Below are 286,369 nucleotides of genomic sequence, written 5' to 3'. Positions count from 1 at the left end.
AGCTGGTGCACTTCCTCCAGTTATAGGATTGCCACTCATCCACATTTTATGGGGCTATATCTTAATTTCAACAGGACAGTTTTGCTCCCTGAAACTTCTTCTTGCTGAAGCACTGACATGTCCAGAAAATTATTTCAGGGTGTAATGGCCCTATCATGGTATGTTGGCATTACATCATGAAGTTGCCAAGTTGTATTGCAATGTGATGATGGTTCTAGATAAAGTGCTGATGACGAATCATACTGTGATACAATGCAAACATCCACACATTGAGCCCTGACTAGCTGTCCCATAGGGGAGTCAAAGGCAGCAACGCTAGGCCAATTCAGCTGACAAGTGCCCACATCCCAAAGAAACACCACCACCATTGGCTCCCTGATTAGCAGCCTCAGCAACAAGGCTAAAGAATGGATGGGCCATGGAGAATGACTACATGGTGTCCGACTAGTTCAGTACTGATGTTTATCATCAGGGCAGCATGAAGAAAGCTTGCATGGCCACTGATCCTGCTGTACCTGTTCTGTGGATGGAGATCCTGGGACAGACTCCGTAAGTGGCTCCAAGTTACCCCATTTCACAAGCCAGGGCATACGGGGGTGTGCCGGGTGGGCCCATAGTGCGCGATGCTACAGGAGATTCTGTGCTACATAGTAACATGGCCGCTGTAAATTAGGCCATGTCTACACTACGAAAGTACTCCGATTTTACAGAAGTCGATTTTTGGGAACAGATTGTATAAAGTCGAGTGCATGCATCCACACTAAGCACATTAATTCGGCGGTGTGCGTCCACAGTACCGTGGCAAGCGTCGACATTCCGAGTGGTGCACTGTGGGTAGCTATCCCACAGTTCCCGCAATCCCCGCTGCCCACTGGAATTCTCGGCTGAGCTCCCAATGCCTGAGGGCGCCAAAAATTTGTTGCAGGTGGTTATGGGTAAATGTCGTCAGTCAACCCTCCCTCCCTCCGTGAAAGCAAGAGCAGAAAATCATTCTGTGCCCTTTTCCCTGCATTGCCCAAGCAGACACCATAGCACAGCAAGCATGGAGCCCGTTCAGCTCACTGCAGCAGCTATGAAAATTGTAAACACCTGCATTATCGTGCAGTTTATGCAGAACCAGCACCTGAAAAACCAGGCGAGGAGGTGACAGCAGCGCGGTGATGAGGTCATGAACACAGATTTCTCTAAAACCGCGGTCCCTCAGCATGGAAGCGGCATGTCTGGGGCTCTGTCCCAGAGCATTCATTTGATCCTTTGGTTTTCTGGTACGCTTGTCTGAGCTCCTTAAGTTTCATGCGGCACTGTGTTGCGTCCCTGCTGTAGCCTCTGTCCCTCATGGCCTCGGAGATTTTTTGAAATGTTTTGGCATTTCGTCTTTTGGAACGGAGTTCTGATAGCATGGATTCCTCTCCCCATACAGTGATCAGATCCAGTACCTCCCGTTCGGTCCATTTTGGAGCTCTTTTTTGAATCTGGGACTCTATCATGGTCACCTGTGCTGATGAGCTCTGCATGGTCACCTGTGCTGATAAGCCTGCCTGGCCAAACAGGAAATGAGATTCAAAAGTTCCCGGGGCTTTTCCTGTACACGTGGCCAGTGCGTCCGAGTTCAGAGCGCTGTCCAGCGCGGTCACAGTGGTGCACTGTGGGATAGCTCCTGGAGGCCAATACCTTCGAATTGCGTCCACACTAACCCTAATTCGAGACGGCAATGTCGATTTCAGCGCTAATCCCCTCGTCGTGGAGGAGTACAAAAATCGGTTTTAAGAGCCCTTTATGTTGAAAAAAATGGCTTCGTTGTGTGGATGGGTGCAGGGTTAATTTGATTTAATGCTGCTAAATCCGACATAAACTCGTAGTGTAGACAAGGCCTAAGGGTGCTTGAACTTACCCCGGAGGCCATTTTTGGCACAGCCCAGAAAGGGAGGTTGTAAAGGTGGCACCTCCACCTCCCCTGGTCTTTGCCTTCTGGAGGTGCAACACAGAAATCAGACCCTTCCACATTTAGGAGGCTTTCAACCGTCACCTTTTACCCGTACTAAAATTCACTGAGAACATTTAAAATGAAAAATCAGAGAAAGGCAGAATGCTGCTGCTCTGTTTGGGAGGCATCAGTGCACTTGTTACATCTCCAAGAGCACATTAAAATCCTACCTGCTTGCTTCTTTCAGCTGAAAATGTCCCTGATGTGGGGTTTCCCCAACATTGACTAGTTCTTGGTTCTGCCACCGAACAAAGGTCTCAGTTGAAGACACTATCCCTTTGTGAATGTTAAAGTCCCAATCGGATCTGTATTATGCTATAGCCTGAGTAATGATCATCAAACAAACAGCCTATTTTTAGTAGAAAAGGCAGCCCACATAGCAGATCTTTCACCACAACTTGAGGTGTATGTCAGGACTGAGACTGCTGTAGTAGAGGACAAGATTCTGCACTGTCAGATGAACGCAGCTGCAGGTTCTGTTAACGTTGCAAAGAGAAAGCACTTAGGCAAGCCTGAAGACACCTCATTGGCCTTATACTTTGGAACACCTGGGTATCAGCGTGTGTGTGTGGAGGGGTGTCCATTTCTGTAGGTCATTCATTGTAAGTCTTCTATTTGGCTTGGTGTGGGATTCTTGAGTGCCGGTTGCACTGTTAAACTGACACTTTCTCATTGCACTTGTGTATCTGCCCAATCTCTGGTTGCCTTCAGTGGGATCAGGATACTGGAGCTCACATATTGTCAGGCTGCCCACCACCCTCATCCTCTCTTGTTCACACGCACAAAGCAGTATTTTCAGCAAACTTCAACTCAATCTCTGATTTCAAATACCCAGGTTAGCACTCCCAATGGCTTGCTCCTGCAGAAGTGGGTGTGCATCCATTTTTTGCACATGCAAATCAGGCAGCTGGCTTCCTATCTGTCCCATTTGTTCAAATACAGTGCTGCCTGCATGTGTGAAAATGGGGGGGGGGGGCTTGCCACTTTTGTGGGCACAATCCATTGTGGATGCAAAATGGGTGCGTGATATTGGGGGCCAGAGCTGAACACTTGACCCAAGGGAGCTGCTGTTTTTCCATTGACCACTATTGTCCCTTAGCCACACAGAGTCCAGAGATGCAGAACATCCCAATCTATGTAAGTCAAACAGAATCTTGAAACTCATTCTAGATAAGGATTTTTGGTGATGGCATTGAACATTCTTCCACTGATGAAATATTTATTATGACATGTTGCCTAGCAATGACCAGATCTCCCTGAATATTCAAGAGATGAAATGTACAGTGGGGCGAGGAGAGGAGGGAGCAGTTTTTGCTATGAAATAAAATCAAATAAGAAAAACAACAGCAAGTGGACATGGATTCTGCCCTGTTTCCAACCTTTTACTGGTAATTGAGGAAGAAAAGGTTTTACTTGGTAAAGTGGCTGCACTGGCCAGAATCATTTACCAGCTGGTGGAGGACTTGAAAGAGATAAAAGCAGACAGACTGTCAGAAAGCACTTATCTGTCATGCACCAAAAAACGTTTATTTTTTGTCACTGCCTGCTGATGTGCATCCTGACAGGGTGTCCTGGGGTGTTTTCTTCTCTCTCGCTGTCAAGCTGCCAAAGCTGATTAAAGTGAACTGGGCTCATCCATGAAGTGGGTTTTACTGAAACAGACAAATCAGAAAACCACTCATAGTCAGGTGGCTCCACATTTTGGGGGAGGTGGGTCAGCTCAGGGAGGGAGGGGGATCCTGGCTTGCAGCATTTCACGGCAGACTGTGGATATTTTGTCATTTTTATGCTGGCCATTCACTTTGGTGAATATTCAGAGGGCTCTGGTTTTTCCACGTCCAGGGTGTTGCATCTATCGCTGAATAGTCTGAGTGGTCACCATGTGAAAGTCCAAAGGACCTCTGCAAAACAGCCCCTTTACGAAAAAATATGCAGCACATTTACCCCCTGATGGAGTGCTGTACACATCAGGAGAAAGGGGATAAAAGCTCCCTTTGTGGAAGGAGATTGTCTCATCACTTCAGGCCAAGCAGCTGTTTACTGGAGTCTTTGCAGAGGGCAGCTGTTAATGAATGGGCTGCAAAAGCCTCCTCATCGTTCAATTTACAGCCAGTCTTGTACATAATAATTCTGCTGCTTCCAAGGAGGCACTCTCAATCCATCTATCTATGGTACTTATGTGGCCCTCATTACTGTAGTATCTGAGGGCCTCACAATCTTTAATGTATCCTCACAACACCCCTGCAAGGTAGGGAAATGCTATTCTTGTCATTTGCCAGATTCACAGAGTTTAAGGCCCGAAGGTCTAGTCTGATCACCTGTCTGTCACATCCGATGAAGTGAGCTGTAGCTCACGAAAGCTTATGCTCAAATAAATTTGTTAGTCTCTAAGGTGCCACAAGTCCGCCTTTTCTTTTTGCGGATACAGACTAACACGGCTGCTACTCTGAAACCTGACATTTGACTCAGTTACCCCTATGTCAAGCCCAATAACTTGTGTCAGATAAAAGCACATCTTGAAGAGAGACATCTAGTGTTGATCTGAAGACACCATGAGATGGAGAATCTCTCGTTCGTTTGCTCCAATGGTTAATCATTGCCACTGTTATGGGCTTAGTTTCTAAACTGCATTTTTCTGGCTCAGCCTCAGTGGCGTACTGAGGGACAAGGGCTAAGTGGCTTGATCAGTGTTGCATAGGGAGTCCTTGGTAGAGCAAGGTATTGAACCCACTGAGTCCCTGGTTAGCACCCAACCACTGCCCATTCTTCCTCGCTGAAGCAGGAGGTCTTTGAGAGTGCTCCACTTAGGAACGGTGCAATTGGTGTTAGCATGCTGGAAAGACGAGGCCTTTTTCATATGTCTCCAAGTGATGTCTTAAGAGTGCGGAATAGCAGCTCCAACCCTCAGGTGGGCAAGAGCTCTGCTGAGCACACCTGAGGAGAGGAGGGGCAAAGGTGGCTTGAAACTACCCTTCCACTCCCCTGATCCTGTGGGCATCTGGCTCAGCTCCTGGCACAGTGTAGAGCAGCCCCAGTGTTGTCACCCCAGTAGGGATCAGCAGAGAACAGCTTGCATAAGCCACACCCTGGGGTGATATAGAGTCAGCTATGCTGGATGGGAGAGTCCCCCACTACCCTGTTAGGCTAGAGAGCAGTGCAAAGTCTAGAATCTAGCCCACTGTATTTAGTCCAATACTGTGTTATTGGAAAGATATTGACAAACTGGAGGGAGTTCATTGAAGAGGAATGAAAATGATCAGGGCTCTGGAGAGAATGACTTATTATGATGGATTTAACAGAGCTAGAAACATCCAGTTTGGTTAAGGGATGATTAAGTGGGGACCTAACAAGGGTAAAACTATTTGAAGGGTGTAAACACCAAGGATGAAGATGAATTATTGAGGGTAGTGCATGGGAATAGAATAGAGAAAATCCAGGCTGCAGATGAGGAGAAGCAGCCTCAGATAGGCTGAGGAAATGTCTTCCCAGGACGCAGTGGAAGCTTTAGGCCATCATCTAGGACTTTTACAATTAAGCTGGAAAAAGACTCGTATATGTGCAATAGGAAACATTCCTGCCATGGCAGGAAGATGGACAGAATGATCTAATAGGTTAATTCCACCTTTAACTTTGATCCTCGCTGTCTCTGTTCGTGTCTGTTTCATGCACTGCATTTCGCCCAGTGTATGTAGACAGCTCAAATTTCTGCCCCGGTCTCACTTTGTAAAAGCTTTCTCAGTTTCATCATTTTGACAGGCTTACTCTATTAAATCATCCATTCCCACTGGGTTTGGGAGGCAGGGGAGGCACATGCTATTAAAAAGTTCCTGACAACATCCCTCCATACAGCAAATCGAGGCAGGGCAGCAGAGTTGGTTTTAATGATGCTTGCCAACATCGTATCTTCTTTTTCCCCCTTTTATTCTGAGCAGATGTGTAACAGGGCACCCGGGGAGTAAAGGGCAACCAGACGGGAGGCACCAGGCACTTGCTCCACTGCTCATTTGTCTGATGGAAGAAAACTGTTCTCTCCAGAGTGGTGGTTTGTTTTGGAGCTCTCCAAGGTCTGTGAAGTGCTCACATTACCCTCTCTCATCAGTGGCTGGATACAGGAACAAGGTTATATCCTCTTCCCCTTCTGACTCTCACTAAGAATCAATGCAGAGGAACTAATTGTCTGCCTTGTTTAATAGATGAACCTGGGGCTGCTTAACATTTGTTGACTATGTTAAACTCTGAAATAAATGGAATCATCATCAGATTTTTAAGTAAAGCTTATGCGCTCAGAAGCAGCTTTATTTGAACTAACTGAGAAGGCAAATGTGTTTAGTTGCTAACCTGCGGGCAAAGGGGACCATACTTTGCATTCCTTTCAATGTTACTTACAAATAATCAAGCAAATCAAGTCCCCCAGAACACTAGTTTTGGGGCCCAGGGCACAGGTCAGACACATTTGCATAAAAAGCCAGGCTCTCGTAAATTACAGTGATGTCTCAAGAAACACTCACCCCAGTGCTGAATCAGAAAATGTGAACTGAAGTCACAGCCCTTGAGGGGATTTCAAAGGCACTCAGTACCTGCCTGATGCTACCACTTCTCCTTGAAAGAGGTATCAGAGAAGGGGACAAGGTGTCAGATTTCCTGGGTTCTGTTCTTGGACCTGCCAATGACTTGTGGCGTGACCTTGGGCAAGCTCCATCATCTCTCTTTGCCTCGGCTTCCTCATCAGGACAACCTGTCAGGAGTAAATAATTAATAACTTGACCAATATTTTCAGACCTAGGGTGGAAAGGCACTTTAATAAGTTATTACATTTTTACTTTGGAAATCAGGTACTGAAAGTGTTCATAGACTCATTGATTTTTTAAGGCCAAAATGGACCACTATGCTAATCTAATCTGACCTCCTGAATAACACCAGCCCTTAGAACCTCACCCAGTAATGTTTGCAGCAAGCCCATAAGTTCTGTTTGAGCGATAGCATATCTTTTAGAAAGATATCCTGTCTTGATTTAAAAGCTCTAAGTAATGGAGAATCCACCACATCTCTAGGTAAATTGTTCCAATGGTTAATTACTCTCACTCTTTTAAAAATATACTTTATTCCTAGTCTGAATGTATCTAGTTTCAGCTTCCAACCAAAAGCTGTTCTAACTTTTTTCCATTAGATAAAAAAACATCTTCTACCAGAAATCCCTTCCCCATTCAGGTACTTGTAGGCCATGACTGAGTCACTTCTTAGTCTTCTCTTGGATAAGCTAAATAGATTTTGCTTCATAAACATCTCACTGTAAGATATGTTTTTCGAACCTCAAATCATTTGTGTAGCTCTTTTTTGAATCCTTTCCAATTTGCCAACACCCTTTTTGAAGTATGGAACATCAGAACTGACATAGAATTCCAGTAATGGTCTCACTAAAGCTGTATTCAGAGGTAACACCATTTCCCTACTCCTATGTGATATTCCTCTGCTCATATGTCCAAGCATCACATTAACCTTCTTAGCCCACAGAACTGCATTGGGAGCTCATATCTAACTGGTTACCTATGACCCCTAATCCTTTTCAGTGTTCCTGCATTCCAGAAAGTATTCAGTGCTGACTCTCAGGTACCCTGTTTGTGACTTGATCAATGTTTAAAATTAGGGATAGGTTGAGGAGCTGGAGTTCTGATCTAAGTTGGCTTAAATTAGGCAAGGGTTCAGGGTTTGGGTTGGAGGTTGAGCCCCATTTGGGGTTGGGGTTTCAACTGCCATATCTTGAGAGCTCTTCTTGTAAGATTTCAGCCCCAAATGACAGAATCCTTGGAAATCAGCTGTTCACAGGAGACTCCTGCCATCTTCTGCTAAATCCAAACCACATTTGGAAAAGTGGCTCCCTTTGTGCTTTGCTCTGACCTGGAATAAAAGCTGGGGGAGCAAGTTCTGATCTAGGGATTCAAATCCAAGCCACCCATCCCTGAAATTTGGGGTTCTATTTCAGTTTCGAGTTGGGGATCCATCTCTGTAATACACAGAAGATGGCATTAGGCTTATAAAAATGGACTGATATTACTCCTCTTATGATAGCGACATTCAACAAGTACACAGCAGAGAAATGGTGCCAGAAAAGAGGTGGGAAAAATTATTTTAAAATTCATGTCAAGAAGACGGGGGAGGGAGGAGGAAGATTATGCCCCCCCCAACCCTTGGAGTGGAGCAAAAGGAAAAATATACCATCAGGGTAGCAGAAGGGGGTAAAATTATACATGTGAGAAGGGGAGAGACAAGAAATTTAGACAGGGGGAGATGAGATTTTACTGGCATGCATGTGAGTGTGTGTGAGAGAGAGAGACTTCTGTCCTCTGCTGGACGGAATGTTAGACCAGTTCAAATCTGTGCAATTCTGCTGCCCTCTACTACCCATAAAGGTTTCTTAATATTACGCACAGACTCATAGAGGGTCTGCCCTAATGCCACTAGAGATTACAGATCAAATGGAAAGGGCCTGCAGGAGAAGACCCTTAGTTTTGTCCCTATGACTCTAGGGCTGTGGAATTACACGATCCTTCTCCTACACCATTGCACAAGATCCTTGAGTTACTGTGGGACTAGCACAGAGGAGTCTTAGATACACCCAATAAGGACCAGTCATAAATGGCTGGTTGTAAGAACATAAGAACGGCCACATTGGGTCAGACCAAAGGTCCATCCAGCTCAGTATCCTCTCTACTGACAGTGGCCAATGCCAGGTGCCCCAGAGGCACAGTCGCATCAAAGTATGAAACAGCTCAGAACCTCTTTGAGTGACTAGGCTGATGATGTAATTTTCAAAAAGGGATATTTATTAAAAATTAATTCAAATAGAAAAGCTCACACTACTTAGAAGTGACTGAGAGATGCGCTGTCTTCCAAGGAAAGGGGAGGCTACAGTTTTACAGGAGGCCTAGGATTTGAATTGCCTCTAAACTAGCTTCTGCCATCTGCACCGTCCTTCGTTGATTTATTATTACCCAGGTTCTACTCTTTGGTTCTGTTGTTTTACATTTGCCCAATCTTAGTTGTTAATGAATAGACAGAAAGGAAAAATGCATCAGAGCAAAGCCCTGTCCCACCCTGGGATACAGCCTTGTAAAGTCCTGGTGCTCTAGTATCTCTTCAGGTTTGTTTCCTGTAACTCATCAAGACAGTAGCTGTACTTCACAGAGAAATTATCTGGGTCCAAACTAGGCAGGAGGCAACTAACTCTTGGTGAGAGGAGTCTGCACAGAGCAGCTGACTCCACTCCTGTGCTTCAACCACAGCCATGCTGAAACCTGATGTTTAAAAAGAAACGGATTTTCACAGCAAATTAGTTCCATGACTATTACTGCAAATGCTCCTCGGAAGGAAGGCCCTACATTCCAATCCTCTACCTTCTCACTGTAATATAACAGGTTGATCACTACACCTGGGTCCTAGAGAGGCCTCCTATGGCAGTTTCCAGCCTGCATGTTCAAATAGCTACATATAATCTTCAGAGAGATTTCTGTATTGCAGTGTACAGAATTTGACCAGCGGAACAGGCAGTTGCATTATTTACCATTTCATACGTTAAAAACAGCAGATGATGGCACTGTGGGTATTAGTGTGTCCAGCGGAATCTGTTGTGCTCCTGGTGAAGAAGCAAGCATTTCCCCCAGGATTTCAATCAATAGAATGCTTGTCTTAATTCCTATTATTTGCCTGTTATTCTCTTCTTTTTGAGTTTCTTATGATGAGAAAACCAACACTCTGTGATGTGCTCCGAGCTCTTTCATTGCTCTGTTCTGTGCCAGTCACTGGAGCAGCAGCTACAGCAAAGATCTCATGCAAAATCCATCTGGTTTAGGGAAACCCAAGATTCCTCAAGGAAAGGGAACACTGAAAAACACCCAGCTGTCTTGGGCCATAGTTGGTTCTTTCCAACAAGATACTTGAAGGCATTATGTGTGGCTTAGCCTCATGATGGTGACAAAAGCTACTTATCCAGCTATAGTAGCATTAAAGCTTCCCAGGCATAAAGGGCTGGAATGCGAGTGCTTATACTTCTGATACAGACAGCTTTTTCTCCAAGACATCTGGCTTCTGTGGTGCTTTGTTTACAAGACAAACAGGTTTATGCTACTCTCAAGCTCAATAGGATCATGCCAGTGTAACAAAACCTCCTCTTCATGCCTGAGAAGGAGGCAGAGCAGTAACCTGTAGCAGTAACCTCTCGCTACTTGCCAGGGGTGGAATTATGGAAGGGTGTCCGTTGACTAGAGAACTTCCAAGGGTGAGGGAGTTGGGGTGGAACCAAAGGCTGACTGTCAGACTGCTGAGCGGAGAACATGCTTCATCTAATCAGCTCTGGAGCAGAGCCTTGCCTGCCGAGGCTGAATAAATTACCATGATATCTGCAACAGCTATGTGTTATCTTCTGTGCGCCCCCCGCCCCCGGCCAAGCCTGCCCCCTGCTGGGCATGTGACAGTTGCTGATATTAGCCTCGTAGAATAAAGTTGTCTCTGCCATCACAACCTACCAACATCAGGAATAGCAATGGAGGGAGGGAACAAAGCTAATGAACCTTTGTTCCCATTCCGCGGGTGTCTCCCCAGCTCTTAGTGCTTGCTCTGACTCACTGCTTCTTTCTGGGGGTGCCTTTATCCTCCCCATTCCTCCAAACCCCTCTCTTGTAGCTGAACTTAACGTGGTCTAGCGATTGGAGCAGAGCTGTGAGAGTCAGGTTTTCAGGGCCTATTCCCAGCCCTGGCACTGACTCACTGAGTCTGGGCAAGTTGACTAAACTCTCTGTGTCTCAGTTTCCCCATTTGTAAGATGGATAATACTTACACCACCCAGGAAGGCTCAGTCAGTGTTGGCAAAGGGCTTGAAGCTCTTTGGATGAGTGCAGCTGTAAAAGTGCAATGCATTATTACCTGTGGCAGAGCAAAGCACCATCCTCCGACTAGCAGTGGTTACTCCGGAGAGAACTGTAGTCGGCTGCTCACACCCGATAGATTCCATGTGTTGCTGCTGAGATGGTGCCGCTCTCTGCTGGTCTGAGCAAAGGCAGTCACCGCTAAAAATAAAAACACATGACTGCTTCTCAGCACTTGTAGGCCAATTTTTTAAAGCGTGGATTTCACGGACATTCTCTATTAAAAAAATATAAGAGCAAAAAACCCGCTCCTATAAAGAAAGGTAAAACCAGAGGCCTCAATCCTGCATTGAGACACACCTGCCAGCCTCAGGGCAGCAGAGAGGCAGTGAGGTCTACTGAGGTGAGCACAGGCTGGGGAGCCTGGAGTTCCTAGACCTATTATCTGTATCACAGCAATGCCTAACGGCACCGCCTGAGATTGGGGCCCCGCTGCGCAAGCTGCTGTGCATACATGGAAAGAGTCAGTCTCAGCTACAAAGAGGTCATAGTCCAAATAGACAAGACAAGAGAGTGGGTGGGGAAACAGATGCACACAAAGTAAAGTGACTGGCCCAAACTCATGCAGCAGGTTCGTAGCAAAGCTGGGAATAGCATCCAAGTCTTCTGAGTCCTAGTCCAGTGTCCAATCTACTAGACAATATTGCCTCTATTCCCAGCTCTGCCACTGATCCTCTCTGTGGCCTTGACTAAGTCACAACAGCTCTGTGCCTCAGTTTCCCCAAATGTAAAAAAGGTTACTAATACCTACCTCGTGGGGGAGGAAGGGATGTGAGGATGAATTTGCTCCATTTTGGAAAGTGGTTTGAATGTGCAAAGTGCTACATATTGTTACTGGGTTTTGGCACAATGGTTTTACATGGCACATCAATTCTTTAACCCCAGTTCAGTGCCAGCAAAGCTAAAAATTCCTCTGAATTTTGCTATCTGTGGATTACATCCAGTTAGATTTTAGGCTCAGTGGTGCTGTAGCATTGCAAGAAAAATAGCCGTACTTCAAAGGAAATCGCTGCTGAAATGTCATGTCTTCTGGACTGAGATTGTCAGCTAGGATGCAAATTAGTGCTAATTGGGATAGTGGCTTTGATGAGTCAAACACTAGTCCAGTGGGAATTGGATTAAGATCCCTAATTCATTCAATTTAGGCTTCTGAACAGATATCAGATGTTAATTACACGGTGGGTCACTACTGCCCTGGGTCATACTGGAACCCAGTGACTTAGAGGTGAAAGTTCTGTCTCCCATTAACACGTCCCTTGTATCATCCAATGACTCCAAATAAATGACATTGGAATATTAATTTCAGAGTGACTCACCTGTGCTTGGTGTTGCCTACATTCCAAGTGCAGAGTGCACTTTGCATGTGCTAAGTTCTATGTGAATACACAACCAAAACCCTGGAGAAAGTAAATAATTTCTACACTGGTAGGTCCCGCTACTTGACAGACTCATTATATAAAAGGATGCAGGTTTATGATGGGAATAAGCCCATTCTTGTTTCCACTTTTGAAGAGGGGCAGAAATGCTTTGGAAATAAATAGGGACAAGCAAGCCAGACTGGAGACTACATGAACCCACATGGTCCGTCATCCAAGACACAAACTGATCTCAGAGAAGATCTATTTTGGAGGAAGAATGACCTATGTCCTTCCTACTCTTTTTCATTTAGCTGCTGCTCTGCCCTGCCAGAAGTAGAAGCAGAATAATACTACAAGAAAGGCTGTTTTGGTGAAAGTGCTCAGTGCTGCTCAAATACAAAGTTAGACAGTCTATAGGGCTGGTCAAAGATTTTCCATCAAAATATTTTTTGATGGAAAATCTGGGTTCTCAGTGAAATAAAACATTTCATGGCAAATGTCTGCTTTCCTTCAGAAATTTCAATTTTTCATTAGAAAACCTCAAATTGCCAGCTAAAAAACAATCTCTCCCCCCTGCCCCTGCCCCGCTAGAATTTTGGCAATTTTTTGCTGAAATTTTTCAGTTTTGGGGGTTTTGTCAAAGTATAAAAAGTTTCCATCAAAAAAAAATCCATGTTTCTGTCCAGCTCTATTGGTCTATGGTCCCAAGGATCTTTTTGTATAAGTCAAATGCAGACAATAACGTCCAAAAATGATAGGTTGGAAGTCTGAATTTCAAGCATTAAGAGGTTTTGCATTTGTGGGTAAATTTGTTTGTTTGCATACATGTATCTATACATGTGGATTATTGTTGCAAGGCTTCCTGGGGGAAGTGTACTTTACCAAGGGATACAATACAGTGTCAGAAGCTGTTTTTCTGTTCTCGTGCAATTGCCAGCTCTGTTTTGGAGACCAAAGAAAGTCAGAAAGTTCAGGCAAGGTGCTTACATGAGCCTCGAAAGGTTTGCTCCTTTGCTTCCATCAGTGGAGTATGCTTCTCACTGGGCACGCGACACCTTCATCTTGCTCAACTCAGTTCTCTCCCCACTGAAATGATTTAATTAAAATGACCCTCCCAGGAGCAGGATGAGTAACCCCCCCTGAGTAATGAGGGTGATGGAGCTCCGTTGAGACATGCAATCAGTCCTCCGTGACTGAATGAATTGGTTGGTCCTATGCAGCAATCTTTGAATGTGACAGAAAAATAGGAGGAAGGGGGGAATTCACAAAGAATTCTCACACCTTATAAAACAAAAGAACCAGCCTGGAAGTGCCCAGGATGCTAAAACAGACTGTTTGGTTGGGGCAAATCTGTCTGTGTTATGAATTCACCCCTGTGAAAGGTGAAGAAACATTCCCTAAGGAGAATACCCCTCATCTTATGATAAAAGGCTCCACTTCTCAGTGTAGCTGGTACCTGAGCAAGGAAAGAGGACGACATGACAAAAATGGAGGAGGTCACGCTTTTCGAGTCTTCTTTGGAGAAAAACATGCTAGGAGGGTGAAACCTCCTAATTATTGTTTGAGCTGACTGGCATGAGCTTTGGGGAAGACTGTGGTGGTTAGAAGAGCATATCAGCAAATGCACACAAATGAGGAGGCACCAGGACAAAGAAACGACAGGAAAAACAATGCGTAAAACACAGACACAGCTTATGCAAATGTGAGTCTATGACTTTCCAGACACTGACTGGGAAATAAATTTGATTTACTTATGAGCCCCTTCAGCAGCAACGGGCTGTCTTTTAAGGCCCCCGATAGACCTGGTGTTGGTCCTGCTTTGAGCAGGGGATAGGACTAGATGACCTCCTGAGGTCTCTTCCAACCCTAATATTCTTTGATTCTATGGCCTAATCCAAACTCACTCCTCCCTTCCTCAGCTCCTGTTTTCTCCACCTTAGGTCATGGCCAGGATATTCAGAAGACTAGCAAGTTAGTGAAGTCTTCCATTCAACACATGTCCTGTAAATGAGGCTCAGGACATGGTTGATGAACTGATAAGGGTTGTTTTGAACTTGTCCTGAGTGAAAACTACTTTTTGAATATCTTATGAGCTGCACCTTTCTTGGTCTTTTGGATGCTATGATATATGGAGATTTGTCTCCTATGTACCCATGTGAAGGAAGGTCTGGGAGGAGAGGAAAAGGAAACATACTGAAATAACTCTTAGATTAGGCTTACTTATTGCTGTCCTTACAAGAGAATGCAACTTTCCCATCTACACTCGTAGAGGTAGGGTGAGATAAGAGATACCAGATAAAGGACATTTTGAGATGGTAGAAATACTCCACAAGAATCAACAGATGGGATCCTTGATAATAAAGAACCATGTGGTCCGATGCTGAGTATCACTCTCTACCAGGAGGATCTTCTGACACAACAGAGGCCACTTTCTACATCTTAAAGGAGTACTTGTGGCACCTTAGAGACTAACAAATTTATTTGAGCACAAGCTTTCGTGTAGCTCAAATTTGTTAGTCTCTAAGGTGCCACAAGTACTCCTTTTCTTTTGCGAATACAGACTAACATGGCTGCTACTACTTTCTACATCTTGCAAGCTACCATCCTAAACCCATTTCTTCTTGACACCAGGACCAGCTGAGACTGGCCAATGGCCTTTTTCATTGGCATCCGGCCACTTGTAGTTGGCCAGGAGCACAGGCATGCCAGGAGGCATTATGGACCTCTTCACTTAGTACTATGGGCTGGATTCCTGCCCAATGTGACAAAGCTCTGTCCTTGTCTCCGTGGGTCCTGCGTTTCCTGGTGGATTTCGCTGGTGACCCTTCACGTAGCCCTTCTCTCTCTAGAGGCAAAGGTCACAGCCTACTGAGCCATTTTCATCATAAGCCAGTGAGGGAGGTGAGGAGAAGCTATCCTCCCTTGCATAGACTCTGCTGTCTCCTAGTCTCAGTGATTAATCAGGTGGCAAAAGTGGGGAGCCCGGGCCCACCCTCTACTCCAGGCTCCAGCCCAGGGACCCTAATAGTATCAGCTATGGTAGCTGACTTTTTAGAAACAGGATGCATACAATTCCCTGGGCTACTTCCCCACAGCAGCCCCCACTTCCTCAAGATCCACTTCACTCTTACCAGAGGGCCTCCTTCCTTGTGCCTGATATGGTGTGTACTGCTCAGTCTCTCCAACAGCGCAACTTCCTCCTACAGCTGCTGACATGCACACCCACCTGACTAACTGGGAGGCTTTTATCTAGTTTCAGCCAGCCCCTGATTGGCTTCAGGTGTCCCAATCAACCTACCTGTCCTCCCTGCCTTCTGGAAAGATCTTAATTGGCTGCAGGTGTCTTAATGGACCTGGAGCAGCTGCCATTTGCTTATACTGGTAACAGGGATTTGTTTAGCCTATGGCTAATATATCTGTCTCCTATTACTTTACTATAGCCATCTGGCCTTGCCCCGTCACACCAAGCATATGGAAATTTCCTTTCATGCCTGGCATTATGGTGATACGCCTTTGCCAGTCAAAAGAAGAACTGCAGCCATTTAGAACATACTCTGAAGCTTGCACTGGAGAAAATGCAAATGTCCAGAGCCTCTCTCTGGCTTGGATAAATAGCCACATCATCGTTTTAGAAGGGTGAATGTTGTGAGCACCAGTAGACTGTTAGGCAGCCTATGTGACATGAGCCTATTGGGTCCATCCCTTTCTCAGTGGACAGGTTTCCAGATAACAAAACCCACTGCCATAGCTGGCTCCCTTCTGAGAATCACAGCACAGACAGCGTGGGCCACAGAGTCTGAACTCCCTGGTGACCCATCGAGAAAGTACCTCCTGGTGAGGCATGCAGAGTAGGGAATCTTGTGTACTTCACTGTTTAGTGTGTGTTCCACATGTCATCTCCAGTACCAAGTCCATATAAAAGGATAATAAGCTTGTTACAGGTGCCAGCTAAGGGGCTTAGTCATTTGTGGCTTATGCTTTTACCATTGTACATTTTGGGGTCAACCCCACTAAGGCTGCCTACAGCTGAACAGCCACTTCCGTGCTATACCTGCACTATGGATATACAATGCACTCCACACTCCAGGCTCTCAAACAGATGCTTTTCTAAGCACTACTGTGTAACCCCATCCTTTGGGTGGAACAGGCCTTCATGTTTCTACAACACTCAAAGCAACAAACAATTTTTTTTCTAAAGTGAAAGCTCTCGGTACCTATTTTTCAAATTCCCTTTTGAAAACTGTTCTTAAATCTTGTAGCTTAATTTGCATGTTTTTTTTTTTAATTTCTCATCCTCTCTGGATTAAGAATTGAATCTGTTCCATGCAGTATTTACCTGCTGGAGAAAGACTTGAGTCTTTTTCTGAAGTCCCCAGATCATTGCATTTCAGCTTCTTTCTCCCCAGCTGCCTCAGCCTCTTATTATTTCCTGGAAGGAAATGTATTTCATTTGGTAGCAGTTACTAATCTGTCAGTCAGCTTCTCAGGGATATTGAATCTATTACAGAGAAAAACCTGCTTTTAAATTACATTTCACATTAAACTACCTCATTACCTCCGAAGTGAGATGAAACACAAATTTATATGTATTTTATTGTACTGCTTAATATCAGTCTCCATTCAGCGGAGCTGTGTTTAGCCTAGAAGATTACAGACCAGGCAGTAACCAAAAAACGGACAAAAAGATTTACTCAAGTCATGTCAAAGAGACCTCATAAAGCATACGCAGATCACAGTGCTGCCCCAGTACTAGCCTGTGAATTTATCCTGCTGGATGAATGGGGGCATTTTATAGATTGGGCAGAAATGATATGTAAGAGGATTCTATCTAGAATAGGTGTGTAAATTACTGGTGCTTATCTGTGAGTATTTCCCTTGCATATGCTGTCTACCCACTTACAACCTATGGCAGAGACTTAGATTACCTTAGATTCAGAATTGCTTTGGGCTAAAGAAACAGCTCACCTCTATTGGGTTGCATTTATGTACCTGGCTGGGACCATCAGTGGGAACGGTCTAGAAATGGACACTTCAGCTACAAGTTTTTAAAGCCAACCTTCCTTTTTGTGGATGCGATTGGTGTAATTTAACTGCCTGATATGTCTTAACTGTCTGTCTGTTTTATATATAATATTTCTAATGGGTCTGTCTAGGTGACAGTCAGAGAGGCAGACATTTAAGGGCATGATTTTATGGCCTGTCTCTCTTTCTATGCCTGTGATTTTGAGGGCACAAATTCTGCAGGCATAATTGCAGTCAGCCTATAGGGCAATTGCACCCACAGCCATTTGCACCTATAAAACCATGGGCCTGATCCCAATCCCAATGAAAATTTTTCCATTGAGCTGTTCAGATCAGGCATTGTTTGTGCAAACAACAAGGGTGGGCCGCAGCCAGGATGAAAACCAGGCACTCAGTATGCAAAGAAAAGTGATGAAAAGTTAGGATGAAAACCAGGCACTCAGTATGCAAAGAAAAGTGCATTTCTCAATGCTCAGACATTGAGCATATCCCCTCTGTCAACATTATCCTCCACGTCTCATGCAAACATTGTATAGGATTTGCTTGGAGTGAGCTAGGTTTATACCTCCACTACTTCTCAGAAATGAGATCACTACCTCAGATCACTACCTCAGCCTTGAGGTCAAAGCAACTCTTTCCAAGAGGGGTTTGTTGGCCATTGAACCTTATCTTATGGGCCAGTGCCAACTACATCTGACTGAGAGGCAAATTCAACACACACAAAAACCTCAGCTGATCTAAGACATTCAGCTAACCAGAGCAAAGCAAATAAACTTACCTGTGCAGAGCCTAGCATAGCGGGTCCTGGATTGGGGTTCCTGAGTGCTACCGTAATATAAATAATCATTATAAATTGGGGTTAAGACATTTTTTTTCAGTAGATGATGTTTACACTTCAAGATTTTTTTTAAGTTCATGCTGCATAACTAGATCACCGTTCACACTGTTATTTTACCTAGAAGTAATAAATAAAGCTGGCTTTGTTTGCATGGGTGTATTTCCAAGTGAGGGAAGATGTGCAGAGCCAGAATCTCATTTTTTGTGCTCAGGGCGCCCCGGCAGAATGTTACGCTTAAGGTTTTGGTTAGGAAAACACTCTAGTAATTAACAGGAATAGGCATCCTTATTGGCTTTTCCCATGAGAAGCACACAAGTCAGTTTGACTTTTCATACATTGCCTGCAAATCCAAATGACATAGACACTCCATAAAGGCTAGGGCATCAGTACAGGCTCCAGGTAGCAACCTGTATCTCCTGGGCCTAAAATAGTGCCTCAGAGCACTAGGGGATCTCGGTGGATGCAGTTCACAGTTCCTTGCTGGTGGAAGTTGCTGTTAAAAATTAAAAATCACTTAGACAAGTTAGATGTCTTCAAGTCACCAGGCCTGATGAATACTCATGGAGCTGACTGCGGAGATATCTGAGCCATTAGCAATTATCTTTGAAAAGTCATGGAAGACAGGAGAGATTCCAGACGACTGGAAACGGGCAAATATAGTGCCAATGTATAAAAAGGGAAATAAAGACAACCCAGGGAATTACAGACCAGTCAGCTTAACTTCTGTACCTGGAAAGATAATGGAGCAAATAATTAAGCAATCAATTTGCAAACATCTAGAAGATAATAAGGTGATAAGTAACAGTCACCATGGATTTGTCAAGAATAAATCGTGTCAAACCAACTTGATAGCTATCTTTGACAGGGTAAAAAGTCTTGTGGATGGGGGGAAGCGGTAGACGTGGTATATCTTGACTTTAGTAAAGCTTTTGATATTGTCTCGCATGACCTTCTCATATACAAACTAGAGAAATGCAACCTAGATGGAGCTACTATAAGGTGAGTGCATAACTGGTTGGAAAACTGCTCCCAGAGAGTAGTTATCAGTGGTTCACAGTCATGCTGGAAGGGCACAATGAGTGGGGTCCCACAGGGATCAGTTCTGGGTCTGGTTCGGTTCAATATCTTAATCAACGATTTAGATAATGGCATAGAGAGTACACTTATAAAGTTTGTGGATGATACTGTGCTGGGAGGGGGTTGCAAGTGGTTTGGAGGATAAGATTAAAATTCAAAATGATCTGGACAAACTGGAGAAATATTCTGAAGTAAATAGGATGAAATTCAATAAAAAAAAAAGCAAAGTACTCCACTTAGGAAGGAACAATCAGGTGCACACATACAAAATGGCAAATGAATGCCAAGGAAGGAGTACTGCGGAAAGGGATCTGGGGATCATAGTGGACCACAAGCTAAATATGAACCAACAGTGTTACACTGTTGCAAAAAAAAGCTAACATCATTCTGGGATGTATTACAAGGAGTGTTGTAAGTAAGACAGGAGAAGTAATTCTTCCACACTACTCCGCGCTGATTAGGCCTCAAGTGGAGTATTGTGTCCAGTTCTGGGTGCCACATTTCAGGAAAGATGAGGACAAATTGGAGAAAGTCCAGAGAAGAGCAACAAAAATGATTCAAGGTCTAGAAAACGTGACCTATGAGGAAAGATTGAAAAAAATTAGGTTTGTTTAGTCTGGAAAAGAGAAGACAGAGAGGGGACATGATAACAGTTTTCAAGTACATAAAAGGTTGTTACAAGAAGGAGGGAGAAAAATTGTTCTTCTTAACCTTTGTGGATAGGACAAGAAGCAATGGGCTTAAATTGTAGCAAGGGAGACTTAGGTTGGACCTGAGGAAAAGCTTCCTAACTGTCAGGGTGGTTAAGCATTGGAATAAATTGCCTAGAGAGGTTGTGGAATCTCCACCATTGGAGATTTTTAAGAGCAGGTTCGACAAACACCCGTCAGGGATGGTCTAGATAATACTTAGTCCTGCCATGAGTGCAGGGGACTAGATGACCTCTCAAGGTCCCTTCCAGTCCTATGATTCTATGCAGTGGGTCTTCTGGCTGTATTCCTTTCTATGCTTGCCCCAGGCCCCTCGCTCTATTTATCACGTACCACTATAGTGGTACATTTCATTACACAGAGTTTGTTGCTGATGTCAAACCAGACACACCTACCTACACTGTTGTGTTTTGATTTCCACTGCAGTTGCTCCACATCCACACAAGAGCTATATAGATGCACTTACTCCTTTCCATCCCACCTTCTTCTGCCCTCCAAGCATCATGTCTTCGCTACCAGCTTTGTGGCTAAAGAACCCGTCCATGTAGTTCTTAGTAGCACAGGAGAAGGAGAATTTCTGGTTTCAAATGTAAGGAAAGAAGAACACAAACCCTGATAGATTCAGCAGCTGGGACCAACCCTTATTATTCAGGGAAAGATTATTAAAAGTGACACATTGCCTGCCACTCCAGAGATCTAGTCTGGCACTCCTTCATTCTCCCAGCATTAAACAGAGTCAATTGTATTTCAGTCCAGCCAAGCCCTGGTAATGAACGCCTTCGTGTCAGTTAGGAAACCCCTAGGGGGGTCTACTCTGTGGAAATAACTCCGCTTGCTTTCAGTAAGGCCACAAGGTTGGTCAGAACAGGGCGCACCCCCTGCTAACAGAGCTCCCTCTCGCTCTGGCTGCTGGCAAACTGGAGGAGCCTTTGTGCCAGGGGTTCAGATTGGTTCTATTCTGTCCCGTTTCATTTCTGGGTCTTAGACCACATCAATGGTCTCTGTGTGCTGTGTGGAAAAACCAGCTTCACGCAGCGAGATACCCACGAGTCTGAAGCTGGGATGTTTCGCCCATGGCGCTCTTCCTAGTGTAGAGTGAATGAGGTGAACCAGAAATCCATGGTGCTTTCTCTCTCTCTCTCCCCACACACGCATACACTCACACACACACTCAATCAATCCCATTCTCTCTCTCTTACAGTCTCACTTTCTCCCCTCCCCCTCCTCTCCAGTTACATGAGGTAATTTTTCAGGGAGGTCTATCCTTGGGGCAGCCCTTATGTAAGTGGGGGAATAGTCCCGCTATTGTGGGGAACTTTCCTGGCTTCTGCACCACCCCGGTGAAGTGGGCCAGCGAAAGGATCTGAGTCCTCGCTCCCACTTCCTTTACCCAGTGGCCTCCCTGCCCTTGAGGACTCCCCTTCCACTCTCCTGTCTGGCAGAGTCCTCATAACTCCAACAAGGCTGGGCCCAGGATTCCTGGGGGGCTCGACCCCCAACCCTGCTGTGGTCACATAGGACAGGGGCTAGGGTGTCCCCACTCCGGGGTACTATCTCTGCACTGGGCACTTCTATGACCCACTGACCATTACACACAAGTTAAAGCAAATGCAAGTTATTTAATCAACAATTAATTTTAAAAAGAATAAGGAATAATGGGAAAGGTTAAAGGAAACACATCAACCCGCTCTGTGGCAGGGAACATCACAAACAGTAACTCTGGAACATCAGGGCAGTTCACAGTCTGTTCCTTGTAAGTCCCAGGCCTCCTTCTCCGGCCCTGGCTGTGCTGCAGGGATGCTGTGGGTTGGACACTTGCTCTGCTGGTGGCCACACGCTCTCAGGATCTAAGTGGTAGGACCCTTCTTCCCAGTGTCGCCCCCACCCTGTCAGTGTTATGATCCAAGCCTGGCCTGCAGAGCCCCTTGGCTGAGGCGTCTCCCTGTGCTGGGCCCGCTGCCCAGGGTCCCCCTCGCTCTCCCCAGCTGCTCACCGCACCCAGCTCCGGTCTGCTCCAGCCCCAGCTGCACCACTCTGTCTCTGCACTGCTGCTGCTCTGCCTCCAGCTCCCTGGGCTGCTGCTCTGGCCCCTCTGGCTCTGGTTGCTGCAGCTCTGCTCCCAGGACAGGTCTGCTCTGCAGGCTGCTTCTGTGACTCTGCTCCCAGCACTGACCTGCTTCCTGGGCTGCTTCTCTGGCCCCTCTGGCTCTGGTGGCTGCAGCTCTGCGCCCAGGGCAAGTCTGCTCTCTCTGGGCTGTGCCTCTGGCTTTGGGGCTGCAGCTCTGCTCCCAGGACAGAGTCTGCTCTCTCTGCGCTGCTTTTCTGGTCCTTCTGGATCTGGCCCAGCTCTGCTCCCCAGCTTAGCTTGGGCCCCTGCTTTCTCCTTAGCTCGGCCTCACTCTGTCTGACCCAGGCAAATCCAGCTCACAGGGAGGACGGGACCTCCCTCGCCTCCTGACTCTCTGATTAGCCTGCCCGCCCTGTCATTCAGGCTGACCTGGAGCATTGGCCTCTCCCCATTGTTCCTGGGGGCTGTCAGTCTCAGGGTCCTGGTTTCCCATCGACCCTTCCCCCTTTTTAGTACTGGGAGCTAGCAACTAAAACACCCCCACTGAATGTTAGTAAGGGGGCAACAGTCCCCTTACACTTAGAGTACAGACACCCACAAGCATGGCTCTAAAGAGCAGTGTAGACAGTGAGGCACGGCTTAGACATGCCTGAACCCTTTGGTTCTATCCCTACATGGCTCTCTACTCACCCAAGCAGTGCTGTTTTTAGCAGTGTAGTGTCCTGTTGCCTCACCACGGCTGGAGCCTCTCCCTGCCTCAGGAAAAGACGCCGGCCGCAAGGAAAGGCTCTGGCGGGGGGAGGCGGCGGGGAAAGGCTCCGGCACCAGGAAGCTGCATGTACCTTACTCACCACCGCAAGTGTAGACAAGACCTTGATTGCACCCTTACCCAAATCAGCACATCAGACAGATCTAATCCCTCTCCTCACCTGCACACCCTGCCAGGCCTTCCCTGGTGTAACTTTCCCTGCCTCGCACAGGGCAGCACAATGAGCAGGGCACAGAAGCAGCCACCACTTGGAGGGGGCCAGATCCAGGCAGCAGCTGTTGTAATCGTGGCAAGCAGCAGGCGCACACCATTTCAGAGGGCACATTTTAAAGATGCTGACTCAGTCAAGCTCCCCTGGCTTCTGAATACCATCCAACTTGCCATTCTTCTGGTGGCCCTCAACCTGCAGCTGGTAGCATCACTCACTCTGTGCATCATGGAAATGTTGGCTTTGGGGTCACTGGGCTTGCCTCTTCTCCCTGGACTCTTGGCTTCACCTCACTGAGCTTTCTTCTTTGTAAAGTGCTAGGCAAAGAGCCCTCCAGATGGTTGAAACATGGCCCCTCTGAACTCGGGTTGGGAAAGACCTCCCATCTCCTGCTGCTCCTATTTTCCATGGCCAATGCAGGATTGCTTGCAGTGGGATATTGCCCAATGGATTTTAAGTATCCCAAGTAGTAGAACCTCCACTGCTTCCCTTGGGAGATGAATCATTAGCCTAATATGTCTCCTCCTCAGCAAGTGCTCCCCATTCTTCTGAGTCAGAGCCTGCCTTGTGCTCTCCCCAGAAATTCCTTGTCCTCCTCAGTGACAACTGCCCTTGGCCTCTGCAGCACTGGGAGCCACTCAGAGCTCAGCTCCCTCTTCCTAGCTTCAGCCTGGCTCTTGGCGATGGCACAGTTGGACCCGTTTCCAAAAATGCTGCCTTGTCAGGGGAATTGCTGTGGTTCACAGATGAAGGCTCTGTTTCCTCCCATCGCCTCCTCCCCGCCACCTCCCCACAAACCCTCACGAGGGTGATCTTGACGAGAATCCAAAGAGACAGTGTGTGTCCTGCTGTTATTTTGTATGAGAAGCTGCCAGGCCAGATTAAAGCCACGTGGGAGGAAGCGCCTTTGCGCTCATCTCTTTTGCTGACATTTGCGAGCTGCCAGCTGTCAGCCAAGGAGAACCTTTAAAACAAACCTGGGGCCAAACCTTCGATTCAGCAGCAAACGAACAGCCCCCCCAACAGCCCCAGACATTCACTGAGAACAACACCTCATCCCGCTGCTCTGGGTCTGGGTGTCAAGTCAAACAAAGCCACACGCAGGTATCCTACGAACCACAGGGCTGGCTGAGTTTTCAGCACCAAAGGAAACTAGACTGAAGGAAGTGTGCAACCGGTATATTTTCTCTCTCACTGGCAGTAGGTTTCCACCTCAGTGGCTTGTGAGCCTGGATGCTATTTCTGCCTTCTCATAGCACTGCTGCAAGATGGATCCTCTCCCCAAGGGGAGAAGAGTCACCTTGCTATCTAAAAATAGCCTTAAAGAATGCAGGGTGACTCAGATAGCAGGGAAACCTTAATCTGATTAGCAGCACAATGGCAACGTGCGAGAGGGACACATATACAGATGAAAGAAAAGGAGTACTTGTGGCACCTTAGAGACTAAGGATGCATACCCAATGAAGTGAGCAGTAGCTCACGAAAGCTTATGCTCAAATAAATTTGTTAGTTTCTAAGGTGCCACAAGTACTCCTTTTCCTTTTGTGAATACAGACTAACACGACTGCTACTCTGAAATATATACAGATGGATCCTGGTTTGATGGATCCACAGGAAGCATGGGAAGGACTAGAACATACTGCCACTTTGGTGCCATGTGAATGTGGACTTAGACAAGGCCAGGTCCATCATGGGATTACTACTGGTGGTAACAGCAGAGTAGCAGTTTGCTGTATGCAAGTACACATGCCCTACTTGCCTTCATTTCCTCTAACAGGGATACTGGTGACTTTGCCTGGGGTTCCCATACGGCTGGCATGCTTGCTTCTTTCAATCCATGAGTGAGTTTACTGCTCGCAGTAGGGTGAGCTGCAGCCCCATAGAGTATGAAAAGTGTTATGCAAACTCACCCCACTGGCCAATGCCTCTGGGGCACTTCACTCGTGACCTGTAGTCCCCTCTGCTATCCCAGTTGAGATTCTCTACCCACCTTCCCCCCCAGGGCTGCCAATGCATCTTCATCCAAGTCTGCAATATCCCTTGCTTTTCTGGTCAAGGATCATCACGCAGCTCTGCGGACACCCCTCAAACCTGGCATGCAGCAACGCCCAGTGATTCAAAGTCAGGCCCTGAAAATAGCTCTGCTGATCCACTTCAATCTTGACTCCGCTCTGAGCCCCACTCCCCAATTTCTCTACTGATGCACTCAATCCTGACTTGTAACGCCCTTGCTGTTGTTGTTATTCTCCAGCGCACAGACTGATTGTGCTGCTGAATGCAGCTAAGCTGCGTGGTACACCAGTTCTCTGAAGTGCATACACGTCACTGACTGGCAGGCTGTCGTGTCGGTTTCTTGCAGATAAGAACAGACATTTGCATAGCATGTTTTATCCAAAAATCCCAAAGTGCTCGGCAAACCTTACAAAGCGTGTGCACTGGAATCATGTCACCCATTGCTGAAACGCAACTACCTTTGGGCATAAGTATGGCAAATTTTAAACCACCCAGGGCAACACTGCACAAACATTCGCCACGGAAGAAAATGTACAGAACAATAACACATTCAGCTACCACTGTGGCGGAGCATTAGCCAGGACATTAGAAATAGCACCCCCTACGTTTGCTAAAAAAGCCTGGGGATTGTAATGATCAGAAACAATCCAGGCCTCTGAAAGATGGAACTTCCTTCTGGGATCACAGCATTCCCCTTGCTCAGAGACCTCATCACCTGCTGCAGTATCCCGAGGCTCTCTTGGAGGTCTCCCGGCTGGAGAACCACAGAAAAGACCTAAAGCCTGATTTTCAAAAGAAGCTGGGTACTCACAACTTCCACTGAATTCAATGGGAAGGGATGCTGTGGGTAATCAGCACCTCTGACAGATCAGACCACTTGAGTCTACCTTATAAGAGGGCTGAAAACTTCCGGAAGCTTCAGAACAGATTCCCTATTAAAAAAATCCATACTGTAAACCATAGGCTCCCTGAATGAAGAAAGTAATATAAAGACAACAGAACCTGTGTGTACTCGCTGTTCGGAGCAAGGACAGCTGGGGGGTTGGTTTGGCACCTCTTGGAAATAATCAATAACTGTCTCTGTACAAATGGATCTCAGGATGCAGAAGGCCTTTAAAAGATGTGCTCTTTCTAAAATCTGTTCTTTCTCTAGAGCTTTTTGACCTTTTCCAAGCTGTGACCACAACTATGCTAGGGAAAAAAAAATCCTCTCCTTTAATTCCTCCAATTTATGTGCTTCAAGGGATGAATCAGAGCAATGAGCATCCATCAGTCGTGCACTCAAGAATGCAGCAGCAAATCAGGTAATGCAGCCATACATCAGGGTGCACAGCCAATGATCCTTATGCTGGGTATTTCAGCCATAGGATGCCTGTGCTGGATGGACTCACAGCTGGCAGTTGCCTCTCACCACTGGTACTGCTTTATTCCCACATTTTTCTTTATCGTTTCTATTACAGCAGCTGAGATTGGGGCCCATTGTGTGAAGTGCTGTACAAACACAATGAAAAACGGTCCCTATCCCAAAGAGCTTGCAATCTAAATAGACAGGACGGACAAAGAATGGGGGAAAGGAAGTTGTCCCTCTCCCCATTTTATAGAGGGGGAAAGGAAATGGAGGATTAGAAGTCATCTGTGGCACAGCTGGGAATTGACTCCAGGTCTTTGGAGCCCCAGTCTAGAGGCCTGAACCACAAGGCTGTCCTCCTTTCTCTGAAGGGACCCTCATCAAATGAAACAACAAGAAGCCTGAAATTCAGCGAACACCTTGGTGGCATAATTGTCACCTTCAGTAACTCTTCTGCTTGACCCCACCAGTTATGAGCAAATACATATGCTATAGGGAGCCTCCACGTGATACTGTTCATGATGACAGGTGACTTGGAGATCTCTGCAGATGCAGGCTTGGTGAGCTGTCCACATCTCCATGGCAAAATCTGTGCAAGCACAGATGGGCAAATACATCAGTGACGTAATTGTGAAGCTTCAGGCAACTAAATCCTGAGAATTTGCATCAATGGTCATTGTGACCTCTTCCATTCATTGGCCATATGAATGGCCTCTTTGCTTGCAAGAACATTTGCAGAAAGGGAAATTCTCCCAAATACACACTCAAGTGAAGGTTCACAATGAAAGGACACATGCAGCCAATCTAAAAATCTCTATTCTGTTTATAAAAGTTTCAGTCATTCAGTAAAGGAAGAGAAATATTCTGACTTGGGTAACTCATCACACATGACAGAAAATAACAATGAAATAATGGCAGGTAGCCAAAAACATAGCTCAAGTGAACCAGTAGACTGAGATATATCTCTGAACATGTTTGAATAGGGAACACATTCATAAAAATGAAAAGTCTTTTCATGGACAATTTATTATCAGCAAAAAGAATTGTATTTGTCATTTAAATTATTCACTGTGAATATGAAATAACCTCCTGTCTGGGTCGTGAGCTGGGTTTGAATCCAGGACCTCTGGATTTGAAAGTATAAGTATCTACCACTTGTGCTAAAAGAGTAACTCTCACCTAATAGCTGTAGTAGGTTGTTAACCACATATGCAGACCAGCCACTTGAGGGGATGTGAAACTCACTGAACTAATGTGGATAACAAATACTATTCCCAGCTACCAGGGCAGGGTCCTCAGGTCAGCTCTTCAGCACCATGCACAAGAGCTTTGTTGCTGAACTGTAAATCATCTCTCTGTTGTGTTTTCTCACCCATACTCTGATCGGGATGTATGCTGAAGGCATTTCATCTGAATTTTATACCATAGGCCTCAATTCATCAGATCTTTATAGGTAGGGCCCTACAAAATTCATGGCCATGAAAAACACATCATGGACCATGAAGTGTGGCCTCCCCCCGTGAAATCTGGTGATTTGTGTACTTTTACCCTATACTTTAAAGATTTCACGGGAGAGACCAGTGTTTCTCAAATTGGGGGTCCTGACCCAAAAGGGAGTTGCAGGGGGGGTCACAAGGTTATTTTAAGGGGGTTGCGGTATTGCCCTCTTACTTCTGCGCGGCCTTCAGAGCTGGGCAGCTGGAGAGCGGTGGCTGTTGGCCGGGTGCCCAGCTCTGAAGGCAAAGTCACTGCCAGCAGCAGTGCAGAAGTAAGGGTAGCAGTACCACAACCTCCCCTCCCCCGCCCCATAACCTTGTGACATCCCCCCCCCACAACTCTTTTTTGGGTCCGGATCCCTCCAATTACAACACAGTGAAATTTCGGATTTAAATAGCTGAAATCATGACATTGCGATTTTTAAAATCCTCTCACCGTGAAATTGACCAAAATGGACCATGAATTTGGTAGGGCCCTATTTATAAGGAGAGAGCAGATCCAGACACCTCTCAGATGGTGGAACCTACCTGTGGAATCTGTATAATCTCAAACCATCTTCAAAAGCAAAGGAATCCATCAGTGCAGGCGTTCTCCAGAGATCGCCCTAGGCCTCAGGTGGGATTTAGGCTTATCAGGACACATTGAGTCCAGCCCAAGCCTTTGTCAGTCGATTGTTTTATCATGTCTGCCAAGTTTTCAGATCCAGTAACTGTCTTTAGAAAAATAAGGGGGAAAAAAGGAGTGTGCGTGTGTGAAAAATTAAATCAACCTCACAACAGATGCTCTGACGCTGCTTCTCAGCCCCTCAGCAAACGCAGCGTGCTGTGGTGCCCTTATGGCTCACTCCTGAGAGACCGTGCCACACAATCACTTAGCGTGAGAGTTTCGGCAGGGCATAGATATCTTGTGTTTAAAGTGGGACTTCCGGTTCTGTGTGGACAGTGACTCTCAGTCTCCCACCCTTACTGCTCTATGATGGTTTGTGGACTGTGTCAGAGGACATTGAAGACACAGCTTTAAAAAGGTGTCCATTTACTCGTATCCACATCATCTTCATCATTCCAATCATCTTGCCTTGCTTCTCCTTTTGTAATGACTTTCTCTTCCTACCAGCCTGGATGGAAACCAGTAAACTAGAGACTTCAATGGATTTTTAAAGTTGCATAAAGCTACGTAAACTTTCTTGCTCCTCAACAAGTTGCATAAACTCTGTGGGGGTGTCTCGCCCACCATTATGGTATGTTTGTTAACAAAACCTTCTCACTCGCTCATTAATTTATTTTCCTTGGGGGATACTCTAGTGACAAGGAGGCAGATGGGTTAATTTTTTATCAGGAAGCCAGCAGAGAAATCAGTATTCAAATGAAGACAAAGTCACGTGCGTTGCTCTGAGAAACATTTATTTTTCATGTGTTTTTCCAGGGTGTGATGATATCGCTTTTATTTTTTAACTCATATCAAATCCACTGGGCGGAATGCCCTGCAGTGTAGACTGCACACTGCCCTGACTAATGCTACACTGCTTCTAGGTATAGAAGAATCTGTCATTTTCAATTAATCTTGTGTAAGTGGACACATTGTAACAGGGAAGTCAATAGGCGGCTTCATTAAATTGAGCTCTGAGAAGTGAAAAACTCATTTTCACTTCTCTCGGGGAGGTTAAGTTGTTAGATGCAAGTACATTGGGTTCTATGAATGTCCTATAGAAACACATGTGCTGTTTAAACTCTTTGGGGAGGTTGTTACCTTTAAAGAGAAATGCCTCAATGAAGCCAGCAGAGGCTTTGTTTTGGGTTTTTTTCCTAGCGTGAAAAATATGGAGAATGAAAATGTTCAGTAGATTCTTAGACTGTTTTCTCCGGAGGTAACTGAAGGACCATTCTGGTACATTCAAGCTTTGTTTGCTCTGAGTTGGAGTGTGAGGAAAGAAGAAGAGGTGAAGGTTGCTCAGGCACTAAACATACCCAAACTGGGTTTTCATTACTTTTTAACCATGGAAAAGGTTTCTTTATTGTTCTGGAGCTCCCACATACCAACCACGGTGACACAAGACTCCAAGAAGCGCTCATGTCACTCCTGGTAATTCAGATCAAGTTCAGCCCATGAACACAGCTTCCCTGGCAGGTGTGAACAGAGAAGGAGATTTGCTCCAGTAAGGTTTATTTATGAAACCTGAGAACTCCATTGTTCATCACCCACACATTTTTCCTTTTCACAGATATCCTTAACATTCATTTGAGAAGGCTGCTTTGCTAATGGAATAGTTTTAGTGCAGAGAAAACATATTTATGTAACTGATTTATTCCTTTTCTCTCATGAGTTTTCTATGTCTTTTGGCCCCTTCTGCTCAGAAAATATATTTAGCTTTAGCACGTTTTATTTCTTCCATCCTTTTAAATGCCCTCTCTCTCATGCACACATTCATGGAGGTGCCTATCAAAAAAACACATGCAAATACAAATACACATGCATTTTGCACACACATGCACCCTCTCACACACCAGCCCAGAAACCTACCAACACACACTAATCTACACACACCCATTCACTGAACACCTGCATGCACACACATTCAAACTCTGCCAACACAGGTACACATCCATATGAACACTCACATATCTAATGCCACTTTGAACCCCCCAACTGGCTGCTATGCAGCTGCCCTAACATCTGGCTTAGAGAGTCCTATTGAAAGCCTGGCCCTGAATTCTATGTGCCTGATTTCCTCACACATCAGTTTTGCAGCTCCATCAAAATTCAGTGCAGCTACTCCTGCTTGACATCAGTGTCAGTGTAATCAGAATCAGGCCTTGAAAGCTAACAAAGTCCCTTATGAGAACATGCCCACAAACTAACAACATTTAATATGCTGTTCACGTAGAATTTCATGGTCTGAAGGTATAGTCTGTATATATGGACAGGTGGAATGTGATCCGCAAGGTACCAAATTTTCTTTAGGCCTCACCTTCTGTTGCAAAGTGAGTTCTTGTGGTGGGCAGCTTGTGATTTGCAGTACAATAACCTGTTATGTGTTTCCACATGCACTTTCAGATTCGCTGGCATGTTTACAATAGTGGCAAATTAAACACCTCTTTGTCCAAAAGTTACTGCAACAAAAAGCTCCACTATTCTGTGGCTCCAGGCTTTGCCCAGCCATCCAGATTTCTTTCAAGTGGCTCTGCTTCAATCCAAAGTCACAGAGAGGTTGTGTGTGTAAATACTGGATGAGTGTTAATTTTGGTGGGGAATTAATACATGAAATGAACGTTGAAGGCATGCTTCAAAAACACAGACCAGCTGGGAAATGGTCTCACGGATTCTATGGGGAATGCATCTCATGTTATTAATCCAATTAGTCATTGGATGCTGCCTCTCCTTCTTAATCATGTTTCTCTGCTAGTGTGCTACCCACATTTGCAGGGCGTTAAACTAGACCAGACTCAGAGCTTATCTACACAAAAAAGTCAGGTATAGCTAAAGCCGCACAAACTCCTCAGTGTAGATGTAGTCATATTAGTAGTGACAACACCAATGTAGCGTATGCCCCTAAGGGAAGAGGAATAAGCAATACAAGCATAATCGCATATAGACTTGGGCTTGTACAGGTAAAACTAGACAGTAAAAATCACATCCCTAACCAAAATACTTAAATTGGTAAAAAGACCTGTGTAGATCAGGCCTTACTGTTACTGGGGGTTAAGCAAAGGCATGGGGCAGAGATGAAGTGAGCTGTAGCTCACGAAAGCTTATGCTCAAATAAATTTGTTAGTCTCTAAGGTGCCACAAGTCCTCCTTTTCTTAGAGCTAATATAGAATCTCATGGACCCAGCATGCATGCATGCAATGCTCCATGCTGGAGACTTTACTTTCATGTTTCTTACTTTGTTGCCCTAAATCTTAAATGAAAGCCAGCCAGTCAAAACTGATTAGGCAGCTGGTGTGCTGAAACCACTGCCTATATCATGCCGACCAGTATTTTCTCATTGTATCCTTGAGTTCTTCTGCCTGCCTGTATGCACCTGTTATCTTGTCTTTCACTTAGATTGTTCCTTTCCCAATCTCTTGTTCTGTGTTTGTGTGGCACCGAGCACACTGGGGTATTGGTCTATTCCTGCAGCTACTAGGTACTACAGACAATAAATAATAATCAAATGTGGGCTGGTTGTATCTGTTTTGCTTCTAGTATGTGCAGAAATATAACCCCATACGACTGATGTTTGTGTTTATTGAGCACAATATCTAAGCCTCCTAAGTGGTTGCATTGGCACAATTTTCTCCTGCGGTATAGAAGACAGTCTGTTCATTTGGGGGCAATGGAAAAGGAAGAGTTGAATGGCATCGGGCTGGAGCTGACTTTAGTAGCTTGGTAAGGTAGATCCTAGTGCTCCTTCTGTGTCCCTCCTTATCTGTCTTGGTCCAGTGTAAGGGCAGGTCTACTCTTCCACCGCTGCAGCTTGTGCCACGGTAGCGCTTTAATGACGATGCTCGATGCCGATGGGAGAGAGCTCTCTTGTCAATGCTGGGTTGGTGGGAGAAGCTCTCCCGCCGACATGCACTGTCTATGGTGGTGCTTAGGTCGGTGTAACTTACGTCGCTCAGGGCTGTGGATTGTTCACACCTCTGAGTGCCATAGTTATGCCGAAGTAATTCTGTAGTGTAGACCAGGGTCGAATATCCTTACCTGACAGAAGAGAAACACCAGTAAAAGCCTGTCTGTCTAGAACACACCTGCTGTTTCAGAGCTGTAGCTGAAAGAGAAACCTTTGAGTTTCCAGTCTGCTGAAAGCACCCACCTGATTTTATTACACTCTATTAACATTCTGATCCAGGATCTCTCCCTAAAGAGCTGGGCGGTAGGTCGTGTTAAGAGTGAATGTCAGAGCTATCAATGGGCAGGGTCAGCTGCCTTTAAAGGGATAATTCCTTTCTTATGGTGATGAGACTCCCTTGGATTTACTGTGTGAGAAGATGGCATTATACCACATCACGGTAAGTGCGTACAAAGGCAAAGCTAACCTGGCTGCTGATAGACCTGCATGCTGAAAGTGCCTGATTAGAGTCTGGTTGCAGAATCTTTTATAACAAGCAGGAGTGATGAGTTAACTGTCTGACAAGGCACAAATTCATGCTCGTTCCTGACCTATATTTATTACAATGGATACACATAGGAGGGAGGAGAAACTATGCACAGGAAGCAAACACAATAGGGGCATGAACACAGGCAAAGCAAATTCTTTTTAACATTGGAATGAATATTCCCAGCAAACATGTCATGGTATTTGCACAGCTCTGCTTCCCTGTAGTAAAGAAACTACATTTTAGGAGGATTGTCAAGTTCTGTGCAGATCCAACAGTTTCTGCTGGGCTGGTTGCTGAATATACATTGCATGTGTTTTGGGGCTATTTCATGTTACTTTTGCACTGGGAGAAAGGGGATCAAATGTGTCATAGAGTCATAGAATATCAGGGTTGGAAGGGACCTCAGGAGGTCATCTAGTCCAACCCCCTGCTCAAAGCAGGACCAATCCCCCTGAGCCCATGACCCAGACCGTGCAGTCGAGAATCCCCACACATACTCTGGAGTCACTAGGGCACAGTGGTGCCTCTCCCCTCTCCCCAGCTATGTGGCGGTGATGCTGGCAAACCAGGCGCTAGCTCATGCCAAGGTCCCCATATCTCAAGTGAACACTGACAAATACACAGCTGGAGTCAGGCTGGCTCACCTGCGTGCTAGCATTGTTAAAATAGGCATTCGAATGATAAGAATGTGTTTAGTGCTTAGCCTTTATTAAATACGTGTGAGTTGCTGCCTGCATTAATCTCACTGATCACATTTGAATCCTGTGCTGTAAGGCAATATTTGAGAGGTTGTACTGCCAGCCTTAGGTCTGGTCTACACTGGGGAGCGGGGAATCAATCTAAGTTGCGCAACTTCAGCTACGTGAATAACGTAGCTGAAGCCGACAAACTTAGATCTACTGACCACAGTGTCTTCACTGTGGTGAGTCAATGGCTGCCACTCCCCCATCAACTCTGCCTGCGCCTCTTGCTCTGGTGGAGTAGGAGTCGACGGGAGAGTGCTCGGTGGTCGATTTATCATGTCTAGACTAGACACGATAAATTGACTCCTGCTGCCCATCGATCCTGCGGGTAATGTAGACAAGCCCTTAGTGACTGTGAAAACCATGAGAGCGGAGAGAGACATTAATTAGTGTGAGGGGCTGATCTTCAACAGAAGGAATGTTCTATAGACACCAGACTATTGTGGGAGGTTGCAACTGGAATTTCCCTACGTATCGTCTACAAGAGGACAAAAGACTTTTGTTGTTCTGCTCTCCTTCCTGCGAAGATGAGTCGTGCAACTGGACTCCTCCCACCAACTGAACTAGCAGCTCAGAGCATATGGCCGGAGGGGAATAAAGTCCTGAACAAGGAGGAACTGATTATTTCTATGCTGCTTGGACTGGGAGGGTGGGAAGTATTTTTAGGCATAAGCAAGAGATCCCCAGCTGCTTAGCCTGGGTTAGCCCTGAAGGACATACAGAGCTTGCTTATGAGAGAAGCTTCTATTACCTTTTGAAACTTAAGCTTGTAACTCATTTGTGTATATATGTCAACCTGCTTTAACTTTGTAAATAACTCGTTTCCTTTTCCTATTTAATAAACCTTCATATAGCGTATCATAAGATTGGCTACAAGCAGTGTCTTTGGTGTGAGATCTAAGGTGCAATTGATCTGGAGTAAGTGACTGATCCTTTGGGAGTGGGGGTAACCTGAATATTGCTGTGATTCTTGGTACAATGGACCATCCATCAAAAAGGCATGTTCACTTGTGGGGTGACATAGATGGAGCACCCAAGGGGAATTGACTGGGACTCTGTTAAGGCTGTTAAAGTGTCTGAGGGGTTTACACTTGATAATTGGCTGGTAAAATCCAAGTATAGAGCTCACACCCAATTTAGGGTTGGCACTCATGCTCTTAAATCAGTGAAGGCAACATTACAGCGGTCTTGGAGAGAAACTGCAAGGGGGAATCGGCCAGAGGCTCTGGGATGGTAGGAGCAGAAGCAGGCAAAGCAAGGACCTGTGGACATTCAGACAATTTCCTACAGTTTTTACTGGACTTTCTCTGCCCTGACCTCCTTGGCCATTTGCTCCTGCCCTCCCCCTCTCCCTCCCTCATAATCTCTTCACCTTGCTTCACTCCATAGCCCCTCTTCCCCCTTGCCCTATCCTCCTCATCCACTTCTCTTCCATTTTCTTTCCAGTTTGCCGATCCCCTCCTATCTGCCCCCACCCCCCAAAAATCGTGGAACTAACATGCTGTGTGCTGCCATTCCATTGTTCACTCTGCTTGTGTGTTCTACCCCTTCCCCCACCCTGTGTCTGGCCTGTCTATTTCTCTTGGAAGCTCTTTGGGGCAGGGACTTTCTGCTCCTCTTTGTGCAGCTCCTAGCACAATTGGGTCCCATTCTTGGTTGGGCCTTAGGTATTCCTGTGATAAACATGATTAATAATAATAACAACAACAACAAAGCTTGGATCAGGACTAGGAGATTGGGGATGACAGCAAAGACATACATCAAGGAGGGCTAGAAGAGAGTGAGGGAATTAATCTGAACGGGCTATTTACACTGGTAATGTGTCTCATTTGTGGGAGAGGACCTTTCTGATTAAAATGAGTGGTGTAGCACACTCACATACTGCACACAGCTGCTAATTAGGGAGGCCTGAGACCCCAAACATTAATCTTCGAGTCTCAAACCATTAACTTGACCAGGTGTAATGTCTTCCAGGTGACAGAGGTTAATAATCTGCATCCAAAACAAAGCTCTTCAGTAAATACAGTCAGCTAGTTTCAGTGGCAGAGACAGCACCATGCTGGGTCTGGAATGCCCAAAACAGGGGCTTAAAAATCATGGTAAAAGAGAGACACTGCAGTGCTGGACACGCTGCTTTTGGGGTGGGATGTACCACTCAGGGCCGGACCACTTATGGCAACGGAAAGTGGGTAGCGTCTTACGCAAAGAGCTCAAATGCTAGCCCTGGTGTCCAGATCAGATTGCAGTATGGGTAGTTACTAGATCTGGTAAAAATAAAAATAAAAATGCCAATGCTTTCCAAGAAGTGTTTTCGAACAAAACAAAACAAAATTTAATTTCATTCAACATTTCCCCCCCCCCCCACATTTTCAGGGTTTTTTCGGGGGGTGAATCAATGCCAATAAAAATGTTTTGAGTCAAATTGAATGGAACAGAAACCGAAATATTCTGGCTTTCAGTCTTTGTTGATTTCTTCTATTTACCCTTTTCCTCACCAGCAAAGGGGGGGGGGGAAGGGAGAGAAAACAAATAGAAACAAAACAAAAGCACTGAAAAACAATCTTCCCATTGCCGTTGAACTAAAATGAACGTTTCTTATTTGCATCATTTTGTCAAAAATTGGAAAATTTAGATTTTTTTTCACAAAAATAGTCATATAGTTTAAACAGGCATTTTTCATTGAAGAAGAATTGATGCAAAATGTTTGCCCATCCCTAGCAGTTACCATTCACTCTTTCTTGTCAACTGCTGGAAATGGCCCATCTTGATTATCACTACAAAAGGTTTATTTTTCTCTCCTGCTGGTAATAGCTCACCTTAACTGATCACTCTCATTATAGTGTGTACGGTAACACCCATTGTTTCATGTTCTCTGTGTATATAAAATCTTTCTACTGTATTTTCCACTGCATGCATCCGATGAAGTGGGCTGTAGCCCACAAAAGCTTATGCTCAAATAAATTTGTTAGTCTCTAAGGTGCCACAAGTACTCCTGTTTTTTTTGCGGATACAGACTAACACAACTGCTACTCTGAAACCATTCACTCTTTGTCGCTAGTAGATATAAGTATCTCACACCACATCCTGTCCTAGTCTGCGTAGTGTTGCTTGGTTCCATGCCACAGCTCCCGCAGTGTCTAATAACAAGGAAGGAATTACCTAGGTCACTAGACAACAATAAATGGTACAAGTGTGGAGTAACCCTCATGGCTACCTAGACCCATTTAACTTAAGCCCCCAGGGGCAATTGGACCAAACTTACCTTCCTTCCCCTCTCTCGGGAAAGACCCCTTGCTGGAGATGAAAAGAGAAGCACTGCGCAGAAGTTAGAGAAAGAATATCTGAGGGATCCAGTGTGACTCTCCCACGTTGCTTTGCAGGGTTCAGCCCACGTCATCACTTTGATTTGTTTTTAGCATGAGGAAAGACTTTGCTTCTCATTAGGTGAACTGACAGGAATGAAAAGCTGAATAACGGAGACAGTTTAATTAGTTGAGCCAGCAGTCTTGCCCCTCCCATCCAGATCCCTTAAATGTCCATCTCCCACCCCCTGTGAACCTCCTCACTCTCCATCACACTCCAGTAAGCTCTAGCTCGCACTTCCTGCAAACATCCAGTAGGCCCCAGTTCTCTCCCTCCATAAAACCTTCCACTAGAACCCAACTGCCTCCTCCTCCTTTCAATAGGCCCTTGCTACAATCTTCCTTGTGTCCCCCAAATATGCCTCTGCCAAATCCCTGCTAATGACTTTCCAAAAGGCCTCACACCCCTCCTCTTTCCCCATGACCCTTCAAATGGACCACGACTCCCACCCACTTGTACCTCTGGTGTGTGTGTGTGTGGGGGAGGGGCTGCATGTGTGCACATGTGTGTGTGTGAGTGAGAGATGGGTGACTTAGTGGGGTTAACAAAGAAATATCTAAGACCTTAAAAGCTCCATTGCTGGGGCTGGGAGCTCTTTGGCAGAGGTACCCAGACAACCTGGCCAGCCAAGAACCAAATAAAAGGATTGCCAAGGAGATCACCCAGTGAGGCAGAATAAGAATGAAAATAGTGCTTTTAATATAATTTACAGCAAACTTACAGTATACATTTTCACATCACGCATTTCTAAACTGCTCATCTCGAAAATATAGCTGCAAAAATACAGAATGCAGTACTCAAAATATACTGAGTATATGCTCAAATAAATCTCTAAGGTGCCACTAGTACTCCTTTTCTTTTTACTGAGTATGTAGTTTCTTTTTCTTTCTTCTCTCTTTCTTCTCCCCACCCCCAAATCAATCGTACAGTAAAATATTTTCTTTTCCAAACCAGGTTTGGATTTATTTCGGAAGTGCTGCTAAAAAGCCCTCAAAATCAGAAGCAGTCCAGATAGCACATTTCAAAGAATTTTTAAAAGAATCCTTCCACTCTGGCACAATAACAATGGATTAACATGCAGCCCAAGGTGGGGAAAAGTCAGCTCATCAAGGTTCAAGGGCAGGAAGCTGCAGATCACTTATGATATGAATTTTTGGAAACAGATGTGGCATTAGCCTATGCAGAGAGGTTCTTGCACGCAAAGGCAGGGTGGCATATACAGGGGGCTCTAAGTGGGCAGAGAGAAGAATGTGGAAGGCTTGCATGTTCATAATCAGAGTAACCTCCACTCAGCCATCTTGTATATGCAGCAGGGGGACCTCTGTGGAAGAGTTTCATAGGCACAGGCAAAGCAACCTAGGTGGGATTGTCTTGCATGTTCAACAGGATGACCTACACATGGAAGTGTCTCATGGGCATGGCTAACGCTGTCTGACAGAATCATAAAAATGCAGGGCTGGAAGGAACCTCGAGAGGTCATTACGTCCAGCTCCCTGTGCCGAGGCCAGATCAATTAAACCTAGACCATCCCTGATAGGTGATTGTCCAACTTGTTCTTAAAAATTTCCAATGATGGGAATCCCACAACCTCCCTTAGCAGCCTATTCCAGAGCTTAACCACCCTGATAGTTAGAAAGCTTTTCCTAATATCTAACCTAAATCTTCCTCGGTGCAGATTAAGCCCATACCTCCAGTGAACATGGAGAACAATTGATCGCCATCCTCTTAATAACAACCCTCAACATATTTAAAACCTTATCAAGTTATCCCTCACTCTTCTTTTCTCAAAACCAAACATGCCCAGGTTTTTTAACCTTTCCTCAGAGGCCAGGTTTTCCGAACCTTTTATCATTTGTGCTGTTCTCCTCTGGGCTCTCTCCAATTTGTCAACATCTTTCCTAAAGTGTGGCACCAAGAACTGGACACAGTTCTCCAGCGGAGGCCTCGCCAGTGTCAAGTAGAGAAGGACAATTAGCTCTCTGGCTTACATATGACACTCCTGATAATACACCCCCAAATGATTTTAGCCATTTTTAGCTAATAGAAGATCTCATGCACTTGGGGATGTCACCCAAGGAGGGTCTCATACCCAAGAGCAGTGACATCAAACTTTTGCCAGCGAAGACTTGAACTTTCTAAGAATGGGGGAAAAAATTAAAACAAGATTCCGTCAGGATTTGGAAGTTCTCTAGAAGGGCAAACATAATGCTGACTGGGGCAGGTGGTAGGTCTTCTGCATCTTGACACACTGGCACTTTGTTCCCTCTAGTTTCACGGAGCAAAAGATAAGGAGGAGAGAATGGAGGCAGGGAATAAAAGTCTCTAAAGTTCCCATTTGCTTAAAAGCCTGCAATGTTTTCTAGAGCCCCGGAGGGATTAGCTGGCTGAGTCGGATCAGGGAAGCTTGTTTCCCAACCCGCTCTGATCTTAACACTCCCAGTCTATTCAGTGGGAACTACAGCTGAAAGATCTCAGGGGATGAGGAAAGTAATAAAGTCACACTGGCATGGCAAACTTTCCTCACCATTAACACCCTGCATAAAGAAAACAATGAAAGAGAAATCAGATCCTCAGTAATGTTGCTTTTCCTACCATCATGAATGAGATTGACCAGTTCAGGCTGGGAAATACTGGTTGTTCTACTCACTGCCCACTTTAACTAAAGAACTGCTCTTTCTTGTATAAATCGCCTGCCTCGTTGAGGTTCTGATGGTGCTCATGTATCGTACATACGGCAAAGCAATGCTGTATATAGGCAGTGTTTTCCCATTGAATGCCTTTGCCACATTTCTAGTTTACACAGTCACAAACATTCCCAGGTCTGGAATGGTTTTTAAGCCCATATAGCAGAAGAAGAAATATTGTTGTTGTGGGGTGCATCACAACTCTAATGAATACCACATTTACTTTATTTACATGGTAATCACGTATAATACAATGCAAAACAACACAGCATTCCATTTCAACGGTAGGCACTATGGGTTTAAAAAGGTCACAATTCTTCTCCCCCACCCAGTTGGGCATTGCACCAAAGAGAAACAAGAGATCACTTTTGCTTGAAAATACTATCTTGTCCCAGGGCCACTGGACTTCCCTGCTGAGCTCTGATCTAGGACAGATGCTTTCCAGGTGTGGATGATGGGAACTGCTTTCATGCACTAAGGAATAAGACGCAATGGCTAGAACTCTTCAGCAAGTGGAAATGTCAGGGAGCCACCAGGTGCCTTAGAGCATTCAGGTCTGGCAGAAAGCATCAGAGACTGTGGGAGAAGGGTTGCATCTTTATTCGAGTGTGTGTTAGCAAGAGACATGAGGACCCCAAAAGACAACACTGAGATAAGGGTTGACAACAGTAAATGCCTCAATGTTTGTGAGAGACTATTCTGTAGGAAGGATAAGCATTTTGAAGGGTAAAAAAGTATGGGGCAGAGAACAGATACCTCTTTGTTGTCCTGACGATTGACAACTTGGTTAGGTAGGTGGACTATGTTAGGCCTTTCACAACGCTGACTTCTACGATTCTGTTGGGCTATTGTGCCTGATATTATAGCTGTACAAACAATGCAAACAAATTTCCATAAATACTTAACTTTTGGTACCTGTTTGCTTTGCCAGTGATCATGATTGTTTTGTGGTTGCTCTCTGGGATTATTCTAATGAAGGGACTAACTGGCAGAAATGTTCTCAGAAGCAGAAAAATTTAAGCAGCTATTCATGTACCTGAACAGTGAATTTTTAGAGTCAGATCCTCAGCTGGAATTAATTGACCTAATTTCTGTAGAGCTATGCTGATTTACACCAGCGAAGGATCTGACCCTGGACTCCTAATCATGAATAGAGGCACCAAAAACCCGATTCTAAAATTACATCCATCTGGTTTGGAAATAGAAACATCCCGCCTGACTTACATGTCCAATCAAAATTAACCAACCCAGGCCAAGTATCAAATATTCTTAATAAGTGGTTCACAATCAATCTACAGGCGAAGGGTTATATGCAGAAATTTTGGGCAAATAAATTAGAGAAATTTTAAAACTATTCACTGACAATTCACAAAGGGGGGCGGAAATGGAAATTCAGCTAATAAATTATTTGTCCACTCTTCCTGATGTGTTTCTTATTGCTTATTGCCAGTGGTGACACCCACTTCATGGAGAATCGCTCTAAAAATTATTGCACTTGAAATTATTGGCATATAACTGGTATTTTCCTTTTTTATTGGGACTCCTCACATCAGACTGTGACTGTCTGCTCCAGCCCACTTGACAATTGGCAGCTTTTGTTCATAATTTTCTCTCTTTTCTTTTTAATCACAAGGATAACATATTTTCACTCATTCCAAGGAAAAGAACATGACTAATTTGCTCATAATTACACAGAGCCTGCCCTTGCCCCATTGAATTCAGGGAACAAGATCAGAGCCAAAGATTTTACTAGGCAACACTAGTTAAAAGAAAAATACCCAATATCTAAAAACTGTCTAGAGAGTATGTTCTTGTGAAGCAATTGAATTAAGACTTGCATTTCCTGGAAAAGTCAGTGGAATGATGGAAAAATGTCATTTACACCTTATAAGGAATGACAGATTTAATATGTAAAAGCAAGAAAAAATGGGTCATGTTTTTAGTGTAGCTGATGGGCCGAAACTAAATGAGATGTTCTGGTCTCTCAGGCCAATGCAAATGACAGTGTTAATATCTTTGAATAGAGATTATTGGCTTGATAGGACTAAATTGCATTATTTGCATTTGCATTATTAAGTGGGGGGAGGAGGAAGGCACCATCTAGCTAAAGGAACTTTAACAGTCTTTTGCAAAATTACTGGTGTGAAATTCAGGCTGGTGAAAGAGCCCAGTGGACAGCCTGTAAGAGATGCCTAAAGGCGGAGGCTTTGAAATATGGCTAAAATCCAAATCTTATTGAATGCTAGCTGAAGTTGGGTGCCTAATTCTCTTAGGGACCTTTAAAAACCCAGCCACAATGCCCCCTCATTGTCATTTCTTCCCTTCTAGAGTCCGTCTGATCCATCATAAGATCACACCAAGCTTGGCTTATACTAATCACTAGAACAATCACTGGCTCATGCTCATTTACAAGAAGTGTATTTTAGCCATCTCTAAGCAAGGATATACTGCAGGGGACTGAAACTGCCAAGTCACAGCGAACTGAGAGTGCCACAACCTTCCAGGATTGGAACCCTGGCTCAGTGGGATCATAGAATCATAGAATATCAGGGTTGGAAGGGACCTCAGGAGGTCATCTAGTCCAACCCCCAGTTCAAAGCAGGACCAATCCCCAATTTTTGCCCCATATCCCTAAACGGCCCCCTCAAGGATTGAACTCACAACCCTGGGTTTAGCAGGCCAAAGCTCAAACCACTGAGCTATCCCTCCCCCCATGGTGAGTCATGAGAGGAGTAGGTAACACGGGAACAAGTGAACTTTGCTTTAGACAAGGAGAAGAGCGCAGGGGCCTTTGCCTGTTCTCTCTCGCTCTCTGCAAGGTCAAAGCAGCTCAGAATCACAACCTTTATTACTTATACTTAGGACGTGTTTTTCCAGGGCCCCAGGCACAAAGAAACGGTGTGAAGTTTGCACACATTAATCACATCTAGTGAGCAAGAATGTGTGAGTGATTTGGAAGCCTTATATCTATAAAGATGGCTCATGTGACACTAGGGAGGGATACATATGGATAACTGGCTTTAAAGGCAGAATGGGAATTTGTTTGGAAACCTCTCTGAACAAAGAACAAAAAAAATGTTTCAGTCCTATGACGTATTTGCCTAAGAGCTTTTAACACCAATTTTCCCCACTCCCTCTGACAAAAAACAAAACAAACAACGCACCTAGCTCATCTGAATCACAGGGGAAGTGCTGAGCCCAACATGTCCAGCTGTGAGAAATATTCTCGAACAGCAGCAGCAACAGACTCTGCCTCCTGGTAAAGTTTCACAACTCACAGTGTTGGTAGCCTTGAGAAAAGGAGTACTTGTGGCACTCCTTTTCTTTTTGCGAATACAGACTAACACGGCTGTTACTCTGAAAGGTAGCCTTGAGGTTGCCTCTGGGTCTGTTGTGGAGTGAGACTGCTGATTGCTAAACTGAGTCTGCTTTCCCTCCCAAGACACGGTGCACCCTGGGAGAAAGCACAACTGGCTGATGCAGAAAGGTGTGGGTACGATGCACAGCCCTTAGCATCCCTTTAGTTAATGAAAAATAATTGGGGATCACATATTGCATTTTGGAGAATATAAAGATAGTCTAAAGATTTTCTTAAAAGATTCTTTGTACATGCCCTAACTATTGGGAAATTCTTAAACCCCTCTTCAAATGTCTTCTGCTCACCCCATCATTTCATTTGTAAGCATTGCTAGTTCAACTCCATGGGAGTGAATTCCTCCCCTCTCCCATAAGGCTCATATCCTTCTCAGACAGGATAATGGTAGCATGAGAGCTGAGATTTGATGCCTCGAATGTATGGGCTCTCCAGAGCGTGGTGTAGGACCCTCCTATTGAACAGGGGGAAGTGGGTGGGTTTGGCTTGGTAATTCAAGTGATCTTAAAATTCTCGTCATGTCATCGTGCAACCAAAACCCTGAGGAAGGCCGGAAATTTGAATGGAAAGATGTCTCCTCCTCCCGAGAATGCTCTTTGCTCTGGTGAGATGCACAAAAGGGTGGGATAGGAACTTTGAGAGATGATTTCCACAAGTATAAAGGGATGGTCTCAAACTGCACCATGTCATTTAAAGAGCCCAATGTGCAAAGTACCAATGGCCTGATTCTGCTCTCACTTGTGCCACTTTCACACTGGGATCCCCCCTACACTAATTTCATTGGAGCCACTCCTGATTTACATCTGTGAGAGTGAGAAGAGAATCAGGCTCCAAATGGTATGCTGCATTTCCCAAAATATCTCCTTAGAAGGCTGTCACCAGGCAGCAAAGCACAGGGTTTGGGGGCACTGTTGATTCTGAGATAGGCTCAACAAAAAACCTGAATCCAAAGGCTCTGAGCCTGGGGGAAGTAGGATCTGAGCTTCAGAACTTGGGGCTTGCCTCTGCTTTCTCCTCTCAGGAAGAGAATCTTTCCAATTCCATCTCCTGCATGGTTAAGTTATTCTTGAAAAAGGAATTGAAGTGCCCCCTAAAGCTATGTGGCACCCATTTTTGGGGTGTAGGAGGCGGAGTTGAGATTATTCACCCCTGACTGTACAATTAAAAGTAGGGAACATGCAAAACTTTGAAATGAGCAAAGCAAAGAAACAGCTGGGGCACTCCGAGTATTTGGTTTCAAGTTTTGTTTTACATGCATGGATACACCTCTTTCCCCTGTGACAGCACCAAAACTCTATGATTAAAGCCCTTGATGATACTGGGATCTGACGCTTCCTAAAAAAGAGCATTTCAAAAGCAATGTTATCAAAAGAAAGAAACAGAAAATCACAATTTCACAAGATACAAAATAATTAGGTACAAAAGTATAAAACAACCCAGCTCAGGCTGAGCTTCCCATACACAACCAAGACATCAGATTAAGATAAAAAAAAGGAAAAATAAAAAAATCCCCCAAACAAACAAGTGAAGTGACAGTACATGCCCTGCAATCTTGTTTCCCGTAACACTGGTAAGATGGGCTTTTGATTGTACATTCAATTACTGGCAAACCATAGCTCTAGAACGCCTTTCAGTTTGTTTTGCGTCATGCCAGCATATTATTCTCATTCACCCTGGATTTTGAGAGAAAAAGAATCCAAACCGCAAAAGGGGTTATAGATTTTCAAGAAATCAGGCATTGAGACATGTTGTTTGTGACGCGCGCGTGTGTTTAGTATAAAACGATGAGTTAGCATCTGAAAAAGGCAACATTCTATAAGCAATACATTTTCAAAATAAGGAAAACTGTACAGAAAGATTTCAAAGGCTTATAATTGACAATTATACATATTTTATGAGACAGATATGCAACCTGTCCCTTTGTTCAATTCATTGGCTTATGGATGCAGTATCTCTATTTTAGCAGACAGGATATAATAAACTGATCTAAATATCATTTACCACCCAATAGATACAAATGGTACTGCATAATGCTCCTTTCTCCCCTTCCACTCCTCTCTTTATCAAATGATTCTGAACAAGGCTCCAAGCCAAGAATAAAAACATATATAGTTACAATATTGGTTGAGTATTTGGCACAGTGCAGCTTATTTGATATACTGGGTTCTTTGCCCTTTTTGTTGCTGAACATTTAATGCAGTGCATAAATTACAAAACACGCCAGTAAAGTAAAGTAAAGTAAGTCAGCTGGAAATTGTCTTATGCTGCCAGCTTTTAATTGTCTCAGTTAGAGCAAGGTCTGCTAAAATGGTACTGAACACGAGTGGCAAGGTAACCTCACTGTTCCATTCTGAGGATTTTGGTGTGTCCATTGCCAGCAATGAACATGACTCTGGGAAGCTCACCCACTCCTGGGATACATGGGAGTTACATCCTGTGTTTAGTCTGACATGACGGGTTATGTTTCTAAATGTTTGCAGGTTCACAACCGCTTTAAAAGACCAACCAAAAAAACCAGGATTTTGAATTAATAATGCTAACCCTTAAAATGCTACTGACATTTACTCCATTGGAAACATGGCTGGTTTCAATTATGGTTGGAGAAAATTCATTACACACAGCCACTTTTTATTGCTTAACAGTAGGAATGTCCTGGAAAAAGATCATATAGGAAAAGTCCGATCCAATGCCCACCGAAGTCTACAGAAAGACTCCTCTTGATTTCAAAGGGCATTGGACAAGACTCTAATTCAAGAGATCATGCCAGTTCTTTCCGAGGATCCATGGGGGCATCTCCTATAGAATCTGGGTGTGATTTTCAAAAGTGCTCAGTATTGCCCTAACTCTTGTCCAAGTGAGTAATGGCCAATATTTGGGTGCTTTTGAAAATTCTGCCCCTTTATGGGAGCCCTGAATGCAACTCTAAGGGCAACATTTGGCCCTTAGTAAGTCAGATCCTGCACTGTTTCCTCACTTGAGTGGTCTCCTTGAAATTAATGGGACTACTCATGTGAATAGAAATTGTCTGAGTATGGATTGAAGGACTGAGCTCGGTATTCTCTCTCTCTCTCTCTCACACACACACACACAATAATTTTAAGGAACACTCCCATCTGACCTTTGACTGCAAATAATATATATTTAAAAACTGGAGAGTACATAAACAAAGGGTCTCTCCATCTATGTATTCACAGAGCCATATGTCATATGAAGAAATAATCTGTAAATTATTATAGTATATGAGAATTCTCCAACTGATAATTATTTTCATAGAGACACAGAGCATTCACTCTCTCTTTTAATTTCTTTTTAATAATGCATGTCCTCATTGGTTTGACAGTGCATCAGAAAGAAGGCATACAGATTAAAAAAAATGCAATGGATTAGCTGAATCCCTGGCATGATGTTGTGGCATATTGAAAAGAAACCAGAAAAAAAATGCAATTGGTATAATAAGTTCCCCCTATCGAACACGGTCAGTGATTTAAGGGTTAATATAAATTTGAAAGTAGTTTAAAAAAATCTTAAAAGGATTATACAGACAAATGTTTGGAATTTTTTAAAAAATGACAGAACATTTGGCAAGTGTAAGCAAATGACTTGAACTTTACTGGGTTTTAAAGATCTGAGCACAGCCATTCACAGAGAACCGAAATCTGAGGTCTGCTGGAAGGACAGTGGAGCCTTTTGACCAGCAATGTGTGCTGGCTAGAGGGTATACGGGCGCATTCAAAGTATCTAACATGGAATCATGGCTGGTGACAGAGTGTAAGTAGTTTAATAACTCCAGCACTCTTCCCTCTCTGACATCACTGAGAGAGTGCATTGGACTTCAACAGCACCCAGACTGGCTAACCCTTTAGCCCATATTGCAGAGATGACAGGGCCACACAGATCCCTAATGGCATGCAGAGTCACTAACGCTTATTCTGGAATTGCTGTTATTTGCTTGTTTCTTCTCACCAGGTGCCCAAGAATGTCCATCTGATGAGGTCTCCGACAAAACCCTGGGTTTGCAGCTCCCAATGCCCTTGCAGGTGATTCTATCCTGGAAGATTGTACCATCATCAAAGGGGCTGGTACCCAACAGAAGTGGTTTCGTGTTCTCTCCAGCACTCCGGCAGGATTTCAAAAATGATCCCATTAAAAGATTTTGTTATTCTGAATCCTTGGCTCAAAAGGACAAAAGTTTCCTGTTTTTTAAATTTTATTCTCTCTCTCTCTCTTAATTAAAAAGGACCCATATATTATTAATATAGAGTTCATCCATCCTTAGTCACTATAAAACAGACTCCATGTTTTCACACCATTCGTGATCTTCAAGGTTATAGATAAATTTTGTCCTCTGTGACTGGTTTTGGGGCACAGAGTCCCGCCCCAGATTGTCTAGAGTGAGAGTAGAGGCAAAGAATTCACTAGTGCTCAGCCCACCTTCATGGTTCTTGATGTATCTTTTATAGTTTTTCCTCAAGCACTGCCAGGTGGTTGTGTATAAGATGAATGCGAAAGATTTCAGAGCTATAGCAATGCTAACATACAGGTATCTATAGACGACATTGTCATACAATACGCAGGCTCCTTGCTCGCCGCAAAACGTGCTCCAGAACAGACATGTTGAGTCAATTCCAGCCCCAAAGATCAAGGGTGGCGGGATAAAACCTGTCAAAATAAAAGAGACATATCATGCTGTAGTGACCCTTGGGGTAAAGGGACAGGACTCAGCCATAGTGAGTGCAAAGGGGATTTTTAATTAAGGCTGGTGGATGCCGACAAATCTTGTGGTTCTCTCAGGATCTCTAATTCCAAGGCAAACTAAACATATCTGGTGGGGACTGTCACCCCACGTGATCCCCTGAAGAACTGGCCGGGGTTCAACAGTTATGGAGGGGATCGCTCACTATCCCACAAACACCACAACTCAGTTTTAAGTCGTTTGTCCTTACACTTCTGATTTGCTGTTTGAACATAGCCTATTAAGGCTGGTCACAGAGTTTCATAAAGAAGCAGAGAGGGGCCTAAGCTATGAAACTTGGCTCTGGATGGTTCATGGTGTTCGCATCCAGGGTTTTCCTGAAGTCCACTACAAAGTCTGAAATTAGCTGTGGAGTTCAGATCCAGATCTGAACTTTCCCCAAGTTTGGGGGCGTCCAGATTTAGGATCTAAGGAAGAGGGAGAATGATCTCTAATAAGTGCAGGGGAATGGACCTGAAAGAAAGTGATTCTGTCATTATCCCACAAAGTGAAATACCACAGCAGAACTCTCTCCTTGAATCACTGCAGTTAAGGGCAAATCAGCATTTCTCAGCTGAACTCTGCTGTGAGTGGTTCATAACAGGGCCATGACCTTAAAGCAATGCCCAAAGTCTCATTAAACTCACTCAGCAATACAATCTTTGGGTTCCCCTTTCTGCTTGGATACTGCAGGGATCTTCAGTCTTACATAATCAAATACATAAATGTCTTTCATTCTGACAAGATCCACAAGTGCTTTACAGACAGTGGGCACCGAAAGAGGAGATTTAAATCCCACCTTTGAGCACATAAATTGGCATTTGTGCACACCTTAACAATCAAAAGAAAGTTCTGGAAGCTTTATGTAGTAGGAATCATTTCACTCACCTCTAAGATATTTTTGGGTAGTGGAAAACAACATTGATTTAAAACTGATTACTAACATCACTGCTAGGGTTTAGGACAGGAAGTGAAGAAGAATATAATCTCCAACAAAACAACAGAGCCAATTTTAGGTTGGCAGAACATAATTTCTCCTACTGGAATTTGGCCAACACCCCATTTCCAGATACTGAGGTGACTGGAGCTCTAGAAATACGAATGTAGACAGAGAGACATATGGGTTGCACTATCTGGCAGAGGGCTGATGAATTAAGGATCAAGCTTCACCATTAACTCTGGATTTCTTGGCATAAATGAGACACCATTCCTTAGCTTGACATGAATGCCATTTCTTTGCTGTATGACAATATATGGCAGGAATACAAATACGTTGTTTGCCTTCTCCTTTGCCTCTGGGATGTGAAACCTCTTTATTTCACTCTGTTAATGACTAGAACTCTGCAGATTTTTGTTTGATCTTTCACATTGGCTAATAAATGCAGAAGTTATCAGGCTATGTCAGCTTTCAGTACTTCCTTTAATCAGTTATTAACACCAGGGATATAAACCAGTAAATAAAAACAGATAACTGGCCAACAAAAGGATATTCCCTTCAACTGTAAAGTGTGGTAATGCCCTGAGAAATGACACTGCACCTCTCGCTATTTGTTTTCTTAACGCTTTCCAGATCAAGCTGGGCTGGTTTGCAAGTTAAAAGGTGATTTTCTTTTTAAATGAGTGTGGACAACCACAAACTCAACCTCGGATCTGAAAATTCAGCTCCAGAACCAAGCTAACAGATGGTGTTGATGATACACAAGGCAGAATGGAATCCAATTTACTCTCCCAGCGCTGAACTGGCTCTAGAGTGCCATAATAAGAGTAAAAACTAGATGTTGGCATGAACAAAACGCCCTGGGATCCTTAAGCTCTTGGGACCTGTTTCATTGTCCCCAAGAGCCAAACCTGAGCTGCATAGGAGCTGTGAATAAACTGAGGTCTTTAGGGAAAACAGCTGTGAAAAACTTTCAACCCAAGCAACCAGTTTGCGTTGAAGACCTTTTTGAGTGCTATCTCCACAAGGACAAGGGCTAGAGACTTCCAACAAGTGAGACTAGACTTGACATGTAGAGTGCTTTGGAATTAAGGGAGGTCTATGGCCTCCAAAGCCTGGCTCGATGGACATGCCTTGCACTTTCAGTGTGTCACACTGAGTGATGCTAGGAGGCTGGATTTAAAACAAAACTATCAGAAACTCCATTGGTAGCCAGATATTGCACTTGAGCTGCATGTTTTGGGGACAAACTGCAAACACCATCTGGAAAGGGAAATGTCCAGGATCTTATTGTCATGCATAAATCTATTTGCCATTTCAGTCGTGCATAGTTAATGCTGACAGTTGCCAATGCAATCAGGATGGAATTACCAGACATGTTTGACTTGTGCCATTTGCAAAAGTTTTTTCACCTTTAGATAAGCCTGAGATGCAAAGTTCCAATCCAGATCTGAACTTCCCCAGCTACTAGGAGTGGGGTATTTAGGTATGCACTTTCAACTCAGGTCCTTTCAATGACAGCATATATGAAGAATCGAGATGGTATTTGGAAAAGAATCTCCATATCAGAGCCTCTTATACAGTAGCTGAAGCTTTCAATACCATGGGGGCTCCACCGGAACTGTTTTAGTTTCTTTTCTAAGAACCCACAGTAACACTTTCATACCAAGACATTAATATGCTGCTCTATCATATCAGAATTCCTATGGAATAAGATAATACATCTGGCAGGATATCAGGAGACTTCAGTCATGTTTCATGTTATTACAGTGAATATTAAAGAGATTCAATCATGCTCTACTTCTTATTGCAAAGTGTTGAACAAATTGCTGCTATATACATTTTAGAGCAGAAACTGCAGAGCTGTTTAAAGAAGTATCCTCTGCCTTACTAAAATCTATTAACTCAGATTGCACCTCCGGGTCTCGTACCTCAGATATTTAATACTCTCCTTTGGTTCAAGAAGAAGCTATTATTAGTCCCCTTTTAAGTCTAAGCTGAAAGGTGAACTGAAAAAGCTTTTAAAATCAACCTACCCAGAAAACCTCAAATTATTAAGGGCGCGTTTTGGATATCTTCATTCACATTGAGTAATACCTTATCCTCGTGTAGTCCCCCATAGCTGAGCTGATATCCTCCTGGCTGTATTATCGTATTCCACAGGGATTCTGCTGCGATAGGGCAGCATGTGTTTTGCTACAAAAAAGAGTTACTGCAGTGTCCAGGGGACTAATGGAAGAGTAAGGTGCTTCTTATCCCAAGTACTGGTGGCAGAAACTAGCCCTCACAGAATCATACATGCAGACTTCTCAAACAACAATAATAATAAGCTACAATACAATAATACAAAATTAGTAACTACCATCGCAAATACATTTACATTTGGAATGTAAAATCAAAATCTCTCCCTTGCTTAACTGCCAGGTCCTGCGTTTGGGATTCTGCATTCAACCTGCAAGAAGAGCTGAGAACAGGACAAGAACCTAAAACAGTATGGACAGCAAAAGGAAACACCGTGCATTAAGGGACTGACCCAAAGTCCATGCAAGTCAACCAGAAGACTCCCAGTGATTTCCCTGGGCTTTGGATCAGCCACCAAAGTCTTGTGGTGTTTTCTTCTTTTCTGAGCACTGAGCAAAGCCTTTAGCTTTTGGTGAGGGAGTGCATTTCAGACCTTTGACCAGTGCTGAAAGATTCCCATTGACTTCAGTGGAAGCTGGATTGGGCCTTTATGCTCATGCATCTCACTGGCTCCTGGAGAAAAACTTGGCACCAGAATTCTGATGCAAAATAAGGACCTTGCACTCAGAGACCATTCAGTGGGATACATGGGACTGTGGGGTTTTAAGCCCCTCTCTATGAAAGAAAAAAGGCTGCCCTAGTGAAGGCCAATGAAGGGATAGCTCAGTAGTTTGAGCATTGGCCTGCTAAACCCAGGGTTGTGAGTTCAATCCTTGAGAGGGCCATTTAGGGATCTGGGGCAAAAATTGGGGGTTGGTCCTGCTTTGAGCAGGGGGTTGGACTAGATGACCTCCTGAGGTCCCTTCCAACCCTGATATTCTATGATTCCAAACTGCACAAGTAAATAATCGCCTAGTAGAGAAGAAACGAGTAGCCAAATCCTGAAGGACTTCATTGGAATAGTGGCACTTCCGTCTATACCACACTGTCATAGTATGGGGTAAAATCCTTCTACTACAACCACACAGTAGATGGATCTACGCTGCAAAAAACTAACATTGAGCTAGATTCTGACATATCTACTCATATTGAATTGCACCTTGCTCAGTGAAATCACTGGGAGCACTCATAGAATAAGGGACTATTCCACTCCTACTGGGTGAGAGTGAAGTCTGGCCCACTGAATCAGCAGAAACCCACGAGTAGAATACCAACAGAACACATCAGTGAGACTGACCCCAGAGCAATGCATCAGACAGAATGAGGTCCAAAGTTCTGAGAAACAGGGTCTGTGCCTTTAAGCCCACTCCCCCACAGTCATCCCGTTACAAGGGAAAAGACAATTACAGATAACGTTTTCTCTTTTATTCAGGCATGAAGAGACATACATTGATCCAACGGTTTGACCAAATGTATTTTAATGGGAGATTAAACCCGGCAACAGCATTCAGATAAAGCCTGTTTTTTTTTTCCTTTTGTTTTCCTCCCACAGAGACCAGGAGGACTCAGCTGCCACCCAATGGAATAACAAAGCTCCTATCCTCAAAGTGGTGTGAAATTGTTTATCCCTGTAAGTCAGCAGCACAGTAAAGAAGTAATTTCACAAGCAGCTGACATGTTAATAATGACTGTGGAGAATTAACTAGCTGGGAGGGAGGCTATCTCACTCAACACCACGATTTCCAACACGAGCGTGATTGAAATGGCAGGAGAGCCATGTGCCATGACCCTTGGAGGCCTTTCCATCCGCACTGCAGAGAAAGGATTTGGATCTCCTCGCTTCAGACCCCAATGATAAATGACAGCATAGGACAGGCGTTCAACATCCAAAGAGGGGGAATCAATGGGCACTCACACCTTGACGCACATATAAATATTTAGTTACTTTTTAGGGTGTGGGGGAAGAAAGAAGAAATCACTGCACGTACCTAGCAAACGGAGCAGCAGGAAAAGCACACCCAAAGCATAAGACTTAAGTTCAGGGCTCACTGTTCTGTACAGAGGAGAAAGGGAGAGAGGAAAATTGATTGTTACCATACTGCTTTCATTAACAAACCCCGTCGCTGTGCTTTGCTGTCAATCAGGACGCCACTGTCACCTCTTCAGAAAATCATTAACAGGCTTCTTCTCTTTTTCTTCCCCCTTGGTCCATCTGCCTGAAGCCTGAAAAATAACTGCAACTGCAGCCGCATGATGGGTTCTGGAATTTAGCTGCGTTGTTAATAATGGGAACTAATCTTGTCATTGGAAGGGAAAATAATGCAAATCCATCCCAGTAAATTATCATTGATAGAATCCCTGTATTATCTTTCAGGCCCCGGCTGCTTTGAATCAGCAGGTTATAAACCAACAAAATCCTTTTTATTATAACTTAATTGTGTGTGAGATGGGGTGGAGGGAATGTGAGTGAAATAGCAGGGAGGACAAATGACCAACTTGTCATTCCCAGGTCCAGCTATTAAATCAGCCAGATCAGCAAAGGTTGATACGCCGACCTGCCCATACAGGGTGATGTTTGTGAAAGTGAGATTAGTTTCTGATTAGTTTTAAATTGGGAAGATAATAGGCCAGGCTAATCGTGGCCCTTCACTTTGAATGTAACCCACTCTATCTGGCTGGCATTAATCTCTGAAGACACCTTAAGAACAAGCATTAACTTCCCATTCACATAATTCATATGATGCTATAGGCTAAAGTCATGCCACTGGTATAAACCCACTGAAGTCATTGGAATTTTACCAGGGATTAATCTGATCATGAACGTGCATTCTCTTATTCAGCACTTTATGTTCCACAGAGCATAATGGTTCAGGGAAGCAAGGCAATGAACCCCTGATGAAAAGGTCTGTGTTGAAAGGAAACTTAAAAGTGTCCGGTCCCTGCTTCTATTAATCCCTTGCATGGTCTCGTTAGGTGTTGTTAGTGACACCTGTGCTTGAAACGGGTGCCTGCCGTACATGTGCAATGGAGGGGAATAGTGTTTTGAAAGACAACCAGTCTTGATTTAAAGACTTCAAGTGATGAAAAATCTACCTCAACACTTGCAAAGGCATTTCAGTGGTTAATGGCCTGGCTCAAAGGAGGTCCTGTGAAAGGGAGGGAAAAAGTGAAAAATAGACGGTTACCAAACTTAACCTCAGTCAGGTTTCTTACATAGGTTGTTGTGTTTTGTTTTGTTGGGGTTGTTTTAGAAGTGGCTAAAGTTTTTCAGTTGAAACTTTTAAAATAAAAAATGGCTTTTTAAATTTTTGTTTAAAATTTTCAATTTTTTCAGTTAAAAAAATGAAAAATTGTCAGTTTTCGACTTTTCATTGAAAAATTTGAAGAGGGATTTTTTTTTTATTTTTCTGTGTGAAACATACTTATCAACCAGCATTAATGTTCTTCCTTTTCTTCCATCTGTTTTTGTATATTTAGAATCTTATCTAACTTCCACTGAAGTTAGTGTGAATTTTTCCATTGAATCTAATAGGTACGGGATTGAGTGTAAACTCTTCAGGGTGCCACCTGTCTTAATTTATGTCTGTGTAGCACTTACCACACCTTTGGGTGATGGATAAATAACAACAATAATAAAACCAGAGAGTCCCGAAAACGTCCTTTATATCTCTGATCACAGCACTGTTAGGACATCCCGGAATGACATGAAGTTATCTCCCATAGTCTCCTTAGTTATCTGGTTCCAGGCTGTGTTGAAAACTTCAGTGCCTGAGATTACAGTATGGACATTTAAACCAGACTTCAAGGTTGTGCAAAGAGCCAGATGTCCTGGTGAATCCTCTGAATATGTCCCTGCTGGCTGGACCAGGAGAAGACACTTCCCTGCTCAGCTGCATTCGGCACAATTGCAACCGGGTCAGCCAGGGATGGGCTTCACTTTGGCTGATCTGGGAGAACTGGGAGTTCTAATTCAAACTCATCACTAGTAACACCTGGGACCCACATACCAAGTGACATTGGTTTGTGGAACCAGTTGATTCAAACCTGTGGAGTGTCCAGAACACCAGGTGATTCTTGGCCCGTCACCGTCTCTTCTTCTGTGCATTTATGATAGATATTGGTGGTTCTGGCAGGAATATAGTTAAGATATGACTTTCAGGGCTGTGAATTGTCAATTTCAAAGGGTTGTGAAGTGAAGTTTTTGAACCTTTCCACTTTTCTCTTGTGTTCTCTTTCCCACCTGGACATTGGCTTGTTGTATTTGAAGATGCACATTAAGAAGACTCTGTTCAGGATCCTACGAGTGCTGATAATTTCTCTCAACAAAGAACCCTTCAAGCCTCAAATTACCTTTGCCACAATATTGATCACTGAAAATTTGATTTCCGTTTAGCTACTACAGATGCCAGGAAAGAAATGAACTAGTAGGTGGAATATCTCATTCTATTCTCTGCGGGGAGACCTGCCCTCACATAAGCGATCTGCCTGAGATCCACTCAAAAGTGTTTCTAACACAGACCCTATTGATTGAACTTTACTGGAATTTTCCAGACCGCAGAATGGATCTGCTTATTGCCCCTCAGATTAGAATAGGCTGTAAGCAATGGCATGGATGGATGCAGTGATTCTGAATAAAGGCGAAGTTAGGTAGACACATGCATCTCAGGGGGCAGACAGTTGTGTGTGTGTGGAAATAGCACACAGTAATTCAGCTGGAGATGATGCTTTTGTCTTTGTATGCACGTTGGGCCAAATCCAGAGAGATACTGAGCATCTCTAATTCCCACTGATGTCAGCATTTGGGCCAGCATGAGAGTTTTCGCTTCTGGTGATGCGTGCATGTTGTCCCACACTAGCTCATAAATTCATCCCTAGGCCTTTTTGGGTTTCTTTTTGCAGCCTCCTAGGATCTCTAGGCTATATCTAAAAAAGCCTCATGAAACCACTGCTTGCAGGTGTCATGCAGCTGCGATCCTGCCACCTGACTGATTTTAGCTTTAACACATTTATTCCCTGCAACAGAAGCAGAACTCTCCTAATTTCCTTTCCATTTCATGGTTTCTAGACAGATGGGGAGAACAAGGTCTGCCCTTTTCCTTTGCAGCATACCTGCATGGACCCCTCCTTACCAGATTCACAGCCCTCCTTGCCCCTTGAGCTGCACAGAATCAATTCCCTTATTCTTTCCTCAGGTCAGTATTAGACACTGAAGTAAGTGGAGCTACCCCAGCAATGAATGTGGTCATGCTGAACCTAACAGAGACCTGCAGAGACAAAGTGATTGACGTGTGCACAGCATCCAGCAGCTGCCACTGTGCTCGGGATGCGGAGATCTTTTGAAACTCTGGCTGCTTCTTTCAGATGCCTAAATGGGAGATGAGCATTGTGACGTTGCACTCTATATGATTTTATGAAAATGTGCTAATGAGTGTGAATATAATGTAACTGGAATATGCTTCAGGAAAAAGGTCTCTTGTAAGGTATCATTACAAAGCTTATAATCTACTGAGTGTGGTCATCCTATTTGTATGTATGTAACATTCTTGTATCTGAAACTAGAAATATGACATATAACTCTGAGGGCCTACTGTAATTATGCAAAGTGTGGGCTGTTAATGGTGGTTTGGAATCTTGATGGCACCCATTAACCAGGACAATTGACTGTGGATGGCTCTGTTTGCAGGCAAGCCTTCCTGTGAGTCAGGCTGGGAGGAATGAAGGCTTGGGTGTCTCACAGGACATGTGACCGTGTCACCTGGTACTGGAATCCATTTTAAACCTGGTGCTTTTCCATTTAGAAGGAGGGGTGGGAACACAGAGAGGGACAAAGGATTCCCGCCTTGTGCCAAAGCTATATAAGGGGGTGGAACAGAACAAAGGAGGCAGCAATCATGAGAAATCCCCTAGCTACCACCGGAGCTGAAAACAAGGGCTGTGCCAGGGGAAAGGATTGTGCCCAGACTAGGAAGGTGTCCAGTCTGTGATAGAAGCTTATTGAAACATCTGAGGGTGAGGTTTTATCTGCATTCAGTTTTCTTACTGTACTAGGCTTAGACTTGAGTGTTTTATTTTATTTTGCTTGGTAATTCACTTTGTTCTGTCTGTTATTACTTGGAACCACTTAAATCCTACTTTTTGTATTTAATAAAATCACTTTTTACTTATTAATTAACCTAGAGTAAGTATTAATACCTGAAGGGGCAAACAGCTGTGCATATCTCTCTATCAGTGATATAGAGGGTGAACAATTTATGAGTTTACCCTGTATAAGCTTTATACAGGGTAAAATGGATTTATTTGGGGTTTGGACCCCATTGGGAGTTGGGTATCTGAGTGCTGGAGACAGGACCACTTCTTAAGCTGTTTTCAGTAAACCCTGCAGCTTTTGGGGGATGTGGTTCAGACCTGGGTCTGTGTTTGTAGCAGGCTAGCATGTCTGGCTCAAACCAGGCAAGGCACTGAAGTCCTAAGCTGGCAGGGAAAATGGGCTCAGAGGTAGTCTAGGCACATCAGGTGGCAGTTCCCAAAAGGGTCTCTGTGACCCAACCCATTACAGCTGCTTGTTTGTAGTGCCTAAATGGTTTAGGCACTACATAATAAGGGGCCTGGTTTTCAGGGGGCCCGAGCCCCCATTGAAGCCAAAGGGAACTCTCAGGGTGAATTCAGTGCAGCTGAAAGTATAAGGTTGGGTAATTTTGTAGTGCCCTCCCACTCAAAGCAGGTCAAATCCTGAGATTTGCTGAGCGTCTGTGGCTCCTGTCAACTCCAATGGTAGTCAGAAACACTCAGCGCCGGGAGTCCATCCTCCCTACACACCCATGGCCTGTGGGCCACCACGGTCCCCCTCGATCTAGACCCAGGGGAGGAGCCTTTCAGTTTTCAATTAATCTGTGGCAGCCTGTTGAAAGAAGCGGTGGATTGAGAGTCAAGCAACTCATCAGATCCTCAGCATGGCTCTTACCTGATGAGTATGATAACTGACGGCGTCTGTGCCATGGCTCCAATCATGCTGCAAACACACATCACGCAGAGGAATGTCAAGAAGGCCTCTTGGCAACCAGGACTGGGGCATTTTCCATGCATTACTGTAGCGTTCTCGGCTGGGACCAAACTGAGGCATGAGCAGCCAGTGAGATTCTGGAAGGGAGCACAGGGCACGGAGGTGAAGGGAGAACAACGCCCACTTTCCAAAACAACAGGCACTTTACAAGGAGGGGTTTGCCAGCTGGCAAGTGTGCACCCTCCAGCGGTCAATTAATTAGCTGCTAATAAGTCACGTGCTGAGCTGGTTTGGAAAGGCTTTTCAAAAGAACTCCAGCTCCAATGCATTCTACTGGCAGGGTAGCTTCTCCTCCTTATTCTTGGCTTCCTGTCCTTTCGCATCCCAAACAAATGTGTCTGTAAGAAAATTACCACCAAATTGGACCCTTGTGAAAAGAAGAAAGGAAGGATCTGTGTACCTTCATCATGATAAAATATTGCCATATTAAAGTTACAACTACTTCCCAATATACCCCTGGCTGTGCATTTCAAGAAGGCACATTTCGCTGCTGCGGGTTCAACTGCCTCATTCTGGCGTCTTTAACGATGGCAGGGAGCATACCAGGATGTGTGTCTACTCTCACAGCGAGCTAGGTATCAAAGGGAAGGCGGCAGAGACACTAGTGATTATGGAACCAACCTCAAGGGTGTTACAGGGCTAACAGATGCCACTTAGTTTAGAAGGATTTGCACAGAACTGAAAGCTGCAGTCAGACAAGATAAAGTTTATCAATATGCGATCAGAAGGAGGAAAAAGCAACCCCATTCCCTTTGATCTTTCCTGCAAGCACAGGATGTCAAAAGAGGCTTTGTTTTCCAGTCACAGATGTTTTTGCGCTCACCCCTCCCGGAATTTCTGATGGCGGGGATGTCAGCACAATTAAGGCACAGAATAATAGCCAGGAATCCCTTAATGAATACAGAGCAAAAACTATCATAAATGATTCATTGCTTGTCTGTCTTTGCAAGGCTGCTAGGCTTGCAGGTCACATGCGTGTAAGAAAAAGGAGCACTAAAATAAAATAAAACCAAACCTCCAGTATTCAAATAGAAATTCCTCTGCTTTTATGCTGGGGTTTCTTTAGGCTCCACACTACCACATGTTCTAGTTCAGTGCCTCCACATATGCACGGATCCGTGGGGACCCCAGTCTATTCTTTCTGACATTGATCTCTTTTTCTGCATAGGAGTCGAAAGCATTGCCTTCTAAAACAACTGCATGGAGTGCGGCAGAGCTCGGTGAACGTTAATGATATGACTGCAGGTGACTATACGGCTGGCAGGCACTAATGAATGTAAAGAGGCCCTCTCCCAGCAGTGACATGGCCACCTGAAGGCTCGTCTAGACAAGGGCAAATAACACTAGTGTAACTATATTGGTGTACTTACACCAATGCAAAGTCTCTAATGCAGATGAGCTGCACTGGTGTGACTTGTCCTGGCAACTTAACAGGGTAAACCTCAGCCATGCAAGCCCTGCATAGTGCATCTCCACGGGGGGTTGCACCAACATGCTCACATTGCAGTAACTATCCTGGTGCAAAAATCCCAGCATAGACAGGGACTAAGTTAACTTTGCTAGCCCATCTGTTATGGGGATGGCTGACTGTTCAGGAAGCCAAGTGGGTCACATCCCTGTGCACTGACCTGGCTGATCATTCCACATGACTTATATACAGTTGGAAGGAGAGACCCATCTCTTCTGTGCAGCGGGCCCAATTCTGCTCTTATGTACGTGAATCCAAATCTGATGTAACTCTATTGAAGTCAACGTAATGAAACTAGAATAAAGCTAGCATGAGGTCAGAATCCAGTCTCCCTACATTTATGGTAAGTAAAGGGCTAGACTGTGCTTTGTTACTTTAGAGAGAGTGACAAGGGACTGCATAGGAACTGGAATCTGATTTGGCCAGGAATCCTCCTGGATGCTGGCAATTCAGATCAACACAGCAGTTGCACCATCCGTAAGAAGCTCATGGCATATCCCCCAGTCCCTGTGTGTGTAGCTCCGTTGCCTGATCCTTCTCCCCTCTGCCCCGTTTCAATCACCGTGCACCAAAGCTGTTATCCCAAAGTACTTTAATGTAAACAGAACTGAATGCAACAATTTTTTTGGTGCTCTTCTGAGTTCTTCCCTCGGAGACCTTTGATCCTTTGTTACCGACACTGTAACATGTGCTATAGTAACACACCGACATCGAACACTGACTTTCATCCTCTTCTATGAAGAGGCAATATTTTGCTGCACGTGCCAAATTGCTATTGATTTTCCTGAACTACTCTGCAATCCCATCACCATTCTGTTGTAAATGGAACTTTTGTCTTTCTGCAGCTCAACAGCTCATGCACCAGGAACGAGATTTTTGAACGTGCACGTGTACAAAATTTGCACACCCAGGGGCCTCAATTTCTTGTGGAAATTATGTGTGCAAATGACCCATGTGTTGTGGTTTTAAAAACCTGGCTCTGATTGGTTAGGAACAGGCTGGCATGTTGATGTGAATCCCTAAGACTTCAGTGCTACAACATTAGATTTGGAATGCATATTCCCCCAGCCAAAGGGGAAATAGAAAAACAACACCATGAAACAAAAAAAGATATATGGACAATGGCTTAACTCACAAGGGTCACTGAGAGTAGAGGACTGGTTAGAAAAAGAATTCGCTGAAATAAAAGCGCCACCCCTACGCCCCTTTAGCACTAATAAACCCAAAGCCTCTCTGCAGACCAGTTTCATCACAAAGAACAATGGCATTCATACGAGAAAGGTAAACTAACTCAGTAGACTACAAAATACCATTAGAGACCATTCACAGAAAGGGAAAGCAGAGATACATGACTGGACACATACAGTGCAGTAAAGTTAAATAAAACATTCAGAGAATTTTATGCCCCAGTAAAAAGCAACTCTTGGCTCATCACACATATATAATAGCCACAAAACCCTCTAGACAGGTCATTTTCTGGATTATGGGCTTAAAGCAATTTGGCGTTGCTTCAGGGCCATTACATGGCCAAACTGGTCCATAATTCTTGATAATGCCCTTTCCAGAGGATGCTGTTGCTTCATTAATTCATGTCCAAAACCACTACTTTGAAAAAGCCAAGATGATGGTGCCAATGAAGAGGTTAAACTGGAGAGAGCAAGTGAGAAAGAGGAAAGGGAGGAAGAGAGAGGGAGACTTTTGCTGGATGGGTTTATGCTTATAGAAGGTTAGCTCTGATAGTTACATAGCAGAGAGACTTGAAACAATTCCTGGAGAGAGAGTCTGAATTTTCTTTACTATGCTCATTTCTAAGGAGCAATTGGTTTGCTTTGAGCAATACAGTGTAAATGCAACTTTTACACACTGCCACTAGCTAGCATTATTTTTCTCCTTGCCAATGAATGATTTTGGCACAGCAGGTGGATGCTTCTTTCCTACTGACACTTTGCTCCGTGCCAAAAGTTTTGCTGTCTAAACAATCACATTGAAGTGAAGTGCTAGTTGTAAGGCAAATGGCAGAGGAAACGCATGAGATTAACATGTACAGCTTCTGCAGCTTTGCATCCAATGATCCCAGATAAAATTATTTTCTTAGCTATAACATGAAGATCCAGGAGTTGGCATCATGCTATCTCCTTTGCGGCTAAACACTTCGGTAGCTCAGAAGCCATTTCACTCATCTCAGTAGAATGCAAACAAGTCAGGTGCTTGAGTGGGAAGCCAGAAGTTAGGGTAGTAAAGAAGAAGTCCAAATATGCACCCACTTGTTGTCCCCCTCCCCGCCGCACACTTGTCCTTGTACAGTTTACTTGCAATGCCCTGAGGTAGAGGTTGCAGTTTACCCACAGAGAGGTGAACCCTTACTGAATGAGTCTGACTTGGGAAAGGATGGTGTAAAAGCAAAGTGAGGACCTGAGGATGTGTCTGGAGATGAACACAGACAGAGAAGGGTCACCTTCAGCTCCCAGAATTCTGCTTGTCTGGGCCAGAGGGGCACTTAGAGACATCTAGCAATGCAGTAACTAGAGGGCTAAATGTAGGGCCATCCAAATTCACTTGTCACAGATGCCACTCCCTCTGGCAAGTAAAAATTGCCAATGTAGCACCTGCCTACTGACACTCTCTGACTCTGTAAAGATGGCCATGAAGTCAAAGTGCCAATGCCGCGGCTCCACGGAGCAAGGGAGCTAATGGAGACAAGATTTCTGTTCAGCTGCTGCGGTGATTCTTCACTTGTTAGTCGGGAGCTTTTCTCTCAGCTTCCTGGCACCTCCAGGTCCATTAGACCCTTCAGGGAAGGAACCAAGGCTTTGCTACACACCTCACCATTTGGGTTTGATATCTCCCCTCTCTCTTTTCCTAAAGCACCAGCCTGCTCTTTGGAGTGGCCTGCCCCTCCCGCGCACCCGCCAGCAGCACAGCGGATACGTCTCTGGACTCTCCCATCTGTGCTTTTGGCACAATGGAGAAGGGGAGAATTTTCCCTGAGAAGTGGGGATTTACGCTTCCTGCTGGAGTGTTTTAAGACCAATCCGAACTGTCCACACATTACAGAATGGAAAGGAGAGGCTCAAGATATCGTAAGAGATTCCTTATCTTAACAGGTATCTTAGGAGATTCTGAGACCCCAAATAGCAGGTCTCCTTCACACAGAGAGGGTTTGCATTTTCTAAATGAAATAAACCCTTACGTTTTGGGGATACAGAATACCCATGGCTATTAATTTCAGGGGGTTGCTGGAGGCCCCGTTCTTCATTTGCTCCCCTGCTCTTGGTGTTGACTCAGAGAGGAGAGGAGGACAGGAAGTGAATGAAAGAGGAGAGGAAACAGAAGAAATGGAGGGAAGGAGCGAGAAGAGGAAATGGGGAAGGCAGCACCAGGGGACAGCAGGAGGGAGGGGAGGAACAAGGGAAGGAGAAATGGGAGTGAGCAGAAACAAGAAACGAGATGTCTGTATGACCTGACGGTAACAGAACCCAGTAGTCCCCATGATGGGACTAGACTCTGCCAGAGGCTGGTTGGTCGGCCTTCAAGTTGTGCTCTCTCTATTTTGGTGTCTGACTGATTTGCATTTGCAGTAGGGAGCTGTGGGTCAGCTGATTTTCATCACATTTGAGAGGCTAGAAGCCAGATGGCAGAGGTGGCAAGTGCAGACCGTCCCGTAGCTCTGCCTGTGGTCTCCCTTTGAGTGATTCTGCCCATGACGTGGCTTCCCACAGAGCCTCTGGGCTAAGAGGAGACAAGCACCACATGTGCACCCAAGAGCACAGAGTCCCGTGGATGGTGGAGAGGAGAAGGGAGCTCTCTCCTCACTTAGAGACGATCCCATTGGACCACAGCTAGAGCTAACAGGACATTTGCATGAGAGAATAAAAAATGAGGTACTCAGTTTCTCTCACCCTTAGGTGCGAAGACTCAGCGACGCCCTTCACAGTCAACCCTCACCCTACCTATCATGTCTCATTCATGACTGAGCTGTCAATGCTCACCTCTGATTGGCCCTGATACCAGCCTCCATTGCTCACTTGTTACATTTTCAAAAAAGCACCTTTGCGTTTTCTCCCATGCTGCCCCCTAAGCTTGGGAGGTGCAAAAACTAACTCATGATCCTCCTTCAGAGTCCTCCTCAACTCTCCTTTGACGTGACACCTACCAAATACTTGACAATGGTCATGGCTGTTGGTATGCATAGACCACTGCCGATCACTGACCAACGTTGTTTCATTTTCCTTGTGCTTCCCCATCTGTCTGTATCCATCTGTTGTCTCTTGTCTTAAACTTAGATTGCAAGTTCCTTGGGGCAGAGACTATCTTTTTGTTCTGTGTTTGTACAGCACCTAGCGCAATGGGTGCCTGATCCATTGCTGGGGCTCCAAGGTACTATGGTAATCCACATAATAATAATAATAATAAGTCGTCAATCTCTGGGGCCTTCAGCCATCCTCATTTGTAAATGAATGACTCTTACTGTATATACACTAACCTCACAACCACACACGGATAGGAGATGTTGAGTAAATCACGACAATTACCGTGCTCCTGCAGCCCGCGAAGCAGGCGGACAAGTAGGTGATCCCATCTGCCCCACAAACTGGAGTGAAGGAATCGGTTTGGCATTCACAGTTGTTATTGCAGGGGGAATATGGGTCCAAGGGCAAGGTCGGATATGAGCTGCAAAAGAATCAGAATCAGAAATGGATGCACAGTGCAATAACGCCAGCTGGCCTTTCTGAGAAGCGTCACAAGAAGGGGGCTTAGACAACCACTGCAAACAAAGGGAGAGAAGGGTGGGTGGGGTGTTTGGGTGCCAGCAGAAGGGACCTGAGGCCATATGCTCCTTCTGTGACAGAAACACATTGAGGTTCATTATTTCCGGCTCCCACCATCTCCCCAGGGTGGCTCAGGATGGTGCTGGAAAAATATAATGTGAAGTTGTGTGGGCGTTGTCTCAGCCCTGGGATCAGACCTCCAGGACAGGAGGGGTTGTATTTACCTAGCACAACAACAGCAAGCTGAAGATGTGCTGACGTTTTCCTCCTCAAAGAGCCACTGTCCCATGCTGAGAAACTTTGGAAATACAGAATCATTCTATCTGTGTTAGGACCCAGCTCTGCGGGGCCTCCTGAGTCCTAATACCTTGCCTCAAAATGGGTCTCACCTGCAGCCAAGCAGCAAGTGGGAAAGCGCCTTTTGCTCATCATACAGGCCCCAAACGTCCAAAACTGTGTGCCTAGAATTTGACTCCTAAATCCCCTTTAGGCCACCTCAGTAAAAGCACCCACAATTTCCCTAGATTTCAGTGGGATAGGTAGGTGCTTAGCACTTGCAAAGATCAGGCTGGAGTGGCTCCACTTATTTCAGTGCTTTCATTCTGTGTTTACACCAGCCTACTTGAGAGCAGAATCTGGCCTCATGTTTCGAGCCACTTGGGTCAGTTTCAGTTAAGCTCAGTGGAATTCGGCTCTCAAACTTGTTATTGTTCCGACTCCCCCCAAGACACTTCTATAGAATAGGCCTAATACAGCCACAGTGGAAGTGGGTGCCACTCCACTGACTTCAATGGAGTCCTCCCCACTTGTGCCAGGAATGCATTTACTGTAACACTATTACTCTACACTGTTACTTACTCCTAGAGAGACAAGGTGGGTGAGGTAATATCAATAAACAGATGTTGGTGCAGTAAAAGATATTACCTCACGCCACAGACGCCAACTCTGTGGGTGCTCCAGGGCTGGTGCTGAGCACCCACCGGTGGCCCCACTGATCAGCCCCCCCGCGCCTCCTGCCCGCCTCAATCAGCTGTTCAGGGGGAGGTGCGAGGGTGGGGCATGCTCGGGGAGGGAGCAGAATGGGGCAGGAAGAGGTGGAGCAGAGCGGCAGAGCGGGGGTGGGAGTTTGGGGGAAGAGGTGGAGTGGGGGCGGGGCCTGGGATGGAGCAGGGGTCAAGCATCCCCGGGGAAATGAGAAAGTTGGCCTGTGCCTCACCCACTTTGTCTCTCCAACATCCTGGGACTAACAGCTACATCAGCACTTCATACAACTTAATCCTAGAATCACTCAAATATCAGTGATGTAGGTGGTATAAAACCCTAGAAAAATAGAGAAACAGCACTGAAAAGAGCAGGTTAGTTTAGCTAACACCGCTGTGCTATACTTCCTGGGTGGTATCATAGGGTTGGAGGTGGGAGATGGAGCTGAAATTCTCTCTGTACTCACTTGTTTCCATAGGGAACAGTAACCCCAGCTACGGGCCCCGTGTCACAGCCCAGGAATAGGAAAGAGACATAGCAAGCTGTGGACACTAGGTTAACGAGCATGGCCATCCTGATGGCTCCTAGAGCAGACAGGCTGAGCTTCTTCACCAGGAGACCGCCCAGGAATATGCCCAGACATGCACATGGGATCGCTGTCATCCCTGCAAGAAGGAAGAAGAGTCAGGAAGATGCACAAGGAGAAAGCAGGAGCTGAAAAAATACACTGCATGTTGAAGCATTTTATTTTCCAGTGACTAGATCAGTGCACTAGTGATGGGGGAAGCGCTAAAGGCTCAGAGTACCCACTAGATGCTTATCCATTCATGTGGGTTCTCCTTAGGAGTGACTATGTGAGACTTCAGGCCCCAGAAGCTGTTAGCACTCACCTGTAGCAGAGTTACATCGTCCCTGGGATGACGGAAACGTCACCACTCTCTGCCTCCCTGTTGCCCCAGCCAGCAAAGAACTGGTCCTCCACAGTGCTTTGTCCAGGCAGTGGAGTCTCCACTGCTTTTCCCAAGGGAAACTAATCCACAGTCTAATAGATCTTGTGCAAGATTTCCAAAATTGACCAGTGATTGTGGTTGCCCAACATGAGACACTTTCAAGGGGCTTGATCTTCAGGGGAGAGGTGTTCAGTGCTGTCTGAAAATCAGGCCTCTTTATGAAGTCTCAAGTTTGGTACTCAAAATCACTAGTCACTTCTGAAAATTCAGCCTCCCACTTCGGGAAAGTTCTCACAATATTCAGCCTCTTTTTGCTCACTTTCGCCCCATCGCTGCAGGTCATACCCAAGCCCATTCTGCAAAAAGGTCTCTGGATTCTGGGGCAGGTGGGAAATTCTGCAGCAATTTCATTTAAATTAAAAAAAAATGGAGGTTTTCAATTAGTTCAGCAGAAAAATGCATAACAATCAGGACAGCAGCCTGTGTGCTATTCCTTTTGATATTAAACCAGTCTCATTGTATGCTGTCAGTGTTTGATAGGTCCATGCCAGGGGCCCATGTGGATGGTGGTGATTGCAGGTTATTCAGAATCAACACCTAGATGCCTTAACTGGGCGCTGGGGAAAGGATGCCTGTCACAAACAGAGCACTAGAACTTTGTGGGGAACAAGTGTCAGGAGCAGATGAATAAAGAGCCTGTGTTCGTATCCGTGTCCTTTCATGTAAAGGAGGGAAGAGGAGAAGCACAGAGAGTACAGGGGCAGCAGCAGGATGGCTCCGAAAGAAAATGTTGGAGTGGTGACCAGGATGCATCAGATGGGCTAGCAGAACAACTGCTTGTGGCTCTTTTGTTGGCTGTGTTTCCAATTTGACGCAGGCCAAATTGCAGGGGAGATGGGAGCTCAGCTGGGGAACTGGGCTCTCCACCTCAAACTGAGAACAGAGGGCAACGCTAGACAGCGTGAATCATCAGGCAGGCAGTTATGGGGCAGCACTCAGTCAGACAAGGAGTTCTGCCCCTGCGTTCCCAGGTTTCCCGCATAGCATCGTGGGCAGCAGGCTGGCATCTCTGCTTTAGGTGAGGAGCTCTAAAGGCTATTTATGCCCTTGCTGCAAGAATGAAGAATATGATTTCTCACAGAAACAACTGATTCTATATAAAACAATTTATGTGAGCCCTCGGGGAGGGAGCATAGTTTAGTGCATCGAGCATGGGTCTGGAAAGGATGACTCCTGGGTTCTGCTCTTGCCTCTGTTGCTGACTGACTCTGTGATCTCAGCCACTTCACGAAGAACCAAATTTTCTAATTGAGGGTGACCCATTTTTGGGGTGCCAAATTTTAAGACAGAGCAGGTCTGATTTTCAAAAGTGCTGAGCACCTCCCTCAGTTCCCAATGGATTCAAACTGCACTTGTGGGAGCTCAGAACCTCTGAAAACAAGGCCCTTGGTGTCTAAAATTGGGTTCCTAAAAATTGAGGCACCCCGGTTTTATTTATTTTTATTAATATTGCGCCTTAGCCATAGGCCACTGCTCATAATACTATAAAGACAAATTGTAAATTCACAGCTCCAAAAAACAGATACAAATTTTAAAAACTGATACCTTTTCACATCACCACTCCTTAAAATATGTAGGAAAATAAGAAAAAATATTAGGAGTATATTATTTCACTTAAGTCAAAATAGCCTCCCTTTCACATAGTTTTCTTATTTTTGTGGCTGAACAGGCACCTATGACAACAGCCTGTGCAAATGAAACATTTGCACTATGTAGCAAGGATCCTAATTTCTGAGCTGGTGTGGCAAAAGGCCTCTGAGCCAGGAATGGAGATAGCCGTTTAGTTCTCAGGTGGCAGTACAGGTCAGAAGGCATATAAATAGTGTGGCCAGTCTTCAACCTGGCTAGACCAGCGTGGACAAAGATGATTACGGCTTTCAGGACATAACTGCATAGTTTGGAAAGAGTAGGAGACCTATACTGGTCCTTCCAGGGGTCGGCACCATCATGTTGGATGACGGACTCTTGACAAAATTACCGTACTTAGTGACAGACATTGGTGGGGGGAGGGGTGTTATGTCATTCAGTCATACAATTTTTCAATTGTTCAAACTTCTTATTCGGCATTTTTTTTATATTTGCTTCTAAGGATAGCAAGTTTCTTACTAGAATCTGGGGAACCATTATTTCTAGCAGCCCTTGCCATGATCTGAAGCTGTTTCTTCTGGCTGGAGCAATCTGAATCATACCAGATGCTTTTACCTTTTAAAGGTAAACATGACCCTTGGTGGTGGTTAGGTCATCCTGTAATTTTTCAACAATCTTAATAAATGTTACATGGACTTGTGCTGAATCGCTAAAGTGAAAAAGCTGGTTCTTTAAAACTAACAAATCACTGGATGGGAGTTTCTTTCTGATTTAACTAATGGAGTCAACTTAATTTGCCTTGAGGTTAGAGCTTCAGAATTAGGAGTAATACCCAACCTGCCAGAATTCATCTGGGAAAAAGTGGCTGGAAGTCAGAAATTCACTTGCAGGGGTTGGTGACAGCTGTCCAGTTTAAAAGCCACTAAATAGTTAGAGAAACAAGACCAGTGTAAAATCAGAACTGTGATATAATCTGTCGCACTACTTTCTCTAGAAGAGGTGACTGTAAAATGACTCTGCAAATGATCACCATCTCTACCACTCTACATCTAAAATTACAGAAAGTTTATGACCCGAAGAATTTCTTACTGGGGGAAATGGAGGCAATACCCCTTTACTGAGTTACAGGAAACCTTTAACATTTTCTTATCCTTCGCACCCAATCAGGTGTTTAAAGCTCCCAAGAGTACAAAATTTGCTATTGGAACCTTTTCCATAAACCGGTCAATATCCATCAAGCTCTGTCCATAAAGATTCATTACACAAAGGAGAGCCCAAAGGAGGCAAATAAACATTCAGAGCTAACAAAATAGATTTAGCTGAGAAACTAATATGATAGTCCTGGAAATAAGAGTTATCGAAGACATTAACATGCTAGTTATGACTCTTAATTTGGTAGAATGAAAAGGGCCAGTCCACATGCCAGTCTAACCATTCTTAACGTCCCTTCTCAGAAGGATTCAAAGCCCAATAAATAAAAGGACTCCTCGTTCGTAAACCAGGTTTCCTGGAGGAAAACTAAATTAAATTGAGACAAATAATTCCTAAAATCCAATTCCTGGGATTTACTTTTGAGGCCTGTAATATTCTATGAGGCAATTTTGCTAGAAATGTTACAAGAATCCTGATCAAGCCTACTTCATCAATCCACCTCCCTTTTAAAGTCTTCAACTGAGAAACTATCATGAACAATAACACCATTAGCTTTTGTAGCTAGGGCCAATTCTCCTAGAATTATCATCTTCAGCCTTCTGAATGTGATCTTGGTCAATTCACCGATGGCCACATTTTCTAATTTGGGGCAAATCATTTTTGGTATGCAAGTGTTTAGACAGCTCGGGCTTGATTTTCAGAAGTGCTGAGCACCCCCCATAATCAGTGAGTTCAACTGCAGTTGTGAGAGCTCAGAACATCTGAAAATAGGCCCTTGGTGTCTAAATTTGGGTTCCTAAAAGCCAAGGAACCCAAAAATGAGAGGATTTATATACACATACACACACACACCTCACCTCTCCAGGACCCATTTTCTACTCTGCAAAATGGGGATTCTAACACACTCTGTCTCTCTTTCTGTATACCCACTCATTTCACAAAGAGCTCTGAGATCCTCGGGTGAAAGATCCGCAGGAGGAAGGCCAACATATTAGAGACAGCAGAGGGATTGCGTGGCCGGTTAATGTAGTTACTTACCCAAGAGCTGATTGGCTGATGAGGTGGTAAGGTTGAACTGCTGTTCCAGGTACTTCCCCAGGAAGGCTGCAAAGCCAGCGACCACAGCAATCTCCATGCAGGCAGCAAGGATGATGCAGGTGAAGACAGGATTGGCCAGCAAGTGCTTTGTTACTTTAGGTATCACTGCAACAGAGGAGACAGAAGACATGGTTTCATTAAGGTTCTTCCCATATACTGAAGAAAGGGATCTGGGAGTGATAGTAGATCACACACTAAATACGAGTCAGCAGTGTAACACTATTGCAAAAAAAAAAAAAAAAGAAGAAGCAAACATAACTGTGGATGTAATAACAGGAATGTTGTAAGCAAGACACAAGAAGTAATTCTTTCACTCTTCTCAGCACTGATTAGGCCTCAACTGGAGCGTTGTGTCCAGTTCTGGGCACCACATTTGGCAAAAGAGGTGGACAAAATGGACAAAGTCCAGTAGAGAGCAACAAAAATGATTACCAGGAAACATGACCTACCAGGAAAGATTGGAAAAAATGGGTTTGTTTAGTCTGGAGAAGAAAAGACTGAGAGGGGACATGGTAACAGTGTTCAAGTACGTAAAAGTTGTTACAAAGAGGAGGGGGATAAATTGTTTTCCTTAGCCACTGAGAACAAGACAAGGAGCCATGAGCTTAAATTGCAGTAAGAGATTCAGGTTAGACATTGGGAAAATCTTCCTAACTGTCAGGGTGGTTAAGCACTGGAAGAAATTACCTGGGGAGATTATGGAATCCCCATCATTGATGGTTTTTAAGAGTAGGTTAGACAAACACCTGTCAGGGATGCTCTAGATAATACATAGTTGATGACCTAACAAGGTCCATTCCAGTCCTACGTTTCTATAATTCTTTCATTTCTTCTGTGGGGAAAAAATACTAAGAGCGCCCTCTGATTCCTGGTTTCCTTCTCTATACCTCCATCTGCCTTCTTCCTTGTCCTTCATTATTCCACCCAGTTCCTGCATTAGCCAGTGTGTGTCACGGGTACTCAGGTCAATATTACACCTTCAACTTCTTTTCTTCCTTTTTTATTTATTTTGCAAACTTCAGTCATAAGCAGAGGTAGATTTTAGCTGCTTTCACTTTTTTCTGTAGTATGAAGAAGCTCTTTCTCTGTCTCTCATACACACACACAGACAGAGCAGAGACTTGACAGCTGTGATGGACTGGGCTCCACCCTCCCAGACACACCCAGTGGTGAGCTGGAGCCGATTCGCACCGGTTTGCTAGAACCGGTTGTTAAATTTAGAAGCCCTTTTAGAACTGGTTGTTCTGCGAGGGACAACTGGTTCTAAAAGGGCTTCTAAATTTAACCAGCCAAAAGTGGCACCTTAAGGCGCTGACTCCATGGATGCTCCAGCCCTGGAGCACCCAAGGGGAAAATTTGGTGGGTACAGAGCACTCACCGGCAGCTCCCTGCCCCGCCCCCGCCCCCAGCTTACCTCTGCTCCGCCTCTGCCTCCTCCCCTGAACGCGCCGCCCCGCTCTGCTTCCCCTCACCGCCCCCCCCGGCTTCCCGCGAATCAGCTGTTCGCGCGGGAAGCTGGGGTGGGCTGAGAAGCAGGTGGCGGCTTCCCGCTCAGGCCCAGGGAGGCGGAGGTGAGCTGGGGCAGGGGGTGGGGGAGCACAAGGAGGGCCACCTGCGCCACAGCAGGTTACCCGGGGGGGGGTGCTGGAGAACCGCTCCCCGCCCCAGCTCACCTCCGCCACCCTCGGCCTAAGTGTGAAGCCGCCGCCTGCTTCTCAGCCCTCCTTGGCTTCCCTCCAAACAGCTGATTCGCGGGAAACCAGGGGAGGGGGTTGAGAAGCAGAGCGGGGTGGTGCGTTCAGGGGAGGAGGTGGAGTGGAGGTGAGGTGAGCTGGGGCCGGGAACGGGGCGGGGAGCTGCCGGTGGGTGCTCTGCACCCACCAAATTTTCCCCGTGGGTGCTCCAGCCCCGGAGCACCCAGGGAGTCGGTGTCTAAGGCACCACTTTTGATGTGATCAGAGGGGGGAGTGGCCGCTCCCCCTGCTCCCCACCTAGCTACGCTCCCCCGCCCCTAGGAGCCAGAGGGACCTGCTGGATGCTTCCTGGGAGCTGCCCCAGGTAAGCACCTCTGGGACTCCCCACCTCGCCCCCCGGCAGGTGCCTCTGGCTCTTAGGGGTGGGGTGGGCACCCACTACGGTGGCGTACGAGACCCTCCTGCTCGGTTCTGGGGGCAGTCAGGGGACAGGGGAGGGGGGTGGATGGGGCAGGGGTCCTGGATGGGGCATCAAGGAACGCGGGGGCGGTTGGATGGGGCAGGAGTCCCAGGGGGGCGGGGGTGGGCAACGACCCCCCTCATGGGGTGAGGAGGGAACCTGTTGTTAAGATTTTGGCAGCTCATCACTGGACACACCCCACCAAATCCACTGACTGAGAACCTTGTACTAAGCTGCAATGCACACACTGAGTGGTTAAATATGCTCACTCCATCCCCATGATCCCCTGGCCCCTCTGTCTTTATCCATGAAGACCTGAGATCCTCTTGGCCCCATTTCTCTATTTCCAATAAACCAAACATGAGTTGGGGTGCAATTACCTTACAAAGAGAAATCTGACTAATGAATCAGATATCACATTTTCTACTTCAGTGAGCATTTTAATTATTCCAGAGATAAGACAGCTTGAACAGGATGGAATACTAATACAGGCGAGAGCCTTGCTTTATCTTAATACCTGGTGACTAATTTCTCCCTGAATTAAATGTGAAAATCATTTAGTTTAAAAATTCTCTCTCTGAAGTGCTGGTGAAGCCTCAATGGGCCTTGTTTGCATTTTAAAATATTTCCCCCCTCATTCTGCTCTGCGTATTAGGCTCTGGCAGCCAACTGATTTCTCCAGTGCACACCTCTGTTTTCTCACAGGTTTTTCCTTCTTTTTGCAAAGTTTAATAGCACTGGGCAAATGCAGGGTCTTTGTTAACGCTCTGCTTGGGTTCCATTGGTGAGACTATAATTAGCTCGATCTGGCCCTTTGCAAAGGGCTATTTCAGTTTCAAGTCCCTTTCATCCCAATGGTTTTCCATGCTGCACAAAATCCTTGCTTCCTGAGGACTTACTGGGCATAATGAATGTTCAATCGAGACAGCATTTTTCAGATAAACAGAAAAAAAATTTCAGCCTCACATCAGTTCCCAATGGCCACCCTGCCATCTCATTCAGTCCTTTGGTGGCCATCTACTGAATTTGTCCTCTTAGCGGAACTTGGAGGATGAAAACAAAGCTGAGCTCAGAGAGTTATATTTAATATGTTATCTCCTCTTGTGCCTCTGGAGTTCAATTAGTAAAATACCAATGGATTCTGCAAGATGCTGGTTTGCCCCAGCTCAAAGGTAGACACAAAAAAATCTGATAGTTTTTTACAACAGCAGGATACCTTTTAAAGTGATGGAAAAATATATCTCAGAGAGTCATTTAGACACTCTACATGGCCAGTGCCAAAAATACCTTGCAAGACCAAGGGCGAAAGCTTTATCTTGCACTGTACCAGCTTAGAGAGAACAAAGATTATCTTGCAGTATTAATTATCTTGTACATCAGAGGCAATCTGATCACTGGACAGGGGACTGGATGGAGAGGCAGGAGACTTGGGTTTATTCCCAGCACCACCACTGACTCATTGTGTGATGTTCGGCAAATCACTCCACTTCTCTGTGCCTGTTGCCCATCCCATCCTTTGTCTAGTTAGGCCATGAGCTCTTTGCAGTAGGTACTGTCTATTATTGTGGGTATATACTGTGTCTAATACAATAGGGATCAATATCAGTTGGAGCTCCTGTAACATAAAATAGAAATAGTTCAAAAGGGAAGAGGACAGATATCGTGCAGCCTATGTCTTCTCATCAATAAGGTCCACATCATTTCCTTTAATTTTACACAGGAAAGAAAAACAAATTGGAAGCTTTCCATAGAAATAGAACTCCTTTCATCTCAGCTCTGCCACTTGCTCCATTTGCCATCTGATACTGGCTGAGGTGCATCACTGCCTGGGGTGAAATACCTCTGGGAATTAAATTAAAAGTTGGCATGGAGTTTTAAATCCCCGACCGGGAGGGAGGAACAAATGTTGTGCTTGTGGCTGTCTAGACTAGGGTGCAGGAGTGAGCAGTTTGATGGAGAAGGGCTAATCCATGTGTAAACTGGCTAAGTGTGTCTGTGTATTACTCTGTAGCTGATCCACAGTGGAAGCCACCTGCTACTGCTCCCAGCTAAGGCTTTGATTCAGAAAAGCACTTAAGTATGTGTTTAACTTTAACATGTGGTCAAGACTGGTCAACTTTAATGGGACTTAAGCACATGCTTAAGGGCTTTGCTGAATGAGCAGAGTCGTTGAGCTCACCTGGTGGACAGTTGTACTTTGGAGCTACAGGCCTTAGTTTCAACTCATACCGATAGCCTGGGAGCAGGGGTTTGTTGCATGCAAAATAAAGAGAGAGTCTCAGAGAAGAATCTGTCGGCCAGAGCAGATGCTGTGAAGGAAGAATCACACTGGGATACTTGAAGGGAGTAACTCATCAGTTCATGTCCCTACCACTATCACCACATACTAATACTGTGGAAATAGATGTCACAAGAGAGATTTTTGCTGTCATTGCAATATCTGTCTTTTTGATTTCCAGTACAATCATAAATGCCTGAGTTTCTCCTCACTATGAAACATTTCATTCAAACTCTTAACAGAAGAGGGCTTTCCACTTTCAGCCATTCGCTTCCCGCAGACCCCTCCCCTTCCTTTTCTTAACATCTCTACCCCCTTGACTTCACTTCTATAATACTCCATACTCCTTCCAGAATCAACGACAAGGGGGCTGATTCTCAGAGGTGCTGAGCAGTCCTGGCTCTAGTTGTGGTGGCATTTTGGGTGCCTGACTCTTCTGACATTAAGGCCCTCAAAGTCATTGGCAAGTACTTTATTTCCAGTGAGTAGCTTTGATTTGCACCTAACCACTGGAAAATACAGGGGATAACCTCCTTATACCAGGGTTAGCTATTCTCCAGAAACAACAAACTACAATAATCATGCTTGAAATGAATTGTTTGGGACACTATTATTGTTGGGGGCCCTTTTTCCAGTGGGTGCATCTTATGGAGACATGTTTTCAATTTACAGTAAAGACAGGAACATAGAAAGCATTGGGGGAGAGAGGTTTAATAGCCTAGTCCTCCTACAACAGTGCAATGAGAAGAGGGTCATATTAGGTATTGAGCCTAAGACCCATTCCCAAGCAATACACATCTTGTATCTGAATCAGAGACACAGGCAAAATATCAACCTGGCTGCAGGGTAAGAAAAGAAAAAGAGGGAAAGAAGATGAAGAAAACATCTCATGGAAAGAGTCAGCTCATAAAAAAGAGAAGATGGAAGAAGCAGAAAGACATCAAAGATAATGAAATTTACTTTAATATACCAAGCTGTACAAGGCCTCGAGTAAAATTAATATCACAAAGGGCATGAAGAAATCAGATGACACCATGTCAAATGGGTTTCTTGTAACAGACATGGGCTCGAAACAACTACAAATATTCTTACATTGCCATGTACTGTGAAAAGGATTGCTGATCCTTCTGATCTATTATCCTGCCTCTGGCAGTGGCCTTTATTTGACTCTTCAGAGGAAGATGCAAACCTCCCTCACCCCTATCAGCCAGCTGTGCAATACGACCTCATGGAAACAGATTCTCTTCCTGACCCCAGCTGCTGATCAGTTTAGTATGCCCTGAAGCATGAGGCCTGCAAGCCCTTGTGAATTAAGCATAGCGAGTGACATGCAGATGCTGTACTTGAGAATGGCGAGGAAAGAATGTGCAGATACAGATGACGCGCAGACAAAAGCTCAAGTCACCAGGAACTCTGCTACACTGATGAGAAGCATCAAAGCCTTCTTTGACATGCCCCTACCTAGTTCAAAGAGCTACAGAAAGCAACTAGGAATGTGATTTGGGGCCACGCAGCATCACTTGCATTTTTATGCTGATGAACTCTGTCTAGTTAACAGCTCTGGAGACTGTTCGCACTACCCCTTTGCCCACTTCAGACTCCCTCTGACCTCTTCTCCCACCCCCAGCTCCATCCGTGCTGCTGCCTAGTATGCCCTCCCTGTCCTGGTGCCACAAGATCTAACCCTCTCCTCTTTATCCACAGAGCCCATCAGGGTTGCCTCCCCACCCTGCTGAACAGTTGAAATATTAAGGTTTCTCAACATTCCTTCTCACAGGCTGCTGAGACATTAAGTATCTCTACTAGTGATGCCCTGGAGCCTGATCCTGCAAGGTGCTGAGCTCTTCCTGGGTGATGCTAAATCAATGGGAGTTTCAGGGTGCTTGGCCCCTCTTATGATCAGACCTCTGGTACGTTAGGGGCTTTAACTGAGTTCAATGTTTGTCTTCTGGACTGTAAGCTTCTTGGGGCAGAAGCATCAAACACTGGGGATGCGCAGGGAATAAACCAATGAATAACAGTAAACAGATGCTCATTAGAAGAGTTTTAGGCCATAACTCCCCCGTTCACCTTTACAGAGTGACTTTCATGTTGGGGCATTCTAAGGGGGAACATTCTAAACCATGAACCCATTTGTCACCCAGAATCTTCCTTGCTACCTTAACATTCAAAGATATTTGGCGGGGGGTTTCAAAGGCACCTAGGAATGAAAGGGAATTGTACTATTTAGCTTAACAAAGAGAAGGTTGAAGCTAAATAAATTCAGACTGGATATAAGGCACACATTTTTGACAGTGAGGGTAATTACCTCAGGAACAATTTACCTAAGGTCAGGATTCTCCACCACTGACCATTCTTAAATTGAGGTTGGATGTTTTTCTAAATTATTTTGGAATTATTTTGGGGAAGTTCTATGGCCTGTGTTATACAGGATAGCAAGCTAGATGATCATCGTGGTTCTTTCTGGCCTTGGAATCTATGAACCTAAATCCTCTGGACAGCTTTTATGTTCAAGCAAGAGGGTTTCATTCGTAATTGAACTTTGTAATGTTACAGTGCCTTTTGCATGAGGATCTCAAAACACTTTACAACCAACCAACCAAATAATCAAGGCTTGGGAAGCAGGTCATTCCTGTTTCGTCTTTTATAGACGAGGACCACCCAGTGAAGTAACTTGTCCAAAGCCACACAGAGGCAGTGTCGGAGCTGGAGCCGAGAACCCTCGCTCCCAGTCCTGTGCTTTAACCACCAGACCATGCTTCACATTTATCAAATATCAGAATAGCACCAAATGTTAAATCTAGAATGATCCTATAGCATCAGTATAAGGGCAGTATCATTGTAATACCTCAATATTGGGGCATCCTGGGATAATCAGAGCGGGAAGCAGAAATACTAGGGCATAAGAAAAATTCTTCTCATGGCATCTTTGACCCAGTCAAAACCAGGCAGCTCTGGGACTCTTACAAGAGAACTTGATCGTGGTGCGATTGCCAGACCAAATTGGTTCACATCCCCAGAAGCACCCAAACCTTTGGAGGCTTTTCCATGTCTAGACAGAATGATCAAATCTGTGGCACCATTTCCATGGTACCAGAATGCAAAGTGGTAAACCAGGGATTATAACTGGGCTGCAGGATTAAGGGATCAGGCTCAGATTCTAACACATATACTGCAACTCCCCTATCTCCCATTCCACAGACAGGATGCAGAAAACGACAAGGAGGTTATAAGGACAAATCTAATCCCATTAAAGTCAATAGCAAAACTCCCACTGAGTTCAGTGGGAGCAGGCTTTGGCCCTTAGTGCCTGATTCATTGCCAGTGAAATTAATTGGGAAGATTCCCATCCCAAAAGCTTCCAATCTCAATATCCACAGGAGCTTTTAACTCTCTTCCAATATCACACCCCTCTTTAAACAGACGAACAGCCTGTGGAAGTTGTGAGTGTTCCTCACCCCACATGATCAGACCCAACCCAATTAATCTCTGATGCGGCTGCTCTGAAATAAGCCCTAAGGGCAGAGTAGTTCAAGCATAGAAGCTGGAGAGTGGGATGGAATGAAAATGTCATCCAACAGATTATGCTCAGCAGAAGCAAGATAAGCAGACTCCGAGTGCTAAACTCTGTTCTAATTTAATCCTGGCCGAATCCAGAGCAACTTCACTGACACAACTGTTTTACACAAGTGTAAGTGAGAACAGAGTACGGCCCAGAATATGATCCGTTATGCCTCTGATTTGGGGGATCCTTCCCTTTGCATTACCATCAAGCCCAGACAGACAAACGCAAGAGGAAACGTGCTAGGTGAGAGTACATCTAGAAAGACAAATTGCAGGATGAAAACCAATCTCCCATTTAGCCTGCAGAGCAAGGTCTCTCCAATCACCAGCTTCTCACAACAACAATAGGGCTGAGAGGCACAGCCCCTAATTAAGAAAAATGTAGCAGAACACTAGCGCTAGCTGGGGAAGGATGGAAAGGGCATTGACAGGAGCCAAGGACGGAGCAAATCACACTATCCATGGGCTAAGAAGTGATTGCAAGGGGCAAAGTGCAAGGGACTGCCCCAGAGAGAACACACCCCCACCACTGCTGCAGACGGGGTACACAGGCTGCTAGCTGACTACAGGCACACTCACCCAGCCCCGGCTCACCAAGGCATCTGACAGTTTTCACTAATGATCAGTTAGCGCTTTGAAGGTGGAAACCATTGTGCATGCTAATGGTTAATTATGATTATTACTATTATGTCCCGCTGTGGCGTACAGCCCTTTAATTGCCTGGAATCCACCTGTGGGATCTGGGAGCCTCTTGCCAGCCAGCAGCATTCTCTTCCCAAGGCAGAGTTTCCTGGGAGGTGGAACAAGGGAATTTGGCAGCTGTCACACTCAGGTATCCAGAAGCACAGCAAGGAAAGCTGTGAGGAAGGCACTGGGCAAGGAAACAGGGCAGCTGTTCTGTGCAGACAAAAGCTCATATATTGCCGCAGAGACGAATAGGGGACTGTTGGTTAGTGGCAGAAGGCGCTGCCAGTTATCATTCATTTGCAATGGTAGAGCTAGGTGGCAATCCCAGGCCTAGATCAGCTGGGGGTACAGGCGAGGACTGAGGTACAGTGGCAGAGTTGTACACTGTCCCAGAGTTGGAATAGCAGGGTTGGAGGGGCAGGTCAGGACTGAAGGTAAATTAGCAAAGCTGATCTGAGTGCCAAGCACTAGGATAGCAAGGGATACTGCAGGTCAGAAGTGAGGTGCATTCACAGGGCTCTATGTGGGGAGCCTAGGACTGGAGTAGCAAGGGGCACTCCAGATCAGGAATAAGGTGCATTGGCAGAGATGCCAGGGAAAACCTGGGCAGCATCTGCCTATCCTTTCCCTGCTGTAAACCCGTGCTATTAGCCCTTCCCTTTCCTGCACTCTAACACACATTCACATTTAATGACACACAAAAGAAGAAAGAGAGTGTAGTATCCCATTCCCAGGTGCAACAGTGTAAAGCCACCACCTGGATTGATCTAGAATATGCCAAACTAGGGGAAAAAAGGATGGGCCAGTGATTAGGTGCTTGTTAACCAGTGTTCAATTCCCTGTTCCACCCCAGACTTCCTGACTGACCTTGGGCAAGTCACTTAAATCTCTCAGTTCCCTACCAATAAAATGGGCAGAATATCATTGTCCTACGTTAGAGCAGTGCTGTAAGGATAGAGACTATGAGATGTTCAGACACTACAATAAAGGAGGGCCATAGAATCATAGACTATCAAGGTTGGAAGGGACGTCAAGAGGTCATCTAGTCTAACCTCCTGCTCAAAGCAGGACCAATCCCCAACTAAATCAGAAGTACCATAGATAGATAGAAACCCAGGTAGGAATCCACTCTGGTGCCTCCCCAGATGTAAATTCTTGCCCACTAGAACCAGAACCCCAGGGTAACCTCTAATAGCCCATTACACAGAGTTTCATCCTTCCCTCCTTCCGAGTGGGAGCAGAGTTCCTGGGTCACTCCCCTAGGCTGGCCAGGGCACAGCTCCGTTCAAGAAACAGGATTTGATGATCAAGCGTCATTTTGAGTTTTTTACTTCTGGAACCATGGATCGACTATATAAGCCAAGGCTTCAAATGACATGACCTGAGCACCTCAGCCAGTGCTAGGTTCTTCAGGGAGCAGGTACAACCCACACAAGTAATGACCAATTGCTTCCTCTCAGAAGCCGTGAGACAATTAACCTACTTAGCTCTGGAACCAGATGAGCCTCCTGCAGTTCTTGGTCATCCTCCTATCAGCTGCCCAGAACCGCTGGTTAAACCAGATGGCACAGCTCCCACTGAAGTCGGGGGGGGGGGGGGGCGCAGTGTTTGGGGAGGGGCCGTCACTGTTTCCTTCCTTGAGGTCTGCTCATACGTGATGCCGTTCCATCATTAGAGACCGGAGAAAGCTGTGCTAGGAGCAGCTGCGCAGGCAGCAAGACGACTCCGCTGCCTTCGATGGCCACTTCTCCTTCTGTTGTTCAAAGGCACAGCTTTCATTCCAGGTTTTAAACTCCTCAGAAGGGTGCTTCTCATCCCAGCATGAAAATAGCCGGGGGTGAGATGCCTCTGCCTCCAACCGGTCGGTCCCTCCCTCCCGTTTAGACCTTGGCAGAGATGTGAAAGGCATTTCCAAGGCTTTGAGCTGCTTGCTTTTATACGAGAGTCACATCCTTTCTGTGTGCTAAGATCTGTGGAGAACCAGGAGTTTCAGCCGATTCCTACGTTTTATGGTCTCCCAACAAAGCTTGCCAGCCCTCAGAACTTCCTTCCACAGCCCTGACTAAAGCATGTTGGTGTCTGGTGTGAAGCACACAGCTGGAAACATCTATCTCAAAGTGACGTGGCTCCTCAGTGTCCACTCAGTTCTTAAAGGTGCAAGATATGGAACGGACTGGAGAAAAGCATTCAAAAGAAGCTTATTTGAACCCTGAAATTCATCCTTCATATACAACATACACACACAACTCCCCCAGACAGACAACATTTGTCCACACAACAAACCCACAAGCCCCTCGGGAGAGAGACAACATGCAAGTTCCCAGTGTAGACAAGCCCATCAATTGACAGAAATGCACATGCACAAAAACACACACACAACCTCCCTACACAAATATGCACACAGAACATCATCCAACCGGAAACATGTATACACCTGCATATTCACAAACAACCCCCACACCTACCCAGAGATATATTACACAAATACACCCACACACGCACACACACACAACCTCCCTGTGCACAGAGATGCACATCCACACAAATCCACACACACTACCCCATGCAACCAGACACACATGGACATACACACCCGTCCTCCTCGACTCAGCTGCACAAATACATAAATACCACAACCTCATGCACCCAAAGACACAAACACACACTAGCCCATATATATCAACAGCCCCTATTTAGAAGGGATGTCACTTATTTTTCAACAAAATAAATGCCAACTGCTTAACACTCCCAAAGGCAATTGTAGTCCAATGGATTTCATAGAAACAGAGAAATTATAGGGCTGGAATGGACTTCAAGAGTTCATCTAATCCAGCCCCCTTCACTAAGGCAGGACCAAGTATACCCCAGACCACCTGTGACAGGAGTTTGCCCAACCTGTAAAAATCTCCAACGATGGGAAATCTACAACCAGCCTTGGAGTCTATTCCAGTGCTTATTGTTAGAAAGTTTTTCTTAACATCTAACCTAAATATCTCCAATTGCTTCTAGTCCTGCTTTTAGTGGACATGGAGAACAATTGATCACCATTCTCTTTATACCAGCCCTTAACATATTTGAAGACAGTTATCAGGTCCCTCCTCACTCTTCTTTTCTCAACACTAAACATGCCAGGTTTTTTTTCCCAAACATTTCATCAGAGATCAGGTTTTCTAAACCTTCTAGTTTTTTGTTGCTTTCTGCTGTACTCTCTCCAATTTGTCCATATCACTCTTAAAACGTGGCACCCAGAATTGGACACGGGCCTCACCTGCCAAGTAGAGCAGGACAATTACCTCCCATGTCTTACATATGACACCCTTCCTAATATACCAATGATATTAGCCTTTTTATCAATTGCATCACATTGTTGACTCATATTCAAGTTTCGATCCACTAACCCCCACATTCTTTTCAACAGTACAGCCGCCTAGCCAGTTATTCCCCATTTTGTAGTTTTACATTTGATTTTTCCTTCCTAAGTGTAGTACTTTGCACCTGTCTTTCTTGAATTTTATTTTATGATTTCACACCCATTCTCCAATTTGTCCAGATAATTTTCAATTCTAATTCTGTCCTCCACAGTGCTTGAAACCCTCCTAGCTTGGTGTCATCAGCAAATTTTATGAGCATACTCTCCACTCTATTATCCAAGTCATTAATGAAAATATTGACTAGATCCAAGACAGTCGCCTGTGGGAACCCACTAAATTCACCCCCCTAGTGTGACAGCAAAGTCCTCTTTAAATATTTTTTTTTCAACTGTTTTGCACCCACCTTACAGTAATTTCATCTAGACCACATTTCCCTAGTTTCCTTATGAGAATGTTATATGAGGCTGTGTCAAAAGCCTACTATAATCATGATACAGTTCATCTATATTTCCCCCCACCCCACATCCATTAGGCCAATAACCATGTCAAAGAAGGAAATTAGGTTGGTTTGGCATGATTTGTTCATGACAAATCCATGCTGGCTATTCTTTATAACCCTATTGTCCTCAAGGTGCTTACAAACTGATTGCTTAATAATTTGTTCCAGTATCTTTCCAGATATCAAAGTTAGGCTGATTGGTCTATAATTCCCTGGGTCCTCTTTTTTCCCCCATTTAAAATATATATGCTACCCTTTGCCCTTCTCCAGTCCTCTGGGTTCTCACCTGCCTTCCCTGAGTTCTCAAAGATAATCACTAATAGCTAGTTTCAGCTAGTTCCTCAAGTACCCTCGAGTGAATTTCATCAGTCCCTGGCAACTCAAATACATCTGTTCTTATAGGCTGTTCTTTCCCTATTTTGGCTTGTGTTCCTTCCCCTTTATTGTTCATATTAATTGTGTTAGGTATCTGGTCATAATTTACCTTTTTAGTGAAGACTGAAGCAAAATGGGCTTTAAACACCTTGTTCATGTCGTCCGTAACTAGCTTTACTTCTCTGCTAAGTAGGGAATTTTCCTTTGCATTTCTCTTGTTGCCTTTTATGCCCCTTGCTCTGTATAACTCATTTTTTCACTTGGCCTTTTTGATTTTGTCTCTACATGCCTGCACTGTTCTTTTGTACTCATCCTTAGCAATTTGTCCATGTTTGCTCTTTTTGTAGAATTCTCTTTTGATTTTCAGGTCATTAAAGAGCTGCTCATGAAGCCATGTTGGCCTCTCACTATTCTTCCCAGCTTTCCTTTGCACCAGGAGAATTTGCTGTTGTGGCTTTAATATTGTCTCTGAGAAACTGCCAACTCTCTTGAACTTGTTTTTCCCTTACATTTTTTCCCCATGGGACCTTATCTACAAGTTCTCTGAAATTATTAATGTTTGCTTTTCTTAAGTCTGTTATCTTTATGCTGCTGCTCTCTCCCTTTCTTAGAATCTTGACGACTATCATTTCATGATCTCTGTCAGTTAAGTTGCCTTCAATCTTCAGATTCGCAACCAATTCTTCCCTGTTATTCAGAATCAAGTCTAAAATGGAGGTCCCTCGGTTTACTTCCTCCACCTTCTGAAACATAAAGTTTCAATGGAATTTGAAGGTATGTAGTATTCCCTTCCAAACACCCCTAGTTATATCTTGCCATTGTTTGCAAGAAGTGTCTCCTCTCAAACACACAGAAGTGTACACACAGCCAGATTTATCCCTGGTCTCAGCCTATCGACTTCAGTGGAATGGTTTGTCCTTGTCCGCTTTCCATTGTAGTACTAACCAATCAGAACATCACCCTCTTCTGGAGTGCATTTCTAGGGATACAAACACTATCTGGTATAACTGGGTGACACATAGGCCCCTAGAGCATACACAGTACCTATGCTGCAAGGCAGTCATTCAGCAAATAACTCAATAACGCAGTCTGCTCCACACCACTCTTGAGCAGAATTCCTTCCACTTGGTGCAGCAGGTAAATTGTGTTACATGTTACCATACACGGTTGTCTGAAACTGAGCAATGACCCAATTGGTCTGAACCTCTGCTGTCCTTCACGTGAATACAATGCTCAGATCCAAACACCGATATTCAAATGCTATGGTACTGACAGCCATGAAATTATCTAGATGGATGGAACAAATATGTCCACTGGCAGAAGGGACTGGCTGGTGGAACAGCCAATCTCCACCCATGGAACATTCCACTTCCAAATCCCTGCAGCCTGAAGGATTGGATGACAGCAAATTTTTAAAATATTTCCTCCTTTTATGCTCAAATTTTTGAAATTTTCTGATCACAACTGACCTTCTCCTAAGGAGCAATAACATCCATTACTCAAAACGTTCTCTATTCAAAATCCTTCCAAGCTTCCTTTCTCCCCTCCCTGCATTCGCACCACGCACGCCCCAATTAAGTCGGTAAGGGTTGGACAGGATTAAATGGTTTGGCCCTTGTTTATCAGGAAGCTTTAAGGGATAAGGAAACCAACCCTCTGCTGTGATGACAGCAAGTGGGGGCTGACCAGATACCCTAGTAGAGCTGTCCTCTCACCTAAAGAATTCTGTAATACTACAGATGTACATGGTGTGTACACACACACATAAACACACTTCATCTGGTGTAATTTGACCTCCTTGGAGTTATGCTGATTTCCACCAACTGAGGATCTGGCCCAGATTATTCTATTCTGACACGTGTTGGCTGTTTTATGCCCTAACAAGGGTTCTGTTGATACTCAGACTGTTCTCTGGCCTTGCCCTTTCTAAAGGCTCCCTCCTAACCCTATTCTGTGCTCTGGTATTTTGCTGTGTCGGTGCCCAGCATTTACTGCTTTACACTCAGGAGCATGGGGTTCTGTTGGCCCTGCCATGGCTCCATCAAAAGGCAGCTCCAAACCTCTTTGAATCAGTCATACTTGCTTTCTTCCTGTCCCCACTGTGCGAGCCGCAGGCATAGCCAAGCTACAAGACGGTGAGGTTCTAGAGAGTAGAAACTCAGCCAAGCTACAAGACGGTGAGGTTCTGGAGAGTAGGAACTCACGAAGTGTCTTGGAGAACTTCTGTCGTCCACTGTTTTATTCCCTCCATTCTCCCCCGTCCCTCCCTTAGCCCCATTTTTGATGAACCCTAATGGCTTTCTCTGGATTTCTACATCTTGTAGCTTAAACCAAAGCCTTTTAAGTGGAACAATGTCTCCCACTAAAATGAGTGCACTATCAGGGATAAGTAAAAGTGCGGGAGAGAAATTCCAACAGGGTTTTTGTGGGGTGGGTGGGTGGGCAGGTGGGGTAGCCAAAATCAGAGCCAAATTATGAATCTAATGAGCTATGAACCTGCCGTAGAAACGCAATGAGTTGCAGGGGAGTTTGTCACCTCTCAGCTGCTGGAGGCAGGAGGCACCGTCCTCCCCTTCGAGTGAGTGCTGCAGGATCCCATTGCTTGGCTTGGGCCTTTCGTAGTCCCGTTCGGGGAGCATGGCTTGTTCGCTCTCCACTGCATGCTCCACCCTGGGGGACAGGGACTGCGGGAATCCAAACATCAAGAGGGACGAGAAGAAAAGTAAGGCACCACACAGCAAGAAGCCTGCCCACCACGCGCCGATCCACCGAGGGTCATCGGGGGTGATATCCAGTTTACCTGCAACGGCAAAGCCACACATCAGTGATTCCAATGGAAGGAGAGAGACACAAAGGGTTAAAGACCCAGAGGGCTAAAGTCAACCCCAGGATATCCCCACTGAGTAGCAATCTAGGTATAAAACAGACACAGAAAGAAACTGCTTGGGGCAAGGAACCTGGCACTTTGGCTTGTACACCACCTAGCAGAATGGGGTCTTGATCCTGATTGGGACTTCTAGGTCATAGAACTGTGAGTTAATATTATTACTGATGAGGAGGGATGGAGGGATCTGGATCACACGATTGAAGGCTGAATGCTTCTGAAACTCAGAAAGGCCCCTTGGCGTTTCTGCGTGACACAAGCTTGCAGACTCAAAACAGCTAGTTGAAGTGACTGTTATCTATTAGTGGCAATGGGATCCAAACAGTGATCTGCTCCATGACACTGCCCCAAGATCACTCATCCCTCCCCAATTTCACGCCCCTGCTTATGCTACTGTTATTTGTAGGCACTGGGTGCTGCCCAAACACACAGGAAACAAGCTCCCTGCTCAGCAGAGTTTTCATTGTAGGGTCACGATCACTTTCAGATTTCACGTGTGTCCTGCACGGGAGTACAAAGCGATGGACCCCAAGTCTTGGAGGCACACAAGGGGGACTTTGCTCCCCCACAGGAGGGAAAAGAAAGGAAACACCACGAAAGGCAACTGGGAAGGAACCTCCCCTGCACTTTTGCATTCCCAAAAGTTACCTCATTCTTCTTCGAGTGAAAAGACCTGTCGCTGGTAGCGGTGGGGTGGTGGCTCACTGAGAGGGATAGGAGGGAGAGTCTTGGCTGTGGGGGGAAAGGAGGGGAGGAGAGGGGCTGGCTTCAGGCTCAGAAGACAGTTCCTATTGCCATTCCTAAGGCAATTCCTTTGCAGCTGGTGCCCAGCACTCTGTGCTTCCCCTCCAGCATCCTGTGTGCCAATCCCCCTTGCCCTGGTGCTGGTCCCCTGTCCCCCACCCCTCCCCAGCAGCTGCCACCCACGCTCCCATCCCTCCCTCCAGCCAGGTGTCTCCACAGGAATCCTGGTGGCTGCAGGGCAGGGAGAGGAGCGCTGACCCTACATGCTCCCCAACAGCCAGCCTGATCTTGTGTGCCGAGAGGGTTGCTCCAGGCCCTCCTCCTGGTCCCACCCTCACAACACATGCATTGCAGAGGTAGAAAGATAGCCGGGTTCCCCTCTCACCTCAGCGAGATATTGTGGGGGCAGAAAACTTTGGGGGGGGACCATACATCAGTCCCCCAACATTTCCATTGCGGGCGTTCTATCCCTCTCTGCCCCCCAATTCCGCTGCTCCTGCTGGTCATTATGATCAGGCTGTGAACCCCACTCCACTGCATACCCTGTCACCCACACCAAACTTGTTTGGTCCCCAGCTCTCAGCAAAAGACTTCCTGAGCAATTGGTTCAATCAGTTCTCGTGTTACAACCTACACTCTCATGCACTTACTGATGTGGGCTCTCCCATGTAGCAGAGAAAGGTCTAATACGATCCAGTGGCTGGAAGTTGAAGCTAGACAAATTCAGACTGGAAATAAGGTGTCAATTTTTAAACGTCAGAGTAATTAAATATTGGGACAATTTACCAAGGGGCATGGTAGATTCTCCATCACTGACAATTTTTAAATCAAGATTGGATGTTTTTCTAAAAGATCTGCTCTGGAAATTACTTTGGGGGAAGTTCTCAGGCCTGTGTTGATGATGATCACAATGGTCCCTTCTGGCCTTTAAAAAAATCTGTGAATCTAGGTACCATCATGAGCAATGAAAATTGAAGGGCAATTGGTAAAAGATGAGGGGTAGCATAGTCCAATAGATAGAGCCCTGGGCTGAGAGTCAGGAGATCTGGGTACCGTTTCTGAGGCTCTGTCACTGACCTACTGAGGGATCTTGGCCAACTTACTTCATCTCCTCGTGGCTCTGTTTCCCCTCCCATCTCCTGCCTGTTTCGTCTATTTAGAGTGTAAGCTCTTCATGGCAGGGACTGGCTCTCACTGTGTTTGTACAGCTCCTAGCACAATAGGGCTGATCTCAGATGGAGCTCCTCTGTGCTCTCATAACAAATCATAATTAAATGGATGAATAAAGCACATTTAGTGATGCACTGGTTTTGCTCCCCTCTGGCATTCGCTCACTCACTGCCCAAATTCAGTACCTGGCACCCAGTCTCCCAAGTGCCTATGTGAATTAGTGAGGCTGGGCTGGACATCACCCAGTAACTTCTGAGCCCCTGGAATGCGTTACTCTGAGCAGGCCCCTCAGCCACCCACATCCGTTGGTGCCTTGGTGGGACAGCCTCCCTGGAGAGCTTCTTGCTCTGGTGAGCGTATGAGACCACCCCATACCTGACTCACTCTGAATGTGCTTAGCGTGGCCGTCTAGCTGAGTGCAGGGGAATGATGAGCACACTCTGCTGAGCGAGCATGGGAGCCTTTTTGCCTTGCTCCTCAGTTTCCCCTGTTATTCCAAGTCAGCAATAGGTCCGGCTTCATTGAAGGCCATGGCTGCAACCCGTTTCCTGAGTGCGATTACTAGACCAGGATGGGATGTCTTGGCTCCTGGTCTGTAACCCCCCCTACCCCCGGCAATCAATCAGCACACAGAAAAAAGCCCATCTGTAAATCATGAGAGTCATTCTGGGGGATGAAATCTGTGACAGATGAGAACTTCTCTTTCAGACGGAAAGCATAACATTGTGTCCTCTGAAGAGATCCGCTGGGAAAGCAAGGCCAATGTGTGCCTTTGCTCCTGGGAGCTCATTCTTGGTGGAGGTTTGCGTGCGTGTGCGGCTCGAATAACAATCTCCTCTGTGTGTTTTGCGTTATAGTCAATCTGAAAAGCTGTGTCTGACGTGAAGTAATCAAGTTGTCTCTCAAGCGGAGAGGGAAGGAGACGCTTCAGTCCCAGGGGAAAATACTGTATAGCTCGAAAATATTTTCATTTTTGAGGGATTGAATTCGTGCCCGTTATTTCCCCCCCTCTGAGATGCATTTCTTTAGCTCCCGGGAATGGTGCCAGATTGACAGCCAGGCCTTCTGTATATTCCCCAGACAGGTGCAGTATGGGCCGTGGAGCCACAATCTCTCCCCCTCACTGCTCTGTCCCTGTGCCTGAGAACTGGCCTGGGGATAAGAGCGCAGTTCAGTCTCCTGGAACATTCCTTTCCTGGCCTCTGCGCTGAGACTGCAGGTCCAGCTGGGGCGTGGAGACCCTCATACATCTGAAAATAGACTCAGGCCGCCAGTTTGGTTTCCACCCAGCAGACCTCTGAACAACCCTCAGCTGACAATAACAGGCTGTCACCAACCACCCAGGCCAGACCTAGAAAGTTCTCTATGCCCCTGATCATCGACTGAGCCATCCCATCCCATCCCGCTGCGTTTCCCAAAGTTCATGGTCCAATGCCCTCGTTAGCAGTGCCATAGTGGTACTAGGAACAGGCCACATTTGATTTTATTGTTCAGCAGTAAATGTGACCATGTACGCTCTGGAGTGGTTTAGACTCAGTAGTCTGATGTGTGCATGGTTAAAGGAGGACTACACTGTCTATGAGGCAGTGTGTCTTAGTGGGCAGAGCACTGAACTGGGACTCAGCTAACCTAGGTTCTAATTCCTGGTTCTTCCACTGGCCTGCTGGGTGACCCTGAGCAAGCCACTTCCCCTTCTCTGTGCCTCAGTTTCCCCATCTGTAAAATGGAGCTGAGGCTACTGACCTCCTTTGTAAAGTGCTTTGAGATCTACTGATGTAAAAGCTAGGTATTATTATTATAGGGCCAAATTCATCATTGGTTTAACTCCACTGAAATCAGTGGATTAAATGGGCCCACTCAAAGTTTGAACAAGGGATTCAGGGATGCTGGGTAGTCAGAGGCACTGCCCAGTAAGTTATATTTACAGGTGGGCAAGCAGCACAAAGAAAGCCAGTGAGTGTCTGGTTTTCAGATGAATTTGTACATGCCCCTTGTGTATGATAGAACAAGATACAGTGGCTGCTCCGCACCTTTGAGCCAATCTGCAGAGGCCTGTTCCGAGCCCTGCAAGGCAGCCTCATGGGACGTACAAAATACCGTATTTATGGTGTTGTGATGTGTTGCGATATCACAGAAGTGCAGCACGTTCCCAAAGGGGACAACACCCCTGAAGAAAGATGAGAGACGCTGATAGAGCCTGTTGGAGGGGAGACATAGGCAAAGGCCTTTGAACAAGGTGGAGAAAAGTTCTACAAAAGGGAGAAGCTCCAGCTTTGTAAACTAACCAAGCAGTCAGGAAAGCAGAGAAGAGGATCGGTTGGTTTATAGCTCCCTCTGCTGGCAAAGGGATAACATTGGCAATGAACAAAGGGTTCTGCTTCTTGAACAATAATGTACCCATCCACCTACAAAAATTTAAGCAGAAATAGAAGTTACTTGAAAACGTTTTGACACTCACACATAAGAGCTGCCACATGGATCAGACTACTGATCTAACTAGGATCCAGCCTCTGTCAGAGACCAGCTCCTGACTTTCCTAATAGTCTGAGTTTGTGGAATGGCGGGAAAGTGGGGAATCAAGACTCCTTGGTCTCCTCCCCAATTCTGTCTTACAGGGAAACCCAGGGCAAATGACCCATCACAGTGCCTCCTTTTCCCCATTGGTCACATGGGGATAACAACTCAGAGTCCCTGACCTACCTCCCCTGAAGTTTTATCTTTGGCTAATGGAATAAAGTGAGAGCATTATTACTGGTAGGCTTTGTCACAAAAATGGGAATTCTTTTCCAATAAAAAAGTTTCAAACAGAATGAAACATTTTCATTTCATTCGAAACCTCGGTGTAATTTTTTGATGAAATGATTCAAATGAAAAGCGATCATTTCAAGTGAACTTGGAAATTTCTGATTTGTATTTTTCAGGCTTTTCCTCCCCTATTCATAACCCCGTCCTGTTTTCCAATGGCAAAAAAGAACAAACCAAATAGAAAAATTTTCATTTTGAATCATTTCATCAAAAATTTGGAAATTTTCAAATCCACAAACATTTTTCACAAAAAACGTCACCGAATTTAAAAATATTTTTAACCACTCTGATTAAGACATTTTTCTGTTGCTAAGTTTTAGCAGCATCCTGGCAGGAATTATTATTTGCTTTTGTGAGAGCTTTACCCCCATAATTAATACCAAGGTTCTATCAAGGTCACTTTAAAAGTTCAGTTCTAAAAAGTCTTATTTATGAGCTTGCTTTCCACTCACAAGTAGGCCCATTGACTGAAGTTATTGCATTGGCTTCAATGGAATGACTCCCAGGTATAAAATTAAATGTGTGCTTAAGTCTTTACAGGATCAGGGTCTAAATAATAAAGGATCTGAATTCCCTGTCTTGGACCATGAACATTTTTATTATCTATCACCCTATTGTTTCTTTCCTCTTCCCCTTTCAGAGGTGTGCTGGGCTAATGTACAGTGTAACTGGACTCTACTGACAAAAGGAATAATATCTCTAATAATAGAAGAGGAGACAGAAAGACAGATCAAGAGAGAGTGACATTTAGAATATCATTAACTGTGAAAAACTAAAGAGTAGGGCTCAGGGAGGAGAGTCACATAGCAACTATCACCAAGAGAGGTAGCACACAGATAGCACCAGAAGCTTCCTTTTTGATATGCCTCTACGCTGGGCTGCAAAGACTTCCTGTAGTGGGAAAATGGGGAGTTCGTTCTCCATGGCCTATACTGTCCCCAGTCCCTTGGTGGAGGGTGCATGCATGGGAGCTAGCTAGAAACCAGCTGTGATGGTGGCATCTCGATGCAACGTCAGTCTACTAAGAACGGGGCTGTGATCCCCTCAGCCTCATTTAACATAAGATTCCAAACCATCCCAGATGGGAACAACTTCCAGCCGCTTCCACCCGCTTCTCCACTGGAATCGAGGCGAAAGACTTTGAATCCCACCCAGCAGCTGAGTCTCTCTCAAAAGGATCTCCTCCTGCCTTGTTATGCTCATGAGCCTAAGAGACTCAATGAGAGGGGGCTTTATGAGTGAATCTCAACATCTTATTCCACAATACATCATCAATGCTCTTAGACAGCAACTCAGAAACAATTTGCCTTACTTGTGTCAATGAAGACAGCATCCACATAGATTTTGGTACAGAAGGAGCCCAAGATAAATCCACAGGCTGGTCCAAATACCAGCATTGTAAACAGGATCCCTGCAAAGAAGCAGAAAACAACACAGGGAAATTAAACACTAGGCACAGATCATTCATCACACATTGGGCCAAATCCAGGCTCTACTGACATCAAGTCAAGATTTGCTTCCAAAGAATACTGTAGAGCAGGGGTTCTCAAACTTTTTTTCGCTGGGCCGCTCTTTGAAAATATTTCAGGTTGTGACCCCCCGCAAGTGATAGCAAATTACGGTACATACTCATAGGTGCATACTCATGGTATTGCCACCCTTACGTCTGCAGTGCTGCTGTTGGTCGTGCTTCCTTCAGAGCAGGGTGGCCAGAGAGTGGCAGTTGCTGTATCCCCCCCATCTCCCCTTTACCCCCCCCAGCGACATTGGGGTGATCTCCCGATCCCCCTACAATAGCCTTGCGACCCCCTTTTGGGTCGGGACCTCCAGTTTGAGAAACACTGTTGTAGAGCATGGAGATGTCATGCCGGTTGGACACAAGCTTTGAACACAAGGGCTCCCCCATAATGCTCTCTGTGCTGCCCCAGCTCCTCAGAGGAGAGGGATGGCTGGGGCTGAATGCCAGGAAGGATTTCTGTACACCTGAAGCGATGGTTTGTGAGACGTTTTGGGGACCACCCAGACCAGGAAGAGTTTCTCTCACCTCCTGCCCTGTAATCTTGGGTGCCTTTATGCTGGATATCTTTGGTTCACAGCCCTGACACCAGTAGCCCCTCCACAAGCACAAAGTCTTATCCTGGCTTCGTCAGCCTAGTTACACTTTGCTGGTGAACCCAAGCCCTTCCAGTCCCGAGCCTCCCCAAACCTGTCCACGCCGAGTTCTTAACTAACAGATACTCTGACTTTTCCCTTCTGGTTCGTCACCCCCGCAAGGTATGAAACCAGCCCCCAGCCTGCTCGGACATGCACACTCCATACAGTTTGCATACAGAGACCTGCTTGGGGTAAAAATTAAAAAAAAGCTCCTTAAGCAGAAAACCCCCAGAGCCAAAGATGAAATCATGAGGGAAAGCAAACATATTCAAGTTACACAGAAAATAAACATCATAATGGAACCTCAGGCTTTACACTTTAAATTAGATGAAACACCTGTTGTAATACAAGGTACCTATTACCTTTGAACAGTGTCACAGACGCTGTTCGTCGGTGGGCAGGATCAAACCAGGGACCTCTGGAGCTTAGTGCACAAGCCTCTACCACATGAGCTAAAAGCCAACTGCCTGTTAGCTAAGGCTGTAGAGCAGACTCATTAACTCTCTTTCTAAGTGGTCTTGGTGCCACTAGATGGGACAGAATACCACACCCTGAAGGTGTGTGGGTTACACCAGCATACCTCCTAACTGCAAGGGCGATCAGTGTTTCCCAGACAGCTTCCAGCCTAGACGTTGTCCCTCAGTTTCTGACTAGATTTCACTTCAAAACCCTTCTCTTTTAAAAGGGTTTGCAGTTCTCTCTCTCGCATGGTCACTGAGAGCAGGAGAAGTTCCCTCTTGACTTGATAGCCAGGGTGTCTCAGTGTCTTCCCATTCGCTGTAATGGCCCACCATTTGTCTTCTCCTAGGTGCTTGGAGCTAGTCTCATCTGGTTGGGGAGCCAGCCCCTCCCTGGCCGACTGCCCACTGCCCGTCAGGAGGTGGAGCTGAATGTTGTAGCACAAATTAGGAGTACAGTACAGTTTTATACATACAGACAAACACATGAACTCGTGACGGCAGTTTGTATACATATCTCGTAATGACCACCAAGTTCAGAACATTACAAGCTTTCATAAGAGACCTTACTCGATATATTTTTATGCGCAACAACATTGTAGACAATCAGTTAATTCAATTGCTTATTCTTTGGGGTTCAGACCCCCCTCTTCTTCTGTTGCGGTGTCTGGACCCTGATTTTCACAGCAAGTGCAGCAAATAGCTTAGTGGCCAGATGTGCCCAGGTCTCAACTGGTAGGGTCACTTCCCAGGATGCCTTGCTACGAGCACAAGCTACTGCAGACACAGCTCTTCTCCCAGGGCAGATTCCACCAGGGAAATCCTCACCTGTGTCCAGCCAGGTTAAATACCATCCATTTACCAGACAGGCCTGGATACTTTCAGCGCCTGGGGCCAGCCTATCCCTGACATACCGAGCTGCTATAATATATGGTGTAAATGTGCCTTTTCAGCTGTTGAAATACTCCCTTACAGTTGCAGCTCCCACCCTGCCACTCCTGGACTTCAGGAAAGCAGACTTCGACTCCCTCAGGGAACGGATGGCCAGGATCCCCTGGGGGACTAACATGAAGGGGAAAGGAGTCCAGGAGAGCTGGCTGTATTTCAAGGAATCCCTGTTGAGGTTACAGGGACAAACCATCCCGATGAGTCGAAAGAATAGTAAATATGGCAGGCGACCAGCTTGGCTTAACGGTGAAATCCTAGCGGATCTTAAACATAAAAAAGAAGCTTACAAGAAGTGGAAGGTTGGACATATGACCAGGGAAGAGTATAAAAATATTGCTCGGGCATGTAGGAATGAAATCAGGAGGGCCAAATCGCACCTGGAGCTGCAGCTAGCGAGAGATGTGAAGAGTAACAAGAAGGGTTTTTTCAGGTATGTTGGCAACAAGAAGAAAGCCAAGGAAAGTGTGGGCCCCTTACTGAATGAGGGAGGCAACCTAGCGACAGAGGATGTGGAAAAAGCTAATGTACTCAATGCTTTTTTTGCCTCTGTTTTCACTAACAAGGTCAGCTCCCAGACTGCTGGGCTGGGCATCGCAAAATGGGGAAGAGATGGCCAGCCCTCTGTGGAGATAGAGGTGGTTAGGGACTATTTAGAAAAGCTGGACGTGCACAAGTCCATGGGGCCGGACGAGTTGCATCCGAGAGTGCTGAAGGAATTGGCGGCTGTGATTGCAGAGCCATTGGCCATTATCTTTGAAAACTCGTGGCGAACCGGGGAAGTCCCGGATGACTGGAAAAAGGCTAATGTAGTGCCAATCTTTAAAAAAGGGAAGAAGGAGGATCCTGGGAACTACAGGCCAGTCAGCCTCACCTCAGTCCCTGGAAAAATCATGGAGCAGGTCCTCAAAGAATCAATCCTGAAGCACTTGCATGAGAGGAAAGTGATCAGGAACAGCCAGCATGGATTCACCAAGGGAAGGTCATGCCTGACTAATCTAATCGCCTTTTATGATGAGATTACTGGTTCTGTGGATGAAGGGAAAGCAGTGGATGTATTGTTTCTTGACTTTAGCAAAGCTTTTGACACGGTCTCCCACAGTATTCTTGTCAGCAAGTTAAGGAAGTATGGGCTGGATGAATGCACTATAAGGTGGGTAGAAAGCTGGCTAGATTGTCGGGCTCAACGGGTAGTGATCAATGGCTCCATGTCTAGTTGGCAGCCGGTATCAAGTGGAGTGCCCCAAGGGTCGGTCCTGGGGCCGGTTTTGTTCAATATCTTCATAAATGATCTGGAGGATGGTGTGGATTGCACTCTCAGCAAATTTGCGGATGATACTAAACTGGGAGGAGTGGTAGATATGCTGGAGGGCAGGGATAGGATACAGAGGGACCTAGACAAATTGGAGGATTGGGCCAAAAGAAATCTGATGAGGTTCAATAAGGATAAGTGCAGGGTCCTGCACTTAGGATGGAAGAATCCAATGCACCGCTACAGACTAGGGACCAAATGGCTAGGCAGCAGTTCTGCGGAAAAGGACCTAGGGGTGACAGTGGACGAGAAGCTGGATATGAGTCAACAGTGTGCCCTTGTTGCCAAGAAGGCCAATGGCATTTTGGGATGTATAAGTAGGGGCATAGCGAGCAGATCGAGGGACGTGATTGTTCTCCTCTATTCGACATTGGTGAGGCCTCATCTGGAGTACTGTGTCCAGTTTTGGACCCCACACTACAAGAAGGATGTGGATAAATTGGAGAGAGTCCAGCGAAGGGCAACAAAAATGATTAGGGGTCTAGAACACATGACTTATGAGGAGAGGCTGAGGGAGCTGGGATTGTTTAGCCTGCAGAAGAGAAGAATGAGGGGGGATTTGATAGCTGCTTTCAACTACCTGAAAGGGGGTTCCAAAGAGGATGGCTCTAGACTGTTCTCAATGGTAGCAGATGACAGAACGAGGAGTAATGGTCTCAAGTTGCAGTGGGGGAGGTTTAGATTGGATATTAGGAAAAACTTTTTCACTAAGAGGGTGGTGAAACACTGGAATGCGTTACCTAGGGAGGTGGTAGAATCTCCTTCCTTAGAGGTTTTTAAGGTCAGGCTTGACAAAGCCCTGGCTGGGATGATTTAACTGGGAATTGGTCCTGCTTCGAGCAGGGGGTTGGACTAGATGACCTTCTGGGGTCCCTTCCAACCCTTATATTCTATGATTCTATGATTCTATGATTCCACTGAGGTGCCCCAGCATCACAGTGTTCCTGGGGGTGGGTGAAGGGGGTGTTGTCTTGACATCAGAGGAGCTGAATGGGGCTCATTCCCCCCTGGGGGCTGTGGGGCTTGCAAGGAGCTATCTGAGTCCCAGCTGGGACATTTCTCCCCCCACCACCCTGCCTCTGCCTGCACTCTGTATATCGAACTCACACTTCAGTTTGGCAGTGGGACGCATCCCTTGTCCCCTCTGCGAAGCCATCCAGAGAAGCTGTCTGCTGCTGTCCTGACATCTCGGCGGATTGGTAACGCACTGGTTAACCACAGCCTCCCAGCCCTTTAACCCGAAACAAGATTTCAGCCCGAAGCATTTTCTCCTAGCGCAATTCTCAGCAATCAGAGAAATGACCTGCACAGCTGGGGGCAGAGAGAGGAGCTGGAGAAAAGCAGTGGCCTTTTAATACCCGTGACGGAACACCAAGTCTACTGAAACAAAGCCACGTGCCCTAATGAAAGCCTGGCTGGGCAGCAAGGAAGAGTTTGCCTGGCCAGAAATAACTTTGCCTTAGTTCTGTGCATGTGTGAGCTCCTTCAAGAGCGCGGCTTGGCTTTAATAACTGATGCCACGGAGCAACCATTATCCCCTCCAGCGTCTCGCATGCAAACGGAGCTCACCGATACCGGCACCGAAATCAAGACCAATAAGGGGAGAGAGAAAGGGAGAGGCCGGGAGAAAAGAGCGGGTTTCTGAGGAGATTTTTGTAAATGATGCGAGGGAGAGATGGTGGCCTTGTGGTTAAAGCACTAGGCTGGGAGATCGGGATTCGATTCCCCTCTCGAGTGCAAACTATGGGTGTGACCTTGGGTAAGTCACTTATGGTAGGAATTTCAAAGGCCCGGTGTGTGCCTAAATCCTATGGAAGGGTGATGGGACTTGTGCTCCTAAATCACTTGGCATCCTTTGACAATCCAAGCCTTAATCTCTTTGTGCCTCTCTTCCCCCTCTGTAAAATGAGGATACTCCTCCTTTACTTCACATTGGTGAGGAAAGGGTACGTTCACTAATGTCTGCCAGGTGCTCAGACACTATGGTGTTGTGAGCCACTTCATGGCTCAGACACTGAGGGGGTGGGATCTCCCTCAGAGAAATGGGGTCCAGGGAAGACTGTTGCAGGGGGTGGGAGCTGCAGAGGAGAAGGGTCTCTTGCCATCAGTGTAAAAATGCGTGAAGGAAGCTGGTGCTATGGGGGAGGGAAAGGCTGGATGAAGACCGCAGAGGTTTCTAAAGATAAGCAGATCAACTCTCTACTGGCCCCTGGAGCACTGTGGGGCTAGTGGATTTGTTTATGGGTGGCAGTGACATGGATGGATGGGGGTCAGAGGGGAAGGGAGCGTCTCCAGATACAGCAAGAGGTGATGGGCAGTACTAGGGCTGGATTTGTCCAAAGCACCATGCTAGCCTGGTGCTCTTAACAAGGTGTATGGTTTTTAAAGGGAAAACACTTCTTGATATTACTAGTTATCTAAGAGGATTAACTTGTAATATTGTCTTGACACACTTGGAGAGTCAAAGGTAACATTGCAAACAGACCTACTGAGAAAGAGTAAGTTGCAGCCTACAGAGCACGGCTGAACTCAGCGTAATGGGAAATGCTGATCTTGAGCTAAGATAAATCATATTCAGTCCCCACTTCAGACTGTGTGCTGGAGATTGCTAGATATGATCCCACGCTGCCATCTGCCACATTTCAGACTCAGGCATATGGCACAGTGAACGTGCAGGATAACCTCACTAACCTGAGACTCTACACTAAAGCTGGCAGGATCTCCTCCATCTATCTGCAGTACAGCAAAAGTCGCAAGTGACAGAGACACTGGTACTTTTATCAAACACACCGCAGTACACTTACTCAAACTCTCCCAGCATTCAAACCAAACTACAACTGACAAAAGAAAAGGAAAGGAGCACACTTTTTGAAATGCAGCATTCAGGCTTTATCAGCATGTTTGAACACTTGTTTTGCTAGTTCACAAGGTTCACTAATTCACAGGTGCTTTGCCAGTCAACACGGGAATGGGCAAGGATCTGCTATATGTGTGTGGGTATGCACAGAGTTATGCACTAATAATTTGTTTATATGCCACTATGTAATATTAATCATAATAATAGTGCTAGAGAGTAATAATAATTGTGTGTGTGTGCAAAGTCAGACTTTTGTTGACTGGGGGATCCATTGCAAATTAGCCCCATATGTGTTATTGCTAAGGCTGTGTGTCCATCACGGAGGTCATGGAAGTCATGGATTCTGTGACTTTCTGTGATCTCCGTGACTTTTGCAGTGGCCAGTGTGGCTGGCTCAGGGGGTGCCCGAAAACTCGGGCAGCCCCTGGGCCAGCAGCAGTTTGGGTGTGGGAGGGGCCTCAGGGCTGGGTCAGGGGGTTGGGGTGTAGGGTGGAGCTTATCTGTGGGGGGGCCTTCCCGGAAGAGGCCAGCATGTCCCTGCAGCTCCTAGGTGGAGGAGCCAGGGGGCTCTGTGCGCTGTCCCTTCTTGCAGGCACTGTCCCCGCAGCTCCCATTGGCTGCGGTTCCCAGCCAATGGGAGCTGCGGAGCTGATGCTTGTGGTGGGAGCAGTGCCTGGAGCCCCCCTGGCCTTCCCTCTCCCTAGGAGCTGCAGGGACATGCCGGTCAGAGCCAGGTAAGGAGCCTGCCAGCACTGCCAGCCCCCCACTCCCGCAGTGCCAGCGGGGGTCCCAGGCCCCCCCCCCAGCGCCAGGTCCTGGGCAGCTTGCTGCCACCCACCCATACCCTCCAGCACCAGCGGGGGTCCCGGGCTACCCCCCAGCACCCGTGTCGCCCCCAGACTGCTACCCCCTCCAGAGCACCCACAGCCCCCGGCCCAAGTTTTAGTCAGGGGTCATGGTACATATAGTAGAAGTCATGGACAGGTCACGGGCTGTGAATTTTCGTTTACTGCCCATGACCTGTCCATGACTTTTACTAAAAATACCCGTGACTAAAACGTAGCCTTAGTTATTGCTAAATACCTGTAGGCACACGATAAGGCCTGGATCCTGGAAGTCCTTGCACAGCACACCATGTGCAAGCCTATTGCACTCTAGTATATGTATGAGCAGAGGCTACACATGGGGGCGCCTATTGCTAGGATATAGATATTCAGGCCTGTCTGTAAAGGCCTGTACTCTAGAATTTAGGTGTATTCTTATCACTTAGCTAGCTATAGAGCTATAAAAGAAAGAATCAAAATCACTGTCTGCCAGTGTAAGGGCCTTCTCTTACTGTGACAGTCTGAGGCCCTGTGCTTAGGCTCAGGCCTTTGGCTAAGCAGCAGAGGCAGCCGTAAGCTGGGAAGCAAATGGTCACATCCTCACATTCCAAACTAGTCACATTGAAATAAGGTGCTATTGGGCTGTGAGGAGTACAATCCTGTCCTGATAATGCCTATCGCCTCCAGAGAAAGGGAAGTGCCTAGAAGATGTAAAAGGAAACTTAGTTTGATAGCATCCTGTCTGGCAAGAACTCACTTATCAATAGCTGGGATGTGAAATCCTCATTTCTGTGTTGTTCTGTCACTGTAATCCCCATTTCCCTATTGTTTGTCTGTATAATCTCTGTCTGGTTCTGTGATTGTTCCTGTCTGCTGTATAATTAATTTTGCTGGGTGTAAACTAATTAAGGTGGTGGGATATAACTGGTTAAATAATCATGTTACAATATGTTAGGATTGGTTAGTTAAATTTCAGGAAAATGATATAGCTAAGCAGAACTCCAGTTTTACTATGTAGTCTGCAGTCAACCAGGAAGTGTGTGTGTGTGTGTGGGGGGGAATGGGGGGGTGGAAATTGGAATCATGTTTTCCTAAGGGGGATATGGGAACAGGGAATGGGGGTGGGGAAATTGGAATCATGTTTAGCTAAGGGCAGGAATGGGAACAGGGACACAGGTAAGGCTCTGTGGTGTCGGAACTGGGAAGGGGGACACTAAGGAAAGAAACTGGAATCATGCTTGCTGGAAGTTCACCCCAATAAACATTGAATTGTTTGCACCTTTGGACTTCGGGTATTGTTGCTCTCTGTTCATGCGAGAAGGACCAGAGACGTAAGTGAGTGACGGAATAAGCCCCCTATCACCTATGGTTAAGCACTAGGCGTAGGTAGCCCTCTGCAATGAGCAGAAGTGAGTCTCAAAATCCCTGCCTCCTTGCTCTCAAGTGCGCAGGGCTGCAAGGGAGGGTGGGGGGCAGAACAGGCACGTCTGAGCAAACACAGGGTCAGAATTTCATCTGCTGAAAATTGGCATAGCACCACTGAAGCCAATGGAGATGGCTCTTGGAAATCAGCGCCCAGAGTCCAGAGCCCCTGGGTAGCGGTGGCATCCGGGAACCCCCAGGGCTCCCCAGTGATTTAAAGGGTCTGGGGCTCTGCTGCGGTTGTGGCAGCGGGAGCTCTGGGCCTTTTAAATTGCCCCCGAGCCCCACCTCTGCAGCTGGTAGCTCGGGGGTGATTTAAAGGGCCCCGGGCTCCCAGCCGCCACTACCGCAGCTGGAGCCCTGGCCCTTTAAATCTAGATTTAAAGGGCCCGGAGATTTAAGGCCCTGCCTCTTCCGGTCGAGGCCACGCCTCTTCTGGTTGAGGCCACGCCCCCTGTTCAGGACTCCAGCGTACTGGAAGGTCCTCTAACTTACTTGCACCCCTGGGCTTAACGTGATCCCCAGCATATGAATGAGACTTTATCTAACATGCACTCTTTGGGCCCTTGCCCAGCGAGCGCACACAGATGATTTGCTCTTGGAAAGCACAATGCTCTCAGGCAAACATGTCCCCATATTATTGTTACAGCAGTTACAGAAATTGCTCTCTTCCTGAGATAAGGTCACACAGGGCAATAGAACGGCTTACAGTGGTGACGGACTCCCACAGACATCAGTGTCCTAACAGCCACACTAAAGCCAAGACTAAATTCCCAGTACTCCCAGTGGGCATTGTGTATGTGGATCGAGGGTAATCCTGGGTCAGCAGATGGGCTTTTCCACCAAGTTCCAGGGCCATCACCAAGGCAGGTGACATGTAGCTTTCTACAGCTTAGAATGAAATACACGTGGTGTTGGGCTGGAGCCCAGAAGGCAGGCTAAGCCAGCTGTGATTGGGGTCTGACCTGTTCTCCAGAGCCAGCAGGGCGTCAGTCCTTTCTTTGTAACCACGAATTGTAGCCGCTGATTTTCACAAAGTGTTTTGCACTCTCTGGAGCGCTGTGAACTTTCAAAGGCTGCTGTTTGCTGCCCACGCGGGATCACTGGGGTAAGTCACACGTGGCATGTCACGAGAGGCCAAACCCTGAAATCCTTAATCCTCTGGCAATGGGGTCATTGAAGTCAGTGGGAGTTTGGGCTGAGGAAGGACTGCGTTTGGCCTCATGCTGTTTTCCTGCACAGTGACAAGTCCCAGTTTCAGTTGTGTCAAACTCCAGGGGTATGTAAGCCGGCCCACTTGAATCAGAGCTTGGTTTGGGACTGCAGTGACCAAGAAAGGGACAGAGACAGAGATCCGAGGGAGCAAGACATCAGCATGTGAGAAAGGAGATCCATTTTCTAACACAGGGAACGAACAAGAATGTGTTAGGCGAGCTGATAAAGCACTAGAGAGACTGGTAAAACTGAACACTGGAAAACGTCACTCTGAACGTTCAGCACTAGAGGGTGCTGTGGGATTAAAGTGTCTGCTAAAAGAATGGACTTTTAAAGTATCTTATGCTAAAACATTAAATTATCTTTCACCTCCAGGTTAATTGCAGTTACCCCCCTTCCCCCAAAGGTAACTGTGTTTTTTACTTCCCTTAAAGTTTACCCTAAAAGCAAGCTCTCTCCGTGTTCCTCTTCAGAGGATCCCATCTTAATACCCGCCATGTACTAACAATATACTACAGACAGTCCTCGACTTTACGATGTTCGAGTTAGGACGAACAGTATTTACGACGTTTCTAAACGGAAATCCTCTTTGGACTTTCTGATGTTGCTTTCGACTTTGCGACGCTCAAGCCAACATTGTTCCTGTGGGAAAATCGAGTTACAACGTTTCGACTTCAGACGTGATTTTCAGGCCAATTGTGTCATGAGCCCAGGGACTGCCTGTACGGTATTATCCTTTAAAATAAAATGTAACTCATCTGAGGGTTCCCAAAGCACAGCCCCTACGTACAGCTATTCTGCACCTGGCATGGAAGTGAAGTGGAAAGACAGTCCACTGGGTAAGTGATCACCTCAAATTTGTGAGACAAATGTTCAGTTTCATGTGTGACCTTGGGTGGGCCACTTAGTCTCTCTGTGCCTCGGTTTCCCAGGGGTACGATAGGGATAACAGCTCTGCCATACTTCACGGGGGTGCTGTGAGGACAAATACATTACAGATACCTACAGTGATGGGGGCCATATAAGTACCTAAGATAGGTGGACCATGACAGAGGTTCAACAGAGCAAGCCACAATGCACAACAGTTTGAGACAGGAGCTGAAGAATACTGTATCCAGATTTAGGGGAGTGGAATAACCCATGTTAAAGTTTTCCAGTCACCCCCTTCCTCTGTGATCTTTAATGACCCCACTCATTAAGAACGCTTCCATCTCACCCACCAGCAACAAAGAGCCCTTAATGCTATCAAGGAGCAGGAGCTACTTATTAGTAGAGATAGGCCTGACCCAATATCCTGTCCCAAACTTGGGGGTACAGTATGGGGTACAGTATGGAAAGGAGGGTGTTTTAAAATCCTGAATCCTGTGGCTTGGCCTATCTATCCCCACTTGTTAGGCCTTTTCCAGTGTTTGCCTCTTGCTTTGACATCAGCCTTATGTGGCTGTGGAGGGCATGAGGGACCCCTAGGCCCTGCTAACCTGCTAATGGAAAACTACTCTTCCAGGTAGGCTGTGATCTGTTTTCAGCAGCAGAGAGACTGTGGGTCAAATCTTGGCCCCACTGTAATTTGTGGCAAAACTCCCACTGACTGCAACAGGCCCCAGGACTGGCCTGGTATGTCTTGCTTCAGCCTCCTTCTTTTGGTTGTCTCTGTGTGGGCTCCTCTCTCCCAGCTTGGGCTCAGCTGCAGTGTGTCATCACCTCCCTGCCTCAGTAACAGGCATGAGCAGTGGTGGACACAATGCTGCCTTGGAAATGCAGCTCTCCTGGTCTTTGGGACAGCTGCACTCACTCCAGCCAGTGTTCTGTTTTCCCAGGTGATAGTCACCTGTTGGGCCCCATGGTTAACCAACTGGGGGAGTGTCTCTTTTTCAGCATTTGACTCCTATACAGAGCTGGGCAGGAATTAGTTTTCCCATCCCAGGAAAACTTTTGAGATTTCCTATCCCAAATCAGGACGAAAAGTCATAATCTGGACAATGTTCAGTAACTGACAATCCAATAAATAAAAAAAGTAAATAAATAAATATTTGATTCCTATATTTTGATTTCAAGATCTTAATTAAACCCCTCACCCCCATTAAATGTCAAACCAAAAGTCATTTCAAACAGAAATAAACAGGGGTCTTTACTGCTTAGAAAATGTCAACATGAGATCTCTTTGAAACTTTTTTCTAATTTTTTTTCAAAATGAAAAATTTATTTAAAAAAAAATCAGTCCTTTCCCACAAGTTTTGGTTTCAACAAATCAGCATTTCCCAACCAAAAAAGGTCATCAAAAAATTCCTGACCAGCTCTAGTTAATTATAATAAAACCTAGCGCGTCAGTCATGCTTTTCATTAGAACTCTCCAAGCACTGTACAGAGGGGAAGGGAGGAGTGATAGGAAGTATCATTACCCCCCTTTGCACATAAGGAGAAACCGAGGCACAGGGAAGGTGAGGTGATCTGCCCAAAGTCACACAGCAGGTCAGTGACAGAGCTGGGAAACATCCCACTGAATGAATGGTTTTCAACATTGCAGTGAAGCAGAGCAATCCTTAGGCAAACCCTGCTACACACTGCTGGCTAAGAGATACTGAAGAAAACTCAAGCTCCCTGTGTTTGCAATGAGAAGTGGGAGAAGCATCTGTCCTGAATCCCTGTAGTGAGTTAACATGGAACAGTAACTCACAGCAGAAATGCCTCCTGGCTGGAAACCGGACTCCAACATGAAAAATACCCGGACGAACACGCTTGTTCTTTAGGGAGCCTGTTTCATGTTCATTTTCAGGAAGGGATCACTCGTGAAGAAGAGCAGCTCCAATGCACAGTGGTGGGCTGGATAAAGGCAACGGGTCACGGAACAAGAACTTTCACTTCAAAACCCGTTAGTGCTAAACGCTAAATGCCAGTTCCACTGCAGGTGCTTGAGCAAAAGGAGAAGAGTGCACCTTGCAGAGATGAACATGAAGTGAAGCAGGTCAGAGCAAAGCCAGAATGCTTTGCTGTGATCTCTACTGGAAAGCTTTGCAAAGCGATCCATCTGCCATTTAACTACTCTGGCAGCTGCCTCCGAGTGGGGATTGGAGCTGAGGGAAGCCAGGTTGTGCCCAAAGCAAAAGAGCAAGAGATGGCTATATTTCACAGCATTCATGACGAGTGATAGGTGCGTAGTACGAGAGCAGGCGAGAAATGCCAAGAGAGTGACAATATTTTCTTATCCACAGGGCATTCATACAAGGGTGCATGTGATCATCGGCTATTCAGAACCCACAACTCTAGTTAAGGTCACATAACAGTTTCCATTCCTAACCTCCCATTTTCACTCACTCAGAAATTTCCCAGGCTTGGTCTCTGCCCAAAGTTGAATTTATTTTAGTGAATGACTGAGACAGAATGGTTGAGCTGTTTTTGAAGAGAGTAACGTATAATATTTATACACACATGCACCCCCACTCCCTGGAGGATATATATTTATATATTGCTCCCTGCAAGATTTAGAGTTACGGGCTTAGGACCTGATGAAGTAGGGCACTTACGTACGTGCTTAACTTTAACCATTGACTTCAAAGGAACTTTTCATGTGCTTAAAGAGGAGCTTTGCTGTATATTGGGGCCTTATGTAGGTGATGAGCCCCAAGCAAGAGACAATGAAAGGGGAAAGGTTAACAAGGGGGGTGAGAGGTGAAGTGACACAGCAGGTGTGTTGAGGCATCATAGGAGAAATATAAATACATAAGCAGATGTCTTTATTTAGTGAGTCTCCCTGAGATGTCAGCATCCTTTTAACATGCGCATCAGAAGCCAATGTAGAAAAGGGCAGCTGTATAAAAAGGTGCGAGGGTGATATCCTTGTGGCTAAGGTCAAGCAGAGTAACAGTTTATTTTAGGGGCTCTCAATAACTAGTTTCTTATTTGTTAGCAAGGGAGAGAGTGCTCTTACTATGTCCCATTAAGCATGGCCATTTATTCAGTAATCCTTTCCCCCGACGGGGGATTTTGCTGCCTTGACTTTATTATTTTCGACACATTCGATGTTCTGGATCAAGTCTTGCAACTTATTTTTTTGGTTTAACAAATTGATTGTAGTTCACAGATTCACTTAGATCACACTAAGAGAAAACAAAATAAATGCCCATCCAAGAATCCAGAGGGAATCCCAAATGGAATTTGAACATGCAGCTCTCTGTGCTAAATTCCTATCTACCAGTAAAATGACTGCACATTACACTACATATAGTAAAATTAACTGGTTTTTTTAAAAAAACAGCTAAGAATTTTCAGGTGTCACATTAGCCACCAGAAGGCGCTCTGCAATCCCAAGAACTAGCAGAGAGCCACAGAGACTGACAAAATCTCATTAATGATTTTACATATGGACTATATAGTTCTAACAAAATGCATCTCCTCTAGTTCCTACCAGCCTCTGCAATCAGACCAAGTCATTGGAAGGACTAGGAATTAAGTCCTGAGTTCTCAACCTGGCTCTGCCACTGACACACACTGTGGTCTTGCCAAGTCCCTTTGCTTCCCCATGCCTCAGTTTCCCCACTATAAAACCGGCCTAATACTACTAGCATTGCCAACTCTCACAATATTTGATGTTTTACTTAAAGCTCCAGCTCCCAGAGGCATGCAATCAGGTGAGAATCTCTGTTTTCATTGTTTTTTAGCCCTGGTGGTTGCAGGGAAGAGCTTGGAATCACAATCTGACCCGAGGGCACCTAAAGGCTCAGGAGGCAAAGAAAAGAAGCCCATGTTTGTTAGATTTCTTTTAAAAAAAATCACAATTTTTAGGAACCTGACTCATGATTTTTGAACCCTTAGAGTTTGAGATACTATAGTACAGACCCACCCATGTCTGTGCAGCGCTCTGAATGTGGAAAATACTATGTATTATTAGGGTTCCAGAATGAATCGTTGGGTTGGGATAGGCCTTTAAAGTGAGACAATGTAGCCTAGGCAGCCAAGCTCAAACATATAAGTTCTTATAGTCACTGGCCTGCTGGGTGTCCTTGGGCAAGTCACTTCCCCGCTCTGTGCCTCAGTTTCCTTATCTGAAAAATTGGAATAACTATCCTGCCCTCCTTTGTAAAGTATTCTGAGAGCTACTAATGGAAAGAGACTTAAGTGCAAGGTATTATCTCTATATTAGATTATATTATATTAGAGACTCTGCCACCGAGTCCCTGAATGGCCTTGGCCAAATCACCTTATTCACCTCCTTGCCTCATGTAGAATTTTTCACTGTTCCTTGCGTCATGGGGCGTTTGTGCTGCTGAGTTAGCATCTGTACTGAGTGCTAATCTTGATTGTTATTTCTAGCTCCCTATCACAGCCTAGGAATTATTATTGTTTATGCAGGCTATTACCACCACACTAATTTAACTGTAAATTCCTTTATTAAATCCAGTCTGAATGCTATTTATACAACTGCTCTAACCAGGCCTAAATAATAAGTAAATTGACTACATCAAAACAGTAACAAACCATTTATAAGCATTTGATCAAGATATTTACAAACAGGCTAAACCCTGGGATGCTCAGACTCATATTGCTCGGCTCCAGCTCGGTCAGGCAGGGATTAGCAATGAATCCTTTAAGAGTTTACTTTTTAGACCCTTGAACAAACAAGCGATGTCATTGCCAGTTATCAGACCTTAGCTAAGACCAGATGAAGCAGTTTCTTATATAGCCAGTTATTTACTGCACCTGGTACCCAATTAATTGCATTTTATTCCTGTTACTTCAGCCCAGCCTTAAATAAGAGAACACTAACATTTCGGAGGGTGACTACAAGTTTAACACAACTCTTCTTTCTCATGATCTCATTCTTTCTGGTCATATGCTTTGGTGCTATTGTTCATGTTAGATCCCAACTCAATTTAATACCATAGTTCACCCAGATCTAATGTGGGCCTATATTCCAACACAGAGATCTATAACACCTGCCGGGCAACTGTTCAAGATAAAAAGAAAAGGAGTACTTGTGGCACCTTAGAGACTAACAACACGGCTGCTACTCTGAAACCTGTTCAAGATAAGGTTGCCAATCCTCCAGCATTGCTCTGGAGTCTCCAGGATTTAAAAATCAGTCTTTAATTAAAGCTCATGTCGTGTGATGAAACCTCCAGGAATAAGTCCATCCAAAATTGGCAACCCTAGTTCAAGGGAGGGGCCTGCATGGGGAAGGGGTGATGTGAGCGGACAGATACAGTATCTCTCAAGTCTGTGTGTGAGGTGAACAGGTCGCGTTTAATAAGCAATAAAGTCATAGAGGAGAGAAGAAATCAGTTCTCAGGGTGGGGATCTACTGAGCACTGAGGGCAGGGGACCTAGATTTAGAATAGCTCTCGTCACACAGCTTCCGGGCGAGACACAAAAGCAACTCACTGGCCCATAAAGATTCTGAGTATCCTTTTCAGAAGCACCTTTGTGATTTAGGAACCTAACCCCCATTTTTAACAGTGACTCAGGTGCCTAAGTCACGCTGCCTCTGAGAAGGTTACGCTCTCTCTCCGCTGAAAATCATGCACACCCACCCCAGCAAAATCATCGTCCCTTCAGCAGAAGCCTTCGTCCTGCCTTGATGCCTAGCACCGGCAGAGCAGTACAATTTCAGACCCCAGAATCCTCTACCTAAGAGCAGCCTGCCCCCAGATGTACACATCTCGGGCTAACAGGCAAAAGCATCGGAGCTGGCTTCAAGTGAAGCAGCAGAATGTTAGGGATAGAAAGGGGGGGGCTCATAAGAATTGCACTGGGTCCCCCGCAAGACAGACAAGTCCCTGGCATCAATACTGAGGCTCCAGTGTTGGTTTGTGAAGGAGCAGTGGTTGATCTGGGCTGCGATGGGCTGAGATCCAGAGACAGGATGCCGCTGTTCCAGGAAATCAGGGTGTAGAAACCTGCGCCTGACTCAGAATGAAGCAAGTGGGGATCCCTGCGCTGTGCTCTCCCAGACACCAGCTGTGCTGTCTAGTACTGAGAGCCAAGAAGAGAAAGTGACTGGATCTCCCTGTGCCTCTTAGGGTTGCCAACTTTCTGACTGCAAAAAAACGAAAACCGCTGGCCCACCCCTTCCCTGAGGCCACGCCCCTACTCACTCCATCCACTCTTCCCCACCCTCGCTCATTTTTACCAGAGTGGCCGGGGGTGCAGGATGGGGCATGGGCTCTGGGAGGGAACTGGGGTATGGGATGGGGCTCACGCCTGGGGCAGGGGGGTGGGGTGCAGGAGGGGATTCAAGGTGCAGGCTCCGGGCAGCACTTACCTCAGGCGGCTCCTGGAAGTGGCCGGCATGTCCCTCTGGCTCCTAGGTGGAGGCGCGGCTAGGTGGTTCTGCCACCCATCCTCAGGCACTGCCCCCACAGCTCTCATTGGCCTCGGTTCCTGGCCAATGGGAGCTGCGGAGCTGGCGCTCAGGGCAGGGGCAGCATGCGGAGCCCCTGTGGCCGCACCTCTGCCTAGGAACTGGAGGGAAATGCTGTCCACTTCTAGGAGCTGCATAGAACCAGGGCAGGCAGGGAGCCTGCCTTAGCTCTGCTGTGCTGCTGACCAGACTTTTAATGGTCTGGTTGGTGGTGCTGATCAGATCCGCCAGGATCTCTCTTCAACCATGCGTTGCAGTCGAAAACCAGACACCTGGCAACCATAGTGTCTCTCAGTGCCCCATCTGCAGAAAGCAGCTGAATGAAAGCAGCTCACAGAATCCTCTATGGCGAAACAGCACCCGCCTGCATTGTGGGCATTTTTATTCCCACACACTGATGAAGGAAGCAGGAGAGAAAATATTGTATCATTTGACATGAGTGCAGGGCTGCTCCCTCCAGGAGGCCTCCGGTCAATCACTTGAATTCCTTTTGCCTCAGTCAATCCAACTGGAAAAACCAATAGAAAGAAGGGGCTGCTCTGAAATCTGGAGGTTGCTGCCTCGTAGTTGAGCTCTCCGGAAGAAGTATGTTAAAACAATCAGAGGATGCCTGCGCCACAGCTTTGTTTTACATGTAGGACCTACCACCATTTTTTATTTTAAAACTGCCAACTACAGTGATGTCAGGAAAACCAGCCCCATGGGTATTTGTTAAGAGAGAAGCCTGATTCTGCAGCCTTCTGTTAATGGCTGGCAGGGATGCAGGATGCAGGCCCACACTTTGGATGCATTATATCTCCTGGAAAAAATATTGACAGAGAGATAACAATAGGTTCAATGGGGCAGATCCTCAGGCCCCAGTGCAGCTGCCTGCCATGGCATAGGGGACACACCGTGATTGAGTGAGGGGCAAGATGGGGTGTGTGGCTGGAGTGGCCTGTGCTCCTGTGATTCCTGGCTGGTTGAGAGATCCCAATGGGACTGTTGCTCAGCCCCAGAATGGGTGGCTTAGAAGCATCTTTCCCCACAGCTCCTAGCCCCAGGTTCTGTCGAGTTCAGCTCAGTTGGGCCCAAGGGCCTGGCCCAATATATTATTTATCAGCATGGATGGGAGTGCTGTCCGGTGGGTAAAGGCAGGAACTGACATGTTGGGTGCACTAGATTCTACTCCTGGCCCGATCACTGGCTCACAATAGATTTGTTTTTGTATTTCTTTGGTTTGAAGGGAAGAGAAAAAAAAATCCCCCTAAACATCCAGATTCGGAAAAGTTTAAATTCTTAGTTGCTGAGAATGATCCTGAAGAGATCATTCAAGGGCAGCAAATGGATGTGTGCACGTGTATGGTGGGGGGAGGGGTTACATGCATGTGTACGGTGGGGGAAGGGCTGCATGCATGTGTGTGTGTGTATGGCGGAGGATGGGGTACACATGTGTGCGTGTGTATGGTGGGGAAGGGGCTGCATGGGTGCATGTGGGTGTATATGGAAGGGGAGGAGGTGCACACATGCATGTGGGTGTGCATGTACAAAGAATTAACACTCGGGGGTGAGCTTCCCAGCCTGCCGGGCATGGGTGCTTTCTACCCAGCACTTGAACGAGCTGTTCATTACAGCAAAAGGGGACTGGCTGCATATGGAGCGTGCCAGATAATCTCAAAACCCTGCCTGTCCCAAATTCCCTGCTTCTGTGGTGGATGGGGAAGGGGTGGGGCCAGGTGAAGGGATTACTGTGGGATATACTCAATCCATATTGTCATGGGCCCTTAAAGAGCCCCTGTTGCACTGCAGCAGGCGTGAGCAACGGGAACATTTGTACAGATTCAAGGCATTGTACCGAGCGAGCCCATGGCTTCTAGAGGTGGCCTCAACCTGCGCCATTTCCATCTGGATTTCAACCGCCAGCCAAGCCCAGCGACTCAGAGCTGGGATTTTGGTTCAGCCCATTGCAAAAGGCCCTATTCTTTACAAGGCCTGGATCAGGGTTCTGAATTCAAATTCCCTAAGCACTTGGATCAAGGCAGGTGGTTCAGCCCATCATAAAGACAGGGGCCGATTGGTAAAATCCACAGTCAGAAGCAGGTGCAGGTGTTGATCCTGAACACATCTGGCAACTGGGCCTTGCTCATGTCCAGGGTTTAGGCTGTGGCCCGTTTCTGTTGCAGACAGTCACATCTGAATGAGGCTACATCTCTACTGTGGGCGAGGGGTGTGATGCCCCGGCTCGAGTATGCACACTCGCATTAGCGCTTATCGAGTGACCGTGAGTATAAATAGCAGAGCAGCGGCAGCATGGATTAGCTGTGCCGAGTGCAAATCTGCCTGAAACCGGTGGGTATGTACTTGGTGCGGCTCAGCTCCATTGCCACTGCCCACGCTACCGCAGGGACACTACTATCTATACTCACGCTAGCTCAGGGAGCACTAGTGTAAGATTCATAGATTCAAAGATATTTAGGTCAGAAGGGACCATTATGATCATCTAGTCCGACCTCCTGCACAACGCAGGCCACAGAATCTCACCCACCCACTCCTGTGAAAAACCTCACACCTATATCTGTGCTATTGAAGTCCTCAAATCGTACTTTAAAGACTTCAAGGAGCAGAGAATCCTCCAGCAAGTGAGCCTTGCCCCATGCTACAGAGGAAGGCGAAAAACCGCCAGGGCCTCTTCCAATTTGCCCTGGAGGAAAATTCCTTCCCGACCCCAGATATGGCGATCAGCTAAACCCTGAGCATATGGGCAAGATTCATCAGCCAGATACTACAGAAAATTCTTTCCTGGGTAACTCGGATCCCACCCCATCTAATAGCCCATCACAGGCCACTGGGCCCATTTACCATGAATATTTAATTACCAAAACCATGTTATCCCATCATACCATCTCCTCCATAAACTTATGGAGTTTAATCTTAAAGCCAGATAGATCTTTTGCCCCCACTGCTTCCCTTGGAAGGCTATGCCAAAACTTCACTCCTCTGATGGTTAGAAACCTTCATCTAATTTCAAGTCTAAATTTTCTGGTGGCCAGTGTATATCCATTTGTTCTTGTGTCCACATTGGTACTGAGCTTAAATAATTCCTCTCCCTCTCCGGTATTTATCCCTCTCATATATTTATAGAGAGCAATCATATCTCCCCTCAATCTTCTTTTAGTTAGGCTAAACAAGCCAAGCTCCTTGAGTCTCCTTTCTTAAGACAAGTTTTCCATTCCTTGGATCATCCTAGTAGCCCTTCTCTGTACCTGTTCCAGTTTGAATTCATCCTTCTTAAACATGGGAGACCAGAACTGCACACAGTATTCCAGGTGAGGTCTCACCAGTGCCTTGTATAACGGTACTAAAACCTCCTTATCCCTACTGGAAATACCTCTCCTGATGCATCCCAAGACCGCATTAGCTTTTTTCACGGCGATATCACAGCTCATAGTCATCCTATGATCAACCAATACTCCAAGGTCCTTTTCCTCCTCTGTTACTTCTAATTGATGTGTCCCTAGCTTATAACTAAAATTCTTGTTATTAATCCCTAAATGCATGACCTTACACTTCTCACTATTAAATTTCATCCTATTACTATTACTCCAGTTTACAAGGTCATCCAGATCCTCCTGTAGGATATCCCTGTCCTTCTCTAAATTGGCAAAACCTCCCAGCTTTGTATCATCCGCAAACTTTATTAGCACACTCGCACTTTTTGTGCCAAGGTCAGTAATAAAAAGATTAAATAAGATTGGTCCCAAAACCGATCCTTGAGGAACTCCATTGGTAACCTCCCTCCAGCCTGATAGTTCACCTTTCAGTAGGACCCCTTGTAGTCTCCCCTTTAACCAATTCCTTATCCACCTTTCAATTTTCCTATTGATCCCCATCTTATCCAATTTAACTAATAATTCCCCATGTGGCACGGTATCAAACGCCTTACTAAAATCTAGGTAAATTAGATTCACTGCGTTTCCTTTGTCTAAAAAATCTGTTACTTTCTCAAAGAAGGAGATCAGGTTGGTTTGGCACGATCTACCTTTTGTAAAACCATGTTGTATTTTGTCCCATTTACCATTGACTTCAATGTCCTTAACTACCTTCTCCGTCAAAATTTTTTCCAAGACCTTGCATACTACAGATGTCAAACTAACAGGCCTATAATTACCCGGATCACTTTTTTCCCTTTCTTAAAAATAGGAACTATGTTAACAATTCTCTAATCATACGGTACAACCCTTGAGTTTACAGATTCATTAAAAATTCTTGCTAATGGGCTTGCAATTTCATGTGCCAATTCCTTTAATATTCTTGGATGAAGATTATCTGGGCCCCCCGATTTAGTCCCATTAAGCTGTTTGAGTTTCGCTTCTACCTCAAATATGGTAATGTCTACCTCCATATCCTCATTCCCATTTGTCATGCTACCATTATCTCTAAGATCCTCTTTAGTCTTATTAAAGACTGAGGCAAAGTATTTGTTTAGATATTGGGCCATGCCTAGATTATCCTTGACCTCCACTCCAAGGATGGGTGTGTCTATGCTGCAAACCCCCCCTGTGGCAGCATGTCTCCGAGTGTGGGTCAACTGGCTCGGGCTTGCAGGGCTCATGCTACAGGGCTAAAAACTATCTGTGTGGACATTCCTGCTTGGGCTGGAGCTTGGGGTCTGAAACCTGGGGAAGGGGAAAGGTCTCAGATTCCGAGGTCCAGCCCGAGTGGGACCATCCACCCTGCTATTTTCAGCCCTGTAGCTCAAGCTGACTGTGGCTTTGAGACTTTCTGTTGCATTTCCCTCCCGCACTTATCTTATATGTACACAAACCAGGAACTCACACCCCTACCTCATAGTTTAGATGTGGCCTAAGAGCATCTCTCCCGCCCAGCCCAGCTTCTCCTCTTCAGTCCTGCAGCGTGGTCATAACTCAGTGTGTGACATCACAGCCTGTTGCCAAGGAAATGAATGTGACCTCAGCATTACACCGTACCGAGCAATATTCGTGAGATCAGTGCTGTACGGAACCCAGAGGAGAGACAATCTCTGTCCCACAGTGATTACTTTCTAAGGGGAGCTCTCCCACTAAGCTCAATTAGAGACAAGGATGCTTAGCTACTTGGGACAATGGTCAGATCTCTCAGTGGGGTAGAAAGCCCTTTGCTGGGTGACAAACTCCCTACCTGAGCGGGTTACTCTTGAAGGCTGCAGAGGGAGCTGAATAAGGAGCAGCCAGTTGTTTGGTGCACAAGGGGAAGAAGGGAATTCCAAGCATACGAGGCAGCATAGAAGAATGTGTGAAGGCAAAAGTGGTAGAAGACTGCAGAAGTGGTGGTTGGAAGGACATCCAGGGAAATGTGTGGGCAGCATGAGGAGGGGAAGCAGGAGGAAATGAGAGTAGAGATGGGAGGATCAGGAGCTCAGTTCTGCTGCAAAGCACAAGGGAAATATCATTAAGAACTTTATTACTGTTAACCTCACATAGTTAATTTTAACTACCATTTAATAATTAAATCTCACGGCGCCCCTGGAGGTAGGGCGGTGTCATCACCTCCATTTTACAGATGGGGAACGTGAGATGCAGTCCGGAGAATGCCTAAGGTTGCATAATTACCAGAACAGAACCGGGCATTCCCACTTCCAGACTCCGTGCTTGTCCCTAGGTGTCATTTCTGCCCACACCCATCCTGCTGGTTGTGTCTGCTGCGGAGGATACTTCCTTGTGCTGAGAGCACCATGTGAACACAACAGAGCCACCTGTAACTTGACGGAGATCTTACCCATTGCCCCATCCAGCAAAGCCCAATGGTTATGAATACAATCGCATTCAGGTTTAGGTGGGGCAATGAGCAAAGCAGCATTGCGCTTTGGAGAACTCTTCCAGAGTGCACCGGTGAAAGGTTATGGAGGCCACAAGCACAGAGCCCCCATCCATGATACTCACATACTTCCCCATTATGACACAACCATGTGAAAGCAAAATAACCAGAGCTGGAAAGACTCACTACAGCTTCTCTTCTTGCAGACTGATCTCGCTCTATCAATGCAAGCAGCAAGATGACCGTTGAGGAGGCCTTGAAACTAGGAGCTCCCTTATCATCCATAACTGAATTGCTTAACAAGTACTCACTGAGTCCTTGAGACCCAGACAGGCTACTGACCAGCACTTGGAGAGGTCTCTCTTTGCTCCCACAGGAGAACAGTGTGTTGATTAACTCGCATTATAATGTGTTCTGTTCATGATCATTCAGCGACAAATGATTTGCTGCCTCAGGCACTAGGTTTCCTGAGGGAGGAAACTTTTCTGCTGGGAAGGAACTTTGTAAAACTTCCCCAATAAAGGCCAGGCAAACTGGCTGCGGCCTGACTGGGGGAGAGTGGGGGCTGGAATCCAGTGCATACTACCAGGAATGTACTTTGCAGGGACACTGCAGGAACCTTAGTTTTTTCTCCGCCTCTTGGCAGGGGCATGAGCTTTTTAGCCTGGCCTCAGCATGATACATGTACTTTTGCCAGTAGGGGCTAGCACTCAAGTCAAGCAATTTTGAGGGGTTCCCTACCTCTAGACTAGAGTCAGCCATGATGGCCTTATTACTTTACCATCCCTCTTCCTCATGCTCTCTCTCACTTCCCTGACTTCCCCATTGATCTCCCTCCTTCCCACCATCTTCAGAAGGGTTAATCATCCTCAGGCAGTTTGGAAGATCAGCTCCTGGGCCCAGATCCTCAACTGGTGTAAATCAGTAAATGCCTTTGACTTCAGCGGAGCTACTCCTATATGCACTAGCTGATGAGCTAGTCCTTGAGTCATGCGGGGATCAGGATGCCAGGAGGAGAAATCTGGTTTGATAACTTCTTGGGGTCAAATCCTTTTTAGTCATAATGCACCCTAATCCTCTTGAAACACAGCATGCCAGACAGCTCTCTGTTCAGCAAGTGCATCAAGCTGCCCCTGTCCCCATTCCTGCCTGACCCTACAGAGCTGATCAAAGAACCTTCTACCAGGAATCAGCTCGTGACATTTCCCCAACCCCATTGGGGCATTTTTCATCTCTTTGCTCCATGGTTACCCAAGAAGAGACATCATCTTCCCTGACGTATATTAACTCACATGGCACGAAGCCTGCATCCGTGGCACCATTACTAACATCTAGCTTTATTTTTGTTGTGTAATGCAGAAGCCAAGATCAGGCATCACCCAAAAAAACTGGCTCACTTTGATTTGTTCTGCTTCTTCAGTGCAGCCAGTGAAGCAAAGGGAATGTCAAAGCAATCCTGACAGATGTTTCGAAGTGCCTGCAGCTGCTAATTAATGAGGAGCAGTGTTGGGATGGTTCACTTTAATGTTTAGCCTCTATTCTGATGGGGATCAAAGCAGTTTCAACTATACACTTGCATCAAACAAACAGGGGGGGAAAGGATTGAGTGTTTTTTTAAATTATTATTTAACATTTTAAATATAAATGGGATTGCACAAATGAATCACTGATTATGATTGCACCTGGCTAGCTATATCTGATGCCAAGTGCAGCTGGGTTTTGTGGACGGCCAAAGGGGGTTCATGGAAAGTGCACAGACTCTAAGAGCCAAAATTTCCAGCACTCAGCGCCAACAATTGGGGCCAAATCTTCAGAAGAGCTCAGCACAAATGGGTCCCACATGTCACAGCGGGAACTCCTAGTGGGGAGGACGGTTTGTGCCTGCAAAATGAACTGTGGGTATCAATCCAAGCCCTTGTGCCTCTCAGGGTATGTCCACACAGCAACTAGACACCCATCGCTGGCCCATGCCAGCTCTAGGGCCCTGCGAGGTGGGAGGGTCCCAGAGCTCAGGCTCCAGCCTGAGCCCGGAAGTCTACACAGCAATGGAACAGTACCACAGCCAGAGCCCTGCGAGCCCAAGCCAGTTGGCGCAGGCCAGCCACGGGTTTTTCTTTGCTGTGTAGCCATATACCTGTTGGATCTATGACTGCAGTTGGATAGTTAGATCCATTCCTACAGTGAATGCATTACCATCATCATCAATCATTTGTTTGGCAGTAGCGCCTCGAGGTGCCAATCAGGATCCCTTTGTGCAAGGCGCTGCACAAACAAGTAGTAAAGGGACCGTCCCTCCCCCAAAGAGCCGACAGCCTTGTAATTGCAATGATGCAACCCAAGCAAATGAAACAAACGAGTGAGGGGGTGAGGCAGCGAGGACAAGAGAACGTGAATACCAGCATGATTTCCCACGGATCAACTGTGTGCAGAGTCTTTTCCCAAGTTCCGCCTTTGGCATTCATTAGCCAGCGTTACTAACCAAACAATGAGACTATAACCATGCTGCAGAACAGAAGCCTTATACTGAACTGTATTTCTCCAACCACCCCCAAAATAATGCCTCTCCTCCTACTCTCGTGGTATATATGTCTCTCCAAAGCCCCTTGAAATGCATGCCCCATAGCCCCGATTCTGATTGTGAACTGTGATCGTGGCTTTGACACCTGCTCGCCAATGGAATCTGCATCGGAGTTAAACTATGAATTTTATGCCGCTCAGAATGCCTGTCTGAGGATAGCTTCCCTCAACCCCTTTCCCTACACTCCCTTAGAAAACCATTCTTCTCTGCAGCTAGACAGGGATTTACTAAGTCACTTTCTGGTAAGGAAGTTAACCTGGAAAACATCCATCAGCTACTATTTTATAATTTTTTTTAAAGATGTTCCACTCTCCACGGTTTGTAGCGTACGTTCCGATGCTGAGATATGACTTTACCCCTCCTATTTAACAGACCGTTATATTTATATTTATTTCACTTTGGGAGGCTGGTGCAGCATTTACTTTCTCAGGAGGTGGCAGCACTGTGCTAGGGACAACGATTTCTGGTAACATGACCCCCGCAGAGCAGTAGAGGAAGCTCACACAGCATGCTTTCAGTGTGTCCACACCAAAGAGGTGGCTACTTATTTCAAGGGCTTTGTAGCACGGTAACAATGTCTTTGTGTGAAAGATATTTAGAGTCCAAGTGTCAATCCACAAAGAGATCGCTAGAATTTTAAGGTACATAAAAGTTTGGCATTTACCCAAGTTGGCAGTGTCCTTTTAAATACCGATTTCTATCAGAGTTTAGAAGGCTATCTCCAAGGTGATCTCTGTTGATAGAGATGAAATGTGATTCCTGTAAGCAGTTATTTTGCCTGGTGAGTCATCTTGCACCTTCAGTTATTACTGAGCCTTAAAGTTTGTTTTTTCAGCGACTCCTCATTCCCAGCGCAACATATGCCATTAACTTGCTGTCTCAGGGGATCCAGATGAGCACACAGTATTGTTTGTGCAGGAGCTCACAAAAGGATTGGACACCTAGACTGGGAGCTGGGCTGACCAGCCAGCCCAGAATTTCCTGTGACTATAATTACACTTCACGAAGTCCAGAGACACAGAAGGTCATTAGTCTCTGCTGTGTTCCCTGATATGATCTGAAGTAATGAAGACACAAACAAAAGGCAGGTTTTTGCTTGTATTGGTCTGTTGGATCATTGCCTTGGCCAGTAGCTGAAGCACGGTGGGAATTAAAAAAAAAAGAAAACAAACCACCGCACCAACCTGAATAAGATTGCAAAAGTAAATCCCCTGGAGATCTATGTTAAAAATATTTGAATTAAGCTGACACGCTGCAGCTGGCGATGAGAGTTTGATATTCCCTTTGTCTTAAATATTCTTCCTGATTAGAATTCAAGCAATGGAGATGCTGCTCCTTTTCTATCATCAGTTGTGATAAATCTTAGAGCAAAGTTGTTTATGTTAAACAGTCCACAGTGTGACTGGTACTAGATGCTAATCCTGTAGCAATCTCCATCAGTCTCTGCATATTTAACTAAGGAAGTGAACTCTCGAGTAGGATTAAGAGTGAGCCTGCATTGTAGTAGTATTTTCCTATTTAAATCACAGCAATTCTTTCCCTGTCTCCTAATATTTACATACACTGTGTGTATAAGCAACCTACAAGAGTCTCAAAAGACCACAAAATTGCCATTCTAGCAATCTATGTGTGCATTCTTTGCAAATCTACGTACTCTGACTACTGTTTTAAGGTGCATCTACTTGCACTGTACAACACCATGTCTCCATTACACTGTCCTGCACTGGTTTTTATTCAATGATGTTATTTATGGAGCATTCTCTTGGAAGGTGCACACATTCCATAGCAGCCCTAAAAGACCATGTCTCTTCCCCAAAGAATTTACAGTCTAATTTAGACAGACACGCAAGCAAGAGGTAAGAAACTAACAACAAGAATTGGATCAAACACCTTTGGAAAGGAGACTAATGTTGATTTAGTCTAGTATCCCATCACCCTCCGTAACGGAAATGAAACAGCATCCATTCCACCTGGTGTCCCGCTTTCTGGTACACTAACAGAACAACAGTTTGGTATTCTGGCCCCTGCCACCCCTGAAAAACAATGGTCCAGCTAATCCCCTATCGTGTCTTATTGTGTGCCTGAAGAGACCAATGACTTGCTTCGTTCATATACTTTTGCACTGGAACTTGTCCATTGTCATATCTTCAACAGAAGCCAGTTCAGCAGGCTGAAGAGGAAGGTGCTGGCCTCAGAATGCATCTAGCTGCAGCTCACTATTCTGTGCTAGATTTATTACACTCTGAAGTCTGGCCCAGCCAGGAATTGAATTCCCTACCTTTGACATACAATGCAAACATGTTACTAATAGCCTTGGACCTGAATGGGAGATTTCCACATTGCAGACAAACATCTCTTCACTAATTTCGGTGGGAAGCAGCTGCCATTTACTCCAATGAAGATAAGTGCACTTAGAAGACAAGTACACTTACAGGGTTTGAACAACATGTTTTTGTACGATATTCATTCCAGTGTCATCCCATCCATTTAAAACAATACCTATCTTTAATACCAAATACGCAGTGCTGCTTCATGCCAACTCAGAAACACAGCAGGCCTGGTTAAATTGCATTATCTCATCCATTCCAGTGGGATTGCTCGGACAGAGATTAGGGCAGAACTATACTATTTGGTCAATTTTGCTAGAGTATTATACCGTAACTTGCCCAGTGGCTAGAGCAGGGGACAGAGAGCCAGGACTGCTGGGTTCTGTTTCCAGTTTGTGGGTTGTCATTGTTCTACTGAGCTCTTCCTCCTGCTAGCGTCTATGGGAGCGCAAAAAGATGAAATCCTGAAGCGAATTTGGACACTAATAGTATAGTAGCCTAATAGTGACTATTGACAATGGCTACACTGCTTTTTGTAGCTCAATCACGGGTATGTCTCCTCGAGCTGGGAATCAGGCCTTCTGGTTCCAGTGTAGCCATACGTTTCTGAGGGCAAGTGCAGAACACAGACACAGTTCTACAGCTGCACTGTTCCACCTGGCAAAGCTTTCGGCCATGTGCCTACATCATGCTGCTATTTCCTACACCATCAGTAGTGAGCAGGTCCCTCAGTCTTGCTTTTGTGGGAAAACTCCCCCCTACACCCTCCAAAGAAGCATAGAGATCCCCAAAGATTTTCCTTCCCTCCAGCGTATGCGGCACCTACCGCCATCAGAGTGGGGATTTTGCCCATAATTAAGCAGCTATAGCCAAAACTCCAAAGTGAAAACAAAGCCCCTTTGTCTTCTAAGGCAGGGATAAGATGGCAGTGCTGGATGACGCGAACACAATCAGCAGCCCACCCACCAAAGCGTCACTATCATCTGGCGTTTTCTCAGCGTGAGAAGCGAATTAAACACATCCAGATTCTCCACTTAAAGCTGGCTCTTTGGGGTCAGCTCTGGGTCTGAGGAAAGCAAAAAAGACCTGAGATAATGGGCCAGCCACACAAATCCTAACATGAACATTGGGTGTGTGTGTGTGTGTGTGTGTGTGCCATGGCCTGATATATTAGCTGCTTGCCTCTCAAGACAAGAGGTCCAAATCAGCCCTTTGATTATCACTGAGAAGTTGCTCAGCAGCCTTTCTTAGTGTAGTAGTGTAGCTGAGTGGAGTCCCTGAGGCCTGCATTAAAACGCCAGCACCACCTCGCTTGCAGCCTCAACAGAGGCTAAGGGCCGAATGGAGCATAAAGTCAGGGCAGCTCTGCAGTTAGACGCATGTCAACGGTAGGGATAGGGGCTGCTTAGCATGAGAGGACTGCCTGGCAACTTCCCGTGCTGTGGCTAACTGGAAGCCTCCAATTTCTGGTGCTATCGACCCAGCAACTTTCACCATTGCTAAATTCGCTCATGAATTTTTTTTTAAAAAAGGCTAATGCTCTCAGCGTGAATGAGGCCCAGCCAGGACACCTATTCTCAAAGTAGGAGACCATTATTCTGTCATGATGTTCTATTTCTTTACAAGTACAATGCAGTACTGTAATGGAAACCTGTGAGCAATCTGATCAGACAATCAGAACCCAGCTCCCAGGGATTGCAATTGCTGTCAGCGGCACAGACCAGTGCAACGGCTGCTCGCTGCATCATGGCTGATGAACGGGTGTGTGGACATGGATTGTGCTCTGACCAAGGCATGAAGCAGGCTGGCACTCAGGGGGATCACAGATGCAGACAAAAAGATTATTTTAAAATGAAAAAGAAAACAGGTTTTCTGGTTTTGTAAGTCAGCATATGCAATAAAATAAAATAAAATAAAATAAAATAAGGAGGCGGAGGCCTGGAAATGCCACAGTAGAGGTTGGTCAAAACACCATAACTCTGCCCTCATGCCTTTTTACAACTTTACTTACAAGTTCTCAAATAATACAATATCGTTCATATAGTTTCAACCGTAGTTGGTACAGATAAAGGGGATCTTGAATTACTGTGCACTCTTCTGTACATCACACAAAGAGTAGGTGACCATTGATCAGAAATGTAGCAATATAAAATTTCTTTGATCCAATGTACTTGAGCAACATAGGAACAGAGAGAGTATAGGAGCATTATGCGTGGCCTACACAATATGAGAAGAAACAAATGGATAGCGTCAAAACTCAGTCAGTTAATATAATACATCACTCTCTGTTTTGCTTCACAAGACTATCGTATTGGACCAAATTCTGTAGTACTTTTCCAGGCTCAACTCCAAATAATTTCAATATGGTCAGGGAGTGACAGCTTCAGCGTGTCTTTGAGGCCATTTATAGGGTTGGCTTCAGCTAATCAGAACCTAGCCTCATCTACTTTCCCCCCAATCTTCCTGTTATGACAAGAAACTGGGCTGTGCTTGGTTGAAGTTGCCATAAACCAGCCCCTGCAGTATACGCGTTGACTGACAAATAGCTACTGCCACATGTTTCATCTGGTATCATTTTGGAGGATGATCTACTTATGTTATTTTTGGCAGAGTTTGTTGTATTCTTTAGAATAGTAATTACATTTTCCAGGAAAGGCTGTCTGCCAGGTGGTCAATCTGGTAACCAAGAGGCCCACTTTAATCACCTGTTAGGAATCCAGCCTCGAGTTGTTATTAAAACCCTGCTGGAACTGTTGCGAGAAGCATTCATTTCCAGCTATGGTAGCTTTCATGTCAATCTTCCTGCTAGAGTGTGGTGTATGCTTGGAAGGTCCTGAGGAATAGGGGGGAACATCAGCAGCAACCCCCATGACACAGGCTTGTAGGGCATAAACCAGCACAGATTTTGGAGCGTGGCACTGCACTGGTGTAAATACAGGCACAAATCGGTTCATCTTTTGGCCTCATTTCAATTAGGGATACAATGTTCGGATGCAATCAGAACCGACCCTCATCTCCACCCAGAACTTGAACCAAACTTATTGCAAACCTGGAACTTTATGTCTGAACAAGTTCCGGTTCACTTTCCCCCTTTATTTTTGTTTTTAGGCTGTTTTTGTGAAAAGCATCAAGGGCTCTTGGTAAGAGTGAAGAACTCAATTTTATCTTTCATCTTCCAGGCTGCCCCTCTCACAGCACAATGCACCAACCCCAGGCTGGGGTATTAGTTCAGTTGACTCGTGAATGGCAGCTTCTTCTGAATTGCCAGAACTAGCCCCTGCAGCAGAGTCTAGAACAACAGTGATCAGTATTGGCTCACAAGGAAGAACACTCCCTAGTCAATCACCAGCACCATGTCCTACAACACCTTGGGTTTTCCTTGCATGTTTCCCATTCAAATTCCTATCCAAGCCCAGCCCTGCTTTGCTTGCGAGAGCAGATGAAATCCCTTCCTAAGGTGGTATGATCACAATGTGCTAAAAACAGAAAATCGTGTGTGCAACATTGGCATGGCCATGAGACCTCATAATGGGCAAAGAGTCATCCCCTTACATCATTCCCTAATTTCAGCAAACATGCCAGGTAAAACCTGGATTCTGGTATGAGTAATTTGTCTTACTTTGAAGCCCCGCGCTGATGTGACACCCCCCTTTCAATGATACAACCAACACAGGCTGATACATCTCCCACTTCCTCCAAAGTTGACACAGCTGTCCCCTTTCACTTGGTCCCCAGATGCTGACATTAGCCTGAGAATTCGACTTTGGTTCCAAGTGTTGGCTGTGTGAAGTCAGAATTGCTAAGATTGCTTGCTAGCTCATTAGCACATATTTCTTCGCTGCCAGAGCAGGGGGAGGTCACAACAGGAACTTCTGCAGTGGCTGCAAATAAAAAGTTCCCTGCCGTGACTGAAATGACATCATTCTGACCTTTCTACCATTCTCAGCCGAGCTCCAGGACCAAAGGTCGTGAAGTAGCAAACTGACCATAAAAATGTGCCCCCTTTTTATTTATAGAAATTAAATGTATTTACTGCAATTATTAGAAATGAAAAAGACCAAAGGATGTGACTTTGCAGTTCATCTGCAGCAGGTAAGAGGTAATAATTCTGCCCTGACAGGAGGAGAGGTCTCCTCTAACTTCTACCATGCTAAGGTTTCTCCAGGGAAGAAATGGTGATTGCTGACAGATACAATTCATGATGGAGAGACAGCCAGGTCAAATCTGAGTGAGTGGTATTGTGACTTGGTGCAGGGGGTCACAATAATATTGTGGCAATAAAAAGTTTCAATGTGGGTTGAAAGCTGTGGTTTATGCAACAAAATCACAGCCCCTGATTTTATTACCGCCTTACCTATTATTTTTCGATTATGCCACTTTATCTTCTCCAGTAGGTTTTTATTCTGGAACAGTTGCACTGGCTAACTTTAAATGTACCCATTGCAGATCTAAGAAGCAATTGCTTTGCCCTGGCCCCTTGATAGTTTAATCTCTGCAAAGTATGTTTGTAGAGGCAACAAAGCCCAGAGCCACAAATGCAACTGCTGAGACCTGAGGAGGCCATGTTTCTTTTTATTATCCACTGGTGTCCCCCCTCTCTGTGTAACTACAGTTCTAAAGCATGCTCATACCTAGTTCACTTCCCCTCGTTTTTCTCCTGATGTGTTGGCTTATATGCACCCATATTCTAAGTCATTTAAATGGGGCTATTGCTCTGTAATCACCACATGTACAGACACAACTGGGCTCATCAGCAAATTGCATACAATGCAGCACAGGGACCAGAACTCGCAACTGGCAGTTCCAATGACACAGGTCTCTACGGTAGGCTAGAAAAACGGGCCTAGCAGAGCTGGTCAAAAATGGACTTTCCATCCATGGGAAATTCCAAGATTTTGAAGATTCGTGTACTCCCAAATCAGGACTAAAATAAAAATCTGGGATTTTTTTTTGCAAAATAAAATATTCCAAAATATTTCATTTCACCTTTATTGAAATGTTTCATCTCAATAAGGTAGAAATGTTTCATTTTGATTTTACTGTTTCAATAAATATTATATATCATACTACATTATATTCACGTTTTACCTTATCAAACCAAATCATCTCAACAATTTCCTTTTAAAAATTTCAACAAAGTCAACAAGTTCCCATGAAACATTTAGATTTTGTCAGATTAGTATTGTCTGACAGAAAAGTGATCCATTTGACAATGACAAGTCAGAGTTTCTTGAACTTAATGCAAATGTTATGAACATTCTCTGACAAACTGATGGTGCATCAGAGAATTTCAACAAGGCAACACGCACTTCTGTGACATCTTAAATGAGATTATAATTGGAAATACACTACTAAAGGATATTGCCTGGGTATTGGATGATGTATTTTATCATCTGCTGTGAAGAAATTGAAGCCCTCAGGAAGATTATGATGTTACCATTTAGGAACAAGAAAAGCAGGTTTCTTTCATTGTCACTGACCATTAGCCAGACTATAAAGTGGGTTAGTAACAATTCTGAATATAAATGGAGGTATGTATTTACAGAGTGGATACAGATTGCAATATCAGATCAAACCATCTAGTCTGGCATTAGCAAAGTTTATAGTTAAATCATTGTATTATTCACATAGGGACATATAAAATGCACATGGAAAAGACTTATTAGACGGGGGTAGGCAACCTACGGCACGTGTGCCAAACGTGGCACGTGAGCTGATTTTCAGTGGCACTCACACTGCCCGGGTCCTGGCCACGGGTCCGGGGGGCTCTGTATTTTAATTTAATTTTAAATGAAGCTTTTTAAACATTTTAAAAACCTTATTTACTTTACATACAACAATAGTTTAGTTATATATTAAAGACTTATAGAAAGAGACCTTCTAAAAACATTAAAATGCATTCCTGGCACGCGAACCCTTAAATTAAAGTGAATAAATAAAGACTCGGCACACCACTTCTGAAAGGTTGATGACCCCTGTATTAGACCATATCTACTTGAATCTCCACGGACAATGCAGGATTGCTTCTTCAAAAGACTGTACTTTCCAGTCTTTTCGTACGGGATCGATTTTCAGACATGCACATGGATAATTGTGTAAAACGGGGGAACTAGTAACTATGTGCACAGATGTCTAACTTATTTAGATTGCAGGCATATCGAGGGCAGGGAGTACAGGAGAAGATCTGGTCCATTATGTGTAGAAAAAACCACTGTTGCTCTTAATGAGACGAGGTGGGTGAGGTAATCTCTTTTATCTGACCAATTTCTCTTGGTGAAAGAGAGAAGCTTTTGAACTTACTCTTAATAGCAGATGCTTTAATGGCTCAGATAGTTTTGCGCTGATTGGGATATTTGCAAAATAAAACCCCTCTGGGTATATGCAGATCAATGATCCTATTTGTAAGGGGCCCCTTCATTTATTCCAACATGACAGCACAGTGGGGCAGAGCCACCAAAGGGGCATTTACTTCAGCCTGTGACCTGCTCACAAGCATTGAACCTATTCGTGCAGAAGTACATACTGTGATTACCACATTTCACGAAAGGAGACAGTGAACACAACACCTGCAGCTTGAACGATTACCCAGGCTCATTTCTCCTCCACTCTTCTCTGAGTCTGGAAAGTAAAATGCCCATGGGCCTTGCGGCAACAGTTGGCATAAGGAGGAGGAAAGCAGGTCTCCTTTTGGTGCACAGAGCAAAACCAAAAGGCTCCCAGACCAGGAGAGGTTTACTAGAATAGGGGGATTAAAAAAAAAAAAAGAAAAGAGGAAGTGCTGCCTGAATGTCTCTTTATTCTAGAGAACTGCTGCTCAGGCTCCGGCTGTAGCAGAGAGGGCTTGTTTTATTAAGACTCTAAGACCAGAAGGGATCACTAGATCATCTACTCTGGCCTCCTGTATATCACAGGCCACCAACACCACCCAACACTCTCACACTAACCCAAACAACTGAACTGAGACCAAAGTATTACAGCCCTTGGGAATCTAGACTGGTATGTACCACAGGCAGTGAATATGAAGAATCAAGGTGCACCACTGTTTGAGACCCCCACAATGGCAAGGAAACGACTAAGTGAGATGTACCCAGACAGTCCTGGCAAGTGACCCACACCTATATGCCTCAGAGGAAGGCAAACCTCCTCCCCCCAAGGTTAAAGCCCTAATGATGTTAACACTAATAGAGAGGATGTCTCAGGTGAGCATCTGGCTTGGTTCTTCTCCTGCAAAGCAAGTGGAACAATGGCACGCAAGAGAAAATACACTGAACCTTCCTTTCAAGTAGGAAGCAGGAAGAAATATCCTGTGGCTTCAAGGGTCTATGTGTAAGGAGAGTGGACAGAGGAAGTTCTGTGCCACAGAACCACTAGCGCAAAATGCGTTGATGTTGCAGTGCAGTGTTTGTGGTGTTCATTGCACCACACACGAGTGATGGATAGAACAATGCAACAGCCCATCACGACATCAGTCTAAAGTCTGGTGGCTTGCTCAAGTTCTATTAGCCAATGAAGCAACTGTTTAGTTCACCAGGCCTGAGGACCACAGATCTGCAAGGTCACTGGATCCAGTTACAGAGAGGGCGCATGGTCCAATGGCTAGGGTGCTGGACTGAGATCTGTGTTCTATTTCTGCCTTGGGCACTAACCTGCTGTGTGACTTTGGCAAGTCACTTCACATTTCCCTTCCCACCCTTTGTCCGTCTGGTCTATTCAGGTGGTCTTTTACTCCAGGTCTGTACAGTGCCTACCACAATGAAGCTCCAATATCAGTTGGGGCCTCTTATTGCTACTGGAGTACTAGTAATTCACATTTTCAGCAACGTTAAATCACTCAGAGCACAATGCCATGCTGGTCACAATGTTACTGGACTGCTAGACATTCCGACTCCAGTTTAGCTGAACCATGAGCTTGAATAATCAGGTAGAAATGGCCCACCTGTTGATCACTTTAGATAAGCTATTACCAGCAGGACAGTGGGGTGGGAGGAGGTATTGTTTCATATTCTCTGTGTGTATATAAAGTCTGCTGCAGTTTCCACGGTAAACATCTGATGAAGTGAGCTGTAGCTCACGAAAGCTCATGCTCAAATAAATTGGTTAGTCTCTAAGGTGCCACAAGTCCTCCCTTTCTTTTTGCGAATACAGACTAACACGGCTGTTCCTCTGAAACCAGGTAGAGAGTGACAGCATTCATGGGTGGTAGAAAAGAGAATGTAGTGGGGTGGCCACCAGGAGAGCTACACCTCTTGATGTGTCCTACAAGGCCTGATCTAACCAAGGAGTACAGGTCAAGAATGAGTCTCATCTATCTGCCTATCTTGGGGTATTTATAGAAGGCCAGTTGCAGTAATTCATGGGTACCACTTACATTAAAACAATCAATAATTTGCTCTGCTTTGCCATCTTAGTAACTAGGCACTTAAACAAAGAAGTTCTTTGTCTGTCTCCTTATCTTCTTCCCAATCTTTGTCTTTCGGATGGCATTACTGTGGGTAGGATTCTGCAAAGAAGTATGGTTTGCTCCGAACTCTGGAGAGCACTTTCTGACCTCACCTAAAAGCTGATCAGGTAGGCAGTGAAAACAGAGGAAGTTAGAGAAAGGGGAAAATGTAGTATGAAGCTGTGGGATAATGTCTGAACCTCTTCCTAGCCTAGATCATCATTACATACTCTCAGCTCCTGACATTCAGAACACAGACTTCAGAGCTCCGTTTCTGTGCAAGAGAATGCCTTTCATCTGGAAATGCTAAATGTCTACTTCAGGTCTGCATTGTTCAGTAGCCCAGGGACTGGACTTCCACAAAACTGTTACAGCCCTTTCATTAATACTGGCACTTTGAGCAACTCTAGGGTTATGTAGAAATTTCAAAGACAGACCAGAAGGTCAATGTATTTGATAAGAATAAGGCCCATGCTTAAGACATCAAATGTAGCATTGCTGGAGTATCTGTGGCTCTGATCACCTGTCATTTAAGATGCCACTGAATTGCTGACAGCGCACTCATCAAAAATGGGAGGTTGATGGATTTGATAGTTTTCTCTTGATGTGGTGATGAGAAGTGAAAGACCCTTCAGACTGAATAACCCTGGTCTCATGGTCTGCTGGAGAATTTTTTAAGGCTTCTCTAATGTGCATTTTGCTACAGTTCCGGTATTCTGACACATATGTTGTGAGCCCCACTGAAGTAAGCAGCAAAAGTGGCTTCAGTGGGAGAGGGAATTCGGTGGCTCCTCTGGAACGATGTGAATGATTTGACATTTTTTTCGCAGGGCCTAGGTTTTCAAGCCAGTGGCTTGAGGAAGGTTCCACTCAGGCATGCTACCTCCGAGTATTGCCCCTAAGTTCTCAAAGTAAGGCACCTTGCCATGCCTTCATGTGTGCCTCCAGACATCTTTATTACCATAGTGCCTAGGGGGCCAACCAAGAATGAGGCTCCACTCTGCTAGATGCTGTACAGACGGAGGAAGAGGCAATCCTAGCCCTGAAGAGCATACAGTGTAAAGGACAAGAGAGACACAGGGTTAAAGGGAAAAGGACTGAACTTGCGAACAGTGATGGTCTCCAAATGCCATGTTCATGCCATGGCTTCTTGTTGTTACTGCTGTTTTTTGTTATTTAAAGCCTTATCAGTAGATCTCAACATGCTTTACACAGAGCTCAGTATCGTTATCTCCCTTTTACAGATGGGAAAACGGAGGTACAGAGCGGTAAAGTGACTGGGCTAAGGTCACCCAACAGGCCAGTGGCAGCGCTGGGAACAGAATCCAGGTCTCCTAAGTCCCAGTCCAGTGCTCTAGCTACTAGCCAACACTGCCAGAACTGCAGCAAGCATCTGTGACAGTCCCTACCCCTATACATCCACCCCAGAGAGCATCCCCCTCACACTGCATTTCTTGGCTTTACAGCTCCATTCTTCCCCCAAATCTTGGGCGAGATACTCAGATGCTGTTGTGTTGGAATCCACAAGTTATCGGAGATCAGGCCTCTGCTAAAGATTGTATGTGGCAAAATTTTACATACTTAGTGGTAGATTCTGCAGCCACTCCTGTGCATGAAACTGCCACTGACCTCCATGGGGATTCTACAAGAGGAACTGTACATGTAACTCTAAGCAAACTTCCCATCTGCCTATCCTTGCGTTTATACTAGGCACATCAGTGCAGTATTCAACCTTCTGAACCAAAATGGTGACCGTTTTACGAGGCAGCCCCACATTTGTGTGATGTGAATTTCAGGTTGTGGATGTTCCGAATACTGTTTACGGTCAGTACCACTGGAGTTCTTAGGGGCGAGTTTATGAGGTGCTTTGACAGCCTTCAGGTGCTGCTGTAAGGGCCAAACAGTGCATTTTACTCACAGCCCCGTGTGTAGGGGGAAGCATGGAGCCATCCTGCTGCGAGGGAAGCACCAGAAGAGATTTTGCACCATCAATGCACACTTTGTGCCATTTGGAAAATACAGATGGGTGTATCTTCTCCTCACAGCCCCTTTCTAGGGATTGGCTCTCCCAGGAAGGGCAGGGTTGAGCAGTCCCTGCTCCTGGGTGCTCATCAGTTCAACCCCCATGCTGACTGCAGGATCTGGCCTCTCAGGCTCACAGTGATGGATTACTTGGGAAGAATGTTACACAATCCTTTGTCAAGTCATAGAGCAACCTGAATTCCAGTCAGGTGCTTCTTTTTCTTGGCATTCCTGTTCCAGAGGCGAGTGATGAGGTAAAAAAATCACCATTGTAACCAACAAAGTCACAGCCTCTCATGTCTACACGGCAATAAAACATTCAGGCTGTGGGACTGTAAAATTGCAGTTTAGGTATCTGGGCTCAAGCTGGAACCCAGGCTCTGGGACCCCTTGCGGGGTGTTTTACTGCAGTGTAGACATACCCTCAGTGCATGATGCAAGATCAGGTACTTACTTCCCTGAAAGTGCAGCTGAGAATAAGTAACCATCAGAGACTTAGGGGGCAGAGAGACCTGCGAGAAAACCACTTGTCCAAGCATATATGCCCCTGTCATCTCTGGGATCTGTTGGCTATGCTGAGGGATAAGTGCCCACAGCCTCTCAGTGCTACCTTCTCTGTACCTGGGGCCAGGCAAGGCGAAAAATGAAACTTATGCTTTTCTCTTCCCTCCCCACAAAAGAAATACAAGAGCATCTTAAAATGGGAGAGAGAAGATGAGGTTAGAAATGGGCCTGAACCAACCCTCCAGATCCAAGCACCCAGGGATAAATCCCCTATCAGATTCCAAATTTCGCAACTGACCTTATTTCTCTAATGGACCAAGGCAAAACCGCAGGTCCAAATACCCTCCCTCCCCCAAATTATGGTCTGGATCTGAATGTTGTAGCTCAGGGAAGAGGTGATTTGCCTGACGAAAACTGTTATATGCAGCAGAGTCACAAATCACATTCATTTGCTATATATTAAAACTGTCACTCTTGCTAACAGTGAACTGAAAGAGGTTCTCAAATGCATCAACATAAGAAGATTGAGCAAGCTTAGCCCTATGGTGGATTTGTCCCTCCTGCCCCAAATCACAGTCCCAGTCACGTCACAGCCAATTCCAGCTCAACTCCGAGACTTGTCTTTTTTTGCACCAAAACATCATTTAAGCCTGAAAACGAAGATCTAAATTGTTCATAATAATGCAGTTAGAGGTAACGCTTGATACCTCATGATTTGCTATTGGTATTTAGGCAGCATGTTGCCTGGCTGGTGAATAATCCACAGGGAGAAGGCAAAGGCAGATAGCATATCTGAAGGAGACGCTGCAGTTTAGGAAGAGTTGCAGTGCACAGACTCTACGCTGCACAATGGCCCTGTTTAATCTTTGCTGGCAGAAGGAATGCAAATTCCTCTCCTGTCTCCCTTTAGCCCTGCTAGTAAAGAAACAGCAGGGTGTTATGTTGTCATGAATTAAACAACAACACAGAACGGCAGAAGCTACCGGGCTGAATATGCTGCTTTGTACCCTCCTAGGCTGGAGTTCAGCCTGTAAGTGTCACATGCTCTGGACTTCCATAGTTATTAAAGAAGGGCTGTGTAATGATTAGAACAGGGGACTGAGAACCAGGTCTCCGGGGTTCCACATTCAGCTCTGTTAATGACTCTGATCTTGGACAATTCACTGAATCTCTCTGTACCTTGATTCCCACCTCTAGATAATAGTGATATTACCTGCTTCCATGGATTTTCATGGACTTCCATGGATTTTCACCTGCTGTAGAGGAGGTGCTGTAAGATGTAGCTTTTATATAGCACATTTCATCCACTGGTCTCAAAGAAGGGTAACACTCATTATCCCCATTTTTAAAAATAAGAGAAACTTAGCCACAAAATTTACTTGCCCATGTTCTTGCAGCAGGTCAGCAGCACAGGAAGTAACAGAAGCCCAGTCTTCTGACTCCCTGCTCAGCACTCGATCCACTGGCCTACATTACATTCCTGCTGTCTGAAAAGCAATTTTATATCTTCCAGCGAGGTGTCAGGGAAGCAGATGGGGCCAAACCATGCAGCACTTGGAAACTTTCCTCAAAAGGGTCTAAAGAAGTTAGACTGGGGGTATCTGTTCTCTCTGCCTCATAACACAAGAGCAAAGGGACATTCAATGAAATTAAAAGGTGGGAAAATCAGAACTGATCGAAGGAAAAGCTTTTTCACACAAGTTGTGATTGGACTGTGGAACTCACTGCCACAGGAAATTGTTGGAACCCAAGAATTTAACAGATTTTAAAAGGGATTGGACATGTATATGGAAAGCAAGAATATCCAGAGTTATCACTATTAATGATAACACAAATTCTGGAAGAGACATTAAACTTCATGTTTCCAGACTGAAGGGAATCTCTAGCTACTGGAGACCAGGATGAGACCGAGCATAGGGGACAGATGTACACACATCCGCTCACTACTATTGCACTTTCCTCTGAAGAATCTGGTGCTGGCCACTCTCAGAGACAGGATACTGCACTGGATGGACCTGCCAATTCCTGTGTTTGGGGTGTTTATAGGATTTTGATTCAGGCCCATCTCTTTATATAAGTGTGAAGTGTAATGATTACAAACCTCACTGGATATGTTTACATAGCCCGCGGGCGCGAGCCTCCCAGCCCGGGTTGACAGACTTGGGCTCATGCTACCACACTAAATATATGTGTGTCACGTTGCGGCTAGGGACGGGGAGTGGGCTTCAGAGCCCAAGCTGCAGTCTGAGCTGTAAGTTCAAAGCGCTGTCCACACAGCTACTTTCAGGGTTGTAGCCTGAGCCCGTCGACCTGGGCTAGGGGGATTGCTGCTCAAGGCTGTGTAGACATACTCACTCTGTCCTAACTCAGGGACTAAAAGGTCATGATGGACCTAATTTTCACACAGTGTATTGCACAAAACCAACTTTTTTAATCATCCGCCTAATGAGCACGTACAATGACTGTAATATCACACCCACCGGCCATTTGCATGCCTGGCTGCAGTAAAGGTGCAGGCCTGATTTGGAAAAGTGGGCCTGAATGGCACAAAACAACCTCATTCACTTTTAATATTTAAACTGAATGCTGCAGGCTCATTCAGGCCATTTGTTTCTGCGTAAAAAGGCATCGCTTCCCTGTCTGCTTTACACGCTCAGTAATCTCTGGGCAATTGGTCACTGCAGCAGTTAATGTCCTGTTCATCAGAGCATTAACTGCCCTTGGCTTTGTCATGGGCCATTAGCTGACTAACTCTTCATTAATTTGCTGGTAATAATTTCTAGAGGGCTGAATTTTTGCTTTCCTAAACATCAGATCTTGCATGGTGCTGAGCCATGGACTTCCATGGATTTCACTTGGAGCTGAGAACACTAGCTCAGGAGAGGTTCAGCACCTCACAGGATCAGGCCCATTAACTGCTAATACAGGGATAGGGAGTTTCAGTTATGGGGCTGAACAGATCATTTTCCAGGATTTGAACCTGTACAGGCATAATCCGCTGCATTCCGGTCACTGTAATCTGACTGTGGACCGTGCTGCAGGACAGTGCTCTGGAGTTTCCCCTCTGCAACTGTGTCACCAAGTGGCCATATTACTGCTCTCGTCAGCTGCAGCAGCTCTGTTCCTGCTCGACCGTCTCTGCAGATATTTTTATTCATACACGAACGAGGAAGGAGATGCTGAGCTGATGCGCTGGCTCCCCTGTCATGGAGAATTCCCTCCCACTCCTTTCCTTCTCCTCTCTCTCTTTTGGATGAAAGCTCCCCTTTCATTCCACTATCATGATCGAGGCAGCTCACTTTCACTCATCTCACTAAAGCCCTTCAAGAGCGGAGGCTGCTGCATTCTGATAATACCAGCAAGCACCAGGATTTCAAGCAAAGGCTTACAGGCTGCTGCCTAATGCGGAGCATTTGTGGAGAGAGTGAGGCATCCAAAGATGCTCTGAGCGAGGGGGTCTAAACAAAACCGAATTGTGCTCTCTAACCAGTAAAGCCTTTAAAAGCATCCCTGGCCCCACTCTCCTTACTTGGGAAATGGATTTCCCTCTGAAACTGCAGTATGAACAGTCACATTTCACTAGCTAATTTCCCAGGGCCAACGGGTCCCCGGTAAACCCTCATATACCTGTATTAGTAGTAGGGGGCTCTGTAAGCTCCAGCCACCAGAGGGCAAAGTCACACTCAAGTTTGGAGATGTCAGAACCGCAGGTCCCTAATAGGAGGAATGTGGCTGATGACACACACTGGAGCAAGGCTGACAGGAGGATTGGTGGACACAGAAACACAGCCAGTGTTCTAGCCGCACCTTTCCCTTGCTTCACTAGAGGAAAGCAACCAAAATAATGATAAAAGATTGCTTACCACCTCCATCAGACGAGAATGCTGAGGCTGAGATGGGCACCGGGAAGACACCTGATGCTGGTGTTTTTTAAGAGGTGCCAATGATATTTGCATAATTGCCAGCTTTTCCAAGAGTCCAGCCAGGCTCGTCATGGTCTCGGGTGTTGACCACACGCTCATGATTAAAGGGATAGCGTGGCAGAGTTACCTTAACAGGTCACTTGTGATAAAGTCATTGTCACAACAGCATTGTTAGCCTAGCTTTGAATCAGGAGGAACCACTTGGGGAACATCCAGACTAGATGGGGGCTGGGAGCTCCACAAGGAAAAATTGGACATCATTGGTCCAAACTTGAAGGGCTGGCAAGTAGACATTTAATTGGGACACAGTGATCTCTGCCATCAGACTTGAGCGGTTTGTTTTTCCCCCCAGGTTGTAGAATCCCACTGCCAAGAAAGATAAAACCAACTTGTTCACAGATCCACAAAAGCATGAGTTATTTAGGAGGTATATCTGAAGTTATCAAGGACCGTTCTGCATTATGCTTGCTGCCCAGATTATTTCCAAGGAACGAGGCTCATCCTTCACTTGTAACTTTTCCTAGTTTTTGTGATGGAGCGATACCACTTTTGCAGCTGATTATTATGTTTCCTACAACCCTCCCTAGATACAATGTAATCAGCTCTCAAACTAAGCAGTGTTAGGCCCAGTCTGTACTCAGATGGGAGACCCCAATTTGGTTGTGCGATAGCCTTTCCATAAGATTCCATAGATCAGGAACAGCAGGGAATGCAACACCACTCTAACCTATACAAGTGATGGTACAGCACATCCAAGAGAGGGCATCAAAATGTAGAAGCACCAGACTGTTAGATCTCATCCTCCAGAACCCGACTGCATTCTGTTCAGTGGACAGATAAGGCGGAGATGTGTAGCCACAGAATCAAGCATCTACCCCCTCCCTATCTAACTATATCCCTACCTCTATCTATAAGAAGGGGAATAAAGACAACTCAGGGAAATACGCACCTGGAAAGATAATGGCGCAAACAACCAATCAATTTGTAAACACCTACAAGAGATAATGTGATAAGTAACAGTCAACATGGATTTGTCAAGAACAAATCATGTCAAAGCAACCTAATATCCTTCTTTGACAGGGTAACAAGCCTTATGGATAGGGGTCAAGTAGTAATAGCTCGACTTTAATTAGCTTTTGTCACCATCTCATATAACCTTCTCATGAACAAACCAGGGAAATATAGCCTAGAGGAACCTACGATAAGGTGGGTGCACCACTGGTTCAAAAGCATCCTCAGAGAGTAGTTGTTAATGGTTCACAATCGAGCTGCAAGGGCATATCGAGTGGGATTCTGCAGGGAAAGGTCCTGGGTCTGGTCCTGTTCCATATCTTCATAAATGATTTGGATAATGGGACAGAGTGTACACTTATAAAGTTTGTGGACAATACCAAGCTGGGAGGGGTTCCAAGCGTTTTGGAGGACAGGATTAGAATTCAAAATGATCAGACAACCTGGGGAAATGGTCTGAAATTCAATAGGGACAAATGCAAAGTACTCCACTTAGGAAGGAACAATCAATTGCACAAATACAAAATGGGAAATGACAGCTTAGGAAGGAGTTGCTGGAGAAAGGGCTCTGGGGGTTATAGTGAATCACAAACTAAATATGAGTCAACAATGTAACACCATTGCAAAAAAGCAAACATCATTCTGGGATATATTAGCAGAAATGTTGTAAGCAAGACGCAAGAAGTAATTATTCCGCTCTATTCAGCACTAATTAGGCCTCAACTGGAGTACTGTGTCCACTTCTGTGCACCACACTTCAGGAAAGATGTGGACAAACTGGAGAAAGACCAGAGGAGAGCAACAAAAACATGACCTACAAGGAAAGATTAAACAAACCTAGTTTTTTCAGTCTGAAGAAGAGAAGATTGAGGGGGGACATGATAATAGTCATCAATTATGTAAAAGACTGTTATAGGGTGATAAATTGTTCTCCTCATCCACTGAGGACAGAATAAAAAGCAATGGGCTTAAATTGCAGCAAGGGAAATTTAGCTTAGACATTAGGAAAAACTTCTTAACTGGAAGAAGGGTAGTTAAGCACTCAAACAAACTACCTAAGGAGGTTATGGAATCTGTCACTGGAGGTTTTTAAGAACAGGTTAGAGAAACACCTGCCAGGGATGGCCTAGATAATACGAAGTTCAAGGGGCTGGACTAGATTATCAATCGAGGTCACTTCCAGTCTTACATTTCTATGATTTTATGGTCAAAAGATCAGCAGAAAGCCTTGTTGCTTGCTTTTGGCTCCCTTATGCTTTCCCTGTACTGCCAAGAGGTCAGGTCATTGTGACCAGAGGTCACCGTTAACAACTTTAATATTGCCATTTGCAAGTCATTAATTAATGTTATAGACAGTTATGTTAATCAAATTAAAGGGAAATTTCGTAGATTTAATGATGACTGGGGCAAAGACACTGTAAAGGGTTAAATATGGCTGCAAACTCCTTCCAAGAGTTCCCTTTCTTAGTCAATTAAAAAAAAACCCAAAAAACTACAGACCGACCTGAATGAAATGGGCCCCAGTGGGTTTTTAAAGAGATTGCATTTTGGTAAATTTAAAATAAATGCCATGCAATTTACTTTCCAGGGCTTTAGCCAGGAGTAATATGATCCTGCTGTGTTGTCTTCATCTGTCTTCTAATAAACTGATTAGAGACTAACCCATTAAAGCCCTGTGCACCATTATCTATTATTCAGGGCCCTAAAAGATGTTAATTAACCCACATGTCCTGAGACGCTCTATTGTAAGACATACAATAGGTGGCCACATGGCACAGTCAAGGCACGTGTTGCTTATTCGTTGTGACTTAATTACATGGGCAACGAGCCAAGGCGGTTTGGAGGAAAAAAACATTATTGCTCAGACGCTATCCAGATAACACACATGCTGGTTTGTGGCTCATTATTTCACGAGAAAAGGGAAAACACGGACTCTGGCCACTTTTACACTATCAAAAAAAAATGGGGGCAGGCCAGATCCTCAACTGGTGTGAATTGGCACTGCTCCACTGTGTCTTGTAGTGCCGATTTACACCAGCTGACAATCTTGTCTAAACTGCTTCTGTGCCTTAGGGCAGTTGCCCCAGAGTTATAAACAGTGTGAGCTGCTCTGCACTCGTACCCAGATTAGCTCCGGGGAAGAAAAACACTGATTTTTTCCCCTACTGTAACACATGCTTTGTATGGCGCGTCAGGGAGTGCAGATTTCAGCAATCAGAGCACGGATTTCCCTTTCTAAACTCCTTTGGTCCAGCGTGGCCCTCAGAGCTTCCAGCTCGAGTCTGCACACGGGTGAACGTTCGGGTTTGCGTTTAGATTCAGCGGTGCCATATCTCCGTGAGCCACTCATGAGATTTAGGCTCACAACAGTGGCAATCTCATGAGAGCAGCTGATCTCACAAGATTTTCGTCATCTTGGCGTGTGTGAGGCAGATCCACAAAACAGGCCCCTTCTGGGTTGGGATGCAACCTACACCCAAAATTGTTATGGCAGGTCTCAATCTGAGGGTTCAAATCTGGCCCCTGGTTGCTTTGTTTTTAGACCCTGTACTCTACCAGTTTGCCTCTGATCCCCTGGAAATTCAGGAAGTTCTAGTTTGGCTCCATCTCCCCCATCTCTCCCCTTCCCTACTCCCACTGTCCATTCCATTTTGTGGATGATGTAATACAGGGGCTGTGATTGGACCCTTTCCCTTGCCACCTGTTTCCAATGGGTGTATCTTCCATTATGTACTCGGAGTGAGTCTGGTCCCACTGAAGCAGATGACAAAATTCCCATTAACTTCAGTAGGGGCAGATTTCACCCTCAGTGCCCACTGGCTTGGGGAAATGATAGACTCTTGGCCACCCTGGTGGGAAAAATAGCAATTAAAGTCTCACGATGCATACTCACACAGGGCCTCAATGTTGCAAGGGCAGACACCAGGCATGGGACACTTCAGCCAAAACGGGTAAAGTTTGGCAAAGTTATAAGCAACTGAAAACAGCGTCTTTGAATGAGAAGCGTCAGGCAACCTTGGCATTGCTATCTACTCTGCTTACAATGAGGGACCCAAAGCTGAACGGGGTTCACACTGCGCCCTGCTGGCCAGCCAAACTGGGTTGAAAGTGCGTTGGCTGAAGCAATTTAAGACCGGTCAGCAAATCCACATTCAGCTTCAGTGTGAACGGGGAGAGAGAGAGGTTGTCGGCACCTGAGCACTTGCTCCCCAGTGTGGTGTTGCTGGCTGACAGGGTCCTCACGCCCTATTTGTTTGAAAGTATTTCTCTGAACTGTCTTAAGTATTTGTGTATTATTGTCCTCTACCGGATAGAATAGGTCAGCCAGCTTGAATTTTGCCCTCAGCTGTGGAATGGGTGACCTGCTCCTTCCACTTGTCCCCGTAGAGGGGAGTGATTTATTACTAGCGGGTAGAAGGCAGGGTGATGAGTGCCATGTGCTGCAGGCATGAAGTCAGCTGGTGCCTGTTTTGTTTCTGTATGGGTACATCCATGGATTGCAATGTGGTAACACACAGGAGCATGTCACAGCCCATGTGTATGTTACAGGTGCCTCTTTCCTGTTGTGACAGTCAAATCTTGTCTTTATGCTTAGTCACAAGATACTGACTGCTGCTGAGATAACAGGCCGTCACTGTCTTAGCTTACAAGGGGGTTCTCACAGCTCGCATCAGATGAAATGCCACTGTACACTGCAAAGGGCAGAGTAACAACATAAATTAGATAGAGAGGAGCAAATTATAAGCAGGGGAAGCCTGGTACTGCAGGGTGGGCAGTGGAATAAAATAGCATTTCATGGGCCCAGGAGGCTTTAGAGACTTTAAAACCCAGCCTTTAGTTTAAAGACCACAGAGAACTTAATGGAAGGAGGATAGTGAGTGCATGTGACTTGAAATGGGTGTTGGGATTAGACCCCTCCACACACACACACAAGAGACATTTGGATTGGTTAGAAAACAAACACTGGAAGAAGAGTTTAGGGCTCAGATATAATGTATTTATGGACATTCGAACGTATCACCAGTGAGTGGACTGCGGCGTAATAATCTCACCGTGATCCAGGCCACTGAATTCCTGACTGATTCACCCCATGCATATGAAACCAAATCAGGGAGTCCTTAATCAGGCAGAATTTCCACTGATACCAGCGCGAATTTTGTCTGAGTGAGGCTTCCAGGATCTCATCTGTGGTTTCTTCTGCCGTGCACCCCGACTTCCTTTCCTGTCGACACTGGTTGATCATACTGGTTCAGTTAATAAGTAACGTGCTTTCCTGGATCACAATGGTGTGAATCCAGAGAAACTCTACTGATTTTCACTAGTGTCACCAACAGCAGACTTTGACTCCTGTTGCTTTGTTTTCAGACCCTGTACTCTATTTCTTTCAGAAATAGATTGGCAGGATGCACTCTGTGGTACTGCAATGCCACCAGAGGGACCTAGGCATTTGGACCATATCAAGGGAGGGATTTTATAGAGATGCTGGGGCTAGTGTAAATCTGTGCAGATCCAGTAACTCAGAGCAACAGCCCTAGAAACCAGGCTGAGGATGGCTCAAAGGTATTCAGAGCCATTCAGTACCAAGTTAACAACAACAACTTGATATCACAGCCAGCGTTCTAATGGCGATTCTTCAAGAGGTAGCACAGTGCCCATGTATCAGATAATGCCAGTGGTGTCAAACACAGAGACCAGCCACTCTTTAAACCTAACATACTAAAGAATGACTAGTGTGGTCCCATTCCATGCCCTGTCCCTTCTGTGCTGTAATGCCAACAGACAAAACCTTCTCTTGCCAGGCTAAAACTGCTGTTTCTCATGGGGGTGATTAAAGAACTCCAAACAACCAAGCTGGTGGTTAAGAAATTATATTAAAAACACCTTTCTAATATCTCCACAAAATTTGGGATCAGGTCACCATCAAGGGCATAGGTACCAGAGTGGCATGACTTGCTAGGAATAAGTGTGACAAATGTATTTAGAGGTTTGCTCCTTTATTATGGATTCATCAAAAAGGTCTTTTATTGACCACTGACATTAATTGGTGCAAAGATGTATTCATGTAAGAGCTTTGTTCATCCAGCAGCTCTGATAATAATTACATTTCACTGTTTGAGGCACAGGAATTTAATCCTTGAGCAAGTGTATCCGCGTAGTTATCTAGGAGTTTAACACATATTGTCAAGGTTCCTCCCCCACTCTCAGTGGTTTGAGCATTGGCCTGCTAAACCCAGGGTTGTGAGTTCAATCCTTGAGGGGGCCATTTAGGGATCTGGGGCAAAAATTGAGGATTGGTCCTGCTTTGAGCAGGGGGTTGGACAAGATGATCTCCTGAGGTCCCTTCCAACTCTGATATTCTATGATTCTATGAATTTACTCTGAACTCTAGGGTACAGATGTGGGGACCTGCATGAAAACCTCCTAAGCTTACTTTTACCAGCTTAGGTTAAAACTTCCCCAAGGTACAAATTAATTTTATCCTTTGTCCTTGGAATATCCACTGCCACCACCAAACTCTAACTGGGTTTACTGGAAAACGTAGTTTGGACACGTCTTTCCCCCCAAAATCCTCCCAACCCTTGCACCCCACTTCCTGGGAAAGGTTTGGTAAAAATCCTCACCAATTTGCATAGGTGACCACAGACCCAAACCCTTGGATCTGAGAACAAAGAAAAAGCATTCAGTTTTCTTACAAGAAGAATTTTAATAGAAATAGAAGTAAATAGAGGTAAAGGAATCACCCCTGTAAAATCAGGATGGTAGATACCTTACAGGGTAATTAGATTCAAAACATAGAGAATCCCTCTAGGCAAAACCTTAAGTTACAAAAAAGACACACAGACAGAAATAGTCCTTCTATTCAGCACAATTCTTTTCTCAGCCATTTAAAGAAATCATAATCTAACGCATACCTAGCTAGATTACTTACTAAAAGTTCTAAGACTCCATTCCTGTTCTGTCCCCGGCAAAAGCAGCATACCAACAGACACAGACCCTTTGTTTCTCTCCATCCTCCCAGCTTTTGAAAGTATCTTGTCTCTTCATTGGTCATTTTGGTCAGATGCCAGCGAGGTTACCTTTAGCTTCTTAACCCTTTACAGGTGAGAGGATTTTTCCTCTGGCCAGGAGGGATTTTAAAGGGGTTTACCCTTCCCTTTATATTTATGACACATATATAAGGGGATCTTTACCCAAAGATTCACACACACTACGGAAACACCCTCAGCCATCTTTTTATTTTCCTTCACTACATTTCCATCGGTTTTTCCTGTCTTCAATTGGCCTACTTATCTTGGTGTTCAGGCGAAAATATGCTGCCCATGAATAAGCAGCCCTGAGAATGAGTCCCTCCCCGATTGGTATATTTCAAGTCAGCTCACTTACATGCATTGCATGAAACTAGAGTTGTGGGAAATTCAGAATTTCCATCCCGTGGAAAATTCTGACATTTCAACATATGTTTCTGTCCAAAATCGGGATGAAAAGTTGAAATTTTGACATTTTTCATGGAATGGGAATTCTGAAAAGTGTCAGTTTGGAAATGTCCGCGCAAACCGTTTCAACATTTTTGATCAAAACGAAACATTCTGACATTTGCCAAATCAAAATGTGTAACTTTTGACTTGTTGAAATGACCCAAAACACTTCATTTCAAGTCATTTAAACATTCAACTGCATTTCCCCATTTTGGCACATTGCCTTATGGAAGTTGTGGCTTGAGAGCCTGATGCCCCATTCTTCCCTATGAGCTAGGCTCCCCGTCTGGACTACGTCTCCCATGATGCACCACATAGACCTGGGATCAGCAACCTTTGGCACATGGCCCATCAGGGAAATCTGCTGGTGGGCCAGTTTGTTTCTGCGATTGGCCAAACCTGTGGACGCTGCAGGTAAACAAACCGGCCTGGCCCGCCAGCGGATTTCCCTGATGGGCTGCGTGCCAAAGCTTGCCGATCCCTGACATAGACCATGATCAGAAGGAAATCTACATTGAATTATGGGAGATGCAGGGAGCTCAGCCCATAGGAGAGAATGGGTGCCTGAAATACAATTCCCATAAGGTAATGAACTGACAGGGACATGCTATTTAATATTTTATTGAACTGATACGAAAAAATGTTTCAGATCAGTTCAACAAAACAAGTTATTCCAATTCAGGTCGAATTGACCCAAACCAAAATATTTCCTCAAAGAAAAATCTTTCCTTCTCTTTTTTCTTCTTTCAAAGAACACAACCCCAGCAGATTTCACCTCCCTGCCCTCACCCAACACTTTGATTTTGTGCAAACTACAAATTCCTGACCAGCTTTTTTGTGAAATGTTCAGACTCCCGCATGAAGTACATCTGAAGCATCTTTAAAGCACAGAAAATCCCACAGCTCTCGGCCTGGCTCATATTCTCCTATTAACTCTTAGTGCAGTAGCAAGGGTGCCATCTGATCCACCTCCACTGCACATGGTGGAACCATATCATACACATCTAAGCGTGGCTCTTCTTGAAATTGTCTTACGAATGTTGTCTCTGCTGAGCACAAATTTCAGCTAATGTACCAGCCACCTCTGGGAAACCACTACTTCATGTGAAAGGGGTCTTCACAACACACATGGCCTTTATGATGTCATTATGGAGGTCTCAGATTTCAAGATTTCTTGTGCAAATCCACAGGGAGAATTACGGATAGTCAAAATACACGAGAACAGTAATCACAAGACAAGCCATAATGTTTGTTCCATTTCTCAAAACTTTCTAATAGTTAGCACTACCAACAACTCTTTTGGAAGGGGTATTAAACCTCATGTTTCAGGACTTAAGCTAACTACTAGGAGGAAATCTAATATGGCGGTTGGGCGCCGGGGTGCAGACCTGTCTATTGTGGAGTTCTTACACCTTCATTGAAACATCTGGTGCTAGACAATGTCAGAGACAGGACACTGGACTAGATGGACCTTGGGTCTGACGCAGTCTGGCAATTCCTATGTGCATACACTTTCTTTTGAAAGTAAAAAGAAACCTGTAGTTCCTGAAAATCTGCTCACTAAGCTACGACGTACGCACTCTGGGTCTTGTTCTGTTCTTGGTAATGCCACTGTAAATCCACTCTGACTTCCCTGATGTCCGTGGAACTGCACCAGTGTCACTGAGCTCTTTGCATCTAAGCTGACTCTTCTGCAAGTCTACAGAATAGTTTTCAGGGTTGAAAACAGCAGTTATGTGCTACCAACCAATATTGATGTAGGTGCCATTAATATAGCTATCTATCTCAACGTAAGTAATAGCACTTTATTAACTGAATCATTCACCATTAGCTTAATCAAACATCAACACTGTGGGAAGTTATATAGGGAGCATTTTACCGTGCACCATAAACTGCCTTTAGGAAAAGCACAGACAAAACAAATCAGAAGAGGATTAGAGGGCTTTCAGATCTCCTAGAAAGGGGAGAAGCTGCTGAGTGCCTTTACTGTATCAGCTTTGTTTCAAGTCTTTATCACACATGGTACTATCAAAGTAACTGCCCCACTTTTGGTTGCTGTAGCGTAAAATGTAATCAGATAGGGTTGTGACACAATTATGCCAGAATCCTCCAGCCAAACTTGGCGTTTCCGTGGCAGACTGTGCAAAATATTAATAATCTGCTCCGAGTGCGGCTGCCGCAGTGGATAAATCCTGTATTTCACAGCACCCTGGCACGTCTCTTATGCCTAGTGCTTTCATAAAGAAGAACTTGTCATTTGCTACACAGTAAGGCTTGCAAGCCAGAAATCCAACCCCACCTAATATAGAGTCACAATGCTTTTAGAGATTATCTAATTCAGTAAACACCCCCCACACCCAAGTTTGAATCTGAAGGTCCCCAAAGTTCATAGATGTTCAGATCCTTCTCATCTGTTTAGCTGAGTCAGACTGTAAAAAATGCACAGAAGCAAGGGAGGATAAAAATCCCTAACTTTGGCTGCAATCTTAGCCTTGACGGGAAACATATTGTAATAGAAAAGCTAATTCCAGCCATTACGCCTAATTACAAAGAAGAGTAAATCACTAAAAATAATGGTTTAAGTGTCTGAAATATAATGAAGAATAATAATTAACAAATCAAACAAGGAGATGCCATCTTGAGAGCCGGGTAAATCTGGGCCTCCTGCTGGGACGCGAGGGGCTGTATCAATGAAATGGCAGCCTCCACTGCCAGAGACGTTAGGCCCATTTCCCACGTGGCGATACCAGCAGAATGAAAGGGATCACTGAATATTCCTCTGAAAATTGAGCTTCAATATAATATAGCTGGGCAACGGGCTCTTCACCCAAAGGCAATAGTGACAGGGAGGATTGAGCCCATAGTGTTATTTAGGCAATATCTATTTGACTCTCCGAGAGAGAGAGATTGCGACTTCACCGGGAATAAAGGGGCAGTGGCCCGTAAAATACCAGGGACTGTGTTATGACTCAGAGACTTACTATGTGGTCAGTAGTCCCTTCTCTTGCTCCATAGGGGATATAATTTTGGCTGGCAGAGATTATTCCCCTCTGTGCCAGTTTACCTGTGCTAGCTAGTACATTTGGATGGGGGCCCTGCCCACCCTAATTTCTGCTCAACCACCCCACAACCACCTCTGCAAGATGGGGAGTAGCAGCCACTCAGAAGTTGCACTCCCACAATGTCACCTGGATAGGAAAGTCAGGAGGTGCCATGTGCCTGCTTACTCCCCATTGTTGGTACATAACATAGGCCACTGTTGTGCCCTAAGGTATTATAATCAGCGCCAGTTCTAGGGACAGTCATGAAGGGAGGTCACCCTGGGTACCAACTTCCAGAGGGCGCAGTACTGCTGGGACACTCATCCGCACACGGGGCAGGGGGAGGGGCAAAAATGTTTTTTGCCCCGGCCAGCAAAACAGCTAGGGATGCTCCTGATTACAATAGATCACTGCAATGTTCATTTTCACTGCACTGCTTCTGTGCCTCGATCTGGAGTTACACCATCACCTCTCTCAGTAAGTGTGGCCAGGACATTTGGGACTGTCCCAACAAATGAGAAAATCTCAGTAAACCAGGGCAGCCCTTCACCCTAACCCTAGCAATGGGAAATGAAAAAAAATTACTTGAGCGAAACATATTAATTCTTCTGCCAAACCAGTTCCTTCCTGCCAGGAGTAAAATGCCTTTGGAACAGACAGGGAAAGCAGGTGCAGGATTATATAGCTAGTGATGGGGAAACCTCAGAGCTTGTCTGGTTCCCATAACCACGCAAAAATTCACACATATCTCGGAACCTCTTGGCTCTGCAAAGTGGAGATGCAATCTGACAAGAATAATCCATCTCCTGAGATGCCATGTACCTCCTGTTCCCACTGTGATGGAGGCACCATAAGAACAGCCTGACTCATAAAGGCAGGATTATCCAGTCGTTAAGGCATTAGTCTTGGACTTGGAGTCAATTCCCTGCTCTGCCACAGACTTCCTGAGTGACCTCGGAGAAGTCACTTAGCCTCTCTGAGCCTCAGTCCCCCATCTGTAATATGGGGATAATAGCAAGGCCCTTCTTCACAGGGATGTTGTGAGGACACATTAAACACCTAGATACGATGGTGATGGGGCAGTGTAAGTACGACAGACAGACAGACATCATAGTGCTGTAACATGCCCACTTGCAGTCCCACTCCGGAGGTAAGCAGACAGGATGATAACACTTCTGTGAAGTGTCATGGACCTCAGAAAGGGGTTTCAGTTATGTTCGTATGATAGAATATTAAGTAACCCAGGCCTTTGTCCAGCTGAATGGATTCTCCCATCCCTCATTCGAGCATCATAGCGTCAACCATTTTTTCTCAGCCAGGACCGGGGAGTTAATCTGCTTTTGGAGCTGAGGTCTTGTCCCTCCTCCTACTTTCCACATTCTCTTGATGGATCTAATTTATACGTGTAAAATGAACAGAGATCTGCAAGAGAAGGAGTGATCACAAGGAGATCAATGTAGCAGATCAGATCAGGAGAGAACCAGGACCACCTAGCAATCCAGGGGCAGTGCATGGGAGTTCAGGCACCGAGGTGGGAGTTCTCTGCTGCGAGACTCCTTGCTGAAGCTTGACTGTGCGCAGACTGAAAGGCAAGGCCCACTTTTTTTTTTACACTAATGTCTTTCCCCAGTTATGATTTTTTTACCCATTAAAAAAGAGTGGAGTTATGGGAAGGCAGAGAAAAGAGCACCCGTTGGGAATTCATCGATTTTAAGGCCAGAAGGGACCATTGCAATCATCCAGTCTGACCTGCATAAGATACCCAGTCTTTATTTAAAGACTTTAAGTAAAGCAGAATCTATCACATCCCTAGGGTAAGTTATTCAGAGGGTTAATTACCCTTATTATTAATAATATGTATCTTATTTCTACTCTGGATTTGTCCAGCTTCAGCATCCAACCATTGGATCTTGTTATGCCTTTTTCTGCTAAATTAGAGAGCTAGCTACTATTAGATATTTTGGTCTATTTAAATAACTATGTCTGGTGCGGAGATACCAATGTAATAGGTGCTTTAAGAATATGATATTATAAACTTAGATCAGACAGACACATACATGCCAACAGACAGACGGCATTCATCAGCCATACAAGAACCACCTCTCCCCCGTAAACATGCTGGCGAAGCGCACAATTGCCAAAGGAAGTATGCCAGCAATCAACTTCAATATAAACAAAGGCCTCGCTCCATACAAATTCCTTTATGGGGCTTAATAGCACTTCATAAAATCTGTTAAGTAACTTTAGAAACATTTGTGCTGCTGTTTTAGAGCTCTTTTTCCAGTGGGAACTCCCAGGGAGCATTAGCTCTTTGAGTGACGTGCTGCAGGCTCTCTGAAGCACGGCTAAGCAGCAGCCAATCGTCTAGACACACAGAAAGAAACATCTGCATTCAATGGAAAAAAATCACTCATCAAGGAAGCATGAGACACTTGGATTAAACAGTGCTGCCTAGTAAACAGAGACACTCAGGGACCTGGGTTCTGTTCCCAGCTCTGGCACTGGCCTGCTGGGTGTCCTTGGGCAAGTCAGTTCCCCGCTGCGCACCTCACTTTCCCCATCTGTAAAATGGGGATAATGATACTGACACCTTTTTTGTAAAGCGCATGGAGATCTGCTTATAAAAAGTGCTAGGTATTATTTATTGTTGTTATTATTAAACTGGGAAAGAGCTAATTTGCTTACACCTGAACATTCGCTACTTTCAAATGATGAAAGCCAACTGAGGAAGAATTTCTGAATATTTAATCTTGCTAAGTTTCACCACACCACTCTTGAAAAACCAACACAGCTTGGTCCATATGCTTCATAGCTACAGTCAACGTCTATTAATTGGTTAGGGCCGGGATTCTACCCTAGGTTAAAGAATGACTGGATGAACCACTAGAGAACGTGCAGTAGGGAGCAATCCTGCATTGGATCCTTGGGAAGGGGGATGAACTAGATGGGGGCTAAGCCACTTTCTCTAGCTCTGAACAACTGCCCCAAGGCTGCAGATTCCAGCTCTGTCGCAGGAAGGAGACTCCCACAAATGCTGACAATTGCCAAAGCAAGTTTAGCCTCGAATGTTGCTGCGATGCCTGGTTACGGGTTCTCATTGGGGAGCTCGGGCGCAGGGTCTCTGATCTGCATTAAAGCCTTGGCAAATCCCTTTTGTTTTTCTTTTCTCCTACAGGGCAAAGCAGCGGGGCAAGTCGAATTCCCAGTAGAACGCGATTCCCAAGAGGCATGAGCAGTGCTGTCCTGTACGGTATCTATTAAGTCAGAGTCTGGGAGGTATTCTCCCTCCTGCTACATCCCTCTGCCAGTACAGACTGCAGAATAGCTGGGGGTGAAAGTCAGGAGGGGTGTGAACTACAGTATCCCTGGGCCCCTGTGCTGCAGGGTGTTTGAGCAGGTAGGAGCAGCTGCAGAAGTGATCAAAGCAAGGTCTGTTGCACTGGGCTGGAGGAGGTAAAATGGGGTCCAGCCAGGGCCAGCCCTCCCCCCAGAACTTTGCAGGGGAGACCCACCATTTTGGGGGCACTAGGGGCCCCACCCTCATCACATAGCTTTGAGGGAAAATGGCAGGGCAGAACGAGCCAGAGACTCAGAACAGAAGCAGTCACGTGTTTGGCCATTCAGAAAACTCCCTAGAGTTCTGACTAGACTTTCTCTGCCCCAGGAAGATTGGCTGTTTGCTCCAGCCCTCCAACTCCTCATCCCTCACTGTCTCTTCACTTCCGCTCCACTCCACACCTGCCCCTCTTACCCTCTTCTCCCCTGCCCTGTCCCCCTCCCCCTTTCCCTTCAATGTCCTCCTTTTACTATCCATTGAGCGGATCCCCTCCTAACTAAACTCACTCCCTAAAAAATAAAACATACTGGGGAACAAACATGACGTTTGCTACCATTGCATTGTGCACTCTGCTTGTCTCTCCTACCCCTTCCCCCACTCTGTGTCTAGTTAGATTGTAAGCTCTTCAGAGCAGGGACTGTCTTGTGTTTGTACAGCACCTAGCGCAATAGGATCCTGGCCCATGACTAGGCCTCCTAGTTGCTACAACAATACAAATAATCAATAACAATACTCTGTGTTTGCAGAGTGCCTAACACAATGGGGCCCCAGTCTTGGTTGCTTTTTATGTGCTACTATTTGGAAGGGACCATTTCTTGGACTAGCAGACCCCCAAGGTGGAAGTGAACTGCTTGGTTTCTTGGCCCAGGTCATTGCAGCTCCATACTGGCAGTGATTCTTCACCACTTAGTGGAGCACCATGATTCCTCTTGCTGCACACGATGTTGCCTTAACCCAATCAACCGAGGCTGGTCAACATCAGGACCAGGTCATCCAGCGTGGGAGGGGACTGGAATGAGAGAGTGGATAGAAACATAAGAACTCAGTCTGTAGAAGGATCTAGGCCCAAATCCTTGGAGCTGGGATACCTCTCACACAAAGCTGAGTTTGGAGCCTGGTGGGAACCAACAACCAAGTCCCACAGAGATCTCAGTTGGTGACACCACCTGCCTCCATCCTTCTGGGCAGTAGGTGCTAGTTCATTTTTCTCTTGGTCCTGGCTATATCCCCATAGCCTTTGTCCTCTACGCTGACTACGGCAAGGCTCACCCTTAACCTGAGAGGGGGGAACTGCCATCTCATATCGTCGAGGAAACGTGGCTGCAACTTAACTGTGGGGAGGCTACTGCCTCTACAGCGGATCAAAGCAAGATAGTTGGATGCAAAGTTACGTTAGCCCCACCTCCCTTTCCCTAGCCCTCAGGAGGCAGCGAGCATCCTCACCCCATGGCACCCTCACCCTTCCCTGATCTTGAGGAGCAGAAGTGCCAAGCTCACTCCTGTAGCTGAGGCCTCCAATGGAGGTTACACAATACTCTTAACTTTCCCATTCAGCCCCTCTGCTTTAACTTGTGTAATGCCTCTATAACTGTAAATGTTGTGATGGCTCCACCAACATGTGCGATTTTGCTCAGTCATTGCTAACCTGAATTTACTTTTACTGAGCCACTGCTGGAAGCAAGATTAGCTAAGCCCCCGCTGCAGGGCGGTGGCTCGGAATAACGGCAGAGAGAGAAAACCAACAAAGTCAAATAACTAAAAGGTAACCACTTTGCCACTGAGAAACCCAAAGCAGTTAGCATGAGTCTATTGTTCTGTAATGCCCAACATGCTTTCAACTAAACAATAATACGGGAATGGTGTAAATTCCATCTAGCAGCCATGCTAGGCAGCACTCTTGTTTAAAAATAGCACAGCACAGCATGGAAGAGGCAGGATTTGCAACCTCCAGAAATAGCCTGCCCCAAAAGGATGCCCTTTAGCCTGTTCAGATGGCATGTGTGCACCAGGCCTGTTAAGCTGCTGCCAGCAGCCATATCAGGATTTATCTCAGCCCCACCTCCATACTGATTAAATACTCAGCTCTAACCTAAGATTTAAAACAGTGAGCACTCATGGTAATGAATAATCCCAGGCACTGCATCCACAAGTGCTGTCTCTCTCAACTTGGTAGCAGACAAGTATGTGAGAAAAAGACCCCAAAATGCAAGGCAGATTCCGAACATGGGCTCCATTTCCTTAGCATGACACACATCTTTTGTGAGCCTCTGTTTCATGTTTCAGATGGCAGTCTTTTCCAGTAACACAAGTGAGATTAGAGAGCAGCTTTGCGTGGAACCGGAGATACACGTGGGTTGGAAAATTAAAGTTCCTATGAAATGGAGAAGAGCAATGTTGTCACAGCATAATGGGCTCCAGCTGTTATGCTACAATACGTGGCGACATTTACAGCACGTGTATATACAGTTAACAAATCTGGCTGGCCTGATGGCAGAGCTACAGGACAGAAATGTTAAGACTTGGGCATCGTTTCTGGGAAGCGGGAGGGGAGTTGTGTCAGCATATAGAACATTACGTGTGGTTAGATTATATCCTGCAAAGTCTTCAGGGGGCAAAAAATGGAGCATGTAGACCTATGAAAAGTTTCGGCGGGGGACAAAGAAAGGTTGGAGGGAGGGGACGACTGCCCCTTTTGCTCCCCGAGCAAATGATGCCCCTGGTTCAGGAAGGGCCAAAGTATTTATAGGATGTGGCGAGTGTGATCCGTGGATGACACACTCTTAAAATGACTTTATTTTGGGGAATTCTAAAGGCTGGTGTAGGCTTGATTATTGTAGACGATGGATGCTGTGATTCTGCAGTTCCCAGCCTTTTCAGAGTCCAGACTAAAACCTTATCCTTCTATTCAGCGGCGTGCGGGCTAAACCATTCTGGCACTTGTGCTTCTCTCATGCTGTGAGAGCAGCCCACGTAGCTGTGTATCTGACTTACAGAGAGATGGGCAGGTACCACAGCAGGAGAGCAGGGAGTTTAAATTTTTCCTCCCCATTTTGACCAATGGATAATGGTCAACAATCCAGTAAGATGGTAGGTTACCATAGATTCTTGCTGGTGTCACAAGAGAGATTCCCACCATGACTGCTGGGAGGCATGGGTGGAATGGGTGAAAATTAGAGAGGTCTGGTTTCCCCTTGATGCAGTCAGACTGAAGAGAGAACATTGTATATCTCTAGGCATTTGGTATTTTTAAGCCAAATGGAATAAGCTGCACCCTCTAACGGCAGCACTGGCCATTACCAATTTTCAAAAGTGACAAGAAGCCTCAATTCTTGGGAGCCCAACTGTGAAGATATCTTAGAGGCCTGATTTTCTAAGGGCTTTCTAAGAGTTATACAGCGCTTTCAGAAAATCAGTGCCTTTCAGATATCTCAAGTTGGGGGACCCAAAAACAGGCACCCAGAATCACTGGTCAATTTTGGAAACCTTGGCCTCAATTCCTTACTATTTTTTGTGTTACTTTCACTTGGTTACTTTACCATGGTTACTTTTACTTGTCCTTTAAAAAAAGGAGAGCGAGAACTACAAAAGTAACATTTAAAGAAACTGCAGCACAAGAAGGCCTGCACTGAAATTGGAGGAGAGTGTGTGTGTGTGTGTGAGGGTGGTGGGGGAGTGCATGCACCCATGCACAGGCATGTATAATTTTTGGAGATGTCATTAACAAACCAGTCTCTGATTCTCCTGTAACTTGATCCAGCTTTGCTAGCTTAGCACAGGAGCTGCATATGGCAGACTTACCCATCCACTCTTTCTTCCACATGGTGGGCTGGCTGCATTTATAATGACGCGCTGGTGGCTGACAGGTCGGTTCAAATGTCACAGAACAATTGTAACAGCATGCTTGAAAAAGTCTGAAATTTCTCAGGGGACTCTGGCTACGACGCACTACGGTATGATACAGTTGCTGCGGTAACCCTACCATGCAGCGATTGTGCTTTATGTGCATTCAAACCCTCCTCATGGCCTCCAGGAGAGGTTCGAGACAGGCTCACTTTCCATGACCTGCCTCATGGCTTTTCTTTCAGGGTTACTTACAAGGGACAGAGCAGCCTATGAAAAAGTCACAGTGTACCTCGCACCTGTCTGTGCAGCCCAGATGTCTACTGGCAACCGGCTAGGAGAAAGACAGTTCTCCTGGTGCTGGCCTGGATAGCTTCTCAGAGTTTAAGGCCAGAAGGGACCACTGGAAGATGATCTAATCTGACCTCCTCCATAGCACAGGCCAGAGAATTTCCCCCAGTCACTCCTATGTTGAGCCCCAAAGCTTTATGCTTGTCTAAAGCTTATTTTCCAGAGAGGCTTCCGGTCTTGATTTGAAGACATCAAGAGCTGGAGATTCTACCACTGCTCTTGGTAGTTTGTCACTGTGGGATAAACTCTCTCTCTCTCTTTCTCTCTCTCTCACACACATACACACCATTTCATATCTATATTGTATACCTTGGCATGACAGAGAAGTGGCAAAGGTAACACATTATGCATGAGAAAGCCAATCTCTGCTCCCAGACCTTTTGGTTTCCAGACCTTTGGTCCGGTTGCAGGGCTTGTCAGGCACTTAGTCATTGCTGTGGTACAGCATCCGACTATCTTAGGATTTGCAGGGTCCTGTGCAAAGTCTGATGGGTGGAGGCCTGAGGCAGACCCCTGCGGCTTGCCCTATGAAGCATAATAAGCTTCCAGTCATTGGGAAGGGGGTCAAGGAACTTGTCGCCACTGTGGTGGGAAGATTTTGGCACCTGGGAGTGGAATGAGGGTCAAAAAGTAGCTGCTAGGGAAGATTGCTTGTTGCTGGGACTTGGGTAGGGTTGAGTCTCCAAGTTTGTCTTTCAAGGGGGAAAGCCATGGCAGGCCAGGAAGGTTGTAGATAAATGCAGGGGAAAGGGATGCTTATGAGAAGGACCCCAAAAGCACACATCAGGCAATCGGGCTGGCCCTGCCCAGCTTGGGGAAGCCTGTTCCTTTATCAGGTCTTACCAGGGAATATTCATTTTCTCTCCTTTATTATTATTATTAAACAACTGAGGCTGCACCTCAGAGAGAGACTTTTAATGGTCTCCCATAGAATCATAGGAGTTAGAGATGGAAATGAGCCATGAAACTCTGGAGTCCATCCCCTACACATGCAGGACACAGCCAGCGTGAGAAGACGCCACAGTACTATGTCTTAGCAGAAATGGAAATGGTGACTGTACGCTAATCTCTGCTGGAAAAGTAAGCAGCAATGAGTTTACAGTAATTGTTTTCTTCTAGCAACAGACTACTCACAGGGAGAGTGACAATCACATCATATAAATATATGGCCTAACTGCATTTGCTAAAATAACCGAGTGCTGAAATAATCCACTCTTGAGGATGAATCAAAGGCATGTCACCACATCAACCGCTACAGAGCCTGCCCCGTGAAGCAGCTGAGTAATAGATACACTAAGGGACAGCTCTTCTTGAGGTTGTTTTATTCTATTTCTATAATTTGCATCCTGTTTTCTTGCTTCTCTTCTGAATCTTCTGCTTTGAAGCCACTTTTCTTTGCTAGCAGCAACATGTAGCATGTTCAAAAGTCGTAGAAGATCACAACTCCTCTGTCCAGCGTGAGATGATTCCCTACAGAATATTTTCTATTGCTTTATCTAGCCTACTTTTGTAAGTGTGACCCACGGGCCAAATGCAAGCTGGGAAGTTCCACACCATATCCTGCAGCTGCTCTGGGAACTACATGTCCCAGCATGCAATGTTCCATTTTGATCTAAGCTGCCTGGTCAGTTGGCAGGAGGAGCAAAATTTGCTTAGTCCACAGTCTTCATGGAGCACACATCCATACAGAAGTATAATTGTGATGCAGTCAAAGGGAGCTTTGCCTGAAAAGAGCTGCAGGACGCAGCCCAGTGATAACGATTTGCACTTGTATGACACCTTTCACTGTATGATTTCAGAGCAGTTTGCAAATCTGAATGAATAAAGAGCACCCCCAGGAAGCAGGTCAGAATCATCATCCCCATTTACAAATGGAGAAACTGAGGCATGGAGCGATTTGTTCAAGGTTCCACAGGGAGTTAGTGGCAGAGTCGGGAATAGCAGGGGCGGCTCTACCAATTTTGCCGCCCCAAGCAGTCGCCGCCAAATTGCCGCCGCCCCCGGAACAGCGGCAGAGCTGCTGCCAAATTGCCACTGCGGGACACGGGCTGCTGCCCCATTCTGAATGCTGCCCCAAGCACCTGCTTGGAAAGCTGGTGCCTGGAGCCGGCCCTGGGGAATAGAACCCAGGAGTTCGGGCTCTTTAGCCACCATTCCCAAAACGAGATAATGAGACCCTCTCCACGCCTCTATCCTTCGCTGCACGGGAGGTGGTCTCACAGTGTTATTGCCAGGGAGCCTGGGCAATGCTTAATTTGTGCCAGGGCTGCATCTCTAGGCTTGGCAGTTCTAGCCCCGGCACCTCTGGGCTTGCCATGTCAGTTATGAAAGTAGAAAAATTGCTTGAGCCCCAGCACCTAACTGTTTGAGCCCTGGCACCTCTTTCATTATAAATTAAGCCCTGAGCAACCGGGTGTTCCAGTACAAAGGCATCTCATGCTGCCAAATCTCCTTTTTGTCACTGCAGGTGAATGTGTGATCGGCATTTCTCCAGGATGCACTCTATTTTATGCAACTCTACAGATGGGTAGGCATCAGATCTTAACCCTTGCACTGCTGCAGCGCTCTCTGCACACCTTGAATGGATGCTCTTTTCAAAACTGGTGCTAAACAACTGCAATGCCAGAACGTCTGGTACCTCCATGTGCACTCAAATCATGGACCTGCAGCGTCAGATGTGTCTTCCGGGGGTTATATTACTTCAACACTCTGCCCTTTGCATGGCTGTCTTTTAAAGCAGCACATTTAGGTTGGACTGAGCTTTTATAAAACCCCAAAACTCAGCTGAATGCACCCAGAGGTTAACAAAGGTCAGACAGCTCAGCAGTTATGGGAGCTAACACAACCCCTTCCTCTCCCCGCCCAGTTGTATTAAGTTCTTGACTGACTAGCAACTGGGTCGGTTGGTCACCAGAGGCTTACACATCTAACCTTCTTAGAGGCAGAGAGGAGATGGGATGATCCCAAGGGCAAAAACTTTTTATTTATTATTCTCTTGAATAATGCAATAGCAGCAGTACAGAATCCTGCCTTGTGCCCCAGTCATGATTTCCCAGTCATCAGGATTCCAGTGATGGGTCTCTAATGCTTTCTGATTTTTAAAGGTAGGTACTTGACAGCTCACTAAACTAAACTGAAGTGAAGGCTCAACAGAGCACAAAATTTGAGGCTAGTTGCAGCCCTTGATCCAGACTGTTATGATATTGTGGGTCAGTGAGTAGGAAAACAAGTTGGGATAGAGAAATGTCAAAGTGTAACAATGTCAGAAAAAAATGTCAAAACCAATATACTTGAATTTCTCTCTGCCGAAGACTCAGTTTATGATGATACAAAATCGTTTTACACATCAGAGATCTATAAAATCTTCTCAGATAGAGTGGCTGCAGCAGAGATCTTGCTCTGGACCTCAGCTGTGAACTTCGTCACTCTTGATTTCATGTTTCAAGAGTTGATTTTGACCATGACATTCTACCAGTAGCACATAGGATTTTAGATATAAATAGATGATGCATGGCACCTCTTAGAACAGAGGAGACATTATTTTCTTTTATCTTCTCAAAAATAAACCTAGGAAATTAATTGCAAAAAACTCTGCACATGCAACTTTAACGTTACAGAGGGATTTTTTTTTAACAGTCAGGAAATATAAAACAAAAAGTTTTGGCACCTATTGTTACACTTGGCACCAAAAAGTGTTCCAGATAAATTTATAATGTTGTCTTGTTTTGTAAAATGACTTTTCAATAAAAGATGTGTAATACATCATTGGAGAGATCATTTAGGGAATGTTGTAAAGACATTTAAGAGATCCACATTAGCCAATTTTGCAAATAAATATTTTTGTTCAAATCAGTGACAATAAAGGGATTAAATTAATTCATGATGCAAGTCCATTGCTTCAGTAGAGTTACACCTTTGGCCCAAACGCTATAGATAGTGACTAGTATAAAGGACTGGTGCCCAGTTACTCAACAGTATTTGAACGTCTAACTCCCATTGATTTCAGGCCCAAAATCTGGCTTGACAGCTAGGATCATGAGTTCTATTCCCATTTCTGCCACTCACCCACTGTATGACTTTGGAAAAGTCACTGAAGTGCTCTGTGCCTCAGTTTCCCTTTATGTGATGTTGGTGTAACAACTACCGACCTCAGAAGGGTGATGAGCAGCTTCATTCAAGCTCAAGAAGAGTTTTGAGATCCTCAGAGGAAAGGGGTTTCACGCTGTAAGTGGAACCATTGCTACTACTACTAATGAAAGGCCAGATTCTTCTGCCCTTACTCCCTGAGTAGTAACTTTCTCTATGACTAGTCCCACTGAAATTGATGGGACCTTACTCCTGGAGAATGGCGCTGTTCATCATGTGTAAGGGTGGCAAGGTCTGGCTCCAAAGAAAAGTACCCGAGTGCTTTTCGGTTTGAAATATTAAGCATACAAAAGCAACAAGAAAATATTTGTTTTTCCAGAAGCAACCAAGTGAGACTGACAACTAGCAGCTTAACACATGTAAAAATACTGACTGGCAATACTGACTGACTGACTGGCAATACTGACTGGCAAAGATTTTTCCATAAAAATGAAGCTGTGATTGATCCCGGTAAGACGCTTGGAAAACAGGGCATCTCATAGGTGAACATTTTAAAGACATGCCCTTAAAAAAGAAGGTGGGAGAAGCAACTAATTACAACTGGAGCTAGAATGTGTCCCTGAAAAGACTCATTTTTGTGTGGAGGAAATTGAAGGATCTCGATGGCTCACAGGATTATTGAATACAGAGGTTTACAGGGTGCTAATCAGGAATCAGGTCATTAGAAATCAAAAGTCACTATCATCTGACAGCTGTTAAGTGACCCTATGTAAAATGAGTTGGTGGGCCTCAGTCCTGTCCCTGGTGATTGGCTGTCTACATGACAAATGGCCCCCACCCCAAATCAGCACCAGTTGGCCTCATTTGTGGGACATCTCAGCAGCAAAGCCAAGAATCTGAATAGACATGAAGAGTGAGTTCACCCCTAGAGGTGATCACTCCCGGTCTGGGATGAGGCAGATTGGCAGGTGGTGGGCACTGTGTGGGGTGAACTTTTCACTGTTGTTCCTGTTCTGGGGACAGAGAAAAATTGCTCTCTGAGGCTGTCAATCTGGCAGACCTCAGAAGCACTAAAATCACTTTCAATATTTTTTAAAATAATGGTTTTAAATTAACATCCGTTCTCCTTTGGATAGAAACTGTCAAATTGAGTAATCCTCTCGTTCTTCCCCAGGGGGGTGCTAAGCGTAGGCCCCTTTTGTCAATCATAATCTATTAGACTGTAGAACAGATTCCCATGGGGCACCCCATCAGATGCGTCATTTAAAACTTGACTGGACAGAGCACTAGAAAGTATACTATAGGGAATACTCTCGTGTTCACTGGGAGGACAGACTTGATAACGTTATAGATGTTCCCTAGCTCTAATTTCTCTGATTCTATGGTGTAAAGAGGACAAAGATAAGAGAAAAAGCCAGAAGTAAAACACCCACTTGCAGCACATGTTGTGCTTGGTCTAGCTGGGTCAAGGTCTCCAGCTTTAAATCTCACACAGGAGAAGGCTTTGAAATAGCCAGACTTTACTGTTTTCAAGTGGGTCTATTTCTACAGGAGAGCTTCCTTTAAAACAGCTGTGGTTCTCTCTGAAATAGGCACTGGCCCTCAGCAGAAAATCTGTTGCAGAGCCAGGAACTGACCCAGGTCGGCCAAGGCCAAGTCTAATGGTACTACATGGTCATTCAGATGCTTCAGCTTGAAACCTTCCTGCCGAAACAAACTACAGGTGCTGTGCATAAAGTGACTGCTGCCTTCATTGTTCCCCATCATTTTCCTCTTGTCACAGGTGCTTTCATTTTGTGAAGACTGACCATGTTTCTAGCTCTTATTTGCTGGCTCACAACAGCTACAAAGTAGTCAGCTCCAGGATTTCTCTGTCAGGTTAATAACGCTGCAAGCCAAATAACATATAAGAAGAGTCAACGTTTTAATTGAACCTTTAAAGAGCCCTTAGACTTTCAAATACATCATCCCCCTTGCAGTGATATGATTGTTTTTGCATGTGTGACGCTGGCAGACCAGATGCCAGCTGCTGCCAAGACTGTAGGCATTAGCTAAAAATTAACAAACTCATAGCTGGAAACCTGACCAGTTCACCCCTATGTTAGTTTTGCTCAAAGTAGGTATTAGCTTTATAAGAATATATCAAGTGTTCAGACTCTGAAATGCTTGTAAATTGCTGTACGCATTAATCTCACCTGTAATGTCTGTATTCCATGCGGTAAGAAAATAAGTTTTGCTTTATAACTTTGAAAATATGTGCTCTGTACTTGTGAACCCAGGCCCATGAATCCTCCCCCAGGCCCATCCAAAAGAACTATCCAAATCAGATGGGCCATCAAGAAACATTGCAATATGAAGGTCTGGTTAAGGCCCTATCACACCCATGGAGGAGAACATGCAGAAGTATCATCCCATTGCTTTGAACACTGGGAGCAGAAAATAAAAATAGTTGATGTGAAGATTTTTCATCCCTTTGCTGTTTGAACTCTCACAGGGCCAAAGCAACCAAACTGAAGCCAGAGATTGCCAGGGGTTATCTCCTGGCTCTGCCCTGAAAGACACTTTGAATGGACAGAGCACTACAACTATGCTACTCTTAGGATTTAGATATGTCATTTGTGCATATGTTTGCTTGCTTTAACCTGTTAATAACTCTTATTTCTCTGTCCTAGTTAATAAACCGTTAGAAAGTTTATTACAAGATTGGCTACAAGCATGGTCTTTGGTGTAAGTTCCAGGCTACCAGTTGATCTGCGGTAAGTGAGTGATCTTTCAGGACTGGAAGCAACCTGAATATTGTGTGATTTTTTGTGTAGGTGACCATTTATCACGAAGTCCAACCCTTGGTCTGGGTGGCAAGGTAGACATTCCATCAGTTTTGGGTGTCTGCCCTGAGGTAGGCACTCACATTGTGAGCCACTCCAGACAGCGTGACAGCATGTACCTGGGCAAGGCGAATTTAGGGCTCTATTATTTGGCAGAAATAGAGTTCCTGCAGGTAACATCTATGAAAGTCTTTTATTCCTTAGAGGTACACATGGGCTCATCCCTCTAAGACTACAGATTCAACCAGTACAACTGCCCCATCTCTTGGATTCCGTGCCTATGACTACATGAGGAAGATGTCCATCAGTGGGTAATGCTAGTCATAATCCAGCCTTCTTTTTCCAGGAGATTGGAAAGCTTCCCAAAGAGAATTGTATCTAACAATCTGTCCTCAGCAGCCTACAGAGCACAATCCCTTCCTGAGCTCCCACCATGGTGGTGCTGCTTCCCAAACACGGGCTGTGTACGAACTACACAGCCTGGCCCTAAAAACTTGAGTAGGAACAGTGTGAGCTTTCATCAGTTTAAGGAAGACCAGAGCTGGTTGAAATTTCCTCATCTAACTTTTTTTAAATGAACCTGGCAGCAATGTACTGCACCCAATTAGTATGATGGATTTTTTACCTCTAGGAGGCCAAATTAATGTAAAATATTAGAGTAATCCAGCATGCATCAGCATCCTCAATTCCTTTGGAATGGGACATCAGCCTGGCCACATTTTGGAGATGATAAAAAAAAAGTGGTCCTCTAATATTGGCGTGTTGGCAAATACAAGACCCAGGATTTGAGGGAACCTCAGATGACAGCAGTGAGACTTCAGCTGAGGTGGGGAGCTCCAAAAAGCCATGAATGTCTTTGCAGCCTTGGTTTCTATTCATTAAAATAACTCCAGCTTTGCCCAGGATTTTCAGTAAGCTTCTCTTCACCCAGCAGATCCCCTGCCTTACATCTCCCCTCAACACCAAGCCAAAAGGATTCCCCATCCTTCTCGGCGCTGCACCAAGCGGATACCCTTTGGCATAAGAGCTGCCTCCGGCCACTGGGTGAATGCTGAATGCTGGCTCTAGATAGTGCTTTGCAAACCGCTCTGCAGAGACAAAGCAAATGGACACCTACAGGGCACTGGGTTTTCAAACTGTGGGGCACGCCTCTCTAAGGATAGGTGCAATGAGGTAATGGGGGTGGGGGGGCACGAGATGGGACACGGGACTGTGGCTGGCCAGGTGCCTGGGCCAGGGCAGGGCAACAGTGGGGAGAGTGCACAGGAAGTCCCTAGTGGTCAGGGGAGCTGGGGTGGGGGGAGAAGAGGCAGAGCAGCCCCACCCTGCCCTGGCAGCAGCCTGCTGCACCCTCCCCCCGTCACTTCCCTGACTGCTCTGCTGACTGCTGCCCTGGCCTGGACACCCGGCCCGTCACAGCCCCCATATTTCCCGTCAATGAAATGGTGATAGTAATACCTCCTTTCTCCCCCTCCTTTGGCTTGACTATTTAGACTGTGCACTCTTTGTGGAAAGGACTGTTTCTTGCTATGCATATGTACAGCGCCTAGCACAATGGGGCCCTGATCTCACTGGGAGTGTGTGGGTGTTACTTTAATGTAAATAACAGTCACAGTGATGACAACCTTTCTCGTGGTACTTGGGTTGTTCCAGGCCCAGCTGGAGTCCTGATGTGCGAGGGCAGCCACAAAAATGAACAATAATAAGGGAACCGGGGGGGGGGGGGGGGGGAAGAGGGAGCGCACAAAAAAGAATTTTTTAAAAACAAACCTCAAAAAACGTTCAGTTTGAGTTTGGGGGTAAACTCTTATCTTAACTAGTTCTGCTGTATCTACCAATAAACCTAGCATGGGATCTTGACACAGCTGGGTTCAGAGCAATAATGGGTATGGCATTAGGGCTGCAGACCTTCTAATTGCAGCATAAATATAAATATTAAGCCAAGTTTGTGCTAAAAAAACAGTGCCAAGTGTTTCTATGACAAACATGAGGGAATCTCCCTAGAATAACATCAGTGAATGATGCACACAACACAGTCCATCTGTCTGACCTGAGGTGTGCAGTCCCCTAAGGCCAACTGTATGATCGACCTTTGGTTCCTTTGCAATGCATGATGCCCTGGGTGCAAATTCTGTAGGCAGATTTCAGATGTTGCTTGCTTCTATGGGTTCAGCATTACTCAGGGTAGTTATTATGCCATGACTTTACCAAGAAAATTTGCCTACTTGAACACCAGAAAAAGCAGAAAGTTCTGAAAACTGACTGATCTTCTTACCTAGGACAAGATCTTGCCATCCTTATTTACAATGAGCAGTGCCTTATCCCAAGAACTGTTCCCAACTAAAAATCAATCAGGCTGTTAAATGTAGCAAAACCTGGCCCTTAGGAACTTCAGCAATATCAGTGGAAACGTCAATGTGCCCAGCAGTTGCATTTCAGCACAAGGTCAGCTAAGCAGCAATAATTCCCCAGTACAGACTAATGGTTTTTATTAAATCCACTGAATTCTTTGGGAGTTTGTGTGTGAAATCAGAAAACAAGTAACAATAGTTCCCGAGTCCCACAGCAACATAGAAAAACAGAGATTTACCCAGAAAGGGTTGTTTTCTCCTATGTAAGGCATATTGAAAGTGCATTTAAGAACCTTACCCTGTGTGGCTGTACAGTTATGAGAACACTTGTTTTTCTTTCCTTTTCTTAAAGCTCCTTTTGGCAGGTTTACCCAAGAGCACAACTAAGCAACACCTGTAGACTGCTTCAGCTCTAGTTCCCCTTTTCAAGTCTGCCAAGAGACATCATGTTTAGAGTGTTAATTGGCAGCCAGTTTCAACATTGGAGACAGGAGGGGCAACTTTTAAGATCAATTATGCAAAGAAAGAAACAAACAGCCAGGTCTGCAGAAAGTAGTGGCGTGGGAGGGACAACTGATGGAGTGGCAGATGGATAAGCAGCAATGTCCTGCCCTCCTTGGCAGCTAGCAGGGCTGCCCTTTGAAATGTTCCTGTGCCCCTGGCAATTTCACTCTTGTTGATAGCCTGTGTTGACTAATGTTCGCTCTCTGGTTCTCCTGCATGAGCCAGATGTTCCCATGCTCAGGGACCAAACGCTGCAGGAGTGTATTGTTTCTTTAAAAATAAACTTTTTCCATTGCAATTTAAAACAAACACGATATTGGGAACATGTCCAATGATTTTAGGATTCTGTTGAGTCATGCTAATTTACAGAAGCTAAATTGGAGACCCAAACTGACTTTACGCTGTTTCTCTGATGCACTTACAGGCTCCAAAGTTAGTAATGTTCCAGTGAGGCCTTATGTGGTAGGCAAAACAATGCAGCATAAACCACCACCAATGCTGGCCCACATATCTAGTCTCTACGGAAATGTCAGTGCTGCAGTGGAGTTAAGCAGAGAGAGCGCGCCAGTGGCAAAGGATCTATTCAATATGAATGTTTCAAGCAGGTTATAGAGCCATCTACTTAGGGTTTGGAAATTATAGTCCTTACCCCTGGGAGAAGCACAGCCGTTGAAACTACTCACTAGAGTACAGCTGTACCATCAGACTAAGTGAGTAGTCGCCATCAAAAAGCTAACATTTACCAGCAGTCACCACAGGACCGTACCTGAGATTCTACAGTTATTTCCTGTTGTAAGTTCAGGGTAAGGGCAGGAGGATCTCAGGGGCAGGCCAGATCCTGCTTCCACTGAAATCAGTAGACGTTTTGCCACTGACCTCAAAGGGATGAAGGTTGCACTCTCATCATGCTTGATGAGGACCATTGTATCTACTTATCCAATATGCAATCTGCCTAACAGTGCAATGCGTGTATCATTTAGGAATATGAACTCTCTAAAGAACATTAGCTTCAACCCAGCCAAAGGGACCTGTGGAAAATTTGGGAGGAGTTCAGTACAACGGGTCTCCTTGCACAACATATCAAGACAGGGGCAGGTATGTGAGCAAACGCACCTGACAGTCCTAACGTGTTACCAATCCTAAAGCCTCATTCCCTTTCCCAGGAGAGGAGAGCAGCAGTGGGTTCAAGTATGCCTGAATGCAGGAAAATCCCAGAGCAAAATTCCACAGGGTCAGCTCCTCTCACAGATGTCACGTGCTAATGAGTCTAAGGAAGTTTGTTATATTGCTGCTATGGAATTATGATAATTATGATATAAATAGATGATGATGAGCTGTCAGGGGTCTGTTAGACTTGGTCAGGTGCGGCATTAGCAGAGACGGCCAAGGACAGCGGTTAATCCCACAGCCAATGATAACTATTCTACAGCCTCCTTGGACAGTTTTGTTACATTGCTGGTACCATTTCCACAGCTAAAGTTTGTTTTTTTCTTATAGCCAACATGAATATCGCTGCTCTCCCAACTCCATCATGTGTATCAACCAGGTGTCATTTCCATCCCACACTAGGATACACAAGGTGTCACAGGGCCTCAGCAGTGCCAAAACATAGCGCAGAGTAATTACACCATTTCAAGCAGCTAGACATGCTGAAATCCCATGTACGGCCAGGTACTCTCTAAACCGCTTGGTCTCTCTCGTAGCAGGCTTAGGACTCTAGTGCTGTGTAGTGACCTACATCATAAACAATATGACCACAAAGAGAACCTATTTAGAGCTAAATGAATGGCCTAAAAATGGGAAGATTTGGGGGATTATCAGATATCTGAGGCTGGATTTAGGTCCTAATCCTAAATATGTGTCTGATTTTCTGCACTAAAATGAGATGTGTGCGTGCTAGAAGTTTGCACCCCCTGCACTCGTACACAATCAAATAGCATTTCTTCTTCTCTCTCTGTCCCCAAAGGAATGTCCTTAATCAAAGCCCTGAGAATAACCCCCTCCTTTATCCTCCGCTTTCCTGCCTACCCCACTCTCAGAGTCACAATCACCCTTTCACCGCCACCACAATTAAAGGGGGCTGTGTCCAAAAGGCGGGGGCCCAACCGCCCTTTTTGTGAGTACCACTTGCTCCTCCAATCAAATGACAGCAGAACTTCTAGTCTGGGCCCAATGCCAGGTAGTTAAGAGATGCAAGTAGCGAGATTTGCTCCCACAATTTAGATGTGGATATAGACTGTGATGGCAAGAGAGAAACTCCCTTCCTTCTTAAAGACCTGGCCCTCAAAGATTTAGTGGTTTCTTTCAACCGAAGAAGCCTTTTGGAAGAGATACCCTTGTCTTATGACTGCGGAGGTGGTAACAGGTCACTCTACCTTGAATGCTTCCTTACAATATATGCGCTAACTACTCATGCTACACCATCTTTTCCACTGTGCATTTTGTTGTGGGGCTGGGAAAGAGAAGAAGAAGAGCTCTGTGTGGCTTGAAAGCTCGTCTCTCTCACCAACAGAAGTTGGTTCAATAAAAGTTATTGCCTCACCCACCTTGTCTCTCTAACATTTTTCCATCTCCATCTTCAACAGCACCATGCTCAGCCTCAGGATTTCATCTGCTACCCCTATTCCCATAAATATCACAGAACAGGAGAATAGAATTTATCACACTAAAGAGGCAGCAGGAGGACAAGACTGCTTAGAGGAGAGAGTCAGACAGAAAGGATACCCTTACACATTCATATCCATGAGCTGCTCATCTGAGGATGAGAACTTTGAAAGGTGCGTGAAAACGTGACATTTAAACAGAAATTCATTACCTTTTCTGATTAAGCTTGAATGTTTATCTCCAAGCATTCAGTTACTAACAGGATAGCATCAGAGTGGGGAGACTACTTAGAGTAGAAGGTCAAGGAGACAACTGCAATTAAAAAAAAATGTTGCGCTTGCATGGTGAAGTATGCAAGTCTCTTTAGGGGATCCACAGGCTTTTTGTGGGGAATGCGATACAGTGTGCTGGCATTTTCTGGAGCAGGCAGCTCAAATCAAGGGCTTGTCTACACTAGAAAGTTTTGCTGCTTTAGCTATATTGGTGTAGTTAAAGAGGCAACTCTCTTCAGTCCCCCACAATGTGGATACAGTTACAGTGGCATGAGTGTAAACTGTACAAGTATAACTTCATCCGTGCTAGGGCTTTTACAGCAATAACTAGTGAAAAAAAAGTCACACCCCTTAGTAACATCCTTATACAGTACTGGTATTACTTTTCTATTGTAGACCAGGGCTCAGATACTGTAGTGAGGAAGGCAACATAAAAACATGAACAGAATGAAGTTACATGGATTCATCAAAAAGAAAAGGAGTACTTGTGGCACCTTAGAGACTAACCAATTTATTTGAGCATGAGCTTTCGTGAGCTACAGCTCACTTCATCGGATGCATACCGTGGAAACTGCAGCAGACTTTATATACACACAGAGAATATGAAACAATACCTCCTCCCACCCCACTGTCCTGCTGGTAATAGCTTATCTAAAGTGATCATCAGGTTGGGCCATTTCCAGCACAAATCCAGGTTTTCTCACCCTCCACCCCCCCACACAAATTCACTCTCCTGCTGGTGATAGCCCATCCAAAGTGACAACTCTTTACACAATGTGCATGATAATCAAGTTGGGCCATTTCCTGCACAAATCCAGGTTCTGCTGCAGTTTCCACGGTATGCATCCGATGAAGTGAGCTGTAGCTCACGAAAGCTCATGCTCAAATAAATTGGTTAGTCTCTAAGGTGCCACAAGTACTCCTTTTCTTTTTGCGAATACAGACTAACACGGCTGTTACTCTGAAACCTGTCATGGATTCATCAGTCTCTCTCGTTGGTGGTACTTCACCGTGTGTTTTCCTCTAGGCAAGACCACACGGTTAGCAGTCTCATTACACTTTCCCCAGCATCCCACCCTCTGTGCTGTACAAGCAGTGGTTTAGCTCGATATCACAGAATCATAGAATCATAGAATATCAGGGTCGGAAGGGACCTCAGGAGGTCATCTAGTCCAACCCCCTGCTCAAAGCAGGACCAATCCACAATTAAATCATCCCAGCCAGGGCTTTGTCAAGCCTGACCTTAAAAACTTCTAAGGAAGGAGATTCTACCACCTCCCTAGGTAACGCATTCCAGTGTTTCACCACCCTCCTAGTGAAAATTTTTTTCCTAATATCCAACCTAAACCTCCCCCACTGCAACTTGAGACCATTACTCCTTGTCCTGTCCTCTTCTACCACTGAGAATAGTCTAGAACCATCCTCTCTGGAACCACCTCTCAGGTAGTTGAAAGCAGCTATCAAATCCCCCCTCATTCTTCTGTTCTGCAGACTAAACAATCCCAGTTCCCTCAGCCTCTCCTCATAAGTCATGTGTTCCAGACCCCTAATCATTTTTAGAATTATTTTTAGAATCATTTTTTAGATATAGAAAACCTCTCTTCTTAAACAATAAAAACTTCTCCCTGTAGCAGGATGAATTCCCCCAGTGAACAGGGTCTTTACCATTTTAATGCCAAAACTTGCTCACTTTACCCAATGGCCCTTTACCCTTTAACTTTAATGGGATGAGAGACAGGCACAAAAAAACGACATGGTCCCCTTCCCACACAGGAGAGCAGGATTTCTTATAATAATAAATGATGGTAAAGAATAACAATGCTTGGCACTTACATAGGACTTTTCAAAGCAGAGGTATATTATTATTAGAGCGGGTTGGGATTTTTCAATTAAACATTTTTTGTTGGAAAATGCCGATTCATCGAAACAAACCTTTTACGAGAAAGGGTCACTTCCAACAAATTTCTTGAATCAAAATCTTTTTTTGTAAAAAAAAAGTCTCAAAATTGTGAAAGTATTTTGTTTTGACATTTCTTAAAAACAAACTAAAACAGTTTCCCCCATTTCAAATAATTTTTTTTTGTTTTAAAATGTGAGCTAATTGTACGAAAAAGAAATATGACATGGTCAAAATAAGAATGAAACTTTTTGAAAATTTTCAGATTTTCAGTTCACAAAAACGTTCAGGATTTTGACTTTTTAATCCCAGTTTAGGATCGGAAAAGTTGTTGACGTCTCGAGAACTTCCATGGGACAGGAAAACCATTTCCCACCCAGTTCTAATTGTTATCCCTGTTCGGGAAACAGTCACACAGAAGTGAAATGAATGGGACACATAGGGAGTCAACTGCAAACCAAGGAAAACAACTGCAGTGGCCAGCCCATTGGATTGTGTGATGCTTGCTTTGCACTCGAGCTTTGATCTATCTAGCTCAGTATCCCGCCCACTATGGGTGGCAGGTGAACGCGCCCTTTGGGGAGCCCCTGGCCTCTCCCGCGCTGCCGTAGGCCCTGCCCCATCTGCTTTCCCTCCCCCTGTGCCTGAGGCCCCGCCCTTTCTGCTCCCCCTTCCCCACTGGAGCCCAGAGCACACTGCCCCCACACGGCCGCTGCCCCCCCCCCCCGCCGTGCCCCAGCTCTGGGCAGGCGGCGCGGCCAGAGCGCCCCTGGCCCCAGCACGGCCACGGCACTGGGAGGACAGGCAGCGAGGCCCAGCGTGGCCCCAGCCTGGGGTTCTTGTGCGCACCGCAGCCCCCAGCCCGCCCCAGCCTCTCAGCCACAGAAGGGAACAGCAGGGAGGAGGGGGTTTGGGGGCGGAGCATAGGTGGGGCCATGCCAGGCTGTTTGGGGAGGCACAGCCTCCCCCTGCCTACGATAACCACCTCCCATGCTGCCCACAGCAGAGGACAATACCCCCTTCTCCTTCTACTTCCATACACCATTCACTTGCATCCGGCCCTGTTTTCCCTCCCTATTGCTCTCACTCTCTCTTAACAATCTGTCATGCAATGGGTCCCTGCCCTAGGCGCAGCTCCCCCCTGCCCTGCTGCCGTTCCCCAGTGGGGCTGAGCGTCTGATGGCCGTACTGCGGCTCAAAAAGCTTAAAAGCCATCAATTCTGTAAATCCCCTTTCCAAACACACAAGCAGTAGCTGCTGCCGTGGCACTGGCTAATCCACTCTTAATGCAGAAGAACCCAGTACTTTAGTAACCAATGTGGCTTTGGTATTTAGCTTGTAATTCTTACAGGGCACCTTCTCCAGACGGAGCCAGGATGTTTCTTCACCCAGCAAAGACCTCAGACATTCATGCGTCGGAAGCCACAAGATTAAACGTTGTATGTACTGGCTTCCTGGGCTGCTTTTAGTCCCACATCCTGAAATTCATGTGCAGCTAAAACGGAAGCAAAATAGACCCGCCCTCCGTGCACACAAAGCTACCAGACAACATGTAAACAAACCCTACCGCAGCTTTAACCCCCTTTTGTTTTCTTTTTGCTGTTTGAGCTGCTCTGAAAATGATCAGTCTGGGATCCCAAACGCCCACTCCACTAAATAATGTAATTAAGCATTTGGATGTGGAGCACTCTCGTTAGTCAGCAACCTAACAATGGAGGTCAGAGGATGTGCAACTAGCACATTTTACTACAGAGGGACTCGCTCACTTGCTGTGCCCAAGCAGCGCATGAGTATGCTGTATGCGTCCGGGGGAGCCTGCGATACCCTCATACTTGTGCCCTTGCTGCAGCTGCTGGGCATTACTGCCATCCCTGGCTCCTTCCGAAGCAGAGCTTTCCCTGGGGCAGTAAAGATTCTCCCTCCCTCTAGCAGGGGGATGTACCTGGACTTGCTCCCCGGCACCTGTACATCCTCAGCTTGTGATACAGTCAGAACAAACAGGGCCAGGTCTGACTGGTATTTGGATGCAGAGAGGTGGAAGTGTTCTCTCTCCTCCAGTATCTAGCCTGTGGCCCAGTCAGACGAAAAAGGGAAGGATGCCACTGGGAGCCCCATTTTCAAAGAGATGTTCTCTCTGCAGAAGGCCCCAGTAGCACTGTCAGTCCATGTGGGAGCTGTGTATTGGGGAAGCAGCTTCCTTATGCTACCCAGGGTGGGCACAGAGAAGGGCAAGGACTGTCTTTTTGTTCAGTGTTTGTACAACACCTAGACTAACAGGATCCTGGTCTATGGCTGAGGCTCCCAGGCTCTCTACAACAACACAAGTAAATAGTAATAACTGAAGAGGACTACATTTGACAAATACATTATTCACCATTATTAGCTTTTACAGCTCTGTACTTGGTCTTTCATAAGCGCCTCTTTATCTGAATACACATTTTTATATGTGGCTCTATTAGGTTTGAGGAGTTCGCTCGAGAGTCCTGGACAAACCCATCACAGTGATACATGTACAAAGGGGACTCATGAATAATGGATGCTTTCAAAAAAATTCATTGTTAGTCTCCCTGTTATATTGCTGTTTCGGCAAATAGGTTTTCATTAGCTGGTAAATGCTGTGATAGTACAATTTTTCTATGAGAAATCAGGTTGCAGAACAAATTAATGTGGCCACAATGCCATCTACAGTCCCTTTTATTCCAAGGGGACTATTCTTTCCCCCACTGATCAATGCACAGGGAAAGGAGATGCTCATTATTCATAATAATACTTTCCCTTTTATCCAACAATCTCAAAGTACTCCTCTACATTATTACTGTTTGTTATGGTAGCCCCAAACGAGATCAGGTTCCCATTGTGCTAAGCACCATACAGACACCTAGCTCTGGACAGCCCCTTCCATGAAGGGCTTACAATCTAAACAGACAGGACAGACACAGCCCTGGTCTACACTAGGACTTTAGGTCGAATTTAGCAGCATTAAATCGATGTAAACCTGCACCGGTCCACACAATGAAGCCCTTTATTTCGACTTAAAGGGCTCTTAAAATCGATTTCCTTACTCCACCCCTGACAAGTGGATTAGTGCTTAAATCGACGTTGCCGGCTCGAATTTGGGGTACTGTGGACACAATTCGATGGTATTGGCCTCCGGGAGCTATCCCAGAGTGCTCCATTGTGACCGCTCTGGACAGCACTCTCAACTCAGATGCACTGGCCAGGTAGACAGGAAAAGAACGGCGAACTTTTGAATCTCATTTCCTGTTTGGCCAGCGTGGCAAGCTGCAGGTGACCATGCAGAGCTCATCAGCACAGGTGACCATGATGGAGTCCCAGAATCGCAAAAGAGCTCCAGCATGGACCGAACGGGAGGTACGGGATCTGATCGCTGTTTGGGGAGAGGAATCCATGCTATCAGAACTCCGTTCCAGTTTTTGAAATGCCAAAACCTTTGTCAAAATCTCCCAGGGCATGAAGGACAGAGGCCATAACAGGGACCCGAAGCAGTGCCGCGTGAAACTGAAGGAGCTGAGGCAAGCCTACCAGAAAACCAGAGAGGCGAACAGCCGCTCTGGGTCAGAGCCCCAAACATGCCGCTTCTATGATGAGCTGCATGCCATTTTAGGGGGTTCAGCCACCACTACCCCAGCCGTGTTGTTTGACTCCTTCAATGGAGATGGAGGCAATACGGAAGCAGGTTTTGGGGACGAAGAAGATGATGATGATGAGGAGGTTGTAGATAGCTCACAGCAAGCAAGCAGAGAAACCGGTTTTCCCGACAGCCAGGAACTGTTTCTCACCCTAGACCTGGAGCCAGTACCCCCCGAACCCACCCAAGGCTGCCTCCTGGACCCAGCAGGCGGAGAAGGGACCTCTGGTGAGTGTACCTTTTAAAATACTATACATGGTTTAAAAGCAAGCATGTGAAAGGATTACTTTGCCCTGGCATTTGCGGTTCTCCTAGATGTAGTCCTAAAGCCTTTGCAAAAGGTTTCTGGGGAGGGCAGCCTTATTGCGTCCTTCATGGTAGGACTCTTTACCACTCCAGGCCAGTAACACGTACTCGGGAATCATTGTAGAACAAAGCATTGCAGTGTATGTTTGCTGGCATTCAAACAACATCCGTTCTTTATCTCTCTGTGTTATCCTCAGGAGAGTGAGATATAATTCATGGTCACCTGGTTGAAATAGAGTGCTTTTCTTCAGGGGACACTCAGAGGAGCCCATTCCTGCTGGGCTGTTTGCCTGTGGCTAAACAGAAATGTTCCCCGCTGTTAGCCACAGGGAGGGGGGAAGGTTGAGGGGGTAGTCACGCGGTGGGAGGAGGCAAAATGCGACCTTGTAACGAAAGCACATGTGCTATGTATGTAATGTTAACAGCAAGGTTTACCCTGAAAGAGTGTAGCCACTGTTTTATAAAATGTGTCTTTTTAAATACCGCTGTCCCTTTTTTTTTCTCCACCAGCTGCATGTGTTTCAATGATCACAGGATCTTCTCCTTCCCAGAGGCTAGTGAAGCTTAGAAAGAAAAAAAACGCACTCGCGATGAAATGTTCTCCGAGCTCATGCTGTCCTCCCACACTGACAGAGCACAGACGAATGCGTGGAGGCAAATAATGTCAGAGTGCAGGAAAGCACAAAATGACCGGGAGGAGAGGTGGAGGGCTGAAGAGAGTAAGTGGCGGGCTGAAGAGAGTAAGTGGCGGGCTGAAGACAGGGCTGAAGCTCAAATGTGGCGGCAGCGTGATGAGAGGAGGCAGGATTCAATGCTGAGGCTGCTGCAGGACCAAACCAGTATGCTCCAGTGTATGGTTGAGCTGCAGCAAAGGCAGCTGGAGCACAGACTGCCACTGGAGCCCCTCTGTAACCAACCGCCCTCCTCCCCAAGTTCCATAGCCTCCACACCCAGACGCCCAAGAACGCGGTGGGGGGGCCTCCGGCCAACCAGCCACTCCACCACAGAGGATTGCCCAAAAAAAAGAAGGCTGTCATTCAATAAATTTTAAAGTTGTAAACTTTTAAAATGCTGTGCTTAAAGTGCTGTGTGGCATTTTCCTTCCCTCCTCCACCACCCCTCCTGGGCTACCTTGGTAGTCATCCCCCTATTTGTGTGATGAATGAATAAAGAATGCATGAATGTGAAGCAACAATGACTTTATTGCCTCTGCAAGCGGTGATTGAAGGGAGGAGGGGCGGGTGGTTAGCTTACAGGGAAGTAGAGTGAACCAAGGGGCGGGGGGTTTCATCAAGGAGAAACAAACAGAACTTTCACACCGTAGCCTGGCCAGTCATGAAACTGGTTTTCAAAGCTTCTCTGATGCGTACCGCGCCCTCCTGTGCTCTTCTAACCGCCCTGGTATCTGGCTGCGCGTAACCAGCAGCCAGGCGATTTGCCTCAACCTCCCACCCCGCCATAAACGTCTCCCCCTTACTCTCACAGATATTGTGGAGCACACAGCAAGCAGTAATAACAGTGGGAATATTGGTTTCGCTGAGGTCTAAGTGAGTCAGTAAACTGCGCCAGCGCGCCTTTAAACGTCCAAATGCACATTCTACCACCATTCTGCACTTGCTCAGCCTGTAGTTGAACAGCTCCTGACTACTGTCCAGGCTGCCTGTGTACGGCTTCATGAGCCATGGCATTGGCTGGGTCCCCAAGGATACATATAGGCATTTCAACATTCCCAACAGTTATTTTCTGGTCTGGGAATAAAGTCCCTTCCTGCAGCTTTTGAAACAGACCAGAATTCCTGAAGATGCGAGCATCATGCACCTTTCCCGGCCATCCCACGTTGATGTTGGTGAAACGTCCCTTGTGATCCACCAGAGCTTGCAGCACTATCAAAAAGTACACCTTGCGGTTTATGTACTCGGCGGCTTGGTGCTCCGGTGCCAAGATAGGGATATGGGTTCCGTCTATAGCCCCACCACAGTTAGGGAATCCCATTGCAGCAAAGCCATCCACTATGACCTGCACATTTCCCAGGGTCACTACCCTTGATATCAGCAGATCGTTGATTGCGTGGGCTACTTGCATCACAGCAGCCCCCACAGTAGATTTGCCCACTCCAAATTGATTCCCAACTGACCGGTAGCTGTCTGGCGTTGCAAGCTTCCACAGGGCTATCGCCACTCGCTTCTCAACTGTGAGGGCTGCTCTCATCTTGGTATTCATGCGCCTCAGGGCAGGGGAAAGCAAGTCACAAAGTTCCATGAAAGTGCCCTCACGCATGCGAAAGTTTCGCAGCCACTGGGAATCGTCCCAGACCTGCAACACTATGGGGTCCCACCAGTCTGTGCTTGTTTCCCGAGCCCAGAATCGGCGTTCCACAGCATGAACCTGCCCCATTAGCACCATGATGCATGCATTGGCAGGGCCCATGCTTTCAGAGAAATCTGTGTCCATGTCCTGATCACTCATGTGACCGCGCTGACGTCGCCTCCTCGCCCGGTATCGCTTTGCCAGGTTCTGGTGCTGCATATACTGCTGGATAATACGTGTGGTGTTTAATGTGCTCCTAATTGCCAAAGTGAGCTGAGCGGCCTCCATGCTTGCCTTGGTATGGCGTCCGCACAGAAAAAAGGCGCGGAACGATTGTCTGCCGTTGCTCTGATGGAGGGAGGGGCGACTGACGACACGGCTTACAGGGTTGGCTTCAGGGAGCTAAAATCAACAAAGGGGGTGTCTTTACATCAAGGAGTATTTCAGGCAGGACTTCACGGAGGGTTCCAATAAGAAATGGTGCACCTAAGTTATCGTTCTTATTGGAACAAGGAGGTTAGCCTGGCCTCTGATTGATACATGGCTAGATTTACCTCGCTGCACCTTCTCTGTGAGTGACTGCAGTGTGACCTAGAGGAATGAGTCCCCTAGACAGGGGAGGAGGCAAATGAGTACAAAACAAATCTGGTCTATTTCTTGTTTTGACCCACTCCATCTATCTTTTACATCTTTGGCTGGCAGCAGACAGTGCAGAAGGACTGCATGCCATCCACATCTCATGGCTGCTCGGCAGAAGATGGTACAGTACGACTGCTAGCCATCCTCATCTCTTGCCTGCCTGGCAGAAGATGGTACAATACGACTACTAGCAATCCTCATCTCTTGCCTGCCTGGCAGAAGATGGTACAGTACGACTGCTAGCAGTCCGTATCGCCTGCCCGCTCACCATAAGACGGTTCAATAGGACTGAGTGCAGGACTAAAGAGAATGACCTGGTCAAGTCACTCCAAATTTAGTCCCTGCGCCCATGTCTGCCCAGGCGCTCCCAGCCGACGTGGCCAGGAGCACCTCGGACACGACGAGGATGACTACCAGTCATATTGCACCGTCTGCTGCCAGAAGGCAATGGGTTGCTGCTACTGTGCAGCAAAGCCGTACCACGTCTGCCAGCACGCAGGAGACATAGGGTGACGGTTACCTGAGCGGGCTCCATGCTTGCCGTGGTATGGCGTCTGCACAGGTAACTCAGGAAAAAAGGCGCGAAATGATTGTCTGCCCTTGCTTTCACGGAGGGAGGGAGGGAACGGGGGCCTGACGATACGTAACCAGAACCACCCGCGACAATGTTTTAGCCCCATCAGAGTGCTCCATTGTGACTGCTCTGGACAGCACTCTCAGATGCCCGATTGTTTGCCGTTGCTCTGACGCCGGGAGGGGCGACTGAGGACACGGCTTACAGGGTTGGCTTCAGGGAGCTAAAATCAACAAAGGGGGTGGCTTTATATCAAGGAGTATTTCAGGCAGGACTTCACGGAGGGTTCCAATAAGAAATGGTGCACCTAAGTTATTGTCCTTATTGGAACAAGAAGGTTAGCCTGGCCTCTGATTGATACATGGCTAGATTTACCTCGCTGCACCTTCTCTGTGAGTGACTGCAGTGTGACCTAGAAGAATGAGTCCCCTAGACAGGGGAGGGGGGGAAGCAAATGAGTACAAAACAAACCTGGTCTATTTCTTGTTTTGATCCACTCCATCTATCTTTTACATCTTTGGCTGGCAGCAGACGGTGCAGAAGGACTGCATGCCATCCACATCTCATGGCTGCTCGGCAGAAGATGGTACAGTACGACTGCTAGCAGTCCGTATCGCCTGCCCGCTCACCATAAGACGGTTCAATAGGACTGACTACAGGACTAAAGAGAATGACCTGGTCAAGTCACTCCAAATTTAGTCCCTGCGCCCATGTCTGCCCAGGCGCTCCCAGCCGACGTGGCCAGGAGCACCTCGGACATGATGATGACGGCTACCAGTCGTACTGTACCGTCTGCTGCCACAAGGCAAGGGGTTGCTGCTACTGTGTAGCAATGCCGTACCACGTCTGCCAGCACCCAGGAGACATAGGGTGACGGTTACCTGAGCGGGCTCCATGCTTGCCATGGTATGGCGTCTGCACAGGTTACTCAGGAAAAAAGGCGCGAAACGATTGTCTGCCCTTGCTTTCACGGAGGGAGGGAGGGAACGGGGGCCTGACGATATGTACCCAGAACCACCCGCGACAATGTTTTAGCCCCATCAGGCATTGGGATCTCAACCCAGAATTCCAATGGGCAGCGGAGACTGCGGGAACTGTGGGATAGCTACCCACAGTGCAACGCTCCGGAAGTCGACTCTAGCCTCGGTACTGTAGAAGCGCTCCGCCGAGTTAATGCACTTAATGCACTTAGAGCATTTTCTGTGGGGACACACACACTCGAATATATAAAACCGATTTCTAAAAAAACGACTTCTATAAATTCGACCTTATTCCGTAGTGTAGACATACCCACAGGGTGGTAGAGGAAACAGAAGTAAAGTGACTTCTGAAAGGTCACACAGCTGGTCAGTGGTAGAGGCTCACTACAATACATGGAGCCTCACACCACCGGATAAGTACTATCTCCATTTTATAGATAGGAAAATAGAGGTGAAGAGAGATTAAATGATTTGCACAAGATCCCACAGTAAGTCGGAAGGTCAATAGAACACAGACATGCAAATACCTAGTGCTCTGCCCTAACCACTAAACCATGCTCCCTTCTTTGCTCAGATATTCCTCTGAGACCCAGAGAGACATGACTTTCCCACAGATACCAGGAAGGATCTATCTATATCTGTATCCTTTTTCCTCTAGAAAGCTCATCTTGTTTCCCACCTGGGCTGCTGGCTGATTATTACAAAGCTGGCCTGACAATGCTAGAGAGCTATTTATTTATTTATTTGTCCTTTCAAACTCTATTGATATCTGCCCCAGTGATATCAAGATAGCAGCTGAGGCCTCTTTGCCAGCCATCCTGAAGAATTCATACATGAGGAGATAAAAATAAATCTTATTAACTGCTTGGAGATGGGAGCCAACAAAAAATAAACTTGAATAGAGTTGGATATGCATATAAATCGAGATCCATCCAGAGCAAAACACACATGAAGAGCATTTTCAAAAGCAGTCCACAGGGAGGGACCTTTAATATGATTTAAATATCTATAATGTTGCATATCTAATTAGAAAACCATTTTCTCAGACTCTGCATAGTCCTATCTGCACTAGGACATTCATTCCATACTGAAGACAATAATCTCTCCTTCCTTTTCAAGCCCAGACAGACCATGAATTTCCCATCTCTCCCTCTCCCATATTAGTGAGCAAAAAATTTAAAGGGCCAGCACACATCTTATTTAATGAGAACTAGGATGTTTTTATGCATCTATTAAACACTGTGCAAGAGATGCCATTTCTCCCCAAACCTTTATACAAGGCTGTTCAATTAGCTGATTTAAATAACAAGGTGCTTTTTAAAGACTTAATCCTGAGAAGTAATAGGATTACTTTTCAAATCAAAAAGTAACAAGAATTACTTTGTTACTTTTCCTGGTGCTTAGAGTTGGTCAAAAAGTGAGAACATGCTTCATCAATGGTTGTGAATGTTTTGCCCCTACCCCCGAAATAATCTGGTTGGTTTGGGATTTTTTTCTAAATCAGAAATTTCAATGAAAAATCATAAAAAAAAATCAAAATTCGGATCAGCTCAACTCCTGATTCTATCTCAAGGGTGAGCAATGACAGCTATGAACATTATCACTTGCTCTGTGCAACCCACAGTCGGAGCTGGAACATTGCTAGCTAGTTCCAGGAGCAACTCCAGTACCTCACCAGACCATAGGAAAACTGACCCTCTCCATTCTAGCATTTGAAGTCCCGCACCTTGCACAATACACAAGTGCTTCAGTCTTGTATTTCCATGAGAAAGTCTAGTTATTTCCAGAGAGGCATGGTCTAGTGGTCCGAGCACAAGACTGGACTTTAGGATCTTTAGAACTTTAGAACTTTGGACTTTAGAAGCGCAGGGTCTGCACTTCTGTCTGATTTAACTGGGAATTGGTCCTGCTTCGAGCAGGGGGTTGGACTAGATGACCTTCTGGGGTCCCTTCCAACCCTTATATTCTATGATTCTATGAGCTCCTGCTTATTAACACTGACATCAACAATTTCTCCCTCTGTGGCCATATGTAAGTCACTGAGCTCTTTACCTTTGTTTCACTCCCTGTCAGATGGAGTTAGTACTCAGTTACCTACCTCACAGAAGAGGTGAGAGTTACTGTACTATTTGTTAAGCCTGATGGACAGCCTGTTTGGCCCAAGATGAGAAGCAAAAGGAGACATTGCTCATAAAGGCACAAGGAGCAGATATTGCAGTGAATTTGACAGTCAGAATCATTAGAGCAACACCAGGAGTGGGCGATGCTCTGAGGAGAATGTTTGCACTAATCTAAAACCTTGTAATTCTCCACTGAAGCATCAAGCAGGGAGAGAGAGAGAGAGACGCGAACTATTGATGCCAAACTATGGGGTAAACCCAGCAGTCAGGAAGGAATTTTTCCCCATGGCAACAGATTGGCCCAAGGCAGATTTGGGGGCGGGAGGCGGGTTCACTCTTCTGTGCAGGATGCAGGTGCATGTCAGTTGCCAGCATTCTCTGGGTGTAATTTAATCATTCCCCTGCAACTGCGGGGCCTCAGGCACCGGCGCACCTCAGTCCCTCCTATTCTCTGCCGGTGGCAGAGGCTCCTGTGGGCTGTAATGCTTTGCTCTCACTTTGGTTGTTGGATTGAGTGTGCCGTGAGGGGTGGTGTTGGTGGCCTATGATATCCAGGAGGTCAGGTCTGGTGGTCCCTTCTGGACAGTTATATGAAGTCTTTACTGGGGGCACTAACATTTGGGCCCAGACCACAGACATCTACTCGGAGGCAGCCTCTGCACACACACTACAGCTCCCCTTTGTAAGGTGAGGTTAAACCTTTTATACCCCTCACCCGACGCAAAGCCAGCCTGCTGAATCCTGAAAAGTGTGTAGGGCAGAAGGGACATACATCCTGCCTACGGTGACCAGGTGTCCAGTTTTCGACCAGAATGCCCCGTCGAAAAGGGATTCTGGCAGTTCCAGTCAGCACTGCTGACTGAGCTGTTGACTTTCCGGTTTGCAGCACCGTGCACCGGGGCTGGCAGGCTCCCTGCTAGCCTCCACATTGCGCGGCTCCCAGGAAGCAGCCAGCATATCCCCCCTCTAGCTCCTATGTGAAGGGGCAGCCCCCGCAGCTCCCATTGGCTGGGAACTGTGGCCAATGGGAGCTGCGGGGACAGTGCCTGCAGACGGGGCAGCGCGAAGAGCGCCTTGCTGCACCTCTGCATAGGAGCCGGCGGGAGAACATGCCGCTGCTTCCGGGAGCTGCTTAAGGTAAGCACCGCCGGAGGCCTGCACCCCTGACCCCCTCCTGGGCCCCAACCCGCTGCCCCAGCCCCAGCCCTGATTCCCTTCTTGCCCTCTGAACCCTTCAATCCTAGCCCGGGGATCCCACCCTCCTGCACCCCAAACCCCTCACCCCCAGCCCCACCCCAGAGCCTGTACCCCCAGCCAGAGCCCTCACCCCCTCTCACACCCCAGTCTCCTGAGCCAGCCCAGTGAAAATGAGCAAGTGAGTGAGGGTGGGGCGAGTGAGCGACAGAGGGAGGGGGGATGGAGTGAGAAGGGGTGGGGCCTCGGAGAAGGGGCGAGGCATGGGTGGGGCCTCAGAGGAGGGCACGGAAAGGGTGTTCACTTTTGTGCGAGTAGAAAGTTGGCAACCCTAATCCTTCCTATCCCTCCTTGTGCCTACTTGGTACTCTCTAGGAGTACAGAAGAAGCAGAACCTATGTTCTCCAGAGCGCAGGGTCTGCACTTCTGTCTGGCCCCAGTGCAGGCTGAAACAAGGGAGTGGGAATTTCTCCCAAGGCCCTTGCCTTCACACACCAGGGGGGATTGATCTACCCCTTGGTTTTCACTCATGCAAACTCATTTCCATGGTCCTTCCTCCCAGCAGTTCTGTGTCTGCACATTTATATTGCAAAAAAACCCCACCACACCACAGTGAGTCTCAGAACTGGTTCTGCAGTCTCGGGCTCTTGTTTTAGTGCTTAAAATAGCCATGTAGACGGTCCCGCTCAGGCTCTGAGATCCATGTATCCTGTGAGGAGTAAGGTGCTACTCAAGGTAAGACTGGCAGAATCAGCCTCTCAGGAAGGGTTTCCTATCATTATTTCTGTCTGCCACTTCTCCCAGAGCAGTCCATTTGAACAGCAGCAATGGAAAGAATGATACAGGCCAGTTCGCTCAGCCTCTGTCTGGCACAGCTGGGGTGTTTGCTCTTTTCTGGACTCGTATCAGGAATTTTGTTTAGAAAGAGTCTTTGCCAGGTCCAACTGCAGGAGCCGTTCTTTAAACCCAGCAGCAGTGAGGGCGCTCGTGCAACTGCAGAGATTCTATCTCTCCCAGTGACTCTGCTCCCTTTATTAACAAATTTTATATAAACTGGTTTCAGAGGAGCAGCCGCGTTAGTCTGTATTCGCAAAAAGAAAAGGAGGACTTGTGGCACCTTAGAGACTAACCAATTTATTTGAGCATAAGCTTTTGTGAGCTTATGCTCAAATAAATTGGTTAGTCTCTAAGGTGCCACAAGTACTCCTTTTCTTTTTATATAAACCGATTCAGCTGGAAAATATACTATGGCCTCTGGTTCCAGATTATGGCTGTTTTATGGACTAGAAATGTAACATTATTTGAGCACATTTTAGATATATTTATATAACCAGAGTTATATATAGGTGCCCAGAAGTTATGACCTCTCGCCTCTTGGATAAAGTCCCCATTGCTCTTGACAGCAAGTATTATGGCAGAATTTCCCACTGGGGGTAGGGGGAAAAATCACTTCCTTCAAAAATCAAACCCATGTATTTTTAGTGCATCCAAACTGCGATGGGAATTTGTTGTTTTAAGTTGAGCCAAGTAGTTTTTCTGACCATGGTGGCCTAAAAATCTTCATATAAAGATTGTTGAAATCAGGCCTATAAAGAAAAAAGAACACAACAAAGCTTGGTGTGATTGCAGTAGAGCATTGTTTTCATTCAGTCGGCAGCACTCTTACCTCTGGGGCTGAAGGTTGTGGGGTCTAAACTCCCTCGTCACCAGATCTTGGGTTCATATTGTGTCAGATATGGCAATTTCCTGCACTATCTTTGGGAGATCTTACTGAATTAAGTTTAAGTGTCTTGGGAGTCCATTGTATTAAATGCAAAGGTGATGTATTCTTGAGGGCCTAGATGATCAAAGAACTATACTGAATAATGTGGCAGACAAGAATGAACTTCTGGGACAATACGTGTGAAGGGGATTTCCTGTTAAATACTGAGGGGGAGGTGAATTTAAATCCTGCCTCTGGTTATGCAAAAACTCAGCCGATTGGAACTAAGTCATGAGGAGAAAGTGATTGTCTGCTGATTATCTGTTCCTAGGGTCCCAAGATCAAAGGTCCATGCTGAATAAAGATGTGACTCATAGAATCATAGAATATCAGGGTTGGAAGGGACCCCAGAAGGTCATCTAGTCCAACCCCCTGCTCGAAGCAGGACCAATTCCCAGTTAAATCATCCCAGCCAGGGCTTTGTCAAGCCTGACCTTAAAAACCTCTAAGGAAGGAGATTCTACCACCTCCCTAGGTAACGCATTCCAGTGTTTCACCACCCTCTTAGTGAAAAAGTTTTTCCTAATATCCAATCTAAACCTCCCCCACTGCAACTTGAGACCATTACTCCTCGTTCTGTCATCTGCTACCATTGAGAACAGTCTAGAGCCATCCTCTTTGGAACCCCCTTTCAGGTAGTTGAAAGCAGCTATCAAATCCCGCCTCATTCTTCTCTTCTGCAGGCTAAACAATCCCAGCTCCCTCAGCCTCTCCTCGTAAGTCATGTGTTCTAGACCCCTAATCATTTTTGTTGCCCTTCGCTGGACTCTCTCCAATTTATCCACATCCTTCTTGTAGTGTGGGGCCCAAAACTGGACACAGTACTCCAGATGAGGCCTCACCAATGTCGAATAGAGGGGAATGATCACGTCCCTCGATCTGCTCGCTATGCCCCTACTTATACACCCCAAAATGCCATTGGCCTTCTTGGCAACAAGGGCACACTGCTGACTCATATCCAGCTTCTCGTCCACTGTCACCCCTAGGTCCTTTTCCGCAGAACTGCTGCCTAGCCATTCGGTCCCTAGTCTGTAGCGGTGCATTGGATTCTTCCATCCTAAGTGCAGGACCCTGCATAGATTCATGGGAGTGCTTGTTCTGAGGTAAGAGCTTCTGCGAACTTGTAACCACAGAAAAATCCCTTGGTGGGGTGTGAAGGACTAATCACCTGTCAGAGTCCTTGCTGGAGTTGGGGCGATCTCTGGTCAGCTTATTAGCATGCATATAGGTTCTTTAATGGTTTAAAGTTTTGACTGTAATGCTGTAATGTAATGTGGTAACTTAACTGTGGGCTATTACACTGTTTATAGCAGCTGAGGAGAAAGCACAGTAGGCCTGCTTAGACCGTCTGACTCGCTGGGGAACTCACAGTGTAGATGGGGAACTGTGCAACCTGGAAAAACCCTGGTCAGGAGGGGGAAGAGAGGCAGGTCTCTGCCCAAGAGAGGTGATGGCTAAGAAGCCAGGAGCCTAGAGGGGGTGCTCTACTGGGCCATGAGGGGCAATACTGGTGCAGTGGCCCCGAACAAATTAATTGCTGACACTATAATGCAGAACAAGGGCAAGTGGGGGGTTGGTGGGCTGTTAGGTGTGCCATTCTGTAGATGTGGTGTTACTGTGACATCCCTACTGACTAAGGGCCAGATCCTTGATTAGTGTAAATCACGCAAGGAACTGGCCCTGTGTCTGATGAAAGTTAAATACCTCCATGGCACTTCTTGGAAGGAATAGGTGTCTAACCCTGGTACAAAGAAAAGGTGAAGTGGCACAGCCAACGAGCATTGGCCTGAGTACATGGACAGCTCCTTTATTACCATAGCTGATGGTGGATTCTGCTGGTGTACAACTGCACATGACTGCATGTCATTATATGAGAGAATTGCTGTCTTCCTTTTCAAAACTACTCTTTAAAGCTAAGGAGAATTTTCCCTGCCTCTCAGTCCCGCAACTGTGCGCTTCCATTGCTGACTGTCAGGAAAGCATCTCATTTGGCCTCAGAGATCTCCCACATCTGTGCATCCCTCCTCAGTCTGATGCTATATCAGTGGTTTTCAACCTGTGGTCCACAGACCACTGGGAGTCCACAGACAAAGTCTATGATTTCCAGAGAGGTCCGCACCTCCATTCAAAATGTATTAGGAGTCCGCAAATGAAAAAAAAAGTTGAAAACCACTGTGCCATATGCTTATTAAGTGCCAGTGTTTCAAAACCATAAACCATCAGCTCTTGAAGTAGTGGTGGATGCCTACATAAAAACACAAGAACGGCCATCCTGGGTCAGACCAAAGGTCCATCTAGCTCATGTCTCCTGTTTTTACACCTCCACATAAAGATCTTGTCTTGCCAGCCCTCATTAGATACTTATAAAGAAATACATCCCTGGCTCAGGATAAATGGAGTTCCAGAGTTTTGTGGCAATTCTCCTGCAAGCATATGTTTCCTGTGACCAGATGTTTTTGCACTGTATTGCATAGTTATTGTGTGGGCTGATACGTTTGTATACTCTTTTGATTGGTGATGTCTAAAGTATATATATCGTGGCTTTCAAAGGATTTCACACACAAAGAAATGTGTATGTTAGATAGGTTTAGATCCTGATTCAGCAAAGCACTGGAAGCATGTGCCTAACTCCATCCCTAAGGTAGCTGCTTAGCTTTAATCATGTTACCTTTTAGCACTGACTCCAATAGGATTTAAGCATATGCTTAAGTGCTTCCCTAAATTGGGGCCTTAATTGATCAAATCTCATCTCAATATTAATTCCAATAAATAGCTTATTGACTGTACTCAATTGTCTGTGTTAGTGTACGCAGGGAAAAAAAGCATATTCCATAAAATAGAGATGATTATGGTCAGCATCACCAGGTCTAACCGCTCTATCAACTACTGAATGAATAGGTCACCAGGACTAAGAGAAATAAGGAAATATAATTGATGCTGCCTGGATAGCCATAATAACGAGTGCACTAATAATGACACAAAACAACGAGCGAATGAGCGAGCGTGCACTTAGATTTTATATAGAACTTTTCATCCAAAGATCTCACTCCAAGCACTTCACATGGAGGGTAAAGTACAAATACTCCCACTGTACAGATGGGGAAGACCGGGCACCGAGAAAAGTGACTTGCCTGAAAGCATGCAGCTTGTCGATGCATCAGCTGGAAACAGACAGACAAGCCAAGCTGTACATACAAAGAGCAATTGATAAATTGCCAGCTGACATGAGGCTGGAGGGGAGTAACTGAGGCGCTCGGTGATTTCAGCTACCCAGCCAAGAATGTGGTTTGCAGCCTTCAAAATTTACTGCTTCCCACCTGGGTGTTGAGGGGAGAACACTATGGCAGAAATGGAATGTTGATCTACAACATACTGAGCCCTGGCTATTTGCATGGCTGAGACCTCGCTTCTTAGATGTGTGTGAACAGTGCACACTCCCTATTTATAGCTTCTACAAACCCGCCTTTGACAAGTAGCAAACAGCTGCACTACACTGTATTCTTTATGGAACCTGCACTTCCAGAGAGGGTCATGGTGGTTGTGTGCATGAGATTTTGATTCCCATGCACTGCAAGGACAAGTATAGAAAACTCCTGCTTTTTGGTCACATTTATCACCCCAGTTCTGGGAAAAGTAAGCTTGCTTCTTTTGTTCGAGGCTTGTTAAAACAGGAAATGAGACATCCCTGGGATTCTGTTTGGGTAAGTATTGCCATGACACCAAGTAAAACCCATGCCAAAGTTAAGTTTGTGATCCCTCTATAACTCAACTAGGAGGGCCTCCCTTACAAGCTTAGCAAGAAGTGCTTGTGCTTTCTCTCCAACTGCTGGAGATTGGGAGAGGAGAGGGGCCCGTCCCTGAGGGATGTTGTTCCATAGTCAAGATGTAGTTGAAGGGATTAGACTGAGGGCAAAACATTCAGCCATCCTCAAACCAGCTTCTCAATATGCACACGCAAAATTTACAGGCAAAACACAACACACACAAATGGGCAGTTCTGCACCCACGTATCAGATGGCTCAAAATGAAATGACTTGATTGTTGCCCTTGTTACTCCGTGTGTGGAGTCAGAGATGGGCTGGGCATGCACAAATGTGGAGACCGTAGGCCAGATCCCAGCAGGTGTAAACTGGAACGGCTACACGGACTTTACTGGCGCTCTGCCAGTTTACGCTAGCTGAAGATCTGACCTTAGGTCTGAAAATTCAGACCTTATGGTTTTGCAATAACTGCTGTAGCTTGATTCTCCCACTTTTACACACAGTGGGCAGTGCCTTACTCTGCCAGTAGACCGTTCACACAGACCGCACCTCCTGTGCTTCTACATCCTCCAGCCATCTCCACAAAGGAGGAGACATTATGTGCTGCCCAACCTCTCCAACGGTCTTTGTGGCAGGGACTGTCTTCATTGCCTATCTGATACCAGTCCAAGCATAATGGGCTTCCCCGCCCCCATTAGCTGGGCTGCAGGTGGGCCTGGTTTGTTGAAGGAGAGGCTGGGGGAACAGAAACAAAGTGTTCTTCTGGGCACAGCCACCTGTCACCAGGTCGAGAGGAGGCAGGCGCTGCCGTGTGATGGCGCTGCCTGCCTTAAAGTGCACTGGGTGTTTTAAACAATGTGGTCTCACTGCATGCTTTCCGATACCCCAGATGCTACAATACTGTCGGCAACAAACACTTTAATAAAGTAATAATAGTGCCTTAAAATGATCATCATTTTCGTTGTGACACTATTGACATGCACGACGACAGAATCATTAAAACCCGGCTGGCATGAGGAGTGCAGCACGCTTTGGAGGTTACCGCGGTTGACAGGGGCGATGCTCTGAACTCCTCTCCTACTAGCTATCTTGGGCACGGCACTCTAATGCTGGCACGGCACTCTAATGCTACCCGCAGCTCTGGAATTCAAGTGGGATTGAAGGCCAGCAGCAGTAGCCCATGAGAGCACCACTGACTTGTTGAGCTAAGCTGGTAGAGAGTGGAGGAGGGTGAGTAGATGGGGTGTTTTATTTATAAAACGTTGCCTTTGGGGGGAACGGAGCAGCTTGAAACCGCAGCGGCAGGTGTCTAATTGAGACGCAGTTAAGGAGAGAGGCATAGTTTCTGCTCAGAGATTTCTCTCCACTCCAGTGGTACAAACCCAGAATTAGAATTGGAATTAAATATGAATGATATTCGTGACGTTAGGAAGGCTGCCGCATTCAAGTGAGCTTCACACAGTGAGCAGTGCAAGCCCTTTATCGCTACAGAAATCCCGGGCCTGCATGGCATCAGGAAATCGGAGCTCAAGGCAGACGACCATAAAGTGAAAAGGCAAATGCCCCGTCCCTTTTCCTTTCAGCCCTTTATGAATCCTTTGTATTTGCTTCACTTTTTGATTCCGAAAATAAAGCTGTGGGAATAAAATAAATAAATATATGGGGGGAGAGGAGGTGGTCACTGCTGTAAGATATCAGTCTTTGAATCTCAGCTTTCTCCGTCAGTGACTTACTATTACTCAGAGTGTACGCTCTTTGGAGGAAAGACTGTCTTTTCGCTCTGTGCTTATACAGCACCTAGCACACAAGGGGATCCCGGCCCATGAGTGGGAATCCTAAGTGCTACTGCAATACAATCATAAATAACTTAATACGTATAGAACAGTAGTGTTTAGAAGTCCCAGCTGAGATCAGAGCACCACCATGGTACATACTGTATACACAGTAACAGACAATCCCTGCCCTAACTTCAAGGACACTTAAGCACATATTTAACGTTTAGCATGTGCCTTCATACTTTCCTGAATTTGGACCGTGAAATCTATTGAACCTCATCCCCCACTCATTCTGAAAGTTCTGACAGTCATATTAGTGGAGGATCACTAGCTCCTGGTTTCAGCTCGTGCCAGGCGTAACACATCTGCAGCATTTTGCTATTTTTGCCTCTAACGCTAGCAAAAATCCAGGGGTAATTATAACATCGGCACTTACCACCAACACAGGCCTCACTGAAATATCAGGCTTCCACTCAAATGATGGAACTTCCCCAGCATAGGAAACACCACGGTGAAAACACAAAGTGTGGTAGCTATAATTCTCAACCAAGGAGAAGTAAAACTCTGTGGCGTGACAAAGGTTGGTACTCGTAGTGGCAACCACTGCAAATAGCACTTTACAGATACCAATCAGTAATATCCAAAACACAGTGGGAGGTTTTACAAATGGGGAAACTGAAGCACAGAGAGAGAGATGTAATCATTTACCCAGGTCTCAAAGGGAGCTAGTGTCAGTGTGGGATTATAATCCAGGTCATCCTCTTTTCCACTCCTATACTCCGAACACTAGATCACACTCATCTCTCTATGGAAGAGCTGAGGACTGAGAAACAGCTAATTTTCCCACCACAAAGATCCACTTTAGCCAGGCTTCCTTGGAGGTCAGTATTTCCACTCAGTCAACTAAAGATCGTGGTTACAGGAACACAAAGGAAACATCTGACAATGAAAAATTAAACAGATTCCATCAACCATCTCAGCTCTGTACAAAGAGCAGATGTTAAAACCTTAAACTGGTGTCAAATTATCTCTCTCGGAGGTGGCAAGTTTTGAATGGCTTGGTAATTAAAAACTCTAAAGATTGTTGGCATGGGCTCAGCACATTTTATGTCTACAGAAAGGCTCATTTCTTCACTCTGCAGTGCCAGATATCAATGCATAGCAGCAATATTTAAAAAGCCACCCAACAGCCAAATTCTGAGAGGGGAAAAGCTAAAGCCAGCTGTGCGCAATCTCTATAACACCTGCAGGAACTCCTGACATATCATTAATCTGCATGGACAATAAAGGGAAGGGAATAAAAACAAACAAACCCACAACCGACATTGGTACTTTGGAGGTGAGCTGCATGGTTTACGTGTTTGCTTTCTGCAAACATTGTGTCCTCTCAGTACAGAGTCTGCTTACCGGCTTCCACAAGTATCTCCCGGAGAGCTTTTTGAGAGCGCATCTCAGCAGGACAGGCAGTGTGTGTTCTTTATCAGGTAAATCTAATGAAAAAAACTGAAAAAGGAACATGGTTTCCCTGGCCCCTCTTGCCACCTCACTGGTGCTGCTAACCCTCCTTTATTGAATCAGTCTGCTAAAAAACAACATTATTCACATTACATCCAGGCCAACTCACTTCATCCCGAGGTAACACATCTCTAGCAAGGACACCCTCAAACTTGTTGTCTGTGACACTGATATGTATCATCTCTATTGCATGTTCTCCCCATACACTGGGTGCTCAGGGTACTTATGTAGGTAACTGTGCACTGTGTGCTTATCCTAGACTAACATAATTCAGCTGCATGATGAGGCACAGGCGGATTTTGGAAAGGCAATTACTTGGTCTGGATTTTCCATTTCTCCTTAGCTGTACGGAAAGCAGCTTCCCCATAGGGAGGGGAGAGGTAGAAAGGGGAAGACACTCCAGGCACATAAAGACATAAAGGCAAAAGCACAACAATCATGGTTTATCCCTAGCAGCAGGGACATGAAGGGTGACCTCATGTCCAACCTCCTTTTCTGGCAGCTGGAGAACAGGCGCCCCACAGAGAGGTGAAACTTGGTCTCCAGGGGAAGAAAAAATGAAGAGCAGAGGGGGTACTACTAGGAAATGAAAATAATCAAAACAGGATATTAGGAGCAGGTATCCTCGAGCTCTTGCTCTCTCTCTCACACACACACACACATACACACACACACAGAGTGGATGGGATTTGCAAAAACCACTCACTGTTGGCTTAACTCTCCTCCTGGGAGGAGGGTGAGGCCTAAGACAAGTGCTTTTGAAAATCCCATCCAGCGTGTACACAGCATACCTATCCTCTCAAATATCCCACAGATATCCTACACACATGTTCAATATCCTGGAGAAAACAAATTCTTCCCCTTCACTGAAATTATTTTTCCATACTCAAAACTTCACAGGACATCCCCTGTGTTTATGGGATTGATTTTTCCACTGAAAGGGTTTAAAAATGAGAAATGACAATTTCTGAAAGTGTCTCATGCAGAGGTTTACGTCACCCACCCTCCCATGGACTTTAATGAGTACCTCATAACTGCAACTGTGCGTGGAGCTTTCTAGAATGTGGTGGGCTGTGGTAATTTTTACTTTAATGGCCTGAGAGTGGTGCAGAGGACAGAAATCCTGGAAAAACCCCACAACCCAAGTGTGTGAGAATATGGCTGTGTAGAAGAGACTGTATGTTCTCCTGAATGATTTCGGGGATGAGAAATATCCATTACAGTTAGCTACTTTATGTAGATGCCACAGAAGTTCTAACAACTGACTAGCAGGGATCATTTGTTTACAAGATGAGGGAACTGCTTCTTTATACATGGGGAGGGGATTTTGTACTGGGAGGGAAGGACACCTGGATACTTGGATGAAAGCTGAGAACTGGAGATGGGGGAAATTGAGTTGTGGAACGATGACAGGGGAAAGAGGGAAATTTCAGCTATATCATCGCCAGAGCTGGCTGGGAACCAGAATTCATGTTCCACAGGAAACTCTGAAATTTCAAATCCGTTTTCATTCTGAAATGGACCGTAATATCAAAATGTTTGGAATTTCTTGCAGAATGAAAGTTCATAAAACTGCATTTGGAAAAAAAAAAAAGAAAAAAAAGGGGCAAAGTAACATTTTGTTTCCACCTTTTCAAAATGTTTCCTGCGCTCCACAAGCTGCCTGGAGCCCTGACAACCTGGCAGGTAGAGAGCAGGGCAGCTCAGGGAGGCTGAGAGTTGAGAGCCCTGGAAGGCTGTTCCAGAGCCAGAGAGGCTAAACTTCCAGCAGTGCTGAGGAGTGCAGGAGCCATGAAGCTAGGAATGATTTTCCCATAGAAGAAAAAAAATCAAAATTTCCCAGTAAATTTAAAATTTTCCCATGAAAAATGTCAATTCTACAGAAAGTCAGTTTTCTGTCTGAGAATCTTCCTGATGAAAAGTTCCCAGCCAGGCCCAATCATTACCACAATCACCCACCCAGTTCCCTTGTTTATCTGGAGGTAGGGGATATAAACAGTGCCAGGACCATACTCAGTGCTCTGCATGCTGCTGGGCGTATTGGGAGACAGAGGCTCCATTCCATAAAATCCACCCCTCCCTCTTGCCCATCTTCATGGGTATGTGGGAGGCAGCAACTCTGTAGAGCCCACTTTTCCTCCCATGCTACAACCTGTGATACCAGCCCAAGGGCGTAAGTGGGGACAGTATTTCATGATTTTGCCCTTTAGTTTAAAAAACTAAAATGCTCGCTCATGCACCATGCGATTATTACTACCCTGACTCCTTCTCTGGGGATGTCATATCCCTTATCCCCACCTTTTTCCCATCCTTGTCTTTCTAGATTACACACCTGTCAGAGCAGGAACCGCCTTCCGTGTTTGCAGCGTGCGTGGTTAGTGCACTGTGTGTGCTGTAGCAATCTCAATAAATAACAATAGGTCTCGCATATTGTATCACTATAAGCTGTCTCTCTCCTGTAATTACTCCATTTAATAAAGCTCTCTCTGCTCATTTAATTATTATTTTTTAACACACTTGTAAGTCACCAGATGAGGCTTCAAGCTGCAAAGTCTGAAACATGATGCAGGGAATTTGCTTCATTCGCGTCTCTTGGAAATTTTCAACTGAAACGCCAGTTTTGCTTCCATCTCTTCTATTCCTCTGCTCTTCCTTCTTATCGTTATTCTAGACAATTTGCATGACAACACTGGATTGTTGCTTTATTTTTAAAACAATTCTCCTGCTGCTCCCAACATCACATTAATAGTGTTTATATAATGTTTCAAAGCCCAAGCAAACATTAATTAAGCCTGTCAACATACCTGTAAGATGGATAAGCAAATATTATCATCCCCATTTTATGGATGATAAAAATAAAACAAAGGTTAAGACGCTGAGGGTCTATTTTCAAGAGTGCAAGTGAAAATGTGAACATGCACTTCTGCTTGAGCAGAAAAGCAACTGGCGATGCACACGCTATGTATACATAAACCCAAGCTAGGTTCTGTGCTCCATTGGGTCTCAAGGATACACAGCTAATGAGTGTCAAAGCCAGGAAGAGAAACTTTATTCATGGTTCCTGTCTGACGTTCAAGCCCACTAGACCACACAGTGACACCAGAGTCCAAGGTGAAGACATTGTTTGTTGCTTGTGGAGAAGATACTGATTACACAAAATAGATGATTGGGAAGGAAGTCAGAAATAAAGAACAGAAGCAGAGCTCTTAAAAAACCCCAACTGGGTAAGTGGGCTTTCTCTCTGTCAACGTGTAACTTTGATGCTCTGTGGTTCTCCAGGTGAAATGCACAATGTGGGTTCTGACCTATAAAGGCCTAAAAGGCTAGGATCTGCCTACTGAGAGATGCCCTGTCCCTCCCTGGATGCTGTCACAACTGATCAGCAGAGGTGCTCGAACAGGAGCTCCTTCAATATAAAGAAGAAAACACTGTGGGCAGAGTATCCTCCAGCTTTGAAACGTGCTCCCTCATTGGTCAGAAAACAGCCAATCAACTCCTTAGTCCAATGCTCTTCATGCAGAGGCTCTTGGAGATGGGGATTGTGGCTTGAGATGCAGAGCTTATGCGAGTAGCTTATTCTCCCTGAGTTCCCCTTTTGCTGTAAGGCTTAGTCAGTTTTACTGTATATGGTGAAGGATGTTGCTGGAGTTGTTTTCATGCCTGATGTGTGTTTTAATACAATTGTCAAAGGCACCCAGAGCTTGGGCTAGGTGCATTTTTTTGTCTTGCTCTTAAATGCAGCAGTGAATGGATTAATTATTTGCTCAAATGCGAGAAAATGAAAGGAACTTAAAAAAAAATTAAAAGTCTTCAAAAGGGGCTTGTCCAAACCCCCGAAAAACAGGAGGATAAAGAAAAGTGCATCAGAATCTGCACAGTCTAATTCACATGTCCCAAAAATCTTCTGTGAAGTGTACATCGAACTGTGAAACAGCTTTGATCTTGGGCCAAGTCATGTTTCCTAGCCTGATGCATCATTATCCAGCATGACATTGCATTACGACACAAGAACGCTGATGTAATCCACAGGAAGGAGATGCAGACCAACGGCAGGTGAGGAGGAGTCAAAACCTGAACATTTTCATTATAAACAGAACTTAATAAAATACTAAATATGAATGAGCTCAGGCCAGATCCTTGGTTGTGAAAATCAGCATTGCACCATGGAATTCTGATTTACCCAAGCTGAGGAGCTGTATAAACTGTGTAGGTAGGATATGTTCAATCGTGCACACGACTCTGATCTTCAGAACCAGCATGACCTAGTGATCAGAGCAAGGAACAAGGAGTAAGGACACCAGGGTCCTCCTCACGACTTTGTCGTGAATTTTGCTGTCTGCATCACTTAAGGCCTAAATGCTCAGATGCCATCTACGCAACTACATTTAGGCGCCCAATGTGCTGAGCTCTTTCTAGATTGCCCAATACCTAATCGGGCAACCAAAGGCCAAGCTCTGTTCTTGGTTACCTCAATAAAATGACTCCTGATTTACACCAGCATATCTGGAAAGCAGAATCTGGCCATAGGATTTTATTCCATCTCCCAGCCAGATGCCAAAGCTCCCTGTTCTGGCCAAGCTGGATATTGGAATTTGAAATCCAGAAGCAAAGCAGAGATGCCTGCCAACACCCAGAATCCATAGCCTGCTCCCCGCTATTTCAAAGTGAGGCTGCAAGCTTCTGAGCTTTCCTAGGAACCAGCCTCATGGCTTGGGGAGCGCTTGCAAAGACACCCAGGGCTTGAATTTTCAAATTTATTATTTATTTACTTACAGTGCGCTTTTAAAATTCACTAAATTTTCTTCACAGCAATTGCCTCCTCCTCCTGCCCCCGCATTTATCCTCACAGCCGCCCATAAAGAAACAAATAACTCCCATTCCCCAACTGTCTGTTCTTATTCGCTTGACTCCATTATTTCAACTCTTCCCTGCAGGCTGCGTGGGAATGAGTGCCTAGCAGCTGAGTGTAAAATATGGCATCAGATTTATATTTGATTTTTGTGGTGTGCATGTGGTCTGACTTTCTCGCTGAGGGGGTCAGATAGAATCTGAGCTGCTTGGGATGTGGCCCAGCTCACACGGTTCCATTCCCAGTCTGTTCTGCCCTCATATTCAATGGCAGCATAATTTCATATTTAGGTATTAATACAAAAAAGGTTTAGTTTGCTAACCTTGTTTCAGCCAGAAACTCTCTAACTGGGTATAAATATTCTGTTTCCATGTGCATCCCAGAACAACAAGTCAAAACAAATAGAACCTGTCTTGGTTTGTTGTTTGATTGAGGGTGGGGGGATGCAATGTTTATCGGAGATTTTAGGCCTTTCAGTTCCATTAAACATCATGCTCTTCTGCAGTCATTGGTAAATACAGCAATATTGAGGCAACTGGGCTTACAGTATTTCTGGTTCGTGGGCATCACTGTTCTGCCTCACTTGATAGTCACCCTTTCTGTTCATTCCCTCTGAAGCACCTGGCATTGGCCACTGTCGGAAGACAGGATACTGGGCTAGATGGATCTCTGGTCTGACCCAGTATGGCCGTTCTGTTCTTATGCCTTTGGACAGATGACTACCAAAACAAGGCAACTTGTGGGCCTCAAAAAAACAAAACAAAACAAAACAAACAAACAAAAAAAAACTTGCAAGAGGATTAATTCTACCTGAGAGGCAAGTTCTCAAAGATGGGCTCTTGAATATTTACTAAAAGCCTGGTCTAAACTCTTTTATATCATAAGGGGGTATACCTTTTTTCCAATATAATTATACAAGTGTGCATGCAGTTGTAGTGGAAGAAAGATGCTGTGTACCACTGTAGCTTATTCCCCTTCCTGCACACACATTTATACTGGTAAAACTGCATCCACACTAGGGGGTGTACTGCTTTGCCTGTGCCACTGTAGTTAAAGTGGTACAACCTGTGTGTGTAGATAAGGCCTAAGATATCAAGGCACTGTAGAAATATTTAAGACAGCGGCCTCGCACTATTTATTTGCTTTCAATGTCATTATCTCAGGAGAGGAGATGCACTGAACACAAATAGTGAAAAGAAGCATCGCACTGATAAATGCACATATATTTAAGGGAGTGTATGTTACCAGGTGGTTAATACAGAGGTTGTGACTCAGGAGACCTGAATTCTGCCCCCAAATCTGCACCTGACTTGAATGCTGGGTGGTTTGGATGCTTATCAAATCCCTTATGCCTGTAAATCTCAGGGTTGTAAATCTCATGGAAATGAGCTTTCATGCAGCATCTCCAGCTTCATGTCCCCTCCAGCGACACTGTGGAGGAGGGTATTTTGGGGCTCTGGCATAAAAATAGAAGATATTTGTGAGCATGGGACCAAGCAGGAGGGCTTGATTTTGATGGGAGTTAGGCACCTAAACACTTTTGGATCTGGCCTCAGTTCCTTGTGTTATCCTTGGGATTGAGACATTTGTTGCTTTATGACAGGGATCGGCAACCTTTGGCACGCAGCTGCTGACGGGCCGGGCCAGTTTGTTTACCTGCAGCGTGGTCCGAGGGATATGCTGGCCGCCCTTCCCACAGCTCCCATTGGCCTGGGATGGCAAATCGCGGCCAGTGGGAGCTGCGATTGGCCGAACCTGCAGGTGCTGCAGGTGAACAAACCGGCCCGGCCCACTAGCGGCCTTCCCTGGTGGGCCGTGTGCCAAAGGTTGCCAATCCCTGCTTTATGACTCGGGTTGAGAATGCCTTTTGGACTTTCCAAGATACACAGTTCAAGTGTTTGTTACCTATGCTATCCACTAACCTAGGAGACAGATTTGGGAAAGGGTTTTTTTTGGGGGGGGGGCGCGCATTATCTCTGGAATTAATTGGTCTCGTGTCCCTTTTCATCTCTCTACAAAACCTCAGCCATTTCCAGCTCTTGTAAAACAAAGTTCCATACTAGGGATTCTAAAGCTGAAGCCTCTTTCAGCAGGGGACAAAGACTGAAGTGTTCTCTACGTGTTCACCAGACTCTCCACCTCCCACTTTTCCCAAGCACCGGGGCCGTCTCTTTGAGATGAAGAGTCACAATCTGCAATGCAGGCAATTATTTAGAAAACAAAACTGCCTCCCAAACATTCTGCAGAGGGGGGACCTAGTCTTCCAAAGCGACAGCCTATGGAGTGCTCCGCCACTGTATCCAAGTGTCCATTCCTGTGCACAAATGTGGAGCTTGTGGGTACAGTCTAAGTGACCACGTTTGAAAACCAGTGCGAAATAATAACCAGAGGAACAACAAAGAGGCCCTGGCATGAAGGCCTCCAGCTGAGATCTGAAAAGCAGTGAATATTAAGAGTAAAGGACAGCAGAACAATGGGCTCAGCCACAGCCTTTGCAGGTGTGCAGGTTAGCTGGGAGTAGGGTGACCAGATGTCCCTATTTTATAGGGACAGTCCTGATATTTGGGGCATTTTCTTCTATAGGCACCTATTACCCCCCACCCCTGTCCCGATTTTTCACACTTGTTGTCTGGTCACCCTAGCTGGGAGGCAGATGCACTTATATATTGAGACAGAGTGTGCAAATGTGGAGTTCTGCAGCCAAAATCCAGATTGGTTTTGCTTTTGACTGGTCACTGCTGCAGCCTTTCATTAAATGGAGAGTTGGTGAGGCAGAGAGAGACAGCAGGAGGCTGTTCCAGACAGCGGAGGCTACAAAGGAGAAGGCTCTCATGACTGTGATGGAGTTACAGGGCATTTTATCAGGATGAGAACAAACGTGGCAACTTCCTCCTCAAAGTGACAGTGCATGACTGAGCCTAATACAGCATCCAGGCAGCTGACCCTGCAGAGGTAAACAGCAGAAAGGAGGGAGGATTTAGCTGAAATTAAATAGACAGTGGATTAGTAAAGGATTTTCATCCTTGACCTGGCTTTCTCCATTGCAGGCAGCTTACACCCAAATATAGTGGTAAATAGAAACCAGCAGAGCAATGATGCAGCTTTGATTTGGTGCAGCCTGAGGGGGGGGAAATTGGGAGCTATTTGTGTTTTACTGTAAAAAAAGTAAAATTTGTTTTCTTCAGAACTGGGAAGTTTCTCTAACATGCAATGCTAACCATAGTTACAATGGCTGAATTCTTTACGAGGTTACTGCCACTCCTCCAAATGGAATAAATAATAGTAATAAAAAAAATAAACCAACTTCTTATTTTATATGTGATAAGGGAACAGGGCATCAAAATAAAGTCTTATACTTGAAAACAAACGTAATAATTAACGAGCAGCGAACATGGCTATGAACGACGCAAAGCGGGTACACTCCTCTTTCGGTGGCATTTGGAAATGCTTGAATGAATCACAAGAGCTGCCTAGAAAACTTGCTCTGACCCTTTTGTTCAACTCCTTCCCCATCTTTAAGAAGTCAACTGCCTTCCACAAATGACAGTCATGTCAACCGCGGCATGCCAGGGCCTGATGTAAGAGAGGTTCTAGGCCAGGGGTGGGCAAACTTTTTGGCCCGAGGGCCACATTGGGGTGTGAAACTGTATGCCGGACCAGGTAGGGAAGGCTGTGCCCCCCAAACAGCCTGGCCCCAACCGCCTTCCACTTCCCGCCAGCTAACTGTCCCCCTCAGAACCCCCAACCCATCCAACCCCCACTGCTCCTTGTCCCCTGGCTGCCCCCTCCTGGGACCTTCTGCCCCAATCCGTGCCCCCCTCCCCGGGATCCCATCTCCTATCCAAACGCCCCGCTCCCTGTCCCCTGACTGCCCCAGAATTTCCGCCCCATCCAACTGCCCTCTGCTCCCTGCCCCCTGACTGCCCCCCGGGACCCCCGCCCTTAACTGCCCCCCGTCTTCCCCCCGGGACCCTTTACCCAACCCCTCCACTGCTGTGCACGTGCCACCACCACTTACCATGCCACTCTGAGCAGCGGGAGCTCACAGCCCCATTGCCCATGCGGCAGCATAGCAGGGGAGGAGTCGGGGACTAGCCTCCCGGGCCAGGAGCTCGGGGCTGGGCAGGACAGTCCTCCGGGCCGGATGTGGCCCACGGGCAGTAGTTTGCCCACCTTTGTTCTAGGCCAAAGTCTGCTTTCCGTTACCCTGGTTCAAATTCAGAGTAAATCAGCAGAGCCACCAGATTTACACGGTGTGAGGGAGACTGGGAATCTAGCCCTGTATTAATAAATCATTGCTACTGAGCAACTATTATGGGGTGTGGGCAGCCAGGCCTAGTGGATGGAGCCAGAGTCAGAAGTTTGGACTAGGCCAGGAAAGGAACAAAGAAGGAGCGGAAAGGGAGCAGGTTAGGAGCAAGGCCTGTTGTGGAAGCCAACTGGGGAGTCACCTAGTTGCACAGACACCTTCCCGGTGTTCCCTCCGGGCTTAAGTAGTGTGGGCCAATCAGGGACCCCAGGAGCACTGTGAGTCTGGCTCTCCGTGGACGGCACATCTTGTGGTGCTCAGGCCACAAGGCTCGCAGCCTGTCAATCACTACTCTGCCAAAGCTGTCAGGTGGCGGCATGGATGCAGCAGTTGCTCAGGGAGCGCTGGGCTCAGCTGAGCAGGGGAGGGAGGCAGCAAAGAAGTCCTTTGCATCTATCTCCCTCATCCTGAAGCCTGCTCTGCACTTAACTGATCCCCAACGCAGATCAGAGCAACCTCAGAGCTGTCCTAATCTGAGCCCACTCCCAGCAGCCTCAAGGTTCATTTAGCCACAGACACACACCCCTGCAGCTGAAGATAGTAGTGGCATAGCTGCTGCCAAGGTGGCTTTGTACGTCCAAAGGATTCTCCTCCTCGGTCCAAACTTTAGAGCAGTTTTTGCCTCAGAGCTGTGGATACGGAAGGGGATTGCAGGGGCTTCATCTGTACGGAGGCAAGATATGGGTCTTGGGAAGGCCAGTGAGGAGGAGTTTACTGCATTCCCTAGGACGAGAGCTGCACCGATGCTTCCAGGTGCAGCACCGGGATTCCATCAGGTCTATGTCAGTGCATTTATTGCTGAAACAGCGCCCTGTTCAGCGGCTTCCAGAAACGCCCTGGCGGTAATGATCTTGGAACGTTCAAAGGTGCCAGAATCATGAAGCACTCAAGCCATCCAGAAAAGAGAAATGCCTCTGCGGAGTAATGAAACAGCAGCTTTGCAGGAGAGGCTACATCAGCTGGCATCTGAAAGGGGTTTGGGCACCGTTCACAAGTGTAAGGAAGCTGAAGGCCAAGTGTCTCTTGTTCAGCAGGCAAAGCAGGTGGTCTTTGATCTGCTACAAATGAACAGTGCTCACAACATGAGCCTTCTTGCTCCTGGACCAGCGTGCTGACAGTTTAAGTCGCTGCTAGGATCTGGGTTTTAGGCTTACACCTGTGCTGATGCTCCCAGTGTTCAGAAGGGAGAGGAACATTCTCCAGAGTAGCTTTAAACCAAAACTGCTTCCTCACACAGTGTGAAGGTCCCATGACTCTGGGTGATGAGGTCCAACACCTTTCTCTCCAGAATATTTGTAAAATAAGATGATTTCCTAATCTCTTTCAAATCCCTTATTCTGTTCTTTAGTTTACTGCACTTAAAATATAAGTGAGCATAACAATACAGCTGGAGAAAAATGCCATCTTAAAGATCCATAGTACTCTAAAGACAATATACACGTATCACTTTGCCCACCTCTGAATTGCAACCACCTCTGGGGTAGACCCTGGCAGCTGATTACACAATAATTTTCAGGAGAGCAATTGATGCTGTTATTTAAAGCTAGAAAGACAGGCCCGAGCCAGAACCTCAAATCCAACTTCACACTAACCTCCAGATCTAAACCCACCACAATAATTTTGAGTAAGAACTGGATCTCACAATGGAAAAGGCCTTTGGCTCCCTGAACTGGATTTAATGCAGCACAAGAGGGCAGAGATCTTTAGGAATTAGTCAGTTTCATGAGTGTTCCAAATTTTACAAGGAGAGCTTGCCAAAAGGCTGCATTGTCAAAACCCTACACTGTCTGAAGCCTAATACGGACCCATTTCTACTAATGCCTTTCAGAGCGTTCTCTAATTTTAATTGCAGTGAGCATGAGCCACCAGTATAGCTGGCTGGAAGTTTTCCATCAAAATGTTTTTCGACAGAGAATACAGTTTAAGCAAAATCTAAGTTTTCCACAGAAAACTTTCAATTTTGCCAGGTTTTTTTTTGTTTGTTTGTTTTTCCTAAAAGGAAAATTGAATCAAAAAGTTTAATGTTGAACAGGACTGAAATATTTTGGTTTGTTGAACCAAATTGAAATATTTAGTTTTGAGTCAGTTCAACAGAAATCTGTATCTGCGTGAACTGATGTGGTGCCTCATGGGAGTTGTGGTTCAACGCCTCTTGTCCCCTTTTTTTATCTGTGAGTGGGGCTGCCCTGCCAGACTACACCTCCCTGGATACTCTATAGTCATGGGATTCCCACGATTCATCAAGACAGGAGGCAATAGCCCACCATGGGCACGTAGTCCAGTTAGGCAGCCTTGCCAATGGAGCAGAACAGGGTCACTAGGAACTGTAACTACAACTCCCATGAGCCACTACGGCACCTCAAATGCATGCAGTTCAATGGTGATCTGAGCCAAAATAGAGCCCTTCAGTATTTCCAAATTTAATTTTTTGCTGAACTTGCTATCTGCAAAAGACTTTAAATTTTAACTTTGTCCGTATTCAGGATGAAACTAAAATGTTGACATACCTAAATTTCCCATGAAATGGAGATTCTACTTTCCAAATCAGCTGGTTAAGTACTCTCAGAGGGAATGTATGTGTAGGTATGTGTGCACAACACTTTACAGATATTGGTTCTCATGCATACACAGTCCTTCCTCACTTGTGCAATGCTGGCCCTGTGAATGTGAATCAGGTATTTGGAAAGCAGGAAGGTTTGGCAAAGCAGAAGGAAATCAATATGTGACAACTATAATTCTCTGCTCAATAATTACACAGGATTTACACTGCTGAGTAGGCTTCCTGTATTGATTTTTTACACAAGTATTTACTACACGAGCAATACAGGTGTAAGGCTAAATCTGTGGCTCTGCCTTTTCTCTATATTGATTTTTAAAAAGCCATTGCTATTGTATGTAAAACTTTAACATCTTAGCCCATATGACTACACACACACACACTCATATTCCTTTCCCATATCCGCTTTGCAATTAATTATCCGACAACTACTCCCTAGTCCAGTACATTTTGTACTCAAAAATGCTACTCTCTTGATACGAGTTTAACAAATTTGTTGCAGTTCACCAATTATTAAACTAGATGATGGAACTAGAAGGACCTATTAGCTAGAGGTGCTTGGAATAGCTAAGTATGTTTAATGAAAAATTTAAAGATTTTTTAAATTTCAGGTGAAATTTTATTTTTTGTTTGTTTTGTTTTGTTTTAATGGGGTAAGTCCTACTCTTTTTTAAAAATTGTGTCCTCCTCCTTTTTCCACTGAGAAAAAAATTAAGGTATAAAAAAAGAAAGTATGGGGAGGGGAAACTGAGGTAAACACATTTTTAAGTTTCTGAAAAGTTTAAGGAGTGAGAGAATTTCAAATTTTCAAATTTGTCATTTAAAAAAGTTGATTGAAAAACGGTTTTCTTTTTGGCAAAATTTATTTTTTTCTGACAAATATTTCATTGGTCATTAAAATACCGTTTTTTAAGGATTTTGGGGGCGGGGCGGTGGGGGTCATCTGAATGAAAGGAGTGCTTACATATAAAATACCATGGGAAGCAGAGACACAGAGGTTTTACATACTTGCTAAATGATTGGAATGTGCTTGGTTCTTTGCGGTTCCCAAAAAGACCAAGGGTCCAGAACCAGCTGGGTGAGGTCTTCTCAACTTTTTGGCAAACATGGCTCAGTACCTAATTTCTACTAGAAACATGGCTCATCTGAGAATTTTGACTCAGTTTTGCTTTATATTTTTGAGTGTTCAAAACCTGAACTTAATGCTAAAAGATGAATTGTGGAAGGAATATAAAACCTCATGTTTCAGGGCTGAAAACCATCTTTTACGCAACCTAGACTTCCATGGTTGTCTATTGTGGGCAAGGTATGTTCAGCCACATTTTCAAAGGTATTTAGGCACCTAAAGATATAGATAGCTGCTACTCTGAAACCTGTCATAGATGCTTTTGACAATCCCAGTAGGAGCCTAAATAGATTAGGTGCCTAACTCCCATCGATCTCAATGAGAGCCAGGTACCCAATACACTTAGGTGCATTTGTAAATCCCACTGGATGCCCACTGGCACCTTTCAGTGTCTAAATACCTTTGACAAGCTGGCCTACAGTGTCTTGCACCCTTCTCTGAAGCATCTGGTGGTGATCTCTGTTGGAGGTGAGATAAAAGACTAGATGGACCATGAATCTGAGCTAGTCTGGCAATTCTTGTGTTTCTATGCAGTGAGACAGACACAAAGAAGGAGAAGGGAAAAAGTCCCCATGAACTCCTCGCAACTGAAACTGACAATAGCCCCTAAACAAATATGCCCTGTCTGAGAGCAGTGGTCCATGTTTACATTAACAATGCACGCAGAATGATTGCTAGCAGGTGTACAGCAACCCAGAGCTTTACATTTCAGAGTCTGATTTCCTGCCTGACCTGAAGAACCTGAGTTTCCAAGTGCACAGAAAACAGACAAGCAAAAAGCCGAATTTACAAGAGAGCCTTTACTCCACAATCCTGTGCAAGAACATTAACGCTATTCATGTGGCCCCAGTGTCATACCAGTGGCTCACGTTTTCTGTCATTACTTCATTATTTTTTAATCGATGATGGGGATTTTGAAAAGAACAATACTAGATGTCCTGTGGAGAGCAGAGCTCACCTATTCTGAGCTTGGCACCAATGCCACTGCACATGCAGCATGCTGTACAATATTTACACTTTATAAACCTTTCCGGGGCACTTAGTACAGTAGCGCGGGTTAGATCTTGAGAGATGCAGGAGACAGTTCCTTGCTGTTGTCTGTTGTAATTACAAGCAAAGCGGAAAGGAGGTGGCAGGGCTTCCAGGAGAGGAGTCTGAAAGGTTGGCTGACTAGGGAGTCTTTGTGGCATGGTAGATGCCCTGTAGATATACTACCATTCCTTTGTTTAACCCTCTTTTGCACTGATCCCATACCCACAACGAGGGCTAGAGTGTTTTCCTTCATGTGGCAAACTTCAATAGCAAGAATATTTGCAAATATTGGGGAATTAAATCTCATTCCACCACTATGCGGAGGGCTAAATATTTATTATCCTCAGTTTGCAGATGGGGAAAGCTAAGGCAGAAAGAGGTTATGGGTATGTCTACACTGCAATCAGACACCCGTGGCTGGCCCATGCCAGCTGACTTGGGCTTGGACTAAGTGGCTGTTCAATTGCAGTGTAGATGTTTGGGTTCTCGATGGAGCTCAGGCCTGGGACCCAGCGAGGTGGGAGGGTCACAGAGCTCTGGCTGCAGCCCGAGCCCAAACATCTACACCTCAATTAAATAGCCCCTTAGCCCAAGGCCACGTCAGCTGGCATGGGATAGCCATGAGTTTTTAATTGCAGTGTAAACATACCTTAAGTGACTTGCATAAAGCCACCCAACAGGTCCAATTCTCTGCCAGCGTTAATGGGTGAAATCAATGAAGCTACATCTATTTACACTGGCACAGCATATGGCCCAGCAAGTCCACAGCAGAGTTGGGAATAGAACTCTCTTTCCCAGATGCCTAGTGCCAGGCTTTCGGCACAAGGCTCTCATTCCCTTGTGTGGAGAGGCTCTCTGTCCCACTGCAGGTGAGCCTGGTTTCTCAAGACCTTGGTAGCTGTGCATGATAACACAGCATCGCATATGTCCATGGTGCCAGATGGGTAATACCCTGAGACCACAAAATGGAGAATACTTGATCATCAAGTGTTGCAAACAAGTATTTGCTGTTTTTGAACAACCCCACGACTGGCAACAAGCGAAGTTTCTAGATCTCCTGCTCTCCGAGACCCAAACCTCATTTTTCTGTCCTCCTCCCTTCCAATGGTGCCCTATTTTTTGTAACTTTGCCCAGCAGCCCTCATCAGTGAAGCAAAGGTTCCCCTGAACCCCTTAACCAACCGCACACCAATAGGACTTTGTCCTCTTTTCACAGTGACAGAAACACACATGCAACACAAAAAGCTGTGCTAAATCAGCATGACAGGTTTTCTTCTCGACTAAAGGCTGATCCTATTAGCATCAAAGTGCAGATGTCAAGAGTCAGCTCGGGCAGTTCACACAGCAGCATGTAGGAGATGGCATCAGGAATGGTGAAAATGATACTGGTGCCAGTAAATTGTGACTTATAGCAAGGAACCACAAAATAACATTCAGTTATATTCAGAAAACTGACCTTGTGCACCTTCAAAATCCATTCTCTCTCAGCAGCTTGCAGATCATATTTGCTCTGTTTACGAGTCAAATAAAGCTAAAATTTTTCCAATAGCAAATTTCCCCTGGGAGCTGAAAACCTGATCTTCCTGTCCCCTACATCACCACTAGTCACAGAGACACTGCAAGTGGAATTTGCCGGATGTTTGGCTGAGGATGAATGAGCAGAAGAGAATCCAGCTAGCACGCCCAGAGCTGTACTGGCTCCACAAAAAGATATTAGTCAATAAGGTAACAAGATTGGAGTCAGAAACACAGGAAACAACCCTTTGAGTAAGAAGGGGCTATTCTCAGAGAGTCACTTTGCAGATCCTAACCACGCCATAAACTCTTAGCATTGACAATGGGGTGGGAACGTAGAGTTCCCCCAGGGTTCAAGAGTAGGTGACAGTAGGCAATACCAATTCCTAGAATCAAAGCATTAAAGGAAGGGGACGGGAAGCCTATAAACTGTTCAGGACACATTTCTTTCCACAAATGAGCAGCTGAAATGCCTCACACATTGCCAGAAGACTGAAAAAGCATGTAATGTGAATTAGCTCAAGAGGAGATGGAGGGTAAATTGGGATGGGGAGCAGGGGAGGCCGCTACAAATTGGATTCCTGGACTAAAGATAAGAGGAGAAAGTCTGAATAGAGGGGTTGTGCGAGAGGGAGTTTTGGGGGGAAGTATTTCAAGGCATATCCACCACAGCAGGTGAGACAAGCATGACTTAATGCTCCAACTGCTGGCCTTTACGGTGGCCTCACCAACCAGAAGAAAGAAGCTGCCATTCTGCTTCCACGTGAATTCTGCCCACCATTTCCAGGCTTGGATTTGTTTTCCCTCCACCTATGAAACATCTACACTGGATTTAAACACCACTTTCTTTTACAGAAATACTATGGTTCTCCATTATTCAGCACTTATTCCACATGAATGAAGACTGTTGTCCTCCTCAAAGAGCCTTCCTGCAGCGGGTAACATTTTAATAGCTGTTCCAAGCTGAAAATAATATTTATTTTCCAAACTCTTACTGTTGACACTGAAAGAGTGTCATTCAAAGTGCAGGAGGGGAGAGACGGGAGCTTTGCTTGCCGTTGCTCTTCTAGGGCAAATTCTGCCTTGAGTACTGTAGGCAGAAACATACCGTCTTCACCCCCTCCTGTCCTTTTGCTGGCAACAGCAGAGAGCTCTTGAGTGAGCCAGTCCATACGAGTTAGCCCTGAATGTCATACCTTCAAATTGCTGCTCCAGGACATGATGCATAAGCTTTATCAATCTTAAATCACTGGCTCGGCAGTGGAGTGAGATCCACCACACCTCAGAGGTAAACAGTGGGTTTCAGTACAGCTTCTGCTGCTCAAGGAGTCTTCCACCTGGGAAAGCAAGGTGCGTGTTACACAGAGGTAGCTTACGGCCGTTTTCAAGGGAGCTGTGAACTAGGCTTTATAGCATTATAAAGAGAATGAGTTTTCAAGAAAAAAGATAGTTATCTAGTCATCAGTAAGGATATGAGGGCCCAGTCCCACTTCTGCTGAAGTTAGGGGAGAAAAGGCAGAGCGGGAGCTGAATCAGGCCCTAAATAAGAGTGAATGGTTAAGAAAAAGTAATAATAAGAATGACATGGCATTAATTCCTTCCTCCCACACGCTCAGTCCAAAGTTAAGACTCCCCACTTTTTCAGCTCTGGTACTCACTGGCAACTCTTGCTGCATCTGCAACAGAGCACAGAACTGCGATCTAATCAAACAAAGGAGGAGCTAGCCCCAAATCTCCACCTCAGACAACCCTCCATTTGGGAAGGCTCAGGTCAGAACATAGAAATTCCCAGACTGGATCAGACCAGCAGTCCATCTATTATCCTGCCTGTGTCAGGGTGCCAGCCCCAGATGTTTCAGAAGATGGTCCAAGAGCCCTGCAAAAGGCAGATGTGTGATAATCTCCCAGCCAGGTCTCATCCTGGTATCTAAACAATTGGCTTAAATCCTGAAGCATGATGTTTAATGTTCCTTGCAAAATTTTTTACTATCATTAATTGTGATAGATCCAAATTTCACACGTGGCCCTGACACAAATTCTATAAGGAGCCAGACCAAAGCCCCAGATCCAGCCATCAGTTTGGGTGAAAGCTGGTATCTAAAACTTTGCAGCTCGGACCCATCTCTACATCAGATTAGAGCTCAGAAGGTTCAATTAATTATAGGACTACCTCGTTAAACATCAGTTTGTCAGAGTCCAAATTTATTAACAGGAGGTGTGCATTGGGGACAAAAGGGATCCTGTTTCTGGGTGGAGAAGGAATGAGTAAGGCAGAGAATGAGAGAGAAAATGAATGAGTAAGGCAGAGAGATGGGCTGATGTACTATGCTGAAAGGCACTTTCGAGGACCCTCAGATAAAGAGAATCACTGAAATGGGAAGAGAAAAATAAAACCCTAGAAGGGCTCAGAGACAGTCAGCAGAATCTACCCTAGAGGAGAAGGAGAAGACACCATAGGGACAAAGGAGAGAATAAAAACAAGGTAAAATGTTGCACGGGAGGGATTTACTCAAGAAAGTAACGGCAGAAGTAAGATCACAATAAGAAAAAAAAGGGAAGGGGGTTAAAGATAGGGAGAAAGCAGCAAAGAGGATGCAGAGGAGCCAGTAGAGTTATCTCTCACCCTATCCCTTGCTTTAACACGTCCCCATTTTTATTCTGGAGGGAAGGACGGAAGAAGTGACAAGGAAGGAGATGGCAGCACCACCCAATTACTGGCCAGACCCAATCCCACTTAACATGCAATATCTTATAAGATCACAGCCCAGGAGATATGACCACCTTTGAAAATCATAGGCCAATTAGAAAAATCAGTAACTGAACCAGCAGCTACAATCCAGGAGCACAGGAAAGGAGGGAGGGGAGGGGAACATCGAAAAGCGAGTGAGTTAAAAGCTCGGATCTCTCCAACTGCTGCGACAGCGGCTTGCATTTAGCAGCACTGTGAAGCTCAGATACTAAGCTTAAGCGGCAATATTAAGGCTCATGTGGCTAAGGAGATATTGGCATTCAGGCAGACGTCAGCAATTTTTTCAAGCGAGTTACAGATACAAGGGCTGGGAAGGCAGCAGGGTCTGTGCTGTGTAAAAACGTGACCTACCAGGATGCTTATTTTGTTGCAGACAATGATCCTCATGCTCTGAGCGTAAATGCTGGGCTTTTCAGCCAAAAGAGAAACATTCCTCCATTCAGTGTACGTATCTGTCCCAACTGTACCTGGGCCCGATGGCCACCGTTTCCATATGCTCACATGACATGGGCAGGCCTCAAGCCTGCTTGGCTCATGTGAGAGGGAAAATGGTGGGGAAATGCCATTGCTTGAGACATTGAACTGTTTATGTCCGCAGATCAGGTAGCGAGAACCTTATGGACACAAAATCAGAGGTTGCTTCTGCAAGTCAAGTCTATATTGTCTGTTGCACAATCGGCTGATAGTCTCATACTGTTTCTGTAGCCTGACCCTTTAAGAAAGGCCTTTTTTGCTTTCCTGTACTGTGTGCGAAGGAAGCACGATGGAAAATCAGTCTGCTGGAGAGCTTGTGTGTGGGAACTCTGCCAATTCCCATGGCGAGACAGACCCAAAAATCACTGGCTTCTATGACTTTGCTTTAAGGATCTGTGCGAGTCTCTTTCTGAGCGGAGCCCTGGAGGCTAGAGTAGCTCCTCAGTGATTGTTTCTGACCCCTCAGACAGAACACAGGCTTCTTAGCTGCTGGCAAAATGTAAATGTCACTTTCAGCTTAATTTTCAAGGGCAGGCTCGGTTACCTGGAAAACGTGCCAAGGATCTTACACCTTCGCCAGGAATCAAGCCACTCATGAACTGTCAACTCCCCCAGCCCGCCAAAACAAAACTAAAAACCTGTTGAAAATAATTTTTGCAGAAAAAAATTTCATATTTGAGTTTTTGGCTGAAAACGGAATGTTTTTTCAGAACAAACGTTTGATATTCAGTCATTTTTTAAAAACCAGAACCAGTGGGTTTTTAAAGCCAAAGTTTTTCTGTTTTTTTTAATATAAAAAAGCCACAGGAAATGTTGAAGAAAATGCTTAAAAAAAGAATTCCCAATAAACAATCATTGGCATTTTCCACCCAGCTCTTCAGTTCACCCTCTTCCTTAGCTACAGCAGCTGGAACACCATGTAGGGAGTGGAAAGGGGAAACACACTACGTCTCACACTTTGGACCAGATCATGCTCAGTTGCTCAGCAGATGCAGGCAGAGGGGAGGGAAAGGCTCGTTCGGCCCACCGTCTTGTGTTCCTGCATAGCAGCCAAGCACAACTGCAGGCCCTGTGGTGCTCAGAGCTCTCTCTTAATGCCTTCTGGAAATCAAGATGCCACAAAAGGAGATCAAGTCATGACACACCTCCCACCATGTGCTCCTGGTAGCAGAGCTGGCCGGCAGTGCAGGAGACAGCGTGTGGCACCCCTGAGCAGTGGCAGGCATGCTCCTTTCTGCACATTGGGGAGCTCCCTAGGTGGGGAGACTATGCACTGCCCCTTAAGTAGACCAGTGCCTCTAAGGCGTACTCAAACCCAGAACTATTAGTAGCTTTAATTTTGCTCCATAAAGAGATCCCATTACATTTAAAACATGTCAATTTCACTTCTCCTTGTGATGCACTTTATCACTCTGACCTGACCTCAGGCCTTCTTGGCTGTTCTTAATAATCTAAAATCCCCCATGAAGAGAACTTGCCTCTAAATGGACATTGACTTGGTACTGAGGGACATCAGTGGGATTAGATCATGGTCATCATTTTTATAGCCCCATGTGCGCCTGTGCAGCCTGTACAATGGAGAGCAGGGCCAGACAAAGAACAGGTCCCCAGTCCGAAAGGGGTTTACGTTAATTACATTAATCCACTATGGACAGAGCAGAGTGATTAAGCAATCCGAACTGCCTGGGAGTGGGCTATTATCCTGTGCGAATCCAGGGCAGTGTGTGTTTGAAGTGTAGTGTTTGGGACAGAATGGAAGAACCATGGAGCAGGGACCAGGCCTGCCTCTAGATTTTATACCACATCAAGCACAATGACAGCACTCAACAAACAGTAAATAAATAGCATGTGGCTGTTTTCTAACTGCACCAGCTGGTACAGGACAGAACAAACAGCTCAATACAACACAGAAACAGAGTGACTGACGCTCAGCTATATTGATTCTCACTCAAAAGCACAGGGGTAGATTTGCGATTTCCCTGTGGGGACGTTAGCAGGAACCTTTGTCTACCTTCCTCTGGAACACTGTGCAGGGATTGCCCCTGAAGATCAGGTAAGCATATCAATTTACTAGGACTGAAGCGGGAGACCACTGGTGTCTTTCAGCCATTCTTCTTCTTCAGCTATGTTTCTGTGTAATAGTCATGCACACACCAAAATGGACGAGAATATGGTATGCAGGGTAGAAGCATGGTCTAGTGTAGTTATGGACTTGCCTAGGGGTCAGAAACTGGGGGCTCTGGTTCTTGTCTCTGACACGGACTTGCTGCGAGCCTCTTGGCAAATCTCTTGAGGCCAGGTTCTACCACGTGGCGAGTGCCTCCTGCAAAGCCAACTCCTGCAGAAGCCAGTGAGAACTAGGGACTTGATTCTCCAGTCCACTATCACTTTGCCTTGCTTACATGGAACAAAGTAGCTCTAACCAGCTGGAGAACTCCACTGCCCCTGTATAAGGAAATTCTCTACCACTGCAAAGCTGGAGCTGTCTCCTGCACCAGGGACTATGGGGGTAAGAGGAAGAAAAGGGCCTGTCGGGGTGGAACTGGGAGGGAGGGAGGGAGCATAGTAGAGCAGAGCTGTCCTTCTGCAGTGCTAGCCCGTATTGGGGAAAAGCTGCCCTGAATCGGGGAGCCCCAATGGGCTTCATACAGGCCCCCTCTCTTGCTCACATGCTCCATTTGGGCTGAACTCAGATACAGTGAAGAATCAAGTATTAAGAGCAGATGATGCTTACAGCTTGCAGGATTGGACCCTTAACGGCTCTGTGTTCTAATCTGCCCATCTGTAAGTTAACAGCACCCATTTCCCTACCTCACCTCAGGGCACTTGGGTTCATAAAACGCATTCGGACCCCTATGAAGGTGCACAGTGTCACTGTTACGGGAAGCAATATAGTGGGAGCTAGCTTTGCTTTCCCTCTGCTCAGCTCTTGCATTCTCAGCCTGGCAAACGGTTCTCTCAGCTCCTGACCTAACCAGCAGTGAGCTCTGCACCTGTGCTCTGATGCCTCTGCCTACCTGCAGGACACCTGGTGTAACAGATTTGTTTACTCTCTGGCATGCTGGCTCCCATTTTCAAAAGGAGTCTTGTGGGAAAGGGGAGGAATCAAGCAGAGTCCCCCAGGGTGACCAAATTCCCAGTTTTATAGGGACAGTCCGGATATTCAGGGCTTTGTCTTATATAGGCCCTATACCCCCCTTCCCCCATCTCAATTTTTCACACTTGCTATCTGGTCACCCTCCCACTGTTGGAGATAGAGAACTCACATGAACTGCTGTGCAACTTTTACAACCCTCCGTTGGGTCATAAATATAACGGCCGCCTGCTTGCCATGGCCTTTGTGCCACACAATACAGCTCAAGAGGAGAGCTGGCAGGGGAAGCGATGAGTCAGCTGCTGAACTCCTAACAAGTGATGCCGCTGGGCTGACCTCCATCCTGCAGCTGCTGGGTGTTCCACTCAGCCATGCAATGAACAAGGTCAGCCCTCAGCCTACTGGAAATCAGAGACACTAGGGCCCAACAACAAGGGCCCATTTCTGAGAGCCTGGAAATACTCGCATCCTACAGGCATCTTTAGCCTGCCCCTTCTTTTCATTGCTTCCCGCGTACCCAATAAATTAGCACTCCTGTACAGCTAACTGTGCTGTACCACTCTGTTAGCTTTGTGTTATTCCATAGTCATACCGAATGAAGGGGCACCAGCACAAGACTGACACCCGAACGTCACAGGGTCAGCATCCCAAGGGATGGAGCAGCAAAGGGTTTCATGGCATTTAGAGCCCAGCAGAAGGAAGAGCAAAAGGGTCAGAAAGCTTTGGAAGCAGATCAGTTTCATTGACTGCCCTGTAGCTCTTCAGGGTCATACCACTAGGGAGTGAACCACTTACCTATCCCCTTGTGAAGTTGCTGCTGTTACCATATTGAGAGGGAGGGACTTGAGGCCAGGAGAACGCGCCTCTGAATGCTTCACTCTTGTGACCACTTCTTCCTCCTCCAGAAACCATCAGTCCCACTGGTGCAGGGTACCTAGAGAATCTACGTAGACTCTACTATATACGCTATGGAGAAGGACCTGGAATGGGGCAGTTGGGATAAAGAGGGCACACATTGAAGGGGAGCCTAATGGGTAAAATTAGGACTAAATCTGAAGTTCCTTAGAGGTCTAAGGTGTCTGGATTCTGTGTTTTAACCTCAACTCACTATCGAGATAAAACTAAAAGGAGTACTTGTGGCACCTTAGAGACTAACAAATTTGTTAGTCTCTAAGGTGCCACAAGTCCTCCTTTTCTTTTTGCGAATACAGACTAACAAAGCTGCTACTCTGAAACCTATAGAGGTAAAGTAACCCATATCTGCCAGACTCAGTAGTAGGTGGAAGTAGGCCCAGTCTTTTGGTTTAGACCCATCTTTAATACAAACTGATGGCTTAAACTCCCCTAGAAGTGGTGGATCACTTTAAAAATGGCTTTTTATAGGTTCCATTGACCTCCAGTGACTAAACTCAGGTGATAATAGACTAGTTATATCTATATACCTATAGATCAGTCTTCCTTCATACAAAAGACTGTGTGGCGGAGTGAAACAATCCTGTGACTCAGAGCTTCTCCTGAGTTTTCATTCCAGCTCTGTCACTGATGTGTTGCCTGGTCTTGAGGAAATCACTTAATTTCTCTGTCTCAGCTTTCCCATCTGTAATGCCAGCGAGTAAAGTAACAAATGAGCTAGAGTTCGTGTTCCCTATCCAGGGATGTTGTGAGGATTAACTCATTAAATATCTGGATAGTGCCCAGTGGATAACGTTAAGTGCAGGTGCTGTTGCCTTCTTCCATGTGAATATCATTTGCAAGACACTATTTGCATACTGCAGTAGAAATCTACACTAGAGTAACCTCCAAGTTTTGGAGAACTTTAAAGCTCATACTCATCTCTCATGCCACCAAAAATCGTATTAGCCTAACTTGGCCTGTTAAAAAAACCCACTATATTTCTGCTGGTTCTGTCATCCCTGGAACCTCCGCTCAGACCGAAGTGCATTTTGACAAGTTTCTGACAGGATTTTTATTCAAATTCTCACATTCCACTCAAAAAACGGTCACTCCTGGAACAAACGAAACGACATTTTCATTGGGTCGGCAGAATACGGCACGTGTCACTTTTCTTTTCCTCCCTGATCCATGGCAACCTCAGGAGGCAGGTTCACACAAAAGAGTAACTATTATTGGTTGCACAGTTAGGAACGAGATTTGACTTGTAGCTGCAATAACAGCATCCAGTTACACAGCTGGAGGCTCCCCAGTTAATGAAATGGCCACTGGGTCTTTTTTTTTTTTTTTTTTTAATATAATCTATTTCCTTCCTCTTCCACCTTCATTCTAAAGAAAAAATTGCCTCTCCAAAAGTGGCAGCCAAGAAATAAGCTCTGGAGGTCAATAGCAGGCAGCCTCACAGTGACTGGGTTCTTTTTACTTATTAGCTGCTACTCTTTTTTAGCACAGTTGTCAGCATCTTTGTGCAGTGTGTCTGCGTACCGCTGTCGGAAGACAAAAATAATAATGGGCTTGAGGCGATAATCAGGATCTTTAGAAAATGCAGAGACCTTGTGGGGAACTAGGATACACATTTCCCCCCAACACCCAAATGTATTGTATATTCATGAAATAGGCTCCCCTTTCAATAATAAAAAGATTGCTTGCATGGAGCTGTGCCTTTGGGAGGTACTCAGTCATTTCTAGCAGATTTTTAATAATGCAGAATCTCCTTAAATGTTCAGTGTATTTAAATCAGGATACATCTGAGTTCTTATGACCCATATCGTGGACTCTGCTATAGCTCTGCATAGCTCAGACTGTAACCTTTGGTTTGTAAGACCAGAAATTCCTGACCTTGAGCTTTCTTTTGGCTCTCACATTCCATCAGTCTGTAAATATGCTGATCCCCACCTCTGTGCCAGTATTAGAATCCCCTCTTATGTTATATTCCTGGCCTAATCACATCCAATCTCCACTCATGGAGTTCCTGAATCTTTACCATTTAGGGAACCACCCCATCCTTAGTCACCTTCATGAGCTTCCCGGTGCTCTGTAGATTTAATTCAAAATTGCCCTTCTGACTGTGTGCTTCGTCGACTTGCTTTACCATATCCTATTTGATGTTATACCTTCTTACCTCTCCTCCTCCCACTCATGCTAGAATTCACCAGCCCTGTAGGACTGACCATAAGGCACAGTGTCAGTCTCATCTGTTTACTCAGGCTTTGGAATTCAATGAAACTGTGGGATTTGAGCCAATATTGATCAATATGCCATTAGATTTTTGGTAGGCACTGAATATTGGGGATGCTCTTGGAGACCTAGTGATAGGAGATTTTTATAAACCTAAACAAACTGCCATTGTGGCTTCCCTATGTCCCCTCTTCACAGCTCTCTAATGTTAAGGGTAACCTTCACCTCTACTTCCCTATTATGTGGAATTCTCTCCTTCCCTCTGAGGCGCTGAATACTTTTGGTTTCAATCTCACTTTATAACCTTCACATCCCACTTTAGGCTATCGCTGAGGCTCACTCCCATACCTCTTCCTTGACCCTGCCCACATTTTTGCCTCTCTCCATCTTCCTGTGCCTGGGGCTAGCTTGCAGGAACACTTTCTTCCATCTTTCAAGTTTAATTTCTCTTAGCCTGCACGCACTCTCGCTCTCTCTCTCTCGTTTTCCCTCTTCCTGCCTGGATGAATCACGGTATCCTGCTGTGTAAAGACTATTCTACATGTCTGCAAAGTGGTTTCAATACATTTTATGAAGGGCTACATATGAAAACACTTGCTGTATTTGTTTTTAATGGGACAGTTGCATGAGCTACAACATGTTGGTGCATAACAGGAAGGAATGGGTTAATATCTTCAGTGCAATATACCATTATGAGGTTTTATGCATACCTCAACCAGTCGACACCTCCCACCCCCCTTTACCCCCCCGCAACATCTGTTAATCAGTCCCCATTATATTAAGAGTTACAAATGTCTGTTCTTTCACGAATGGCAGTGGCTTGAGTTCTTGAATGCTGCAATGACACCTGGCTGTTCCAAAGTGCATGCAGAGATGCTCATGTTTACCTAGTTGTGTCTCTCTCTGTTGTGGTGACCATCTTAGATTCGTGATCATTTGTGTACCAAAGGGCTATACAGTGACCTTGACCCACTTTGCCACTCTCGCTGATGTCATTGGAACTGCTGTCAGAAAGAGGGGCATATACAGCATTCAGAGTTGTTATGGTCAATATACAATTTGTCGGCAGTTACTCAAATAACATAGTTCACTGTCTAAGCTATAATACTGTGTACCAGGAGAATCTATTAAGAACACAGGTCCCATGGAGTGCTGCAAATTGGATTCATCCACTTATTTGGCAGAAGTAAAATGCTGTGGGCCCAACCTCACAGTCCTTACTCAGGCAAAGCTCATTTACCATCCTTACTAACAAAATGTACCTCAATGGGAGTTTTGCTGGAGTAAGGGCTGCAGGCTCAGGGACAAAGGAAAATAGCTTTTACTTTTAAAAAGCATCAGCTCAAACCGTATTTGTTCAGTTATAGGTAGATGTTTTACAGATAGGTCAAGTGAGACAAAGAAAGGTTTACAGAATTGTCCAAGATTATAAAGCAAATCAATAGGATTGTCAAAATAGAACCCAGGAATCCTGAGTCCCAGCCCCTAGCTCCAACCGCAAGAAACTGCCCTCACTGACAAGCATCAAAAGTTATGCATGTGTATAGAGAAGATCTCTCTTATAACCAGATACAGAATCTTGTACCTCTACCGAATTTAAGAGAAGCAACTGTGACTGTAGCCTCCTCTACCAAGGCTAAGTCGAACTCCTGCAAATTAAGCTAGTTCAGTTACCCTCAGTTGTGCCTCTCTAAATACCTCCACGCTCACAGGCAACTGCTCCAGAGAGCAGCCTGCTAGCCTGCCACCAGAAATACCAGTACATTCTGCTTTTTACAGGGGACATCCATCTCGACCATCTATTCCCATAAAGTACTAAGCTGTAAAACAGCCGTACATTGGGACGGGGGGGGGGGGGGGGGGGGATTTGTCTGTCAGAAAAGTGCATGAAGGAAAGAAAAAAAGCTACCACACTACATTTTCATATTGCCAACGATGCTGCATTGCTCTGATACAACATAAACGATCACAGCCTGGGCCCAAACGAGTGATTCAAAAACAGCAACAAAAACTTTGGCCTTGGTCACTGAAGAGTTGACTAGCACTCACATATTCTTCCTAGTTTCCTCCTGATGGGAGGTAATTCACTTCCCGCATGCCCCCTCCCACTTCTATCCCTAAAGTTGTCAAGGTTCCTCCCCCACTCTGAACTCTAGGGTACAGATGTGGGGACCTGCATGAAAAACCTCCTAAGCTTATCTTTACCAGCTTAGGTCAAAACTTCCCCAAGGTACAAAATATTCCACCCGTTGTCCTTGGACTGGCCGCTACCACCACCAAACTAATACTGGTTACTGGGGAAGAGCTGTTTGGACGCGTCCTTCCCCCCAAAATACTTCCCAAAACCTTGCACCCCACTTCCTGGACAAGGTTTGGTAAAAAGCCTCACCAATTTGCCTAGGTGACTACAGACCCAGACCCTTGGATCTTAAGAACAATGAACAATCCTCCCAACACTTGCACCCCCCCTTTCCTGGGAAATGTTGGATAAAAAGCCTCACCAATTTGCATAGGTGACCACAGACCCAAATCCTTGGATCTGAGAACAATGAAAAAGCATTCAGTTTTCTTACAAGAAGACTTTTAATAAAAATAGAAGTAAATAGAAATAAAGAAATCCCCCCTATAAAATCAGGATGGTAGATATCTTACAGGGTAATATAGATTCAAAAACAGAGAACCCCTCTAGGCAAAACCTTAAGTTACAAAAAAGATACACAGACAGAAATAGTTATTCTATTCAGCACAATTCTTTTCTCAGCCATTTAAAGAAATCATAATCTAACACATACCTAGCTAGATTACTTACTAAAAGTTTTAAGACTCCATTCCTGGTCTATCCCCGGTAAAGACCAGCATATAGACAGACTATAGACAGACATACAGACCCTTTGTTTCTCTCCCTCCTCCCAGCTTTTGAAAGTATCTTGTCTCCTCATTGGTCATTTTGGTCAGGTGCCAGCGAGGTTACCTTTAGCTTCTTAACCCTTTACAGGTGAGAGGAGCTTTCCCCTGGCCAGGAGGGATTTCAAAGGGGTTTACCCTTCCCTTTATATTTATGACAAAAGTGGATTAGTCTCTCATGATAGCTCCAAAGACCAAAGCTCTCAAGCTTTCTCCAGCTAGTATATTATTCTTTGGATGATCAGTCTGATTGAATTAAGAGATCCATATGTCATTAGCTGATTGTTAATAAGATGCAGGTGGTCTTTGATTGGGGAGGTAATTGGTATGTGCAACAATTACAAACAACATTCGCCACAGCAAAGCTGTTAATTTTTTTTTTATTTCCTGTAAGTTCTAATAAGAGCCATCCCCTCCCTGCGCATAAACACTCGGAAACCTAAAAACAAACTAGGATGACTAAATTAAGCAAGTGGAAAAGAAAGGGCTCCCCCCCCATGCTTTCCTACCTAGAAAACATTCTTGTTGAATTTCCCCTGCTGCTTTGATCAGAGTGCCTTCAAATCCTGCCCTTCCCAGGGTAGGATTCAGCCTGGAGTAGTCTTTAATTAACATGAAATACTCAGAGTCAAACTTTATAACAAGTGAAAAATCTGACCCTGCTGCAAAACACCCATGAAGGCTATTTAAATCCTCAAATCTTGGACAATTAAGAAAGGGCCAAATCTTGATGTCTTCACTCAGACAAAACCTGCACTCAAGTCAATAGACGGTTAGACTGAGGAAGAAGATCAAATTTGGCCTAAGGGAAACTGAAGGAAGTAATTGGCACTGCAGTTAGAGGATCTGTGTTATCCTGGCAATAAGAAATCGGCAACTGATGTAAAGCACTGCAGTGCCATTAAAATAGTAAGCAAAGAGCTAGAACATCAGTGGCCTGTTCCTGAGGGGGCAAAGCCATTCAGAAAGCCAGTAGCAAAGCTGGCAGAGACCCCAAGTCCCAGCCTACCATGTAGACCACAAGCCCAACATCTCTGTCCCAATAAACAGCCCTGGTGCCCCCCAGTATCTGTAAATACACCAAAGGACAGAAAATCTGAGTCTGATTGCAGGAAGTCCGATTCTAGGCTGAACGATATAATTATAAAATTTATAAAAGGGGTGTGGATTTTGTTTCTGCCCTGCATTGTTTTTCAGTCTGAGCCAGCAAACACTTCCCTAGATTTGCCATGTGTGATAAGCTGGCTATTTTATTTATTTGTTTTTTTAAAAGGAACAAGCAGCACATTCTTTCTGTGACAAGCGTTCTTATTTGATAGCTTAGGCAGCTCTGAAAGATACTAAATCACTAGTCAGTTAGCACGAACACACCTTGGGGGCAATATACAGCGTGGTCTCTCGCTAACATCATGAGCCAGACTCACAGGAGTCTATGCAGGCTTTTGATGGCATAAACCCCAGGGCTGGCACCCCAGCACTGGAAAGTCTGTCAGAGTGGGAAGCTGGAGAGCTCTTTAGAAAGCAGCCACACCCTCCCTCCACCCGGGGCCCACATACTGCACTCATTACTAGTCTCTACTTGTTGGTTAATAACATAAGCAAGGGGTGCTTCCTAGAAACTGATTGGTCTTATCCACCTCCAATGCACTCATTACTATCCCATCTAGTGGTCAATTGCTGCTGTCTGTGTCCCCAATAATAGAACCTCGCTGGACTAGCTTTCTTGTCCCAGTCCCCACCTGGAATGACCATACATTTGCTGTTAATGGCATCATGCTGATGTTTCAACAGCCATGTAATAGCTTGGTCCCTTGGCTTCATGAAAGGAATACCAGATGTTCTGATGGGCCCTTTAACACCTGCCATGTCCACTCCCCTGGCATTCACCGGATGCATGTATTGAACCCACTGCATTGATTAGCCAGCCCCTTGGATGTCTGATACCACTTACGCTTGCAGAGTTAAAGGCCATGGGGAAATCTCCTCCACCATTTGATCTGTCATCAATCCTTAATTCCCCCTCTAAGGTTTGTCTAAGTTCACTCTCTTACCCCCTCCCCCCATGCATATGATTCCTAACAGTTCTGCTGCAATAAAGCCGCTAGATCAGTGAGTGACCTACACTGAAAAGTCAACGTACAGGAAGGCCGTCAAGATAAAAATTTAGCTTAATGGCAACTATGCAAGGTTCTTCCTACCTTCATATGTCAAGGGAACACGGCCTGACATTTATGTTTATCCGACTGTCTTATTCAGGGCTTTCCAAAAAACAACTTGGAGAAGGTTAGGCATATTTCACATGTCTGGCATCTGAAGAATGTGTGTGCACAGTGGGCCAAAGATCAGGAATTGTAGGGAGCCCCTGGCAAGTGATGAAAATTGGGTTAACGTGCCACCCAGCTACCAGAGCAAGCGGACATCATTCTCATAAGGACATCACCGGATCCTGAAATTAAGCCCAGAGGACATCGCTTACAAGTCTCTCAGACCTCAATGTGTGACCCTGGCCTTTGTGTGTGACAATAAATCATAACAAAGTGTCAATAAATGTGTGTTACATACATAAATGTGCACTTCGCAGCAGGAAGCATAAAATAAACCAAGGTTCTTGCACTGAGTGAGTTTCAAGTTTGCTTAGTTGAAACACCTTGCCCTATAGAATATTTAGAGAAATAAACAGGGAGCCAGAAGCAAAGATGTTTGGGATGATGCAACACACATTGTTGTGCACCATGAATGCGGTCACTCACAATGAGGTAAAGTCAAGAGACATGGCAGGGCAGGTACAAAGGGACGCACACATCTTTGCATCAGTACACATTCTGGTAAGCTTCAGTAGCAGTAAGATACCAGTCTCGGTCGGTCATGCATGTGTGTGTCAGGATATATAAGAAGAGTGGTAACTATTTTGCAATTGTTAAGGCAGTGATTATCTTTTTAGTGTCCTCTGACACTCTGTTCGCTGCTCACCACTCATTGCAAGGTTACAAGGACAGAGGAGAAATTCCTGAAAACCCTCTTTTGCTCATTTGGCTGAGGACAAGTGGGATAATCTTTTCTGACAAGTATTAAGATATCTTCCACACCAAATTCTGTATTTGCTGCTATTGCTGAGAAGACTCACATCAGAGGCTTCATGCCAGGCTAAGGAGGCTCTCCCCTCTAGGTCATCAGTTCAAGTCGAGGACACTACTCCATGTGGACTGAGGGACAACACAGCAGGTGAAGCCCAGGGGGCAAAATATGGCTTTAAACTTCCTTTATATTTGCCCAGATCCTGGGGCAGATAGGGACCCATGTATCCTTGGCATAAGTTACAGCAACACTGCCCAACACATGCCTGACAAGCCCCCTCTCATTCTGGCCTACTCCCTTCATCAGGAGCTTTGTACTCTTTCACTGGAGGAGATGTCCTCCAGTGAGTTCCAGTGCTTTTATGGCTACAGTACACCACTCTGGTAGCATTGCATGCAAGCTTTCGAGCCACACAGAGCTCTTCTTCAGGTCTGGGAAAGAAACTCCTAGCATAACAGCAAAATGAAAGGTAGAAGAGATAGTTTAGCCTAAGTAGTTAGCACATGGTCCCTTAGCACATATTGTAAGGGACCATGTGCTAACTACTCATGCTAAACAATCTGTTCTACCTGGCATTTTGCTGTGATGCTCGGAGTTCCTTTTCCAGACCTGAAGAAGAGCTCTGTGTGGCTCGAAAGCTTGCATCTCTCACCAACAGAAGCTGGTCCAATAAAAGATATCACCTCACCCACCTTGTCTCTCTGATGACTAACAGAGCATTCAGAACCAACTTATCTTCAGAGACGAGCCCCTCTGTTTAATTGTCTCTAGGAACCATACCACAGAGTTCTGGGTAGTTTATTGTGTATTTTCCTTAGTGTGCCTACCAATTAAGCATAGAGCAGCTCTCTCTGTGGGGATGGTACATCTCATGAGACTCTCCCCACTGACAACCGGTTTAAATACAGCATAAAAATCAACATACATATACTCAAAGTGAGACTGTACTACAGACCCACACAAAATCAAAAGCAACTGCAGAATGCTTAAGGACTCTAAAGTAACATGCAAACAACTCCCAGCATCACCTACCCACCAAACATAAAATGAATTGTGGCTGTCCAGATGCACACTTTGTTTATTCAGTTCATGACACAGAAAGCTATTAGCAGAGGGCTAAGAGATCTGGAGCAATTGATGTAAAATAATGGAGCTCACAGCAGTTATGACTGTGTATTTTTGTAATTGAATAAGTACGTCCATTTAACAGCCTCCATTCTCAATTCTCCCGCCTGCAGTGTGTCAGGTTATTTCCATTAATTGGCTATTGTTGGCCCTCTAAAGCAGGCTACACGCTTGTTTATGTTGCAATTTAATTTTCCAGGATATTACTACCTGCATCAGGCTGTAAAAGGGGACATGTGTAACCGACCCAGCCCCACTCAAATACAGCAAATGAGATCAACATGGATTCCTCCAAAGTGCAATGATTTATTTTAAAACACTGCAAGGTTATCAATGGATCAGTGGCCTATGACAGTGCAGGGATATCCCTATGGAGCCATGCAATTTAATCTTATCAGAATCAGTATGGGGGTGGGGGAGGAGAAATGAATCTGATGTGAGGACACCTTTTAATGATGAAAAGATGTCCTTGCATTCAAGCGGGAGATGGCTCTCCTTTTCGTTTGGCATTAGTACATTGTCCCCTCTCAATATATACCCCGTGGGGAGTATGTAGCCGAAAGAGAAGGTTCTCTCCAATCACCAGCCAGAAAAGGAGTTTACTGCAGTGCTAGCAAATATAATTACAGAATACTGCCAAATCCTTAAGGCTAAAAACATTACATACCTTTAAAACGGTACATACTCATAGGGAATTCAATGCTTGTGCCCAGAGTGTGTGTGAATGTGAGTGACAGAGTTGGAACAAGCAAACCTATTGTATGTTTATGATTCACAACATGTAGGATGCTTTCCAGCTATTCAAAAGGGATGGTCCCTAAAGTAGTGTAGTCAAGGGAAAACATCTCATTTGGAGAATCTGGAGTTTACCCACTTTTCATTTAAGAGATAAAGCATTTATTCACTCCCATTCTCCTGTGACAAGTACATGCTGGTTGTATGAACATCACAACTGCCATGCACGTTATCTACTAGTTAGTTATGCTCACCCCGAAGTGCATTTTAATGTCACTTCCAACCCCTAATGTCATCCTACCCTAAACCCAATTCAAAATAAGGGAATCCTCAGTGTCTACCAGGCCACTGCCCTGGAACACCAGGAAGGGGAGTTTACCCACTTCATTTTTTACCAGTACATCACTGGATCCCTACCCTGAGGAGCTCATACTGTCTGAGAGACAATCAGATAGAGATTAAGGGGAAGGAACAGGGTGCATGTAGACAAGCCAACTAGAGTCACTGTAGATGGCATGACGGAAGTGGACTTTTAGAGGGTCTTAAATATGGACAAGGCAGAGGTCTTGTGGATGAGTTCAGGGAAGTAGGACCAAGCATAAAAGGGCCACAGGAGAGAAGGTACTGATGTGAGTGTGTGGGATATTGACAAGTGGATGGGTCAGGGGTGAGGAGAACATGGGCAGGATGGAGGGGGCTGGGAGCAATTGGAAGATTCGGCAAGGGCGGGGCAGAGATTTCAAGGTGGCCAGGAGCTTAAATTCAATGCAGCGGCATCTCAGCCCACCCAAATCGCACCCCCACTCCGCTCCCTGACAGGAGCGCTGGGCAGGTGCGCGGAACGGGGCAAGTCCCCATGCCTAGACCCTGGTCCCCAGCAGGAGCGCTGGGCCTGACCCATCTACAGTGTTAACAAGACACCATACTTTGGATAATGTGTCACATAAGGAAACATGGGAACCAATTTCCAATGGAGCTCCTGGGCAGATTTTCAAGTCTTCAGCTCCTATTTAGGCACCTAAATAAGGGCCAGACTTTTCAGAAGTACTCTGTGACCCAATAGCAAATACTGCAAAATGTATGGCCAGATTTGCAAGGATGTGATGAGCTCATTTGACAAATCTGGCCCTTATTCAAGTGCTCAGTTTCACAAAAATATATTTAATTTAAAATCTGATTGTTCATCAAAAAAAAGTGACAGAAATTTTTTGACCAACCCTAACATAATGAACATATAAGATGTATGGTCTTGAGGTTCACAGTACTTGCTTAGCTTGCTAAAGTGACCTCTCAAATAAAAACATGTCAACATTGTGTTGTAATACAAAGCAGTGGTTGCCAGAACACAAAATCTGATGCCCTTCTATATTCAGCATCCTATGCTTTGAACTGGCCATTAACCCATTGCCACAGTTACTGATCTGCAGGTTTAATACTGGTCAATAAAGAAAATACTTCTGTTTCTCCCAGGCGCAACGGTTGCTGTCTTTTTGACGGACACAAACTAATTTGAGTGGGTTTTCAATTGACATTTATCACTGAAGACTTCAGGATTCAAGCTACTTTATATTGGTCTTCCCTGTGTTGCAGCTCAGCAGACTTGAGCTGGTGCTTAAATCAAACAAGAGCTCACACAAGGCGAGTATCGGCACTTCTTCGGAACTTAAAAAAAAAAAAAAAAGGTTTCACACAGTCACATGGAAAATAAAATAAAAAGATGCTAAAACTGCAGGAATGAAAGTGAATAATGAAAATAAAGGGCCCAATTCCCGCCTGCCTCATCTCATCATTTATACCTGTGCAAAGTGAATGGAGAACACATTGAAATCAATTCTCCACTCACACACCAGGGATGGCATTTACCTTGCCCAGGTGCCAGTGACTACATATGGTGCAAGGACATGGAGTTTGGAAGATGGAACTAGGAGGGCCTAACTGGACCTGTCCTATTTTCTCCCTCCCCTCATTCTCTACTTTCCCTGCAGCATGACAGGAGTGTGCCTGCTTCCTGTGCTCAGAACTGCTCTGCACCATTCTGGAAGTGCCTTAATGCAATTCTTCCGTCTTCCAGAGGGGATCCACTCTTGCAAGCCTGTGGGAGATTTACAGTGATGGGAATCCTGAATTCAGAGGACATGTCAATAAAGAAACCAATGTTGGGGAAGGACAAATTTTGGGGCCATCTCAAACTTAATACATTAAGGGCCCAATCTGGTGCCCAATGAAAGGAACGGAAAGCCAGTGCGATCTGATGTAGTCCCTTTAATTTTCTATATCAACAGAATGATTTAGATAGTAATAATCTCCTGAATGCATGTAGCATCTTTCATCTCTAATTATGCCAAGTCATATGCTGACTATACAAAGGTCATTCACTCAGCTTCAAAAGGCAACAATTACTGGGGTGAAATGGGGCAGCCTTTAATGGCAACTTTATGCAACAGTTAAGTAACCTTCATCCACTGTCACGCAGAAGGACTTTAGGGAGATGGCTTATTTTACTTTAAGATGGAATTTTGCCAAGATATACAAATTAATGTCTAAACTGCTGGATGTTTAATGATCACAAAACACTCCTCCAGAAGGCAGCAAGTTTAAAACGATAAACAGGGACTTACATAAATATGTTTTCCCCAATTATACTATATGTCCCATATGGCATCCAATCCTTCTAGTAACAAAATCCCCATTGGCTTCAGTAGTGAAGATCAGACCCATGGGCAGCAGAACAGTATAAACACAGAATTCCTCATAATAAAAGCTGTTAGCAGGGGTAATGGGAGAGAATCACACTATTTAGAAGTTAACATTTATTTTATAGAAATAATTTACCGTTTGGAAAAAATGGATATCATGAGGGAAGCGTCACTGTCAGTGAAGGTAGAGGAATAATGAGCTATGCAGGTTCCCCTGGGGGGAATTCCCCATCCAAAATTGTTTCTTTATGATGACTACAGAGAAACATACATGTAAAGTAGGTAAACTGCTTTGGAACTGCTCCCTGGCTTGGAATCTTTTGAGAGGAAATCAGATTTGTTTTAAAGAGATGAAACAGTATGATGTTGGATAAGAAAAAAAAGCAAATAAACAAGCTCTGAATCAAATGCCTTTCACAACCTCAATGATCTAACAGGTTTTTTGTTTTTTTAAATCTCTTTGGCTCCCTTTGCTATTGTCATGACCTTTGAGCTAAATGAACTCTTGGTAGATGAAATGAAAGAACTTGTATCCCGTCATTAGTAGGAAAAGATATCAAGAGACAGCAAAGCCTTGTCTATGTTAAGGCAAAACTGTCTTTCTTTTAAGAATCCTTGTATGGAGTGGGGATCTCTGATTTGATATTCCTTCAGTTACCACTAAGTTCCTCCTTCTTATTTTCCTAGGGCTGGTTACTTCAGCAACAGTCTGTTTGCGATTGGAAGCAACATGTTGCATGCATCATAAACCCAAAGCACTGCTACTGTCTCTAGAAATTTGAAATATAACATAGCAGGAGCCGATCCCGATGAGATATCCTTCTGTTAGCATTTCACCCCTCGCTCTTTGCGAGGATGAAATCCAAAGAAGCTCCACCCCTGGCTCAGCAAGGTGCATATACATGGGCCCAGCTTTAACCACCCGAGAAGTCCCATATTTCAATGGGAATACACACATGCTTAAAGTTAGGCACATATTTATGTATCTTGCCAAGTCAGGGCCTTGGACACTCTCCCCAACGCCATGTGTCAGATTTTACAAAAGTGGAGGGGGGAAATTGTGCATGCATAAATTTGCACTCTTAAACCTGTAACGGGACCCACATGGAATCCCACTGAAGTCCATGATGACGAGCACAGGCGCAAGGATCTGCCCGCATGGATCCAACTGCTGGATCAGGGCTCTAACTAGGACACACACTTTTCACAATTGTACATGCAGCTGTGGTCAGGGTAGCTAATTAAACATAACTTCATATGTGCATGTAATGACATATCTAAATGTTGTGGGACTATAATACACTAAGTTTGCAAAGTGTTTGTATTTTAGATCCAATGGGACTATTCACGGAGACGGTACAATTAAGCATATGCATAAGTCTTTGAAGGTTTTGAGCCTAGACAGAATGGTCTAAATTCATCCTTTTCTCCATCGCCTTCAGTGGAGTTACACCAGGAATGGATGGCCCGTGAACTGCAATATCTGTATCATTATGTAGTAACAAATTTCCAGCCCTGAGGCTCACACAGTTACATTCCTAATTTGTTTATCCTTCCCTTAATTCTATCAGGTTTCATGATAGTTTTCAAATCCATGCTCCACTCCCCCCCTGCCCCCCACACCTCATATTATGGTGGAGTTTCCCCACCACAAGCGTTTCCCAAATGTCAGTTTCTCACTAGATAGGTGGCATTAGACACCTTCTACAGTTACTTGCCAGAATGTCTCACTCTTGTGCAACATGAATGAATAGAAATAGACACAGTACACGAGGACAGTTCCATCCAGTTCACTGTATGAGCACTCTTGAAGGAATTCTTATCCTTTCTGGTCAAGTCAGGGGTGAGCAGATATTAACTAATACCTAGGAGTCAGATAAATGCTTTGCCTAGCAAAATCATAGACCAGACACAATTTGTACATTATTGAAGTGAGCCATATGGCAAAAGTTACATAGTTTGGCCAAGAAATGATCATCTCTTTGCAGCTGTCTAATGTGACAACATGACTGTCTGGACTATCATTATTAATTAGTTTCTCTCCTATGGCAGTAATCTGTGTTCACTTTACTCCTGATTTAAAATTATAGAACTTATCCCAGGAATCTCTTATCCTGGATGCATACAGCACAGCCCCTACAGAGTGAACACTTTATTATAGGAGAAGAAGGTTGGTATAAAGTACTGCATAGTGACAATAAACAGGGAATAACTGAGGGTGTATAACACAATGGAGAATGAACCAAGGTCTTTTTGCCAAGGTCACTGAAAATTCCATCATTTGACATCACTGAAAAAGTCAACTAAATTAAAAGCTGAACAAATAATTCACAATCAGTATTTTATCTGAAGAATTTAACCTTCCTTCCTGCTAGTGACAAATACAAAGCAGATCCAGATTCCTTCTTGTTTATTTTATATTCATATTTATTCAGAGAATGATTTTCACTCTTTTACTCTATGAATTGATCACAGTCTGAAGAAAGCATTCGATAAACAGTATTTAACAAGCCAAGTTGTGATGCATGGATGCGATGGGTCAGAAATTACTCATTGATACTGCTGGTCCCCGACTGAATAAGTGCACACACATTTCTGGCACAAATAATCACATTTTGAACTGCTAGGAATGAGTTTTCATGAACATTCATGCCAGTTTAACAAAAACACGCTGTTTGCAAAAAGTGAAAACCAAAACAGTTGGGAAGCAAGTTTATGAGGAAATTCAAATGATTGTTGAGTGGACTTTGTTTTGTCAGTATTTTCCCAGCATCAGTTAAACCACCAACTCTTTAAAGGTTATGTTAAAGCAGCAAGTTTAATGTCTCGAACAAAATTCCTGATAGCACCTCCTCCTTACCACCCTGCGCACGTACCCCTCCCCAGTCCCGATCTCAGAGCTGTCATATCTATCTTGCCAATGTATCTACTCCACTGACTTAAGCAAATTGCTAATTTTTCAAGATATTTCTTTATGATCAATGATTCTGAAATCGTTATAAGACTTAATTTAAACTCCTGGTTTGTGGCATTGACAGAGTTGCTCCAGTGAATTCAGCTTTGTATTTACCTTGAGGCCCTTTGTTATCCTGTATTTTACACACAAAGTGATATATTTCCAGTCCTCTTTATACAGTGGAACCCTCACACAAAATTCAAGTAAAATGCTCAGAGCATAAAATTCCAGCGTGCGGAGCTAAATGCTGAAATAATGATTTTATGACCACTTAAGGAATGAATGGGCTGTGCCGTGCACATGCTGGAACCTTAAGTAGATGCAAGAGGCATTAATCTAGGAGAAGACTACAACAGCCAACCTATCCGATCGGTGTCCCCGCTGTTTCACTAAGTTTGATATCATGGGACATATTCAGAAATGGCAACAGAAGCTGAGCAGGGTTACCCGAGTGGTGATTCCAGCCAGGTATATTTTGTTCTATTTGGTAACTCAACCGGAGAGGTCATAGCAAGGGTGGTTTGTTGATGGGATTGTCTTTTGGCTTCCAGTCAAAGTAGGTCAGGGGGTGAAGTTTCTGTAGCCAATAAAATACCATGCTGAGGGACACATGAAGAACACAGGCAGGCAGGCAAATTAGATAAGCAAATGCCTCCGTGCTTTGCTGAATTGGGGCCAGCAGAATTGATGGCTAGTTACTACTGAGTCTTATGGAAATGGAGCAGATATAGACAACAGATGGGCACAGAGTCTAGAGGCTTTCAGAGGACAACTTCACTCACAAAGTTTTCTGAAGCACAGTCACTGAGGGGTTCCTCGCAGAAACCCATGAGCTCTTTACCCTAAGGCCAGGATATTTCAGTTGATAACCAAAACCGAGCATTACCCCTGAACATGTAACATCATACAACTAACTCCAAGCTGCCTGAGATAGAGTGAGTAATTTTGCAACATGATCACCACTATTGGGAGTTAGATGCCTAACTCCCCATAGATCACAATAGACTTACCAGCTTTGCCATCCTGCACCCGTATCGGTAACATTTTCTGGGGTCTTTCCACAAGATGCTGAGTAGGAGCACCTGCTCTACAAAGAGAACTTTGTCTGTCAGGGGTGTGTGCTCAGAATAGCTTTTCTAAGGAATTATTAGAAAACTTGCAAGGAGAAATGTCCCCTTGCATCCGGTGCCTTCATAGAGTAATCATTAGACATGTCAACTAACACGCTATGGAGGCAGCTAGGGTATGCTGGATAAGGTGGTTAATTACTGTCTTATGAGCTACTTTGATGTTCACCCTGTCTTTGATGTTCTGCAGCTAAAGCTCAACGACAAGTGACCAATATCATTGGAGTTTAAGGGACATGGGAAATTGCTATGAAAAGAAATACCAAGGGAACATCTTTCCTAATCATCCACTGCCTCGTTATGACTGCCAACCCAAAGGATGACAACACATCACCAGCTTTCTCTACTAAGAGCGAAGACCCCTGCATTTCTCTGCCATGGTATTTTAAGTGGAAAGGGACAGGGAGGGCACAATGGTTATAGGTGGCAGAGAGATGTTTCTTGTAGTAGTTAGTTCTTGGTAGACCAAAGCCAAGGTACCTTCACAGACATAGAAGCACAGAGAAGAACCTCAAATTCATCCTTTCTATTGATGCCGGAAAACCAGACAACAGAATGAGCCGCAATAGCAGGAACACCTCAAGTGCATTCAAGAAACTTCAAACTCTTACCTATATATAGGGAGGAATCTTTCCGTCTCACGTGGTCATCGATGTAGGAAACTCCTAGTGGCTGTACAGGGGTAGCACCAATGCCTAGGAGCACTTGCGCTCCAATGAGAAGCAAGTACATCATGTTGGTGGTAGTCCTATTCCTGCAGATAAGATCCGGGTCTGGTCCCTCGTTGCTGGTGGACCCGTTGGCAGCACATACATCCCTCCCTTCAGCCCCCCAGCGTATTTCCCCAGATTCATATTCGTACTGATGGGTCAGAAATTCAGGCAACGCAGAAAGGAGGGCGCCCAGAGCCATGACTATTCCTCCGCATCCTATCAAACGTGGCCTGTGCCCCCGGGCTCCAAAGTAGCTCACAAAGAGAATGAGGGCCAGGTTCCCAATCTCAAAGCTGCTGGCTATCACCCCCACATCAGCGCTCTGCAGGTTGAATCGCCGCTCCAAGGTAGTTAAAACACTCACCTACAAAGAGAGAGAAATCCAGAGACAATTACTTAAAGAGCACATAACCTACATAACATAAGAACGGCCTTACTGGGTCAGACCAAAAGGTCCATCTAGCCCAGTATCCTGTCTTCTGACTGTGGCCAATGCCAGGTGCCCCAGAGAGAATGAACAGAACAGGTAATCATCAAGTGATCCATCCCCTGTCCACCCTTCCCAGCTGCTGGCAAACAGAGGCTAGGGACATCATCCCTGCCCATCTTGGCTAATAACCTGTATTCTGTTTACTCCATTTGCAGATCTTGCCATGATGACTCACAGCTGTTAGTATGTTTGGGCCTGATCTAGAGCCCAGGGAAGTCAATAGGAGTCTTTCCACTGATTTCAGTGGACTTTGGATCAGGCCATTACACTGCAAGTAGTCCCTTGGAACGTCTGCCTGCTTGTGAAGCCAGGGGCTATGGGACATGATCAAGGGTGCTAGTATAATCAGATGCTGTATTAGCAGCACTAGGCAAGGCAACCACAATGCCTTCTAGACCTTGGTGTAAGACCACAGGCAACATTTTCAGAAATGCTTGCATGACTTAGGCACCTAAGTCACATTCACAAAGAGGGTTGGAGTCCTAAAAGCCAAAGGTTCCCAACTCCCATAGGCACTTTATAAACATTGACCCCAAAGTTTGAATCTGATTGGGTGCATGCATATCATTCAAGCACATCCTTAACACTGAGCAGTACAAGCGGTGAACCCCTCAAACTCACCCATGTTCCTCAGTACTAGTTTGAGTTCCCATCAGAAGTACATATGTTTTGGAGGAGCTGGTGTGTGCGGAGAGCTCCTTTCTACTGTGCACTCTGCAAAGCTGAATTGCCTGTTGTCAAGGGCTCGCCTAACCTTTCACCCCTTCCCTTTTGGGACTGTGGTTTTAACACTGAAACCCAACTCTCCCATGGAGCAGTTGAAGAACGCACACCAAAGCACATATCAGACAAGCTAGGCACCTGATCCCTTTCTGTCTGAACTCATGGCCTTGCTGACACACTGACACTTGGCTCACACATTGGCAGCGTGTCACATAACTGACTCAAAAAGCAGCCACAAAGGTAAGGAGTTGAGCCCCAACAGAAAGTTTCTTTGCAAAATAAATAAAAATTAAGTTGAACAAACATTTTAAAAGAATCTTTTACAGATTTATTAATAGCTGGGAGCTTCACTTACTGACAAGACAATTTCAAAAGAGATAGTCCAATTAAGATTTACACAATGCAAAGAAATACACTTGTGGGTTTTATGCAACATCAGTTTAGAGCCAAGAAGATGCAGCACTGGGTACAACAACTGCTCTCTGCCACGCTCATGGAAGAAATCCAACATACTTTTATTTTCATGGTCATGTCTCCTTAAAAAAGACAACCCAATTCCATCTTGGAAACAGGGTGTCTGGTTTTTTTTCCTCAGAGATGGAGATGATATTTTTAAGGTCATCCTATGACATGCAGTTAGGATTCAAATAAAAAAAAGTGATAGCGATCTCATAATATAAGACAGCCCCTGGACAGTATAAAAATAGTCTCCCAGTGGAGGCGGTCAGAATGTTTGCTGATATACCTCAAAAAGCAGGAAATGTTCTGTCCAACTTTAAAGTATTCTGACAGCAGCTGTCCTCTCAGGGCAGCTAGACCCTATTAGGATACACCAGGATGCTGTTATGCCAAAGAAATGCCTCTTGGCAATAAAATGGACGAACAGAATAGCCTACTTCTGTTACTTTACTTGTGTGAAAGATAAGGACCTTGGGTTCCTGGACATCCAAAGACTCCAGTATGAAAAACAATTTTCATCATTTCTTCAGCTGCAACTGTCCTCCCCCGAAACCAAACCACTATTTTTTTGGTGCTAGTGACTTAGTGCCCCCTTTCTAATGTACCAAGAGCTGCATTTAGGCATCAGTATAATAGGCAGCCCCCATAGTGCACGACAGTTAGGAGACACCACCATGGTCACTCATCTGCAGGAGGTCAGTAAAATGCACCTTGCATGGGGAGAGACCAATCTCTATGTGGGGGCCTCTAAGAGCAGCCATTATCGGGATCCTCACTGAAATCAGCACAAACGATTCTGGAAATGCTTTGGAGTGAAAGTGATGGTTGCCAGAACCAAGCACCCCAAATCTAGGGTGCACCTAGGGCCAAAATTCTAATGATTACATACCTAAAGGATCAAACACATGATCAAGGGCCAAATCCCATGAGACGCTGACTATAAGCAGTAGGCTGGCTCTCCATAGACATTCTGCAGCAGGAAAAGGTCAGGTCAGATACTGGGTGGGGCTGGATTTGAAGGGGTCCACTAGTAATATTTGCATATGGAATGTAAGACAACATGAGGGAAAAAATCAAATCCCATGCTTCAAGACAAAGTGATGGAAATATTTTTTCTCTGTACCCCAGAAATACAGCATTAAACAACTGGGTAAGTGCATTATGGAAGGGAGGAGACTGCTCATCATTCTCTCAAGCGCTGGTGTGATCACTGTTAAGAGGCAGGATGCCTGATGAGATGAAACAGTGTGATTCAAAGGGGAAACTGCTGTTCTGAGATACACAGCACGCCGAGGAACCCTCTCTAGTAAATGCAGCTTCTGCGCTCAGACAGCCAGAACTTGAATTCAGAGTCCAACCCAGAATCTAAAAGAGATGGCATTGTTTCCATCCTCTGTGGAAACCATAACCCCCATTGTGACATCCTGACACCCCAATATTCACCACTGTCATGTAATTAGGATGTGCTTTATACAAAGTATGCCTTGTGAGGTGTCATTCTTAAAGTCTCAACAGTAATATCTCGTTGGATTGTATGTGCTATTGTCATATGTGAGGTTATGAAGTTTGGCTATGTATGTGTCGCTGAAACATGTCCTGAGGTTGAAAACACCCACAAGCAGCCTTTCAGGTTCAAGAGTAAAGAGGCCAAACGATGTTAATGGCTTACTGAGGAAATGTGCACAAGCACAAGGATTACCCCAGGAACTGTGTACAATGGAAACCTCTCAGAGTTAGCACCACACAATGGGAACTGTTTGACCTATGTCACAGCAAAAGAGCTTTCTAGCAAGTGGGGAGAAGATATAAAAGGGGGACAATGACATTATGGGGGAACCTCACACTCCCTACAACACCACACCTGGAAACACCTGAGGAACAAAGACTGAACTGTGGGAAGTGATGGTCCCAAGCTAGAAGCGTCTTTAGACTGTGTATGAAAACCTGGGAAAGCCCAGGCAACTTGTGCCTTAAGAATCTGCCATCCTGCTTATCACTCAGGGTGAGAATTTGTTAATTTATATCCTACCTATTTAGTGTATTAAACTTAGTCTGTGTGTTTTGTTTTATTTGCTCACTAATCTGCTTTGTTCTGTTTGCTATCCCTTATAATCACTTAAAATTTAGCTTTTGTAGTTAATAAACTTATTTCTTGTTTATACCAAAACTGAGTTTGTGCAATTCATATCTGGGGGTTGGGGGTGGGAAGGGGCAAAAAGCTGTGCTTATCTCCCTCCACATTGAGGGATGGGGTGATTTTTATGAGCTTGCATTGTACAGAGCTTTCTATACAGTGCAAGACAATATTATTTTGGGTTTACACCCCAAAGGAGGAGTGCACATCAGTACTGGGTAAATCCCCGAGCTGATCCTCCCACACAGAGATGATTTCAGTCTGTATCTGCAGCTGGGTGTGGCCTTCCCTGTGTGTGTGCTAAAGAAGGCTTGAGGGCCTGGCACAGCAAGGACAGGGTGAGGAAGCCCAGGCTCGTAGAATGGGCAGGCTCAGTGGGACTCCAGCATATCTGGTGGCACCCCGAAAGGGGGGTCCAACCTCTCACACCCATTTTAAAAGGGAGGAGGGGCAGGTTCCTTTAAGATTTATAAGCAACTCTCAGCAAGAGGTATTGTGTCCATTATCCCATTTCCTATCCACCTAAAGCTCAGAAAACTTGAACAATTATAACTCTTTCCCATTATACCTTTCATCTGAGGAGTGCGATACAGTTTGCCACAGTAACACCTGCCCATCATCTCCATCTTATAGGTAGGGAAGCCAAGGCACACAGCAGTGATGATTCCCCCTACGTGCACTTTATACATTTCTTGCTCTTAAAAGACACTCTCTAGAGAATTTACCCTTCCTCTGGGATCAGCACTTTCATCTGTCCAGAGATGTTTTTTGCAGTAATACAGAAAACACTTCTCTAGAGCTTCTCTTCTGGAGATCCCCCCTTGCCCTATGGGGCAGATCAGAATAGAAGTGACAATTCTTAATGTGTGTAAACTGAGTCACAGGTAGCCAAATTAATCAACGAGGCAAGTATGAGGACGAAGTTACTTGAGTTTCAAGGTCAAAGTCAAAGGGAGAGTTTGCAAAGGTCAAAAGGCAGCGAGGGTCCCCAACTATCCCTTGTGCCTTTGTCAGTCTCTCCCAACAGGATCCAACTTTGCTGTCTAAATTTAGTCCCTAACCACCCACCAATATTTAAGCACCTAAAAAAGTGGCCTGATTTTCAAAGATGCAGAGAGTCACCTCCTCCTGAAGTCAAGATGCCCTGTGGAGTACTGAACACTGCACAAAGTAAGGCCTGATTTTAAACAGTTTAATGTGAAAATTCCAGCTGAGGTAACTTTCAGAGCAGGCCAATGGCAGGCCCAGAAATGGAACCCAGGAGTAGGGTGACCAGACCTCCTGATATTATTGGGACCATCCTGATATTAGGGGCTTTGTCTTATATACGCAACTATACACTCCCACCCCCGAAAAAAAGTGTCCCGCTTTTTCACACTTGCCATCTGGGTCACCCTACCCAGGAGTCCGGATTCTTATTCTGCTTCTTCAGCCATTAAGTGTAGGGGGTGGTTTGGTTTCATCTTTTCCTTTCCTGAAAGCTAACATCCCACGTGGATGTGGCCCCAAGTCTCAACAATTCTCACGTTCCACCTAATAATCACCTCCATTCAAACACACGTCTGGATCCTCCTCGCCCCCATCACAAGCACAAGTTACAAGTGAGCAAGAAGTGTGGGTTCTTACTTTGTAACACAAGGATGTGGAACATGGGAGACGGGATGGATGTCTCCAAGGGTTTTATCAAAAGGGAAGTGCTATTCCTCATCCTCTGCGAGAAGCAGATGGGAGTTCCCTCTTCCCTTGCTTGGTTTAGCCACATTTCCCAGACAGCTCCACCTTCTCCGTGGCTGGGGCACTGAGCCCCTCCCTGTCACATACTGGGTGTGGTGGTACTGCCCAAGTGGCTACCAACGCTCTCGCAGTTGATATAAACGCTGCCCTTAGCTAACTGTCATTGGAAGCAAAGGGACGAGGAAATTGGCTACACTTCTCTGGTAAGGGCAAACCCCATCATACCAGCGGCAAGCATCCAGGGGAAACTGGCATCTGCAAGCAAAGTAGCTGACATCCGTGCCAGCAAAGTGGCCTCCACCATTTCCAAAGTGTCATGGAAGAGCAGTAGTGAAAGAAAGGGATGTTGTTGGAGGTGTGCGGGGTGACTGTCGAACCAGAGGTAAAAAGATCTCATATAATAAACAGTGACAAATTACTGAGACAAAAATCAATAATCACCTTTAAAAAGTCAAAGCTAAAGCAACATTTCTTTTACTCCCATCACTAACACCAGTGGGGCTTTTGTTATGCAAGTTTTCAATCATACTTGCTGTTTATCATTCCACTCTGCCCAGATCTATATATCTTGGCATCTTTGAGCCAACGTAAAATTGCTTATATAATCTGTTTATTTTATACTAATGTTCCGCAGGAACGCATGTCACATAAACCTGCTTTAGAGTGTTGCACTGCTTTATTACTGCAAAATGAATCCTGGGCTGGGGTGCTGTGACGGAATCAGACCTACAATGCACTGAAAATGAGTATCATATCGTTCATATCTCCAGTGATCAAGTCACATTCACATTTCCCTTCACAACCTGCTCCCTGCGAGCCTGAAGAGAAGTTCATTGTATTAATAACAGTTATATGCAGAAAACACATCGGCTTTATGCCTGGAGGGCATTTCTTTAAAGGCTTCTTTTTTAATGTAAAATACATTTTCTCAGCCACGTGGTAAGGGACTGGACTTGAAGAGACATGTCTGCAGTGCTACAGGGTGTGAAATAATTGCCTGGTAACTATATCCCCAAAGGAGAAACAAAAGAGAACAGGTTCCCAGAGCCTCCATTACAGATCCATAGAGCTTCAGATTCCTTGAAGAGCCAACACAACCTTACCAAGTTGCACAGCTTCCATCTTATACTCCACAGACAATTTATTTGGAACACATTGTCCTCTCCTCCAGCAAAGCCCACAGAATGGGAATTGAGCCCAGGAGAATCCCTAGGTTGGATAGTCTCCCTTACATGTATTTGGGAGCAGGAGGGGGGGAAATGAATTCCTTTCCTCAGGAGTACTGGCCTCCCTGTTCCCCTCCAGGCAACAGAACCCAGAGATGAGTTATTTTAAGGCCAGACGGGGCCATTATGATAATCTAGTCTGGCCTCCTGCACAGCACAGGCCCGAATCTCACCCAATAAATCCTGCCTCAAGCCCATAACTTGCCGCTGAGCTAGAGCCTCTTTAATACGTGAAGACTTGTGCACATCTACACTGCAATGAGACACCTGCAGCTGCCCCATGTCAGCTACCTTGGGCTTGCAGGGCTTGGGCTGCAAAACTGCGGGGTAGATGTTCTGGCTCACATTGGAGTCTGAGCTCCGGGACCCTTCCCCATCACAGGGTCACAGAGCGTCAGCTGCTGCCCCAGCCCAACCCGAACGTCTACACCTCAGTTTTACCACCCCACAAACCTGAGTCCCACAAGCCTGAGTCAGCTGACACAGGCCAGTGTTTAGTCGCAGTGTAGACATACCAAGAGCTTCCTTACTGCACCTTGCCCAGTACTTCCACCCCTTCCACAGAGAGGTGAAGGGAAGAAGCAGCAATCATTGCCACAAGCATCAGTATTAACCCTGGCACAGATGCCTGGCTGAATAATTTTGAGGGTAGGAAATGATTCTCCTGGACTCCAACCACAGAACCCAACCATGCAGCTACCAGAAGAATCCTTAAAGCCACAGCTCTACCCCTCCTTTGCTGCTCTGCCCAGTTGTGCTCCTCTCTGCTCAGGTCAGTAGAAAGGACCTTATTTATTCATTCTTGCATGACAGGTCATAAGTCACCTATTACAATGCTGTTCACATTCCAGTGAACTCAGGAACCCGTTCAGCTAAAGCGTTTAAAGCTTAAGCACATGCACAAGTCCCACTGAAGTCACACACTTCAGTGCTTTGTTGAATAGGGATGAGATAATTCATGGGTTTACAGTTAAGCATGTGCTTAAAGCTGGGATTTTCCAAGGGACCCACGGGTGTTGGGTGCCCAACTCCCACTGAAAGTCCGTCAATGAGAAATGGGCACCTGGCTCCCTTAGGCCTTTTTGAAAATTCCAGCCCATGCGATGAATTGCAGCTTGAGGATGTACCGGGCAAATTCAACAGCATGGCATGGAAGATGCTTTCTCCCTTCTGCACAGTACACCAGGTATATCAATCAGCAGCCATTGACATAGATGCTAGATGTAAAAAAAATCAGCAATAAGGAAGGCTTGGGGGAGAGAGAGGAGTTTATTTTTGCCATCATTCAAATGCAGGATGAACTGGTCGTTTAGCCGCTGGGGTTAATGGGACTTTCAGAGCAATGCCCCCTCTGCACAGAGGGGAGAACTGTGCCAGTAAGTCTTACCAAGAATTGATACCTAACTTTATCCATAATGATACACATATACATGCAATCCATATATGAAACTGGAACAGCCATGTGATAAATTGTGGGAAAAATGAGACCACCATTATCATGCATCCTTGATGGCCTCATCTGCGGCCAGCCTACCAACCCATCTCTGCACAGGACTGCTCACAACATTGTGTGCGTGCCTCACGTGTTGTTTTAAAAATGACCTATCTGACAAAGGATTCCTTCTTTCCCCACCCAAGTGTAGGATGGGCAAGATTCAAGGTGTGATATCTCAGGAAGGCTATCCAGACCTGTGACTTTCACTGCTGGACATTTTTTGCCGACATTGCCCAGCCATATCTGCAGAAAGACATGAGTCTACTGGGGCTACCATGAATACTTGAGACAAGAGACTACAGTCTCGTCTCAAGCAGTGAGGGGAAAAAAATACCTGCAAACCCAAGCCATATTAAAGCTAAGGAAAACCAAGAATGGGGCTCAGTAATAGCTTGTGGTTTAATCTAACCTATCCCAATTCTGTAGGGCAGGGTACACTGTGTCTATTGTTTCTCCTGTAATTTCTATTAAGCCTCTTGTTATAGGCTACAGCCTGTAAAATTGGAGCACCGTGAAGGAACCTGTCGCCACCTAACCCCACTCCAGAAATGGTGTTTTTCCCAGGTTGGAATCTGTACACAGCTGTTCTACAGGCTTGCCCAAATCACTGGTTGTATCTGAAAGACCTGCTCTCTCAGCTTTCCAGCAGTCTCTCAGTCTGTTTTGTTTGCCCTCAGCTGTTGCAGGACACAGCTGAATGCAAGCAGTTCTGTGACACCCTTTTGCATAGTCCGAGCCATCCCATGCAATTTCCAGGAACCAGGTTATTTGTGCATCATGAAGAGATCAGACAACTCTCAGCATTCAGATGGAATATCCTGTTCGGTCAGGGGGTCGTAACTCAGAATGGAAAACCTTTGTCCATTGCTGACTAGCTCCCATCACACCCATCTTGTCAGTGACACAAGGGAGGCCGGACATTCTACAAGGGCATATGGGAGAAAGGAGGATAACAAAAAGAAGGGGAACCAAACACAGCAAGGACCCCTCTGTTCCAGCCACAGTAAGTTAATTGGGTGCATCTCAAACCTGACCCAGAACAACTTCAAGCTTGTCTGGTAAGCCTACAGATCATTATACATGCTGTTTAAAGCCATAATTCTAGGATCCAGATGTGTACAAGTAGATTTGTGCGGCAGTCAGTAACAATACTTTGCTGCCACTTTCTTTAGCATCCACTGTCCAAGGATCCCAAAGTACGGGAGGCAGCCAGGAAGTAAGCCTCCCTCTGAGGAAGGGGTATCATCCCATTTTATAGAAAGGGATGATAAGGTAAAGAGGGATTAAGTACTGCGATTTGCTCCTCACCTCCCTTAACACTCATCCGCAAATTCAGTGAATCTCATATCATCATCATCATGGCAAATCCCAAAGGGACATTGTCTCCTAGCAGATCAGGCACCATTACCATTACTATTAGTACAGGAATGGCCCTTTCACAAGGTTCCGTTGGTCATTTTTGACTCACCAGCAGAGAAACTCTTGGACATTTCAGCTAGAAGGACAATTGACCAGACGGTCACAGGTAGTCAGCTTCACTATAAGCACCCTCACAACATGAATGTACTGACCACAGAGGGCCAGAGCTGGGACTAGAACCCAGTAGTCCTGACTCCTAGTCTCCTGTTCTAACCACTAGAGTACACTGAACTTCACTAACAAAAAGTATTTTTTTATTTTCAGAAATAAACAGGTATAAATCCTGACTGGGATCACCCCTTGGCACCTGGGATAACACTAACCATCATCACTCTTTCAGTACCCTCACATTTGGGATACGAACCCAGTTGATTTTCTGGCCTGGAAAAACAAATCTACGTGGTAAATCCAGTCTAGTGGTCTGTGAGACTTACTGGTCTTTAATAATACAAATATGGTGAAGCCAGAGGCCATTTCAATTCTTGGTTATTGTTAAACGTTACATCCAGCCAAATGATGCATTACAAACGTGAAAGTGGAACATTCGCCTCGATAGCACTAGCAAAGGGCCGTGTTTAATATTGGATTGAAATGCACTAATGGAGTCTGTGCAGACTGTTTATACGGGGGTGGCTAAGGCATTGGGGACTGACCTTTGAAGCAGTCCCTGATGGGGTTCCTATTGGCCCTAATATGAACTTTCCGATTTCCCTTGTGCTCAGTGTGCAATTGCATGGAGTAGAATGAGGACGTCTTTAATTTGAACAAAGGCGTTGATTTACAAGTCAGTTTGGACAAGATGAAAAGTAGGTCTTAGCCACATGACTCAGAGGTGAAACAGACAATAGAGTCATGCGGTAGGGTAGCACTCTGCACTACAATATAAACACAGGTTTCAGAGGAGCAGCCGTGTTAGTCTGTATTTGCAAAAGAAAAGGAGGACTTGTGGCACCTTAGAGACTAACCAATTTATTTGAGCATACGCTTTTGTGAGCTATAGCTCACTTCATCGGATGCATTCAGTGGAAAATACAGTGGGGAGATTTGTATACATAGAGAACATGAAACAACGGGTGTTACCATACACACTGTAATGAGAATGATCACTTAAGGTGAGCTATTACCAGCAGGAGAGCGGGCGGTGGGGGGTGGGGGAAGGAAGGGCAAAACCCTTTTGTAGTGATAATCGAGGTGGGCCATTTCCAGCAGTTGACAAGAATGTCTGAGGAACAGCGGGGGATGGGGGGGAATAAACAAGGGGAAATAGTTTTACTTTGTGTAATGACCCATCCACTCCCAGTCTCTATTCAAGCCTAAGTTAATTGTATCCAGTTTGCAAATTAATTCCAATTCAGCAGTCTCTCGTTGGAGTCTGTTTTTGAAGTTTTTTTGTTGAAGAATTGCAACTTTTAGGTCTGTAATCGAGTGACCAAAGAGATTGAACTGTTCTCCAACTGGTTTTTGAATGTTATAATTCTTGATGTCTGATTTGTGTCCATTTATTCTTTTACGTAGAGACTGTCCAGTTTGACCAATGTACATGGCAGAGGGGCATTGCTGGCACATGATGGCATATATCACATTGGTAGATGTGCAGGTGAACGAGCCTCTGATAGTGTGGCTGATGTGATTAGTCCCTATGATGGTGTCCCCTGAATAGATATGTGGACACAGTTGGCAATGTGGAATTCCTCAAGGGCTTCTTTTCCATGGGTCCAGATGATGAAGATGTCATCAATGTAGCGCAAGTAGAGTAGGGGCATTAGGGGACGAGAGCTGAGGAAGCGTTGTTCTAAGTCAGCCATAAAAATGTTGGCATACTGTGGGGCCATGCGGGTACCCATAGCAGTGCTGCTGATTTGAAGGTATACATTGTGCTCCAACCCCTCAGACAGAGACAAAACACCTACAAGATCTCTATCAAGCATTCTTAAAACTACAATACCCACCTGCTGAAGTGAAGAAACAGATTGACAGAGCCAGAAGAATACCCAGAAGTCACCTACTACAGGACAGGCCCAACAAAGAAAATAACAGAACGCCACTAGCCGTCACCTTCGGCCCCCAACTAAAACCTCTCCAACGCATCATCAAGGATCTACAACCTATCCTGAAGGATGACCCATCACTCTCACAAATCTTGGGAAACAGGCCAGTCCTTGCACACAGAGAGCCCCCCAACCTGAAGCAAATACTCACCAGGAACCACAAACTACACAACAGAACCAGTAACCCAGGAACCTATCCTTGCAACAAAGCCCCTTGCCAACTGTGTCCACATATCTATTCAGGGGACACCATCATAGGGAAATATGCCACGCAGAGGCCTTAATATAATTAGCCTAATTTATGGTCAAGAGACAAATCCGGGGCTACAGGCTGAGCCAGAGTTATGCCCACACTGCAGACAAAGGTGAACGAGGCCAATGGAATTGGTCATGGGAGCTTTCCCAGGCAGGAGCAGGGAAGCAGGACAGAAGTGACACATGCTGGCCATTCTCAAGCAGCATTAACAAAAAAGTTTCGAAGGAAGCAGAGTTCAGGCCTCATGGTTGGAGGACAGTAGTGATTATACAAGGGCTACGTACTAAGCGGGGAAAACAGATGACATGGGGAGCAGGACCTCTCTCTTCTGCTGCATATGTTCTGACAATATTGCTGATGTTCAGTCCTGTTCCCGAAACATTTAAGCCAATACAGCGAGGGGGGAAAGGGAAAGCCTTTTTTAAAAATGGACCTCACCAGATAGCCAAGTGGAGTTGCTGATCCTTGTGAGTCTATTGTAAGCCTCATGTTCTCTGGCATTTTTCTTAAAGCCTTGGCGGCTGGAATCAGGTTATTACCCGAGATTCTCAGCCTCCTTCCAAAGTGAGTTTGTATCACTGGAGGTTCTGGGGAAAAGCTTGAAAATGTGACTCTTCTCCGTGAAGAGAAATCAAAAGAACAGCCTTTGGGTAAAGTTCTTGTGATTTTTGATCCACTCAGACCTTTCAGGACCCTGGCTCATGATTTTTTAAATACTTGGGGTGGGCAATGACACAGCAAATAGCCTAGTGACTTGGTATCGAATGAACCTCATTCTTCCCTTGCCCTCTTTCTGCCATCTCTCACTAAGACTGGGAGCCACCCTTTATGCATCTGCAAAAGGCCATGAGTGGCCATGAGGCTGTTTAAATAGCAAACAATTGCTCAACATGGGGGAAGGAAAGGAGCCCTGTGATAAAAGCACTGGTAACAAGAGATAGGCGTTCAATGCCCAGCTTTGTCAGAGGCTCACCACGCCTCAGTTTCTCCCACTAAATGGGGTCACTGATAGCCACCTCCCTCACCAAAGAGGGCCACACACTGCAGCAAGCAGCACTCTCAGAAAGCCAATTCATAAAGGCTGCTGCTTAGTGACTGTACACAGAGGGTTGAATTTTGCCCCAGCAGGCTGCGTGTGCCATCTTACTTTCTGCCATGTGTTGAATGCCCCACGAGAGCTAAGAGCACCCTTCCAGGGCCCTTGAAAGTTAAATATATTTAAGGGAGTTACATTCTTTTCTCCTCTACTTATCTGCCAAGATTCAAATTCAAGGCTCTTGTGTTTCTGCTGCAACCACTGACGACATCTCTGTGGCAGGTATTTTGCTCCCCCACATGCTCGGAACTCAAGTCTTGGCAGGTGAAGAGAGAAAAAAAAGCTTTCTATGAACAGTTAAATAAAACCAGACCCAATCAGGGACTGACTCAGTATCCAGTTGGTTACTGCTGCCAATGCAAGCCCTAGTTTTGCCCTTTTCTCCTCGTACTGCCTTTGGACTGCTCAGTTTCTCCTGCTCCTCATATCGCGGAGAGATAACACAGGCCACGCAGTATCTGAGGGCAATAGGTGCAGCACTCAGGCTGTAGAACAGGAGCCAGCCATCCCCAAGGTTATGTTCTACAGAGCTGCACAAATTCCAGTCCGAGATACTCTCCGAGCAAGGGAATGTGAAGGGACCCGTCTGCATGCCGTGCATTAATCTGGGCAAAGCAGAGCCACAGATATCTCAGTAAAGCGGGGCATGCAGACCCTGAGCCTGGAAGCTGGTAGTGATGCTATGTGGACGGTAACCAAGAGACTTACAGACTAGCGGGATCACACTGGGTGTTGTTGGGAAGCTGATGTGACAACAGAATGAATGACTCATCCCCTAAACACACACAGAGAAAGCAGGAAGATGGGCATCTGCTGGATGTCAGTCTCTCCTGCAGAGCAGGGAAAACCAAATAGCTCTGATGTATGATAGGAGACTCTTTGCCCCATTCAATTCCCCATCCCCCTTGACTTCCCTTGTCTTCTCCCTCTTGCCTTTAAGCCTTTCCTCTCAGCTCCATTCCCCCTACAGCTCTTGCCACTCCTTCAGTTCCTTTCTTTTTACCTACATCCTCAGTTCTTCACTCTTCCTTTTAAACAAAGGACCCTCTGGAGCTATTTCTCCTTCCTAGAACACAATGGACACTTCCATACGTTCCACCTAGTCAGTGTGGTAGCCCTGATATAATTTAATGGCCACCATCCTTATGTTTAGGCCTTAAAGCTGCTAGAATCTGATAAGTCAGGTTCTCTTGATTTTAAGTAGGGTTACATTTTACAAAAGCACTTAAGTGACTTAGGCGTCAAAGTCCCATTTTCAAAAGTGACTTAAGCACTTAGAATAAGTCACTTTTGAAAACAGAACTTAGGTGCTTTTGAAAGCCTAACCCCAGATCTCTTTGTAAAAGCTACCACCCTGCCACTGACTGAGTAAGGCAGCCCCCAATGGTCACAGCTGATGAAAGATTTGAAAAGCAAAGAGCTAGACCCTCAGGCCCACCTGACTTCTACACAGTGCACCTGGGGTGAGAGTCACACGAGTAGTTTTCCTCCCCCAATCATGGGGACAGCTGAGCACTAGCTGAAACAGCAGCACAACTGGACCACAACCTCCCCCATCCCTGGCATGATACCCCCTTCCCACCTCTCCTCCCCGAAGTGTCTCCTACACCGGGGCTGTGTGGCAGGAGCAGGCACCATAGGACTGGCTATATCAACTCTACAGCCCCCAGAGATTCCTTTCTTCAAGGTTAGGGAAGCTTCCCATCCCTCATTCCCCCCACCCATGGGACAGCCCAGAGAGCCTAAAAGTTTTAACTGAGGTTAGTTATCTATCCTAGAGCTGTTCTGAGATTTCCACTGATGCCCAGACAATGGCTCTAACTAAGACATGGTAGGTAGCACCCCTCTCTATCTATGCACTCTATGCCTGTGGTCATGATCAACATCCCATCAACTCCTCCAGCCACAGATTACATTTCAAACTAATATATAAAAGTGGCTGTACACTGCATTTGTAGGTAGCAATAAGCAGTAGGTCTGATCCTTCCTTTGGATAGGGCCCTGGGCCTACACTCACAACACTTCTGTTCCATCACATTTAATATGGTTTTTCCCCCCCTTTTGGAATTAGAGAGTGACAAATACACAATACTGACCATACTACAGAAATGCAAAAAAAACAGATGAAGTGCCATGAGGCACAGTTTGTAATTGTGTGGGGCACATGCCAGGGTTTGGTCCACATAAAATAGTGGGTTCATCCCAAACCTCTGCCAGCGAAGGCTCTACAGCATCAGATAACAGTTAGTGGTTGTGAGACCCTCACACACTAATGTATTTATCTTCTCAACACCCATGCTATTATCCCTGTTTTACAAATGTGGAACCGAGGCAAAGAGAGATCAAGTGACTCACTCAAGGTCACACAAGAAGTTTGAAACAGATCCAGAAATTGAACTCAGATCTCCTGGATCCCAGGCCAGTACCTTAACCACTAGACCATGCACCCATTCTTTGTTTCTTAACCACTGGTACTGTGAGATATACAAGGGTGCCTGCTCCCATGACTGCCAGGTGTCACATCTGCTCAAATGCCAGTGAAAGCTGATTTCTCTGGGCATGGAAATTAAAGGCTTGACTCATGAAGGGAGACAGTTTCGATGTGACAGCTCCAGAGAGCACAATGCAGAGCAAGACTCCGGTTTTAAAACATTACCAAGTGCAGCAGGAATGTTGAGCAGTCCCTGCCAAAATGTCACTATCCACATTTTCTGCAGAGTGAGTGCTGGCTTAAAGCGAACAAGTTACTGTTTTCCCATCATTTAATCTCTCTCAGTTGTGTGTGGGGGTCGGAGGGGTAGGGATCAGGGGGAAGGCTAGGGAAACACATGATGACACTGTGTCCTGGATATATTCCATGAATATAATTTTTTGTGATGTCGTTTGGATACAAAGAGTTCCAAGTGTAATCAGGACGCCGGGAACCAAATTGAAAAAAAATGTCTGAATCTATACACTACAAGCCATTGAAAAAAGAAGAAAGCAGAGGTCATTTTGTTTTCAACTTACATTTCCAGTACCTTGGAGTTTTATTTAGATTTATTCAGAAGCACACTTTGCAACATCACAGTGATGACATGCCATGAAAAACGGCTTAGCATCCTTGGCCAAATTCTCCCCTGATGTAAAGAAGCAAAATTCCACCAGTGACACTGAAGCAGTGCCCATTTACAACAGGAGAGAATTTGGTCCTCTGTTCAGAGCCCACTTTCTTCAGCTAATAGAAATCTTTTGCCCATCTCGATCGCCACCTGTTCAAGGATCCCAAAGTGCTTGCAAACGTTAATTTAGCCTCCCAGCTCAACACTCCCAGGAAACAGACTTTTTTACAGATGAGGAAACCGAGGCACAGAGTGGGAAATAGCTTGCCATAGGTGCACAGGAAACCTATGGCAATGCTGGGAATACAACCCCCAACTTCCATCTCTGTGCCAAACCCACAAGTTCCACCTCCCAATGTGTGCTATTTTCTATATTTTTATATTATATATAAGAATAAGTCACTTTTGAAAAATAGGATTTAGGGGCTTTTGAAAGCCTAACCCCAGATCTCTTTGTAAAAGCTACCACCCTGCCACTGAATGAGTAAGGCAGCCCACAATGGTCACAGCTTATGAAAGATTTGAAAAGCAAAGAGCTAGACCCTCAGGCCCACCTGACATCTGCACAGTCCACTTGGTGAGAGTCACATGGGTAGTGATGCTTTGATGATGTAAATGGGGAAACAGACAGCAGGAGCAGATGAGTCCTGCCATGAGTGCAGGGGACTGGACTAGATGACCTCTCGAGGTCCCTTCCAGTCCTATGATTCTACAAAAACATGGGGTCAGAGCATGCCTCCACTTGCCATTGCAAAGTGCTCTAAAGTCATGAGACTGACTTTATAATCATGTGGTTTTAAAAATATTTTTAAAAATTGGGGATTTTTATTTGCTTTCTGGTGTCTGAGTCTTTAGGGGCCACTCAATTCTTATTTTCAAGCTTTTCTCCACCACCACCACCACCACGAAGGAGAGAAATTTACTTTAAAAAAAGCTGAGATTCTCATGTAGTCACAGGAGTCCAGGAGCTGGGGCTTAAAATAAAAACACCAAATGTTATGAGACTCACAATGAGTCACAAGAGATGCCAACACTGCCTCCTACAGAAGAGACAGTAAACTTCCAGGAGACTCCACTCCAGTAGTTTCCTGAAATCCTTCCATCAGGAGTAAGGTTTGCCTCCTGCCCTCTGAAATCCACTAAAATCTGTGGGTATACACACAGGACTAACCACAAAGAGGCTACACGCCCCCAGACCTACTGTGGCTTCCTCTCGGTTCCTGGAAATACAGTTCCAATGGAGCCACATTACCAGGATTTCCCCCACCTGCCATAGCACCATTGTAAAGGGATTCCCCAAGCACAGAGTGGGCCCCATGGGGAAGTTAACCACCACCCTCCTGCCTCCCTTCCAACCTCTCCCCATGCACAAATCCCCAGATCTGAAGAGAGCACATATGGTCCAAAGTCTGAAGGCTGGGGGTGGGGAAAAGGGAAGCCCAGCTGCAGCTGATCCACAGACCCCTCCACTCCATCCCAACTGAGTGAACATTACACACACACACACTCACACACCCCTACCTATTGGATATTATCTTGCCCCTGGATTCTGTTTCGGGGATAAATTCCTACTGAAAGAAACAGATAAACATGACACACATATACACTGTGGTAGCCCCAGACATGGATCAAGGCTCTACTGTGCTAGGTGCTGTACAAACATAAACACACAGATGGGCCACACCCCCAAAGAGCTTACGTCATGTTTTTAAAACTGAGATTGTAAGTATAAGTCTTTCTAGAGACCGTGTCCACAGCTTCCCATAAGCCATCAGGTACCATTACAGTAAGAGACTAGAGATCTATTTAAATGATAGATGGCAACATAAAAATACCAGCAGAAGCTTAGCCAGGTTAGAACTAAGTTGATTGCCCAAAAATATATATATATATATATATATATATATATATATCAATCAATACTGCCTCAGCTCTCAGAGCCAAAATCATAAAATTAAAGTAATTCCATGAGGCAAAGACTAGAAATTTGAAATGCTCTCCTCCCTAGCAGGGAGATAGCCCTGGCTCCCACCAACACAACACTCCTAGGTGTATAGAATGACATCTACAGCAGTCCCTTAGGCAACAAAGTCACTCATGGAAGAAAACATGCCAGAGTTCTGTGATAAGGCTCCAGAATGCTAAAGATTTTATCCCAACAAACCAGCTCAAGTTTCAAATTGCAGTCGAATAGCCAAGGCCACACACTCAGCAGAACAGCATGCAAGCGCCCCAGAGGCTGAAGTGTGCTATCCTAAAGCAGCCAGCAGTAACTCCCACCAAACAGGTTTCTGGAAACTGATCTGTTTGTGGAGGGACATACGAACAGAGAGTGGGACTTAACCAGGCAATTAAGCAGTTTGCTGTGGATGAATTTGTACAGGTGAGTATACAGCACATTTCATTGGCTCAGCTCTTGCTTCCAAGCACATTGTAATGGTGGACTTGACTCCCAGTCCCTTATAGGAAGGGATTACAGTAACCACGTGCAAACTGTCCAGAATGGCTGGTTCCCCACTCTAGGAAGGTCTCTAAATCTAGTCTCCCAGCAAAGGACTTCAAACAGAAAAGAGAAAAACTAAGCTAGCACTGGGATTCCAATGCTCAAACTAGCAATAGGGCATTCGATACAACAACGCTTTGAGGACAGAAGTTGAGCATAGGACGGGATCATTGCCCTCCAACCCCAGAGCTGGAGGAACCAAAGCCACCAGCAGATCCCTGCAGAAGCGCTGCTGAAGAGGGTGCTCCATGGTTGTCAGGATTAAGCCAGTGCCCAGGATCCATTTTGTGAACTACAGTATCTTCTGAACTGGCTGATCTTACTACAGCTAATGCTACTGCCCTTAGGGAACAGCCACCAAAGATATGTTTGATTCCCCCTGTAAGACAAGGCTTCCCTTCTACTAAAGCTACCAGCGCTCAGCTGCACTAACTTCAGACATAAGGGCTTGCATTATAACCAGCAATATGCTGCAGGAAACACAGTGCACGTCTCCCATGAAGAGGCTGAAAGGCCTCATTGTAACTAAGTTGCCCTTTGTACTGTCTATCCAACAAGGCACAAAAACAAAAAACACAGGCTTCTCTCTGCTGGTACTAGAAGTCCAAATAAATGTTGTCTTTCTAAATGCCACATGAAGAACCTAAACTGATGAAGACTTTATAAGAGCATTTATTCCTTCTATGCACTTTACAAATGAAAGATACTATATACATTTATCAGGGCGTAGCCATGTTAGTCTGTATCCACAAAAACAACAAGGAGTCCGGTGGCACCTTAAAGACTAACAGATTTATTTGAGGAAGTGAGTTTTTTACCCACAAAAGCTTATGCTCAAATAAATCTGTTAGTCTTTAAGGTGCCACTGGACTCCTTGTTGTTTTTATATACATATAGCATTGCTCACACCAATGAATCTCAAATTTTATACACACACAATTATTCAAGATCACTATACATGTAAGTTACATCCACATGAATGGTTTCGCCCACCAGTGAAATACACCTCTCACTTGGGTGGAACATGGAAGCATCAAACAGCAATATTACACAACAGTTTCAGTCAGGATATAGAGACTACTGTGTGCAGTTGAAACTGCAGGAGAAATTCATGGATGGAGAATACTGTTTCCCAAATGGAAATTTGGCCAGGACACTGGAGTTAATACCAATACTTGTGCAAAAAGTACAAAAGGATCTTTAGTGACTGCAAGTGGTTAAGGCTTTCGTTTCAGGTCCAAAAGATGGCACCTTTCTCAGAAGAGCACATCCACCACTGGACGGGGGGAATGTACGCAATACTGTTTCAGCAGGATCAGGATTATTATCAAACCACTCACACCACTTCCAGTCCTGTCCTTGGAGGTCTCCAATCTAAATCCTGGTCAGGTTAGAAGGACATCATAGCCTTAAGAGCTATGGGTGCGCACTTTGCCAAGAGGATGGATACAGTTTAGAAAATGTAAAGCTTTGGGAGAGTGACTTTGAGATAGACTTTGCTAAGCGAGCTGTGACAATCAATTCTACCTGCCGGTGAGACAGAAGTTGAGAACCAAGCAATAGGATTGAAAACTTAAATCCTAGCTCACATCTTTAGAGACCAAGAATCTTCCACCTGTTAAACATTGTATCTGTCTCCCTTACTATCTATTGATTTTTATAATCTTAAAATAAATGGTGCACAATACAAATGTCAAAGCAAAAAGTAAACATATCTTCACACTAAAAAAAACCCATGAATATGGCACAAAAGTAGCTGGAAGAGTTCAATGAATATTAAAAGTACATCAGGGTGTTTTTCATAATTTTCCAAATGGTTTTCTTTAACTCGCCTTTTATAACTCCTCCTTGGAACCTTGTCATTGAATCTTTGCATTCTGAATACTCCCCATTACATAGGTGTATGCACACACAAATGGGTTTTGTGCAGTGTTGCTGGTAAGGGCTAGACCACACACACACCAGTTTGTTATTGTAGCATTGCTTGTGGATGCACAGCAGGGATTTTTGTTTATTTTTTTTTTAACATAGGTTCTCATGATAGTTTGGCTGCACACAGGTTTGTTATTGTAGAGTTGCTCATGAATGCGGGGCTGAACAATTTGGTTTGTTATTATAGGGTCTCAATCACTGGGCTGCACAGACACATGTTATTGTAGAATTGCTCATGAATAGTGCTAGGCAGAGATTTTGGGGGTGGGGGGAACTTTTCACTGAAAAAAATGCAGATTCAGGTTGACTCGCACATTTTGAAAGTTCTTGTCAGGTATGCCGAATTGCTTTGATCAAAACAAACAAACAAGAGATCTGAATAAAATCCTTTCTAATTTTGGATTCCAAACAATTTTTGTTCCAAATTATACTTCAATTTTATTTTTTTTAAATGAAAAGGCCTCTTAAAAAAATATCAGTTATTCGCACAGCTTTCCTTGCGAAAGCTGGTTTGTTACAGTAGGGATTCCATGAGCTTTGGGCAGGGCGCACTCTGGTGCTGTAGCATCATGCACAAAGGCTGGCCTTCTAAAAAAAAGGAGCAAATTAAAAAAAACCCTCAAAATAGGATTACACCATAACTGCAAACAGATACAAGAAATATAAAGTAAGCTGACATTATTGCCTCTAAACACACAGTGTCTCTTTAAAAAGAAAGGAAAAATGCAGAGCGTGACATTCCATTTGCATTTTGCCCTTTTTGCCCAAATATGTCATACTGTGAACTTAGGCAGCAGTGAGGATTCTTCCTGGTGCTGCACTCAGGCCCAAGCTCCCACGGTCTTCAGGACTTCTGTCTGAGTGAAGACCGCACAATTTGGCCCTAACTCCTCTGTAATAATGACACTCAGCAATACACTAGTCCTCTGTTAATGTCATGCCAATTTATATTCTGTGGGTGAGAGGCCAGAAGTGGGAAGAAGTAGCAGCTAATTCACATCCTCCCTTTCAAAAAGGCATTTGCAGCACTTTTCCTGTTGGAGCTCAATGAAAAACACATTCATTGTTTAACAGGATGGGCTGTAAACCTGAGTAGTACAGTATTTTCTCATTCCATTGTTCCCTCACAGAATGGAAGTAATAAAGCAAACCTGCAGCTACATGAAATTTAGGGCCCTGTCCTGATCTTTAACGCAGAAATGTGTATCCATCAGTTTGTCACAATGAATCTAGGTATCATATGGAGCATAGTTTTCCTTGCTATTTTCTGCCCACCCAGCATTTAGGTGCTCATAGGCATCCGAGAATGTTTGAGCTTCACCAAATCTAAAGTATACTCCAAATGCACTCAAGGGGAAAAATATTTACATTTCTGCTTATATGAATTCACATACAAATTCATCTGTTTCAGAGTGCACACGACATCAGGCCACAGTTGAACCTAGGTGCCAAGTGATGGTGCCACCTGGTTTCAGAGACAGTGAAGAAACTGAATAACCCCATGTGAAGTGAGTCATTCATGCTTTTTAGATGCTAGTGAGGGGGTGGGAGAAGGGAGAATAGATTCAGATTTTCAAGAAGAGATAGCTTAGTATGTGAAATAAATAGGATTGCCAACTTTCTAATTGCAGAAAACCTAACACTCTTGCCCCACCTCTTCTCTGAGACCTGACCCCCCACTCACTCCATCCCCCCTCCCTCCGTCACTCACTCTCCCTCACGCTCACTCATTTTCACCCAGCTGGGGCAGGGGCTTGGGGTGCAGGAGGGTTCCAGCTGGGCGGGGGGCAGGCTCCGGGATGAGGCCAGAAATGAGAGGTTCAGGGCTCAGGAGGGGCTCCGAGCTGGGGCATGGGTTGGGGTGCGGGCAGGGTGAGAGCTCTGGCTGGGGATGCAGGCTCTGGGGTGGGGCCGAAAACTGGACACCTGGCAACCCTAGAAACATAGAAAAACAGAATTGTGAAAGTTAAAAACCAAACACCCATCTTTTGATCAAATATTGTAGTACAGGGGTGGGCACCCTGCGGCCCATTAGGGTAATCAGCTGGCGGGCCATGAGCAGTTAGTTTACATTGACCATCGGCAGGTACAGCTACCCGCAGCTCCCAGTGGCTGCAGTTCACCATTTCCGGCCAATGGAAGCTGCGGGAAGTGGCACGGGCCGCAGGGATGTGCCAGCCGCCCCTTCCTGCGGCTCCCATTGGCCGGGAACGGCGAACCGCAGGCACTGGAAGCTGTGGGCGGCCGTGCCAATGTAAACAAACTGTATCTTGGCCCATCAGCAGATTACCCTGACGGGCCGCCTACGGCCCACGGGCCACAGGTTGCCCACCACTACTGTAGTATAACATTTGTTATTTCAAGTATTCACTCACACATAACTGAAATAGAACAAATCACCACTCATGCTTGTATCTGGGCCTGGCAGGTTTGTTTTTTTTTAAAATTTCAACTGACATTGATATAATTTTTCTACATTTGTGGGAAATTATAGGTGAGGGGTCAGACATTGGGGGAATCAGACAATTTAATGACAGAAGTTGCGATTCAAAAAGTTAAAGCTTTATAACCATTCAAACACAAAACTGTCAACATCACCTGTCAAAATATAAACAGTAAATACCCTGAGAAAGGCTGAAATCAAACTAAAAAGTTCTCAAACAGCATTGTTTTGCCTATCTGAAATGTCAATTATCGATGTTTATCAGTTTGTGTGGGTAGGGTGAAATCAATGTTTACTGGCATTTACTGATAAAAATCTAATCCTCCCAAGCCTAATGACATGTGACCATTATATGCCAAATCTAGAATTAAAAGGGAAAACACATCAAGTACTTTAGGCACAAAATTCAGCCAATTGGACATTACTTTAAAATGTATTTTTGTTCTGTATTTGTACTGTGCCTAGTACAATAGGGTCCTGATCCAAAACTGGAGCTGCCAGGCACTACAAATAACTATATAGAGTCTTCAAAGCAACATGCTCTAGATATAAAGGGCTGGTGTCAACTTGATTTTGGCCCACAATTTACTTGAAATGCCAACTAAAAATATTTCTACAATTTCCCCCCAAAATCTTGATAAAAACAGCCTGGTCTGTTTGTTTTTACAAAAACTCCTCCCATTCCCCACAGTAGCAGAAACAAACATTGAGACACCAAGCACTAAAAGTGAAACTGTCTTAATTACTTTATATACTACAGTGATTGGTGTGGTATAAGGACCTCGAAAGAAGCAGCATTGTCCAAGAACTTTTTAATAAACACCATGGAGTGACAGTAAACTGGCAGTTTTAAATTTTTCCACTTCCAGTAAGCTCAGGTGCTATTAGTAACGTAAGTGAAGAATTTAGATTGTTTATGATGTAAGGGCTTTCCAATGACATTTAAATCATTTTTGAAAAAAAAAAAATCTCCACCATTCTATTGCCAAGAGGAGGATTGTGGGGAAAGTAACTCATTATGTAGGACCTAAACAAATACAAAGTTCTGTGCTCCCATAGCTGTTAGCTAAGACCTGGTCTACACTTAAAACTTCGGTTGATAGAGCTATTGTGCTCAGTAAAAAAAATTCATGCCCTCGAGTACCATCGCTGTGCCAACCCAGCCCTCTGTGTAGATCAGTGGTTCCCAAACTTGTTCCGCCACTTGTGCGGGGAAAGCCCCTGGCGGGCCGGGCCGGTTTGTTTATTTGCCATGTCCGCAGGTTCGGCCAATCGCGGCTCCCAGTGGCCGCGGTTCGCTGCTCCAGGTCAATGGACGGCGGAACAAGTTTAGGAACCCCTGGTGTAGACCCAGTTAGGTCAACAGAAAAATGCTTTCATCAACCTAGCTACTGCTGCTCAGAGAGGTGGAGTTCCTACAGTGACAATGCCAATCTGCATCTGCACAGCAGGGTTATAGAGGCATAGCCATTCTATAGCAGTGTCCATAATGTAGGTAGGACATAAAAAAGCCAAACAACCAACCAAAAATACCATGCTGTTCTTACAGTGGTGCTGTCATCCAGGAGGTAGATGCAGAAAACAAAAAAGATAAAGACGTGTTAATTTCAAGGTCAATTAGAAATGCAGGGAAATCAGATCCGTGATTGCCAAATGGGAAGGGACATCATCAGGGAAAACACATTTTGCTTTTCTGCTTCCTAAGCAGCAGGGAAGAAAAACAATACATACACAAACAACTCTGTCTCTTTAGTTACTGAGTTCTCCCTTTCATGCCGTGAGCAGTCATTTTGAATCCTTGATTATTGGAAGTGTGAGAGCCTAGGAGCCCCATTGTGCCAGATGCTCCACAAACCAAGCTAAAAGACAGTCCCTACCCCCAGTCAATTATTATATGTGTAGCTTCACCAGCATACTAGCGTTTCAAGTGGGGCTTGGAAACAAATTGTTGGCTGCTGGATTCAGGACACCTGAATTCAGTTCCCAGGTCTGCGACACACTTGTGTGCCACTGGGAAAGTCATGTTTCTCATCCCTAAAACAGGAAGTATTATTGCACTCTTCTCCCCTCCTCTGTCTCTCTTGTCTATTTAGATTGTAAGGTCTTTGGGACAGGGATTGTCTCTTCCTATGGGATTTCAAGTTGGGATTTCCAGGCAGTACTGCTGGTGGGGAGAAGTGCCAGAGACTCCATGAATTCCACTCTGGACTTTTCTGTTGCTATTGATTTTACATGGAAAGCACTCAGACATCACGACGGGCAGCAGTATAAAGCCCAAGATAGATCAATACGGTGATACAAATAATCAGTATGAAGAGGAAGAATGGCTGGTGGTTATAGTGGTGATGTGGAATCAGGGCTCCTGGGTTCTATTTCTCAGTCTGCCACTGAGTTGTTATGAAACCTTGTAAGTCTAAAACATCTCAGTACTTCACGATTTTGTTGGCCCATCTAGACAATAGAAACAGTAGTTCTTACTTACTTCAATCAAAGGCTTGTTTGGCGGAGAGGTAGAGTGCAAAGTACTGTCATGTAGTACATATCGATTTCATATTATCATATGGCTATTCATTGAAGTACCTGGCCAGATCCTCATCTAGTGTTAACCTGAATTTGAAGTCAATGGAGCTACACCAGTTCACATTTGCTAAGAATCTGTCCCATTAAGTACTACTTTAATTGTGTGTAGAATACACTTATGTTTGCTTGTATGAAAGGATGGTTTGGAAGCAGGGTAAATACATAAAGAACAATTCTTCTTTCATCCTGTACATACAGAACAACTCCACAATGCTCTTGGATCCAGTTCATTCTGCTGTCCAATTCAAGGCCCCTTCAACCACTAATTATGTTTATAATACTTCAGGCCATTAAAATACACACAGATATGATTGGCCATTGCCATGCATATGTGAGGCAAAGGTATTTTGGAAGCTCAGGCTGGCCAAAGACAAGGAAAGCAGTAGAGGACTTTGGTCTTGTGATGGCTCTTAGTACTTTTAAGCAGCTGATCATTCCTCCAGAGATCAAAAGTACTTGTTGTGCCCCTAAGGAAAACAGCAGCAGAAGCTACTGTTAAGCATTTCTCTACTTAAAAAAATTAATTCATGAAACCAATCAGCCCAAACGCCTGCTATAGGTTCAGACATTTAATCCTTTACACATTTAATCAAAAACCATAATCAAAACATGCATTCTGCAAAAGACAAAGAACAGACACATACTATAGCATTCTTCATCTTTATAATGCTACCCATATAAATACTTATCTATTAGCAGCAAGTAAAAGAAGGTCCCAAACCAAAATCCCAAATACGATTTCCCCCAAGCTTTAGGGGTGTTCAAAATCCAAGCCCAGATCTCAATCAGAATGTTGCAAATGATTTGCAGTGGTTTGCAATGCAAAAGCTTTCCAATGGGTCAAACCCAAACTCCTGATCTGAACATCCCCAGGAATTTGAAGAACATCTCCAGCATCTTGATCTGGATGGGGTTGATACCCATTTTGCAGTCACAGACCCTCTCTGGCCCCAAAATAAGAAACATCAGAAGGATCCTCACACAACAAGTAGAAACGTTAGTAAACCAGCAGGTTTTGTTCAGTGCCAGAATGACTTTCAGCTGCAAAACAGACAATATTCTCTAATGGAAAAGGCGCATCAGAGACAGCTTCCCAGAAATAACACAGCCAGCAAAGATGTATCACAGAAAAATGAACCGTAAATGACAACCAGACAATTCCTGGCAAATTCCATCCCAACCAAACATTTCTTTTCACTTTACATTATTTTAAAAAATACCCAAGTGGCAAACATATTAACTTTACAGCTAGTTCCCCAGCACTGCTAAGAAAGAGGTTTTAATGCAAATTCTCACTATAGGAAAATAATTACTTGAATCAAAATTATGTGATAAACTAGCAGGAGAAAGCTTGCCTTGTGGTTAAGCCAGTGGACTGGAGCTCTGGGTTCCATTGCTTGCGTTATCACAGTCTGATCTCGGATGAATCAGTTGGGCCCTGGTCCTGCAGTATTTAACTCAATGGAAGCTTTGCCACTGAGTTCAATGAGCGTAGGATCAAGCTTCTGTGCCTCAGTTTCTCATCTGAAAAATTGGGATGATAGTTCCCTCCTCCCATTGTTTTTATCTGTCTTCTCTAGTTACATTGGGGGCAGGGAATGCCTCTTACTATCTGTCTGTACTGCACCAAGCGTGATGGGGCCTCAGCCTCAACTGGGACTTTGAGGTACTACTGTAATACTGCTAGTATACTCAAAATATTTCTAAGAAATGTCCAATGAAGATCTGGATTCAAATCCTCCTCCCATGGGAGTTGGAGCATGTCTGCATCACTGGAACATCTTTTTTCTTTCTTAGTGACCTATAGTAAAATAACTGCATAATAAGTACCATGTTTGCTAATCGTTGGTGTCTGTGTGGGTTTTTTTTTTAAACTGACGCAAGCCAAAGATGTCAGAGCCAGCTCAGTTATGATGGTCACTAAGAACTGTTTTCTTGTGCCTAAGGGCAGAGTCTGGTTGAGGGGCTTTTTGATTGTGTATACCGCTGCTGGAATCATTTTGATGATTATTTCTTCTTGAATTCGGCATTTAAAAAGCTTTGTAACATAATTCTGGATACAAAAAGAAGAACAGGCTGAGTATTTCCTCAGATACCAAATGCAAGCACATTCCAATCTCATACAGACCTAAAGCACACTCAGTTTTGCACATATATTAAGGGGGCCTGTTGCCAGCTCCAGCTAACATTTATTCCATGGTAAAGCTCTGCAGAGGGAGTTGAGTATAGTCCTCTAAAGTTTTCTTTCAGGAAACTAAAAAACCAGTTTTGCATTCATTTCCATGTGAGCTCCAACATACTAAGAGGTTCCAAAAGTTATTTTTCCTTTGCATCCTTTACACTAACCAATCCTCCTCCATCACTCGACAAAACACATGAATAACTGCATTCAAAGCTGTTTATAGCAAACAGACATCTCAGTAGATCCTTGTAAAAACAGGTGCACAAAAGCATAGTATTTTTCAAACATATTTCCCATATATATGCCCGTTATCTAAACGGCCCTTGACTTCAGCAGATGTTATGTCCTCACAACTAGGTCAGTTTGCACTGGAGCTATCTGAGGCTAAAGACAGAAGAGAGAAAATTAAATTGTGCTCCTGCTCCACAGAAGTTGGCTGTCAAACAGATCTCTTCTCGTACGCTAAAGCAATGAATTCACCACCAGTTATGCAGAGATTTGAGTGGCAGGGCGATAAAACATCTTGGTGATCAACCATCAGGTGCACTTGCTGCATTATCTCCACTTAAACTATTCCAAAATATAATGAAAGTAAGAGTTCAGGGAAATAACTGTTGCCAAGGTATCTGAATCAGCCTCATCTAAATCACTGTCACTGCACATGGCCAGCATGACTGATCATACTGCTGCATTTGTTTGAAAGATCTTGGCTCCGGCCTTTCACTGTTCATGCTATTGGCACTTTGTTCGTCATACACACAAGTAAAGACAGTAAATCTCGGTTTTCACCCGTGGGCCTATGCTGCAGAAGAAGAAAAAAAATCCCATCTTTTCCAGTTGCTGCTTAAAATCTTGAGCCACTTGTTGGCAGCCGTCTGCAGCAGGAAAGGCTGCCGTTGATGAGCTGTTCTTTCACTGCTGTCGATAAATAATTACCGACAAATTCTATTTTCAAAAAGGACACAGGACAATTTGACTAAGCCAAACAAATTTTTCAGACAACATGCAAATAACAGGGAGCGTGCCCCAGCCTCAAAAATTAAGCATGCAGAGGAGGTTATCATTTGCATACATGATGCAAAACAGGCTCATAATAAGGATAGGTACACACAGTCATTTCACATATGTAAATTACAGCAGACAAGTGCAGTGTAACTGACAAATGCTCTGGAAGGTAATGACCATCAAACTTTCCATAAGGTTTCACATATAATCTCAAAGAGACAGTCTGATTAAACATATACATCTACTACTTGGAGTCCTGGGGTATTTTGCCACTGAACTGAGCAGGACGACTGAGCTATATAGATGATTACTATAGAATCATAGCCATTCATGGTGCTTTACAGACACACACAAAAAGAGAGCCGTGAACACAGCAGCTACAGGATGGCTGGAGAGAGCATGTACACACACAGCTCATGCTTGTGTGGGTATGTAAATAAGATTAGATAATACACATGCAGAATCTGTACATACGTAAGACGTTTTTTATTTCCCTAAGAAACCAGTGGCCACTAACAAATTCCATAGTGTCAAAGCTAAGCACAGCCAGGAGTGAGTTATTCAGTCAGGCCTAACAAGCAAGCTCCCGCCCCCCCGCTTTTCAGAAGTTAAGTTTTCCAGTCATCCTCACTGTGTGTGTGACACAGCAGAAATGAATTCTGAGCAAGCCAGTCTGTCACTCCCCCTCTAAAAGGTAATTCCCCCCCCCCCGGCTCCAGGAGTTACAAATAACTAAGGAAAGTTATGTGGTCAAGCAAAATGGAACCATGAATGTGTTATTTGGTTATTTCTAACAAGGCAAAATAAGGAGTTTATTCAACTTCCCAGCAGTATTACATATTGTAATTATACCACATAGCATTTCCCTATTTGCTTTTCCTTCTCTGTTCTCAGTGGCTTCCTTCTCAGCCAGAGTTGTCACTCAGGGCTCAGTCTTGCGATCCATGCATGCTCATGCAAATAGTCCTTACTCGTATGAGTAGTTCCAATGGGTTAAATTCTGCTCCCAGCCACCTCTGTGCAATTCTGTAGTACTTCCACTGATTTCAATGTACAGTAGTTACTCCAGATTTTCACCACTGTTACTGAGAATAGGATTTGGGACACCTTGTCTGAATAAGGACCAGGTCCTCAGCCTTGACATCAGTATTTTATGAAACATTTCCTACGCCTGCTCAGGGACAAGTTCAGCTCCACAGGTGATAGCGCAGGTGGGGAAATGCTAGTGTAGACGCAGCCATTTATATATTGCTCTTCAAATGAAATTCCACATTTGCATCTGTTAGTTGTACTAAAGACTGTCTGGTGTTTGTTGAGGCTGAATAATAAGTGATACAGGAAAGCAGCAGCTCTAATCACTGGCCTTGGTTCACGCTGTGGTATTTTTCATTGGCTAGTTGTCTAGTACTGTTTATAGATCTGGCTGGGTGTTAATGCAGGATATCCTGCTGTACAAGATAAAGTTTGACGATAGCATGCTGTTAAAAGAGATGGAGGAGGGTAAAATTTAGCAAGGCCTATGTCGAATTTATACCCCCAAAAGGCAGAGGTGCCAGAGTGTCCCTGAATTCCATCTGGAGCTTCACTGTTGCTGCTGATTTTACATGGTCAGCATCCAGATACTACGGTGATGGATGTGCATAAACCCCTACGATCGTAAAAATTCACATGAATTCCCTCTACTGGTGCCGCTGAAAGCGAGACCATCTAAGTGGTATATTATTCCTTGGTTTATTAGTCTAGCATCAGGTTGTGCCTCACTCATTCACACTGACAGGTAGCTCCCACTGAAATCAGCGTACCTACCCATGAAGTAAGATACTACTCAGTGTGAGTAAAGCATGGCACAATCTGTCACTTAAAACATTAAATATCCATAGAAGCTCATATAATCTGATTTCATTGCTGAATGTAAAGTGTGGTGCATTTTATTATACATATATAAAGCTACATGCTTTGCTACATGGAAACAACTGCAAATTTTTATTTAATATGCTAGGGCATATTAATGGTGCTTATTATAGTTACATATCAGTTTAAGTTACTTACGGTCTACCATACTATGCGGGATGAGAGAGATTTTCAAGAACCTATTTAGAAACGCACGTGCCATGGGCTTTCAATTGGATCTATGCCCCTAAATCACCTAGGCTGTTTTGGAAAAAAAAATCCCACTCATATTTACACACACTGAAAGAAGAATATGTTTCAGTTCCGGAGGCTGTCCCAACACATATGCAAGGGTGTGCGTGTTTTTACAAAGGTGTCCCTAAGTTGTTCACACAGAAAGCAAACTCAGTTTGACGTACATCATTTTCTCACTCTTTTACTATTACCTCTGCCTTTGATACCAGACACAGGGAGTGTTGCACCTTCCCATAACAACAGACCTCATTATGTAGCTTCTGTGATAGGTAAAAGTGCTGTAGATTGTCTAACAGTAAAGATCTGTGATAATGTTGTACTTACCAGTGTATCACTTGACTAGCACAAGGAATACCAGTAACACAGGGGAGATGGAATAAATGCCCTATTCTATCTACTTCGTATCTATTCAACAGAACTCGGGCACTGACATTTGATCTCAGTTACCGGCCAGCTGGAAACCCAGCAACCCTACCGATCTATTCTGTACGCCCATTAAATGCGCTTGGGTTTGGAAACCAGCCCCCTTGTCTCCCTAGAGTTAGACAGGCACGCGAACGAGAGACACAGAAGAAGGGTAACCCCTCAGCAGTGCTGAGTCACTTACAACAGCCAAGCATTTCACAGCTTAAACACGATTGTTCCCCCTTGGGATTTTGCAAGCCACGTTGCTGTGGGTTAACGGAAACACCCTTCCACTTCCCCTTGTCTTTTTCTGCAATGATCAAACACATTCACAGAAGCGGCCGATAGGAAATTCACCTTTAAGCATTAGCCGGAGAAAGTACAGCGACTTGCAGCCGTTCATCAGGTATTGTAACTTTAGCCACCGCCGCAGTGGAAGATGGCTCTCGAGGAGAGGGGGGAAAAGGAAACCGCTACCCATACAGCCCGGGGCCCAGATCTGGGCCACACACTTCACCGCATCGAGCTTGTCTGTTGCATCGAACAATTGCGGGTTGCCAAGTGGGACGCACAGAAAGTGTTCGGTCAATTGCGCGTGTGTGTCTGTCTGTCTCCCATTTACTGGCGGGGAATTAGCAGAGAACCGAAAGACACGAAGCGAAGCGAGGAGCACACCGCTCTGGCGCTACTAAATACAGAGCAGGAAGCGGAGGCAGGAGTAGATTTAGCGGAGACGGGTCACCCCGGCCGGGGCCAGGGCGCAGCGGCCAGCCCCGGCACTGGGGAGACCATACCGCATCAGGCTACCTGAGGATCGAAAGCCCAGCCCCAGGGTTAGCTCCTGGCCCTTTCCCCTCTGCAATCTGGGGCGCCAATGCCTCCCGGCCCCCTCCCCGATGGCTGGGGCTCTCCATCCCCTCTGCAGCACTTGCTGAGAGCCTCTTGCTCGGGGGCGGGGGGAGCGGATCCTGCTGTCCCTAGACATGCCCCGTACCCGGGGCCGGCACACACTCACCAGGTAGGCGCCCACCGTGCCCTGGGCCAGCATCAGGGCGCACTCGGACACCAGGAAGATCTTGATGTTGGAGAAGCAGGAGACCTTCTTTTTCCGCTTCTTATTCCCCTGCGCCTCGTCCCCCTGCAGCTCGCCGCCGCCGCCCGCGGAGCCCCCGGGCTTCTTCCCCTGCATCCTTCCTCCGCCGCCGCTTCCCCGCGCCCAGCAGCTCCCGGCTCCCGCTGCTGCCGGGCTGCCAAGGCGCTGGAGGGGCGCAGCGGGGCTCCTGCGTCCCCGGCTGCTCTCCTCCGCCTCTGCCGGAGCGGGGTGTGCCAATCACAGCGGCCGCTGCCCGGCCCCTGCCTCTCTTCTGGCTGCCAGGGCCAGCTCCCCTCCTCCTCCTCCGCTAGCCCTGCCTCCCTCCCTCCTTCCTCTCCTCCTCCGCTCGCCCTGCCGCGCACGGGCTGGCAGCGCCGCTGTCTCTCGCCAGCCCGGCTCCAGCCAAGCGCGCTCCCTCTCCTCCTGCGGCTGCAGCCGGCGGAGGGCGGGGAGTGGCTGTGTGGGGGGCAAAGAAAGGGGTTTGAGCCTGGGCTAAGGGGGCTGCTGGGCTGGCCTGTCCCGGGACAGGCAGGGCAGGGAGCGATGCAGCCCCTCCCAGAGTCCCCGCGGCAGCTCTTAGCAAGGGGCAATGCCCATCGCAGCCCATTTCCCCACGGTGGCAAGAAGGATCCAGCTGCTGAACGGATCCCGCCAGCTCTGCTGCCCCGGCGACCTCCAGCTGCCCACCGGCTCCCTGGCACCCACCAGCCCACAGCTCCTGGGCACTGACTGGTGGACCCCCGCTCCCTAGCCCACGCCAACCCCAGGCAGACCCCCAGCGCCCTGGCGCTGACCAACAGAGTCCAGACAATAAACAGACAATTCTCGGGCACCAGCCAAGGATTCAGGCAAACCCACTGCTCCCCTGCACATCGGTGGCGTCTCCTTTCGCGCCAGCACTCCCCAGGCGGCTGGTTATATATACTGACTGCGGGGTGCCTGCCCTTAGCGTGTGAGAGCCCCCAGAAATATCGGATGGAGAGATTTTTTTTCCAGAACAGCCATTAGCCAGCTCCTTTCCCCAACGGCGTGGTTCAACTCGGTGCTGCTCCCTCTGGCACTTTGGAGGGAGAGGGGGTGGATCCCAGGCTACCAGCATTACAATTCGCTCTAGTTTTTGGACCCTTGTGACTTTTTCTCCTAGTGCAACCTGCTTTACTGGAGCAAGACCAGTAATGTTAGATGTTCCCATGTTTTTTAGGAGCAAGACCAGTAATGTTAGATGTTCCCATCAGGAAAATGGGAAGGGGGAAGGGGAATATTCTGATACCATGGGGAAGGGCCCAGTAGGAAAGTCTAGGTAGAGAGAAAGCAACGTGCAGAAGTTTGTTTGAACACAAGCCTCGGCAAAAAAGGGAACTGTGGACAATACAGCCAGATCCTCAGCTAATGTGAATGGCCATAGCTCTGCTGACTGCAGTAGAGGTACAATGAGCTACAGCAGCTGAGGATCCAGCCCCATCTCGTTTCTGGTCATGCACTTGCTTTTATGTGTCTGAAAACAGGGACTTTCGGCCACTAAGAACCCTACCAAAAGCAAGTTATGCTGCTGGCAGACAATTAATGAGAATGGAAATCCACTCCCAATACCGCTTTCTATGCCCCTGACAAGCTCTTATTCTAAGGTATATGCATGGCCATTTCTCCTTCTAATCGTCACTTGCTTTACATTGTCACCAGCTCCAAGAGATCTCCTTTTAAAGACCACTGCATAGCACTTCTACCATTACAGATCACATTCCTTCTCCGCCCAGCAGCAAAAACCTGAGCTCCTGCTTTTCTCTGAGGGCATACTTTTCAAGTTTGAGTGTGCATTCTCATATTCTATCATGGTTTCTTACCTTATTAATTCCCCAACCACTGGTATGTGGACCAGGCATTACGGGAAATTCTGGTTTTTGTGGATAGTACTTGCATTTGGAAATTCTGCTTGTTGGGCTTTTTGTATGGGTAGCTGGGTAGTGATCTGTGACAAAGGTCAGCATGGATGAGCTGCTAAACCCTTCTAGCCTCCAGTTCTATGAGGATATAGGATAAGTGCCATAAAAAGTGCCTAAATGATTCAGGAACCCAAGTCCCATTTTCAAAAGTGATTTAGGCACTGATTGAAAAAGTCACTTTTTCAAATGTGACTTGGTGCTTTTGAAAATGTTCCCCCATCATCAGTCAGGGCATCAGATAACCACTAACTGGCTTAAAGTAGAAGGATCTTCATTTTTCATTTGAAAAATTGCCTTTTTGAAAAGCTGGGAGGGTTGCAAAAAGGCAATGAGAAATTAATAACTGTTTGATAAGCTATTGCAATCATATTTAAAATAATTCATTTTAAATCTCTTTAAACTGAAAAGGGTCCATTTCAAACACTTACTAAAAATGCTTAAGTTGTTTTCATTTCAAACTAGTTTTTCCATTCCTTGACCAGCCCTCCATTCAAGTTAGTCCATATAGTTGCCTAGTAACGGCTTCCATGACTAAACAAAGAACAAGCACCTTCCTCTGAAGTGTGCAACAAGTCACTGTTAGGGGCAGGATATCAGAGGAGATGGACCATGGGTCTAACAATTGCGTTCATCTTTCTTCTCCCTCCTTAATAGGACAGAGTGAGAAGCTTCAGCGCCTGGGATCAGGGAAGCGAGAGTCTTAGGTCTCCTTGGAGTGTCACAAAAGATTTCTCTGTTAACATTTCAGGTTGAGGAGGCAGATGCACTGACACATCTATGACAAGGAGAACAGCTTCCTAAGGAATCCAAGTTTCATACTGATTGCCTGAGACTTCTGGCTGGATTGCAGGGCATTTTTATTCCAGCAAATGGCAGACATCAGGTACTCTGTCCTCCAGAGACAGCGTACCTGATTCTCCTCTCATTTATACTGGGTTTCAAGCATTGTATAACTCCATTGACTTACTGTGGAATTGATCTGGTGTTAAGCAAAATAATTGAGTTCATTATATTTTCAGTCAGATACATCAATAGCCCTGGAATTCCCTTTTCCAGGTTTCCATAAATCTGTGGCATTGAAATATTTCAGCAGAGAATACATTGCAATTCCTCTATCTTGCTGGAATGTGTTCTACTGATACTGATATTTTAGTAAGATATGTCATGTTCCCAGACTTCCAGGCCAGAGGAAATCATTCTGATCTAATCTGACTTCCTGCATAATACAAGCCAATAATTTCGACATCAACCCGATAACTCCTATTTGAGCTGCAGCATCTCTTTTAGAAAGATATCCAATCTTGATTTAAAGATTTCAAGTGATGAAGATCCACCATAACCCTAGGTAAGTTGTTCAGTTCTAATGGTTAATCACCCTCACTTAAAAATTTGCACCTTCTTTGTCGTCTAAGTTGTTTAGCTTCAGCTTCCAAACATTAGATCTCATTATTCCTCATCTGCTAGCGTAAAGAACTGTCTATCAGCAGCAGTTTCTTCTCCATGCAGGTACTTGTAAAACTGTGATCGTTTCACCTCTTAATCTTCTCTTGAACAAATCAAATAGATTGAGTTTCCGTCGTCTCTCACTATAAGGTTTCAGAGTCGCAGCCATGTTAGTCTGTATTTGCAAAAAGAAAAGGAGTACTTGTGGCACCTTAGAAACTAACAAATTTATTTGAGCGTAAGCTTTCGTGAGCTACAGCTCACTTCATCGGATGCTGTATTTTCCACTGCATGCATCCGATGAAGTGATCTGTAGCTCACGAAATCTTATGCTCAAATAAATTTGTTAGTCTCTAAGGTGTCACAAATACTCCTTTTCTTTTTACTATAAGGTGTGTTTTCCAGACATTGATTCATACTTGTAGCTCTTTTTGGCTGTTTATTGGTAGTCTGAATGAAGAATTATGCCTTTGTTGTGGGCTATTTTAAGCTGTCGACACACAACTTTTCTTTTCCCATTCCTAAAATCAGCAGCTATTGTTCACATCATCAAGCAAACATTTTCCTCATTTCTAGCCACATCTTTACCAGTTGATAAAGATTTTTAGAAGACAGACTGTTAGGACTATCTCAGGAATTTATATAGTCCCCCTTTACCATACCATCTGAACACCTCACGGAGGAGTTGTGAAGGTAAATACATTAAAAGTCATGAGGCACTATTCCCCCATTTTAGAGATGGGGAATTGAGGTGCAGAGAGACTTAAGTGACTTGTCCAAGGTTACACACAAAGCCTCTGGTGGAGCAGGAATTGAATCTGAGTCTCAGCGTAGACAAGAGTGTAGATGTACTGTAGACAAGCCCTGAGTCTAACCACTGGACGAACCTTCCTCGCTGTCTAAACACCTTTCTTTGAGTTCCATCCAAAAATAGCAACCACAAATTTTTGCAATAAACTAGAGAATCCAAAACACTCATAGCAAAGTAGCCAAGGACCAGACTTTTAAGTCATTATACCAAATGTTTTCAGGAATCTGCTTCCACCAAAGTTTTATTATAGATTATAAGTTATTTTAATATAAGCCTCCAAAAATGCAATAAAATTGTGATTTCTCCTCACTGAATGATGACATAAATTTAGAATTTTATTGATGGCAAGGAAAGAAAATATTGCAATGCCTCCAAAATATGTTTTCCCTTTTAGAAAAAAAGGGGAAATGATTCCTTAAGAAGAAATCTCCTGGTATGGTTTGTGATTGGGACAGCAACTCCTGTCCAGCTCCTGATATCATGCGCAGATCTACACCATTGACATCCACAGAAAACTACTGGTTAAGAGTTTCAAGGAGCCCTTTGATTTCTCTTTGGTGTTAAGCTGGAAGCCAGCTCTATAATAAATCTTGACTTCCCCGTCATGCTTTGCTTCAGGAAAATACAAAGTAACTATTGATGCCTATGTTGTTATAGTATGCCATTAATAAGTTTATAAGCTTGGTGAAAAACAGACACATATAGAACACAGAACTAATAAAGAAAGCTAATTCTGTCTTTTAATGGTCACTCCCTCCCCATCATGAGAATACTTTTCTGTGCACATAAATCCCAATAAAGCCAATGGAGTAAGCATCTGGGGGAGAATAAGCTTTGGACATTTTGCCCATTTGTTTCTTGAGGAAAACTAGTTTTCTTTCTTTAAAGGTGAAATGAAATTATCACCACCTGCTGAGGCCCAACCAGGTTGAAAGGAAGGAGGAAGAAGAATGGGAAGGTGGCTCAAAGGGTTTGAACAGGCACCCATGCTTTCCAGGATTTCTGCAATATGCCACATCCTGAGAGCTTCACCCTCAGAACCTGCCAAAGCACAGAGCAGATGAAATACTTCACATTTCTCCTGTACCTTCCATCCAGAGGCAGTAATTCACAAAGACTCTACTCCCCTAGGTCATCAGTGGAGAAACTGAGGCACAGATTAACTGACTTGCCCAGTGTCACACCCCGAGATAGTGGCAATGCTAGGAATGGCCTGAGTGAAGGTGGGATTTTGTGCTGCCACCTGACATTTGCTCCCTCCACAGCTCTACCCTGTTATTTCCTCCTCCTAAAGGACATCCCGTAGGGTCAGACCTCTGCCGTGCCCTACAATTCTTTGATTCATGCTACTTTTAAAGCCAGTACTGCAATGGGTGTTACAAAGGATTCTGGGACACCTGTAACCCAGAGGTGGACACTGCAGAGGACTGTGCAGAAGCAGATGGAGGCCATGTGTGCAACAATGCTCCAAACAGCTGGTCAGAACTGACCAGTTTGCAACAGATTGCAGTGACAATCCACCAATGCCCCCTTGAGATGTGGGGCCATAGGTAGCCTTCTGCTTAGCTTGTGCCTCAGGTCAACCCTGGTTCATTACAAACCAAGCCAAGATCTCTCTTCCCTACCAGCACATTAAGTTGTAGAGCTGTGGTCCCCAAACTTTTTACCTCGCGCCCCTCCACCCCATCAATGCCCTGCCCCCGCCCACGGTTGGGAGCTGGAGGCCAAGGCCCTGGGTCCGGAGTCGCATCCGAGCCAGGGTCCGAGGCTGGGGCTGTGACTGGGAGCAGAGCCGCAGGTGGGCGGGGCTGGGAGTGGAACCACAGCCAGGAGCTGGGGCAGAACGGCACTCCCTCCCCGCTCCCAATGGGGGCTGGCCCAGGCTCCACCGCACCCCCTACGACTGTTCCTTCATGCCAAGAGAAGCACACCCCCAAAGTTTGGGGACCACTGTTGTGGAGGCTAAAAACTCTCCCCCAAGTTCATACATCAACAGTAGCTGTCACCATTAATAAAGACTTCAGAACTCACACCTAGCAGGCAACTGTATTAATAACAGGAGGTGGAACACAGAGCAGCTTGTGAGTCCCCTGTAGAGGGGACGGGGGTGAGCACCTCCTTTATCTGTAGGGTGACCAGATAGCGCTGAAGTTACACAGGAAGCTGGTCTGTACCATCAAGTGCCATCCCAGCAGTCCCATTCAGAGTCATATTTATAGACCCCAAACTGACTATTTAAGTTTCAGCACCTCAGTGGGATAAGATATGCCTTACACTACACTACAGAGGGGATAGGGTGGAAGGGCTCCTGGTGTCCTAGGTGCCCACTCAGGAGGAGCCCAGGGGAGCAGAGAGAGGAGTTCAATTTGGGCTACTGCAGTGCCAGGGCTCTCAAAGGGGACAGGTCTGTGCTGGGGGGTGTGCTAGAAATTCCAGCTAGAGCACACTGCTGCGAGCACAGGCTACCTCTTTCCCGAGGTTTCTCGGCCTACTGCTCCTGGTATCTCTGGCAGTATTATATAGGCAGAATGGTCGTGATGAGCCTTCTGCTGCTCTTATTTCAAATGGTGTAAACCAGGAGCAGCTCCATTAACGTCAGTGGAGATTCCCCAGGGAGATGAGAGCCAGGCCCAATGGCACTGCTCAGACGGGGCATTTCTTTTCCTGTGCAACTTGCTATGTAGAGGCCGAGTTTAGCTCAGCACGAGCCATTTGGATGAAGAGAACAGCCTCACATTGTGGGAGGTTTGCTCTGTCAAAATGCATTTACAGGTACCATAAATCGCATCTGCTTAATATCTGCCCACCCTGCAAAGCCCCACTTGGTATATTTGTATGGAGGAACAATGTCAGGCTAAGTAAATAAGGGATAATTTCAGAAATGGTTCAAAGCTAGGAACTAAAACAAACCCCCCGGCCATGCGAGATGAAAGCCTTCCATCATGACCTTGACAGAAGTTGTGTTCTGCAATTTTCTGATGCAAAATCCTGTGGAGGAGTCTGCCCCCTTAAGGTGGTGACAGAGAATGATTTTAATTACTTGCTAGTGCAGAATGCATGTGTGATTAAGGCATACATCTTGTTAAAGAGTTGCAGGGAAGTCCAGTGAATTGACTACAACAGAGATGGTGATGGAGAGTCAGCTTTACATTGCAGTGACTTGTGGATCAGCAACAATAATTACAGGGTACCAACGACATGCTAACTTTCTTAATACAATTGCTTTTCATACAGATGTCAGACTTGATCACATTACTATTTTGAGTTCTGCCAGAGACCTGGGCTCGTTAAAAAGGCATTTCCTTCAGACAGACTGATTAGGTGCCTTGTTCCTTTCCCCTACATGATGAAAGACTGGACAGCATCTCACTAAAACTAAAAAAAATGTGGAAAATTAAGACATCCGTTTAACAAGAGGTACAAGTTCACCTTGAAGTCTCCCACTTAGCAAGTGGTCATAAAATAGGAGAGAGATTCACAAATGAAAGAACTGGATGACAGTCTACATTTACACTGTATAAACCTAGCTCCTAACCCATAATTATGTTTTTCCAACTAATCAGGGCCCAAACCTGTGAGGTGCTGAATATCCCCAGCTTCCACTGACTCCAGTGGGAGATGACGGCACATTGCACTAGGCCCTCAGCACTTCACAGGATCAGGCCCCAAATGGAAGCCAGAGTAACTTTTGGATTAAATCAATGTGACCTAACAAATACAGTGTAATTGCAGCATACCTGCAAATATGGACATGGGCCTTCCATTGCATTTAATGGGAGAGGTCATTTGCAGATTCAGAAATTGCAGAGCAAAGTACTAGACAATAGACTACACCTTTCCATCCTGTTAATCAACATTTCATAAAGGAAATTATAATCCAAACTATAAATCAATATTCAATAAAAACATTTGCTTAATTGCTTTGTTGTAAAGGAAGAGAGCTGGACACTGTCATGCTAGAACATGATTCTATCATTATTAGACCCATTTATAGAAGGGGAGACAGAAGCATGTGCTGGACATAGAGTAAAGGTAAATAAATAGCAGTACACATGCTGGAAAATAAAATGGGATTAAATGCTAGTTTAATTCAAAGGGGTTTTACGAGCATACGTTTCTTTCTGTTTTGAAGCGCTTTGGAGCTAGAGCTTAATGCCTTCCCACCGAAGTGAGTGCAGTGTGGAGCTTAGACAGATTCGCGTGCATTTACAAAGCCAGTACAATACTGGTAAGAGAGATAGGTTTCTACAGAGCTAGTCTTCTACTTAGAGCTGTAATAGCACTTTGGGATGTGTTCTTGTCCCGTCTCATTAGCAAAGCTGCATCGGACCTAGTCAGCACCTGAATGGGAAACCTTTAAGGAAAACCATGGTTGTGCAGGGAGCCGTGCTAGCCGAACTAGGGGGGTATGTTTCCCTCAAAGTCCGTTCAGAACTAGTTTTCCAGATAGTAGCGAGTGCCTGGGTAGTGGTGGTGTGACCTTGCAGATGAGAATTCAAACCAAGGTCTCTCACTTAATGATACCATGACACTTTGTGTCCAATACAAATGCTAGCCCTAGCATGTCAGCCAAAGAGCCCTTTGTGCATTGCAGCTCCCTACTTTGTTTCTCTGCTTTCAACTGGATACAGAACAGTTAGGATCATGTAAGTGTTGTCAGACAACTGCCACTTCCCCCATGTAGGTTAATGCATTTCAGCATTAAGGGAAGTAAAGGCCTCTATAAGTAAGTTGAAAGTGCTTTGGGATCATCAGGGATGGAAGGCAATTGAAAGCAGGTGGAATTCCAACTCTATTCTGAATAGGATATACACACTCTAAAAAAGCCAAACTTACCCTTTCTTGGGGGTTGATTGTGTTAGTAAGAAACAACAGCAGTTCATCATAAACCTAAGCCATCTCCCAACACTTGGCAGCTGCTAATACCAGCACCTTCCCTGCAGTATTTCTCTGGTTTTACTGTCCACCCTTAAACTGGCTTCAGCCCTTTTATAATCTGGTTTGAGCTAATTGAATGCACATGCAAACATGACTCAGCAATAATTACTGAATCCACATGTTCAAGCACCTGATAACAGGATGGCTTAACAGAGGAATCCAGTGCGGGGTCCTAGAGTTTGCTAACGTTTTACAGAATTGCAAAATACATTGCTGCACTATCTTCATCATTTGGTTAAATCCCCAAATTCCATGCAGGACTGGATGTTGAAAACAATGTGAAGACTTGTACTGCACAAATAAACAGCAGGAAAATATGCCTTTTTATTTTTGGTTCACAACAAAAGCTCAGAGAAAAAGCAGTCTGAGCCTTAGGTGTGATGTCTTTGGTCATGACATGCTTTGCCTATTAGGCAAATACAGGGAATGTTGGTTTTTTTAAAAAAAATAAAGACTTTGCAATTGTAGCAACTCCCTGCAGGGCTAGAACTCAGGGCCTGTATTACTGTAGCACAGACAGCTAACATATGAGCTAAAGGAGCAATTCTATTAAGAGAGCAGTATTAGGTTATCATCTCACATGGACCAGCCACTAGAACAGGACACACATCAAACACATCGAACCAGTAGGCTACACACAGATGAACTCAAATAACACAAAGACAACCATGGTTGGCTGCTTCTAGTTGGAGAGAGAGTGACCAATGTAATTTAAAACCTATTGGGCCAAATTTATCCCTGCTGTAACTCACGTGAGGTCAGAGCAACAGGATGAATTTGGCCCCATTACGTTTATTGGTTAATAGCAAAACAACCTACTGGTACGGTTCCCCATTTGATGGCAGGATCTGCTGCCTACATATTACTGCTACAGAGATGTGAGTTAGATTCCCTAGGATGCAAAACTAGTAGTTCTACCAAGGAATCCCTCTGGCTGAACCTGTAGGAGATAGATCAGCTTTTTTCTGTTTTATAACCGCATTGGTTATGTGCATATGACTCAATCCCAAAGTCCATGGAATTTTGCCTGGGAAAATTTTGACTAAGGGAATTTTGACTAAGGGAAAACAGAGAAAGCACTTTAGCTTTTGGCCCATATTGAGTTCAGGTGTCCTGGTTTTTGCCTAGGACTGAAAGATGTAATTATTTTTATATTCTTATAGCTACTACTAAACAACTGGCCAAATCATGTTCTAATGTGTATCAGCCTCTTTAGTCATGGTATATTAGGCACAAAGATCTGCCACTTTCCATTTAGGAAGATGTTAATTCTGTCAAGTAAAGTCAGTGATACTCATGGAACAGTATCAGATTAACCTCTGCATGGACAGCAGTAGACACAATCAACCAACAATAAAAGAACAAAGACAGTTAGGAAACACTTAATAGAAATAGCTTGATTTTGAAATAAGCAGGGAGAGTGAGAGAGAGAGAGAGGAACTGTATAGGTCCCATCCTTTGTTATGATGGCTTCTTAAAAAGTGAAATAACTGTCCTAAGCCAAGTAATATATTGCAGTTCTCATTAGCCAGAGTTGGAATTCTCACCGGCTGTTGACTAGTGGACTCTAGGAATTGAACAGAGGGATCGATGGCTCCCTTCTCAGACCACTTAATATGATTGTTGGGTGTTAACCTGCATCTGTTCAAGTGTTATGGAGGGTTCAAGCTGTGCAAACTGGATCAAGCTAACCATTTTAAAAAGCACCTTTTTCATCATCTAGGCACACTGTCTGCATTTTCATTCCATATAACTGGTCACAGAAGTCACATAGTGATGTGTCCTGAATTGGATGGCAATCTATTGGAGAAATAATCACAAAAAATAGCTTTTACAAAATGGCAGTGACAGCATTTCTGGAATGAACACTCGAGTGAATATTTATTTCTGCCAAAATTCATGATGCTTCTACTCTGTCTTAAATTCAACTCTAAACTCATTGGGTGCAGGGTCTCTCTCTTGCTAAGAAAACTCGGTACAATAAACTGAACATTCTTGTAGATCACATTTGCTCTCTGGAATATTTGCAAATAAGCAAACGGATGGTGGTAGGCCTACCAGCAAAGCAATCAGAGAGATTGATTAGTTTTATTCCAGAGAGTACTAGTTAATATTCTTTCTCCTATATCCATCCAGCTTTCTTCCTCAGGCAGGAACCTTGCCTTCCTCGGGGTTTGTAAAGCACTTGAGATGACTGCAACTCTGGACACTGAAATATCTATAGCACTAGCTACTGTAGTAAATAATATTTCGTTGTGATATTCAGATCCAGATCCTCAGCTGGTGTAAATCAGCACTGTTCCATTCAATTCAAATCTGAATAGAAAGTCGATCTTGGGGTTAAGGCATTGGATTAGGGCTGGCTGCATACCCCTCTCTACACCAAACTTCCTGTGGGATTCTAAGCAAGTCTCATCTCAGTTCTGCATCTGTAAAATGGGGATAATCAACCTCCTTTTGTCTGTCTTGTCTCTTTAGACTTCAAACTCTTCAGGGCAGGGACTTTCTTATTGTGTGCTCACACGGCACTTAGCACAACAGAGCCTCACTTTCAGTTAGCTGCTGCTGCAGTACAAATAATAATGCAGAACCTGCGGAATCAGAGGAGGGAGATGTTGTTCCCCCTGCTAGAACTTTGATTAGCCAGGGGAAGATAAAGAAGATTCACTTGCTCTTGAACTTACTCTCAAACATATAAACAGGGATGGGCAAACAGAGGGTCAATCAAAGGATAAGAACAGGTTGTTCAACAGCAATTTAATTCCTCACCAAGCCAGCAAATGGTTTTCTCAGTGACCCCAAAACAAGCTGTGCCTTTGGGAAAACAAATACAACAATTCATTACTTCCTTATTATCTTTCAAGCCACGGAGCTAATAAAGCCAGTATTTTCAGCTAGGATAACTGCAAAACCTTCATGTGAAAACCACAGCAGAAAATGACAGGCCTTAAAGGCATGGCATGGGAGGGTAGGGAGTTATTAAGGGAGATTTGCAAGCTTGTTATCTGGGTCCTGAAGCTTCCCAAATGTAACCCCGTCTGGCTCCAACTCCAGAACACACAATGAATGTAAAGAAAATGGAGCAAAAATGAACAGAAGCAGCAAGGAGAGGAAAAACTGGCAGCTACTTACTAAACTTACATTCCTGCTCCAGTTTTCACGGCTGTTTTGAAAAAAGAACAAAGTGGGTTCATTAAAGTATCCTAGAATCCGTTCCATGGATGTTGGAAGTTACAGTTAGTTTTATCTATGGGCAAGCCTTTGGAATTTCATAGGTTGAATTTGCTCCTCAACAACAGGTGTAGGGGATTTCAACCCCATGACTCAGTGGGAAATTCAATTTTATGGCTACCTCCTTCCCCCTTGAGGGTATAGATGTGAAGGCTTTGGATTATGATTATCTATCAGATCAGTGAGTTTTCATGATGTGTTTATGTACAGAGAGAGAATAATTTTCAGCTGAATTCTCATGGCACATTCAAATACCCTTGTCCTTCTTGTGATTTTTATTAATGATTTATTTGTATTATGGTAGTGCCAAGAGGCCCCAATCGAAATCAGAGGTCCACTGTGTTAGACAGTATATATAGACTTAGTAAGAGACAGTCCAGGCCAAACGAGTTTGCAGTCTAAACAGACAAAGAGCAGAAGCACCATCCCCAAGCACCCAGATCTCCTGTGTTATAGCCCACAACACTATCCTTTCTCCCTTTACCGTAGAGTATCCTCTTTCCCATTAAAACTAATTAAACACAGTGAAACTTTAGTCACACCCAACATCCTTACTTGTGGAAATCATCTTACTGGTACTATGAGATCCCAAGCTATTTTCATCAGAGACATTTCCTTGAGCTCAGTAACAAAAATGGTTCAGTGTCCATACAGCCATGGTGACTGGTACCTTCTCCTTAAGAATGGCTGCTGAAGAACAGTAGTAAATCTATAGCATGGCTAGCAGAAATAAAGACTTCACACACACTGGGCCTGACTATCCACTATCTTGACAGGTTTCAGAGGAGCAGTCGTGTTAGTCTGTATCCGCAAAAAGAAAAGGAGGACTTGTGGCACCTTAGAGACTAACCAATTTATTTGAGCATAAGCTTTCGTGAGCTACAGCTCACCTCATCGGATGCATTCCACTATCTTGCACACTGAGTATCCATTTAAACTCATGCAAAGTGGCTGTAATATGGAGTGCTTCTCCAGTCAGTCCCATTATCCCACCAATGTGTGTCCTCTTGACTTAGGGGAACAATCTCTCTTCATTCATTTAATGTGAAGGCTTGTCAGCAAAAGAGCTAAGTAGCAGGGTGGGTCAAAATATTTCTACAAACTGTGTTGGTCAAAAATTTGCCTTTTTTAAAATTAAACATTTTTGTGAAAAATTGTTGAGATTACTGGGGGCGGGGGCAGCGGGGTTTGCCCATTTTTTGCTTGTGAAATTTGCCACCATATTTTTATCACGAATTGGATCTAAATCGGTTTTGAAATCACGATTGAAATTACTTGTTTCCTTGGTATTCAGTAAGAAGATGCAGCTTTCAGTAAACAAAAAAACCTGTTGACAACAATGCTGTTGAACATCAGATTGATAAAAATTATGATAAAAATATTGATTAAAAACTATCATGGGAGATTCCATAAAAAATGGAAAAGGAGTCCATTTCTAAACTTGCGAAAGGGAAACACCTTCAACATTTCAAACATCTCCATGAAATTGTTTTCCTCTTCCCCCCTCCACCCCCCCCAATTAGCCAGTTGTACGTTGTAAACCCTTGGCTATTAGAAATGGGAGTAATAGCACTACTGAGCTTACCTAGGGCTCTCAGCAGCCATCAGATGATAATGACTTACATTGCCAACTTGGCTTTGTGTGACTTCCCTTCCACCCCTGCACTCCCCTCAGATATACAGTCTCTAGTGGGATACACTGACAGGCTTCCCCTGATTTATGAGTACTTTTTATTTGCAGAGAAATTACAGATTAGAGAGATTGTGGCGAGTCAGATCCATTTAGATTTCTTTGATGGTTCTTGGTTAGTTTTAATGTAGCGTCCCAGTAAATCAGGTGTCTGTGCTTATCGACGGCAAAGTGAAACTGTGATTCATTAGCTAGCAGAAGAGACTTTCCTAGAACAAGAAGTCTTAAGCTAGAAAGCTTATTTACAAAAGGCTCCAGTGGAAGGTGGCATTTACAGCATGCAGTCTCCTCTTATGGGACCCGCAGGACTTTGCTGGTTCCTAGAAGGGGCATTCTGATGGGGACATTTGTTTGCTTATCTAGTCATTTATTTTCCCAGCTCCGATGAAGGATGTAGCTTTCATTGAGCTCCTGTGTTTTAATCAGTTTTCCAGCTGGCTTTATCTGGAGGCACAAGAGTGTCAGGTGACTTTGCTCAAGGTCATGGACTGAATCAGTGTATTTGGAACCCCAGAATCCTTGGGCCTCTCACCCCTTTGCTTTGATGGCTGCACCAGAGAGCTTCAGAAATAATGTTCTTGTCTCTTTTAAGTGCTAGAGTGCATTCAGTAGAGGGGACTTGAGCTTTCTCGGTCCCAGAGATGCATGCCACATGTATTCATTTGTGAGCAACATTATAGTACAAAAAATTCTTACTGAGCTTAGAACTGGCTGCCATGGAGTCCCCATGCCACACATCAGCATATGAGAAAGCCAGTCCTGTCCCTGAGCCCTGGTTGGTTAGGGAGTGGGCACATAAGGGGAACTGGTCTCTGTGCCCCACAGAGTCACAGCTGGCTAGGAAAATGGCATGGCAGGGAATCCCAGCCCTAACTTCGTGCTACCAGCCCTTCTCCCATTTGGAAATCAGGGGTGCCACTCTACTGTGCAGTGTGGGCTGCAGGCAGGGGGTGCATGCCACTGTTGCTGGGACACAGCAGACCCTGAGACTGAGATGGACCCAGGAAGAAACTTGGGTGAATGGCCACTACAAATCTGCACTGTGTGCAAGAACTGGACAGAGCCAAAAGGGAAGGAAGTGCCCTAATCTTCAACGAAGGAGCAGTGTGGTCTGTCTGTTTGATGGAGTTAGAATCCATTTTGTTAAGCATATTGGATTTATAGCATATGACTCTCATTAATCATTCATTTCAATGACGCTTTGGATCTGTCAGTGCTGATCAAGGTGTTGGAATAGATCTGTACACTGGAGTGATGCCTGGCTGAATTCCTGCCGCCAAAAAAGTTCTAGGAGCTGTCTCCTTCCCAAGGCAAGAGGGTGGGAATTTGGAACAGCCGAGCAACCAACGGAGCCCCCACCACAGTCATTTCAAAATGTCTCAACCCGTCTGAGGTGTTTCCTCCAGAATAAGAATGTGGATTTTGGAAATATCCAAGCATTAATGAGAAAGAGCAGCTTTCCTGGGCAACACTTTTATCGCCTCTCATCCCTCTCTGTGCTTTCTTCCACACTGCCCCTTATGCTTGAAATGTCCTTCCAAAAATCCTTTCATTCAGGCCCCATCATTGCCTCATTCCGAAAAGCTCACATGTGCTGTTACCTACAAAAAATGAGTGTATTTTTGAACTGGTCAGGAACTTTCCAGCAACATGGTTTTTCATCAGAGACAGATGAGGCATTGAAACTGAAACTGGTCCTGGGGAAGGGTTAATTTCTACAAATCTCCACACTTGAAAATCTTTGGGGAAAAAAAAAGTTTCAAAATTGCTGAAATGTCCCATTTTGACATTTTTAAAATGAGAAGTTTTTGGTTCAAAATGACTTTTCATTTAGAAATTTCAGTTAATTTATGCTAAAAAAAAGATTAAAAACTAAAAATAGGTCAAAACTGAAACAAAACATTTTGAAATTATCTAAACAAAACATTGCAAGTGATCCAGTCAGAATTTTTTGGTAGGAGGCATTGCTGGCATGTGAACATTTTTGAGATTTTAACTTTTCTTCCCAATTGAGGCTGGGGAAAAAATTCAAAATGTCAAAAACTCACATTTCCTGCCCAGCTCTATTGGATTTACACTCAAACAGCAAACAAAATGCAGCATTGGTCTGCCTAAACTGAGTAACCTTACAATCATACAAATGTAACCTTGTCCTTTCCCTTCCTGATATATTTTGTATGTTCACTTGTCTGTCATGGCCATCATTTCGATGTTAAGTTCTTTGAGGCAAGGATCCATGTTTATGTGTTTTCTGTTAAGTGCCTAGCACACCTGGGAGATAAGGGAGGGCTATTAAATAATAATGAGAATAAGAGACCCTTGTATAGCCAAAGTCCTTTTTAGCATTAAATAGAAGGATGAAAGCCTCTCAATGTCTCTTTCATCTCAAGCTTCTATGGGTATAACAGATGCATCTGTTCTAAATGAAGGCCATGCATGACAAATAATACTGAACATGAGTACATGTGCTTAGGAATTCTGTGAATAATTGGCACGTTTTGATTAACTCCATGTGCTGACACTACCGTGTAACCCATGAAATGCCCAGATGTGGGCCAGATTCTTACCTGAGGTAAAACAGCAGAGCTCTATTAAATATGTCTGCCAGTGCTCTGGTTCCTTATCAGCACTGTCTTAGGGTGTTGACTAGGTTGTATCTCATTCCAGGTAAGGTCTCTCAAGGGCGGGGGCTCTCAGGTGCAGTCAGAAGGGGACAGAGTCTTTGCCCTCCAGCTGAGTCCCTCTGGATACCTACCTCTTACTGTGTCACAGGGGAACAAACACGCAACTGAGGAGCCAGGAAATGAACAAAGAACATATACAGAGACAAGGTGGGTAAGGTAATATGGTTTAGTGGGCCAACTTCTAGTGGGGAAAGAGACACGCTTTCGCACTTACACAGAGCTCTTCTGCAGTCAATCTCAGTCAGGCAGCTGGCCTTTCTGCCTTCAAAGGAGCCTTGGACAGATTGCCTTCTGGCTCAAAGTCTGCTGATTCACCAGCAGAGGTGCATAGTACAGCCCCCTCAACCTCAGGGGCCTTGGGCCTACTTTTCATAGAATCATAGAATCATAGAATATCACAGTTGGAAGGGACCTCAGGAGGTCATCTAGTCCAACCCCTTGCTCAAAGCAGGACCAATCCCCAACCATCCCAACCAGGGCTTTGTCAAGCCTGACCTTAAAAATATCTGAGGAAAGAGATTCCACCACCTCCCTAGGTAACACATTCCAGTGTTTCACCACCCTCCTAGTGAAAAGTTTTTCCTAATATCCAACCTAAACCTCCCCCACTGCAACTTGAGACCATTACTCCTTGTTCTGTCATCAGCTACCACTGAGAACAGTCTAGATCCATCCTATTTGGAACCCCCTTTCAGGTAGTTGAAAGCAGCTATCAAATCCCCTCTCATTCTTCTCTTCCACAGACTAAACAATCCCACTTCCCTCAGCCTCTCCTCATAAGTCATGTGTTCTAGACCCCTAATCATTTTTGTTGCCCTCCGCTGGACTCTTTCCAATTTTTCCACATCCTTCTTGTAATGTGGGGCCCAAAACTGGACACAGTACTCCAGATGAGACCTCACCAATGTCGAATAGAGGGGAACGATCACATCCCTCGATCTGTTGGCAAGGGAGTAGGCTCTGCTGTCTACCAGGCCTCTAGCTGGGTAGTGCAACCCTCTGCTCTCTTTCCACACCTGCCCATGACTGAGCTGAGCTTCTTCCCTTTGAACTCTTCCTCCATTCTTGACATGATGTGCAGTTGCACTGGGTCAGGGCTACTCCAGCCCAGAGCAGCTCCTTAATACCTGCCTGCTTCGTGTGGGGTTTAGATACCCCACACAATGGCACATGACCTTTCTTCCTTAGTTACAGAACTTCCATTACTGGAAGAAGACCCAATGCACTTCTCTGCAGGTGAAGTAGTTCAATCTTGGTAACATTACCTAGGACATACAACAACTCTGTAGGAACACACTGCCTCCCATGCCTCATTGCTGAAATATTCTACTTAAGATTGTGAGCTCTTTGGGGCAATGGCTGTCTTTTTGTTCTGTGTTTGTACAGCACCTAGCACAATGGGGTCCTGGTCTTTGACTGGGGCTCCTAAGTGCTATGATAATAAAATAATAATTATTATAAGACGCATGGTTCAGTGAATGTCTCGTTCCCATTCATGGGCATTTTGGTTGCAATAAATTTTACCTAATACTCTACAAAGGGGAGAATTGTACAGCCCTTAGGGTCCAAAGCTATGGGGTGCTGAATGCTCGTAACTCAAGAGGACCCTATGTGTCTCTGTGTTATATCTCTTTCCCCAACCCTCTAGCTGTCTTGTCTATTTAGATGGTAAGCTCTCATGGGTAGGGACTGTCTAGTATGGTGCCTGGCACAATGGGACCCTATTCTTAATTAATTCCTAGGCACTATCATAATAAACATTATTATTAATAATAATAGTCATCATCATCATCATCTTCAGGTTAATGAACAGAATATGAAGAGCCTTCTGTGTGCCATAAAGTTCTGTCTATGATATAACACAGTATATTTATTAAAAAGAAAAGGAATTAAGGAAGTGCTTTTTAACAAAATAAACCCATAAAATAATGACAACAGCAGTGAGCAAATGCTCTTTTATGGTTGCAAGAGCAACCACAAACTATAAACACAGGTTCCTACAAACAAAATGAGAGGACTGGAAGGAACATTGCATTTTAGATGAGAACAACTGATCTATCTGAATAAAGATGGAATGGGGTTGGCAATACACGGAAGAAGAATGTTAAATGGACACGAGCTATTCATTTTCACTGAGGGTGAAATTCATCCCCACGCAAAGGACGAGCACAAGGTATTAAGTGGTGTATGAGCCTCATGCTGACCCCTTGCACTAGGATGAATTTCACCAGGACTATACAAGTTCTTATTAAAGTAGCAGAAATATTTTAATTTCACCTTTAAGTTGGTTACTTCCTGAAGTGTTTACCCAATGGGCAAAAGTCTTATTTACATCAATGGGAGATTTGCCTGTAAAAGGACTGAGTAAAATCTCAGTCAAGATTTTGCACCTCTTTTTATAATTAAAATATTGACTTATGGGAGAAAAATCAATCTAGTCAATTTCACAGACAGCTCCTGTTCCCAAGCTCTAGGCCTTTCTCACGCTGTTTAAAGGACAGCCTTTAAAAAAGAAACAGAGGCAACACACCTTCACCAATTTGGACTGTTTGGAATCCTGCCTTGTCAATGCACCAACATGCAGTGAGCTTTTAATTTCAAAGGCTGGGGGGACTCTGGAAAGTGGAGAACGTAATGCTGGAGATGATTTTGGACAGATGTGATGAAACTGGAGACGAGGTACAATGGGGAAGATGGAGAGAGGCCAAAAATGGGTAAGGGATTGAGGGCAAGCAACTGACAAAAGTAAAAAGAACAGATGCCAAATATTTTGTTTGTCTGTTATTGACAGGTGGATTTGTCTATTGATCCCAATCCTGAAAACATTTACATACATGAGGAATGTGATTTTCCTTAATGGTTAATGGGTTCTCATGGAAGCAGACTTCTTCATAAGAACAGAAGAACTTCCATATTGAGTCAGATCAATGGTCCATCTAGCCCAATATCCTGTCATCCGACTGTGGCCTGTGCCAGATGCTTCAAAGGGAATGAACAGGACAGGGCAATTTCAAGTGATCCATTCCCTCTTGTCCAGTTGCATCATCTGGCAGTTAAAGGTTATGGGATACCTGGATCATGGGGTTGTGTTCCTGACCTTCTGAGCTAATAGACTTTGAACATGAACATATCTAATTTTTTTTAATCCAGTTACATTTTTGGCCTTCATAACATCCCATGGCAATCAGTTCCACAGATTGACTGTCCATTGTGTGAAGAAGTACTTACTTTTGTTTGATTTAACCCTGCTGCCTATTAATTTCATGATGTGAGCCCTAGTTCTTGTGTTATGTGAAGGGGTAAATAACATTTCTCTATTTACTTTCTCCACACTAGTCATGATTTTATAGACCTTTATCATATCCCCCCTTAGTCACCTCTTTTGTAAATTGAACAGTCCCAGTCTCTTTAATCTGTCCTCACATGGAAGTTGTTCCATCCCCGTAATCATTCTTGTTGCCCTTCTCTGTACCTTTTCCAATTCAAATATATCTTTTTTGAGATGGGGTGACCAGAACTGCATGCAGTATTCAAGGTCTGGGTGTACCATGCATTTATATGGTGGCATTATAATATTTCCTGTTTTATTATCTATCCCTTTCCTAATGGTTCCTAACATTGTTAGCTTTTTTGGCTGTTACTACACATTGAGCAGATACTTTCAGAGAACTGTCCATAATGACTCCAAGATCTTTTTCTTGAGTGGTAACAGGTAATTTAAACCCCATCATTTTGTATGTATAGCTGGGGTTATTTTTTCCAATGTACATTACTTTGCACTTATCAGCACTGAATTTCATCTGCCATTTTGTTGCCCTATCACCCAGCTTAGTGAGATCCCTTTGTAACTTTTAGCAGTCAGCTTTGGATTTGCATATTTTGAGTAATTTTGTATAGTCTGCAAATTTTGCCATCTCACTGTGCATCCCTTTCTCCAGATCATTTATGAATATGTTGAACAGCACAGATCCAGGACAGATCTTGGAGGACCCCACTATATGCTCTCAAGGACATAATCATTTGTAGGTTCGGCACCTTAGATGGCAAGTTTTTCAAGGACTGGGGTCTCTTTCCCCTTTATATTTGGAAACCACCTGTCACATAGCACACTGTCAATCTATCTCAGGGTGTTTTACTGCACGCAGCCTTGTAGCGTTTGAATGCCTTCCACATTAGCTTGGCAACTGTGAAGCCTCTAGTGGATTTCAAGGTTTCTCTGGCTCTTCTCCCATTTTGAGTTATTCAAAACTCTGCTTTGGGAAATTTCTTATAGTGGGGGGAACTGAGAAAGGCTGCATGGGCAGCTGATGTTGTGAATGCCATTCTGGTTGTTATGGAAAGGTGGTCAGGCTGGATTCAGCTAGTGGGAAATCCAACCCAATTGAAGTAAATGGCAAAATTCCCTTTGGCTATATTGGGGGAAGGATTTCCCCCCAACCTTTTTCAGAAGTTTGTTCCATAGCTGGATTCCTTTGACTCAGAATGCTTTATCTGGGGTCAGGTCTACATTATAGGGCTAAGTTGACCTAAGTTGCCAAACTCCAGCTACTTGAATAATATAGTTGGAGTTGATGTACCTTATATCAACTTATTGCGGTGTCTACACCACGCTGGGTCGACGGAAGAAAGTCCACCATTGATTTACCTTATGCGTCTCGTTCCAGTGGAGTACCAGAGTTGCCTGGAGAGCGATTGGCGGTCATGAGACCTGCTAAATCGACCCACAGTGGGTCGATTGCTGCGCATCAATCCCACAGTAAGAGGAGACAAGCCCTAAGTGTCTCCATGGTTCATTCTGGGCCCTGTGATCTATAATGTCACTGGGAGGTTACTACCAGAAATAATTAGCATAATGATAACTATAAAAGAAAATTACCCATGAAATGCTACAATTTATCCATTTTATGCCCTTGAAGTACTGTCCCCTTTAATAAAATAAAATAACAACAAACTGCAACCTTCAGCTATGGGGGGAAATAAGTCACTCAGTCTGGGAAGCTGTATACCTTGCTATTCAAGTACTCCAGTTGGGTAGAGCTAAAAATAATGGTGTGGATACCTCATTATATCAGTCTCTTCAATTAGGATTGTTTCTAGGCCAGTCATCAAGGTCACGATACAATGGACTATATATCAAGTATGAGCAGCCACAAGCCAGTGTAACTGATGCTTTAGAAATTTGATTGCAGTTCAGTCAACGACTGGCCTAATGAGAGAAATGGCTTACGAGTGAGATAAGCTTATTGTGCAGCATTCATCTGCACTGCCTTTTTCAGAGAGACAGGGTAGGTGAGGTAATATCTTTTATTGGATCAACTTCTGCTGGTGAGACCTCCCCCACCTTCTCTCTAATATCCTGGGACCAACACAGCTGCAACAACACAGCATACTGCCCTGTTCAGACAGTTGAAACTCTAAAGTAGTTTGGTTGTTTTCTTTTTTTAAATGTACATTTAAGGGTGAAATTCATCCCCACTCAGAAGGCCAGTGTGAGTTCTATTTGTGTGCAACACAAGTCCCATTTGAATGCTCAGAGCAGTACAAAACCTTATCCCACGTATGTCCATAAGGCTTGATTAGACTTAACGTGGCACTTCGTCCTTTTGCTGGGCCTCTGCATGAGGGTGAATTTAACCCCAGACATCTTGCAACATCATAGATTCTAAAGCCAGAACGGACCACTGTGATCATCTAGTCTGACCTCCTGTAAAACACAACCCCTGGAACATACCCAAACCCAAAATGCCATGGTGAGGAACATTGCAGAAAGTGCTATGCGGGATGTCAACAACAAGCAAATCGCCAGGACCATCTCCAACCAAGATGTCACCACCTCCCTGAGCGGCTCGCTGGAAGTCAAATTCGGAAGAGACGGGGGAGACTTTGCTTTGCTCTGGACTTGTGTCCGCAACGCTACATAACGACTGGAGAAGCGTATCGGCTGCTGCTGTACGTGGTGTGAGGAACCCAGGAGCTGGGAGTCCTGGTGCCACATATGAAGAACACGGAGCACACAATCTTCACTCAGAGAGCTAGAACCATGCTGGAGAGGAACCTGAAGAATGCCATCCTCTGTCAATACGTGGAAAACCTGAAATGGAAGCCAGACCAGGGCAAGGCATTCAAGGCGACGTGCAAGTGGGATGCCAGCAACCACTTTCTCCCCGGGGGCTGCTTCACTCAATTAGCCGACTGGAGGTTCATCCACAGGGCCCGGCTCAACTGCGTTCCGCTGAATGGAGCCGTCCGCCACGGGAATCAGGACAAGCGATGCAGGAAGTGTGGCTATGCCAACGAGACAGTAGCCCATGTCCTGTGAAGCTGCAAGCCCAATTCCAGAGCCTGGTCTGTGGCATAACACGGTCCAGGATCGTCTAGTCAGAACCATCCTGCCACCCATGGGGAAGGTTGCCGTGAACTCCACCATCCGCGGAACTGACAGCCAACTGCAACTGGACATCGCCATCACCAATGAGGACCAGAAGAAGATCATGATGGTGGACATCACAGTGCCCTTCAAGAACAGGACCCCAGCCTTCCATGATGCCTGAGGTTGACAGGTGGAAAAATACGCCCTTTTGGTCAAAACCTTGAGAGCCAAGGGTTACCAGGTTCAGACACATGCGCTGATCATCGGAGCCCTGGGCGCAGGGGACCCCGTAACAAGCGAGTGTTGAGAGAATGCAGAATCAATCACCACTACACTCGGCTGATACTCATGGTGTCAGACGCCATCAGGTGGTCGAGGGACATCTACATAGAACACATCACCAGACATCGGCAATACCAGAAGGGATGAGTTGGAGTGCCGACGAGAAGCGCAGTTGGGAAAAGTAACTGAAATACTTCCCTGATGGATTGTATTTTCTAAATGGACAACCTACCCTAAATGCTCAATTACTGAGGGACAATCTACACTCATTCCTATATTTGCTTTCTACAACCAACTCTCTGTATAACTTTTCATGTGTGATGTATCCGAGTATTCGGATTCTAATATCTAAACTGTATTGTTACGTTTATTCACCTTAATTTGGGTTATTGCTGATTATGCAGTATATGTATCTTATGACTTTAAAAACAAACTTTGTATTGTGGATAATCTAAGCACTATACCCAGATGTTCAGACACGCTTTTCTTAACCTGTGTATTATATATTTTTTTAACATTAGCTCACAGACTGTAATCAAGTCATCACTTAACCTTCTCATTGTTAAGCTAAACAGGTTGAGCTCCTTCAGTCTTTCACTATAAGGCCTGGTTTCCAATCCTTTAATCACTCTCATGGCTCTCTTCTGCTCTTTCCAGCTAAGAAGGCTTGGATTGGTCACACAGCTTGGTTGGAAGACCTCCAAAGAAAACCCAGGAACTGGGGTGTGTGAGCCCGTAGGTTGTGTTCTTCCCTTAAAACTCCTGGATCCTGCAACTCCCCCGTCACATGAGTAATCAATACCTACACAACTACCGTAGTCGCATTGAGCTCAACAGGCCTACTTGTGTTGGAAAAGATTCGGGTCATTTTTGATTGTAAAGGAACCTTTTGATTTTTCCAAAAGCATTGTATTTCTACTCCCCGCAAGAGAAGTATCTCTGGACACAGCTGTATATATTTTGAATTACATTAATTTACATGGTGTGGAACAAAAGTCTTTTTTCCCCTTTTATTTCCAGCCTGCTGAATTATAAACCTGCCAGAAGAGAAGGTTTACTAGAAATATGTTGTTGACACAACCTTAACAGTAGCCATGCTTCAAGATGAAGCTGTAATAGCTCTTTCCTTTATATGTGCATGGTAATAAAATACGTGACAAATGTATTACTGGGAACTTAACAATCCCAGATAATGAGACCATGTCATAGCTCTTTGAATCTGATTTAAACATTGATATTTATAGGGGTAGGTTGACGTCTGTCTCTGTATGTGTTTTTCAGCTGCATTTTTCTCTATCTACCCTGAGAATGCAGCTGGCTTTTTAAATTCTTACAATAGGTTGATCCTGAGTTCAGAAATGTCCCCATTTCCAAATCCACTGAAGTTTTAGTCATGAATTTTTAAGCACATTTTATTTATGGCCTTGGGAGTGAAGTGAAATATTGAAGCATTTAGCAAACGTTAACCTTGTGTAGACATTTTACCATTTATTTTTAAAGGGAAGGAGCATGCCTCCTCTTTGCAATGAATATTCCAGCTCTGAAGCTCCCGGGCAGTTATACCCTTAAAATGGGCCCTGACTGGGAAATGATTAATAATGCTAACTAAAGTCATAGGTGTACAACCTCTTTATAGATGAATCCATAAGTGGCTCAGACTCCAGTGAAAAGAGGAACCCCGCGAAGAAATGGTGGTTCTAATTCACACAGGGAGAAGTGCACTGGAGGAGCAATTGCTTATTTCTAGAACTGCTTTAAAAATAAGAATCAGGAAAAGCTCACCTATAAAATAAATTGTAGTCAATGGCAACATTCCCATTGGCTTCCGTGAAAGCAAGTTGGGCCTTCTCTTTGCGAACAACAATTGGAGTATCCACAAGCATATAGCTACCCTTTTTCTTCCAAAATTGTCTCCACCTGGATTAGGTTCTAAGGAGATTGTCTGCTGAAAAGGAAGAGCGGCAGGGAAACAACTGCCAGAATCCACAAGTCTTATTACTGGCTATTGTAATGAAAACACATTCATCACAAACATCTTAAGAAGGGCATAAGAGAAAATTAAATCTGGATATTCTTCATGTCTCCCAGCAATTTTTCTAGCTAGGTTACAAAATTCAATTCTTTTCAGTTGTTTAATAAAAAATAAAAAGGCAGAGAGAGGGTAATTGGTAGAGTGAGCAGTGGGAAATGCAACAGCTTGACAAGAAATCACATGTCTTATTTATCTCTGCGTAAGCTGCTCCTTCAGGAGATGTGTGGAGAGTAGAATGCATTGAGCTTCAGAGCAAAGGCTTCTGCTATTTCTCGGAAATACTGCCCTTCGGTTCTGGCGTCCTCTCCATTGCAAATCCCAGAGATGCAAATGCAAGCCCAGGCCTCAACTATGAACTGAGAACAGTGTTGGAGTACCCCTGCTTGGTTCTCAGTGTAGGCCTGGGGCTAAGGGATCCAGGTGGAGCTGGCTTAGCTGGTGTCAAATCTTCTGGGCATGCTTTCCATTTGCATAGCATTAAAAGGCTCACATATTTCACAGTTCTGTTATC

At 45.2% G+C, this 286,369-nt stretch overlaps 1 protein-coding gene and 2 long non-coding RNA genes across 3 annotated transcripts; 2 read left to right on the top strand and 1 right to left on the bottom strand.

The window, feature by feature from the left end:
- Window positions 1-44,800: 44,800 nt before the first annotated feature.
- Window positions 44,801-260,729, bottom strand: SLCO3A1 (solute carrier organic anion transporter family member 3A1). The gene is made up of 10 exons (XM_048868205.2): window positions 260,360-260,729; window positions 227,867-228,332; window positions 91,811-91,909; window positions 85,432-85,695; window positions 69,908-70,072; window positions 65,587-65,785; window positions 63,903-64,041; window positions 57,804-57,979; window positions 52,831-52,895; window positions 44,801-47,711 (listed from the first exon to the last, which is right to left on the bottom strand). Exons 1-10 carry the CDS (start codon window positions 260,531-260,533, stop codon window positions 47,332-47,334), a joined length of 2,127 nt encoding a protein of 708 aa, XP_048724162.2. The 5' UTR covers window positions 260,534-260,729; the 3' UTR covers window positions 44,801-47,331.
- On the top strand, window positions 170,209-172,245 carry LOC142073499 (uncharacterized). The gene is made up of 2 exons (XR_012670384.1): window positions 170,209-171,098; window positions 171,687-172,245. It is a non-coding gene; the product is annotated as an uncharacterized LOC142073499 (long non-coding RNA).
- LOC142073419 (uncharacterized) lies at window positions 259,534-265,337 on the top strand. Its single transcript, XR_012670291.1, has 3 exons — window positions 259,534-259,750; window positions 263,126-263,722; window positions 265,026-265,337. It is a non-coding gene; the product is annotated as an uncharacterized LOC142073419 (long non-coding RNA).
- Window positions 265,338-286,369: the final 21,032 nt, after the last annotated feature.

The sequence above is a fragment of the Caretta caretta genome, chromosome 10, assembly GCF_965140235.1.
Source record: "Caretta caretta isolate rCarCar2 chromosome 10, rCarCar1.hap1, whole genome shotgun sequence".
Classification (NCBI taxonomy): Eukaryota; Metazoa; Chordata; order Testudines; family Cheloniidae; genus Caretta; species Caretta caretta.
The sequence above is the reverse complement of the archived record's forward strand: the minus strand, read 5'-3'. Positions and strand labels throughout refer to the sequence as shown.

Excerpts from the sequence above, each read along its gene's own strand:
- SLCO3A1 (XM_048868205.2), bottom strand. The coding sequence starts at position 260,533 with ATGCAGGGGAAGAAGCCCGGGGGCTCCGCGGGCGGCGGCGGCGAGCTG. Across the intron at positions 65,786-69,907 it reads ATCAGCCAATCAGCTCTTGG|GGATGACAGCGATCCCATGT; the intron begins GTAAGTAACTAC and ends TCCTTCTTGCAG. Across the intron at positions 64,042-65,586 it reads ACTGTTCCCTATGGAAACAA|CTCATATCCGACCTTGCCCT; the intron begins GTGAGTACAGAG and ends ATTCTTTTGCAG.